The sequence below is a fragment of the Epargyreus clarus genome, unplaced genomic scaffold (genome assembly GCF_041222505.1).
Source record: "Epargyreus clarus isolate Ecla_fem2 unplaced genomic scaffold, WU_Ecla_fem_2.2 ptg000013l, whole genome shotgun sequence".
NCBI classification, from domain to species: Eukaryota; Metazoa; Arthropoda; class Insecta; order Lepidoptera; family Hesperiidae; genus Epargyreus; species Epargyreus clarus.
This window is the reverse complement of record NW_027332221.1, coordinates 6,777,991-7,066,348: the sequence shown is the minus strand read 5'-3', so window position 1 is coordinate 7,066,348 and position 288,358 is coordinate 6,777,991. Positions and strand designations below refer to the sequence as shown.

Sequence of the window (288,358 nt, the reverse complement as noted above, 5' to 3'; positions counted from 1 at the left end):
GACATGTTATACGCCCACTAACTTTAGAGAAAACTTGAGCGAAACTGCTTTGATAGCACACATGCACGTTTTTTATTTTACTTACCTTTAACTACATAGACAAATGTTCTATAAGGGACAGAGCTATTAGAACAATGTGATAAAAAAAGACAACTAGTGTTTGACCTTGCGTTTCAAGTGTACGCAAACGTAAATATTGACCATGGAATATAGTGACCAATGATTACTTCAGTCAAAACGGGACATCGATTTTTTATGTCAAATACTTTTTACTTGAAAAAATATAGTTAAAAATAATAAAAAACACACTTTTATGATTAAATTAACTAAAAAGTAGAAAATAATTTTCAATCTAGGAATCATTTAAGGAACAGTAAATAGTATAATTGTGCAAAAAATGTGGGGCGCTTTATGAAAACTGATAAATGGAGCACCCCATGTTTTTTTTCACAATTATACTATTTACTGTTACTTAATTGACAATGGCAACGGTTCATTTTCGGAGACAACGGCACGATGCATCGAAAAAGGGACTGTCCCGTTAAAAACGGGACGTATGGTGGCTTTCCCATTGATCCGCATGCTTGTCAAAGACAAAGAAATAATGGAACAGAAGGTAAAAAATGTCCAAAACTGTCGATAATAGTTTTAATACGTCGTTTACGTAGAAATGATATAGTACAGTTTAACTAGATAAATTATTATTATATAAAAATATAATTTGAAAGAATGTATTTATACAGATGTATCGACTGGTTTAAAATATACGATTTAAAAATTGTTTATATTTATTATCATAGATTAGTAAAGATTACTCACTCCTAACAAGAAAATGTACCCAGTTTTGAGAATTGAAATAGTTGCGTAAAAAAGTTTTGCTACGTCTCCGTGCTAAAATGTCCCTAAAATATTTGAAATAATTATTTATTTATTATGTAAATTACGCAGTATTAGTTATTTATTCGTAAATTTTCTCTAAAAATGTTTTTATTTGTCAAGAATTCAAAAAAGAACTTACTAATAAGCCGTTTGTGGCTTATTTCAATTTCAAGGCGGCGAAGTATCTTTACTAATCTATGTTTATTATTATCAGTTTTATTTCACACACGACCATTAATTGCAAAGTTGTGTAAATTTTATAAATGTACTAGCTGACCCAGCAAACATTGTGTTGCCATATAAATAAAAAAAAATGTTAAGAGTGAACAACCCTTATCACTTAAGAGATATGAAAAATAGATAGTAGCCAATTCTCAGACTTACTGAATATGCATATAAATTTTGCTGAAAACCAGTAAAGCCGTTTCGCAGGAGTACAGTAACTAACATTGTGACATGAGAATTTTATATATAAGGTTCTAATTTTACCGTGGTCTTTTTGAGGATTAATTTCTGGCTATACAAAGATTGTTTATTAAATTATGTTTAGGTTACGGAAGAAATACGACCTTAACGATTGAAATATTTATTCAATTAAAGAAATTTTAAAATACCGTATACTATCCTATATACATTTTATGGTAATATTTTTATTATTTACCACAGGTATCGAAGAAAATTTAGAGATTAGGATACAGAATTTCACATATATCGATTTTATTTTATTAAAATAAACTATAAAAAGTTATATTTTGACTAAAAACACACTAATATAAAAATTAAGCAGTGGGATCTAAAACTATAACATACGACATATGAACATCGTCAGCTTCAATAAGATGTCACTTCTGTTCTGTTGATCTATGACCATGCATTTTGCGTCTTTATCACTTTCATTGACAAAAACATACTTTGTCTCTTTCTGGTTACTCACGTAATCATGGCGGATCGAACACGAAAAATAAACAAAATTTAATAATTTCTCTTCATTTACGTGTGATAGGTGATTCCATGAAGTTTGTTTCTTTTTCGAGCATAATTTTTGCATTTACGCATTGCACAAGAAGGCATTTTGAGGCTTAAAATTCAAAATAATGACGCTTAACGTGTTCAGTGACATTCGTGTGTATTACTAAGCCGCGCGAGAGCGACTGTCGTCGTTTTAACTCGTTTTACACCACTTGCCGTATTTTGTATGTTTCAAGTTTTGCCCGCTTACGGCGTATCTTCAGGTTATAGATCAATGGGGGTAAATAACACAATTCTAAATTGTATCGTTATTTAATTGTCATATTCTAGCTTTTCACAAAGTATAATCAAGTAACTGCTACTTAAATCAACATTTTAAAAATCTGAATCATTTCCAAAGAAACTAAATAAAAAATAAAATATTTAGGAGGCTTAGATACACTTCACAAGCTTTACGTGAATCTATGTAAATATATAGTGACTTTTAAACAAGTAAAAATTAACAATTAACAAATAAAAAATAAAAATTGTGTTTGTAACGCAAACTTAACATTTTTCTCTTCTATAATATTAATACTTGTACGACAATAGGGCCGTGTATTTAGCTATCTTCATATAGTTTTTTGGCTTTAGATAAGAAACTTTTTACTGTTTTCGACGTAGGTACAACCTTAAAAAATTACATTAGTTATTTATCATATTTACAACCTGAGAATTATGTTAAATGAATTGTTTTTAATTTTTCTTAACTCTTCTTATACTTATTTGTTAATTGTAGTCTTATTAATGAAATTACTTCAGTCTTGATAATTAGGAACTAGTATTAGTCGTGATTTTAACATACAATATGTTGATATCACTGAGATCAAGAAGTTAAACTTATTTTTTGGATAATATACTCTTAATTAAATGAAATCACTCCTGTCTTAATAACTATGTAAATTGAGTAAATGAATTTTAACATACAACAATAGTTCGACTAGACATATTTCATTGTATATTGAAATTACTAAGGTCTATTAGGCTTATTTGTTAATTGTAGTGTTATTAATGAAATTACTTCAGTCTTAATAATTAGGAACTAGTATTAGTCGTAATTTTAACATACAATATGTTGATATCACTGAGATCAAGAAGTTAAACTTATTTTTTTGATAATATACTCTTAATTAAATGAAATCACTCCTGCCTTAATAACTATGCAAATTGAGTAAATGAATTTTAACATACAACAATAGTTCGACTAGATATATTTCATTGTATATTGAAATTACTAAGGTCTACATCAAATACAACATTACCACGTCGAGTAAATGTTGGCTTGGGTAAAACTGTTACAATATCTTCCAAATGATGCATGGTGCAAATGTCATCTACTGTTGGATACGAGAAAATCATACCCGTATTACATTTAAATTGTTTAACTTTTCGTAAAAATTTTACCACGGGATTTACACCGCTAATCGATAAAACTTTACCCACAAAATGTTTTACACTTTTTTTCTCGGTGAACCGAGCAACAATCCAATCATTTTCTTTAGGATTTTCTAGGTTTTCTGCAAAATATTTAATGTCACTTAATCCAAAGGGGGTAGTTGTATCTGTAGGCCTAACATTTTCTTTCTCTTCATATTCTCGTAAAGATTCAGCTAAGTAAAAATCATTGAATGTTTCATAATCATCATCTGTATCAACTGTTATAATTTCATCATTCGCAGATATCGAGCTTGACTCACTATCATATCGCTTATGTCTTCTTTGGATTGTTTGTTTTGACTGTTTGTTTCTATCGCTTTTCTTAACTTTATGTCTCATATCTTTCTTCTCTATTTTTTTCGTTTGTTTCTTCGTTTGTTTTTTCTTTCCTCGTAGGCATTCTGGTAAATTATTTTTATTTGAGGCGATAAATGGTGTATTTTCAATCTTACCAGAAGATTCGTTTAAAAAACAAACATCACTCATGGATGTTGCAGCTTTTATAAGGACATTGGAATGTATTATGACTTTATTTTTTTTAACAGGACTGCTTTGGACGGAATTTTCATAATCTTTTTTTGACATTAATTTGTTTATGGTACTTGCAGAAGCTTTCAAACATAAAATCTCAGTAGGTGACGTAGCAATATCAAGACACATGGTTTGGCCCAAATAGAAATTAATTACACTAAGACATTGTTGGCTTAGGCTTTTAGGGATAAAATTATCTTGATATTGGATGCTAAAGGTTTTTTCCAAATCTTGAACACAATTTTTATCAATTTCCGCTGCATAAAAACCAGTTGTTTCATCTAAATAAAAATGTTTATCGTATGTTTTTTGTTTAATAGCCACTTTAGCGTATTTTTTCGTTTTTTTATCAACGTTTATATCGGAAACGCTTACTGATTTTCCTGGCTCGCAGACTATTTTTTTATTCCTCTGTACCACCATAGCCTTTGGCGCTCTGGTCTCTTTTAAATAATCCACCAGCACTTGATCGATTCCATACGACAGAATTTGTTCTTGCATTTCTGGGATTTTCTTAAGAACTTCTTGGGGGTTCAGTGGAAATATTCCTGATGCCTTAAAACCACTTATTATGTTCTTTGTTTCCGTCATCCGTATGGCTTCAGTTAATTCCTTAAGCAATTTCGGGAAATGTTTTTTATTTAATATTGTTTGAGTTGGATTATGAAGTTTGTATTGGAATAGAATTTTACGCCAGCATCTTTTTAAAGGCGCAAAAAATGCGACATCTAGCGGTTGCGTAAGATGTGTTGATCGTGGAGGGATGAACACAAACTTTATGTCGTGTTGTTCGCATACCTCAACTACTTTAATGTTCAAGTGGCTAGATAAATTGTCGCAAATAACCACTTTTGTCCCCACAGTCTCTCTTGCCCACGGAAGAATGATTGTTTCGAAGTAATTTTCGAACATATTGCTGTCAAACCAACCTGATTTTGTACAATTATATCTCGTGTCTGATGGTCCTCCTTTAACCCATTCTGAATATAAATTTGTTGCCTTGTATACAACATACAATGGAAGGCATTTTCCACTTGCCGTGGCCGTAAACATAAGAGATATGTTTCCTTTAGTGGAATTAACTATTCTCTCCGGATATTTTACGCCTCTTCGAAAAATGCACTTAGAAGAACCAGGGTCGTCGGAAAGGTTGGTTTCATCGAAATTAACAATGTTTTCGGCTGGTATATCTTTCAATGTCGCTCTTAAATTATTAAAATAGTCCGCTAGTTCTTGAGCTCCTTTTTCAGCCCTAGGCTTCGAAATATTTTGAGTAGTTCTCAAAGTCAATTCATCAGCATGCCTTGCCAAAAAGCTTTGAACCCATGCGTCGCCGGGAATTTTATTCTTGAATGTATGTTCCCGTGAATTTTTTTTCAAATATTCATGAACCAATAACTTTAAATCAAGCTTTGTAACTGGAGACCCAAAACTGCTAGACGCTTGTAAGACCTTCACAATTTTGTCTTCCTCCTCGGCTGAAAGTGCTGTGGGATGTCCAACAGACTTCGTGTGTACTTGTTTTATTTTGTTAACTATTGTCCTCCTTGGAATTCCGAACTGCTTTTCAGCATCTCTTGATGAAATCTGACCTGATTGAACAGCTTCACATGCAAGCACTAACATTTCTTCTGAATAATTTTTATACATTCTGGATCCAAGTTCCCGTCTTGATCTTCTTGGTCGAATACGTGATTTATGTTTGTTGCTCTGAAATACAAAATAAACATACTTAGATATTAAAGTACCTACTATACAAGACGAACCATTTTTACTCTCAGGCATTTTTTTTGTCTATTTAAATAATTCTGCACATTAAATAATTTCACAATTCCCTCCAGAGAAAAAATATTTTCAATTTTACGTAGGTACTATACGTATGTACTATAAGTAACTCAAAATTAATAAAAATAATAAATAAAATCATGAATATAAACTGTAGAAAAAACATTGCCAGTGTAAACTTAGAATGATTAGGGTATAAAAAATACCTTATCCTAACACGTTTTGGAGTTTTGGTGAGATAAAACTACAAACATATGTACATAATTAAACCTTTAATATGTTGCACTTTTTAGGTAATCGAATTAAACGAAAGTGTCAACCCTAAAGAGTTTTTAATGGCGGGCAATGTTGACAACTACACGGCTGAACATTACTGTGTAACTTTGCCACTCCTCATAACTTTTGTTATATACCAGTTATAGAAACGAAATTATTGTTAAAATACTTAATGCCTTGTTAAACACAACATAAAATCGATAAAACTTACCTGCGTCTTCCCCATAATGCACAATTCACTTTAAATTTACGTATGAATTTGGCCCGCAAAAATACACTGTGAACTCGACAGGTGCTGACAGGTAACTGAATGAAGTATGGAGCGTCCGCGCTACTCAGTGTTGCCACATGTATATTTTATTTTCTACTTATGTTATCAGTGTTGCCGTAAGTTTTCTACTTTTTTCGAAATTAACTAATTTACTTAGAAATTGTATTTCGGGCAAAGTACTCCTTGGTGGCAAAGTTGGCGTATTTCACGGTACATGAACGGGTCCATCATATTATATCCAACCAAATGAAGGAGACTAGCGTATCCATGGACAACCTTCTTGTTTGTCACCGCCTTGGCACGTTCAATGGCAAGTGTAGGCCGATTCTTGTTAGATTCCATGATATCCAACATCGGCAAGCCATTTGGGAAGGCAAAACAGCCCTAAAAGGCACTGGAATCACCATCTCCGAGTTTTTAACGCAAGCACGACATAAAGCGTTCATGGCAGCACGGAAGCACTTTGGGGTCAAGAACTCCTGGACAGTTGAGGGAAAAATAATGGTGCTCCTCCCAAATAAGTCCAGGCGGAAAATTGAATCTTTGGCAGAACTCGAGGCCCTTTTTTTTTTTTTTTTTTTTTGTTGACGAGGGGGAAACCTCCAAAAGGTACCCGATGCCTTGGGAGCGACACAGGGTTATGTGGGACTCTTACCGCACTAAAACCCCCCCGGTGGCCGTCCTCAGCGCTGCGTAGAGGACTCCGGGATCTCCAAAGGAACGCAACCGGAGTCCTCTTAGCGCATTGCCCCGTCGGGCTCCGCCCAGGTGAGCTTATCGCTCACCGCACCGTCTGGTGCATACGACGGTATGCGACCACACATACCGCCGTCCTTCCCGGGGCCGTTGGCTGGGTGGTTCGAGCTCCCACTCTTGCCACCCACGACCCCAGAAGCCCCCTTTTAGTCGCCTCTTACGACAGGCAGGGGATACCGTAGCCCTATTCTTGTCCCGGAACTACAGGGATACCTCGCCGGGGACCGCTAAGTACGGCCGCGGCGATTTCTCCTCCGAGCGGGTTCAGCGCGCTCCCTTGCTCGCTCGGCGTCTTCCTTCGCACACATGACCATGTCGCAGAAGGTGATCATGCCGTCCCAGGCTTCGCTGCGCTGAACCATCGCTCCGACGATGGCCGACGGAGAGAGATCCGGTCCCACTTTTTCGACGAGGATCCGCCGCTGCGACTCCCACGCCGGGCAGAACTGCAGCGTGTGCTGTGCGGAATCCTCGTCGTGCCCGCAATGGTAACACCGGGCCGTCTCTTCTCTTTGTATCCTTTTCAGATACTCACCGAAACAGCCATGTCCGGTGAGTATCTGAGTAAGGCGGTAGGTCACTCTACCCCTGCTCTTCAGCCAGGCCCGAAAGTTCGGTAGGATAGCGTCAACCACCCTTTGGCGTATGTTCCTAGGCTCGTGAAGCCGTTCGCGCCAGCACCTCAGAGCTCGCCATTTGGCTCTCCTCCGAAGCGCTCCGATCGTCTCTTCGTTGAAGAGTTCAGTCCTCTGACGGAGGACTCGGATCTTATGAAAGACCCGTGCGTCCATATCCGCCAGAATGTCCAGGGGCGGAAACCGCCCCAGGACTGTCGCCGCCTCATACGAAATGGTACGGTAACCTCGGGCGACTCTGATTGCGATCGTACGTTGCGCGGAATTCAGTTTCCGCGCACGACGCCGGCTGGCAGACAGTTTGTCCGACCATACCGGCGCACCGTAGAGCGCAATCGAGCGTATCACACCCGCGTAGAGACGGCGGACTTCTTCTCTTGGTCCCCCGAGATTCGGCAGCAGTCTGTGCATGGCACCCGCTACCTTATGAATCCGAGGGACGAGACGATCGAAGTGCTCGTCGAAGCACCAGCGGCTGTCCAATATTAGGCCAAGGTACTTCATGAACCTGCCTATCCGGACATCCGCTTCGCCGACACGCACTGAGGTCTCAGCTGGCTCGACTCTTAGCCTACGGCCGTGGAACCATATCGCCTCGGTTTTCTGGGACGCTACCTGTAGGCCCAACCCGCGGATCTTCGCTATGACGCGTGCTACCCCGAGCTCTGCTAGCCGAGCCGTTCTCGAAAAAGACACCCCTTCTGTGAGAACGAGGGTGTCATCGGCGTAGCAAACGATGCTCACTCCTAGTGGGAGCACCGTTTTCAGCACTGCGTCATATGCGATATTCCACAGTAGTGGACCCAGTACCGAACCTTGCGGCACCCCGCGCATGACGTTCCTCTCGTGAACGCTCCCGTAGCGACCTGGGAAGCGGATACGCCTGTCTGATAAGTAGGCCTTCAAAACCTCCTGTAAATAGGAAGGCACTTGATGCGCAGACAGGCCCTCCATGATCGCTCTCCAGGGTAGAGAATTAAAAGCGTTGACAATGTCAATGCTTACTGCCAAGACTACTCTACCCTGGGATATGGCCTGCTCTGAGAGCGTTCGGACGCGGAGAATGGCGTCTACCGTCGAACGACGCTGCCGGAAGCCGAATTGGTTTTCGGAGAGGTCCGGGCCGTGGCACGCTAAGTGCTGGCTAATTCGAGAAGAAATTATCCTCTCGAATAGCTTACCCGCCTCATCCAACAGGCAGATGGGTCTATAGGCTGATGGGGAGTCCCGAGGCTTGCCCCATTTGTGCAACAGCACTAACCTCGCCTGCCTCCACACGGACGGGAATCGTCCATAGCGCAAGCAGGCGGTGAGCAGGTTTTGAAGCCTCCCCCCCAGCACTGTCAGCGCCAAGACCCAAGCCTGGCCTGGAATTCCATCCGGCCCCGGAGCAGTTTTTCGCCTCGTCATGCGCCTTATGGCTCCGTCGAGCTCGCAAGAAGTGACTGCCAAGTCGTCTGACCAACCAGGGAGATCCGGCGACGCGGCGCGAGGACCCGTTTCGTCAGTGGTTCCTGGAAACAGGCTGTCCACCACTGTGTCCACGAAAAGCGGGTCGAGAGTTTCCGTGAGAGGAGGCATCCATGGACGTAACTTGCCGAGCACCATCCTGTACGGGCGTCCCCATGGGTCCCGGTCAAGCCCCTCCACGAGTGCGCTCCAGTTCCGGGCCTTGCTTTCGGCGATTGCGCCCTGAAGCAATGTCGTTGCGACCCGGTACTCCACGTACTTCTCCTCCCTCTCCGCAGCGCCGGCTGACCGGCGACGTCGAGCCCGAGTGTACTGGCGTCTGGCACGCAGGCAGGCTGCACGCAACCGTGCGATGCGCTCCGTCCACCAGTACACAGGACGTCTCCAGGCAGGTCTGACACGCGGCATCGCGGTATCGCAGATGGCCGCCATGTCATCCCTGAGCCGGATCGCCTCCCGTTCGGGTTCGAGCTGGTCATCCCCTTCGGCGGCACTAGACCAGTCAACGACGTGGGCAGCAGCAACGAGCAGGTCTCGATTGAGCCGCTTCAATGCCCATCGACGCGGCTGATCATTTGCACGGCGGGCGTCTACAGCCGGAAGCTGTAACACTACGTCCACCAATATGTGGCGATGGTCAGACAACGTGACTAGGTCGTCGGCCACTCTCCAGCCCGTGACCAAGCGCTCGGCAGAAAGAGTCGCCCACGACAGGTCTACAACCGACTCTCCCTGCCAACGCACGCACGTGCTGACCGAGCCACGATTCAGCAGACGTAGGTCGAGCCCAGCTGCCCATTCGAGCGTTGCCCTTCCCTTGACACTGTCTCGTCTGTTTCCCCAGACCCTCGAATGGGCATTAAAATCGCCCATCACGAGTATCGGTCGGGGAAGACAGGACCGAACGCAGTTTGCCACACGGTCAAGGAACGTCTCGAATGCCGCCAGTGTGCAGTTCGGGGAGACATAGCATCCCAGCACCGCTAAGGGACCCCACTCCACTGCGACTATGCCCCGCTCGGAGTGAAGCCTGGAGAAAGGGGGATCTCCCTCACCGCCCGCCCAGTACACGGCGACGGACTGCGCATCATCTCCTGCCCACCGCGGATGCTCCGGAACTCTATAGGGCTCCGCCACCACAGCCAAGGAAACCGAACAGTCCACGAGGCATTGCTGGAGTAAGTCCTGCGCCCCGCGGCAGTGGTTCAGATTCCCCTGGAGTATCTTAAGTGACGGAGACCTATCCATTAAGAGTCCATCGCTTCCACTGGCGGACAATGGGACGAAGCGCTAGGATGCGCAGGCCCATCTGTCCGTGCTGAGCTGGCAGCTTTGGCCGCATTCTCATCCCCTCCGTTGCCTCTTTTCCTCCTTTTCGGAGGCGTGCACCTCTTGCTACCCAGGCGGTGGTCAGATGGACGACCGAGGTCCACGCATAGGGCGCATTTTGGTGTCTGTGCTTTGCATTGGCTCGCCCTATGACCGGGCTCGCCACATACGTAGCACAGAGCGCTCCTATCCCTGGTGCTGGTGCACTGGTGCCGAGCGTGCCCCATCTCGAGGCAACGGAAGCATTGGAGTGACCTAGCCGGCAGTATTTCCACCCTAGCGGACACCCACCCGACAAGAAGTCGCTTCGCAGCGGCCAGCTTCCGGATGGCTGTGAGGGGACAGCGCACCCATACTGTCCCCAAAGCCGAAGGTCTCTGCCGAATCTCTCCAACCTTAACGTCGGCGATCGCACACCCGCAGGTCGCAGCAATGGCGCTGGCGACATCTTCCTGGGTGACGGAATCGTCTAGATCCATCACCCTGGCCTCGCCCTGTTTTGAGGGCCTCGCCACTTTGACGCCCATCTCTGCGACGACCGCTTGCAGCTTCCCTGCGAGTACGTCAGCCTTCTCGGCGCTGTCCTCGCCAGCCACTTCGAGTAGTAAGCCACCATTGAGGGCTTTCTTTTGGCGCAACTCGACGATGCCCAGATCGGTCAGTTTTATCTGTCCCCTCGCGGTCCTCATCACCTCCGCATAGGTGACGTCTGACCCTTCGGGCACCGTTACGGTGACTGCCGCCGACTTCGGTACTCGTGGGAGCCTCCGCTTGGCCGCCTTCCTCTTCCCAGCCCGGCCCTTTTTGGGTGCCTGAGCCGTCGGTGCCTGCGCAGGACTTTGGCCTTTGGCCGCAGGACGCCGTTGTGGAGCACCCTTTCCTCGCCCGCGACTTGGAGATTGCCTCCGAGCTGGCTCCGCTTGGGTCAGGGGTGGGGCACGCTCCCTCGCCCTAGCTTTGCGCCCCACAACTGTTACCCACGTCTCAGCTTGCGCGGTCGAAGTCGACGCAACCGTAGGCCGCACCGGTGCTTTGACCGCTGTAGGACGCGCGGGCGTTACGGGTGGGGCCTTCTGCCCTAAGGGGGGCCGGATCGCTCTGCCGGGGAAGAGCTCATCCCTAAAGGACGCCAACTTTCGATCTATTATTGACCCGATTTGGTCCATCAAGTCGTCCGTCCGATTTCCGGCCCTCCTCATTTCAGCTCCAGTCGGTTCGGGTCTACTCGAGGCCTTCTCACGGCGCAGCTTATTTAGTTCCGCAGTGAGAGCCTCCACCTTGTCATGCAGGCCAGTAAGCTGGGAACGCAGCGTGGCGTTCTCTTTTTCTAGGTGCGCAGTGGTCGCCCGCTGCACTACCTCCGTTGCTGCTGCCTGAATGTGTCGCACGGCCATGCGGATGGTGCGCATCATATCGCCCTTCACATTACGGGACTTTTCCGCGACCTGTTCGATAATCTCCAGGTTCTCGATTATACGAGAACCTAGGTCGCCTGTAGGCTGCTCAAGCATCTCCCGGCTCAGCTCTTCGGCACTCGGGAGAGCCGCCTTTGCCCTAGTCTTGGCCGCTGGAACTGGGGGGGCCAGGAAACCGTCTTCATCCTTGCCTGACTGGAGCTTCATGGTCTTCTTTTTAGGGCGCTCGCTTCCGCTATTGTTAGCCGGTAGCGCTCTCTTACGGGCGCACATCGACGTGGCTATGGAATGATCCGACACTCCGGACATAAGGGAACAGTCCGATGACTCGTCCCCGTCCGACGAGACGGCTGGTGTAGGTGGGGCTACTGTCCTTCCCTTAACCTGCCGCGTCCTCCTTCGAGTCGTTGGCCCAGCGGGCATTTTATCCATCTCGTTTATCAAATCAGAGTCCGGTATCGATAAGCTTTGGTCGTGTTTACGAAGGTCGGCGGATTGCCGACCTACGAGGCAGTTGTTGCCCCCTCCAGAGTACGTGGGGCAGCCCTCCGCCGTAGCAGAGGGGTGGGATTCTCCCTCTCGGGTACCCACCTGGAGACCGTTTTCGCAACTAGCCTTATTCATATTTGCTTCTTTTTTAAGGGGTGAGCTCCCCTGGGCCGCTCTTAGTCTGGTCCTTCACCCTTCGCCTTCCGGTATGAGTAACTCTGCCGTATAGCCTCGGGGATCATTAGAACACGCAAGCCCCCCCACCACGACAAGGTGGCAGCCCATTCGGGGGGGAGAACTCGAGGCCCTAGTTGCACAATATCCACCTGAGACCTCTGATGCAGCCTGTGAGTCGAACCAAACAGCACAATTGTCACCCAAAAATGCAGCGTCTAAAGGTGTTATTGCTGCCCGAAAAACCCGGCGCCGTTAGTTTCTTTTAATCCGTATTTCATACTGTTACAACACCTTTTCACTCATTCCACTTATCTGTTTATCAAACAAACCTTTTGTATTTGGTCGCGTAGTACTTTACGAGTGTATAATTGTATTTGTAGGTATGCTGAAATAATGTTTATCACTAAAATTGTCTTGTTTACACTTTTAAATCCATAAACTCGTTCATCCAACATAAGGATTAAATTTCCATGCTCACAGCTAACAGCTTATCTGACATTTCTGACAGTATTATAATTAGACATTTCATTTAACTTCATTATCATCACGTGTCAGTTGTTTTGACAATGACATTACGTTCCGTTTCACACGTCATGTTTTACTAAGTGACACTTAGTGTATTTTCTACTTTATTTTTTATTTTATTTATTCTTCATTGCCAAGTCATTTATGTATTACGTATTGCAAAAGCTTATAATATAAGTACTTGAATTGTATTTTCCTATATTGTTGACTGTTAATTGTCATATTTTTGTTTTATTTTATTTTGTTATAGTGATACGTATGAAATGTCTTTATTTTTTATTATTTTTGTTTTGTGTTTTTTTCATGTTGTAATATTTGTTGTTTTAAAATAATTAGGTACCTATTGGGAATTTCTGTCAGTTTGCCCAATTCTTTATTTTTATATTTTTTCTTGTGAAGTCATTTACATGTATTACGTTTTGCAAAAGATTATAATATAACTATTGAATTGTATTTCCCTAAATTGATGACTATTAATTGTTATATTTTTATTGTATGCTCTTTCTGTGTAGTAATACTTATGAAATGTCTTTATTCCTATTTTTTCATTATTATTATTTTTTATTTTTATTTTGTTGTAATATTCTTTGGTTTGTCTTAAAATGAGTATTGTAAATCTCTTTTAGCTTGCCTGATTGTGAGTGATACGGGTTTGCGCACTAAGCATATTTAATATCGTTTTAATTTTTTTTTTTTTGTTATAGATTTATTTATTCATATATATTTTTTCTTAGTATTTATATTAAATTATGAATAATTTATTTGACCTTAACGATAGTTTTTTCTCATGCTCTTCCTCTGTCTGCAGTTTTTTAAGTGCGGACAGTGACTCTTCGTCCGCTTGTCTAACCTTGCATGATCAGATCTCCAATACTTACTCCAGCTACTTATCCAATTTCAATGTTGCTCATATAAATGCACAAAGTATTCCTGCTCATTACCCCGATCTTTTGGCATCCTTTAGCACTGCTCACTTGGACGCGTTATTTATTTCGGAATCCTTTCTAAAACCCTCTCTTCTTTCCTCCCAGTTCGCGTTGCCAGGATACATCTTAATTCGGAACGATAGAACAGGTAAAGGCTGTGGAGGTGTTTGCATTTACTTACGTGCTGACTTACCTTTCAAGGTAGTAAGTGCTTCTCCTTCTCAGTACACCGAATCAGCTGAATATCTGTTTATTGAAATTACTATTCACACCTCTAAATTGTTACTAGGAGTACTATACTGTCCAAATCTTAACATTGACTATTTTGGCACCTTGGATGAAATTTTAAGTGAAATCTGCCCTACTTCTGATCACATTATATTAATGGGAGATTTTAATACCTGTTTATTGAAAAATGATAATCGTAGTTCTCAACTGCAATCCCTATTAGCGTCATACAATCTCCATATTCTGCCACTTGGCCCAACTCATCATTTTCCAAATTGCACTCCGTCTCTCCTCGATCTCATGATTGTCTATTCACCTGGCAACGTCGATACACATGGGCAACTCACTTCTTCTTTTTCTTATCATGATCTTGTGTATCTCTCTTATCGAATTCGTACTTCTAAGCGTAAGTCGCAGTATCTCTTACTTCGTAGTTATAAGGGCATCGACTTGGACGCGTTGCGGCGTGATGCTGATGCTATCGACTGGTCACGGCTCATCAATAGCACCAGCATCGATGACAAGCAAGGTACGTGAGTTCAACCTCCAGGTACTCAAATTATTTGATCTGCACGCCCCTCTCAGACGTGTTAAAGTTAGGCATGCTCCAGCTCCGTGGCTTACCTCTGATATCAAGGAGTGTATGGGTCTCAGAGATAGGGCCAAGAGAAAGTTCAAACGTTGTCCCTCGGAGCGGAACCTGGCGGTGTTCAAGCATTTACGTAATCGCTGCAATCGTCTGTGTAGGGACGCAAAGAGACGCTATTTCCACGACTCTCTTGTTAATCGTAACTCCGCTGAGGTTTGGAAATTCCTTAAATCCGTTGGGATAGGCAAAACCTCATCTGCTGCTGATAGTGATTTGGATCTAAATCAGTTAAACAAATATTTTTCTCTATCGCCTTCTTGCTTGGATCCAGTCACTAAAAACAGCACTCTAAGCACTTTATTAAATGCTCCGAAACCAAATTGTTCACCATTGAACCTCACGGTAGTTACGGAAGAAGACGTTAGAAAATCGATTAAGTCTATTACTTCGACCGCGATTGGAAATGACGATCTGTGCTCAAAGATGATCTCATTAATCCTTGAAAATATCCTTCCCATCATTTCTCATATACTAAATTTCTCCTTATCCACATGTACCTTCCCTTTAGCTTGGAAACAAGCAAACATAATCTCTCTGCCAAAGAAAGCGAACCCTGTTTCCCTGTCGGATTTTCGTCCTATCTCTATACTGCCATATCTTTCTAAAGTACTTGAGCACATTGTCCACAAGCAACTCTCCTCCTTCTTAATTAATAACTCTCTTCTTAGTCCTTACCAGTCTGGTTTCCGGCCCGGTCATAGCATTGTAACGGCATTGCTAAACGTCACAAATAATATTCGGTGGGCGATTGAAAACAAATCTCTAACTGTATTGGTTCTGTTAGACTTTAGCAGTGCTTTTACATCTGTTGATTTCGATGTCCTTACGGGAGTTCTCAGATCCATTAACGTCTCATCTTCTGCCGTTTCTTGGTTTAACTCTTATCTTCGAGGAAGATCACAGCGGGTCCGTCAGGGAGAGTACTTCTCGGACTGGTGCGAGCTAGCAGCTGGTGTTCCTCAGGGTGGCGTTCTCTCTCCTTTACTTTTCTCTATCTTTATTAACTCCATTACAAAAATTATTTCCTCAAATTTCCATCTTTACGCAGATGATTTGCAGCTATACCGTCACTTTACTGTGCTTAACGCTCATAATGAAATTAAAAAGTTAAACGATGACCTTTGCGGAATATGCGAATGGGCTAAATCATACGGAATTTCCATCAATCCGAGCAAAACACAGGCTATTGTTATTGGCAGCAAGTACCATCGCAATATACTAGACCTCAGTACACTACCAAAATTAGCTGTCAATAACACTACCATTCCGTACTCTACAACAGTAAAAAACCTCGGCATCATTATGGATTCCAACTTATCGTGGGAAGCTTATGTGCGGGAGGTAAGTCGTAAGGTTCACTTTACTATGCACTCGCTTAAATGCCTCCAAGGTTTTTTGCCCTTTAAAACTAAAATCTCTCTTACTCAAACTCTCATTCAACCGATCTTGGATTACGCGGACGCATGCTATTTGGATGTCACAGAGGAGTCATTGAATAAACTTGAGCGCTTGCAAAATCTATGTATTAGATTCATTTTTGGTTTACGTAAATTTGATCGTGTTTCTCATTTTCGCAAGGATCTCAAGTGGCTCCCAATCCGTTCACGCAGGAATACTCGAATCCTCTGTCTCTTATTTAATATCCTGAAAAATCCTTCTTCTCCTTCGTACCTGAAGCAACGTTTTACGTATGCACGGCCCTCTCTGGCACCCTGCAGATTTCACCTTAAATCCCTTTTAAATTACCCTTCCCACAAAACCTCTCTCTATTCTCACTCCTTCTCTGTTCATGCGGTTAGACTATGGAATTCGTTACCACCTAATATTCGTCTCACTAAGAATATCTCTTTGTTTAAAAAAAGAGTCAAAGAGCATTATTTATCACTTTCATAATATAATATGTATGTATAATATATATATATCGTTATAGTTTTATATATATATATATATATATATATATATACTTATACTTAATTATTAGTTTAATAGTTTATAGTTTTGTTTTTATGCACGCTAAATTTGTTTTCATATGAGCATTCCGATCTCAGGGCTGCTGGAAGAGATTTCATTTTGAAATAAGCAGTCCTTTGTACTCTATTTTCATAATGTTTGCTGTTAATAATTGTTTTTTCCGTGTACAAAAACTTATAAAATAAATAAAAATAAATAAATAAAACTACGTTAGAACTATCTGAATCTATGCTGTATTCGTTTAATTTCCTATGAGTATCTAGTTCGCTATTCCTGAGGACCTGCCGTGAGGAGACAGATCCTTCCCCCGTTTTTCTAGGATGGAAAATGGTGGGTAATGGATAGGCAACACTAATAGAAAAAGTTCAAAGCACTTACATATGTGGTTTTCTTCTGCACTGATTGCTGAGTGCGCCCTCGGCTGCGTCGCTCGTAGATTCGGATAACTCGATGAAACACTTGATAGTGTAAGCAGCGGGATGATGTCCGTCTGGAGCCGATTCTTGGACTTGCGACTACTGCTTCGAATTATCCTACCGACTGCGCCAATTACGTTAGCGACAACCGGAGGACTTAAAAAAACCAAAGACTATTTAAACTAACTTTAATTAATTATAAAATTACAATATAACTTAAACCTAATTATAGTCTGACCGATGCTGTGTGTCAAATAATAATGTCTTAAAATTAACTAATCTAGATTGAATCTAATAAATTAAAGAGATGATGAAATGCTGACACGAACGATGAATCAATCTGCATCTGGGTTACACGTGAATCGATGAACACGGCAACGTCAGCGATCCTCCTTGTCGCTAGGCATGTAACATACGTTTCGTTACACGTTTTTATGTTATAGTAACACAAGTTGTTTCGTTTTGTTAATTACTACATTATTTTTTAATTGTTGCTCATTAATTTTTGTCCTGTTTTCTACTCTCGATATTTAGTTAATTTATTGGTCTTACAAATTTTGTGCATTCGGCCATACATGGTTGCTAACATCATAGACTAGTAGCCATAGACTTTATTATCTTTTCATTTAATGTTTTTGTAATTGTAATTGTATACTTAGTTTATATCTGCCATGTATATGTTAATAACTACAGATTTTTTATTTTATTGTTACTGTCAACGTTTTATTATGTTCTACAGATTTTTTTTTAATTTTATTGTTATTGTCAACGTTTTACCATGTTCTACAGATTTTTTTTTAATTTATTGTTGTTGTCAACGTTTGATCATGTTTTTCTTGTTATTTATGTTGTAAATGTTCTAAGTACTTTTAGTTAATTTTACTTAATTATGTGAACAGTCAACTGTTGGGATTGGTGCTGGATTATGAAATTTGTTTTTTTTTTTTTATTTATTTTTTAGTTTATTATTATAATTTTAAATTGCAGTTTTATTAGTATTTTATATTTTATTTATTTTAAATATATTGATATTATATAAATTATGTCAAATGATGATTATTGCTCTTATAGCGACTCTTCAGACTCCTTTGGCTCTTGTTGTAGCTCTTTGAACAATAGTTTAAATTGTAATTTGGTCAGGGTGTTCTCTTCCTCAAACATTTTTTAAATATATGCCATATAAATGCGCAGAGTATCCCGAGTCACTATTCTGAAATGGAGGCTGCCTTTAGTGTACACAGTTTGCATGCCATTCTAATATCAGAAACTTGGTTAAAACCCTCACTTCATTCAGCTTAATTTCCTCTTCCTGGCTTTACGTTGATTCGAAATGACCGAACAGAAAAAGGAGGTGGTGGTGTTGCGATCTAAGGAATTCTTTTAAATTCAAAATTATTGTGTCATCACCGTCACGATACACTGCTTCCCCTGAGTATCTGTTCCTTGAGTTAGATATTATGGGCACTAGGACCGTTCTGGGTGTAGTATACTGTCCTCCTTTCCGTTGAATTTTCTGACGCTCTGGAGTCAGTTTTTGAGACATTGGGATCTGAATACACGCACTGCATAATAATGGGAAATTTCAATACAGATATGTTAAAATGTACTCCTCGTTCCTTAAAACTTAGATCCATAATTGGGTCGGTTAACTTTACACTTCTTGGTCTATCTGTTACACATCATAATATTACCACCGATGACTCTTTATCATTACATCCTCTTCTGAGTGCATTGAGACGTTTGGTCAACTCTCCGAGCCCGGTTTTTCACGACATGATCTTCTCTTTGCAAGCTACAAATTGAAGCCACCTAAAAAAAACCCTCTTTTTTATATATGCGAAATCTTGCAAGAATGAATGTGGTAAACCTTAAAAGAGATGCCTCGCTTGTTAATTTTAAGCCTCTAACAGATGCGGCTACAATGGATGATAAAATTATTTTTCTCAACAAGACTATTCTCTCACTGTATGACGCTCATGCCCCGATTCATAAAGTGAAGTTGAGGCGTCCACCTGCCCCCTGGTTCACAAGTGAAGTTCGTATTGCGATGGCCAGACGGGATCGGGCTATTCGGAAGTATAAGAAGGAGCGGACTGAGGTCAATTGGGCTGCATTTAAAGCTGTTCGTAATCGATGCAATCAGATGGTACGAATAGCTAAACGCCGATATATCCATTCAAACATCTCTATCTCCTCAGCCGCTGATATGTGGAAATTCCTTACATCTTTAGGTGTGGGTAAACCATCTGCGATGGATTGTTGTTCTTCTCACTCTCCAGATGACTTGAATCGTCATTTTAAATCCACGTTTTCTTTAAACAATACAATCCGTTCGCACACCATAGCTTCCATTGCTTCAATGCAATCTTCTTTAACTTCGAGCTCTCTCCCGTTAATCAGGATGAGGTAAAAATTATTTTACACAGTATCCAATCTAAGGCGGTAGGATGTGATGAAGTGAGTAGAGTAATGCTTGTCAATGTCATTGACAGCTTTCTTCCCGCCATTACTCACATCATTAATTTTTCCCTTTCCTCCGGACAGTACCCCTCTATCTGGAAGAAAGCTTTTGTACGTCCGCTTCCCAAAATATCCCATCCATTGCTTCCTAATCACTATCGTCCAATATCTATCTATACTTCCATTCCTTTCTAAAATTCTGGAAGCCTGTGTGCATAAGCAACTCTCCGCTCATGTATCGAAACATAACCTGTGCTTTTTTTTTTTTGGGCGGTAGATTGATAAAAGTAAACACTGTGCTCCTCTTGAGAAATTTATTAAAAATAGTATTTACAAACTTTTTTGTGAATCTTTAAGTGTCATAAGGCAGTATTTAATATAAAAACTACTTACAAGTGTTATCTCAGCTGTACATATGTTCCAAGACCTTTAAGTTCACTGTACAGTCCTGCTGGTAGTCATCATCACCACTGCACACAACTTTCTGCTTAGCCACGCTTTTGGTAACTACTTTAAATTATAATGGCCACTTTAAACACTATCTTGGAGGCACAACATGCAATTGAAGCCACTTTCATGAAGAAGTTCTCCGAATTTGAATCCAAGTTTAAAGCCAATGAGCCGAAAAGTACCATCACATTGAATCGCCTTCATGAAAAATTCAATGACTTCAAAAGTCACGTTTGGTCACTGTTAAACTTCCTCCGGGAACTAATTACTGAGCTCTCTAAAGCAACTGATGTTATTGAGATGAGGCATCGGAGAAAGTTTCTCTTGGTGAACGGGATTCCTGAGGAAATTGAGGGCAATCTCTCAGATTACCTTGCTAAGCTTTTTTGTGAAAAGCTTGGTGTAGGTGTAGCAAGTATTCAATTTAAAGCATGTCATCGGCTTGGGAATATTGTGGATGGAAAGTGTCGCCCAGTACTCATTCGGTTTGCTGACTCTTCGTGTCGTACGGCAGTATGGAGGAAAAAGGCTGCATTCAAAGGTAAGGTTCAAAGGAGAAGTTGGTAGAACCCTTTGTGGTTCGACTCCGGCGGCACCACCGCCTCACCTATTTCTACCTAATAACAACAGTGTTAGGCGCTGCTGTGTTCCGGTTTGAAGGGTGTGGTAAGGGAGACAGACTTTTCCGAGGCGTTCCAGCTTAGTCCTCAGGGGTTGCAGCGCATCTGTGGCCGACCTCAGGTAGGAATATTTAATCCTATCTGGGGTTGATTACAGATGTCCATGGGCGGCAGTAGCCACTTACCATCAGGTGGACTGCATGCTCGTCTGCCACTCTTATATTATAAAAAAAAAAAAAAAAAAAAAAAAACTCCATTCGTGATATCTGAATTCCTCACACGTCAGCGGCAATCACTATTTCTTCAAGCTCTAAGGAAATTAGGCATGCCAAATTGCTGGACCATGGATGGTAATATATTTGCCAAGCTATCTGACGGCACCAGACGTCGCATTTTCTCCGAGCAGGACCTGGACGACATCCCTGAAGGCGCCGTAGATGTCGACGCCGAAGGACAACCGAGGGCTCACTCTCCATCTTCAGTTCCTGCTGCTCACATTGGCCAACAGTTGAAGACCAAACGCACTGCTCGTAAAAAATAAGCCGACTGTACTATTACTCTTCCTTTTATTTTATAGCTTATCATTCTATCTTCGGTTGTTAAATCCCATTAGTTTGTTTACCTTTGTGTAATACTTGTTTGGTTACTTAATCTGAGTCTGTGTTATAAATAGCTATAAATTTCAGTTTACCCGAAGTCTCGTATTATATACTTAGTAGGTATTTTAAAACGAAGTCACAATTGCAAAATCTGTACATCTATCAAATACAACTGACACCTGAACGTCAAGTGTCATGTCAGCTGTCAGATTTATTAATATTATTTATGATGTTAGTTGCGTTACGTTCCGTTACTCAGTTAATGTGTTGAGTTATTAACCTATTGTACCTTAATGATTTCATTACGTTTACTATTTCATAATTACAAGTGTGGTAAAATTACTTGTTACAAGTATTATACATTATCTTTATATCTATTTACTTACTGTTAAATTTCTTTCGGGATTATTAAACTGTGCTTATTATTATTATTATTATTATATTTATAGCTTTACATGTTGTAGTTACGATAAATACTTTTTGTTTTACATTTTTCATTTTACTGAGTATGGTTGCTATTGTTGTGTTTTTTTTCTCTTTTTTTTTTTTGTTTTGTATGTTGTGTGTATGTTTAAATGTTTTTAATGTTTACTCATTATATTCTTCTCAGTCTACCGGCAGGACAGGCAGAGATAGTAAACACGGTTTTTGGTAATTTGCCGTACCTGCCGTAATTAATATTATTATTAGTATATTATTACTATATTGTTAAATTTATTAATACACAAATATTACTTTATTATATATATCTTTATTTCGTTCTATTTATTTTAATTATTTTAGTATTTTAATATACAAGCATTATACCTTTTTTTTTTTTTTATAATATGAGAGTAGCAGACGGGCATGCAGTCCACCTGATGGTAAGTGGCTACTGCCGCCCATGGACATCTGTAATCAACCCCAGATAGGATTAGATATTCCTACCTGAGGTCGGCCACAGATGCGCCGCTACCCCTGAGGACTAAGCTGGAACGCCTCGGAAAGTCTGTCTCCCTTACCACACCCTTCAAACCGGAACACAGCAGCGCCTAACACTGCTGTTATTAGGTAGAAATAGGATACTTATATACATTGTATACTTTATTTAGTATAGTCTCAGATGTCTGATAACGAATCATTTTACTCTGCATGCAGTTCAAGTCGCATGTCGGACTTGAGTGACATTAGTTTTGGAGATCCTGTGTCTTTACGTAATGTGCTGCAGAACTCGTTTGATAAATCCTCTGCATCTTTTAATGTCTGCCACCTCAATGCTCAAAGTGTCCCTTCTCAATAAACTGATTTCCTAGATACTTTCTCTTCAACTTCCTTTATTCACGCTATTTTAATATCTGAAAGCTGGTTTAAGCCCAACATTGAATCTACTTCTTTCTGTCTTCCAGGTTTCAAGCTAATTAGAAATGATCGAACAGGTAAAGGCGGAGGTGGTGTAGCGATTTACCGCCGCAATGACATTCCTTTTAATGTTATAACTTCCTCTCCTTCCTTGTATTCTGCCACAGCTGAGTATCTTTTCTTGGAAATCAGTGTAGGCCGGGCCAAGGCCGTACTCGTCGTTTACTGCCCTCCAGCTATTGATTACTTCTCCAAGCTAGAGCAGGTATTGGAGCAGCTTTGTTCGGACTACTCACATCACATAATCATAGGCGATTTTAACACAGATTTAATGAATAATACGCACCGTAGTATAAAACTTAAAAATATCCTCTCTTCTGTTAATCTTTATGTTCTTCCTTCCTTGTCTACTCATCATAATTTAGACACTTCCGACACTTTGCTAGACTTAATTATTACTTCATCTCCTTCACTTGTACTTAAACATGGACAAATAACAGCCTCCGGATTTTCAAAGCATGACTTAGTTTACTTGGCTTACAAACTGCGTCCGCCAAGAGTTACTCCTGAGATTGTCTGGACGCGCAGCTTCGCGGGTATCGATCTGGATGCACTCGCTGTGGATGCTGCCAATATTGATTGGTCTTCAGTGGTAGCTGCTGCTTCAGTTGATGACAAAATGTCTATCTTAAATAATAACATTCTGAAGCTGTATGATGTTCATGCGCCGCTGAAGCCTCATAAATTGAAGCGTCCACCGGCTCCCTGGATCACACGTGGAGTTAGAATGGCCATGTCACGGCGTGATAAAGCCTTCAGAAGATTCAAGCGCGACAGGTGTGATGAGAATTGGTGTCACTACAAGGCCGCACGTAACCGCTGTAATCAGATGGTGAGAGCAGCTAAGCGTAAATATTTCTACGATCAGGTCAATAACAACTCTTCAGCCGAAATATGGAAGTTTTTGACACCTTAGGTGTTGGTAAACCTCACCTTAAGCCTGATCTCACTTCTTTTCCTCTAAATGAGCTGAATCTCCATTTTTCTTCCTCTTCTTGTCTCTGTTCCGCTGTTAAGGCCCTTACTATTTCTGAAATTTCTTCCATGGCTCCTCCGGACACTGACTTCTTTTCTTTTACTCCAGTTACTAATGACGAGATCTCGAAGACCGTATCTTGTATCCAATCCAAAGCAGTTGGCTGTGATGATGTGAGTAGGTCTATGATTGTGCGTATATTACCATTTCTTTTGCCTACTCTTTTCTTCATAACTTTAACTTTAATACATACATAGGCTTAAAACTAACATTACAGGTAACCCCAAGTCGTTAGTTCTCCTAATTTCAAATTGTACAATTAATCCAAAAAACAATTTCACAAATTCAATCAACTATAAAAACAACTCAATGTCATAATAACTATTAAATATATTAAATGGGTATCGTAAAAAAAATCACCGAGAAATAATAAATTAATTAAATGCAATTATAATAACAATTCATTTATAACAATGTCAAACAAAAATAAAATAAAATAAAATCAATACATAATTCCATGTCAACAATAATAAAATAAATAAGGAAATAAATTAAATATCGTTACAAGTCAAAAATAGAATTAACTATAATTAAATACAATTAATTTGATGCAACACTATACACAACCCTCGTGAACACATTCAGTGTACAGCTGAAGATGTCAATACGGTCTGCAACCGTGTTTAGCGTGCGCAGCGCTCGCGTGAGCGGCGCCTCGCGCAGCAAGTTAGTGCGTGCGCGCGGCAACGCCAGCAGCTGTGGCCGCCGACGCTGTCCTACTGCGTCATCCAACACACATAGCTTAATCTCTTCCAGGATGACTGGACTTTCAATTTTCCCCCGTAATACCTTGAAGAGGTACTTGGCAAGGAAAACATCACGCCTCGTGTCCAGTTTACTGTATCCCACCATGCCGAGCACGAACAACGTTGGATACAGAAGTGGATACCCAGGATACACACCATATAATTTTGAGTACAGGAACCGACAGAATTTGTTTTGTATGCGTTCCAGCATCGATTTGTACTTGATCTCACAAGGAGCCCATATAACCGAATTATACTCCAAGTGACTTTTTACCAAAGCTTCATATAAGGCACGCAGAGCACTAAAGTTGGTAAAGGCGCTTGATTGCCTTAATATGAAGCCAAGGTTTTTGTACGCTTTTTTGCATACTTCGGCTATATGGTCTCGGAAGTGAAGATCAGCGGTAAATCGGACGCCCAGATCCTTAACCTCTGTAACGCGCTGCAGCGGCTCACCGTCGATGTGGTACAGATGGTGCCGTGGAGTGCGCGCTCGGCTGAATGATAAAACGGAGCACTTGGCCACGTTGAAGTACAGTTTGTTCTCGTGACTCCATTCCACTATCCTATCTATGTCTCGCTGTAAGCTAGCGTGGTCGGAAATATCACCCACTTCACGAAACAATTTCAGGTCGTCAGCAAATAGGAGGCATGTCGACTCATGGATCACCTCCGGCAAGTCATTGATCATAATGACAAACTGGAGGGGGCCCAAATTACTGCCTTGGCTGACGCCTGATCTTGTTAGGTACTCGTCCGAATGACATCCGCCACAGTCGACATACTGACGTCGGTCCCGCAAGTAGCTGGCGAAGAATGATAGCGTGTGTGGCGTACAGCCCACGCCGGCCAGCTGTGCGAGCAGGACGTCGCCATCGACTGTATCGAATGCCTTCCTGAAGTCGAAGTAGGCGACATCCACCTGCCGTCCGGCATCGACCACCGGCACCACCCGCGACATTAACTGTAACAAGTTCCCAGCGGTCCCCCGCCCCGGACGGAAGCCGTGCTGAGCGTCGGACAACTGGGATCTAACTTGAGCTTGCAATGAGTTATGAATGGCGGACTCGAATACCTTGGCTGGAGTACATAGAAGTGCGACCGGTCTGTAATCGCCCGGCTCTGGACCCCCCCTTCCCTTCGGCACTGGCACCACCCGGGTGAGTTTCCAACAGTCGGGAAAGGTCGCAGACTCTAGGCAGACGTTAAAGACGTGCAGCAGAGGCTCCTCCAATGCGGAATGGCAGTCCTTGAAAATAAAAGGCGGGATGCCGTCGGGCCCTACGGAACGCTTCGGCGGGAGTCGCACAAGCGCGCGACGCACATCCGCCAGCTCCAGGCACTTCACATGTACGCGAGCAGTGCCCCCCGCTGCCCCCGCCGTCGCGCTACAGGCCGAAACGTCCAGTCGTGCCGGCTCTGGGCTGTACACAGATTCAAAGAAGTGTGCAAACCTGTCTGCGCATTCCTGGTCCGAGAGTGTTTGTCCATTGTGGACTAACTTACTTTGCCGTATGTTGCCCCGCTTTGATCGAATGAAATTCCAAAAAGATTTTGGATCAGAAGCCAGCTGGTCTTGCACACGGTCTCGATGTCGGTTGCGAGCCACCACAATATCTGATTTCACTCTTGCCCTTTTTTTTTTTTTTTTTTTTTTTTTTTTTTTTTTTTTTTTTTTTTTTTTTTTTTTTTTGTTGACGAGGGGGAAACCTTCAAAAGGTACCCGATGCCTTGGGAGCGACACAGGGTTATGTGGGACTCTTACCGCACTAAAACCCCCCCGGTGGCCGTCCTCAGCGCTGCGTAGAGGACTCCGGGATCTCCAAAGGAACGCAACCGGAGTCCTCTTAGCGCATTGCCCCGTCGGGCTCCGCCCAGGTGAGCTTATCGCTCACCGCACCGTCTGGTGCATACGACGGTATGCGACCACACATACCGCCGTCCTTCCCGGGGCCGTTGGCTGGGTGGTTCGAGCTCCCACTCTTGCCACCCACGACCCCAGAAGCCCCCTTTTAGTCGCCTCTTACGACAGGCAGGGGATACCGTAGCCCTATTCTTGTCCCGGAACTACAGGGATACCTTGCCGGGGACCGCTAAGTACGGCCGCGGCGATTTCTCCTCCGAGCGGGTTCAGCGCGCTCCCTTGCTCGCTCGGCGTCTTCCTTCGCACACATGACCATGTCGCAGAAGGTGATCATGCCGTCCCAGGCTTCGCTGCGCTGAACCATCGCTCCGACGATGGCCGACGGAGAGAGATCCGGTCCCACTTTTTCGACGAGGATCCGCCGCTGCGACTCCCACGCCGGGCAGAACTGCAGCGTGTGCTGTGCGGAATCCTCGTCGTGCCCGCAATGGTAACACCGGGCCGTCTCTTCTCTTTGTATCCTTTTCAGATACTCACCGAAACAGCCATGTCCGGTGAGTATCTGAGTAAGGCGGTAGGTCACTCTACCCCTGCTCTTCAGCCAGGCCCGAAAGTTCGGTAGGATAGCGTCAACCACCCTTTGGCGTATGTTCCTAGGCTCGTGAAGCCGTTCGCGCCAGCACCTCAGAGCTCGCCATTTGGCTCTCCTCCGAAGCGCTCCGATCGTCTCTTCGTTGAAGAGTTCAGTCCTCTGACGGAGGACTCGGATCTTATGAAAGACCCGTGCGTCCATATCCGCCAGAATGTCCAGGGGCGGAAACCGCCCCAGGACTGTCGCCGCCTCATACGAAATGGTACGGTAACCTCGGGCGACTCTGATTGCGATCGTACGTTGCGCGGAATTCAGTTTCCGCGCACGACGCCGGCTGGCAGACAGTTTGTCCGACCATACCGGCGCACCGTAGAGCGCAATCGAGCGTATCACACCCGCGTAGAGACGGCGGACTTCTTCTCTTGGTCCCCCGAGATTCGGCAGCAGTCTGTGCATGGCACCCGCTACCTTATGAATCCGAGGGACGAGACGATCGAAGTGCTCGTCGAAGCACCAGCGGCTGTCCAATATTAGGCCAAGGTACTTCATGAACCTGCCTATCCGGACATCCGCTTCGCCGACACGCACTGAGGTCTCAGCTGGCTCGACTCTTAGCCTACGGCCGTGGAACCATATCGCCTCGGTTTTCTGGGACGCTACCTGTAGGCCCAACCCGCGGATCTTCGCTATGACGCGTGCTACCCCGAGCTCTGCTAGCCGAGCCGTTCTCGAAAAAGACACCCCTTCTGTGAGAACGAGGGTGTCATCGGCGTAGCAAACGATGCTCACTCCTAGTGGGAGCACCGTTTTCAGCACTGCGTCATATGCGATATTCCACAGTAGTGGACCCAGTACCGAACCTTGCGGCACCCCGCGCATGACGTTCCTCTCGTGAACGCTCCCGTAGCGACCTGGGAAGCGGATACGCCTGTCTGATAAGTAGGCCTTCAAAACCTCCTGTAAATAGGAAGGCACTTGATGCGCAGACAGGCCCTCCATGATCGCTCTCCAGGGTAGAGAATTAAAATATGGTATGAGTAACTCTGCCGTATAGCCTCGGGGATCATTAGAACACGCAAGCCCCCCCACCACGACAAGGTGGCAGCCCATTCGGGGGGGTTCACTCTTGCCCTGCACTCAGAGAACGCATCATAATCGCATCGTGCCTTACTTGCTTTGTACGTTTTATGTAACTCGTACTTTTGTTGGATGCCCTTTATTATCTCTACCGTGTACCACACTGGATAAGTATATCTGTTGCCATTTGCCGTGCTTCGTGTTTTGAGGGGAACACGATCACAAAAAACGGTATTAATTTTTTCATAGAAACAATTTAACGCCATGTCAGGATTATTTGTAGCGTAAACGTCACTCCAGTCTATATTCATTAGTGACCCATACATCTGGTGAAAATTTGCTTTATAAAAATTCCACGGCCTACACGGTACATGTTGGCTTTGGTAGAGGCGGGCTGAAGGCGCGGACAGTGGCGCGGACAGTGGCGCGGATAGGAGGGTAGCGACGAGGGTGACGGTGACAGCGAGCGGCGGGTGGTACACCGGCTCGAGAGCCTCGTCCGCCGCCGCCACCGACACCGCGTCGCCACGCCCGCTCAGCACTAGGTCCAACTGTCTGCCACTACAGTTAGGAAATGCATTGCACTGAACGAGTTCACTAAAGGCTACAAAGTATTCATAATGATTGCATACTAAACTATTACACGAATGCAAATTGAAATCACCGAGTAACAAAACATTATTTCTATATCTAACACATATATTTTCTAATAAATTAAACATTACAACGTAGTCGACTTCGTCAGTTTTAGGTGGAATGTACACCACACAGCAAGTGAACAGAAACCTGTTACGTACAAACACAGACGCACACACCAGTTCAAAGTTGTACCTGTCTATGTCAACCTCGTCCGGTAGTTGTAGTTGCCGCAAGAGGAACCGCGGCGCGGCCGCCAGCAGCACCCCTCCCTGCTTGCGCCCGTCCGCCCGGTCGCAACGCACCACGGAGTACCCTGGTGGAACAATCTCTCCGCTCAGTATTGAGTCGTTGCAGCCCGTCTCGGTGATGGCAAACAAGTCGGAAACCGAAGATTCTAACAACGATAAAAATTCTGATGTCTTTGTTCGCAGGCCTCTTACGTTTTGATATAAGACGGTAATCGCTCTATTCGGCCTGGGTCTTGTTATTCTTTTCACGAAAAAACACCCACTCACTATATTCGGCATCCTTGGGCCAGATGTTAACAAACCAGGCCAGAAAAAAAAAACAAAAATCAAAACTCAAAAATCTTATAGTATACAATTATATATGTATATTCAATATATAACCGACGTAGCGGTAGTTGGAGCTGGCACAGTGACCTGAGCGTTCACTGGTACACGTCCCTGCTCGACTCTGGATATCAGATCGTTAATAATTCGCCCATGAACATGCTTACCACATTTTTTCATAAATATGTAGAAACAAACACTGAAAACTACTGCCACAATCACTACGGTGATTATTCCGTACAATTCTAGTTTCCTTTCTAGTTCCGCTCTGGCTGAATTGTCTGAGCCATCCTGTGCGATAACAACTTGGTCATTTTTAGCTTGCTGGTTACCCATGTTGACAAAAATAGCCATGTACTATTTGTACTGTGATATAATCTATACTAACTATTATACAAATTAACATAAACATGTTACTTCCTATGACCTAGATAATTTGCTATGTCTGTAAGTATTTCACAATTTAAACCGAACTGGCATCTTTATGATTCTGCCACTGCGTGTGGTACGAGTTACTAACTTATCGCTATTAATACCCGTGTCAGTATTTTCATCCATGTTTTCGCTACGACTAAGTATATCTTTATCATAACTACTATCATTAAAGCATTCTGGTTCTCTTAAAACATATGCGGGTTTTAACCTATCTATGGATATATCTATGGTCCTATTACTTAATTGTACTTTAAAAACCTTGTCGGACCTACTTATAACGCGATAAGGGCCATCATAAGTGGGAGTCAGTGGTTTTTTTACTGCATCATTTCTAATAAAGACATGTGAACACGACATTAGGTCCTTGTATACGAATAATTTTCGTGAATCGCTATCCGCTCGTGCTTTGGGCCTAATATTATGAATCATTTCTCGCAATTTCTCTACGTATGTATAATAATCGAAACTCGCCGTTCTACTTACATTGCCGTAAAAATCACCTGGTAAGCGTAAAGGTTGTCCTAGTACCAATTCTGCCGCGCTAAAGCCGGTTTCACACCGACTAGCAGCGCGGAGTCCAAATAAAACTGTGGGCAACTCATCATCCTATGATGTTTTATCTGCCAACCTGCATGTGAGAGCTATTTTAAGAGAGCGGTGCCACCTTTCTATCTTGCCATTACTCTGTGGATGGTATGGCGTGGTCCTAATCCTCTGTACTCCTAATAATCTTAATAAATTATTGAACAGTTCACTTTCAAATTGTCTGCCCTGATCACTAGTTAGTCTGCTCGGACATCCAAATCGGCAAACCCAATTTTCATATATAGCCCTAGCTACTGTTTCTGCTGTTATGTCGGCGGTAGGTACAACTTCCGGCCAACTTGTGAACGTATCTATGATAGTGACACAATATTTGTTACCTCTTTGTGTAGTTTGCAACGGTCCGACGATATCCACGTGAATGTGCTCGAACCTCTCACTCGACGCGAACGTCCCCAAACCTGAAAATACATGACGACTGACTTTAGTTTTTTGACACTGAACACAGCTTTTAGTCCACGTTCTTATATCCTTATTCATTCCTGGCCAAAAATATCGTGAAGTTACCATTTTTAAAGTTGTTCTAATTCCAGGATGACTAATGTTATGTACTGAAGCAAAAATTATGTTCCTGAAATTCTTAGGTATATACGGCCTTACGTTACCTGTTAATGTGTCACAGTATATACTACCTTTATTGCTAGGCAATTGAAATTTATTCAATTTAATTTGTAATGAGTTCTTATCGGTTAAATATTCGGTAATATATCGGTAATTCGGTAATTCGGTATATCAAAAAGTGGGTAGGTGTGAAAATACTGACAGACGTTTTTTTTCTACTTCCGAGTGAAATTTAATATTTAAAAATAGTTAAAACAGTTATATTTAACTGTATGTGAGGACTAAGTACCTACCAGTGTTAACTCCTTTCACATATTTTGCACACTCACTGCACTAAAATATGGATTCTGTTAAGGAATCACTCGCAGAAATGACTGAGCTCTTCAACAGCAGGATGAATGAGTTCCAAAAAGAACTGAAAAAAACCAGTCCCACTGCTGTATCCACCACATCCTTGGCATCAGAATTTACAGCATTCAAGACATTTATCATGTCGGCTTTAAGCACTCTTCAACGCCAAGTTGAGTATCTGGGACGTGAGATGGATCGTGCAGAAACAAGAACTCGCCGAAAAATGTTACTGCTGCATGGTGTTCCTGAGGTGGAGTCTGAAGACACTGCAAGTGTTGTTGCTGGGATAGTACAGGACAAACTCGGCATAGCTGGGTTTTCATCAGCCTCCCTAAGTCGCTGTCACCGGTTGGGACGCCCCACAGACAAGAAGCCACGACCAGTCATTGTGAAGTTCCGTGAGGCGCCCCTGCGTGACAAGGTTTGGTTTACTAAAACCAAACTCAGGGGCACGGGCATAACACTGTCAGAATTCTTGACACGAACAAGACATGCTCTGTTCATGGAGGCCCGTCGGCGGCATGGTGTCAAGCAATGCTGGACTCGCGACGGCGTCATCCATGTTCTGGCGTCGGATGGCTCTCGTCACCAGGTTGATAGCTTGGTGAGTCTTGATGCCGTACCCAAAGCGCCGGTTGCGGTTTCCCCAGCCCAGGCTTCGACCGATGCACATAAGCAGGATCGAATGGCTTCACGCCTTAAAAGAACCCAAAAGAAGTGAGAATCTTGTTTTGTTGTTGTGCCATATTCTTCTTTTTAGTTTTTCATCTTTTCTTTAAATGAAGACTTCGAATCCAACAAAATGTCCATAGTTTACTTGTTATTGTCACTATTACTATTTAATGGTCACCAGTTTCTATTTTCACTACTTATATATGTTCAATTGTTCAGTATCAGTGTTTTGTTACTTTCTCCTTAATTGTTTTATTAATAATTGTAATACAGGGTAATATAACAAAAGTTTTAATCATAGTGAAAACTCAAAGTTAATGTTTACACTTCAATTCGTGACAATGACAAGTGACAGATGATGACGGCAGGACTGTCAGTCTGAAGTCTGTTCTGAATTTCTGACGTTTGTGTTCAAACCAGTAGATTGCGTTTCGTTTCTTTGTAATTAAGTATAGGAATATTTCAGATGAATGTTTAGTTTAATAATATTGTTAATTATTATAATAATTTTCTTTTCACGAGTGGCTGGTAGGTGTTAGACCTATTAATTTTGTTAATTTTTATTTTTTGTTTATTATTATTATTTTTTGTTTATTTTTAATTTATTTTTTTTGTTCTATTCTTATTTAAAATATGTCAGCAACTAGTAGTAATGATAGTTTACCTTATGTATCCTTTTCTTCAACATCCGATGGGTTAAGCAGCGACGACAGTTTTCAAAGCACTTCTTCCCTTCATGCAACGTTAGAGACTCATTTTTGTAATTCGCAGAAAAATTTCAATGTTTGTCATATTAATGCACAGAGTATTCCAGCACATTACCCCGATCTTCTTAGTTCTTTCGATAGCAAAAATATTCATGCCGTTCTGGTTTCTGAGTCTTGGTTAAAACCTTGCCTCCCATCTACATCTTTCTCACTTCCAGGATTTCATTTGATTCGCAATGATCGCACTGGCCGGGGCGGTGGCGGTGTTGCTATTTACTTACGTTCACACATCCCCTTTTCAATTTTACAAATGTCAACTTTGAGCCAACCTGGAAGTGAAGCGGAGTTTCTCTTTGTCGAAATTTTATTCTCCAAAGCAAAGTTACTCTTAGGAGTCTTTTATAGTCCCTCTTCAAATGTAGACTTCTTCTCCACTTTGGAAAAAAATCTCGAAGACCTTTGTCCTATTTATTCTCATTCCATACTTATGGGAGATTTCAATACTTGCCTTCTGAAAAACGACATAAGAGCAACTCGATTAAAATCTTTAGCTGAAGCAGCCAACTTACATATTCTTCCTCTCTCTGCGACTCACTTATTTCCCAATTCCATTCCGTCACTACTTGACTTAATATTTGTCTCCTCTACTGAACATGTTGCTAAGCATGGTCAGTGTGCTGCTGATGCGTTTTCTTATCATGATCTTCTTTTCCTATCTTACAAATTAAAACCTCCTAAAGCTAAGTCAAGGATACTACTACGGCGCAATTTCACCAACATGGATATAGACGCTTTTCGTGCTGATGTTGCTAAAGCCGACTGGAGTACCATCTACAGTGCAGACACAGTCGACGAACAGGTAGCGATCTTTAATTCCCTTCTCGTGCAGATTTTAGATTTGCATGCCCCAGTTCGTCCTGTTCGTATCCGACATCTTCCTGCTCCCTGGTTGACTGAGGACATTAAAGTATTAATCACCAAGAAGAACAACGCCAAGTCGAGATATAAGTCAGATCCGAGCAATAAAAATCATCTAAAATATAAAACTATCAGGAATCGTTGCAATAAGGTGTGTAGAGATGCACAACGACGCTATATCCACAATTCCGTACAAAATAAAGATCCGGCGAAAGTTTGGAAATTTCTTAGGTCGCTAGGAGTTGGGAAAACGCGTAACAGTCTCTCCCCTATTAATATCAACCTCAACTGTCTTAATCAGTTTTTCTCAAGTCTTTCTTGCATTGATAGTAATTCAAAGCAAACTACTTTAAACGCTCTTTCTCTGAATCCCACTCCCGATATTCCCGCTTTTTCATTTAGTCAATTCGACAGTTGTGATGTTAAGAAAAGCATTCTCTCTATTCATTCGGATTCCGCTGGCAGCGATGGCATTAGTCGTAATATGATCATTCCCATCCTCGATCTTATAGCACCTGTAATCACACATATCCTCAATTTTTCTATTTCCTGTAGCTCTTTCCCCTCAGCATGGAAAGACGCTCAAATCATTCCCTTACCCAAAAAGTCTAATCCTGTTTGTTGTTCTGATTTCCGCCCAATATCTATCCTCCCTTTCATATCTAAAGTTTTTGAGCGTCTTATATATAACCAGCTAAGTTCCTTTCTCTCCTCACATAATCTCTTGAATCCCTACCAATCTGGCTTCCGATCTGGTCACAGTACGACTACTGCCCTGCTAAAAGTCACGGACGACATCCGTTTAGGAATGGATAAAAGAGAGGTAACAGTGTTGACTTTGCTTGACTTCAGTAACGCATTTAACACTGTTGATTATGACATCTTGCTTGCTATTTTACGTTCTCTTAACATATCTCCAACTGTGGTTGGCTGGTTTCAGAGTTACTTGTATGGGCGCCGTCAGCGAATAATGCATAACGACGAGTATTCAACTTGGTCTAACGTTGCTGCTGGCGTACCACAAGGTGGCGTGTTGTCTCCTCTTCTCTTTTCTATTTATATCAATTCGATAACTGCTCACTTATCTTCACTCTACCACCTTTATGCCGATGACCTACAAATATATTATAAATGTCCACTTGAGGACTTACCAAAAGCCATCGGTGTAATTAATAACGATTTGATTTGTATCTCGAACTGGTGTCAGTTGCATGGATTGAAGGTAAATCCACAGAAAACCCAAGCCATTGTCATTGGTAGTTCAAGGTTATTAAACAAGGTCGATTATGATAACCTACCTGGAATCTTATTTGATGGTGTCCATGTACCATTGACAGAAACAATAAAAAACCTGGGTATCCACATGGATAGATATTTCTCTTGGGTTCCTCAAGTCAATGAAGTGAGCAGGAAAGTTTTTTCGGCTATAGGATCTATTCGAAGGCTTCGCAACTTTCTACCAATTGCAACGAAAATCTCACTGTCACTGTCATTACTGCATCCTATCCTTGACTATGCAGATGTTTGCTATCTAGATCTAACAGAGGAGCAACTGAATAAACTTGAGCGCATCCAAAACTTATTCATTAGATTCATATTTGGTATTCGCAAATATGATCATATCTCCGAGTATCGTATTAAGCTCAAGTGGCTCCCAATCCGTCTTCGTCGGAATACTCATATTCTGTCTGCTTTGTACTGCGTCTTGTTTAACTCAAACAGTCCCTGTTATTTAAAGGAGCGTTTTCACTACCTTCATTTATCTCACAATTCTCGCTTACTTCGTTCTAATGAAAATCTTTCCCTCGCAACTCCTTCTTCTTCTTCATCCTTCTACGGTAAATCCTTCACTGCAGTGGCTGTGCGCCTATGGAATTCCTTACCGATTGTTATCCGACGTGCACAGTCATTGGACTCTTTTAAAAAGCAAGTGAAGGAATATTACCTAACCCTTTAATCTCTCCCTCTTTGATCTTTTATTTTCCTTTTACCTTTTCCTCTTTTCCTCTTCTCATTTTGCTATTTTGTTGTTCTATACAAGCTGCTGACATATTAAAGTTGGTATATACATTTTGTACACCCTACCCTGTTTCACTTGCTACTGTATTTTGTTGTCTTAAAATCAATGGTTGTCTGGAAGAGATCGCTATTTTAGTGATAAGACCGCCGGTTGTACGCTTAATTACTTGTAATTGTTGTTTATTTTATTTTGTCTTTGGTGTGCAATAAAGAATTTTTGTATTGTATTGTATTGTAATCTGATCGTCGCTTTCGTGTTGTGACGCGAGTTCGTCGTAATCTACCGTCGTCGGGCATATAATAGTCTCAACACGAGATAAAGCGTCCGCTACAATGTTTTCGCTACCGCTTACGTGTTGTATATTGTTAGTGAACTCGCTTATGTATATCAACTGCCGGATTCGTTTAGGGGTTTCTTTTTCAGAATTAACCTTAGCTAACGCATGAGTACGAGGTTTGTGGTCCGTAAATACCGTTAATTCTCGCCCTTCAATCATGTTTCTGAAATGCATAATAGATATGTATATTGCAAGCAATTCGCGGTCATATGTACTGTAATTTTGTTGCGCGTCTGACAGCTTTTTTGAAATAGCCCAAAGGTTGCCATTCGTTATTGACTTTTTGTTGTAAAACCGCACCTACGCATGTATTGGATGCGTCTGTCATCAAAGCTAAAGGGGTATTTGGCCTAGGATGAGAAAGTGTTACGGCGCTTTGTAGGCTTACCTTACACTGTTCAAATGCTAATTCTGATTCGTTATCCCAAACAATTTTAGTTTTGTCCTTTTTTTTTGTGTTATGTAAGAATTTATTTAAGTGAGCATGACATTCGGCTGCTTTCGGAAGGTGTGCCCTATAGAAATTAACCATTCCTAAAAATCTTCTCAGACTTTCCACAGTTTCTGGTTTAGGATAGTCGGAAATTGCTTTAATTCTGTCTGATAACGGACTTATACCCTCTTGCGAAACCTTATACCCTAAAAACTCTATTTCACCTGCAGCAAATTGACACTAAGATGTGTTAATCGTGATTCCAACTTCACTGAATCGTTTGAACACCTGCTTTACATGTTCTCTGCCTATGACATCATTTTCTGACGCAATGATGATGTCATCAATGTAACAAAACAATGAACTATGTTGTTTCTCATTTGTATTAGGATTTATCATTGAAATATTTTCTATTCCCTTCAGTACTGTATTATCCATAAATCTCTGGAAAGTCTGAGCGGCGTTCCGTAGTCCAAATGTCATGCGTGGGAATTCGAAAAGGCCAAACGGAGTGATTATAGCGGTTTTTTCGATGTCTGTCGGTGCCGTCTCAATAATGTGATATGCGCGTTTGATATCTAGTTTCGTAAAAAAAATTTCCCAGCTAAACAATAAGTGAAATCATGCAGTCTAGGTACCGGATATCTGTCGGGCTTTGTTATGGCATTCAACCGCCGGTAATCTCCGCACGGTCGAATTTGCCCGTCCTTTTTGGGCACAACATGTAACGGACTTGCCCATTGACTACTAGATGGCCTACATATACCCATTTCTTGCATAATACGGAATTCATTTCTTACCTTTTCGTACTTGTCTGGCGGAAGAGGTCTGGCTCGCGCGTGTACCGGTGGACCCGTCGTTTCGATGTGATGACGAACTGCATGTCCCGTCGTATCCTTGAAAGACGCGGGTCTGGTAATCTCTGCAAACTGTTCTAATAGGTCACGGTAAGGGTTATCTACTTGAATAGTTGTAACAGAGGGTTCTACATGCCTTTTGATGGTCCCTATCACGCATAATGTCGTCACTTGATCTATCAATTTTTTATTATATAAATCTACCACTAATCTATGCGTTTTTAAGAAATCCGCACCTATAATTGGCTTACTGACATCGCATATTACGAAAGGCCATCTATAACTACGTCTTAATCCTAGAGTAAGGTCTAACATGACGACACCGTAGGTCTTTATCTTGGTGCCGTTTGCGGCGAACAATGTATACGTACACTTATCACTATGATACTTAGAGCTAAACATAGATACAGGAACTACCGATATATTGGCACCAGTGTCTATTAAAAAGGTCATACCACTTTTAAAGTCTGTGACGCATAACCGATGGCTTTCACTTAACTCGATACACTCTCCCATCGCACCTGAATGTACCGGATTCAGTTTTCCTTCGGCTTATTCCAGTTGCACGGTGACTCGCAGTTCCTTGCCGAGTCCTGGAATCTGAAGTGATATCTGCACAACCAGTCTGGACTCCGTGGTGTTCGCCTTGGACCCGATGATCTTGCACGCGACCTGTTCCTGCTGCGCTCCCAGCGGAAATCTCTGCTTTGTGGTCTCCCTCTAATCTCGTCCACCTCACCTCTCAATGCCTTGAGTTCCAGGCTTAAACTACGCATTTCCGTCAGAAGCTCCGTATTTACATCCGTCGACGCAGTACATCTGCGAGTCTGTGTATTTCCGCTAATTCTCCGCTGCGCAGATTTTCCATGATCTTATCAGCCATAGTAGCAAGATCGTCCAGTTTAGCTTCACTATTACAACTGGCGAGAATCGCACGGACCCCACCTGGTAGCCGTGACAACCACAGGTTCCTCAATGTGTCACCTGCTGTGGCCGTGTTCTTCGCTAGTTCTTTCATTTTAGCAAGCAGTTGTGACGGCCGTTGTTGGCCTAAATCCAATTCCTTTACTAGTTTGTAGAATTGTGCTTCCGCACTTTCCTGGAAAACTTTGAGCAACCTAGCCTTAAGAACTGTGTAGCGCTGCTGTGCTGGCGGGTCATCTATCAGGTCTGCTATCTGGCTCAGTTCTTCTTTTACCAATTTTGCCAAGACTAGGTCGTACTTTACGCACTCATTCTGGTGTTTCGGTCCGATTATAGCCTCAAATTGTGCAAACCACATTCGTGGCATATCAGTCGAGAATCCTGGAATTCTGGCCGATAAACTGATGGCCGCCAGCTCGCTGTTACCTTGTAGTTGAGGCAATATTTGTTGCGCCGGTGTTGGATTGGCCATGCTGGTTCGTAACGTGGCACTCGCGAACTATAAACGGCACCTGCGCGTGAGGGCAATGTCTATGCGACACGAGGTAACGAGACGCGTGGGAAGCAGGCAATATAGTATTATCTATATATTATTATTATATTTGTTTAATTTATTTTCTACTATTTATGCACTTATGTGTTTATTTTATTACCATTTATATATAAATATATGTATACAATATTATTAGTGGGTATATTTAATGTACTATTTAGATTATACATATTTGATTTTGCTAGTGCCGTCCTCGCTGATCTCTGCTTAACCTAAAGGTTGACTGGTAGAGAATGCTTATAGCATTAAGTCCGCCTTTGTACCATATTCTAGGTATAAGAAGATTAAATAAATAAACCTGCTGAATGTTTATCAGTCTGGGTTCCGCTCCGGTCACAGTACCACCACCGCATTAATTAGAGTATGTGATGATATCCGACACGGGATGGACGACAGACAGCTCACGGTGATGGTGCTTGTTGACTTTTCAAACGCTTTTAACACAGTCGACCACGATATTCTCCTTGCCATCCTTAACCACTTACAGTGTTCTCGTACCGCCTTGGATTGGTTCTTTTCGTTTCTTCGCGGGCGCCAGCAGTCTGTCCGGATTGGAACCACTTCCTCGGATTGGGCTGATTTAGATTCTGGCGTCCCGCAAGGCGGTATTCTCTCTCCATTGTTATCTTCTTTATTTATTCCATCACACATGTTTTCAATTGTTCGTATCATCTGTATGCTGATGATTTACAACTTTATGCTCAAGCTGACGTGGATGATCTACATAGCGCAACTGATAAGATGAATCATAATTTAAATGCTCTCCTGAACTGGCGCTATGGAGTATCAGTCAATCCCGCCAAATGTCAAGCCATAATTATTGGTAGTTCGAGACTGTTGGCCAAGGTAGATCGTGATTCAGTACCACTTATCGTTTATAATGGTACAAAAATTCCGTTTTCTGAATCCGTGAAGAACCTTGGCCTTCATATCGATAGCTCCTTAAGCTGGAATCCGCATATCACCGAAGTATCCCGGAAGGTCAACGTCACTATGCGATCTTTATACCGTCTCAAGCATTTCTTGCCTGTTAAGACCAAACTTATGCTGGTCAACTCCCTCAATCTTCCCATCATTGATTATGCAGACGTGTGCTACCCAGATCTAACCGAAGCACTTCTGAATAAACTAGAGCGCCTTCTCAACAATTCTATCAGATTCATATTTGGCCTTCGTAAATATGATCACATTTCTCAGTTTCGTAGCCAACTCAACTGGCTTACTATTCGTCAGAGGCGTAACTCTAGGATCCTTTTTCAGCTTTACTCTATCTTGAATGATACTAATACTCCTCCTTACCTCAAGGATTACTTCCAGTATAGGTTCTTAACCCATGACAAAATGCTTCGGTCGTCTTATAACTTAAGAGCAGATATTCCACGGCATACGAGCGGTTTTTTTCATTTCTCATTTACTGTTCAGGCAGTACTGCTTTGGAACGCTCCGCCCGTGCATATCAGGAAGGCACCCAGTAAAGCAGTATTTAAAAAACTTGTCCGAGAGCATTTTCTTAAAATCTCGTCAATATCTTAATCATCTGTATTGTTTATTTTATATAATATGTATGTATTTGTTTATATATTTGGTATATATCTGAAGTATATGTATTTATTTATGTATTTATAATAAATTACATAATTAATTTAATGTATATATAAGTAACACCTGCCTCCATTTTCTCTATTTACCAAGGGTTGACTGGCAGAGAATGCCATCAGGCATTAAGTTTGCCCTATTGTATCTGTTATTTTATAGAGATGCAATAAATAAATAAATAAATATCAAGTCAAGTATTATAATAATTTTATAGAAGTCATTACCTCGTATTAAAAAAACATAAAGTCCATTTAAAACATTCCAACTCTTGATTTTAGACTAAAATTATCGCGGAATTGAGACATTTTATTATGTAACGGGTACTCACGATATGCGTTTTTTATTGCCGATATTTCGACCCAGTTGCATGGATCGTGGTCACGGCGAAACTGAGGTGGAGGGGAGAAACCGTTGACAAGTACTAGTGGTAGATTAATCTATCTACCCTACGTCTAGTTCGTTTTTCTTTTCTAGGTTAGGTAAACCTAGAAAAAAAAAAAACGAACTAGACGTAGGGTAGATAGATTAATCTACCACTAGTACTTGTCAACGGTTTCTCCCCTCCACCTCAGTTTCGCCGTGACCACGATCCATGCAACTGGGTCGAAATATCGGCAATAAAAAACGCATATCGTGAGTACCCGTTACATAATAAAATATTCCAACTCTTGTTTAAGCATATTCTTATATTATGACATGATCTTTATATCACCTCATTTATAACATTTATTTATTTTGTCATAACATTTTACATTGTATCTTCTCTCTTTATAATATTTTTTTTATATTATTCTCATCATATCTCTCTTTACAATATTTCTCTTCCTATACCTTCCCATTTCTTTCACGTATACGGCTCGCGTAACTACATGATCAAGTAATTGGGCATAAATAGTATTTTCACTCCTTATTATCATTCTTAAATACTTTCATAAATCCGTTAATCCATTTCTTTCACACAGACGACTCGCGTACGGTATGATCAAGATTATGGTATATGGTATATTACGGATTATGGTATTATGGTCTAACATTTACACAACATAATAATTATAATTCCTCTCTGACAATCATTGAATCTATCTCCTTTCCTTATTATTTAATACAATCATAAAATTCAACACACAACACACCATACAACACACGATATTTCATCAGTACGTTAGATATTTTCTTAACTCTCGGGGGATCAATCCCGATCATTACTAAAGATACTAACTTACAGAAGAAATCCATACATAATTACCAACAATACATTCCTTTCATAAGCTTATGTTTTAATTTACTTTTAAAATGCGATTATTAATTTACACTTGTCATTTCAGTTCAATTCATAATCATGTTCGTGTTACATTTCCTTAATCAAACAAAACTACCTCCAAGCCATAAATTAAATTACAAAAGTTATGAATTGCACTAATACTAGGCAAAAGGCAAAAACTAGGCAAAAACTAGTACAATATAAAATTGTAAAAATGTGATCATGAATGAAGGTAAGGTCTGAGTTTACATTGATTGGAACCGCCCGCTCGCAGGGCGCTGCCGCGCCCTGCTCGCTTAGTTTTATATTGTTCCAACCTAACCTAAGTAAATAGTCAATGATGAACTGGCTTTGCAATTTCCTTAGAACCTACACCAAATATCTTCAAACACAACTCAATTATTCCCATCGGTTGAGGAGTTACATATTTTGACTCCGAGCTACATTATCAGACCCTTAAATAGTCAATGATAAACTGGTTTTGCAATTTCATTAGAACCTACACCAAATATCTTCAAACAAAACTCAATTATACCCATCGGTTGAGGAGTTATATATTTTGTCTCCAGAACCCACTCTGATCCTCATCATATTTAAATGAGACCAACTTGTAGCAATTGTGCACACACGAAATTAAAGGCATTAAAATAGGTTCATAAACGGCGAAGTTATGGCTGTTATATTTACATGGGTGGAGGAGTTCCCCTCATTTTCTCCAGAACCCATCGATGGATCCTAACCATATTTAAATTGGACCAAGTTCCAGCTCGTCTCTATACAATAAAAAAAGAATTATTAAAATCGGTCCACTAACAGCGGACTAATTCGTGTACATACATAAAAAAAAAAGATACCGGCCGAATTGATAACCACCTCCTTTTTGAAGTCGGTTAAAAAGGGCATTTTGAAATGCTGCAATACAGTTATTTCATACTAAAACATTTCAGAAAAAAAAATTACAAATGAACAAAATTATACTTGTTTTTTACCGTATCGATAATATCGCGCTGGCAAGGGTAGGAGGTTGTCCGCTGGTCAACTAAGGGAAGTTTTGCTGCTGGGCTGCGAAGACCATTGCTGATGGAGACTGTGATTTTGACGTCCTTGTTCGTTATTCAGCTTGTGTCAGATTTTCACGACGTCTACCGTTGACTGGCTCACTGATGATGACATTGTCTTCATGCAAAATTTTCTATGTAGACCATTTTCTTTTAAGAGTAGAGTATTCCTTTTTTCACATATTTATTTATTATTCTTCGTTCTTTAGGTACTTCCTATGTTCTCTCATATATGTACATATAGGTATTTCTTGATTAATCTTTTGTAAGTATGTTTATGATGTTTTCTATATCCATGTTGTCTTCTTATTTCTCTTGATTTATCTTCTTTATTAATATTCTTTCGTGGCAGCGCCACACGCGCACCGGACTGGCAGGGACGCCATGTAGAGAAGGAAGCAGGCTCTTATGGTATTGAGAGGCGTCTTGATGAAGTCTTTATTATAACTGTTTAATATTACTCTTATAGCGGGAGGTATGAATTTAGCGAGATAAATTAGAAATTATTCTCACCGCTATTATTTTAACTACTTGTAAATTATTTTAATTTAAATTAACTACAAACGAATGAAGAGGAAAGAAGTGAAAAGAAAGAGTGATAGACGAGAGAATGAAGAATGTTATTTAGAATGAAAGAAAGCAATTTATTACTTTAGCGATTAAATTACAATTATTATTAAAACTACGAAAGCATAAATAAGTAAGCTAGCGCGCGAGATAAGAAAGGCGGACCGAAAGCAAGTGTCCCTCCGCCGGCCGCTGAGCCGGCGCGCGCGCCTCGATGCAAAACCGGTCTTCGAAGGATCTGGCCCAATTTCATAAGCGAAAGCGATTTAACTTGAAATCAAAGGTGTTGGTCCAATATTTTATAACAGCGATTTTTCTCATTAAATCAGGTTGTGGTATAACCAATACGCCACACTCTTACACTAACTTATATACTATATGGCTCAGCTCTACAACACAGGTACTAATATTCTACACATTTCGATAAAAAAATATTTTAGTGTTGCCATACAAGAAATAAAAATTTCATACATATGTATTTTTGTATATAATATTTTAGACTTGTATTCTGTTGATATCATTACAAAGTATGAGGTGTTAGTAGGTATTATTAGTCTGAACATTTTGGTGAAAAAATATTTCAATGTTGTCAAACAAAAAAAATATTTTTTCATACACACGCATTTTAGTATGTAATGTTTCAGGCTCTTGTCTCACTTTAATGACCACCACCACGATGACCGGCACCATTTGACATTATTTCTTAATGTTTATTGTAAGATCAAATTTATTATTATACCTTACTGCATTAGTTCAACATTTAAAAAATTAATAAAATTAAATTTAGTTTAAAACCTTTTTCTCAAAAAATAATGCTGGCCACATATTTAATTGGCTGTAACGCTGTATTCGTGATTTGAAAAAAAAACAAAAGGGTATTATGGCGGGAACCGGCAGATGTCAATGACGATGATTGTGGAGGACTTGGAATTAAAAAAAAATAACAAAAAAAATACAACCGACTTCTATGTCACTGCAAAGTAAAAAATAATTGAAATAAATGTTGGTTTAGTACATATTTCTGAAGTCCCAGGTCCCAAATAGTTTCAACCCGTTCTAGAGTCTCGCCAGATATTTTATAGGTGTCCCCTCCAAGTTAGAGTGCGCCTTGTCGCGGTGGGGGGGCTCAGTAGTCCGTTGCGACTCAGCAGCGGGTGAAGCCAAAGCGCTCCAGTGGTGGTTGGGATGCACTGCGTCTGTCCCGTATCGGGCGGCATCTGTATCTCATCGGTACGCTGCGTCTGTCCCGTACCGGGCGGCAGCGCTATCCCGTTATGTCGGCGTGGTTCTCTGCGTCTGTTCCGTATCGGGCGGCAGAGGTACTGCTTGTGGTGGTTGTGATGCACTGCGTCTGTCCCGTATCGGGCGGCAGTGGCATCTCGTTGACTGTCGGAGTATTTGCCCGGGTCAAGGGTGACGGGCGCGGCGTGCACTCACCCTGCCGTCGCGTAGGCATTCACTTGCCACCGTCACCAAAACCGCAGCCCATCAAAGTGTCGTGGTCACGTCTAGCGGCTTTGATGGAGCGGGGGTCTTGGCTTAACTGCCCGGACCGCGAGGAGAAAACCTCTTTAAAAAACCCCAAAGGCCGTGCGCTGGGGCACGTGGCGTGCGGCCGCCTCTCACAACAGCTGAGAGGTGGTAGGCTGGGACAAGTCTACCCGCAAGCGGCCATCTGTGCGGGACCTCTCGACCCCGTACAGTATTAGAGTTACCAAAGGACAGGGGGCTCTCCTTTGGTGGACTATTTATTTCCCCCATAATCGTGGGAACAAAAATGGAGAATTGTAACAAAACCCAAAAAAAAGATATTGTGCCTGAGACGGGCGGTGTAGATGTAGTGCCTGAGACAGGCGGTGTGGAAGAAGTGCCTGCGACGGGCAGTGCTGCTGCAATGCCTGAGAAGGGTAAAGAGCGAGGAATAGCCGCGGAGTCCCGCTCCAGTTCGGCCATGAGCCTGGCAGGCTCCGAGATGGAAGGGCGGTTTTGGGCGCGGAAACGCAATCGTGCCGCCGCAGCGGAGACGTCCGATGAGGACAGTATCGCGGATTCAGAGCCAGCAAAGGCTCCAAAAGTTTCCGCCTCCCGCCGAGGCAGAGGCCGACCGCCTACTACTGGGAAGTACGTTGGCCTCGCTAAGGCAAAGGCGGAACTGGCGGCGGTAGAGCGTGCAGAAGAAGAAAAGGAGGTGGCAGACGTAGGTCGTAAGACTCGAGTGGCGCGAGGGAAGAAGACCTCGCCAACGGTTAATGACGCAGCAGAGTAGGCTCTTGCAACGGAGCTTCAAAACCGTGTCCGGGGGTCGGTGGAGGTCATCTCTAAAGTCGCGAGCTCGTCGAGGAACCTTAAAGGGACCTCGGTAAAGGCTCTGCGTGATGCCGCTGCCGCCATTTCAGAGGCAGTAACTGCGCTCCAGCGGAGAACTGAGTCAGGCGAGGTGACCCGTTTGCAGCTGGCCAATGACAGGTATAAAGCCGACAACGAACAGCTGCGAACGGAGCTGGCAGAACTTCGCTGTGAAATGGCGGAGTTACGCGCCGACATGCGGCGAAGTGATAAGAGTGTGCCGGTTGACCCATCCCAAGGAACTTCCAAGGCGACGCCGCCACTTGCGACGTCTGAGGTTGATTTAGAGCGGGCCATCATGCTCCGAGTGGGTACGATGGTCAACGCGCGACTCGAGGCCCTTGAGCAACGAATGCCACCTGAGCTGCGCATTCGTCCGCCGCTCGCTGCTGACAAGGCTAAAGCTGCCAGGCGGCCAACGCCTGAACATCCAGCGACATCGGCGTCACAGGCGGAGGCTGGCCCTAGTCCGGCCAATAAGTCGCAAAAAAGGAGAAAGGGGAAGACGAACAGCGAGAAGCCTACCTCAACTCTGCCCCAAAAGGAGCCCCGACCCCTGCCACCGGCTCCTTTGTCCATGGACGAAGGGTGGAATGTGGTTGCAAAGCGACGGTCTAAGCCCGCACAACCGAGGGTTGCCCAACCGTCGCAGCCACAGAGCGTCCAATCTGCACAGTGCCCAGCTCCCAGCAACTGCAGACTAAAAAGGGACGAAGGCTGACGCGCAAGCCGCGCCCCCCTCGCTCTTCAGCTGTAGCTATCAAGCTGCAGCCGGCAGCAGTAGAGAAGGGTGTTACGTACGCCGCAGCTCTTGCCGAGGCCAAAGAGAAGATAGATCTTCAGAGCCTCGGTATTGAGTCTGTTAAGTTTAAGGTGTCTGCCACAGGAGCTAGAATCCTAGAGATTCCTGGAGCTACCAGCACCGACAAGGCGGACACACTTGCAGACAAGCTGCGTGCTGCCCTGGGGGAGGACGCGGTAGTGTCCAGACCCACGAAGTGCGCGGAGTTGCGTGTGTCCGGCTTGGATGACGCTGTCTCCGCAGCGGACGTCGCAGCGGTGGTTGCCAATATTGGCGGATGTGCTCTTGCGTCCGTCAAGACTGGCGAGATCCGCCGTGACCATACGGGTCTGGGCACACTCTGGCTGAGCTGCCCCGTAACTGCTGCTAGAAAGGTGGCGGATGGCGGACGAGTGCTAGTCGGATGGGTGTCGGCCAAGGTCTCGCTGCTCGAAGTGAGACCGTTGCGCTGCTACCGATGCCTAGTAGTAGGGCACGTTCGGGAGCAGTGCAGCAGTACGGTGGACCGCAGCGGTGATTGTTACCGCTGTGGGAATTCGGGCCACATCGCCCAAACCTGCACGGCTGCCGCGGCACACTGCACAGTCTGTGCAGCAGCTAAGAAGCCGGCCGACCATAGGCTAGGGAGCAAGTCTTGCACTGCTCCTCGGTCTAAAGGGCGTAAACCACCGACTGTGCCCTCAACTCAGTCGGTGAGTGGCAGCTCAGATGGAGGGTCCGGGAACGGAGTTGTGGTAATGGAATCCTAACTATGGACCACAACCTCCGATTCCTCCAGGCGAACATCGGCCACTGCGCTGGTGCTCAGGATGTAGAGATGTTATAATGTAAGGTATATAATTAGTGTCAATCGTAATAAACGGACAGTATTAGAACAGACTCCGAAGTTTCTTCATTACGTGTCCTAATACACACCTCACATGGCGACCCTGCTAAAAGTGCAGTAGTCAGCCCCCGCGCTAGTAACATTCCTTTGTCCATATATGTGCCGGACGCGATGAAATTTAAAACTCGTGAGCCGTCTTTGTATGCGCGTGCACGAACTTCTACGGACTTTGATATCCAAATTCAACATTGAAAATGGGAGGCAGCCAAACTAAAGAAGAGGTGGTCATAGCCCAGAATGCTGCTGGAGGAGCAAATGCTGCTACCGTGGAACAACTGAGGGCGAGCCTCGGCACAACAAACATAATGCTGCTGGTTGTAGTCGTTCTGATGGTGCTGGTGGTGACGTACGGAGGATACCGCATTTACAAAACCTGTCACATGCAGTGGATCGCTCAAGGTATCACGCATCATGCACTTCGGCGGTCGTTTTTACGTGTTCCGAAGCCTGAAACCGCCACGTCAGCTGTCGTCTGAACAAAGAAGTACGTGTTTAGTGACAAGTGCGTTTTTTTTTAATACAAAGTGCGTCTTATTAAGTTTCATGTTTGTATAACGTATATTCAAATACTATAAACAAAAGTGCCTACAATCCATAATGACTTGAGGTTCCCATGGCGTAATTAATACAGTTCCTTGGAAATGAGTTCCTAGTTAAACAATAAATTAGTGGACATTAAGTGTTAGTAGCGTAAGTAAAATAAATAAAATGTATCCAGAAATAGTAAAGTTTTGTGACAAAATTATGGTGAGTAATGGCATATTTTGCGCAAAAAAAAATTGTAAATTTTCAGAATTGAATGAAACCACAATGTCGACTTTTGATTTGAAGGTGGCTTTGAGCTTAATGCCGCTCATGACAGATGAGGAGGTCAATACGAAACAATTAATCGATAATATTGAATATTATGCCTCTACTCTTGCGTCATCTGATTGTAAAGCAAAACTTATAGATTTTGTATTGAAAAGTAGATTGTCTCAGGGTGCGAAATTACAGTTAAATTCTAATTATACTAGTATTAATGACTTAATAAAAGATATGAAAAAGGTATTGTTGCCAAAAAAATCCGCTAATGCCATCCAACAAAAACTAAGTCATATAAGACAAAATGATTTAACTGTTAGTGATTTCGGAAAACAAATATCTGAATTATTTATCGACTTGACGATTTCACAGGCCAGTGGTAATTCTAGCAGTTCTTCTTCTTAATGTGCCTCTTCACTACTGAAGGTTGGCCGTTAGTTCCTTGAACCTCTCTCTATCCATGGCCAGGCGAAACAGTTGTTCGACAGAGGTGATGCCTGTCCACTCCCTGATGTTTCTGAGCCACGACTTTTTCCGGCGCCCAGCACGTCTCTTCCCTTCCACCTTGCCCATCATGATGAGTTGCAGCAGATTGTACCTATCGTTTCTAAGGACATGGCCGAGGTATATGATCTTGCGCTTCTTGATGGTACGTATCGGCTGCCGGGTCATGTAGACGCGCTGGAGTATGATCTCGTTCCTGACTTCCTGTGTCCAACTGATGCGGAGCATGCGACGATAACACCACATCTCGAATGCCTCTAGACGTCTTCGAGTGTCTTCTTTTAGTGTCCATGCTTCGCAACCGTACACGACGATAGGCCAGATGTAGCATAGGAGGATCCTAACTCGGAGCTTGATGTCAATTCGTCGACAGCACAAAACTTTCCTCATGTTAATAAATGAAGCTCGGGCCATTTCTATCCGGGTCTTAATTTCTTGGTCTGATTCCCATATTTCATTTACCCAAGCTCCGAGGTATTTATACTGTCGAACCCGCTCTAGATTTTTGCCGGCTACGTATATCGTTGGACTTAAGTCAGGGTTTTTGGAAACTACCATTAATTTTGTCTTTCTGATATTGATCGACAGTCCAGCTCTCTCACTGCAATTTTTGACTCTATCAACAATTTCTTGCAGATCTTTTTCTGTTGACGCTATCAAAATTGTGTCATCAGCGTAGCGAAGATTATTGAAAAAAAAATCTAGCAGTTATGATGTGCTAAAACCGTTGAATGAACAGTTTGCTATTAAGAAATTTTCCGATGGTCTGAGAAATCGGCGGTTGAGTACAATAATTGCTGCTCGAAATTTTAGTTCTCTCAAGGACGCGATTCAAGCGGCTCAGGATGAAGAAGTACAATCATCCACTTCCGGAGAAATCTTGGGTATGTCTTCCGGTCGAGGTATCTATAATAATAACTATTACAGAGGCAGAGGGAGAAATTTAGTTCAAAACTATGGTCGGCATCAGCGAGCCACGTCTTACAACGGAGCGCGGCGCAACGGTTACAACCATTACCGTGGTGCCTACAGAGGACGAGGTCAACAGCCGGTACACACATCGGTACCCAGAAGGCCTAATAGAGGTAAATCTTATTATAATTCCAGCTCAACTCGAGGGTTACGTCATAACATTAATGTCGCTATTCCATCGAGATCTGAATTGAATAATAAATCTGAAAGTACATTTTTTCGTGAATAGTGGAAAGGTTTTATAGTGTAACAGTTCTAGTTATGTTAATTTATCGCTAGGCAACGAAGATTACGCTTGGTTACTTGATACGGGCGCTTCAATTTCCGCTCTAAAGTATAAACATATTGTTGAACAGCACATTCCTTACTGCAATGAGATCATGTACATAAATGGTATTGGAGGTAAAGTAAAGACGATAGGATACTGTTACTTGAATCTCTTCGTGGGTGGTCAATGCTTACATCATTAATTCTATCTATTTGATTTCTTACCAATTAAAGCGAATGGAATTCTCGGTAGTGACTTTTTAACAAAGTATAAATCACTTTTAGATTTTGATAAAAATATATTAACGCTTTCAGTAGAGCATACGAAAGTTTGTCTTCCTTTGTTAACATATTCTGACAATGGAATGTTTAACATTCCGCCGAGATGTGAATCAATTCATTATATTGAGTCAAATCTACAAAATGAAGGGGTTGTTTGTAGTTCTGAAATTGCTGAAGGTATTTATTTAGCAAGCACTATAGTGAAACCGACGTGTGGTAGGATACCTATAAAGATTTTAAATACAACTGAGAATACCGTTACATTAACTAATATAAATCCGGTAATTCACGATATAAATGACTATAATTTATATGCTTTTGGGTCAACTGAAATAAATGCAAACCGAGTAAAGAAGTTATTTTCCCAGTTACAATTAAATCTTTTAAATAAAGAAGAACGAACTTGTGTAGAAAACTTGTGTGCTAAATATTCTGATATATTTTATTTAGAAGGCGATAAGTTAGCAACAACAGATATTTACGAACATAAAATAATATTCAAACCAAATTCAAGTCCAATTTTTTCTAAACCGTATAGATTACCTCATTCTCAGAAAAATGAAATTCAACGTCAATTAGATAATATGTTAAAAGATGGTGTTATTGAAAAATGTAGAAGTGAGTGGAGCAGTCCAGTACTATTAGTTCCAAAAAAAAATGATGATAGTGGGTCAAAAAAGTGGAGATTAGTGATTGATTATCGCAAATTAAATAATTGTATAGAAGATGACCGATTTCCACTCCCGAATATAACCGAAAGTTTAGACTCCTTATCGGGATGCATATATTTCAGTCATTTAGACTTGTATCAGGGTTTTCATAATGTGAAACTTGAAGAAGGTAGTAGAGACTATACATCATTTTGTTCCGGACAGTATCGTATGACCAGGATGCCAATGGGGTTAAAAACCAGTCCATCATCCTTTTCTCGAATGATGACTATGGCTATGTCAGGGTTAACATATGAGAAATGCTTAGTTTATCAAGATGACCTTATAGTATTTGGGAGGAATTTAGAAGAAAAAATGCGAAATTTGCTCGTTGTTTTTGAAAGAATTAGAGGAGTTAATTTAAAGCTTAGTCCTGTAAAATGCGATTTCTTTAAAAAACAATTGTTGTATTTAGGACACGTTGTCTCAGCTAATGGTATTTTGCCTGATCCGAACAAAATTAAAGTTGTTGAAAATTATCCATGTCCAACCTCATTAGATGAACTTAAACGTTTTACAGCGTTTGTTAATTACTATCGTAAGTTTATTCCAAATTTTGCAGAAAAAGCTATTCCTTTATATCAATTATGTAAAAAGAATGTACCTTTTATTTGGGACAAGCGTTGTCAAAAATCTTTTGATAATTTGAAGCAGTGCATTATTACTCCCCCGGTTTTAAAAGGTGGTAGAACCCTTTGTGGTTCGACTCCGGCGGCACCACCGCCTCACCCATTTCTACCTAATAACAGCAGTGTTAGGCGCTGCTGTGTTCCGGTTTGAAGGGTGTGGTAAGGGAGACAGACTTTTCCGAGGCGTTCCAGCTTAGTCCTCAGGGGTAGCGGCGCATCTGTAGCCGACCTCAGGTAGGAATATCTAATCCTATCTGGGGTTGATTGCGGATGTCCATGGGCGGCAGTAGCCACTTACCATCAGGTGGACTGCATGCTTGTCTGCTACTCTTATATTATAAAAAAAAAAAAAAAAAAAAAAAAACAATATCCAGATTTTTCGGCTAATAATGAGTACATAGTGCAAACAGATGCATCTTGTTATGCTATCGGTGCAATATTATCTAACAGTAATGGAAAACCTGTCGCATATGCTAGTAGAACATTAAATAACGCAGAGCGACGTTACCCGACTATTGAAAAAGAATTACTTTCAATAGTTTGGGCTGTTAAATATTTCAGACCATATTTATACGGTCGCAAATTCAAAATTTTAACAGATCACAGGCCATTGGTTTACCTTTTTTCTATGCAAGATCCGTCTAGCAGGCTCATGAAATTTCGGCTAGTATTAGAGGAATATGATTATACTATAGAATATGTGAAGGGTTCAGATAACGCAGCTGCAGATGCATTATCTCGAATTTCTTTCACATCTAATGAATTAAAAGAAATGAGTAATTCTCATATAAATGTACTGACTAGGGCTCAAACTAGGAAACTGCAAAACCTTTCAGTTGATATTGTTCCTTCGGACGTTCAGTCTGATCAACCGAACGTTATGGGGACACATATTAAACCGAAAGAGGTTGTAGAGCTTAGATTTATAGACAAGAAACAGTTACAAGAAATGCGAAGAAATCGTAAAATAAGTAAAGAGAGATACGCGTTTTGTTATGTAGACAATAAGTCAACTATTTTCATTAATCCAGATTTCCGATCGCAAATGACGCGAGCCGCATTTGTGAGGGACCTGGATAAATTTTGTAAAGAAATCGACTTCGATGAAATATGTTTTATAAAAAACAAAAATAATGCTCTTTTTATAGGAAAATTATTAAGTGAAATAAAATCTATGAAAGATAGGTCCGGACCTCGAGTTTACGTTTTAAATGACGTACAAAGAGTAGATGATAAGGATGATAGGAAAGTTATCCTAAATGACTTCCATCTTTTGCCCACTAGTGGCCACGCGGGCATAAGAAGGATGATAAATAATATAAAAAAATATTTTTATTGGCCAGGTTTAGATAGAGAGGTGAAAGAATTTGTTAGGAAGTGTGATAAATGCCAAAAACAAAAACATTCTATAAATATAAAAGAACCTATGTGTATAACATCCACAGCTACTACAGCATTTGAAAAAGTTTATTTAGATTTAGTTGGACCGTTAGATAAAGATTGTTATGATAACATTTATATTTTGACCTTACAGTGTGAACTAAGTAAGTATGTAGTAGCTCAACCCTTAGTCTCTAAAAAATCAGAGGACATAGCTAACGCATTTGTGAATAGTTTTATACTTCGTTATGGTATACCAAAGGAGATTGCAACGGATCGAGGAACGGAGTTTATGTCTTCTGTATTTAAATAGGTATGTAATCTATTAAAAATTAATCATTTAAACTCTACAGCTTATCACCATCAAAGTATCGGAGCTCTGGAAAACTCACACAAAAACCTAGGTTCGTATTTACGTATTCAAACAGATAATCATCCAGAGGCATGGAGCCAATGGTTACCATATTGGTGCTTTGCATATAACACGTCTGTACATTCTGAAACAAAATTTACCCCATATGAATTAGTTTTTGGGAAAATTTGTAATCTTCCGAGCAACTTAAACAATAATCTGGTCGAACCATTATTACCATTAACCATATAATCATGACAATTATTCTCATGAACTAAGATATCGCTTACAGTTATCTCAAAAAGAAGCGAGAGAGAACTTACTTAAAGGGAAATGTGTTAGGAAAGGTGTTTACGATAAATATGTTAATCCTGTTGTATATATGGGCGCAAATCAGTATCTTATGTTTATATTATAATATTTAATGTTTAAAATAATTATTCGTAATTACAATACTGTTATTGATCTAACCTCAGTGTCTCTTAGACATTGCACTGACTCTTTCGACTGATTTTAAAACATTGATTTTGTAATTTATTTTTAATAATTCATATTGTTGCATAAACCTTCAAAGTAAAAATCAATTAGATTATTATGACTCCAATTTTATTGTTTTATAAACAAAACTTAGTTTAATTTGCGTCCTACTAGTAGCGCCCTCTTTTGGCGATTTATGAAAACTTGTAAGGAATGTTTGCGTGTTGTAACGCGCTTGTTTATTAAAACAAATGTAATTTGTGTAAGATAAATTATTTGGAGTAACGTAAAATTCATTATAATATTAATTTCGAATATTGAACTATGTTATGAGATTTGTTACACAGTAATTTCAATCGCAACAAAGATTGTCATATCCGCTACAAAACCTATAAATATCAGTTTGATTGTGAAAATGACTCACCATATTCTCGTATTTTTAAAACAATATTTTCAATATTATGTTATTTTATTAACAGTTAAATTTATTGTGAATCACGTCACTTGTTATAACAAAACAAGTGATGTGAGAGGGTAGTTCTTATGCTGTTTGTCACTCGAGTAGTATTTAAGTCCACGCGCTGGTAGAGCGTGGTTCATTCGCATTTAATCAGTCGTGTAAGCCGTTACTCTGCCCAAATTGTAAATAAAAGTGAATAAAAGTGATTCTCATATTAAAGTCGTTTCGTTCAGTTTATTAATAAAGTGCGGTAGTGGGATATCGTCGACATATACAAAACTAATGACTTAATATTATAAGAAATGAAAATGTGAATAAGTTAGACAGTATTTATTCGGGACCTTTTGTTGTAGTGAAAGACATGTCTCCAAATGTTCAAATTATGAAAAATGGAAAAGTAGATACAATCCATAAAAATCGAACAAAATTGTACGTTTCATCTAAATAGTTTTTTTTTGTGGTGTACTATTAAATGTAAAGGCATTCGAACGTTTTAAATAATACGCATTTTGTAGGATTTTAATTTATTTTTCATCCTACCATTGTATTTGTGTAGGTATTGTAACTTTGTACTCGTATATAATAATCTTATTTTGCTATTGTGAACTGTAATACATTTTCGGAACTATACTAAGCTATACGAATATATATAAAAAAGGAAATATTGTTATATTATACTTTTTTTTATGCGCGATGGGCGTGTAGAGATGTTATAATGTAAGGTATATAATTAGTGTCAATCGTAATAAACGGACAGTATTAGAACAGACTCCGAAGTTTCATTACGTGTCCTAATACACACCTCACAAGGAGCTCCTGTACCAGTACCTTGCGGAGTGGTCGATTAACGTGGCTGTGGTTGCTGAGCCGTACTTCATCCCCCCCGGTGATAACTGGGTAGGGGACCGTGACGGCTTAGTGGCCATCATACGACGGGACACGATAGCTTCCCCGCCCTTTGAAAAGACAGCAAAGGGCTCGGGATGCGTCGCTGCTCTGTTGGGAGACGTTGTAGTCATTGGCGTCTACTTCTCTCCCAACAGACCACTCGCCGAGTTCGAGAATTTTCTCGGACAGGTGGGTGTCCTGATCGGTCAAAGTCACCCTCATCCCATGCTCCTGGCGGGCGATCTCAATGCCTGAAATACGGCTTGGGGATCGCGCGTGACGAATGCACGGGGTGAGGTACTGGAGGAATGGGTTCTCGGACAGTGATTGGCCCTTCTCAATCGGGGATCCGTGAGCACGTGCGTGCGGCCCCAGGGGGAGTCGATCGTGGACGTAACGTTCGCAAGTACCACCCTCGCACGCCGTGTAAGGGGCTGGGGAGTCATGGTTGATGCGGAGACACTAAGCGATCATCGATATATTCGGTTTGATCTCTCCGCGTCCCAGAATGCTCCAACCGGCACACGCCGCTCCCCGATTGACAATGGCCCGGGGTGGCAGTTGAGACACCTCGAGAGGGACCTCGCGAAGGAAGCTGCAATTGTGCAATCTTGGATATCTCCCGCTGATCATGTGGTGGTGGAGGACGAGGCGGAATGGTTTCGGGGGGCATTCACACAAGTGTGTGATGCATCTATGCCCCGTTCCAGGCTTCATCCTCTCACGCGGCAGGTATACTGGTGATCTGACGAGCTCACGCAGTTGCGCTGTGCATGCGTCGTGGCCAGACGCCAGTATACCAACTACAGACGTCGGCGGCACAGGGAGGAGGGACAGTTTGCACTCCTACATGCTTCCTTCAAAGAGGCGAGATGGCAGTTGGTAGTAGCGATTGGCAGGGCCAAGACTCTGGCTCGAGAGGAATTGCTGGGGTCGTTGGACCGCGATCCGTGGGGTAGGCCGTACAGGTGGGCAATGTGTAAACTTCGCCCCTGGGCTCCCCCACTGACGCAAAGTCTCCGGCCTCAGCTCGTGGACAGAGTCGTCACGGCCCTGTTTCCGCAGACGGAGGAACACCTGTGTCCTCCCGTTATGCACCCAACTGCCGAGGTGCCCGGATCAAAAACACCGCCCCCGGTCCTGACGGCATACCCGGCCGGGTGGTGGTCTTGGCCATGGAGGCCCTTGCGCCTCGTCTGAGGAGGTTTTTCGAGGCCTGTCTGGCACAGTCCCGGATACCACAACGGTGGAAGACAGGTCGTCTAGTTCTCCTAAGAAAAGCAGGGCGTCCAGCGGAATCCCCATCCGCGTACCGCCCCATCGTAATGCTCGACGAGATTGCCAAGCTTTTTGAGAGGGTTGTGGCATCCCGTATCGTCGGGCACCTCGAGGGGGTTGGTCCGGATCTGGCTCTCAACCAGTTTGGGTTTCGTAGAGGGAAATCCACCGTAGACGCGGTGCAGCAGGTAAAGTCCCTGGCACAGGATGCGGTTGCTCGGGGTGAGGTCGTGTTGGCGGTATCCCTTGATATCGCCAATGCATTTAACTCTCCCCTGGAGCTGCATAAGGGAGGCTCTCCGATACCATGGTGTGCCCCCGTACCTGCGACGGATTGTCGGGGAATACCTGTCTGGGTGTGCGGTGGAATACCCCGGCCAAGACCGATGGTGCCGGCGGGAAATATCGTGCGGAGTTCCACAAGGATCGGTGCTAGGGCCCATCCTGTGGAACATCGGCTACTGGCCGATGTTCCACAGGATGCTACGAGGAGCTCTCCTTCCGGGTGTCGGCGTAATATGTTACGCGGACGACACCCTGGTGACTGCCCGTGGCAGGAACCACAGGGAAGCTTTCCTTCGCGCCACCGCCGGCACGGCATGCACGAAGGTGGTAGAACCCTTTGTGGTTCGACTCCGGCGGCACCACCGCCACACCTATTTCTACCTAATAACAGCAGTGTTAAGCGCTGCTGTGTTCCGGTTTGAAGGGTGTGGTAAGGGAGACAGACTTTTCCGAGGCGTTCCAGCTTAGTCCTCAGGGGTAGCGGCGCATCTGTGGCCGACCTCAGGTAGGAATATCAAATCCTATCTGGGGTTGATTACAGATGTCCATGGGCGGCAGTAGCCACTTACCATCAGGTGGACTGCATGCTCGTCTGCTACTCTTATATTATAAAAAAAAAAAAAAAAAAATTCATAGTGGGCCGCATACGGCGATTGGGTTTGCGGGTGGCGCTCGAGAAATCCGAGGCTGTGATGTTCCACGGCCCACGGAAAGCGCCGCCCCGGGATGCTTATATCGTCGTCTCCGGAGTTTGCATCGACGTGAGGCCGTCGATGAGGTACCTGGGGCTCGTCCTGGACAGCCGGTGGAACTTCGGTCCTCACTTTGAATGCCTGGTGCCTCGGCTACTGAGGACGGCGGCAGCCTTGGGCAGACTGCTGCCGAACCTCAGCGGGCCAGAGACGTCATGTCGACGTCTCTACACAGGTATAGTGAGATCGATGGCTCTGTACGGGGCTCCTGTGTGGGCTGATGCCCTGAATCGCCGAAACGCTGCTTTGCTAATGCGAGTCCAGCGAGTAATGGCGATCAGGGTTGTACGGGGTTATCGCACGATCTCGTGTGAGGCGGCCTGCGTGCCGGCGGGTTCTTTGCCCTGGGATTTGGAGGCGAGAGCCCTCGCGTCACTACATCAGTGGCGAGAGGAGGCGCACCGATCCTTGGGCCGCCCGCCCGCATGGCAGGAACTGGAGGGGCACAGAGCTGAGCTACGTCAACGGGCTACCGAAACGTGGACGTCAAGGCTGGAGCATCCTAGCGCCGGCCTGTGGACCGTCGAGGCAATTCGTCCGGTCTTCCAGCAGTGGTTAGGTAGGCGATTCGGCACCCTGACCTTTCGTCTGGCTCAGGTACTCTCGGGACATGGTTGTTTCGGGAGTTACCTGTGTCGGATTGGGCGGGAGCCGACGGCCAGGTGCCACCATTGCGACGATTTTCTCGACGAGACGGCCCAGCACGTGCTGGGGGTATGCCCTGCGTGGAATGCGGAGCGCAACGTGCTCAGCTCTGTATTGGGTGCTGACCTCTCGCTTTCGACCGTGGTTCGCGCCATGGTCGATAGTGACAGGTCGTGGCAGGCGGTGCGATCCTTCTGCGAAGCTGTAATGCTCGCGAAGGAGGCGGCGGAGAGAGCCAGGGAGGATGATGCATCTTCCCAGGCACTTCGTCGCAGACGCACGGGACGCCGGAGGGCGGCTTTCGCTGAAAGCCACCCTTTCCCAGTCCCATGAGCCCTCGGATGCGGATTCGGGGGAATCCAAATCCGGTCTTAAAGGCTCGAAATGTCGTGTGTGCGTTCTGCACGCTCATCTCTTGAGGGACATAACTGAGAGGGACCCCTCCCTCTCGGGACGTCGCTGGCGTTAACAACAGCGCCGGCCGACGTTGCCGGGCCGCGAATGTAATGCTTAACGCTTCTCGTGACCCGGCACCGAGCGTCTAGAGGAACGCCGCGGAGTTTTAGTCGGTAGGAGTCCGACATACCCCTTCTGATCCCCCGGGCGGGAGAGGATCCATGAGGATTTCTCCGCGAAAAAAAGAAAAAATATATTTTATAGGTGTAAAGATACGGAGATGAAGATCTGGTAAATGTGATGATTTTACATTTCGATGTATCAAATCAAATCAAATCAAATCAAAATTTTTTATTCAAAATAGGTTCTTTACAGATCACTTTTTGAATGTCAAAGCAACTACCACCACTTCACAAGGTGTTTCGTTATGGAGAAGAAGCGGCGAAAGAAACTCCATAACACACATCTTTTTAAAAAAAATGTTTTTTACAATGTTAACTTAACGTAATGGTACATGTGGAGCTGGAGCTAATTCAGACCACACCGTTTTGTCAGTCAAATAATCACTTACTTTATAGTACGCTTTTTTACATAGCGTTAGTTTAACGACATGTTTAAACTTTTTGAAGTGCATACGATTTTCAATGTCCCATTTCACAACAGCATTTATGTCGTCTTGTAGGAGCTGAGTATCAGTGAAATCCCGTACCCCTAAAAACAATTTCAAATCATCCGCAAATAATAAACAAGTAGCGGTACTCACTACATTCGGCAAATCATTTATCATAATTAAAAATAGGGTTGGACCCAACGTGCTGCCTTGACTCAAGCCTGAACGCGTATAGTAGAGGTCAGATTGAAAAGAATCTTATTTAACATATTGCCTACGATTGCTTAGGTAAGACGCGGACATCTGAAGCAACCTCTGAGCAAAACCTAACGAAGCGAGTTTTTGCAACAAGCTGTCGTTATCGACCAGGTCAAAGGCTTTTTTGTAGTCGAAATATGCTGCGTCTACTTGTCGTCTTTCGTCTAAATGTTGAGCTATATTATCAACATAGTTTATTAGATTCGTGTTTGTTGATCTACACGGGCGAAAACCATGTTGGCAGTCAGTGAGTTAAGTAGCGATTTGCCGTGTGATGTACGAATCTAATATGGTTTCGAACCACTTTCCAAAAGCAGAGAGCACCGCTATCGGCCTATACGTGGAAATGTCAGTATTCGAACTCTTCTTTGGTACAGGCGTGACATTAGATATTTTCCACTGAGAAGGTGAATATAAGATACGCAAAGTTGAATTGAGAGGTTGAATAAATACAAAAGAGGAGCCAGAAGTACTAATAGGCAATCTTTAACTAGAAAAGGTGGAACCCCATCAGAGCCTGCTGCGGAGTGCGCCTTTAGTTTTTTGGCAGCCTGGCAGATGTCCGCTTCGTCAATTTTGCAAATAGTGATAGACATAGCTCCGCGATCTGCGGATGCCTTCAGAGCACCTTCGACGTCTAGTGACGGTACGCGGCTATGAAATACTGAGCTGAAGTATCGCGCGAACTGGCTTTGCAATTTCATTAGAACCTACTAAACCTACCAAATATCTTCAAACACGACTCAATTATTCCCATTGGTTGAGGAGTTACATATTTTGTCTCCGAGCCACATTGTCAGACCCTTAAATAGTCAATGATGAACTGTCTTTGCAATTTCATTAGAACCTACACCAAATATCTTCAAAAACAACTTAATTATTCCCATCGGTTGAGGAGTTACATATTTTGTCTCCGAGCCACATTATCAGACCCTTAAATAGTCAATGATGAACTGGCTTTGTAATTTCATTAGAACCTACACCAAATATCTTCAAACACAACTCAATTATACCTATCGGTTGAGGAGTTATATATTTTGTCTCCAGAACCCACTCTGATCTTCATTATATTTAAATGGGACAAACTTGTAGCAATTGTCCACACACGAAATTAAAGGCATTAAAATAGGTTCATAAATGGCGAAGTTATGGCTGTTATATATACATGGGTGGAGGAGTTCCCCTCATTTTCTCCAGAACCCATCGATGGATCCTAACCATATTTAAATGGCACCAACTTCCAGCACGTCTCTATACAATAAAAAAAAATATTAAAATCGGTCCACTAACGGCGGAGTAATTCGTGTACATACATAAAAAAAAAGATACCGGCCGAATTAATAACCACCTCCTTTTTGAAGTCGGTTAATAAAAATAACTACTTAGCTTAATTCAAGTCTTTCATTGGAGATACCCCCAACAATTCAGCCAGTGGGATGGCCTGCGTAAAACTGCGCAAGTTAATTTATTGGACATATTTAAATACAACAAATTAAGAATCGATACAAATGTTGGTTGGCACAGATTGTCTCAAGTTTGCTATCGGAGTTTATTAAATAGATATACAGGGTGAATTTTTAAAACGGGCCTTCAGGGCCAAATCCGAAACTATAAGGATTAGCGAAAAATGCTGAAAGGAGTTACGAGGCCAATTTTGATAAAAACTAAAACCGCATCATTAGTTTTTTAAAATATCTTTTACCCTAGCCGGGAATCGAACGAGTTCATTTTTAAAAAAATTACACCCTCTATATTATTCTACCATCTAATAGTGTCGCTTATAAGGATCAAATTCTGGGAAGTAATGTTATGTGACAAATTAAAGGAAAAGGAAAATTTTGAAGAAAATACATATTTTTCCATACATTGCCATACTAATCCTTAAGGATTATACATAACAAATGATTTATGTGTAATTCTTTAGAAACATACGTAAGTCATACCATTGAAGAATTTGTTGGTTAATCAACTAATTATTCGATGTTATAACCCTGACATACGGCTTAGTATGAGAAAGTAATAGTTTGGCAAGTAAATTACCGCCGTTTTTAGGATTTATTTTTTAATAAAAATAGATAAGTGATTAAATAGTAAATTGTTATTGTGTTTGTTTATAACTACGTTTCAACAGTAAATATAATTTTCTATATCTCTTTGTTTAGTTATCACTCGGATTTGACTCGAAAAAGAGATTCTCGCAAATTGTCAATTTTACATCTGTATTAAACGAAACTCCGCCCATAGCAAGTTAAATCTATTATAATGGTCCTAAAAGTAATCTTAACTAAGTCGGACATAAAAATATAAATTCTTGAAGAACAAAACGTCCATTTCGAATGATTTGAAACATTGAGCCAAAAAATTGTTAATACGCGAAATGTTTAAATTGATGAATGGCGGGAACTTAACTGCCAAATTAATATCAAAAAGTATGTATTTTCTAAAAATTGAGGCTTTTCCTTTAGTTTGTCATTTATCATTACTTCCCAGATTTTGATCCTTATAAGCAACACTATCAGATAGTGGAATAATATAGAGGGTGTATTTTTTCTCAAAATGAACTCGTTCAATTCCCGGCTAGGGAAAAAGTTATTTTAAAAAAGTAATGATGCAGTTTTAGTTTTTATCAAAATCGGCCTCGTAACTCCTTTCAGCATTTTTCGCTAATCCTTATAGTTTCGGATTTGGCCCTGAAGGCCCGTTTTAAAAATTCACCCTGTATAGTAGCCTAGCCTTTTTCAGGAATTTGATTGGGTCAAATGTTTTTGTTTTCATTTGATCTTATATTAATATAAATCATAAGAACACTATACTAAAAGTTCCTACTTACACAGTTGAGATATAAAATGGCAGTACCGTTGTTATGAGCAAATGTTATATTTCTATAGAAGAACTTTAATGTTATAAGAAAACTTTTGCAGGCTTCAAATTATTAATATGTATTTTGTGATACATTTAACACCTAACGTTTTGGAGTATGTGTTAAATATTTATACGTATATTATGAATAATTATAATAGTGCTATATCAGTACTAGGGCTCATTGTGCGGATAATATCCGAAAGTAATTATTGTTTTTTAAAGTCAAATTTATATTGTTTAACATTATATTATCCGTATAATAATAATGCGATTAGTTTATTGAAATTTTGTTCTATTTGTGTTATTACTAAGTGTCCATTACGTTACTGACAATTGGAAAAGTATGGTTACAGCTTGTACTTACTTAGTTACATTTTTAAATAGAATTAATTGCAAGTTTTATTATTGTTTTCATGTTAATAAACAATGGAGTTAATTTTTTTTTACACATTTCAAACAATGGAGAATACCTGTGGTCTTTGGAATGTAATAATAATGGACTGGGCATTCAACACTAAAGTATTTAAAGCACTTGTTACCATTTCGGAGGAGAAGAATTACGAGTCATAAGATATGAAAGAAGAAAAGCAAGACAAATTGTTTAAATTATTTGGAGAGAATTTGATGGTTATCGGTCACAGGCTCTATAAGTATATATTTCGGAATTAATTTATGAGTCGTTTAAAAATGTATATGATTCAATCTTAATTAGCTAACATATTGGTATGTTAAGAAAGCAATAACTGGTTTGAATTTTTTTTATGACTTGAGTTTTTGAGTATTCTATTTATTTGAGTTAAATTGGTTGTATGTGTTAAATTGTTTGTGGCTTAAGTTTTATACCTTACCTTACCTAAATGAATTTTACTCGTGATTATACTTTTTGGAGTGTAGCCCTACCATGCACATAGTAGGAAGGGGCGTTAGATGTAAGATTATCTTCTTACTTACTTATTAATTTATAATTATTTATTAACAGACACAGAGACACAGACTTTGTGGATGTGGTATGTACTCAAATAAAGGATATAAAAAAAGAACAAAAAAATATGTACTAAACCAACATTTATTTCAATTATTTTTTACTTTGTAGTGACATAGAAGTCGGTTTTATTTTTTTGTTAATTTTTTTTCACCCTTTTTAGTGTTGATATGCTAACGTTTGTATTAATATTATGTAAAATTGTATAAAGGTGATCATGAATAAAGGTAAGGTCAGAATTCACACGTATTGGACCCACTCGCTCGCAGGGCGCTACCACGTCCTACTCGCTTAGTTTTACATTGTCTTATATGTTCCAACCTAACTTAACCAATTCAATACGAAACACTATAGGCGAGGCTATATGAGATATATATATTATTGGCTAGATTAGGTTGGAACAGAAAAGTAAATAAATCAAACTAGGTGGTAAAACTCTGCGAGTAAGTCGGTCCAATTTACCTTAAATTAATAGTTAAGAAAAACTACAACGTACGAGTATTTATGGGCGGTGAGGCATTTTATAATATATAATATTAAAATTTATCATGTTAATTTTGATTGTCAATGTGAAATTAATATTTAGATACTTAGATAGATAGATAGATATTTAGATAACAAAACTATTGATGTGAGAGGGTAGTTCTTAGGCTGTTTGTCACTTGTGTAGTATTTAAGTCCATGCGCTGATAGAGCGTGGTTCATTCGCATTTAATCAGTCGTGTAAGCCGTTTCTCTGCCCGAATTGTAAATAAAAGTGATTCTCATATTAAAGTTGGTTTCGTTCATTTTATTAATATGGAACAGTTGAGACAGGAGGCACTTTTACATTACCAGGGTTAAAGAGTTGAAGGTCAAATTTTCCATCATATCATGTTAACCTAGATACTCAATGTTCCCCCTCAAGTTGGAGTGCGCCTTGTCGTGGTGGGGGGGGGGGGGGGGGGGGCTCAGTAGCTCGTTGCAATTTAGCAGCGGGTGAAGCTAAAGCGCTCCAGTGGCGGTTGGGATGCACTGCGTCTGTCCCGTATCGGGCGGCAGTTGCATTTCGTCGGTACGCTGCGTCTGTCCCGTATCGGGCGGCAGCACTACCCCGTAATGTTGCTGTGGTACTCTGCGTCAGTTACGTATCGGACGGCAGTATTACCATGTGTGGTGGTTGTGATGCGCTGCGTCTGTCCCGTATCGGGCGGCAGTGGCATCTCGTTGACCATCGGTGTATTTTACCGGGTCAAGGGTGACGGGCGTGGCGTGCACTTACCCTGCCGTCACGTAGGCATTCATCTGCCACCGTCACCAAAACCGTAACCCACCAGAGCGTCGTGGGCATGTCTCGCGGCTTTGGTGAAGCGGGGGTCTTGGCTTAACCGCCCGGACCGCGAGGAGATAACCTCTATAAAAAACCCCAAAGGCCGGACGCTGAGGTATGTGGCGTTCGGTCGCCTCTCACAACAGATGAGAGGTGGTAGGCTAGGACAAGTCTGCCCTCTAGCGGCCGTCTGTGCGGGACCTCTCGACCCCGCACAGTATTAGAGTTACCAAAGGACAGGGGGCTCTCCTTTGGTGGACCTTTTATATCCCCCATACTCGTGGGAACAACATGAATGATCCTGTTAAAATAAATGATGGTGTGCCCGAGACGGGTGGAGTAGACGTAGTGCCTGAGACGGGTGTAGAAAGAGTGGAAGTCACGCTCCGAATCGGCTGAGCTTTGAAGGCTCGGAGGTGGAAGGACGGTTCTGGACACGGAAACGCAATCGAGCCGCCACAGGAGAAGTGTCTGATGAGGACGATGGCGTAAATTCAGAGCCGGCGAAGGCTCCGAAAGTTTCCGTTGCACGCCGAGGCAGAGGTCGACCGCCTACTACTGGGCAGTACATTGGCCTAGCCAAAGAACGTGCGGAAATGCATCAACGGGCCGAAGAAGAGGTCGAAGAAGCGGCGCGCAAGGTGCGAATAGCGCGAGGGATGAAGACCCCGCCAGCAGACGCTAATGACGCGGTAGAGAAGGCTCTGGCAACAGAGCTCCAAGACCGCGTTCGAGCTTCGGTGGAGGTTATCTCCAAAGTAGCGAGCAAATCGAGGAACCTCAAGGGGACCTCAGTGAAGGCCCTGCGCGACGCCGCTGCTGCCATCTCGGAGGCAATAGATGCACTCCAACGTCGCACTGAGACGGAAGAAGTCACCCGTTTGCGGCTGGTCAACGACAGATATAAAGCGGACAATGACCAGCTGCGAACGGAGCTTGCAGAACTCCGCCGTGAAATGGCCGAACTGAGGGTCGATATCCGGCGAAGTAACGCCAGGGTGGTGGAGGATCCGACCTCAGTTGCCGAGAAGGCACCGCCAACTGTGGCTGCCACGGCCTCCGATCCATTGGCCGGGATAGAGAGGACCATCATGCTCCGGGTGGGTACGATGGTCAACGCAAGGTTTGAGGCCCTGCAGCAGAGGCTGCCACCGGAACCGCGCATCCGCCTGCCACTGGCTGCTGATAGGGCGAAAGATGCCAAGCAGCCAGAGAGTCCAGCGGCGCCGACCTCCTAGGCCGTGCCCTCCAACAGTCCAGTCCCGAAGTCCCAGAGGGGGAAGAAGGGAAGACTGATCAGACTCCGCCCCAAAAGGAGCCTCGGCCCTTGCCACCAGCTCCTGCTGCCATGGATGAGGGGTGGAATGTGGTTGCAAGGCGACGATCTAAGCCTGCACAACCGAGTACCGCCCAACTGCAACCACAGGGGGCCCAGTCTGCGACGCCAGGCTCTCAGCGACCGCAGACTAAGGAGGGACAAAGGCAGACGCGCAAGCTGCGTCCCCCCCGCTCTTCTGCTGTAGCTATCAAGCTGCAGCCAGAAGCTTTGAAGAAGGGCGTTACTTACGCCGCAGCTTTATCCGTGGCCAAAGAAAAAAATGATCTTAAAGGCCTCGGCATCGAGTCTGTTAAATTTGAAGTGTCCGCCACAGGGGCTAGAATCCTTGAGATTCCAGGTGCTACCAGCTCCGACAAGGCGGACACACTGGCAGACAAGCTGCGTGCAGCCCTGGGGGAGGACGCGGTAGTGTCCAGACTAGTAAAGTGTGCGGAGTTACGCGTGTCCGGTTTAGATGACGCCGTCTCCGCAGCAGAAGTCGCGGCGGCGATTGCCGGAATTGGCGGATGTGCTTTAGCGAAATCCGCCGCAACCACTCGGGTCTGGGCACGCTCTGGTTGAGCTGCCCGGTAAGTGCTGCCAGAAATGTGGCTGATGGCGGGCGAGTGCTGGTCGAATGGGTGTCGGCCAAGGTCTCTCTGCTTGAAGCGAGACCGCTGCGCTGCTACCGCTGCCTGGTGATTGGGCATAGAGTCTCCTGACCCAACACCTTAAGGAGTGGTCGATTCACGTAGCTGTGGTTGCTGAGCCGTACTTCGTTCCTCCCGATAATACAAATTGGGTAGGGGACCGAGGCGGCTTAGTGGCCATCATACGTCAGGACGCGATAGCTTCCCCGCCCTTTGAAAAGGTAGCAAAGGGCCCGGGATGCGTCGCTGCTCTGTTGGGAGATGTTGTGGTTATTGGCGCCTACTTCTCTCCCAACAGATCACTCGCCGAGTTCGAGATTTTTCTGGAACAGGTGGGTGGCCTGATCGTTCAGAGCCACCCTCGCCCCGTACTTATGGCGGGCGATCTCAATGCCTGGAACACGGCTTGGGGATCGCGCGTCACGAGTGCGCGGGGTGAGGTACTGGAGGAATGGGTTCTCGGACAGGGACTAGCCCTTCTCAATCGGGGATCGGTGAGCACGTGCGTGCGGCCTCAGGGTGAGTCTATTGTGGACTTAACGTTCGCAAGCTACACCCTCGCGCGCCGTGTAAGAGGCTGGGGAGTCATGGTCGATGCGGAGACTCTGAGCGATCACCGATATATTCGGTTTGATCTCTCTGCTTCCCAGAACGCTCCAACCGGCACACGCCGGTCCCCGGTTGACAATGGCCCGAGGTGGCAGTTGAGGCACCTCGACAGGGACCTAGCGAAGGAGGCTGCAATTGTGCAATCTTGGGTGTCATCCGCTGACCCTGTGGTGGTGGAGGACGAAGCCGAATGGTTTCGGGGAGCGTTCACACAAGTGTGTGACGCGTCTATGCCCCGTTCCAGGCGTCGTCCTCCCAACTGCCAAGTGTACTGGTGGTCTGCAGAGCTCACGCAATTGCGTAGCGCTTGTATTGTGGCCAGACGCCAGTACACCAATTACAGGCGTCGGAGGATCAGGGACGAGATGCAGATTGCACTCTTGCATGCGTCTTTCAAGGAGGCCAAGTGGCAGTTGGTGGCAGCGATCGGCAGGGCTAAGACTCTGGCCTGGGAGGAGTTGCTTGGGATGTTAGATTGCGATCCATGGGGCAGGCCGTATAGGTTGGCGATGTCAAAACTTCGCCCCTGGGCACCCCCACTAACGAAAAGTCTCCGGCCTCAGCTTTTAGACAGAGTCGTGTTGGCCTTGTTTCCGCGGACAGAGGAACACCCATGTCCTCCTATGGTGTCTCCAACTGTCGTGGCGCCCGAACCGGATGATGTACCGCCAGTGACCTTGGGAGAGTTGGGAGCTGCGGTGTCACGGCTTCGTACCAAAAACACCGCCCCTGGTCCTGACGGCATACCGAGCCGCATAGTGGTCTTGGCCATGGAAGCTCTTGCGCCTCGTCTGAGGAGGTTTTTCGACGCCTGTCTGGCACAGTCCAGGATACCACAACGGTGGAAGACAGGTCGTCTTGTCCTCCTCGGAAAAGCAGGGCGACCAGCGGAATCCCCATCCGCGTACCGTCCTATGGTGATGCTCGACGAGAATGCCAAGCTTTTCGAGAGGGTTGTGGCGTCCCGAATCGTGGAGCACCTCGAGGAGGTCGGTCCGGATCTGGCTGCTAATCAGTTTGGGTTTCGCAGAGGGAGATCCACCGTAGACGCGGTGCAGCAAGTGAAGTCCCTTGTGCAGGATGCAGTTGCCCGGGGTGAGGTTGTGTTGGCGGTGTCTCTTGATATTGCCAACGCATTTAACACCCTCCCCTGGAGTTGCATCAGGGAGGCACTCCGTTACCATGGTGTGCCCTCCTACCTGCAACGGATCGTCATTCGTCAGTGACTACTTGTCTGGGCATGGGGTGGAATACCCCGGCCAAAACCGGTGGTGTCGGCGGGAAATTTCGTGCGTAGTTCCACAGGGGTCAGTGCTGGGTCCCCTTCTGTGGAACATCGGCTACGACTGGGTGCTGCGAGGAGCTACCCTATCGGGTGTCGGTGTTATCTGTTACGCGGACGACACCCTGGTGACTGCTTGTGGCGAGAACCACAAGGTTGCTTCTCTCCGCGCCACCGCCGGCACGGCATTCGTAGTGGGCCGCATACGGCGATTGGGTTTGCGGGTGGCGCTCGAAAAATCCGAGGCTGTGATGTTTCACGGCCCACGGAAAGCGCCACCCCGGGATGCACATATCGACGTCTCCGGAGTTCGTATCGACGTGAGGCCGTCGATGAGGTATCTAGGACTTGTCCTGGATAGCCGGTGGAACTTCGGTCCCCACTTCGAATGCCTGGTGCCTCGGCTACTGAGGACGGCAGCAGCCTTGGGAAGACTGTTGCCGAACCTCGGTGGACCAGAGACGTCGTGTCGACGTCTCTACACGGGCATCGTAAGATCTATGGCCCTGTACGGGGCCCCTGTATGGGCCGATGCCCTGAATCGCCGAAACGTCGCTCTATTAATGCGAGTCCAGCGAGTGATGGCGATCAGGGCTATACGGGGCTATTGCACGATCTCGTGTGAGGCGGCCTGCGTGCTGGCGGGTTCTCTGCCCTTGGATTTGGAATCGAGAGCCCTCGCGTGAGGAGGCGCACCGATCCTGGGGCCACCCGCCCGCACAGCAGGAACTGGAGGGGCACAGAGTTGAGTTGCGTCAACGGGCTACCGAGACGTGGAGGTCCAGGCTGGCGCATCCTAGCGCCGGCTTGCGGACAATCGAGGCAATTCGTCCGATTTTTCTACAGTGGTTAGGTAGGCGATTTGGCGTCCTGTCCTTTCGTCTGACTCAGATAGTCTCGGGACATGGTTGTTTCGGGAGTCATCTGTGTCGGATCGGGCGGGAGCCGACGGCCAGGTGCCATCACTGTGACAATTGCCTCGATGAGACGGCCCAGCATACGCTGGAGGTATGCCCTGCGTGGAGTGCGGAGCGCAGCGTGCTCAGCTCTGTATTGGGGGCCGACCTCTCGCTCCCGTCCGTGGTTTGCGCCATGGTCGGAAGTGACAGGTCGTGGCAGGCGGTGCGCTCCTTCTGCGAAGCAGTAATGCTCGCCAAGGAGGCGGCGGAAAGGGTCAGGGAAGCTCTGTCTGCCCAGCCAGTCTGCAGTCGCGCAGGCGCACGGGACGCCGTAGAGCGGCTTTCGAAAGCCGCTCTTTCCCTATTCCCTGAGTCCACGGAGGCGGATTCGGGGGAATCCAATTCCGGTCTTTAGGGCTCGAGATGTCGTGTGTGCGTTCCGCACGCTCATCTCATGAGGAATATAACTGAGAGAGGCCCCGCCCTCTCGGGAAGTGGCTGGCGTTAACATCAGCGCCGGCCGACGTTGCCGGGTCGCGAAGAGTCCGACATATCCCTTTCGTTCCCCCGGGCGGAAGGGAATCCATGAGCATTTCTCCGCGTTAAAAAAAAAAAAAAGATACTCAATGTTCATTTTAAGTTTCATGAGAATTGAGTGGGCAGAAGGTAAGTTGTCATAAAATATGTAAAAAGCAGGGGTAGTGATGATGAGTTCCACCCCATAACTTAAATTCTAATCATCAGAGCATACTAATGTTATGGTAGGAAAGTACCGCAACGAAACACCCTTTCATATGAAAAAAAGAAAATTGAAATTGGTTAAGAAATACTCGAATTATTGAAGTTTATATGAAATCGGGTTAAGCAATGATAAATGACAAACTAAAGGAAAAGCCTCAATATTAAGAAAATACATATTTTTTCATATTACATTTGGCAGTTAAGTTCCCGCCATTCATTAATTTAAACAATTTTTTGGGGCCTATTATTCCAAATCATTCGAAAGCTGACGTTTTGTTATCCAAAAATTTATATTTTTATGTTCGACTTGGTTAAGGTTATTTTTAGGAACATTATAATACATTCAACTTGCTATGCGCGGAGTTTCGTTTAATACAGATATAAAGCTGTCAATTTGCGAGTGATGATGATGATAATATAACCGCTAAGCTACCCAGTAGCAGCAATAGTAGTGATGAAGGAGATACTATGGAGCAGGAGAATTTGGAGAGTTTACATACACATTTAAAACAAGTGCCGGAAAGGCCTGGAAAAAGAGTGAGATCTGAATGCGAAGAAAATATTGAAGAAGAAGGTGGTTATACAATTGTTAGACGAAAACCAAAGCGTTTGCTAAGAAGTACATCGGTCAATAATGACTCGGAAATGATCAAGAATAACAATAAAGCAGAGATAAGTATAACATCGACGCATACATTACCTAAACAAGTGGGGTTAGCCAAGTTATTAAGAGAAGAAAAAATTCAGAATATTGTTAAAATAAAGTACAAGAGCCCATACAAAGTCTTGATCCAGTTTGAAAAAAAGTGTGATGCTGAAAAATTATTAAACAACGCAAAATTTAAAGACTTAGGTTATAGATGCTTACTGACAAGTGAAGTATGCTTATCCTATGGAATTTTAAGAAAAATAGATTTAGGAACGGAGATAGAGGAAATGATGGAAAACTTAGAATGTACTTTTGACATTGTTTCTATGACTAGACTGAAACGTTTTACGGAAAAGGGTCAGTGGAAGGATAGTGAAACTGCTCGAGTCACTTTTAAAAGTTCTACTCTGCCCCCGTACGTATTAATGTACGGGTGTCGGTTTGAAGTAGAACCATACGTCTTCCCAGTAACGCAATATGCAGGATGCTGGAAATATGGTCACAGTGCACGATTTTGCCCTTCTAAGAAGACTATATGTCCCAAGTGCGGGGGGCATCACGCGAACTGTGAGACCACCTTGTTCAAATGTGTCAATTGTAATGGACCGCATATGGCCTTAAGTAAGACATGTCCACAATTCAAGAAGGAAAAAGATATACGATCAATTATGTCGGAAGAAAATTGTATGTATAAAAAAGCTCTTGATATTTATCTCGAGAGAATGCGCAACAGAAGTAACGAGGATACCCCCGCAGTGTTTCATTCTCAATCACAAAGAAATGAAAACATAATAAACCCTCCGAAAAGTAAGTCCTATAGAGATGTTGTAATTACTGAACCTAGTTTGCAAGAGGATACCTCCCCTATGGTTGTATGCAGTGAGCCTCCGGTCAACCAAATTATTCAAAGTACACCCACAACAAGTGGTAAACAGAGGAAAAAACGCAATCGTAACAAGCAGCATATAAACAGTGAAGATAAGACGTGCAATTTAAGCGAAAGTGAAGAAGAACGCCACATTAACGCGGAAGAGACAGATGATGGCGACTCAACGCAAAGAAGATTTAAGAAAATTAATTTTAAATACATTTTTCGTAAAATTAAGGAAATTGTCTTTTCTAAAAAAATTAACATTTTTTTTTAAATTAACATAATCTATTAATTTATTATATCTAACAATTTAGCATATCCTAGTATTATTATTAGTCATTACTCACCACAATTACATATTTCATAAATCGCATACATATCTTAATACATTACAATTTATATTACAACTGTAGTTATTTAATTATACTATTAATTTTACGTATATTTAGGGTAGATAAAGGTATATATCTCGTTAAAGTAATTTGCAATACGTTTATTAATTATTATTAATTAACCTGTTGATCTACTTACCTACTCGGTGTTGCTAATGAGTGGTTGGCGTTGTTCCTAAACTCCTGATTTCCAGCAGCTGGGTAACCGACGGTAATCTGTTCAATTGTAGGTTATACTTTATTATTCGCACATAGCATGTTCCAGCATCCTTCCTTACGCTTCGGCACCTTAAAAATTAAACTACATATAATACAAGGTTAAATTAAATACTCTAATAGAACGTAGATAACAGATATACTAACTTTTCGTTTAATATACTCGTTCTTACACGTAATCGTAATTTTCTTAATATTAATTCACTTTTGTAACACAAAACGGCACTTATTGAGCATCACAATGTTTATAGTAGGTTAATATAAAATTAATAAAAAAAAAGGGTAGAAGAATTTTTTCTTTTTTTCTCCCGTTTACAACACTTGGCACGATGTATACTGCACAGCCTTCCGAGCAACGTTCGCATACGGTCCGGGCTGAAAATCAGTTGCCGAGATCCAATCTCGGTTTTTTTCTGAGCTCCGGAACCTTTTTCACAGACTTTAGCTGCAACACTCGATTATGTATTTTGTTTGTTTTTATTTCTTAATTTACTTTATTATTTTCAGTTTTTTTTTTTTTTTATATTTTGTGTAATTTTATTTCTTAAAAAAATTTAGTCAATAAGTTCATAATTAAGTTTGTGTTTCCATATGTGTATTTTTGGATTTCATTGTTTATTGTGTGTTATAATTTGTTGTTGTTGCTTAAGTTCTTGAAATAAATAATCTATCTATCTATCTATCTAATAGCTCTATAGGCGAGAAGGTAAAGCTTGTGTTAAATTTTATTTTGAAGCAGTTTACGAGGTTCTTTTCTGGTTTGGCTGGTCGAGCAAACTGGATAGAATATGCATTCAACATGCTTTTTAATGGGTAGAACCAATAAAAACTTCACGATGACAATATTTCAGTGGAATTCACAAAGTATAAAACCTAAGTTAGTTATGTTCGATGCCCTGCTTAGTCAAGAAAATGTTCATATAGCAATTTTAAACGAGACTTGGCTAAAGTCAGATCAGTTAATTAACCTTTCGGAATATAATATACATAGAAAAGATAGAGCTGATTCATATGGTGGAGTGGCAATTGTCACACATAAATCCCTTATGGTGCAAAGTAGTGGTATCACATTAAAAAACCCAGGTATAGAATGTATCCATGTGAAGGTGTTAAATTCTAATCATTTACATAATATTATTTCGGTTTATTGTCCATCGTCTGTTAGGACCGTTCAATCAGACTGGGATGAACTGTTCTCAATGTTTTCTAATAAAACCTTAATAGCTGGTGATTTTAATGATCACCACACTAATTGGTCATACAAGAACGACACGCGAGGTATTCAATTGATGGATTCGTCGTTTGAACATAATTTCATGTCTCTTAATAATGGATCACCTACCAGATTGAAATTAGTTAATAATATATTGCAAGAGTCATCCCCAGACATTAGCTTCTCATCCGCGGATATTGCAGTTAATTTTCAGTGGAGTGTTACCAATGAATGTTTAGGTAGCGATCATTTAATAATAAAACTTATTTGGAATTATTACGACTCAATATTATTAAAGGAAAGATTAAATTTCAAACTCGCTGACTGGAACAAATATCACGACGATCTTGAAGAAATTTTTAGGCCCCAAAATTTTGGTATAAATGTTCAGGAAAATTATGATTTTCTACATCACCATATAATAATGTCAGCTCATAATAATATACCCGTCGTTAAAATAAATTTATCTCCACAGAGCAAATTTAAACCAAAAAGATATTGGTCCCCAGCTCTCTCAAAAGTAGTAGCAAAACGTCGATTAGCGCTTCGTAATTTTAGACGCAATCCTACTCCCCAAAATCTGACCAATTTGGAGACAGAGACAGTGAAATTTGAAGGTGGTAGAACCCTTTGTGGTTCGACTCCGGCGGCACCACCGCCACACCTATTTCTACCTAATAACAGCAGTGTTAGGCACTGCTGTGTTCCGGTTTGAAGAGTGTGGTAAGGGAGACAGACTTTTCCGAGGCGTTCCAGCGTAGTCCTCAGGGGTAGCGACGCATCTGTGGCCGACCTCAGGTAGGAATATCTGATCCTATCTGGGTTCATTACAGATGTCCATGGGCGGCAGTAGCCACTTACCATCAGGTGGACTGCATGCTCGTCTGCTACTCTTATATTATAAAAAAAAAAAAAAAAAAAAAAAAAAAAAGAAATCCCAGTCTGTTATCCGAAAAGCGAAGGCCGCTAGCTGGCAACAATTTTGTTCGTCAATTAACGATAGCACCTCAACCACAGAATTATGGCAAAAAATGCGCTGGTTTAAAGGCTATAATAAATCAAAGATTGTCGTATGTAACGATCAAAAACAAGAACTTTTGCTGGAATTAACACCTGACTCGGTCTTCCCCTGCCCACCTACTATAACAAGTCATAATAATATTTTAGAATCTGATTTTACAATACAAGAACTTATGGTTTGCCTTAAAAAAAAAGACACCGCACCAGGCGATGACGATATAACTTTCTCTATGATCTATAATCTCCCTTTGAATGGAAAGCTTTATCTTCTAGAATTTTATAATCTCATATTTAAAACAGGTGTTATACCATTACAGTGGCGTGATATAAAAGTTATTCCTATTCCCAAGTGCAACAATACCCCTAACTCTATCCCCAAAATTAGACCCATTTCCCTAATGTCTTGTACATGCAAAATATTTCACTGTCTGATTTTAAAGCGATTAGAATGGTATGTAGAAAAAAATGAAATATTATCTTTCTCTACTATTGGATTTAGAGTTTAGACGTTGCCGTTCCAGCTTAGATTGTTTAGTTCGATTGGTGTCACAAATTCAGAAAGGGCTTAGTGATAATAAGCCAACTATAGCTTGTTTTTTAGACATTAAAAATGCCTACAATCATGTATTGATAGATAAGCTAATTTTAATATTAAATGAACTTAATGTAGGAAAACATATTTGTAAATATCTCTGGGAGTTTTTAAGTGAAAGACATTTAAAAATATATATTGATCAGGATAATAGAAGTAATATTTGTAGGTGGACAAATATGGGCTTAGCCCAGGGCGACCCTCTGTCGCCTTTGTTATTTAACATTGTGACACATGATATATGTAAACAGATCCAAAATGTTTATATAGCCCAATATGCTGACGACTTTGTCTTTTATGTTACCGGTAGTAATCTTAATGATAACACTCTAAAATTACAGGAATCTCTCAATATGGTTAATATTTTATTAGAAAACATAGGATTAAGAATATCGTCAGAGAAATCTAAACTTTGCGTATTTACTAGAGGGCGAAAGAAACACGAAATTAGACTTATCGTTAATGGAAGTTTGTTAGAATCTGTAAAAGAGATTAAATATTTAGGCTTAACACTAGATGCTTCTTTACGATGGGGAAATCATATAAATGAATTTGGTTTGGCGAAAAACGCAAAAGTTTCTAAATTTATTTAAGGTTCTAGCTAGCTCTTCTTGGGGAATTCACCCGATACATTTACGAAGGTTATATCTTACGTTAATTAGAAGTAGATTTGACTATGGTTGCTTTTTGTTTAACAATGGCGCAAAGGTTCATATATACAAATTAGATAAAGTTCAAAATCAGGCGTTACGGGTAGTCGGCGGCTTTGTTAAAAGCACACCCATACATGTCATGGAGTCTGAACTAGCAATCCCTCCTCTATATTTAAGGAGATTATATTTGTGTTATAAGTACAGCTTGAAATTACATTCCTTTAAAGATAATATAACAAGTAATATATTGAATAACTTAAATAATTTACACAGTGATCGATACTGGAATAACAAAAAGAAACCTTTACTAGCAAGTATACAGAGAGATGTAGGTGACAATGAAATCTATTCTACTAAAACATTAGATATGTTCACGTTAAATATATGGATTAGCCGTATAAATACTGCTAATTTTATTTGTAGTAATCTAAATTGCATAAAAATGTCTAAAAAGCTATATAACTGTTCTATTTTGAAGCCTGATATTCTAGCAGAAATAAATGAAAAGTACTTCAATTATCATCAAATTTATACAGATGGCTCTAAAAGTAAGTATGGTTCGGGTGCATCATATTATGATCCAAAAAATAAAGTCAAGTCTCTGTTTAAAATATCTGCTAATGTTTCGATCATGTCACTTGAGTTAATTGCGATTTCTAAAGCTTTGTCATATTCAGTAGACAATAGCATTAAAAAAGTGGTAATTTTGACTGACAGTAAAAGCGCGCTCCAACACTTAGAGCGTTGCGTCTCAGGGTATAGAGGCTTCCCAATTGCATATCGGATTCTTGAGCAGCTATATCATATTCAGACTTTCAACACGGCAATGGAGTTGAAACTGCAATGGGTGCCATCACATATTGGTTTGCTAGGTAACGAGGAGGCTGACTTATTAGCAAATAGAGCAGTAATAGAAGGAGAAAATTTTGTTGTAAAACCAAATTATACCGAAAATCTTTTAAAATTCAAAGGGAAATGTTTGGAAAAGTGGCGAGAATATTTCAATAGCAGATCTACAGAAAAAGGAATTTGGTATAGAACAATGCAGAGTGAGCCTCCTCGTATACCGTGGTTTATAAATGTTAAATTAAGCAGACGATTACTTATAGTAGCTTTAAGGATCCGATCTGGACATATGCCGCTAAATGCTTTTGGTTTTTTAATGAAAAAGGTACAGTCACCAAATTGTAAAAAATGTAATAAGCCAGAGGATATCCTACATATATTATTGGAATGTAGCCTAAATAAAAGTAAAAGGGAAGCATTGGTGAAAAATTTATGTGTGAATGTGTATGATGTTGGAGCTTTCCAGAGTATTCTGGCAGATCCAACATCTACACAAGCTAAACGCGTATATGTTTTCATCAATGCTTCTCTTCAAAATAGAAAAATCTAATTTTCTGAGAAACTGTTTGAATATTTTAGTATTATTGTTATATATTTGTATGTCACTAGTGTTAGTTATAATGAAGTTGTCATGTACAATTGTATAAAAACTTCGAAATAAATGAGATATAAAAAAAAAAAAAAACAATTAAAGCCCTTACTCCCCTGGAAGAAAGGGTTTTAAGAATAATGGGTCTACGATCAGTCACTGGAAATCAGGAAGTACAGGAAGCCGGTTTTGAAGTAAGTATTTTATATATCTTTGCAGATTTGTAGTTATCATGTCTACAACACACTATTATATTAATCCTTATATAACCGCAACAATTGTCTTATTATATCATTAATTCTAAAGTCCACAGAACCTGCTTCAGCTGACATGCTGTCTTCCACTCAGCCACAACCTGCCGAAGAAGTGATAGAGGTACAAGCAAGCATTACCCAGGGGGGGTCAACTAGGTAAGTGCAATGGTTATACCTACGGGGGCTCAATTTTGTTGCCATTTTAAATATAGTTTATATTCTTAATATTTTTGTGTATAGTAACATCTCAGGGGATTAAAAAAAAAACAAAATAAACAATATGGCGTTCCCATATATTATTTTACTCTTTGATATGGCGTCTTATGTCCTCCGGCGTAATACCCTGTGTGACATAATTCCTTGCATTTTTATTTCGCTACAACGTTGATTCGAGCTTGTGTTCCTCCGTTTATGTATTTTAAAAGTGCAGTCATAATCCAGTGAACCGATTTCGTGTGTTGAGTTTGTAACTCCGCTCGTAATCAGTGGTTATTATTTTCGAGACAGGACTCTATTAGTTAAGTAGTTATTTTATTTGCAATGGCAGATAGGGAGACCAAAAGGAAATGTTTTAAGTGTGGGTGTTCGCCAGCTTTAGATAATGTTAAATTGTTCCGATTTCTGAAGCCTGGTGTAACTTTGAGGAACTTAGCCGGTAAGTGCCTAACATGATCGCTAGAAGCCATTTTATCAAACCTTTAATTCTATGATTCTTCGTGCTAATTTTGTATATAAGTAAATCATTTTCCTAAATAACTCCTACGCTAAAAACATAAATTACTGTAAAACCGTGTAAAACAAAAATATTCCATTATCAAAAACCGTGTGCGCAATGTTCACATAAATATTATATCTTTACATAATAATATACACATTAGATAACTTCATCACTTTAGCCGATTTTTAATCCGTTTATTGTGAATATTAGCAATCGTCAAATTTGCTAGTAAGACGCTAATACGACTCTCATTTACATCCTATGCTATAAATAGAGTTATGTGAACCTTGGAGCACCAAATAAAATAGTCCTGGTTTATTGGCATTACACATATAAATATATGTTTGAAAGACACCATTATTCATACAGATTATTGGAGAGCCTATTTTAGTCTTTCTGAACATGCATGTAACTTATTCCTTTTATATCTCGAGGGTTGATTTTGCATCTGTCACTTGTGATGAGCTAAGGAAACTTGCTTACATACTTTAATATTTATATACTTTAACCCTAAAAACATTGTCCTCTTAATTTGCTTTTCTGAACAGTTGTATACAAATAATAATTTGGTAACTTATGTTTCATACTTCATTCTGAGCACAGAATGCTATGTCAGAAGCATTTTCAAGATGCAGATTTTGTAGACGAGTCCAGCAATAGAATAGAGATGCTATTTCAATATATCATGTCAGTTGTTGCTCTAATTTGATATAAATATATAAAACCAATTACCTCCATATCCATGTCTTTTGTCCTAAATGGTATTGTGAGTATCTTTATGTAGTTTTATACCTTACCTTTTTATATTTTATACTGGAAACTAGTCAGGTTGGATGATCTCAAAAATTCAGGTAATTTTTAAAAATAAATTATAATATTTAAAACTTAAAGTTGTACAAAAAGGTTCTTTGGAAGCTCTTCACTTGTAATTGTGTATATACTTAAGCTATACCAAGGAATACATATTTTTTATTTTTTGTATTTCAGGCTAGTCCTACAACTGACTGTGAACCAACTATTGCCGCAGCTGAAGTGGTTAATCCTGTACTAAGAGTTGCCTTCAGAGATCTCACTAACTATCCCTCAACATCTGCTACAATAACCCACACAACTGTTTCTGTTAAATTAATATTTTAAAGATCAAATAAAAGAAATGGATCTACTAGATCATGCTTGTGAAAAGTGCACTCGCACCAGATAAAGGGTTCTTGCCTTGTTTTTATTGTTCTTTATCTAAAATAGATATACCAATTAATCTTGTCCCTTGCCCTTATAGTAAGGGAGTTATCAGGGCGACAACCCTTAACGATTTTTTTTCAGTACTTATTTAAGATATCTTTATGAAATTTAAACTGTTTATATTTGTAAATTATGTAACAGTACATGTATGTCTATCCATAAGCTCCATATTATTTTTTTCAGATTATATGTGATATGGAAAATCGTAAGATACAATAAGTATATTTTTGGGGGTGATTTTTCACACTAATCCATGAAGTGACACCTACCAAAAATATTTATTTTTTTATACATTAGTATGCTATTTTTACAAATCAGAATTATAAAATGGTTTAATTGGTGGAACACACCTTAAATAATTAAAACCAATCATGGATATTAAGTGCATATTAATTATTTTTCGTTTCATAACTCATCGGATACGCATGTTGGCTATGTGATTTGACGGCATTCGACTGCACTAATTTGGAACATGTGATTTAGACTCTGTACTTAGTTATCTTATAGTATAATGTGATGTCTATATCCTCGAGGAATGGCTGTAATTTATTGAAAAGTTTACCGAAAAGGGGTTCAATGAGGGCATACGCCCTTTGTCGTGCTGACGGCGTTTGCCCTTTTCTTCTTCTTCTTCTTGCGGTGCCTCTCCAACTAGTGAAGGTCGGCTATCAGCTGTTTAAATCTCTCACGGTTTTTTGAGAGGCGGAATAGTTCAGCTGCGCTTGCTATTCCCGTCCACTCTCGAATGTTCCGCAGCCAAGATTTTTTTCTCCTCCCTACTCGCCTTTTCCCTGCGACTTTGCCCATTATGATGAGCTGGAGAAGTTCATAACGTGGATGCCGTAGAATGTGACCCAAGTAAGAGACTTTTCTCTCTTTGATGGTAAGCATAAGTTTACGCTTTTGGCCAATTCGTCTTAGGATCTCGTCATTGGTTATCTTTTGGATCCAGCTAACGGAGAGCATGCGTCTATACGTCCACATCTCGAAGGCTTCTATCCGTTTTTTTAAATCCTCTTTTATAGTCCAAGCCTCACATCCGTAGAGTACAATAGGCCAGATGTAACAGTGGAGTAAACGAGTACGTAACGCGATGTTAATGTTACGGTTGCACAGGACTTTTTTCATGGCTTTAAAAGAGTTACGAGCTGTTTCAATGCGTGCCTTTATTTCTGTGTCACTGTTCCATTCCTCGGTTAACCACGTGCCCAAATATTTGTATTTTTGTACTCTTTGAAGAGGGTGACCTGACACGGTGATGTTGCAGTCAAGGTTCTTTTCTTTTGAGATAACCAGTAACTTAGTCTTCTTTGTGTTCATTCTGACGCCCGCCCTTTCCCCACACTCATTAACTCTATCTACCATACGTTGTAGATCAGCCACTGTTGAGGCTATCAACACTGTATCATCGGCGTAACGAAGGTTATTTATGTTTCGACCATTAATGCTTACTCCACACGTAAGATCGTGTAAAGCTTCTGTAATTATAGCCTCCGAATACAGATTGAAGAGTATTGGTGAAAGGACACATCCCTGACGCACTCCCCTTTGGACGAGAATTTCATTAGTCTCCTCTCCTTCTACTCTGACAGTAGCACGTTGGTTCCAATACAGATTCTGGATGATTGCAACATCTTTTTTATCGAGTCCGATGTCCTTTAAGATAGCGATCATGCGGTCGTGTAACACTCGATCAAACGCTTTCTCGTAATCGATGAAGCAGAGATATACGGGTTGTTGCATGTCTCTACATTTTTGGACCAGAACCTGTATCGCGAACAGAGCCTCTCTTGTGCCAACACCAGAACGGAATCCAAATTGACTATCACTCAGTTGTTCGTCACATTTTATTCGAATGCGTTCGTGAATTATTGTAAGGAATAACTTCAGCACTTGGCTCATCAAGCTTATAGTGCGATATTCCTCACATTTTTTCGCATTATTTTTCTTAGGGAGCAACACAAAGGTCGATTTTAGCCAGTCATTTGGGATTTGACCTGTATCATATACCAGGTTCATGAGTTTCACCAAGCTATTCACATTTTCTTCTTCCACTAGTTTAAGTATCTCTACATGTACTTGGTCGGGTCCAGCAGATTTTCCCGATTTTGCTCTACGTAATGCATTAAGAACTTCAGATCTAAGGAAGGGTAATCCGTCCGTGGGCTGGATGTTGTTATAGCAGCTTCTTTTGTTATCTGTGAACAAAGCGTTGATGTACTGCTCCCAGATTATTTTCTTATCGGCTATATCGACAATAGGAAGGTTATTGTCATCCACAAGCTGGGGCGTAGGATGTTTGCGGCCAACCAAGGCTTTAATTTCCTTATGCATGTTAAATGCGTCATGCTTTTTGTCTAGCTGTTCGAGATAGTTACATTTTTCACTGTATGCAATATTGCGGGCACAGCGGACTTCTCTCCTTATTATGCGATCAATATTTTTGTATTTCTCTCTGTTGTTCTTAAAGAGTCTCCTTTCTTCCATTAATTTGTATATTTTGTCTGTCATCCAAGATTGTCTAGGAATATATCTTTCCGGTTTAAGAATTTCGGAGTTAATTTTGTGTACTCGCGATTGAAGTCCGTGCCATATCTCTTCAGCCGTTCCTTGGGATTGTTTCGCTTCTATGGCCCACGCATTAATTGCCCTGGTCACTTCCAATTGAGAGTCGGCATTATTGATTTTGCGGATGTCCACCTTGTTACGCTTTCTTTGGCGAATAGTCTTTAGGACGAGTGTTAACTCTGCCACCACCGGATTGTGATCAGATCGGATGTCTGCGCCTGGATATGTTTTGGCGTTTTTAACACAGTTACGAAACCTGCTGTTGATCATAAAATAATCTATCTGATTTCGTATTATATGCTCGGGTGTATGACGGGGAGAGGTCCATGTATAAAGCCGTCTAGGTGGTAACTGGAAAAAGGTGTTCATAACCACAAGATCTTGTTCCTGGCAGAACTGGACGAGTCTGTCTCCTCTGTCATTTCTTTCGCCAAGACCATACTTTCCGATGGTACCCGGTACCTCTCCAACTCCAATTTTGGCATTCATGTCTCCCATTACGATGTTTATGTCATGTTTCTTTGTGGTATTTGTTAGTTTTTCAACATGTGCATAGAACTGTTCAACCTCTTCTTCAGATCTGTCGGTAGTGGGTGCATAAAGTTGGATAATATTCAGGTTAAAAGGTTTTGCCTGAATTTGAGTCATCATGGCGCGATTGGATTCAAATATGCACGTTGCTGGTAAATTAAAAGCTTTTGTGTTTACAATTACTGCGACTCCGTACATATTTGATGATTCGTTAGACCCAGAGTAATACATGAGGTGATTATCGTCAATCCGGTGTTCCCCATGATCCTTCCATCTGACATCGCTTAATCCAAGGATATCGATTTTAAGGCGATCCATTTCCTTACATACGTTGAAAATTTTTTTATATGGTATCGCGTTTTTTGTATGAAGTCGTCGTTCTTCTCCGTTAGGAGTATAGGTGTTCTGTGGCATTACCCCAGTCTTGGAGCTATGTTGCAATTCTGAGCCATGCAATATGGAGTTGTTGAATGTAGCTTCAACAAGTCAGGGTGTGCCTGCCTCATCTAACACCGAAAGGCAAAGAGGTATATTTTTTTAAAATTGTTAATGCTTTGTATTATAGTGCAATTTAATTTTTATACCAAATAGCATAAATATTTTTCATTTTAGAAGTCGTATCGCCACGGGTTTCATCTACTCCACGTCGTCGCCGTATATTTGGACAGCGCAGAAGGCAACATCAGACTCCATTTGAACAAGCTGCTGACCGTTTTGCCCAGATAGAAGAGGGCAGATTACGGTTAGAAGAAAAGAGAGTTCAAATGGAGCATGAGAGAGAGTTGGAACGGTGAAGAGTGGAGTCACGAAGAATGTTAGTGGAGCAACAAAGAAATGAAATTTTAGAGATAATTGTTGTTATAGGTACTAACATATTGGAAACATTATCCCAGTCACAGCGAACAGATGGTGTTTAAATAATTGCAATGTGTAATGAGGTATCATATGAATTCTTTCAATTTTCATTTCTTTGTTGCTTCACTAATTGTTGTATTTTGGTGTTATTTAATTTTCCATTTTATTCATAAAATATGCTTTATAATCTATTTCTTATTTTAAATTGAGGTACTATTTTATTCTCTCTCTCTATAATATAATATGTTATTATTGTTATTTCCAATGTTAATTAATTTTAATTCTCTTCAACAAAAGTATAATTTTATTATTGTTTTTATCAAATGTCCATTTCTTTTTATTTCTTGGTTGGAACTAAAGTATAATTTTATTTTTGTTTTAATAATAAAGGACGAGATGCGAGATATAAGGCTGATTAATAACTTTGATTATTTTCATTATCTCACAGCAGTTAAGACTAAGAATTAGCTGTAAGTCTAAATATCAGTGATCTCTGTAATACAACATCCTATTTCAAATTAAAAAGAATAATTAACTTTTTACAAATAATGCTCACTACTAAAGATGTATATGAATATAAGACTGACATTAACATTTTTGTGTAACCTAGGTAATATATTGTTTGTTTCTCATTTTAAATGTTTCTATTATATTAAATGGTAATAACAGTAATATACTATACTGTTATGACCATTTATGATTATTTTGTTGTAAGTTCCTACGTGTTATCAAATTTGGGTTTCATTTCATTTAAAAATGCAGGTGATACTAATTGCCCATGACTTACTCTTGGAAAGTAACAACTACCTTGCAGTAGTGTTTGTATTTATATAGCTGTGTATTAGTGTGTGATAAATTATTTTGAACATAGGTACTTTGCTAAGTAATTGCATGCGTAAGGAAATGCATCTATTCAACTTCATGTAGAGCAACCTTTATCTGGAGTTGATAATTGGTAGATAGGTTAAGGAATATATATATTAGCACAAAAACATAAAACATTCTTAAAAAATAAATATAGGTATATTTTAAAAAAGACTAAAAGTAGATTATTTTTCTCTTTTAGGTCACTAAGATGTGTAACTGCAGCTGAGATAGACTTAAATAATAATTGTAATATAATTTAACTATATTCTCGGGCAGAGTTTCCTCTTACAGATCAAATATTAGAATACATCATGTCAATGCAGAGCTTCTACTTAAATATGATTTTATAATTTTGCACTACCTCCTTTATACTTATAATTTAATAAACGTTTATTAACACAGATTTCCGGTAAAACATTCCATAAATTGAAAAATGATTAGGCATTTAGAAAATAACATAAATTAATTAAATAACAATTTTAAAGACATAAATAATTAATAATATAAAACTAAATATGTAATTTACGCAATAACTAATAAACATGACTATGACGTAAATAATTCTTATACAAAAATAATCAAACTGATGTATAGTGTCCTTAGGCAAGCTACTTGTTGGTTGGTAACAGATGATTATATGCAGTTATAAGATTATTAGCAAAAAAAAATTTTCATTACAAAAACAATTTTGTCAACAAACTAGTTAAACTTAAATTTTAAAGGATCAACAATAATTAAAAATTCGATTCGATTCGGGTGTTGTATGCGCTCGGTGACGGACGCAAACAGCGCTTACGAATAATTTATTTTATATTCGCGATTTTGCGCGGCAATCGCCGCTGCACGGAAAATGGCTATGAGATCTGAACAACTCATAGCCAATGAGGTGTTGGCGTTTATACAGCACGCCATCGACACCATGGATGAGGTCAGCATCATCCAAATCTGCAAGACCAACTTCACGCGTGAGGAGATCTGCAGTGCTAAGAACCTCGTGTTTGAGTCGCTTGGGATGAGCGACCGGATGCCTTCCCGCAGGAAGGACGAAAAAGGAGAGAAAGGACTCCAGGACATAATAAATATCCTGAAGGTGACTGATCCCGATGACATACCAGCTTTCGTGGCAAAGAACATCCACAAGCTGCCGCCCGTCACGTTCGACCATGTGGATGTAACCAGGCTGTTAAAAGATATCACAACGTTGAAGACAAGCCTGGCAGAAGTAGTGCTGAAGTTAGAAGCCTCGCAAGATACCATCAGCGACCTACGGGCTGAAATTGCTACATTACGCAATACAGTGACAGTAAGTAGGTCGCCAGAGGTTAATAACGTCAACACGCGTCGTGGGGCATGTAACACCTCGTCAGCAAGTTTCGAGTCTGCGAAACTTGACACGACACCGACCGTTGCGCCCGCATGTGGTGACACGTGCGTCACTCGCCCCGCACCTCCCCCCGCCGAGGTGTCGCCGTGCGTCGTCATGTCTTCGCCTCAACGTGACTACGCCGCAGCTGCCTCCCGCCAGCTACCCGGGAAGCGGAAGACAACGAGGCCAGAGAGGGAAAGCAGGAACCCCCGCAATGAACCCCCTCGCAGTGCGGTGTCCAACCATGCGGCGGACAAGGATGGCTTTATTAAGGTGATGCGTAAGAAGAAAAAGCCTCCTTGTCGTAACCAATGTGGCACAGCACCGACGGGATCTAACCATCTCGTGCGTCCTGCCGTTCCTGTGTCGCACGTGTATGTCTCACGGCTCCACTACAGCACGAAGCCGTCTGACATAGTGGAGTATTTGGCGGTAAAAACCAAGTTCCGATTGGTGGTCGAAAAGTTGGAGACGCGTAGCGCGGTGAACTTTAGTTAATTTGTTGTACGCGTCCCAACTGAGCCATTGTCGACCTTCCTGAAGGAGGAGCTGTGGCCGAAGGGAGTTGTGTTCCGGAAGTTCCGTGGACGGAGAGGACCCCCGGAAGTCACCAGACTCGCGTCTCACTTCGCCGCAAATACGTGATTTAGTTATAAGTATATATTAGTATGTATGTTAGTCTGTAAGGTATATGTAATATGGACCTTGTTGTCTGAAATAAATGAATAAATAAAATAAATAAATAAAAAAAAAATATATATCCCATACTACTATTTGTATTGGTGCTTCTTCAGAAAATAATAATAAAAATAACATCACATACTTTGGTAATTTATCTTTATTTCTAAACATTTAACTAAAAGAATTATTTTAAAAACGAACACTTACTGTAATCTTAATATTAAACTGTTTCGTATAGCTCTGCCTTGGATAAGCTCATTTTGACTACCTTCAGTTGCCATGTTATGCAAAACAGAACAAGCAAGTACTATTTTCCCAGCCTTAACAGGATGGTAATGCAGTGTTCGGTGTTTGAGTAAACATCTCCAGCGTGACTTGAGTAATCCAAAGCAGCGCTCTATACAATTTCTGGCTTTTAGATGACGCTGGGTGTAAATCTCATCTCTAGAGCCAGGAGCTGCATCTAAAATTGGTGTTAATAACCATGGCCTCAGCGGATACCCAGAATCACCTGAAACAAATAAATTATAATAAATATTTAAAACTTTGTAAAAAAATTGTTTACTTTACAAGCTCCATCTATACACATATCCATCCTTTATAAGACTTATTTTTACCCGACTGCCAAGGAAGGGTTATGTTTTTCGCGCGTATCTTGTATGTTTGTCTTTCTTTATTTGATCCGATCTAACAAATGGCTGGATGAATTTCAACAGTTAAAGTGTCATTATATTTGTCTCAATGACCCGAGTGTCCTTAGATAGGTGTTAGTAAAAAAAAAATCAAAATGGCGGATTTTTGGCGCGAAATAGTAACTCATTTAAAATAAAAAGTTAACCGAACCTATCGAGTAGGGTATCAAATGGAAGGAAATTAAACGGAGATTATAAAAACATATTTGTATATATATAAAACAGTAAGGTGACTGACTGACTGACTAACTAAATGACTTTTTCATTTTTCAGAAATCAACGTATAGCCTAAACCAAAGACCTTACAGTTCTGAAATTTTGCACACAGGTTCTCTATATAGCTTGAATAAGTACTAAGAAAGGCATTTTGGAAAATCTACCCTGAAGAGGGTAAAATAGGGAAAAACAGTTTTTTTGAAATCCTTTAATTTTGAAGCAACTACTATAAAATTTTGTATTTGGCTTTCTGGATAGGAACAAGGACGCACTTATTTATCCCCCTCCGAAAAATCAACCCCGTAGAGGGTAAAATAAGGGTTAAAAGTTCATTTGAACAATCGTCAATTTTGAAGCAAATACTATGACATTTTGTATCAGGCTTGTTGAATAAAAATAATGAAATGCTACCTCTAACGAGGTAAAATAATGACCGAAACTTTGATTTACTGAAGTTATATATTTTATAGACCGTAAATGGTGAAATTTTTCGCGAAATAGTAACACGTTTTAAAAAAGTTAACCAAATCTATCGAGTAGGGTGTCAAAATAAAGAAAATTAAGAGGAGATTACACATACATTATATAATATATCTTATATATAAAATTCTCGTGTTAGTTACCGTACTCCTCCGAAACGGCTTCACCGATTATCACCAAATTTTATATACATATTCAGTAGGTCTGAGAATCGGCCACTATCTATTTTTTTACACCTAAGTGATAAGGGTTGTTCATCCTTAACATTTATTTATTTATATGGCAACACAACGTTTGCCGTGTCAGCTAGTACATATATACTCATATATACACATCGAGATGACTGTCTGACTAAATGAGTGAGTTGCTGTGCCAGAGATCAACGCAAAGGGAAACCGCTGAACTTAAGCGTGCTGGAATTTTACACATAGGTTCTTTATATAGCATAAATGAACACTTCGAGGATAAAATAGGATAATATTGTTTGAACATCTTTTGTTTTTGAAGCAGACACCTACTATGAAACTTTGTATTTGGCTTTCTGGATAAAAATAATGAAATGCCTATTTCACTGCTTTTGGAAATTCTACTTCAGCCTTTTTGGTGCAGTCGGGTTTTTGATTTTTTAAATTAATTACTTGTATATTAATCCTTTATAAGCTCCATCTATATCATATATAACTGCAAGTTTAAAAATATAGAAATTTAATATTCCCATAGCTTTAGAACTTATTAATATGATATTATTATAATAATGCTACCGTACTTATACTTTGAAGAGCATATCCTATACTTTGAAGGAGCAATTTTTATAATTTTCACAAAAAAGTAAAACAAATGTAGCTTAATCATCTTACCTAACAACCACACATGTTCTCCATTTTGATGAAGTCCACGCAAATAAGGCTCTACCTTGCTGGAAGCCCAAATAAATGAATCATGAGTAGCTCCACCAAACTTAGGATTTACATTTATTATTTTTAAATTACTATCACATACCTGTAAAAAAGTGAAACTTTAGAATCTCAACAAGAATGAAATATTTACATTAAATTTAAATGTATATTTCAACTTACCATTTGCACATTCAGTGAATCATACCCCTTTCTATTATAAAATAGATGTTCATCTTCGGTTGGCCTGCAAATGGCTATGTGTGTACAGTCTACACAGCCAATTACCCCCGGCAGTCTAAATTTACTTTGAAACCTACAATATTATAAAATAATCATTATTTATTTTAAGTTATCCTTTATCTATTTTCGTTTTTTCCAACTATATACAAGGCACTTAGAACTTACTGAAGTTTCAAACGGACTCTTTCTTGTTGCAATTGAGGAAATATAATCCATTTAGCTTGAATCGCAGGATGATTGAGGGCTTCCACAACTTGATGAATGCATCTACTTGCAGTCCTCTGGATCATATGATGTGTAAGCCCAACTATCCGTTGATATGAGCCCGTTGCTAAAAAACTAAGTGTGCAAAGAACCTGAAATAAAACAAAATATGTTACGCAAATTTCCACTAAACAATTAATTTAAATGTAAGGTCGATCTAGGTGACTCTTAATAGAGAAAATACTCTTAATAGATAATAGTTAAGTACTTACTTTCACCTCTAGGGTAATTTCCTTAGTTCCTCTAAGTGAAGTTCTATTTCTTAACTCGTTGCAAAGGCTCCGAAACGTTTGCTTATCTAACCTAAATCTACGAATAAACTCCTTTTCCGATATAAGACCAATAAAGTTGTCTTTACGGCGAGTTATTCTTAATTGGCGATTATTCCAAATTTCCTCATTATTTGCAGCCCATAGCAATCTCAAATGATGCATGATCACTTAATTATAGTAACTTATTTTTCTAAAAAATACTCGTAACAAAAGTTAGCGGCACCTTCCTTATTAACGCTACGGAAAGCGATGTGAGCGTGACCAAAACTAGCCGTAGCGTGTGTCAAAAACGACACTTGTCTACCATTTTGTCCGCACGACGTCAAGCTACGGAAATATTTCAAGCGTTAGCGTTAGCGTGCCGATACTTGTCAAACATTGTCTACGAACTTAGCGTGACGTGACGTCACCATTCCACAGCGTATGTCATTTCCATACATTTATAAGTTAGCGTTTGGCGTTAGCGCTTGCGGAAAAGTATTTTGTCTAGGCCCGCAGACTGGCTTGCAATCGTCCATGCCAAAACGAGTAAGTATCTTTTTAATATACATAGATTGATCCAGTGATATTTTATTTTGTTCTTCATATGTTATTCTAAATCCAATACATTGCTTTGCTTTTCCCATGTCTTTCATACTAAAGTTATCTTTGAGCTTTTTCTTAATTTCTTTACCAATTTCTGAATTATTATAAAATAAGAGTAAATCATCGACATAAACAGAGATGAATAAAATATCATTTTTGCTCAATATTCGAAAGTAAATGCAAGGATCAAGTTTTGATCGTTTCATGGCAATTTCTAACAAAACGGAGTTTAACTTTTTGTTCCATTGTCTACTAGCCTGTTTGAGACCATATATAGCTTTATTTAAATGACATACTTTCTCTCCTCGATCAAAAGTGGGTGGTTGAGACATGTAAATATCTTCATCAACATCTCCTTGTAGAAATGCTGTAATGGCATCCATTTGATGAATTTCTAGATTGTATTTTGCAGCGATACCTATTAGATATCTAATTGATGTGTATCGTACAACAGGTGCGTATATCTCATTATAATCTATTCCTTTTTTCTGTTTGTAACCTTTAATTACAAGTCTAGCCTTAAAACGATTGATTTCTCCAGTATGATCAAATTTTCATTTAAAATCCATTTGCATGGTATAACCTTCTTCCCATCAGGTAAACGTTGTCCATCAGAGCGGAATCTGGTCATGTTTAAACAGCTACGGAATCGCTGCAATCGTCTGTGTAGAGATGCTAAGAGACGCTATTTCCACGACTCTCTTGTCAATCGTAGCTCCGCTGAGGTTTGGAAATTCCTTAAATCAGTAGGCATTCGCAAAACTTCACCTGTTGTTGATAGTGATATGGATCTTAACCACTTAAACAAACATTTCTCTTTAACGCCTTCTTGTTTGGATCCAGTCACTAAGAACAACACGTTACTTTCTCTATTAAATTCACCCAAGCCATCTTGTTCGCCATTTAACCTCACGGTAGCTACGGAAGAAGACGTTAAAACATCGATTAAGGCGATTACTTCGACCGCGGTTGGAAATGACAATTTGTGCTCAAAAATGATCTCACCTATACTTGAAAACATCCTTTCTGTAATTTCTCATATTTTGAACTTCTCTTTATCGTCCTGTACATTCCCTTCAGCTTGGAAACTGGCTAACATCACCTCTGTGCCGAAAAAAGCAAACCCCATTTCACTGTCCGATTTTCGTCCTATCTCAATTCTGCCTTTTCTTTCTAAAGTACTTGAGCACATTGTCCATAAGCAACTTTCATCCTTTCTATTTGACAACTCTCTTCTTAGCCCTTACCAATCTGGTTTCCGACCCGGTCATAGCACCGTAACTGCGCTGCTAAATGTCACAGATGATATTCGTTGGGCGATGGAAAATAAATCTATAACTGTATTAATTCTGTTAGACTTTAGCAGTGCTTTTACCTCCGTGGACTTCGATATGCTTACCGGTATTCTCAGTTCAATTAACGTCTCAACTTCTGCCGTCACATGGTTTAATTCCTATCTTCGAGGACGGTCACAGCGGGTCCACCAGGGGGAGTATTTCTCGGACTGGTGTGAACTCTCTGCTGGCGTTCCTCAAGGTGGCGTTCTCTCTCCTTTGCTTTTCTCTGTCTTTATTAATTCCATTACAAAAATGATATCCTCAAACTTCCATCTTTATGCAGACGATTTGCAGCTTTATCGTCACTTTACGGTGCCTAACGCCCTCAGTGAAATTAGCAAACTGAATGACGATCTTCTTGGAATTACTGAATGGGCTAAGGCATTTGGAATTTTGATTAATCCAAATAAAACACAAGCCATTATTATTGGTAGCAAATACTATCGCAATCAATTGGATTTCACAACACTACCAAAATTAATCGTTGATAACACTCACATTCCGTTTACTGATACAGTAAATAATCTTGGCGTTATTCTTGACTCTAACTTATCGTGGGATGCTTATGTGCGGGAAGTGAGCCGTAAGGTCCACTATACTTTGCACTCACTTAAATGCCTTCAAGGTTTTTTGCCCTTTAGAACTAAGATTTCCCTATCTCAAACTCTCATACAGCCGATTTTAGATTATGCGGACGCGTGCTATTTGGATGCTACAGAGGAGTCATTAAATAAACTTGAGCGCTTGCAAAATCTTTGTATTAGATTCATTTTTGGTCTACGAAAATTTGATCGTGTTTCTCATTTTCGCAAGGATCTCAAGTGGCTCCCAATCCGACTTCGCAGGAATACTCGAATCCTCTGTCTCCTCTATAATATCTTGAAAATCCCTTCCTCTCCTTCGTACCTGCAGCATCGTTTCTCGTATGCACGGCCTTCTCTGGCACCATGCAGGTCACACTTTAAATCTCTATTAAATTACCCATCCCATAAAACCTCTCTTTATTCTCACTCCTTCTCTGTTCATGCGGTTAGACTGTGGAATTCACTTACGACTAATATTCGTCTCTCTAAGACTATCACTATATTTAAACGTAAAGTTAAAGAGTATTACCTGTCACTTTCATAACTAATTGTATATGTGTATTTTCGGTATGTATTCATCTATGTTATATATATATATATATATATATACATACATATATATATATATATATATATATATATATATATATATATACTATATATATGTATGTATATATAGTATATATTTATTATTATTATTGATATATTTTTTGTGACTTGTCTAAAGCTTTTGATTGTGTTGATCATAAAACCTTATTGTTAAAATTACAATATTATGGTATTCAGGGAAATTCTCTAAAGTTGATAAATTCTTATTTAAACAATAGAGTCCAACGAGTGCAAGTAAATGGAGCATTATCAGCAGGTTCTAATATTAAAATAGGTGTACCTCAGGGCTCCATCCTAGGTCCGTTTCTATTTTTAGTTTATATAAATGATTTGCCAAATGTAGTAAAGGATTTATCTGAGGTTGTTTTGTTTGCTGATGACACTTCCTTGGTGTTTAGAGTAAAACGACAATCACAGGATACGAACGATATTAATGAAACTCTTTGCTTGATTCAGAACTGGTTTGATGCAAACAACCTACTCTTAAATTCTAATAAAACTAAATGTATTAAATTTATGCTACCAAATGTAAGGAGTACGGGGATGAATGTCGCTCTAAATGGTGAGACTTTGCAATTCGTCAATGAAACTGTTTTCTTGGGGATTACCATTGATTCTAAACTCCAGTGGGGTCCCCACATCTCTGCTTTGTCCAGCAGACTTAGTACTGCAGCTTTTGCAGTCAGAAGAATTAGACAGTTAACAGACATACCCACTGCCAGACTTGTCTATTTCAGTTACTTTCACAGCATTATGTCTTATGGCATTCTACTGTGGGGCAGTGCTGCTGACATAGGACTCTATATTTACTATTCAAAAAAGAGCAATAAGGTCAATATATAGTCTGCGGCGTGGTGAGTCCCTAAGAGAACTGTTTCCCACTATTAATATATTGACGGTGCATAGTCAATACATTTATGAAAATATTATGTATGTAAGAAAACACACTGATATGTTTGAAAAAAATAGTAACCACCATAACTTTAATACCAGAAATAGAAATAAATTAGCAATTCCTAAACATAGATTATGTAAGGTGGCTAGATCTTTCGTGGGCAACTGTATTCGCTACTACAATAAAATACCCGACCACATTTTGAATCTCACAGAAAAAAAGTTTAAACATGTCGTTAAACTAACGCTATGTAAAAAAGCGTACTATAAAGTAAGTGATTATTTGACTGACAAAACGGTGTGGTCTGAATTAGCTCCAGCTCCACATGTACCATTACGTTAAGTTAACATTGTCAAAAACATTTTTTTTAAAAGATGTGTGTTATGGAGTTTCTTTCGCCGCTTCTTCTCCATAACGAAACACCTTGTGAAGTGGTGGTAGTTGCTTTGACATTCAAAAAGTGATCTGTAAAGAACCTATTTTGAATAAAAAAAATTGATTTGATTTGATATATATATTTTTTGCACACTAATTTTGCCTTTCGCATGCACATTCCTGTCCCAGGGTTGCTGGAAGAAATTCCATTCGGGAATAAGCAATCCTTTGTACCTTATTTCTATGACTTCTGTATTATATGATTTATTTTACTTATACTTATAACACATTGGACTACATTTACTAACGAATTAGGCATTCCTGTAATGTTAGTGAATATGATGTAATAATAAATAAATAATAAATAAATCTTGCTATCTTGCTATTTTGTGTACAAAAACTTATTAAATAAATAAATAAAATAAATAAATCTACTGAAGACCAAGTATTATTATTAATGAGAGACTCATACTCTTCTTTCATTGCTTGTTTCCATTCTTCAGATTCATTACTTTGAAGAGCTTCTTCTAAGCTCTGAGGATCATTATTAAGAATGCTTGATGTAGACTCACTATTCATGCAAATGTATAACGATGAACTCTCATTATTTGTTTCCATTTGTTTTTGCTTACGGGTTTTAATACCTGTGTTTTTTGCAGGTGGTGTAACAACACTCTGACTTGGTAAGTATGTATCATCTAGTGGATCATCATAATGTGTATTACTTGAAGAATCTGTGCTACTGTTACTCAGATAATTTGAAGAAGACTGCTCTTCCTCATCTACATTTTCATCGTCTTGTGTAATTAATTCAGATTTTTGTTCATTTAATGGTAAGTATATTTGTGTTAATTTTTGTTCATCATTATTATTATTATTATTATCTTTTTCTGTTAATTTTTGCATTCCGTGTACTTTTTGATTAATATTATTTATTTTTGTTTCAGGTGCTGAAAAAGAAGATGATTCTACTATTTTACTTTTAATGTTTTCTTCCAGAAAGTGTACATCCCGATTCCCGACTGATCACTGCTTTATTATTTTTGGGGTCTATAAAACAGTAGCCTTTTGTGCATTCACTGTACCCAACAAAGATCAGCTGTCGAGATTTCACATCAAGTTTTTTACGCTTTTCTTTGGGTATGTGCACCATAGCAGGACAACCAAATATTTTCATATTGCATCAAGTCTGGTTTTTGACCGGTCCATACTTCATGAGGTGTAATGTCTGACAAAGCATGTGTGGGTGAGCGGTTAATTATGTATGCAGCAGTTGTTACAGCTTCAGCCCAAAAACAAATCAAATCAAATCAAATCAAATTTTTTTAATTCAAAATAGGTTCTTTACAGATCACTTTTTGAATGTCAAAGCAACTACCACCACTTCACAAGGTGTTTCGTTATGGAGAAGAAGCGGCGAAAGAAACTCCATAACACACATCTTTTAAAAAAAATGTTTTTGACAATGTTAACTTAACGTAATGGTACATGTGGAGCTGGAGCTAATTCAGACCACACCGTTTTGTCAGTCAAATAATCACTTACTTTATAGTACGCTTTTTTACATAGCGTTAGTTTAACGACATGTTTAAACTTTTTTTCTGTGAGATTCAAAATGTGGTCGGGTATTTTATTGTAGTAGCGAATACAGTTGCCCACGAAAGATCTAGCCACCTTACATAATCTATATTTAGGAATTGCTAATTTATTTCTATTTCTGGTATTAAAGTTATGGTGGTTACTATTTTTTTCAAACATATCAGTGTGTTTTCTTACATACATAATATTTTCATAAATGTATTGACTATGCACCGTCAATATATTAATAGTGGGAAACAGTTCTCTTAGGGACTCACCACGCCGCAGACTATATATTGACCTTATTGCTCTTTTTTGAATAGTAAATATAGAGTCTATGTCAGCAGCACTGCCCCACAGTAGAATGCCATAAGACATAATGCTGTGAAAGTAACTGAAATAGACAAGTCTGGCAGTGGGTATGTCTGTTAACTGTCTAATTCTTCTGACTGCAAAAGCTGCAGTACTAAGTCTGCTGGACAAAGCAGAGATGTGGGGACCCCACTGGAGTTTAGAATCAATGGTAATCCCCAAGAAAACAGTTTCATTGACGAATTGCAAAGTCTCACCATTTAGAGCGACATTCATCCCCGTACTCCTTACATTTGGTAGCATAAATTTAATACATTTAGTTTTATTAGAATTTAAGAGTAGGTTGTTTGCATCAAACCAGTTCTGAATCAAGCAAAGAGTTTCATTAATATCGTTCGTATCCTGTGATTGTCGTTTTACTCTAAACACCAAGGAAGTGTCATCAGCAAACAAAACAACCTCAGATAAATCCTTTACTACATTTGGCAAATCATTTATATAAACTAAAAATAGAAACGGACCTAGGATGGAGCCCTGAGGTACACCTATTTTAATATTAGAACCTGCTGATAATGCTCCATTTACTTGCACTCGTTGGACTCTATTGTTTAAATAAGAATTTATCAACTTTAGAGAATTTCCCTGAATACCATAATATTGTAATTTTAACAATAAGGTTTTATGATCAACACAATCAAAAGCTTTAGACAAGTCACAAAAAATACCTATAGCATCATGTGCTTGTTCCCAACAATCAAAAATATGTCGCAGCAATTGAACACCAGCATCTGTGGTAGAACGGCCTTTAGTAAAGCCAAATTGCTTTTGATGTAAAAGATTATTTAGTTTAAAATGAAGCAACATTTGCTGTAAGAGGATCTTTTCAAAAATTTTACTTAGAACAGGCAGTACTGAGATGGGTCTATAATTGTTGGGATCTTTAGTATCACCTGCCTTAAACTTTGGTAGATCGGCATTAAATATCATGCATTTTGCTCGTTCGACTAATAACCGATTCATTCTCTCGCTCAGACCATTCTGTTGCAGTGTATATGGATTGGAAGTCTGATGCAATATTCCATTTTTTTGTAAATAATCACTGAAGTTTTTATTAACATACTCCAATCCATTATCGCTATGTAAATTTTTTATTTTTGTACTTAACTCATTTTCTACTCGGTTTTTGTATTCAATAAATTTTTCAAACACTTTTGTTTTGTTAATTATGTATACATAGAATTTTCTTGAAAAATCATCAATAAAAGTTGTAAAATATCTGGCACCGCCAATCGAAGCAACTTGTATCGGGCCACATACATCTGTGTGGACTAGCTCTAGCAACCTATTTGCCCTGGAGCCATTGCTTGGGAATGATTGCCTTGTTTGCTTACCCTCTAGGCAGCTTATACATACATACCTTTCTTTTGGTGATGACAATTGTACACCAGTCGTGCAGTTAGGTAACTTGTGTACATCATTATAGTTTAGATGACCCAAACGTTGATGCCATAGATGTGTATTTGACTCTGTTTTAGCTGAGAGGGAAAATATTTTACTGTAATTTATGTTCAGTCTATATGTATCATTTACTAAATCTGCTGTAGCTACTTTTTGATAGTTTGAATTATATACTGTGCAGCCAGTTTTATCAAATTCCACTTTACAACCAGATTTTATTATTTTACTTACTGATAATAAGTTTGTAGACAACTTTGGCACATATAAAACATTCTTTACTAGTATTTCACTGTTGCTGCCATCTTTATTAGGTACATGCAGTATCACATAACCGCAGCTTTCAACATGTAAAGTTTTATTATCTGCAATTTTGATCGTGGATATCGGTGGTATTGTTTCATTCTCTAATAAATGTTTATGCATTGTCATATGCATTGAAGCACCTGAATCTACATACCAATTTATACAATCATTCAGTTGCATAGCTGAGAAAGCTGCCACAAAACCTTTATTATTTTCTTGATTCTGTGATTTATTTTTTAAAAACCAACAATTTTTACGAAGGTGTCCATGTTTATTACAATTAAAACATCTTGGACCTTTTGACTTTGACTGATGCTGAGTGTTTTTGAACTTTGCTCGAGTATTTTTAAGACTTGTGTACAGAGCTGAATCATTTGGTGTAGCTTTTATTGTTAATTGTATCAGGCGTTACTTTGCGGAAATCCATGCTATTAAGTTAAGATTAAAACTACTTCGCAACAATCCGCTACAACTATGTATGATGGTATATATTTTAAACCATGCAGTATGTACCACCCTCCCTCCCTCAAAGGATGCATGCAGATGCAAAAATTAAAAATATACACCACCATACATACCACCACCAACACGTGTTTCGCTCCAAAACGGAGCATCATCAGGGTAAGTTGACTCTATGACGGTTAATCGCTAAGTACGAGTACTTTTTATTCTTTTATTTCTTGCAAGAGTTTTGTTTTTATCATGTCTGCACTTATTTTTACTCCTGAGCTTTCAATACCCATAATCATAGGTTTGTAGTCATCGGGTAAACCTGGCAGCATCAAAGTCCCGAGCCATTCATCGTCAACACTGAATCCGATGTTTCTGAGCTTATGAGCTGAGCTCATGATTTTGTTCACATATTCTTCAACACTGGTGCTTGTGTCTAAATTTGTGTTAATCAAGTCTCGCAGTAAACCAACTTTTCTCAGTAGACCAGAGTCTTGAAATGCTTGTGATAAATTTTCCCAAACCTGTTTTGACGTCTTCGTATCCTGTATATGTATAAAATTTATCGGATCGACTAGTAATATTAGTTTTGATTTTGCCTTTTTGTCTTTCTTTGGATCAGTACTTGTTCCTTGGACACATTCACATAAATCATCGAGTTCCAGGTATATATATATAGGCACTGCGAAACTCCAGCTTGTCCAATTGTCTCGGCCAGTAAGTTTTTCAATTTGTACCAAAGATCCATTTGATGTCATTTTATCAAAGCTGAAATGCTGAAATGTAAAAAACTTCGGCGACCGCGTGAAAATTTTTTAGGTTATACATATTTCTGATCAAAATCAACTAATTTACTTTATATTTCCACTGTACTACACAAAACAGGCAGGGAGAGGCCCATAACCTGATGAAATAAATGAAAATCAAGACTTTAAACTATAGAAAATGATTTATTTAACTTGAAAATAACTACAACTGTGACGCACCATGTAATATCAAAAGTAGAAGAGAGTAGAGATGTGCCGAGTCAGGTCGACTCGAGTCAGTACTCGAGTACTTACATAAACTCGCATACTCGAGTACCAGTAATACTCGAATACTGACGATACTCGTACACTACAACTACTACTCGTACAAGTAAAAATTTGTAGTGAGTGGCGTTTTTTTTTTTTGCTCTTCCGTGCTATTGGACTGTATGTTGTGCAAAGTACTCGAGTACTTTGTGAATACTTTGGACTCGAGTACTGACTCGATTCTTTTTTATATGAGTACTAAAGTACTCGAATACCAAAAATGGCCGACTCGGCACATCATTAGAAGAGAGCGCTTGTCAGTTTTTTGACACGCCATTATACGTAGGTCGACATTACTATTTAATTATTTCAGGCGCAGTGCATGTCTGCGTTTCTCCCAACAAGAACCATATAAACCAAATAAACAAATAAAAGACTAATATTAGCAAATCATGTATTTTTAATTATACATTCCTGTAAGTTAATCAGTGCACATGCACAAGCAATAATAACACAGTCATGAAATATTTTAATTGTGTCCTATTAATTACAGAATGGGCCCTTAAAATAGAATTCTCGTAGAAGTCTTATAATAGGGAATATGTACATTTTTATTTTATTATTTTAAACCACTTATCACATCGTTCTAACATAGGTTACTATACTCTGTGGTTCTAACATAGTAAAAAATATAAAAAAAATATATTAGTGTTTGAAATATTTTTTAAAAAATATTTAAAGTATCAATAAAATTTGACCCATTTGAAAGCCGCCATTTTACGCGCTCTTTGAATGACGTCACATAGCGTGATTCGTATTGATATTGATGATAACTGTATGCACATAAGGGTATTATTAAACGTTTTCAGGTTTCATCGCTATTTACATCATGGGAACGGCTAAATAACCACTTTATAAATATTTCCTAGAGTTATTGTGCAAAACCACTACTATAAATACATTACATTACAATACATACATTTTTCTTTTGCAAAAGATGCGAAAATACGAAAAATGTGGTGCAAGATTATAGGAAACAGATAAAGTATCTCCAAAATCGCATTAACATTTGCATTTACTCTAACAAACAATAATTTTAGGTAAATAATTTTAAAATATTGCATTGATCATCTACTTCGTTAGGTACTTATCGACTTCTACATCAAACACTATCATTTGAAACACACAAAATGCATTATAATCTATTATAATATTATAAAGATAGGTGAATATTAACAAAATAAATTATAATCAGTTAAATATTTCTGAATTGACCTATATGCATAAAAACCAATTTATTCATTTTGCATATTTTAGGTAAATAGTCCGATTGTGCTTTGACAAAACTACTTTCGATCATTGTTCTTGATTATTCCTTATACCACTATGTAGAAAAATCGCACTAGGTAATAAATAACACTGTAGGAGTATAGACAAAAACAATTTTTATCTCAAACAGTTTGAATATCGACGCCGATAAACATCGTAACACGCTATGTGACGTAATTTTTCGATTCGACCAATGGGAATGCGTTTTGCAAATTTGAATTTCGCTCGCATAATTTACGATTTTTGATTAAAGTTTTAAACAATTTAATACGAAATAAAGAAAAAATAATGGTTTAGATGTAATTTTAGGATCGTAATGTACCGAGGAAAAAAATAACAAGCAAATCTAAATCACATGCATATTCCCTATTGACTTAAAAACGAATATATGTATTGTTTTTTTTTTGTATTGTTATCTGTGACGCATGTTGTAAATCTTTTATTTGTGAGAAATTTGGAAAAATATGAAACTTTCTTTCAGAACTTGTGATTGTTTTTCTTGTGTTAAGTCCAAATTACAGTTATAAATAAGTTAAGCAGCAATATGTCTTCAACAAACGGTCAAAGAGTATAGTAACCTATGTAGAACAAACGGTAACAGCAATAAGAGTAGGCACTCTATTCCTATAAATATTTTGGATGACTTATGCAGGTAAGCTTTTGTGAAATTATTGTATTTTGTCCTTGTTTCGCTAAATTTCCTTAAATGTTCATATAAAGAAATAAAACGTGTGTCGACACTACACTTTTAGGCAATCAAACTAGAGTTTAGAGAAAAATATTGCGATAGTTTAGTAGTTTGTCGCCACTATGTTTGACAAAAAGTGGGACTTCAATGTTCATGATTATTCTGTATTCCTTTTTCAAAAACATACTTCCAGGTCTTAGATCATTGTTGATCGAAGTTCCAGGTGTTATTATATCGAGCTCCCACAATTTCAGGAAGGGTCGAAAAGAAAATTTAACCACCAAAAATGATAATATAGTATATTAATATTGAATTACTATTGTTGACAAAAGTCATATATTGTTGATAATTTCATACATTATGTTTAAGCCGTTTTATAATAAACTTGCCGCCAGAGGACCGAGGCAACCTGCTCAGGATATGCGTCCAGATTGAGCTGGCACACTGGTTCTACCTCGACTATTATTGTAATGACGAGACCATCAAGACTCCACTGAATCCATGTTGTAATAGGTAGTTTGCAGCACATATATTTCAGGTATAACAAAGCTATAGAATGAAATAAAATAAAAATAAATATTTTTCTTGTTGGTCATCCCTTTCTACCCTCCTATTAACAGTCTTCTTAACTTGTAATAATACATAAATTAATATTACGTACAATGGATGAATTTAATATTACAGCCTTGTGGTTATGAGACTTCTACTCATTATTAAATCCTCACCATCGCACAGAAAAAGTGACCAATATAAATCTTTCAATGCAGCAAGTACATACCTCCATCTATACATATTGTATATCGATCTGGGGAGGTGCGACTAAAACGAAACTCATTCAGTTGGAATGTGCACAACGCGGGTTAATTAAAATATGTATTTATTATTAAATATGTATTTTAAAAGATGAAGGTATTCTACAGAAAACCTCTGGTCTATTAGCAATTTACTAACAGTAAGAAAGCTATATCTACTACAAATAGTACTAAAACAACATAAAACACTGTCATATGATCCATCTAACTTGCAAGAAAATATGTTATTGCCCCAGTCCCTCACACGAACACTTTATTTGCTAGCATGCAATACAATAAACGTGCAGCTGAATTATATAATAAAAGTAATAAAGCAATAAAAATAAATGAAATGTCTTATTTGGAATGTAAAAAAGCGTTAACTAATTCTTTACAAACTCTCAGCTACGGAGAGACAAAATCACAACTACAGTTCTCAAATATATAATACATTACATGCATACACTCTCTCTCTCTCACACACACACACACACACACACACACACACATACACGCACGCGCACGCACACACACACACACACACGAATGAAGATGACGGTGAAGAGTGAAGGTAAGTGGTGAAAAGTTTGTTGCAATTTATTGACGAAAATAAAGATCCTTTTATTTCATTTTTTTTTTGCACCCTAAATATGCCACCCTCAAGCGAAAATTGGTTTTATAGCACTTCCTATAAATAATGCACATAATAAGGTTGTAAAGTCTGTAAAATTTTTGGAAGGTGTATTAAAATCAAAATCAAAAACTTATTTTAAAATTTTATTTTTTTAAACATTTAGAAAAAGGTGAATGATTTCCTACCTTTTTAATAAAATTAATTGCCTATTTTTATACATACAATATTAATTCTCTTACAGGTGCTCGAAGAAATTGGCTTCGATATAAGCAAGCTAATGAACAAAAACGAATACATCGATGCGATAATCCACGACCAGATCGTACGGCTGTACATCTCGCACATTCCGCACATTCCGCGCGACACCAAGTTCCAGCCGCGGACGCACTACGAGATAAAAGCTTGCGAGTGGTTCGCGCTCACGGACCTGCCCTCCAGCAGAAAGGACATGACGCCCAAACTCAAGATGGGCGTCAGTCCAAACTCGTTCTTCATGGTGCTCCCGTTCGTCAAACGAATGCGGCGGTGGGTCGCCGAGCGGAACCCCAAGGTGTTTCATAGCACCAGGCGAACGAGACACAAGTCGATGGGGGATATCGAGTTTTCGACGTGCAAGGCCAAGAACGGGAACAAAACTATATCGCAGGGTCTCCATAACGAGATCCAGGAGTATCAGCAAAGTTTCGGACACAAGTATACTAAAAATGGTCACGGTAACCAGAGTGCGACTAAAGCGAATGGTTGCAATGGGAACAGGAAGGACAAGAAACTGACGAAGCGGCAACTGTTCATTCCTCAAAGCACTCCAACCAACAACTTCTCTCCTATTCAAAAGGAGGAGAGTCCGAGTGAGGAAACGGATGTAAATTCGTTCCTAAACTTCGTGGCGCCGTCGTGGGACAACTTCAAGTTCGACCGCCGCGCCATCCTCGACTGTGTCACTTGATAATTATACAGACGGAGGATTGATCTCAAAATCAATGGAAATTTATTGACTACTTATAAATAATCGGCTTTAAACTCGTTATCGAAAATTACAGATTTTAGATGGATATTGTTGTCTTAATGTCGTCGTTTATTTACTTAATACAGTTTATTTCAGGGCTATTACCTATTTAATATTCCAGTCGATTCTTCAGAATTACGTAAATTACTTTGTGATTGTAATCATATGCTATCAATTGACGCATGTTTTATCATTGCCTGCCGAAATTAGATTTCAAAATAGTGAACTGATACGTATGCCAGGCACCTTATAAAAATGTTTTACATTTAAAGACCATCTTATTTAAATTATCAATGCTTTCTAGTCGATTTTTGGAAGTCTCATATCACTAAGAGTATGCTACGTATGTGCAAAGTATTGTACTTTCTATGCTATATGAAAGTTTGTGAATTCCGTTACTCTTGCTAAATTGACGACATATATATTACTGATAAATTACTTATTTATATACATAGTTATCAACAAAGTAGTATCATTTTCGCCGTGTTATCGGAAACACGAGTATAATTGTTATTGTTTAATTGATGTGTCTGGCCGGGAGAGGTCGACCTCCCGCGTGCTACGCAGGCTATCAAGGGCTAAGTCATTATGCAACGGTTTCTTGTTTTAAAAACTGCGTGTTATTTCTATAATTACTTTATTTATGTACTTCTGGTACTTTATAATGATATAAGAAATAGTATTTCTCAATGATTTTAAAATAATTGTCATTTATAGTTCATTCATGTTCATCATACTACATTTATAGTAGTACTAGTTGACCCGGCAAACGTTGTGTTGCCATATAAATAAAAAAAATGTTAATCACTTACGGGTTTGAAAAATAGATAGAATTGAAACTGCGATGGTAGCGAAGTCTGTCGAATCCATTGTGAAACATTCCAAAATCAACAACTACTTACGAATTAAAAATACCTTTTCCCACGGACTAAATTGTGAATCTAAACCATTCTCAAGTCCCCTTGAACACACACAACAAATTTCATCAAAATCAGTCCAGTCGTTTAGGAGGAGTTCAGTGACATACACACGCACATAAGAAATATATGTCGTGGATATCGATATAGTTGTTTGATAAGATTGCTAATTTTATTATCTGTACCTCGGTGGACGCCGTGACGTCACTTTTTATATTTAAAAAAGGAGCGCCATGCGGACAGTCGTATTCGAGAATGAGGGTAGTTTACCGTGAGACACGGACCCGGTCACATCTCCAATGCGAAACTGTCGGTTTACCTAACTAAAATGTTTTTGATCGCTATGGTTATTTTGCTATATACTTGACCGACTAACTGTGATAACTTAGGACATCAAAGGACATAAAAAATGAAATTTACGGTGAACGGAACGTTGCACTAAAACAGGCGGTCAAGTGTCATTTCGAGGCAAAACGTCACTACGCTATAACAAACAACGCTACACTGACAGCTACATCCAATACGTAATCTTCAGAAGTAAATTGGGAGTTATTTAGCTTTTATAACTAAAATTGGAACAAATGACAAATTATGAGAAGTGTGCAGTGACAATGTGTACAAGTACGACCGCTAAATATCCAAACAAATTTGCTTACACACGTTTCTAAATCGAAATCTCCTAAACGTTAAAAGAACTTGCAGACAAAGGATTTAAGCATATAAGAGAAGTATTAATCAGAAAAAGGAATAAGGAGTGATTCGTCTACTCTAAATCATCAAAAACGGATGCAATCAGAACTAAACAACAATTTGAAGTATTCTTATATTTCATATATTATATAGAAGTCTACGATAAGAATAGAGTTAACCGATTCAATGCGGTGGCCTTTTGGATAAACTTTAACGCCTGGCGGCGAACAAATATTTCGTGGCACAACTGTGGTGCCAAACGCCAGGGACTTTGATGGCACCGCTAAGGTGCCATCCGCCATGAATTGTAACTTATCGTTTTTTTGCTTTTTCCACGTGCTGTAATTTTAGTAGCCACCCAAAAGCGAAAATTAATGGTTTAACAATTCGATTAGTGTTTACAAAACTGACTATCTACGTGTAATAACGGAAATGGAAGGTAAGTGTCTTATTTCTATCAGGTGTTGTAAACATTTTTGTAAGTTTTTGATGAATTGATTGTTTTAGTGGTACTATAGAATTAAATATGAACATTCGAGACGAGAGCGCTATGATAGTTCTTTTCTAGTGTTTCGTTTAGAATTAAAATTCAAATTATTAATGGATAGGATTCTAATAGAATATCGAAATTGATTGCGCTATTTATTCAGACAAAGATAAACACCAAAGTACGAATATTTTAATCCAGTTTCTATTGGCTTACTATTAACGAAAAGTAGGTACTATTATAGTAATACAATCACAATAATTTGCAAAATAATATAATATTTTTTTTGAAAGGTTTACAATCCCTGAAGTATGTGAAATCACGTGATATGCAGAAACTGACATTCTAGGAAGGAACTACGTGATAAATAAAGAAACTTTTGTTTTCAGAACAACTTTGATAAATGTCAATTTATCCGAGTTTTATGGCTTCAAATTTTGGCACCTCTCTGGTGCCACCCGCCATATACAAAAGAAATGGCATGGCACAACTGTTGTGCCATCCGCACGGAATCGGTTAATAGAGGAAATGAATTATAAGACGTCTATGAGAATTCTCTATTTTAAGGCCTCATTCTGTAATTAATAACAAACAAACTATTTCGATGACTTTGTTATTATTGATTGTGCACTGATTAACTTACAGGACTGTATAATTAAAAATACATGATTTGCTAATATTAGTATTTTATTAACCGATTTCTTTGTTTATTTGGTTTATATAGTTCTATTAGTGAGTACACACAGTAGAACTTTTGTATATATTTATCATATGTTACAGTTACAATAATTACTACAGATCACCTAAGCTAAATTTTTGTGCTGCTTGCGTGTCTGCTTTTCTTTATTACTAAAATTACTAAAATTATTTTCCGTAACAAATGGATATATATTTTTATCAGTCATTTTCAGAATTAAATTGCAATGCAATAATAGGAACTGTATGGTCACTTTTCTTCCTTCATCTTGTTGGGTAGGTTACGCAAGTAAAGAAGTACTATTTCCCGTGTCCTTTACTTTATGTATTTCAGGCTGGTGCCCACTTTCGAAACTTTTGGCTCCTCACTTCTTCTAGGCAGGACAGTCATCACATTTTCATTTTCATTGATGTACCTTGTGTTCAGGACAACTTTTACTTTTCATGAAACACAAACTTGCCTTCCTCTTAAACTGCACATACTCTATAACGTCGTCACTATACGACTGTCGGGAAGATCTGCAAATATAAATATAAACAATTAATAACCTTAAAGCAGTTCACATAAGAATATAAGTATATTTAAAAAAATCTTAATAATCACTTGAAGACAACCTTTCTTCTGTCTGAAGTCAGTTAAGAAATGTTTTAATTGTCCGATATGATTAAATGTAAATATAAAGAATGTTTTACTTACGTTGTTTATTTGATATTTCCATAGGTTATCTCACGGAAGTTTTTGTATCCATTTTGATTTATTGCACTGCATATATGGATCTTCTTTAAGCAGGTTCACGCTATCAGCTTTAATATAGTATGGCTTCATTTCGGTTCACAACATAAATTCAACCAACTCTAACAGCAAACGATTTAATTATTATTTGTCTTGTTTGGTTTTGGTGTGGTGACGTCACATGACATTTGAGGCAGCACTGTCGCCGTTTTGGGATTTAAAATCCACAGATAAAAAATCGAAAATTTCTTTTTAAAAATGAAAATACTTAGAACGTATTAAAAAATAAACTAAATACTGCATAATTTATGTTTATTTATAAGCTATCATATCCAACATATTTCATATTTTATTGTTATAACTGTCAAGTACCCAATTGTTATTGGTGTTAGTATAATACATTTATATTGGCAACACTTGTCAAGTGTCATATTAGTGACATCCGGGTTTGACTTTTTCTTCTTCTTTCGATGGCTGGTTGATAGCTTTGTTTGTGAAAATGTAATAGTAAAAATAAAGTGTAATTAAAGCAGTAAGCTAAAATAAACAGTCATTACAGAAGTTAACCGTATATTTTATTTCGCACGAACATATATTTTCATGGTAGCAGTCCGTGGTTGTCGAAATAAAAGTCGATTAATATTACGGGAACATGGCTGCAAATAAAAGTTGCGACATGTATATTCCAATCTTTGATGGGACAGACTACAGCAATTGGAAAATAAGGATTTTGAAGTTCCTACAGTTTAAAAATTGCAAGGAAGTCGTAACTAGGAAAAAAATTGCAACGGACGATGACAGTTGGGAAGAAAAGGATATACAGGCCACGAATTATATTTACGGCGCCATTACGAATAAACAGTTGGAATATGTAAGTGAATTAGATACGGCGTATGAAATCTTGCAAAAGTTTGATGAAATGTATTTAAAGAAGTCGTTTGAAGAAAAAGAAGGTGGAAATAGAATATGTAAATTCATATATATACTTAGGTCAGCTGATAGCCTTCAATAACTAAATGGACTCAGAAATAGAATTACGAGTAGCCAAAGCCTGGAAAAGATATTGGTCGCTCAGAGAGGTACTAAAGGGGAAACAGTATAATATGGCAATAAAACGTAAAATATACAACACATGCATTTTACCAATATTAACTTACGGTTGTCAGACCTAGGCTATCACAGAAAAACAAAAAAGAAAATTAATAACATGCCAAAGACCCATGGGGCGAAGTATGTTAGGTTACACCAAAAGAGATAGAAAAAGAGCAGTAAATATAAGACAAACTACAAAAATAGACGATGTCGTAGTCAAAGTTAAACAACTAAAATGGAGATGGGTAGGCCACATGATGAGGTTGAGAGAGACTAATGACAGATGGACAAGGCGTATAACGGAATGGACCCCTAGATTCTAAACTAAGAGAAAAAGAGGAAGACAGAGAATACGTTGGTCTGACGACATTAAAAAGATTGCAGGTCCACTGTGGTTCAGAACTACTCAGCCGAGAGCAGGTTGGAAAGAGCTGGAGGAGGCCTTCGTGTCGCAAAGACACGCCGACACAATCAACATAGATATATAATAATATATGTAATAGTAATATATGTAATATGTATGTAACTGTGTAATTAAAGTTGGCAATAAAGGCTTAATAATAATAATAATAATAATAATTTAAAGAAGTCGACTGCACTACAAATAGTTTGCCGTAATAAAGTAGAAAATGTGAAGTTGAAAAACTATTCGGAAGTAACATTATTCTTCGATGATTTTGAGAAGGCCATTAACGAATTAAAACAAGCAGGTGCAATAGTGTCTGAACAAGATAAACTTAATTATATGCTAAAGGCATTACCGGAGGGGTACAGCTACATCGGTGATTTGATTGACATTTTGCCAGAGGGTGCGAAAACCGTTGATTACTTGAAAAGTAAAATTAAACTTAAACAAAATAATACACGAGACATAAATGACTCAAATGCTTTTCGAGCAGAGGCCAAGCCGTTTAAAAAGAATAATTTACTTTGTTTTGGCTGTGGAAAGCCCGGCCACTTTAAACGTGACTGTCGTTTTGCACAGGTAAACCGTGGTCGAGGACGTGGATTTTCTGGTTATACAAGACGTGGTTCATATCATAAGAAAAGTTTTTATACTACTGTTGTTAATAATACCTGCACAAGTCAAGATGAAGACCCAAAGAAAGGTGAATTATAATGGTTATTGGATAACGGGTGTACGGACCACATTATTAACACTGATGAATACTTTGATACCTGCGAAACGTTAACAAAACCTGTTAAAGTAAAAATTGGCGATGGTAGTACATTAGAAGCTACAAAGGTTGGTAATATTAACATATATTTCTTGGTGTATGGTGAAAAATCAGAAGTAACTTTGACAAATATTTTTTATGTAAAGGAAATGAAGGCTAACTTGTTGAGTTATTCAAAAATAACCGATAAATATTCTATTGTGTCAAGAGGAAAGTTATCAAAAGTTTACGATACAGATAGAAATATTTTAGCAATTGCAATTAAGAATGATAGACTGTATAAAATGAAAAGTTACATTAATGAAGAAACTTTGCAAGCGAACATAAGTAAAAGTAACATGACTATAAAAGAAAAATTACACCGTACATTTGGCCATATCAATTTTAGTAACTTGGAATTAATGTGCAAAAATGAGTCATTAGAAGGATTACCTAAACAAATTGAATCTGAATATTCAAGGTGTGTAATATGTATTAAAAACAAAATGCATAACTTACCTTTTCATAATAATCGAAGAAGAACACAGGAAATATTAGAGATTGTACACACAGATTTAAATGGGCCACATCAAACTACAGGAATTAACGGGGAAAAATATTTTTTGACATTTATAGACGACTACAGTAAATTGCTTAAAGTATATTGTATCAAGACAAAACATGAGGTATATGACTATTTAGTTCAATATGTCAATGAAGTACAAAATTGGACTGGAAAGGTAATAAAAGAACTGAGATGTGACAATGGTAAGGAGTATTTAAACGCAAGAGTTTACCAGTTTGCTAAAGAAAAGGGAATATTTATAAAACCTTGTCTGACATATGTACACGAACTAAATGGAACTGCAGAGAGATACAATAGGTCATTAATGGATATGGGTAGATGTCTATTATCAGAAGCAAAGGTTGGAAGAAGGTTTTGGCCCGAAATAATTAAAGCAGCTGCATATCTTAAAAATAGAACATTAACTAACACTATTGAGAGGAAAACGCCCTATGAAATATTTTTCAAAAAGAAGCTGTCAGTTAAAAACTTAAAAATGTATGAAAGTAAAGTGTTTGTAAGAATTCCAGAAGAAAGGCGCAAATCTAAATGGGATAAGAAAGCGGAAGTTGGAATTTTACTTGAATATACAGATACAGAATACAGAGTGTTAATAAATAACAAGATAGTTGTTGCTTGACATTGTGATGTCATAGAGGAAGATGTAACTCTGTGTGGATTTGAAGATGAAGAAGAGAATAACATTCATGATAAAATACTGGAAAAGGAAAGTAAAGATTTATCTGATATAAATGAAGAAAAAGAGAAAATAACAAAAAATGTGGAAAATGATATTATTCATGAAATAAATAATGAAGGTGAATTAAAAGATGTAGTACAGGAGATAGAAGGAAAAAGATCAACAAGACAAGTAAAACCTCGCAATTCGGTTTGAGGAAGAATTTAGTTATTATTGCATAATTAGTAATTTTTGTAATGCTATGGTTCCAGGAAATTTTCAGGAGGCAATTACATGTGATGACTCAATAAAATGGGAGGATGCAATGAATTGTGAGATGGACAGTCTTGTGAAGAATAATACGTGGACACTCACAAGTAAACCTAAGGACAAAAAGGTAATTGATGTTAAATAGGTGTACAAAAGAAAGAGTGAAAATGAATATAAAGCCAGGTTAGTGGTAAGAGGTTTCCAACAAACTGATTGTATTGATGATACGTATTCACCTGTTGCTAAAATGCCGACGTTTAAATTGTTATTATCTTATTGTTGTCAAAATACTTTGCATATTCATCAAATGGATGTAGAAACGGCATTCCTAAATGGTAAAGTTTTGTCTGAAATTTATGTAAAGCAACCAGTTGGTTACCAGGATGGTACTGACAGAGTTTATAAATTAAATAAATCTTTATATGGTTTAAAAGAAAGCCCTCGAGCTTGGTATGAATGTTTTAATGATTTTTTGTTAACTCTTGGTTTTCGTAGAAGTAAATATGACAATTGTCTGTATGTTAAAATGGAGAAAGACTTATCTGTTTACATCTTATTATTTGTTGACGATTTATTAATTTGCAGCAAAAATGAAAAAGTTATAAGTACTATAAAAGAGGAATTATCTAACAAGTTTCATATGAAAGACATGGGAAAGGTAAAAAACTATATTGGTATTGATATTGTATATGATTATGAGAAAGATAACGTGTTAACTTTGAGTCAAAAATCTTATATAGAGTCTTTAGCTAAACGTTATAATATTGAAAATGCAAAATTGTTTAAAACTCCAATGGAAGTGAATTTAAAACTGGAAAATTCTGTTGTTAATGAGGATATAAAATATAGAAACTTAATTGGTGCACTTTTGTATATTAGTTCTGGCACCAGACCAGATATATCTCTCAGCGTAAATTACTTAAGTAGATTCCAAAATTGTTATAGTGAGACACATTTTAAATATGCTCTTACGGCCTTATTAATAAATGTGGATTAGAGCAAGCGTAACTGTAAAACTAGTCGTAATAAAAGTTTATCCAAATTCAGTATTAATAAACACGTATTAGGGAGGGAATAAGCTACTCTGAGTCTAATCTTGGCGTAAAAGTTAGTCCGTGTCACTACCTAGTTTAAGGATGGACTAAGCGTAGATTAATGGTAATTGACATGACATCTGTCATGCTAATATGTATTTTTATATTAATTTACACTTAAGTTGACGTTTATAATATGCCCACATTTTTAATAAATAGATGAACATTTGCATTTGGCACTTGAATAAACAGTTTTGTAGTTATAGCTGTGATTTAAGTAACCAGTAAGATGGATAGAGATTATTTCATTGACGATTTGATAGTGATTGACGAAATAAATGAAGTTGAGAACCAAGTTTTACATTTGCCAAGACGTGTGAAGTTATATAAAACTCGTCAAAATCCGTTAGAACTCCATGAAACAGAGTTTAAACATAAGTACAGATTTTCTAAATCGACTGCTGTGTTTATTATTGATATGGTAAAAAATGACTTAGCCGGTGATGCAAGAGGGGGCTTTATACCGCCTCATCTGAAAGTATTGACTGCAATAAGAACATGGGCCCGAGGAGAGGTAAATGAAACTATCTATTATCACAAATCAGTATATTGTTCAATGTTTTCTTTAAATTAGGTGCTTACTAACTTGTTTATGCAATCATGTACCTATAACAAAACTGATTTTTTTACATAATATTTAATTTAATTATATATTGTCTGGAAAAGAGACAATATATTAATAAGAAGTAGCTATTTTAATTACTGTTTTTTTTTATTTTTTTTCAGATTCAAGACGATGCAGGAGATATAAATGGTATGAGTCAGCCAACGATATCTCTTGTATGCAAACAGGTTGCATTAGCACTCATACAACATCGGGCCCAATGGATAAAAATGCCAGTCTCTGATATGGAGCAAAATAATATAATTGCAGATTTTTATGCAATAGCTAGCTTTAGACAAGTGATTGGAACAATAGATTGCACACATATTCGCATTCCGAAAATTGGTGGGGATGTTGGCCAATATTATATAAATAGAAAAGGATATAGTTCCATTAATGTACAAGTAAGTTCATATCATATTGTAGTGTATATTTTTTTTGTACTATCACTCTTATATCTCTTTAATCTCACTGCAAAATGTATGTATGAAGTATACATAAAAAATAAATAAAGCCCTAAAGGACACTTCAGTCGACTGAACAATTCTTGTTCATAATTGTCAATAATAACTTATTCAGTGTTCAAAATTAAACATGTTCTCATTGTTATAGGTTGTGTCTAATGCCAATTTAGAAATTATGGATATAGTGGCACACTGGCGAGGCAGTACACATGACGCAAGGATTTTTAACGAATGTAGACTAAAACAAAGATTTGAGCGGGGAGAATTTAAGGGTAGACTTTTGGGTGATTCAGGATATGCCTGCACTCCTTATTTATTTACACCCATTCTAAATCCCAACAACGAACAGGAGGAGATGTATAACCGGGCACATATTAGAACACGGAACTCAATTGAAAGATGTTTTGGAGTATGGAAGGCAAGATTCAGATGTTTATTACGAGGGTTCACAACAAAATTGCCAAATACCAAGTTATATATAATTGCATTAGCAGTACTCCACAATATTGCAATGCACAAGCAAGATTTTCTTGAGGGCGTAGAAGATATCAATGTTCCAGTGACCCAGGCCATAAATAACTGTGTTAGGGGAAATTCAGCACGAGCAGCATTTATCCAAGAAAATTATTAAACTATCACACCCCTATAACAGTTCGAATGCAAAACCCCAGTTAAACAGTCAGTTACACTCATCACAAAATGTATCAGTCAGTAATAAATATGAATAATTTAAATCAATATGGTTCTATTGGTTTTATTTGTTCCATCTTTACTTTAATACATGTCATATAAATTTATACTACTTTTGTCATATGCTCAAACAAACAAATAACTTTCTCCACAAAGGTGCCCAGGTATAAGTACCATGTACTTTGATAAGGTCAATTATGAATTATAGGCCAAAAGAAAGTACACAATACCATGGCTTAAATAATTTAAATATGTACTACTTTTATAGGCGACCAAAACCATTTTATTGAGTGTAGTAGCTCATCTTTGTGTGAAAAAAATAAAAATAGTCACTATATATTAAAAATTGTTTTAAAATGATTGTTTTACTCTTTTACTTAATTAATTTATTGGTAAGTTAAACAAAAATAGTTTTCAATATACTTTTTATTTATTACTCATTTCTTTTTTTTTTAATTCTAAAATTTCACGTTCTAAAATAGCAGATTTCAGATTTTCTTTGAGAATTTCCATTTTAATTGCATGTTCTTCATCGGCCATTTCCATGGTTCTCTTGTGATGGATTTCTTTCAGCTGCTTGCTGTGGCATAACATTTTGCTCACATAGTCATCATGCTCCTGTACATAATATACGATATACACATCAGCAGGATAGTACATATACAGGGTGAATTTTTCAAACGGGCCTTCAGGGCCAAATCCGAAACTATAAGGATTAGCGAAAAATGCTGAAAGGAGTTTCGAGGCCGATTTTGATAAAAACTAAAACTGCATCATTAGTTTTTTAAAATATTTTTTTTCCTTAGCCGGGAATCTAACGAGTTCATTTTGAAAAAAAAATACACCCTCTATATTATTTCACTACATGATAGTGTCGCTTATAAGGATCAAATTCTGGGAAGTAATGTTATGTGACAAATTAAAGGAAAAGGAAAATTTTGAAGAAAACACGTATTTTTCCATACATTGGCATACTAATCCTCAAGGATTATACATAACAAATGATTTATGTATAATTCTTTAGAAACATACGTAAGTCATACCATTGAAAAATTTGTTGGTTAATCAACTAATTATTCGATGTTATAACCGTGACATTCGGCTTAGTATGAGAAAGTAATAGTATGGCAAATAAATAACCGCCGTGTTTAGGATTTATTTTTTAATAAAAATAGATAAGTGATAAAATAATAATTGTTATTGTTTGTTGTTTATAACTACGTTTCAACAGTAAATATGATTTTCTATATCTCTTTGTTTAGTTATCACTCGGATTTGACTCGAAAAAGACATTCTCGCAAATTGGCAATTTTACATCTGTATTAAACGAAACTCCGCTCATAGCAAGTTAAATCTATTATAATGGTCCTAAAAGTAACCTTTACTAAGTCGGACATAAAAATATGAATTCTTGAAGAACAAAACGTCCATTTCGAATGATTTGAAGCATTGAGCAAAAAAATTGTTAATACGCGAAATGTTTAAATTGATGAATGGCGGGAACTTAACTGCCAAATTAATATGAAGAAATATGTAATTTCTTAAAATTGAGGCTTTTCCTTTAGTTTGTCATTTACCATTATTTCCCAGATTTTGATCCTTATAAGCAACACTATCAGATAGTTGAATAATATAGAGGGTGTATTTTTTTTCAAAATGAACTCGTTCGATTCCCGGCTAGGGAAAAAGTTATTTTAAAAAAGTAATGATGCAGTTTTAGTTTTTATCAAAATCGGCCTCGTAACTCCTTTCAGCATTTTTCGCTAATCCTTATAGTTTCGGATTTGGCCCTGAAGGCCCGTTTTAAAAATTCACCCTGTATATGTATGGTAAATAATAAACTGTAGAGATGCAATATTTCAGTATACTGTATTTATTATGATGTGTTGTTCCCTAACTAAATAGATTTTAACCTTTCTAGATGTTAAAACATCCCCAACATTGGAATTTTGAGTAAATTTTCGTTTTAACACCTGTGGAAAAAAGAAAAGCATTAATTTAAAAACAAAATCAACTACCAGAGTAACCGTTTTAATCATAATTTCCCATCTTTGTTGGAGTTGAAACTCTTTTTTTTATTGGTGTGGCCAATGGATTTTCTTGAGAGGTCTGTAAATATTGTACAGAGGATTTTTATTTATGGTAGACAGTTAGTTCTAACTGTCTCACATAAATAAAATTCCTCTGTGTATAATGTGTATGTGTATAATGTATGTTGATACATTATACACATTTGGCTGTTATTTAGTTATGAGTATTCCATCCATGTATGGCTAAAAAGTTATGTTATTATAATCTGAACTAAAAGTAGTTGTGGTGATGCACCCTAGTTGACACATAATCAATATTTAGTACACCTTTGCTGGACTTTTCCTTACATTCTTAGTCATGCCTCCATCTTGTGAGCTCTGTAAGATAATATAACAAGTTGAAATAACCCATAATTCCATGCACATTTATTATGTATATACATATATTATGACATATTATTGCTGTATGCTCACCAATATTGGAGTGACTTCCTGAACAATTTGGACTTCAATATTGTCCCTTGTACATATGTTATTCTAAAAAAGGTTAAAAATATTTAAGTTTTGTGGACACATACTTCCTGCTATAATATATATATATATATATATATATATATATATATATATATATATATATATATATATATATATAAACTAAGTTTAGTTTATAAATACAAACATTTATCTCAGTTTCCTTCATAATGTTATCATTTATGAGAGAACTCTCCAATGGAGTTAGCAAGTATGTTACTGGTTCCTAAAATAAAGATACCGGAAGCAATATTTAAGGCATACAGATTATTTCAATGTACTTCATAATTGCTTTTGATTGGATATTTTGAACCAACTGACCTGTAATGTGACAGCAGTCTCACTGGGGGTTGCTACAAGTTTATTATCTGATATTGGAATCTATTGAGAAAACAGATAAAACTCTTTATCATAAATAAATAAAGCAAATTTGTAAGAAATGTAATACAAATTATAACAATGTTAAGAGGCGATATAATTAGTGTTATTCCAAAACATATTTCCAAAAAAATCAAGGACCAAATAATTTACTTACAATTCCATCTGAATCATATATATTTTCATCTTTTAGTAGTTCTGCGGGGTTTAATAGATCCTTAATTTCCATATAAGTGTTATCTGGGGTTCTGGGTCTTGCCCCACCACCTGTTTCATTGCATTCTTTGGTGAAACTGGAGCAGGTCTTTCGGGCGTACATCTTCATCGCTTTCCATTGCATTTTCAGTTGGCTTAGCTGCCGATTTCTCACATTTAACTCGTTAAACCTAACATAGAAAATGAATATCTTATGAAGTTATGTACATAACAATAATATAATGCAACAATTCATAATGTATTTGGCAGACAAAAACCTTTTGTGGACTTCTTCCCATGCTTTACATTTAGTCTTATTGGAGTTTGTGTCCAGGGATTTGTTCTCTATTATTTCTGCATGGTCTTTTAAAACCGCACGAAGTAATTGCTGAAAGATAAAAATATTTTTTCATAAAGTCCACATCATTATCAAATAAGGTCCACGCAATAACTATCGATACGGCTTACCTTTTCTTCTTCATCCCAATTCATTGACCGAGCTCGTTTTCGGTCCATTTTATTTGTTTTAATTTGATAGTTAATTTGTATTTCAAATAGCTATAACGACCAAGCGAGTTAAAGCATTTGAAATCTTGAAAGCTGTCGAGTTTGATTTGTCAATCTCAAAATATACGCTGTCAGTGTCATTTTTTACATGAATTCATTCATTGACTCATTCTTTTTACTTTTAAAATTTGGGTGTTGCTATATTTTATTCGCTAAACCTGGACTAAGAAGTGAATAGTTAGTCCAAGGTTATTCCATGTTTATTAATGACATTGTTATAACGAAGTTAATACTTTGTTAGACCAAGATTAACTAGTCCAAGTGTAACTATGGATTAAGCTTGGAATAAGCGATTTTTATTAATAAGGCCGTAAGAGTTTATTTATTTATTAAAAAGTCGCACCAACAAGGTGAACACTGATGCATACAAATTATTTTGATAAAACATTGAAAGATTTTTTAAGTGCCACCTCAATTACAGGTGCGAACAGCTTGAGCAACTACATACTAAACAATATTTTACAGTTATATTCTAAAATGCTATTAGGAAAAAAATGTAAAAAATAACAATATTCAAAAAACTATACATTCCTGATAACATAACTCACAACATGATTACAAATTAAATAACATCAACATTGAGAATACAGGTTAAGATGTGATATTTTTAATTTAAATTAATTATAGTTTGATTAAATTATATAATTCAATTATTATTATTATATTATTCGATAAAAAAATTATAGTTTGATTAAATTATATTATTCAATTATTATTATTATATTATTCGATAAATTAATTATATTATTAAATAATTTAAGACTATACAGCAAGATAAACACACTAACTTTACACAGATTAACTTTAAATTAAGACTATCTAAATTATTTGGGAAATTAACTTTTTAAACATTGTTAGAGAATTTGAAAAGATATCAACAGAGTTTGGTTTTGACCCAGGGTCGCATGAATTTTCACTGCCTATATTTATGTTATGTACGTTGTTGTAACTCCTAAGTATCCTATTTAAAGGAGCGTAATGTCCTAGATTCTAAAGTATAGAGTATAGAGTTCTAAAGTATTTGTATTTAACAAGAAATTTAAAATTAAAATATTGTAAAAGTAATGATGCTCATATTTTGGATTGTTTTGTAAATGCCGATTGGGCCGGTGACATTCTAGATAGGAAGTCTACCACAGGATTTGTTATTAGATTATTTGGAAATATTATTTGTTGGAGATCAAAGAAACAGAGTAGTGTAACAAAGTCTTCTACTTTTGCTGAGTATATTGCGTTATCTGAAGCAAATCAAATCAAATCAAATCAAAATTTTTTATTCAAAATAGGTTCTTTACAGATCACTTTTTGAATGTCAAAGCAACTACCACCACTTCACAAGGTGTTTCGTTATGGAGAAGAAGCGGCGAAAGAAACTCCATAACACACATCTTTTAAAAAAAAATGGTTTTGACAATGTTAACTTAACGTAATGGTACATGTGGAGCTGGAGCTAATTCAGACCACACCGTTTTGTCAGTCAAATAATCACTTACTTTATAGTACGCTTTTTTACATAGCGTTAGTTTAACGACATGTTTAAACTTTTTTTCTGTGAGATTCAAAATGTGGTCGGGTATTTTATTGTAGTAGCGAATACAGTTGCCCACGAAAGATCTAGCCACCTTACATAATCTACGTTTAGGAATTACTAATTTATTTCTATTTCTGGTATTAAAGTTATGGTGGTTACTATTTTTTTCAAACATATCAGTGTGTTTTCTTACATACATAATATTTTCATAAATGTATTGACTATGCACCGTCAATATATTAATAGTGGGAAACAGTTCTCTTAGGGACTCACCACGCCGCAGACTATATATTGACCTTATTGCTCTTTTTTGAATAGTAAATATAGAGTCTATGTCAGCAGCACTGCCCCACAGTAGAATGCCATAAGACATAATGCTGTGAAAGTAACTGAAATAGACAAGTCTGGCAGTGGGTATGTCTGTTAACTGTCTAATTCTTCTGACTGCAAAAGCTGCAGTACTAAGTCTGCTGGACAAAGCAGAGATGTGGGGACCCCACTGGAGTTTAGAATCAATGGTAATCCCCAAGAAGAAACAGTTTCATTGACGAATTGCAAAGTCTCACCATTTAGAGCGACATTCATCCCCGTACTCCTTACATTTGGTAGCATAAATTTAATACATTTAGTTTTATTAGAATTTAAGAGTAGGTTGTTTGCATCAAACCAGTTCTGAATCAAGCAAAGAGTTTCATTAATATCGTTCGTATCCTGTGATTGTCGTTTTACTCTAAACACCAAGGAAATGTCATCAGCAAACAAAACAACCTCAGATAAATCCTTTACTACATTTGGCAAATCATTTATATAAACTAAAAATAGAAACGGACCTAGGATGGAGCCCTGAGGTACACCTATTTTAATATTAGAACCTGCTGATAATGCTCCATTTACTTGCACTCGTTGGACTCTATTGTTTAAATAAGAATTTATCAACTTTAGAGAATTTCCCTGAATACCATAATATTGTAATTTTAACAATAAGGTTTTATGATCAACACAATCAAAAGCTTTAGACAAGTCACAAAAAATACCTATAGCATCATGAGCTTGTTCCCAACAATCAAAAATATGTCGCAGCAATTGAACACCAGCATCTGTGGTAGAACGGCCTTTAGTAAAGCCAAATTGCTTTTGATGTAAAAGATTATTTAGTTTAAAATGAAGCAACATTTGCTGTAAGAGGATCTTTTCAAAAATTTTACTTAGAACAGGCAGTACTGAGATGGGTCTATAATTGTTGGGATCTTTAGTATCACCTGCCTTAAACAATGGAATTATTTTGCTATGTTTCATTAAATCAGAGAAACAGCCCTGATCAACACACATATTAAAAATAGTGACTAAGTAGGGAGCTAAAGTTTTAATGATTGATATACAAACTTTTACTGACATTCCCCAAATGTCCTCTGTATTTTTAACAGTTAATTCTTTAAAAGCTTTTAATATGTCATTAATTAAAATATGTCTAAATTTAAATTTAATGTGACACTGACTTAAATTCTCTTTAAGGATGGTCACTGCTTTAATTGGGGATGATTTTAAAAATTTAGTAGTATTAAATGGTATATTCGAGAAAAAAGTTTCAAATTCTTGTGCAATTTCTTTATCTGAGGTAATCTGACCACGTTCAGTAGTAAGAGATACTTTACTGATACTTAATCTGCAAGTTCGTGTTTCGGCATTAATTATTTTCCAGATTGTTTTAATTTTATTATCAGCATTTTTTATTTTATTATGTATGAACTTAGATTTAGCTGTCATACAAACTGATTTAAATATTTTAGAATATTTACGAACATATTCATTGAAGTGAGGGCTACAGTTATTCTCTCTTTCACTATAAAGCTCGAAAAGTTTACTTCTACTTAGACGAATACCTTTAGTAGCCCATTCACAAAAACTAAGTCTAGTACTCTTTTCATACCTAACTTCAGAAAATATTTTTTTAAACTCTGTGTGCACTGTGGAGAAAAATGCAGAATATAAATTATTAACACAAGTGCTATGGTTCAGAACTGACAACTTATTTAGTAGCACTTTATTATATTTTAATAAACGGTGACTTGTAATTGGTCTATGAAGAAACTTTATGTTCCCTTCCTTGGATATGTTATATTGGATATGGACAGACTGCCCCTTGTGATCAGATTTAATCTGATTTATTATAGATTTTTCAACTACAGAGCAGTTACAGAAAATGTTATCGATGCAAGTAGCAGAGGATGAAGTCACCCTGGTTGGCTCAAAAAAACTATATTCTAAGTTATATGATCTAAATAAGGAAAGTAATTTTACTTTCAATGTGGTGTTTTCTAAAATATTCACATTAAAATCACCACAAACAACAACATATTTCTTACATTTGCAAATAATATCCAAAACATTTTCCATTACACCTTCAAATCTAGAAAATGTTTCTATGTTAGGGGGCCTATACACGCTAACCACAATAAGGCTATCCAGCTCGACACATGATAATTCAATAACACGTTCAACCGAGAGCCCCACTATATCCAAGCGTTCTCTTGATTTTAAACCTTTACGAGTTATTATTAATGAGCCACCATGGATAGCTGACTCACGGCTGAACAAACTAGCAATAAAGTGATTTATATAGTTTATTTGTGTTTCACCTTGTTTTAACCAGTGCTCTGTTAAACAAATTATATCATAATTGTTACTCTTTAAAAATAACTCCAGTTCCAGTTCCTTACTTGAAAAACCCTGGATATTCTGGTGCAATATTTTTAGAGATGAAAACTTTTTATTGCTAGTTTTATTATTACTAAATTTACCCATATGAAGACATTTATTTGAAATATGTCTCTTAATTTGCTTATTATTATTATATTCATATGAATTACTTACATAATTATTTATTGATATGTCAATGTTATTAAATGAATTACTATTTGACAATGGTTGTAAATTAAATAATTTGCCAGAGGTGCACTCTGTTGTCCTATCATTTAATTTAAATTTTCCAATGTCAAATTTAAATTATTAGATGTCAATAATTTTAAATTATTATTCTGCTCAATAGAAGCAGGTTTGGTTGCCAAGTTTTTGGCAGAAATGTCAAAATAAAATTCTAGCACAACAGCTATCCGTCTTTTATAAAATCTAGGGAGATAGTAATTATCCCCTGTCAAATAAAAATTCATACTAAACGAGTTAGTATCAATCAAATGAAATTTATTATTATTGCACATTGCAGTGTGCAAGGTCATATTTAACTTATATCTAATATCATTCTCTTCGACTGGCAAACTTTTACTATAGGGGAATGTAAACATTACAATTTCCTTTAAATTAAGTTTTAACAAAGTATCCAAGTAATGTAATAAATGCTTTTTGTTCACATTTCCCCTATTTCCTATAAAGATAACTAAGCTTGTATTATTCTTTAATTCAGTATTACATACATTATGCATAATCTCATGGAAAGATGCATTAGGCATACAATTATTTAATACTGATCGTCCCGAGAGAGAACTTAGTAAACTTCCCATGTCCTTACCAATTTCATCGCAGTATATCATTACATTATCATTACTGTATTTGAGGGAACTATTGTTTACATTTAATGAACTCGAGCTGACACACAGTGATGACTGAGGTTTTATTTTTGTAGAAGATGGAGGTGAATGCCCACACCCCGGCTGTGACTCGCTGGCACATTTGCAACCACATGACAAAAAATCACTTTCCAACAGTTGCAAACAACACATGACAAAAAATCACTTTCCAACAGTTGCAAACGGGCAGCATTAAACTTATTTAATTCTAAGAGGTCGGTCAGAGCCTGAGAGTGCCTCTCGACCAAAGCCTGAGCTTTCTCATACATGCAGGTCATCATCTGCAGTGAGGATTCTAAATTTGTTATTTCGGAATTTAGTGTCTGTGTTTCAGCTTCATATTTTAATCTATTGTTTTCTAATTCAATTGTACATGTATTAAGCTCTTGTAGTAAGTGCAACCTCTTCTTTGTGGTTGGCACAGTTTTAAGGAATTTCTTTTGAGTATTTAACAAAGTTTGGGTTTTATGTATATATCTATTGATTTTTACATATTTTTTTAACTTGTTTTTAACTTGTTTTTAACTTGTTTTTGCTGCATCGAGTAATCCCCTTCGTAGAGGCAGAATATATTGTATCATTGCCTGTTAAATCTATGATACTTATGTTGTTGGGATTACTAGAAGCAGCAGTAACAGAAACATGGTCACAATTTATTAATTCATCGAACAAGCTTTGGGTTTTTTGTTCCTCGGACTTATGGGTAACTGATTCAAGCCTCATAATTTGTTGGTGGGCTTCATGCAATTGTTTTTCTAACGAGGTTATGGTTTTCAATGCTACCTCATAGTCCTCACAACATTTATTAAACCCTTCAACAATACCTACAAGTTTATCCCGCTCTTCACATACAGTACTATACTGTAAGTGAATATCGGTTAATTCACTTCTTAACAATTTATTTTTATCAAGAATTTCCAACAGTTCCCGCTCGTTATCATCTCTCTCGTTATTCAGCTGATCACACCTGTCCCTAGCAATCTTTAATTCCTGCAACGCAACCTGGAGCTGGGACTCCTTCTGGTTAGCGAACGCCTTGCGGGTCGTCATCGTTGCGTTATAACCACTAATTAACTCGGTTTACAGGTGAAACCGAGGCTAGTATTGATATTTAGTATGAAAGATTGCTCCGGTAAGTCTGACAGCGAGAGAGGTTATGCCGGGCAAGTAATCAATCTACAAACTCGTCAAATTATGTCTGTTTCGTTACAAAACAGATAAATGACTAATGGTTAATGAACACTTACCCAGTTATTATAATGACAATCCGTTTTAACTGTTAACTTCACTGTAATTTTAAAAACACATAACCTAACGTATCCTCACAGTTATACGTCAGATATGTTTACACGAAATTTAATTGTATTTCTAGTTATTTTACAAAATTAACATTTACTTGACCTTATTTACAAATATACTGCGACTTATTATTATAAATAAACTGTTTTAATCAGTTAAAATATTAAATTAATGTTAATTAAGGACCGGGACGATCAGCTGACGCGAGTGTTGCCAGTCGAAAAAAAAAAAACCTGTAACAGAGATAAATTTTCTTATGTGTCTGACAAATGATGTTTTCACTAAAATTTGTAAACTAGTAAAAATATATGAGGATAATTCAGGAGCAGTAGCTATTTCTAAATATGGAAACTATACAAAAAAATCTAAACATATTGAGGTTCATTATCATTTTATTCATGAAAATGTTAAACAAGGAAATATTGAAGTTGTAAAAATAGAGTCAGAAAATAATATTGCAGATATATTCACAAAAGCATTAGGAAATGTAAAGTTCATTAAATTCAGAGAAATGTTAAATGTAATAGAATAAATTACTATGTATTGTTTGAGTTACTAGTAAGTACTATGTTTGAGTTACTGATGTAATAGTATTAATATATTGTAATGTGTTGTCATATAAATGTAAGGTGTGTTAGTAACTTAGTATAATACATTTATATTGGCAACGCCTGTCAAGTGTCATATTAGTGGCATCCGGGTTTGACTTTTTCTTCTTCCTTCGATGGCCGGTTCGATAGCTTTGTTTGTGAAAATGTAATAGTTAAAATAAAGTGTAATTAAAGCAGTAAGCTAAAATAAACAGTGATTACAGAAGTTAACCGTATATTTTATTTCGCACGACCATATTTTCAATTGGACTTCATATCCACATGATTATAGTGACGAACAATGTACCGTAAGTGAAGTAATCGAAGCGTTGAAGTGAAGCGTGTGAAGTTGTTGCTTCGGTCATGGCAGGATTGAACGGGGGTAGCAGTGTATTATGTTCACCTAATGATTGTAAGGATCAGTTAAGGAAAACACAATATTGTTTATAACACTTTATTATAAAACTTTATCACTCCACAATAAACCGAATTGCTCAGGTCAACTTCTTCGTATATTCGATTCACCGCTTTTCTCAGATATTAATGTCAATTTGCTCACTGGCGCCACCAAGTGGCGCCTATTGACAACAAGCTAGTTTCATCAATTACAATACTTTATTTAAAACAATACTTGAGAGTATCACTAAAGAAAAATATCTTATACTATAATTATTATTAAAAATACGTTAACATATTATAATTATTCAAAATACGCTAACAGCTCGGCCATCTGACTTATAGTACGTCCTCGTACTTTACGAGTATCAAAGATAATAGGTATGTTCATAATCATATTAAATTTCGGTCTATTAACTAAATAAAATAATTACATTCAAATTTATTTATTAATTTAATAAGCATTTTTTTTAATATATTTGTAAAATGTTAATACACTTGTAAAAATAAAAGTAAAATTAAATTTATAGATTAGAAAGAAAATACTAGATTAAAACTATTAATAAACACCTCTGTTTTTTTTATTCTTCTTCTGATCAAAAATGTTATTAATCATATTATCTCAATAAATAATTATTATATGAATAATAATATTATAGTTTATATAATATTATATATTTTGGTATTTTATATATTTATGCATGTTCCTTTAATTCACTTAGATGGAGCAATCACACTCAACTATTCCAATTTCATTCATTAATTTTTGTTTTGATACCTGTTATCATCCAAAATAAGTATTAAATAAATTATTCACTTTCTTCTTCATTACTAGAACTTTCCATCATATCTGTACTCAGGTTAAGCCAGGGGCGGATTTTATCAATGGCTACGATTGATTCATATTTGCGTCCTTGTTTTCGAGTCACGGGCGTTTCTTCTATAACAAACCTTTCATTCGGCAATATTTTGACTATACGATACTGAAACTTTACATTAAGTTTCTTAGACTTACCGTCACAGACACTTAAGTCTCTTTCGACCCTTACTAAATCGCCTTCCTTATACTTCGTTCCTGTTTTCCGACTTTTATCATATCTCATTTTATCGTTTTCCTGCTGTACTCTAATTAGTTCAGTTGCTTCTGTCCTTACTTCATCTAATTTGTCAGTTGGAGTTACATCTAATGTGTCGTCGATAACACTGCTTAGAATTGCCTCGGATGCACTGGTCAATCTAAATCCGAATACTAGTTCTGAAGGGCATTTCTGTGTTGTTTTATGTACCATAATACCATAGTATTTATACCTATCTGTATGTCGTAAATATTTTCGTCCCATGTTCTATCATCCTTGCCATGTGTCTTAGTCGCAAGAGCATCCAAGATTGTTTTATTAAATCTTTCTACCTGCCCATTTGCCCTGGGGGTAGCCACAGCATTAAGTACGTGCGTTATGCCAAAGCTTTTTATAAATTTCTTGAAAAGCTGGCTGGTGAAACACGAGCCCCTGTCTGTTATTAACTTTGACGGAGTACCGAAAAAACTGATATGTTCTTTAATAACGCGAATCGCTGTGGATGTCTTAGTATTCTTTACTGCTGTGATATTCACAAATTTAGAAAAAAAATTAACAAAAAAATACAACCGACTTCTATGTCACTACAAAGTAAAAAATAATTGAAATAAATGTTGGTTTAGTACATATTTCTGAAGTCGGCGCTCAATATATTTCGTTGGATAACGATGTAAACAGCCTGTCTAATATGAGCGCCGACTTTAGAAATATGAAGTAAACCAACATTTATTTCAATTATTTTTTACTTTGTAGTGACATAGAAGTCGGTTGTATTTTTTTGTTATTTTTTTTTCTAAATTTGTGAATATCACAGCAGTAAAGAATACTAAGACATCCACAGCGATTCGCGTTATTAAAGAACATATCAGTTTTTTCGGTACTCCGTCAAAGTTAATAACAGACAGGGGCTCGTGTTTCACCAGCCAGCTTTTCAAGAAATTTATAAAAAGCTTTGGCATAACGCACGTACTTAATGCTGTGGCTACCCCCAGGGCAAATGGGCAGGTAGAAAGATTTAATAAAACAATCTTGGATGCTCTTGCGACTAAGACACATGGCAAGGATGATAGACGCTTTAAATAAACGCTTTCTACACTCACAGCCCCACACTAGGATTCCCTGTATCGTGGGTGCTATGGACACACACAGAGACAAATACACAAACACCCAGACCCAGAAACAAAAGTCTAAATTCATCATTTAGAAATCTGTAATCTGTAAAACAACACAGAAATGCCCTTCAGAACTAGTATTCGGATTTAGATTGACCAGTGCATCCGAGGCAATTCTAAGCAGTGTTATCGACGACACATTAGATGTAACTCCAACTGACAAATTAGATGAAGTAAGGACAGAAGCAACTTAACTAATTAGAGTACAGCAGGAAAACGATAAAAAGAGATATGATAAAAGTCGGAAAACAGGAACGAAGTATAAGGAAGGCGATTTAGTAAGGGTCGAAAGAGACTTAAGTGTCTGTGACGGTAAGTCTAAGAAACTTAATGTAAAGTTTCAGGGCCCCTATCGTATAGTCAAAATATTGCCGAATGAAAGGTTTGTTATAGAAGAAACGCCCATGACTCGAAAACAGGGACGCAAATATGAATCAATCGTAGCCATTGATAAAATCCGCCCCTGGCTTAACCTGAGTACAGATATGATGGAAAGTTCTAGTAATGAAGAAGAGAGTGAATAATTTATTTAATACTTATTTTGGATCATAACAGGTATCAAAACAAAAATTAATGAATGAAATTGGAATAGTTGAGTGTGATTGCTCCATCTAAGTGAATTAAAGGAACATGCATAAATATATAAAATACCAAAATATATAATATTATATAAACTATAATATTATTATTCATATAATAATTATTTATTGAGATAATATGATTAATAACATTTTTGATCAGAAGAAGAATAAAAAAAAACAGAGGTGTTTATTAATAGTTTTAATCTAGTATTTTCTTTCTAATCTATAAATTTAATTTTACTTTTATTTTTACAAGTGTATTTACATTTTACAAATATATTAAAAAAATGCTTATTAAATTAATAAATAAATTTGAATGTAATTATTTTATTTAGTTAATAGACCGAAATTTAATAAGATTATGAACATACCTATTATCTTTGATAAAGTACGAGGACGTACTATAAGTCAGATGGCCGAGCTGTTAGCGTATTTTGAATAATTATAATATGTTAACGTATTTTTAATAATAATTATAGTATAAGATATTTTTCTTTAGTGATACTCTCATGTATTGTTTTAAATCAACATTTATTTCAATTATTTTTTACTTTGTAGTGACATAGAAGTCGGTTGTATTTTTTTGTTAAAAATTTTTTTTCACACTTTTTAGTGATGACATACTAACATTTATATAAATACAATATAAAATTGTATAAACGTGATCATGAATGAAGGTAAGGTCTGAGTTTACATTGATTGGAACCGCCCGCTCGCAGGGCGCTGTCGCGCCCTGCTCGCTTAGTTTTATATTGTCATATATGTTCCAACCTAACCTAACTAAATAGTCAATGATGAACTGGATTTGCAATTTCATTAGAACCTACACCAAGTATCTTCAAACACAACTCAAATATTTCCATCGGTTGAGGAGTTACATATTTTGTCTCCGAGCCACATTTTCGGCCCTTAAATAGTCAATGATGAACTGGCTTTGTAATTTCATTAGAACCTATACCAAATATCTTCAAACACAACTCAATTATTCCCATCGGTTGAGGAGTTACATATTTTGTCTCCGAGCCACATTATCAGACCCTTCAATAGTCAATGATGAACTGGCTTTGTAATTTCATTAGAACCTACACCAAATATCTTCCAACAAAACTCAATTATACCCATCGGTTGAGGAGTTACATATTTTACATATTTTGTCTCCAGAACCCACTCTGATTTTCATTATATTTAAATGGGACCAACTTGTAGCTATTGTACACACACGAAATTAAAGGCATTAAAATAGGTTCATAAACGGCGAAGTTATATTTACATGGGTGGAGGAGTTCCCCTCATTTTCTCCAGAACCCATCGATGGATCCTAACCATATTTAAATGGGACGAACTTCCAGCTCTCCTCTACACAATACAAAAAGAATTATTAAAATCGATCCACTAATGGCGGAGTTATTCGTGTACATACATAAAAATATAAAAAAAAGATACCGGCCGAATTGATAACCACCTCCTTTTTGAAGTCGGTTAAAAAACCATCAACCACGACCAGTAAATAACAATTTCCGCATTTGCTTCTCACAAACGGACCAAGGTGATCTGCGTGTAAGGTATGAAATGGCCGGTCTGGCTTTGGTATCGGATGAAGTTCACCCTCAAGCCGACCACCCACCGCCTTATGGTGAGCGCATTCAAGACACGCAGAGACATATTTTTTCACAAATCTGCGCATCTTTGGGAACCAATATGTTGCCTTTTTGCGAGACAATGTTTTATCGAGACTAAAATAGCCAATGTCATCATGATTTCCAGCAGACAAGCCAGCGTAGTTCTCCTTCAACTATGCGATAAACTCTGCCATCCTTCAATGCATAATTTGTGTGAGTGTCTTATTATTTTTTTCAAGTCTGGATTTTCTAATATGTTTTTCAGTGTTTTAATTTCATCGTCGACAGTTTGAGCGGTACTCAACCAATTTTCACTTTCAATGTTAAGTACGTCCAGCACATGCGATTCCGTAATAGCAGGGCTTATGGGGTGTCTGCTTAACGCATCCACGTGAGACATTTTGTTTCCAGGCCTGTATACAACTTCACAGTCATATTCTTGTAGCTGTATCCACCAGCGTGCTATGCGTGGTATTAAATCCCGTTTAGTCATGGTAGTTCTTAATGCATTACAATCGGTGAAGATTTTGAATGGGATTCCAACTAAATAAACTCTAAATCTGTTAAGAGACGCTATCACCGCCAGTGTCTCAAGTTCAAACGAATGCAACTTTTGTTCGTCAATAGTAGTCTTACGACTATAGAACGATACGGGCCTAAACACAGACCTATATCTAAATAGCGGGTCCGCCAAATAACTTTTTTTTTTTTTTTTTTTTAAATGCTATAAAACAAAAACTACTGAATATTTTCTCAAATTTCTTTTTTAATTAGAAAGTACAATCCTTCCGGTTAATAATGGAAAATAATTTCATTCAAATGGCTGCCTCGGCTGGCCATGCAGTAGCCTACACGATCGGTCCAATTTTTAAGCACATTATCGATTGTGTGCAGCTGTATTTCACCAATGGCTTCACGAATATTGTTCTTTAAAGCGTCAATTGTCTCTGGCTTGTCGGCGTAACACTTATCTTTGACGGCACCCCACAAATAATAGTCCAACGGTGTCAAATCGCAGCTCCGTGGTGGCCAAACGACATCAGCTCTGCGGCTGATAATGCGATCTTCAAAAACAGGGCGCAAAACATTGAGTGTAGCTTCGGCTGTGTGGCACGTAGCGCCGTCCTGTTGAAACCAAATGTTGCCAATATCTTCCTCCTCAATTTTCGTGAACAAAAATTCTTTCAACATGGCCCGATAACGATCGCCATTGACTGTAACGGCCACTCCTTGCTCATTTTCAAAGAAAAATGGCCCAATTATGCCTCTGGACCAAAATCCGCACCAAACAGTGACTCGTTTTGGGTGCGTCGGCTTTTTAATGTATGCGTGCGGGTTTTCTGTGCCCCAAATGCGACAATTTTGCTTGTTTACATACCCGCCAAGATCAAAATGAGCTTCATCTGAAAAGATGATTTTTTTTGCAAAATCGGCATCTTCTGTAAGTCGATCGCAGGCCCACTTAGCGAAGCGAAAACGCATTGGATGGTCAGTAGGCTTCAACTCCTGAACCAATTGGACTTTTTATAGCGTCATACCAAGGTCTTTATGCAAAATTCGTCTCAATGATGTCTCCGAAATGTTCAATTGTTGAGAACGACGGTGAATTGATGTTGATGGCGCTTCACGCACACTTTCTGCCACAGCAGCAATATTTTCGGGTGTACGCACTGTTTTTGACTTTTCACGCATTGGTTTATCGATGAGGATGCCAGTTTCTTTCACTTTTTTCACAAGATAACGAACATACGGAGCTGACGGTGCTTCTCTTCTTCCAAAATCCGTACGCAATTTTCTCACACATTCTGCAACATTACCATGATTTTCAAAGTAATGTCGCAATATTTCCCAGCGTTGTTCAAGCGTATACATAACCATATTCGTTCAGCGGAAGGATAAAACGAATTATCTGTCAAATCAAACATGAGCTAAGTGTTACCATTCACGAAATAAACACTAGTTGAAAAAAAAACGTTACATGGCGGACCCTTTAGATGACACATGTACCTTTATTTGTATGAAACCCAAGCGTGCCACTTTTTTCCGATCGACTGACACTTGTCAAGAACGTTTTAGAGATGATGGATATAGAATTCTCCGTCAAATAGAAAATCGATTCAAAAGTCGTGTCGATTCTTCTATAAAAATCGATTTTGAAATCGAAAATTCGAAAAAATTAAAAAAAAAAGGAAAAGTTGAGCAGAAAAAAATTCAGAAATGATCGATGTTCAAGAAATCGATCGACTACATTTATTTTACTAGTGCTCTGCGAATGTTGTACGAATGCGTGCCATTTTATACGAGTAAATGGTTAAAAAATAAAAACATGTTTTTTTAATTTTATCTTATTTTGTACAAAATTGTGATAGAAAATAGAAAAATCTCTCTAATTACACATTGGAAATTAAAAAAAACCTTACAGTGATTAAAGTATTTTTTTATATAAATTTAATTTACTGATACAAAACATAGATACATCAATACCTTATACAAAGTTGTAAAGATATCGCTATTAGATTGAGATGCGTCGGTGTTGCGTTGGCGTACTCGTAATCACGTAACACATGAAAAAATCCGCCGAAATGACCACGACAACTCAGAGATACCATATTTGATAATTATGTTATAAATTATTTGATTTTTTTATACTAAAAAAATAATCTTCTATCTGGAAATGATCCAGCCATAATGAATTCATTAAAATGAGCAGAACAAATTCAGTTTTGTTTGATTGGGACCAATATTTATGCCCGGTCTTTAATCCATCTCTCTTTAACCTTGACATCACTTGGAAACCTGTAAATTTAATGGTAAGTATTTTGAACAAAATAACTAAACATAATCATGTAATTAAAACAAAATAGTAATTAAAAAATACTTAAACGTTACACGGATAACAATTCAGTTAAATAGTTACAAAATATTTATTAAGCAAATATTATTCATCCATTTCCAAAATCGATTAAATAATCGAGAACAAGAAACTGGCATTTACAACACCAGTTACTCAATTTGAAATAACCAATGACAATTGTCTTTGAGCGACGAGAGCAAATATCGATCGTTTTACTTTTCATTGCGGGTTTTAATACATAAGCTTTATAACCAAAACTGGCAATGTAGGTAACCTACTATAAATTATGAAAAACACATTCGGTTACTAGTTGTCTTTGTAAAACCACAACATTTTTTTAATAATTGATCATAAAATAAATCATACATATTTTAAGAAAAATATTACTGTCCCATAAAAGGAAATATTTTCTTTATCGCTGCAATATTTTCTTGTGGAATTTGTACAATTTATTACCGCGCAATTCGGCATATTTATTGATGTTAATTGACATCCGATGTCAACAAATGTTACTTTCGGACTAAATGACATTTCATCAAAGTGAGTTGAATCCACCTCCTTATTTCAAGGTTTAACCACGCTAAATCGTACACATGCGGGATCTATTTAGATATAGGTCTGTGGGCCTAAATAATCCCTCTGGGCCTTTTTGTAACAGTACGCCGGCTACACCTAATTTGCAGACATCCGTATGCAACTGAGTTTCGGCAGACGGATCATAGAGAGCTATAACAGGTCTATTTACCAACGCAATTTTAATATCCTCAAAAGCGGACTGTTTTTCGTCAGACCACTTCCAAGTATTGTTCTTACGTAACAAGTCCGTCAATGGTCTTACAAAGCCCTTTATAAACCGTCTAAAGAAACTGGCCAGACCCATAAATTGGCGCACCTCATGTTGATTCCTGGGAGCTGGAAAGTTAGCGACAGCATCTATTTTTTTACTACCTGGTCGGATATATGAGCGGCGAGACATTTTATAATATATAATATTAATGTTTATCATGTTAATTTTGATTGTCAATGTGGAATTAATATTTAGATTAAAAGATGGACGACTTCCGGTAGTACTTCAACACACTTTGTTAGTCATACCAAATAAATTATATGAATTATAATAATATTAAAATATTTATTCTCGTATTTTTAAAACAATATTTTAAATATAATGTTATTTTATTAATAGTTAAATTTATTGTGAATCACGTCACTTGTTATAACAAAACAAGTGATGTGAGAGGGTAGTTCTTACGCTGTTTGTCACTCGAGTAGTATTTAAGTCCACGCGCTGGTAGAGCGTGGTTCACGGACTGGACGTCCAGTGGTCCGCCCGGGCGAAGTACCTGGGCGTGACCCTGGACTGGAAGCTCACCATGAAGCCCCACGTGGATGCCGTCATCGCCAGCGCGAGGGCGGCCAGCTTTTCCCTCCGTCCAGTGCTCTCCTCGAGCCTCCCTCTGGGTGTGAAGACCTGTATTTATAAACAATATATTAGACCCCGCCTGACGTACGCGGCGCCGGCCTGGTACGCGCTCGCGAGCGAACCGCAGCGCAAACGCCTGCGTGTTATTCAATCGCGGGCGCTGCGGCAGGTAGCCGCCGCGCCGTGGTACGTCAGGAACACAGTCATCCAGAGGGACTTACGAGTCGAGAGCCTGGACGACTTCATCGGCCGCCTCGCCACGAAGATGTTCGAGCGTGTCGATGCGGCGCGATTCCCGCATCTGCGGGATCTGGCGCCGCTCCACGCTCGTCCACCGGACCGCAGGGCGTTCCCGCGCGATCTCCTGGCGCGGGACCCGCCGGCGGACGTCGGGGCTTCATGAGAAGCTTTCAAGAAGACCGCGGCACTCAAGAGTGCCGCCCCCACCGGATTGAACACACCAGGACAAGACACCACACAGCATAGACACTACTACGAGCATCAAAGCCCGCAGAACCACGGCTCTTCACAGGAGTCACGACCACAGGTATGCCAGAGGGAAAAAAAAAAAAAAAAAAAAAACATATATATACTAATATACATATTTATTATTAAAAAAAAAATAAAAATAAAAAAAAAAAAAAAAAAAAAACCCTCTGGCTACCACCCCAATGACCTGCTTGTCTTTACAGGCAGCGGGAGAACTCCTCCTTAAAAAGGCTCAGCCTTAAAAAGGACACCTTCAGGGCCACCAGTGGCCCTGGAAGAAGACAATCAGCGTGGTTCATTCGCATTTAATCAGTCGTGTAAGCCGTTACTCTGCCCGAATTGTAAATAAAAGTGAATAAAAGTGATTCTCATATTAAAGTCGTTTCGTTCAGTTTATTAATAAAGTGCGGTAGTGGGATATCGCCGACAGATACCTTCAGAACTAACCTCAAATCCAAGAAAATCTATAGTCTGATAGAAAAAATGACATTTACTGAGCTTTAAAGTCAAACCGCCTGTTATGTCACTCGGTCAACGGTTATTCCCGCGCCCGCCAGTCCACAATAAACTATCATAAGAATCGCACGCATTTTTCTATTACCACTCCAAAGCTGCATACGATAGTCGAACTTAGTGCTATACAATTAAGAACATAATTTGGTCGCAATCGAACCGGATTACCTGCGATTACGAAGACAAAGGGACCCGGCCGGCAAACAAAAGACTTGAAGACCCAAGATCTATTCATTAAATCAATAGTGAAAAATAAACGTTGTGATCGTGTTAATAAGACTTGAGTTATCGAAGCAAAAAAAGTTGTTTACTGCAAAAGTGCATGGAAAATTACTGATCGAAATTACATTTAACACGGAATAATTTTTAAGTAATAACCGATTACAAATAAAGGTGAACTATGGATACAATAGATCAATTGCTTGTCTTATTGGAAGATAGTGAAGAAGAATGAAGAAAACGCAAACTAATTTGAGGAAAAGTCCGAAAGCTAGGTTGACTAAAGGATATCTACAAGCTCGTATGCAGTGTATTGACGAATACTGGAGAACATTTACTACGACACATCAGGATTTAATCAAGATTACACCACGGGAGAGGAGGAACGAATACGCTTATTTTTTTGAATTACGAATATTGCCTTATAGAAGACCTATATCTATGCATCAAAGGGGATATTCAAGACGCAATTACATCACTTCAAACGCCACATCTGTCGCAGTCGCCGCAGTTACAGGGAGCCGCCAGTAGTCTAGAACTATCAGATATCCGCACGGCGCAAGTTAGGTTACCTAGAATTGAACTACCGACGTACTCCGGTAAATACGAGGAATGGCCTACATTTCAAGACCTGTTCGTGAGTTTGGTGCATAACAACACTTCACTCTCCGACGTGCAGAAGCTCCACTACCTGAAGTGCAGCGTGGCGGGCGAAGCAGAAGTACTTCTTAGGCATATTTGTATAACTAAATCGAACTATACTCAAGCGTGGCAAATATTAAAACAACGTTATGGAAATAAACGAATCATTGTAAACTCTTTATTAAGTAGGTTATTTTCACATAAACAGGTAAGTGTTCAGTCTGCCAATCATTTAAAAATGTTACTCGATAATACTACTGAATGCATTAGCACGTTAAATAATTTAAATATTAAAACAGATTCTTGGGATCCAGTAATTATATTTCTCACTGTACAGAAATTGGACCAAGAGTCACGTAAAGATTGTGAAAATTTTTCATATAAAAGTAATACTGATGACTTACCTTCGTGGGCTGACCTCAAGGGTTTCTTGGAGTCAAAGTTTCGTACACTCGAATTAGTTAATCCTGTAAAATCAATATTAATAGAAAAAAAGGAAAAGTGTAATCAAAAACGTTCATTCCATATCATATCTTCTCCTGAAAAAATATGTTTATTATGCAATGAAAAACATTCTTTGTGTCACTGTAAACAATTTGCTAAGATGTCTATTACTGAACGTAATAACTATGTAAAATGTAAGTGAAGTGTGGGGGTTACGATTGAAAGACGAGCGTTCCGAGTGATTGATAGTTTATTACTGTCTTAAATCTATTACCTTAACTTAGCCTAAATGTTACGCATACACACACTGACAACATACGTTACCTACACTACTACACCTCCAGGGGTGAAAAGAAAAAAAAACAAATATGATGTTTGTTTTTTTGTTAAACGTAATACAAATTATATATAAACTAATTATACAATAACTATTTTATTCCGTTAGTTATGGAACAACTTTGTTCTATCCTTATGTACTATTTCCTCCTTATTTTTAAATAGAATTTTGACGTTTGGGCCCATATCCTCTAATACAACGAATGGACCTTCAAAAATATTATCTAATTTCTTACGTACACCTTCATTTTTAAGTAAAACTAAATCATTTTTCTTATAACTAACAGGATTAATTTTCTTATCATAAACTTCTTTTCTTTTTTCTTTACTACAAACTAAATTACTTCTAGCATCTTTTAATGCTATCTGTAGCCTATATCTTAAATCTAATGCATAATTATCTACATTATACAGTGGATCCACTTTATTATTATCTAAATTATTAGGAATATTGCACGCTCTACCAAATACAAGTTCGAACGGCGAATATTTTGTTTCAGTACGGACTGTGTTATTATAACTGAAACAGCAGAATGGTAACCAATGAGTCCATTCATAAACATTTTTGTCACAATAATTTCTTAAAAATGCAGCTAGATGTTTGTGCGAATTTTCAAGCGAACCGATTGATTGATGATGGTATGCAGTAGATGTTAATTTTTCTATTTCAAGAAGTCTACACACTTCAATCATTGTTGCAGAAATAAATTCCGAACCTCTATCGGTTGCTATAATGTTAGGTATTCCGTAACGTAAAATAAAGTTTTATACAAACGATTGCGCCACAGTTACTGCTTCTTTATTTCTAATAGGATAAGCTTCAATGAACTTAGTCATAGTGAGGATACAACAATTTCCATTCTCATCCCTATCCATAGGACCAACAAGATCTAAAAACATATTTTTTTAAAAACGCAACAGTCGCTGTTGTAGTTATGGTCATAGGTTGTTTTGTGTACCTACTATATTTCGTCATTTGGCACTTTGGACATTTTTTAACAAAATCAAGTACGTCTTGTTCAAGGCTAGACCAATAAAACCTTCTTTTAATGTTATTGGTCATTCGACGTGCTCCAGCATGTCCACTAGTCGGTAAAAGATGAAAGTCTCGCAAAATAAACTTTTTAACTTTTTCATCGTCAACTCTTTCAACTCCTCTTAGTATGCATACTTTTGGACCTGTCCACGTGGTTAAAGATTGCAGTTCTTTACATAAACCTTTTATAAATTCTTTATTTCGATTATCTTTTATAATGCAAATCTCCTTTATTTGCGTTTTATTACAAAAATTCTCTAACTTTATCACAAATTCGGCTCGCGAGAATTGTGGCCTAAAGTTAAGATTTATACATAACATCATTCTACTAGGAATAAATGCAAAACAATCTTCTTCTTCTATAATTAATTTCTTCTTCCTATACTCATCTATTTTAACATTTTCTAATAAAACCGTTTCAACCAAATCACGCGGTTTTCTTAATAACTCTACGATTCTTGGCTGGCCTCACCTATCATCAGTAGATTTACTAAAACTACGCGGATCAATCATTCTATTCTCTTCCATTCTCCTCTTTTGAGCTCTAGTCATAACATTCACTTCCGATATTTTCTCATTCATCCTTCTAAGTTCATCTGAAGTCCAACAAATTCTAGATAATGCATCCGCTACTACGTTATCTTTTCCTCGCACGTATACAATTTTGAAGTCGTATTCCTCAAGGCATAAACGAAACTTTAACAATCTACTTGAGGGATCTTTCATTCCGAATAAATACACCAATGGTCTGTTATCCGTCATTATTGTGAAATGTCTGCCATACAGATATGGTCTGTAATATTTTACAGCCCAAACTATAGCAGCAAGTTCTTTTTGAATTGTAAGGTAGTTTAATTCATTCTTATTGAGTGGTCTACTAGCAAAAGCTACAGGTCTTAGATCTTGATTACATAGCGTTGCGCCAATAGATGTACCCGATGCATCAGTCTGGACAATAAATTCGTTTTCGTCAGAAAAATCGGGGTATTGAAGACTCGGTGGAGTAATTAAAGATTTTTTAAGGAATTCAAAGGATTTTTGGCATTCATTTGTCCAATTAAAAATAGAATTTTTACGACACAGTTTATTTAAAGGCATAGTTATTTCGGCAAAATTTGGTACAAATTTACGATAGTAGTTACAAAATGCAACAAATCTTTTGATTTCATCAACGTTTTTAGGAACGGGATAATTTTGCAAAATTCTTGTTTTCTCTGGATCAGGTAAAACACCTTCAGCAGAAACAAGATGTCCAAGGTACAAAATTTCCTTTTTTAAAAATTGACACTTTTGTGGATTCAACTTTAAGTTAACTTTCCTGAGTCGTTCAAATACATCAATCAAATTTCTGTTATGAATTTCTAAATTTCTTCCAAAAATAATTAAATCGTCTAAATAGATAAAGCATTTTTCATACGATAGACCAGACATAGCTATTGACATAACTCTACTAAAATTACTACAGGAAGTTTTAAGTCCCATAGGAAGACGTTTTAACTGATATTGGCCTGTGCTAGTAGTAAATGCAGTATATTTACGACTATCAGGTGATAAACTGACTTGAAAATAACCCTGACTTAAATCTAAATGAGTGTAATAGATTGATCCCGAAAGTGAATCTAAGATGTCGGTAATGTTTGGTAGTGGAAACTTATCATCGACTATAACATCATTAAGTTTTCTATAGTCTACTACCAAACGCCACTTCTTACAACCGTCAGATTTTTTAGGTACCAATAGTACTGGACTAGACCATTCACTTGCAGATTCCTCTATAATGATATCTTGTAGCATTTGCTTTATTTGTTTATCAATTTCAGGTTTCATTGATTGAGGCAGTCCAATTTATGTCAAACCTTACAGGGTTTGACATAAATTGGACTAACATTTGGTTTAAGTGTTATAGATTGCTTATAAATATTATAAATATGCGTTGTAGAGAGTTTATCTCCCGGTAAGAAAAATATATCTGAATATTTTGAACAAATTGTCTCAATAGAACTCTTTTCTTCAGTATTTAAATGGTTTAATTTTAATAATGATAGTAAATTGTCGGCTCTAGTAACAGTTGATTTAGATTTAGGAAAAGAAAAGGTGTCATATTCATTTAAACAATTAATTTCAGGCATAAAATTATTTAACCTAACTTCCTCTTCCTTCACATTTAGTATCCTAACTGGTATTCTACCATTTTTTGGTCTCACTATTGTTCCTGCTACAAAAACATCTTTCTCTATTTCTTTAGCACAAATAATGTAATCGCTACTCAAATCACCATCAATATTTAAGTATATATAATGAACTGATTCACTCCTAGCTGGTAAAACTAGATTATTACTAATATCAGGAGTATCAGTAATAGGTAGATAAGTTTTGTAACCGTTATGATTAATAGTTAAAATATTAGAAGCCAAATCAATGTTACATAGAAAAGTAGATAAAAAATCAAGTCCTAAAATTCCACAAGTTTTTAAAGGTAATTTTGTGAAAACGTGAAATTTATGTAGAAAAGTCTCATGATTCTCTGATTCGAGTCTAAGAGTTACATATCCCGAAGAACGAATTTGACCTCCTATACGATTTATAATAGTATCGTCCCGGTATACTTTGATAGAATTAGGTAATTCATCACTTTTAATAACTGACACGGATGCGCCCGTATCCAATAAAAATAAATATTTTCTGTTATTTATGTAGAATGACACGTATTTACACTGACCATTTCAAGTTAAAATATAATTTTTAATCCCGAAAAAACTGTAATCCTTCGCTCTCATTAGTATTAGTGTTGTTAGTGTTACTGTCATTTGATTGGACTGTGAAAACACTTCTATTATTTTGACCACGCCTAGATGTCTGACGAGAGCCATGTTTCCTAAAATTATAATTATATCTACCACGATCTGATTTTAATGCAGTAGGCTTTAATTGCTGGTTTGAAAATACGCGGGAGTACCCGCTCGTAAACCCCCGAGGACGCGAGTAGCCGGGATAAGAGCAAAAAGTGCGTCCCCGAAAAGAGGAAGATCGAGGCTTACCTCTACCTCCTCGCGAATATTGCAGAATATCCGGTCGAGAGGATGTGGAAGGCGATGCCACTTCCTCATCCTTAGCAGCTTGGATAGCGTCTTTAAGGCTTTCATAGTTTCTGGCAGCTACAATCATACTCGTCCTGGAACTTTTTAAACCGTTAGAAAAAGTTTTTATAGCCATTTTCTCATTTATTGGCTTTAGAATGCCTGCGAAATAGTTAAATCCGTAAAAAGTTTTTCGATTTCGGTACCATATTCGTCAACGGACCTCCAACCCTGGTTTGTATTTTGAAGACGTGTTTGTATAGCTGTAAAAGATTTCGTAGTCAATAGATGTTTTCTTAAATCGGTTAATAAATTGTTTACTTTAGGATAACTACCTGACACACGTAACTTTGCATTCTCGGACAATCGACCTTTTAAAACAAATTTTATCAAAAGAGTTTGGCCTTCACTATTTAACATTTCAGCATACATTTCGACAGCATCAATCAATCGTTTTGCGGTTTCCTCTTTATCATCTAACAAAGGAATTAAATTACACGCGGTACGAATATCGAACTCCATTTTTAAGTCTAACTTTTGCTCACTTTCAATATTACACACTTGGGAAATTTCTAAAAACAAACTACAAATCTTGTCATATGTTACTGTAAATGATGTCACAATCAGGATCTCCGTCATCCTTCACCTTTGACAATAACAATTGTGCCCTATTATACAAGTTCTTAGCTTCCTCAAATTTATTTAAAGATACTGAGCACTTATATTTACTTTGTCCTTTTTTAATTAAATATTTACGTATTAGCAACAATTCATCATATATATTGATTACAATATCTCCCATAATCTATAATTAGAAAAAAGTAACAAATAAGTAGCATATAAAATACTCATTATACGTAAGAAAGTATAATCATTCCTATATCTTGTATTCAAAACGTAAGTAACTTATCTTAAAGAGTGCACAAAGACTCGCCGAACATGATATCCACGGACGTACGAGTATATGGAATGCTTTCGCATACCTCGCCTAATTAGGATGGGATCTTATGCGTTACCTGAGATGTGCGCTGATTGTTTGAAACCTATTAACTACGTAATTATTATAGATGTAAAGATAAAACACATTTTATAGAATACAATTCAACTATCACTGAGTCAGTTTCATATTATTAAAGTCAATAAAGTCACTTTTACATACTATGGGTAAAAAGAAAGAAAAAAAAATCACGAACGAATATAGCGTAATAGTTTCTGGCTTGTCGCATCACTACACCTGCGGGCCTAGACAAAATACTTTTCCGCAAGCGCTAACGCCAAACGCTAACTTATAAATGTATGGGAATGACATACGCTGCGGAATGGTGACGTTACGTCACGCTAATTTCGTAGACAATGTTTGACAAGTATCGGCACGCTAACGCTAACGCTTGAAATATTTCCGTAGCTTGACGTCGTGCGGACAAAATGGTAGACAAGTGTCGTTTTTGACACACGCTACGGCTAGTTTTGGTCACGCTCACATCGCTTTCCGTAGCGTTAATAAGGAAGGTGCCGCTAACTTTTGTTACGAGTATTTTTTAGAAAAATAAGTTACTATAATTAAGTGATCATGCATCATTTGAGATTGCTATGGGCTGCAAATAATGAGGAAATTTGGAATAATCGCCAATTAAGAATAACTCGCCGTAAAGACAACTTTATTGGTCTTATAACGGGAAAGGAGTTTATTCGTAGATTTAGGTTAGAAAAGCAAATCGGAGCCTTTGCAACGAGTTAAGAAATAGAACTTCACTTAGAGGAACTAAGGAAATTACCCTAGAGGTGAAAGTAAGTACTTAACTGTTATCTATTAAGAGTATTTTCTCTATTAAGAGTCACCTAGATCGACCTTACATTTAAATTAATTGTTTAGTGGAAATTTGCGTAACATATTTTGTTTTATTTCAGGTTCTTTGCACACTTAGTTTTTTAGCAACGGGCTCATATCAACGGATAGTTGGGCTTACACAACATATGATCCAGAGGACTGCAAGTAGATGCATTCATCAAGTTGTGGAAGCCCTCAATCATCCTGCGATTCAAGCTAAATGGATTATATTTCCTCAATTGCAACAAGAAAGAGTCCGTTTGAAACTTCAGTAAGTTCTAAGTGCCTTGTATATAGTTGGAAAAAACGAAAATAGATAAAGGATAACTTAAAATAAATAATGATTATTTTATAATATTGTAGGTTTCAAAGTAAATTTAGACTGCCGGGGGTAATTGGCTGTGTAGACTGTACACACATAGCCATTTGCAGGCTAACCGAAGATGAACATCTATTTTATAATAGAAAGGGGTATCATTCACTGAATGTGCAAATGGTAAGTTGAAATATACATTTAAATTTAATGTAAATATTTCATTCTTGTTGAGATTCTAAAGTTTCACTTTTTTACAGGTATGTGATAGTAATTTAAAAATAATAAATGTAAATCCTAAGTTTGGTGGAGCTACCCATGATTCATTTATTTGGGCTTCCAGCAAGGTAGAGCCTTATTTGCGTGGACTTCATCAAAATGGAGAACATGTATGGTTGTTAGGTAAGATGATTAAGCTACATTTGTTTTACTTTTTTGTGAAAATTATAAAATTTGCTCCTTCAAAGTATAGGATATGCTGTAGTGTATGTAATATTGGTCAATATAATTAGTAATAGTAGTATATATTAACGAACGCTCGTCTTAATAAAACAGTATTTACTCAGCACTCGGACGTTTCACTTACCTCTCAGCACCATCCTTACATGGCGACCCTGCCAGCGCGTGCGCGGTTAACGGTTACCGACACCGTGTCGTCAGTTTGAGTGGACAATAAAAGTGGATTTAATATGAACTTTAATATGGACTTAACGTTAATATAAAATTAAAAATATGGGTGGAAGACAAACAAAAAGTGAAGAGGTAATTATCGCCCAAAATGGAGCTGGAAATAGTGCATCTACGGAACAATTAATGAAGCATGCTAGTACTACATCATATGTTCTAATTGCAATTTGCGTCATCCTATTCATGGGGGTTGGAGCCATGCTGTGCCGCTTCTACAGGAAGTGCCATGACGACTGGATGCAGCGGAGTATAGAGATTAGCGAGCTGCGGCGCACCGTGAGCCTTCTGCGTCGTCGTGAAGAACGCCCAGCTAACGTGGTCTGACGGCCCACCCCGTGGTGATAAGTGTTGTGAAATGTGCGCGATCTTTTTTTTTTCTTATATAACTCTATATAATAAAACTATTGTTCTGTACTTAGTTATACCGGTATAGGGACAATAAGTTATTATGGTGTGCAAAATTTATATTATGTTATTTTTAGATTGATAAGTTACTCATTACTCATATAATCGTTTGTAATGATATTATTGAAAACACTATCGTGTTCATTGTTTATTTTCTCCTTTTTTGGGTTGAAATATTTAAGTAAGTAAACATGGATTTGTTATATTATGGCAGAAGATTTAATTCAACTAGTAGATAATTTAAGAAAAATTCGGACATATCTCATGAAAATTGGTCCCTCTCGTAGAACAGGTAACATTTTGATAATAAAAAAGGAGGAAGCAAACAAGATATATACTGAATATAATTCTGTATGTGATATTTTGACAAATGATAAATTGTATAGAGAACAACAGTCGTTAATAAATAAAATTAGTATAGAATTCCGACGTATATATCAAGAAATTCTAGATTTATGTACTAAAACAGATTGTTCGGGTCAAAGTATAAAAATGGCTACCGAAAGTTTTGATCTAAAAATAGCATTAAGCTTATTACCTATTATGAATGACAATGATGACACAACAAAACAATTAATTGAAGGTGTCGAATATTATAGTTCGGTGTTGGGTAGCGAGACGTGTAAAAAGAAACTCATTCAATTTGTATTAAAAAGCCGTCTCTCTCAGAAAGCGAAACTAAAATTATCATCAAGCTATGATACAACTGATAATCTTATAAAGGATATGAGGAAAATTTTACTGCCACAAAAAAGTTACACAGCGTTACACGCCAAGTTACAACAATGTAGGCAAAATGAGAAGTCTATTTCAGATTATGGTAGAGAGTTATCAGAATTATTCGTAGATTTGACAATTTCGCAAGCCGATGGAAATAATAAAAATTATGACGTGTTACGTCCGCTTAATGAAAAGCTCGCGGTTAAAAAATTTGCTGATGGATTGCGAAATCGTCGTATCAGTACCATTATCGCTGCGCGTGATTTCAGCTCATTATCTGACGCTGTACAGTCAGCAATGGATGAGGAGCTCTCGGCCCCATCCACTTCGGCAAACGTCATGGGTATGTATAAGCACCCTATGCAGTACAACAAACCCAGAAGATTTCATGGTACGTACAATAGAGGTTTTCAGTATTTTAGAAATAGGGGGGCTTTTCCTTCTAGATGGTCCCACCAGCAACAAGGTCCAGCAGAGAGAACGCCACCGCACCAGAGACGTGGTGGTGCTTTTAGAAATAATCGCCGAGTTGGTTTTCGTGGTAGAGGTAATTATGCTAACCGTAGTAGGGGTCATTCCATAGGTAGCAACATAAACATTTTATCGACTCAGGAAAACAATACCAAAAATGAATTAGAGCAAGAAACTCTGACTCAGTTTTTTCGAGCCTGAATATGTTTACACATGTAACAGTTTAAGTAAAGTTACCTTTAAAGTAAATGAATGTAAACATGATTGGCTCATCGACACCGGCGCATCAATTTCTGCGATCAAATTCGCTTGCATTCAAAGTTTACAGATACCATTCCATAATGAGCGACTTAGTGTTAAAGGAATAGGTGGACATGTGATATCGAATGGCTTTGTTTACTTAACATTAAATCGTAACGGAGTAAAGTTTCATCATAAATTTTATGTTTTTAAAGAGTTACCATGCAAAACTGTAGGAATTTTAGGACAAGATTTTTTGAAAAAATTTAATGCTATTTTAAATTTCGAACTCAATACGCTACAGATATCAACAAAAAGTGGGAAGAGTGTCACTGTGTCTTTTGATTACATAACGCCGAATTCATATTCTTATTTGACAATACCAGCGCGAAGCGAGTCTACACATTTTATTAATACTAACTTTAAAAATGATTTTGTAATATTTTCTCAAGAACTTTGCGAAGGTGTTTTTATAGCTAATACTGTAGTGAAACCGGAAAATGGAAAAATCCCTATACGAATTTTAAATAGTAGACATCAAGATGTCAAATTAAATTATTTTTCAATACACAAACAAAATTTAAACGATTATTTTATATGTCAATTTAGTCCAACTAATATTAACGCTGACCGCGTCAAAAAACTTTTTTCGTTATTAAATTTAAAAGGATTAAATCTAGAGGAACAAATATCTATCGAAAACATTTGCGCTAAATATCCGGACATTTTCCATTTACCAGGAGATCAATTAACCACAACTTCATTTTACCAACAAAAACTTGATTTAAAACCCAATAGTACTCCCGTATACACAAAGCCATATCGGCTACCACATTCACAAAAACAAGAAATTGATAGGCAAGTACAAGATATGTTAAAAGATGGTATAATTGAAGAAGCTAGGAGCGCGTGGTCCAGTCCGCTATTGTTAGTTCCAAAAAAGCCGGACCCAACAGGTGAAAAAAAATGGAGAGTAGTGATAGATTACAGAAAATTAAATAACCAAATTCAAGACGACAAGTTCCCGTTACCAAATATTTCGGAAATATTGGATTCTCTGTCAGGCGCTGTATATTTTTCACACCTTGATTTATACCAGGGGTTTTACCAAATTAACTTAGATAAAGATTCTAGACCATATACGGCATTTACGACGGGAAAAAATCAATTTCAAATGACCCGCATGCCTATGGGAATCAAGTCTAGCCCTAATGGATTCAGCAGAATGATGACCTTAGCAATGTCGGGGTTAAATCACGAAAAATGTCTTATCTATCAGGATGATCTAGTAGTTTTTGGAAGGAATTTAGCTTGTCATAACCAAAATTTGATGGATGTGTTTAGTAGACTACGTAAAATTAATTTAAAACTAAATCCTGTTAAATGTATCTTTTTACAGAAAGAAATTTTATATCTAGGCCACGTCGTCTCGGAAAATGGAATTTTACCAGATCCCGAAAAAACTAGAATATTAGAAAATTATCCCAGACCACAAAGTGTAGATGAAATAAAGCGCTTTGTCGCATTTGCAAACTACTACCGAAAATTTATTCCAAATTTTTCTCAAATTGCACTTCCGCTAAATAAAGCTTGTTGCAAAAATATGTCATTTAGTTGGTCTGAAGCTTGCGAACAATCGTTCCAATTATTGAAAAGGGCATTAACAAAACCGCCCGTTCTCCAATATCCTATTTTTTCACCCGATAATGAATTTTTATTACAGACTGATGCATCAGGAACAGCTATAGGATCCGTTTTATGTAACATGAACGGAAAACCAGTCGCATATGCAAGTCGAAGTCTAAATAAGGCGGAACTTAATTATCCTACTATTGAGAAGGAGCTGTTGTCAATAGTATGGAGTGTAAAATACTTCCGTCCTTATTTATACGGTAGACGTTTTAAAATTCAAACTGATCATAAACCATTGGTTTATCTTTTCAGCATGCGCGACCCTTCCAGCAGGTTACTTAAATTTAGGTTATTACTAGAAGAATATAATTTCACAGTCGAATATTTGAAAGGAAAAAATAATTCCGTTGCTGATGCTTTATCGCGTATAAATATAACATCTCAAGATTTAAAAACAATGAATGATCAAATTTCATGTGTTATGACACGAGCGCAGTGCAAAAAGTTAGCAAACTGCGAAAAGCTCAGTACTAGCGACTTGGTGGATAATATTGCCACAAGCCCGAGGTCTGATCAACCAAGGGTCGTGGAAATCATTAAAAAACTGAGTCTCTATACTGAACTTGCATTAATTAACTCTAAAAAGATTAGTATTTTGAAACAAAATGGTCTAGTGACGGAAACGTATAAGAATTATTCGTATGTACCTAGTAGATCTACTATTTATTTATGTACAACTACTGAACCTCGATCATCGATTACGCGAGACGTATTGGTGAGAGATTTAGCAGTAATGTGCAAGAAATTAAATATAAAAGAAATATGTATCCTAAGGGATGAAATAAATAAAGAATTTATTAAAGGAATAGTAGATATTATAAAAAATCGTGATAAATGGACCGGTCCACAAATATGTATTCTAAATAAGGTACAAAGGATTAATAATATAGATAATAGAAAGATAATTTTAAATGACTTTCACTTGTTGCCTTCCAGTGGCCACGCAGGTATCAGGCGAATGTCTAATAATATAAAAAGGTATCAAAGGTGGTAGAACCCTTTGTGGTTCAACTCCGGCGGCACCACCGCCACACCTATTTCTACCTAATAACAGCAGTGTTAGGCGCTGCTGTGTTCCGGTTTGAAGGGTGTGGTAAGGGAGACAGACTTTTCCGAGGCGTTCCAGCTTAGTCCTCAGGGGTAGCGGCGCATCTGTGGCCGACCTCAGGTAGGAATATCTAATCCTATCTGGGGTTGATTACAGATGTCCATGGGCGGCAGTAGCCACATCAGGTGGACTGCATGCTCGTCTGCTATTCTTATATTATAAAAAAAAAAAAAAAAAAAAAAAAAGGTATTATTTTTGGCCTAGTATGGACAAAGATATACATGATTATGTTACCAAGTGTGTCCAATGTCAGAAACAAAAATACTCTGTAGGCACTAAACAGCCCATGGTAATAACGAGTACGGCTAACTCGGCCTTCGAAAAAATTTATCTCGACTTAGTCGGACCGCTTCCGAAGGACGCTTTGGAGCAGGTGTATATTCTCACATTGCAGTGTGAGCTCACGAAGTTTGTGGAGGCCTATCCCCTGCCTTCAAAGGATGCAGCCAGTGTGGCTCGTTCATTTGTAAATAATTTCGTACTTAGGTATGGGATACCGCGCGAAATAGCGACTGACCGTGGAACAGAGTTTATCTCCAACACAATGAAAGAGGTATGTAAAATCTTGAATATTACTCAGCTGACAGCAACGGCCTATCACCACGAGAGTATAGGTGCGTTGGAGAACTCTCACAAGGCGCTTGGCGCATTTTTAAGAGTAAGTTCAGAAAATAAGTCAGGTTACTGGAGTAGTTACGTGCCCTATTGGTGCTTTTCGTATAATAATAGCGTGCATACAGAAACGAAGTACACGCCGTATGAGCTTGTTTTCGGCAAACGGTGTGTAATACCGAGTAACTTGTGTAGTGGCATAATAGAACCTTTATATGCACATGACAGTTATCCTTTAGAGCTAAAATATAGGCTACAAGTGGCACAAAAAGACGCTAGAAATAATTTAATTAGTAATAAACTTAAAAGAAAAGAAAAGTATGACAGTAAAATAAATCCTGTGTATTACAAAAAAGGAGAATATTTACTGATAAGAAACCCTTCAGGTGATAAGATGGACAGCATTTACCAAGGCCCATACTTGGTTGTAGAAGATCTGGATTGTAATGTTAAAATAATAAAGAAAGGTAAAGAAGAAATTATACATAAAAATCGCACAAAATTGTTTAATGCACCAGTACCCATAATTTCTTCTTTGCCCTAATACATATAAGTAGTACTTTTATATACTAAGAGTTTGTAAAGTTTGTTTTATATTTTTTTGATTACATGTATTTTATACTTATTTTTACATTTAAGCAAAGTTAACATTATTGTATGTTTTTTTTTAAAATATTTTACTTATGTTTATAACAAAAAAAAATCTTTCTTTATTAAGTTTTTTTTTCTTCTGGAAAGGGAGGTGTAGTGTATGTAATATTGGTCAATATAATTAGTAATAGTAGTATATATTAACGAACGCTCGTCTTAATAAAACAGTATTTACTCAGCACTCGGACGTTTCACTTACCTCTCAGCACCATCCTTACAATGCTCTTCAAAGTATAAGTACGGTAGCATTATTATAATAATATCATATTAATAAGTTCTAAAGCTATGGGAATATTAAATTTCTATATTTTTAAACTTGCAGTTATATATGATATAGATCGAGCTTATAAAGGAAGGATTTGTGTATAGATGGAGCTTGTAAAGTAAACAATTTTTTTACAAAGTTTTAAATATTTATTATAATTTATTTGTTTCAGGTGATTCTGGGTATCCGCTGAGGCCATGGTTATTAACACCAATTTTAGATGCAGCTCCTGGCTCTAGAGATGAGATTTACACCCAGCGTCATCTAAAAGCCAGAAATTGTATAGAGCGCTGCTTTGGATTACTCAAGTCACGCTGGAGATGTTTACTCAAACACAGAACACTGCATTACCATCCTGTTAAGGCTGGGAAAATAGTACTTGCTTGTTCTGTTTTGCATAACATGGCAATAGATGCAAGTTTACCACCTCCTCCACATTCCCCAGAAGAAGAAGAGTTACCCTTCAGAGATACACAAGAAAATATTTCTACTGAAGGTAGTCAAAATGAGCTTATCCAAGGCAGAGCTATAAGAAACAGTTTAATATTAAGATTACAGTAAGTGTTCGTTTTTAAAATAATTATTTTAGTTAAATGTTTAGAAATAAAGATAAATTACCAAAGTATGTGATGTTATTTTTATTATTATTTTCTGAAGAAGCACCAATACAAATAGTAGTATGGGATATTTTTTTAAATTATTCTTGATCCTTTAAAATTTAAGATTAGTTTTTGTTGACAAAATTGTTTTTGTAATGAAATATTTTTTTGCTAATAATCTTATAACTGCATATAATCATCTGTTACCAACCAACAAGTAGCTTGCCTAAGGACACTATACATCAGCTTGATTATTATTGTATAAGACTTTCCATCTTCTAAAATAATAAGTTGAATAAAAGTTTACAAAGATTAAAACTTCTTCGTTCGCAATTCATAAATATTTTAGTATGCTCTCTTCGGTCAACAACATAACACTTAATTCCAAATAGATAGTTATTTCTACGTCGTAAACAATAAGTACATATACGTGAAATAATAAATCAAATACACATCTTTACCTGTTCAAACGCTCTAAACACTCGCACAACAATTTGAAATCGTCTAATATGACCGCCACTCTTCGTTTGACGTTGACTTGACGTATTTTTTTTTCTTTCTGTCACGCTAACTTCCATAGACAAACTAGAGTTTGCATTTCGACGCTGCGGAATGAGCGTTTGGCGTTTGGTTATAACATTGTCTACAGATTTAGCGTTAGCGTGAGACGTTAACGCGTAGTCCGTAGCGTGTGCGGAAAACGAAACGGTTGTATTTTGTCTAGGCCCGCTGCTCACACTGGGGAACCTGACGCCTGTCGAGGACTCCTAAGGCCTGGCTTCGACGCAAGGACCTTTGGTTCATCTGTCGCTCCATCCAACCCTCATGTGTCTTCTTATAAAATCGGCAAGCAACATATAGTGCTGCAGCGAGCATCACCACGACGATCACCGTAAGCAGCATATTGGGGGTGCTGGTACTGGAGTAACCGGTATCAGAGGTTGCCACATTTTTTCCATCTCTCGCTGCCGCTTGAGCTATTATAGTTTCTTCCTTCGTCTGTGTGGTGCCCATTGTGATTTCACCAGACCGTTATATTTTAATTAATTTATTTAATCGTTATTCCACATTATTCCCGATTAAAAACGCGCGGTACGCGGTACGCGTTTGGCAGAGTCGCCATGAAGTGTGGGGGTTACGATTGAAAGACGAGCGTTCCGAGTGATTGATAGTTTATTACTGTCTTAAATCTATTACCTTAACTTAGCCTAAATGTTACGCATACACACACTGACAACATACGTTACCTACACTACTACAGTAAGAACCTGTGTTTTAATTGTTTGTCGACAGGGCATTCATTTTTTAAGTGTCGTTTGCCAATGACCTGTCGTATTTGTCGTAAGCGTCATCATACTCTTTTACATTCGACGAAGTCGGAGGAAGCTGTGGCCCATGCTAGTGTTACCAATATACAACCACAGTCTTCAAATACAAATGTAGAAGAGAATGAAGTTCAGGCCAATGCAATGATGACGTCTCATTTTAGTACAAACCAGGGATATGCTCTATTAGCTACAGCTGTGGTCAAAGTTAGGAACAATGAAACAGGCCACAGTATTATGTTACGAGCGTTAATAGACCAAGGATCACAGGCATCTTTTATAAGCGTGCTACACAATTATTGAAACTGAACAAGAAGTCAATACGAGGTAATATTGTAGGAGTTGGTTCTACTAAAACGAGAATTAATAGTATTGTTCAACTCTGTATACTTTCCACATTTGATACAGAATTTTGTCTACAAACTGAAGCATACGTGATATCCAAGCAAGTAACGACAAAATTACCATCAAAATCTATAATCACGAGAGATTGGCCGCATCTCCAAGGGCTCCAATTGGCTGATCCAGCATACAACAAATCAGGACATATTGATTTATTGTTAGTTGTGCAAGAATATGCAAGGATAATTCAACAGGACATCGTTAAGGGTCCTCCAGGCACACCGTGTGCTCAAAAAACAGAACTAGGCTGGATTTTGTTTGGTCAAATAGGGGAATCAGATAAAGCTGCACCATCTCTTCTAGTAATGCATCATCAAATAGATTTAGATAGCATGTTGAGGTCTATGTGGGAATTGGAAAGCGATAAAGATAGAAAGTTTACACAAGAAGAAAGACGTTGTGAAAAAAATTATGAAAAAACATACAAAAGAAATGAAGAAGGAAGATTTATTGTAAATTTGCCATTTAAAACAGATAATCAACAATCACCAGAAGGAAATAGTAAGGATATAGCATTACGAAGATTTTTACAGTTAGAAAAACGGTTTGAAAAAAATCCTAAATTAAGGGAAGATTATACGAAGGTAATAGAAGAGTACCTGAATTTAGTACATGCAGAAGAAATACCAAGAGAAGAGTATGATAAAAAATCTGTATACCTATGTCATCATGCGGTTGTTAAAGAAGATAATGAAAGCACGCCCTACTCGAGTGGTTTTTGACGCATCTTGCAAGGGGACAAATGGTATTTTGTTAAACGATGAGTTACTTGTCGGGCCGCAATTGCAAGAAGACCTTCGAAATATCATCATGAGGTGGAGGACGCGCGCCATATGTTTTGCCTCGGACATAACAAAGATGTACAGGATGGTATTGGTGGCAAGGGAGCATGTAGATTACCAACGTATATTATGGAGAAAAAGTACTGATGAAGAAATAAAAGAATATAGATTACTTACAGTTACGTTTGGAACAGCACCAGCACCTTACCTAGCAGTGAAGACTTTGAGACAGTTAGCCGAAGATGAGGGAACCGAATTTCCAGTTGCTTCTAAAATAATTAAAGAGGATTTTTATGTGGATGATGTACTTTCGGGCTGTGATACAGTAGAAGAAGCTATTAATGCAAGTAAAGAATTAATAGAAATTCTAAAAAGAGGTGGATTCGAACTACAAAAATGGTCATCGAATAGTGCAGAATTTATGAGATCAATAGAACCTGAGAAGAGATCTACAAAAGTTCAACTAAATTTAAACATTTACGGTACAATTAAAGCATTAGGAATACTATGGAATTTGTCAACCGATGTATTTAATTACAATTTAAATTTACCTTCTCTTTCTAAAACAATAACAAAACGAAGTATTTTATCCGATGTTAAAAAACTGTTTGATCCACTTGGTTGGATAGCTCCATGTATAGTAACAGCGAAGATTCTCATACAAAAATTATGGCTAGCAAGAGTAGACTGGGATGAAGAAATTGATATTAATTTAGCAGAAGAATGGATCAACATAAGAAAAGATTTTGAAAATGTAACAGATATTTCGATAGATAGATGGATAGGATCTTCAAAGAAAAATAGTACAGCCATAGAACTACATGGATTTTGTGATGCGTCCGAAAAGGCATACGCCGCAGTCATATATGGCCGAATATTAAATTCAGATGGCAATATAAAAACCAAGCTACTTGCAGCTCGGACAAGAGTCGCACCAGTTAAATCAGTGTCCCTACCAAGGCTTGAGTTATGTGGAGGAGTATTACTCTCGAAACTCTTAAAACAAGTGGCACAAGCTATGAGGATACCTGCATCACATGTATTCGCTTGGACTGATTCAACAATAGTTTTGTCCTGGCTGTGTGGAGAACCATGGCGATGGAAGCAATTCGTTGCTAACCGGGTTGTGGAAATCCTGGATAACAGCTGCAATGATCAATGGCATCATGTCTCATCTGAACAGAATCCTGCTGATATTGCTTCACGCGGCGCTTTCATATCAAACCTAAAAAACTCAAATTTATGGTGGGAAGGACCTGAATGGTTAAAAGATACTAAAATTAATTTCACAAAAGCAAATTTTATAGAAACAGATTTAGAGAAAAGAAATACTCAAGCAATTTTAAAAGTAAAAGAAGACAAGATAATAAAGTTTGAAGAATTTAATAATATAAATGAACTTTTGACAGTGATAGTATTTAGTTTGAGATTTATACAAAGCAAAACACATCCAAATGAAACTGATAAACCTATAAGAACTGATGAATTAGAAAAGGCTTTAATAAAATGTATTAAGATAGCGCAAGGAGATTTTTATGAAGACATAAAGCTGTTAAAAAGTAATAAAAACTTAAAAATGCATAGCAAAGTAAAATCATTAAATCCTTACCTGGATGGAGATGGAGTCCTCAGGGTGGGCGGTCGGTTACGTCACTCGGAGCTACCGGAACACAGCAAACATCCTATAATCCTGGAAGGAAAAAATGAATTAACTTACCTGCTTATTGCTGATGCACATAAGAAGACTCTTCACGGAGGAACGCAGTTAGTCTTGACGTACCTCAGATCGAAGTACTGGATACTGCAAGTGAAAAATACAGTCAAAGCTTACATACACAAATGCATCATATGTGCTAGACAAAAGGCAGTGGTAAAAACGCAGTTGATGGGTGACTTACCTCATGCTCGCACGACGCCTGCACGTCCATTCTTGCACAGTGGAATTGATTTCGCTGGTCCATTGTATGTTCTGATGTCCAAGGGTCGCGGTGCAAAACAAAGCAAGGCATACATCGCTATTTTTGTGTGTATGGCTACTAAAGCCATACATCTGGAGTTAGTTGGCGATCTTACCTCTCAATCTTTCGTTGGTGCATTTCGTCGATTTGTCGCGCGTAGAGGTCGATGCACTCACCTATACAGTGATCAAGGAAGAAATTTTGTTGGTGCAAATAAAGATTTAGCAGAAGCTTTTCAAGATGCACATTTGGAACTTCCAGGTCACTTAAATGAAATTTTATCTTCTGAAGGAACTCAGTGGCATTTTATTCCACCTTACAGCCCCAACTTTGGTGGTCTATGGGAGGCTGGTGTTAAATCCATCAAATATCATTTGCGACGAATACTTACAGGCAGTCTCACATTTGAAGAGATGACAACCACGCTGTGTGAGATTGAGGCATGTTTAAACTCACGGCCTTTGACTCCAATCGACACTTCTGACCCAGACTCACCAGAGCCTCTTACACCTGGTCATTTTTTAATCGGTGAAGCTCCTGTCAATATTCCTACTCCTGATCTAAGATTTGTCAATATTAATCGTTTAGATCGTTGGCAAATGACTCAAAAATTGGTTAGAGATTTTTGGCACCGGTGGCAGACTGAATACTTATCGCGTTTACAAACTAGACCTAAATGGGTAAAACAACAAGCAGAATTTAACGTAGGGGACATAGTGTTAATAAAAGATGTATGTACTCTTATATGTTAGCTGTCTCCATTTCTAATTGAAATTCCATGTTATTCTTTTTTGACCGGTGTTATCTATAAGTTTTGTTGTATGTAATTTTGTTAATGAAGCAATAAATAAATAAATAAATAAAGGACATCTGTTGTCTGCTTGCCATTTCTACTGATTTATCACTCTACCAAACTTGCATACGGGTGTTATGAACTCGGGTCGTGACATAATTTTTATTCACAAGAATAGTGAGTCACTCAAGGCAGCTGCGTTTAAGATAAACAATTTGTCACATTGATTAATACAGGATGATAATTATGTTGTAAATTATTGTTGAAAGGTGAAAGTTTAATTTTATTTACACTTGTAATCTTATCATGTGCTTGTATAACAATAATTGTTGAAGTTCCTTTAAATATAAATAAATTTATTTAGTTAAGTACAAAGTAATTGTGTAGTAGGGTGGAGCGACGTTTTATGGGATTTTTTTTCTTTTTACGTTAGAGTTCTAATAGTGCGGGAAATATGTATCATACTAAGAGATTAAACTGTGATTTTTTTCAAATTTTTTGGATGTCATCTCATGCCTCCGTCTCGCTGTCAAAAATTGAGAAAAAGTAAAAAATTGCTATTTACTTACAAAGGCTACAAAAATATTGGAAATATTTTTTCTAATAATTGCAAAAAAGGTGCAAAAGTAAGAGAATAAGATACAACTTTTTTGACCATAAACATGTAAACAAAGAGCTTTAAAGTAGGTACCTACAAAACATTTAATAATTATACCCTAAAATTTGTTTTTGTCTCAAATTTGGTCATTTTTGACCGAGGCTCTAGTTTTCTTTTTATTAAGTCAATGGATTAATTTCGGGCACAATAATGAAGATGAATCTATTGTAATCAATTACAGCCCTCTCGACAAGTTCACATGTTGCTTGAATGTGATATGGCAGCGTAGGACCCCGGTCCAGAAGTACAACCGTTATGGTGGAAAAGCAAATGATGTATAGTCGCTTTGTAATAATTGGGTAACTCTCACCATATTTACCTGTATTATAAATGGTTACGCCGAAGTCAATCCTTACTAATATTATAAATCTGAAAGTAGCTCTCTCTGTCTGTCTGTCTGTCTGTCTGGTTGTCTCTTCTTCACGCCCAAACCACTGAACCGATTTTAATGAAATTTTGTACGAAGATAGTCTGAGACCCGAGAAAGGATATAGGATAGGGAAGTAGGGATGGGGATCTAAGATCGATTAATCGGAGAATCGATCTTTTGGACTAAAAAAATCGATTATTTTAATCGATATAAGTAAGAATTGAATTGTAAACTATGCATTTGATCAAGTGATGATCTTTAGCAAAATTTTTGTCCATGAGCCCACGAAGGTTTCAGAGTTGGTACGACCAATTTTCGCCAGATGGCGCCACTGCCATTCCAATGAAGGCACGAATTTTCAGTTTTATGTTTGTTAGTATGTCATATTAATTTCAAAGTCAAAGTCAAAGTCAAAGTCAAAGTCAAAGCATATTTATTGTGGACACGTAATATACAGGTGACAAAATGTTACTTTATTCGCTATGTCCTGCCATACGGCGTACAATATAATTTGTCTTATTCTAAAATTAATATATGAAGAAGAGAATAGATTTAAAAGACAGGCTAATTAAAATTATACAGAATTAATAAAGACATAATAAATTACAAAAACAAGGCAATAAGTGTCAAAATAAACCAGACCAATCTCAGTGGGGCACTGTAATCAGACCTCATCGTCCAGAAATTCTTTAATTGAGTAATAACACTTGTTAATTAAAAAATCTTGCACTTGGGTTTTAAATAGCTCAAATTTTGATATGGCCCGTATGCTCTTTGGTAGTTTATTGTACAGAAGTGGAGCCATACAAAATACACTTTGTTTGAATAAGGCAGTTTTACCACTAGGAATAATTATTTTATCGTTATGCCTTGCTCGCGATTTAAATTTAAATTCATCAATGTTATTTTTAACAAAATTAACTGTTTCTAAAATATAAATACATGGTAGGGTCAAAATTTTAGCCATCTTAAAATATTTTTTACACGATGTTCTTTTCTTTAGGCAATATATTATTCTTATACATCTTTTTTGAGCTATAAATGCTTTGTTTTTATCTGTCGAATTCCCCCAAAAAATTACTCCATATCTCAATGTCGAGGCAATGTAAGCATGATAAGCAGTTAAAGCGACATCGATATTTACTACTTTTCTCAGATTTCGTAACGCATATGAGAACTTACTGAGCTTTTTGCAGACTTGGTCGACCTGTGTTTTCCATCTAAGTTTTCTGTCTATTTGTAAACCTAAAAATTTTGTAACGTCAGTCTCTTCTATATTAGTCCCTAAATAATTGACGTTTATTTTGTCATGTTTATGTTTTTGCTTGAAATTTATTATTTTTGTCTTATCTAAATTTATTGTCAAATTATTATGATTAAACCATTTTATTATAGATGTCAATGAGGAATTAATTATTTTTTCAATATTTGTAGTTTCACCTGTGTACAGTACCGTACTATCGTCAGCAAAAAGTGTTATGTTAAAAGGGATTTTACTCGGTAAATCATTAATATATATAAGAAATAGAAGAGGACCCAAAACACTGCCCTGTGGCACGCCATATTTTATGGATCTTCTTTCTGATTCATATTCTATCTCTGTCTTTGTGGTTTCACGTACTCTACTTATCTTAGTTGTTTGTGTTCTCCCAGTTAAATATGATTTTATGAGATCCTGCGCTTTCCCTCTGATACCATATGAGAACATTTTTTGGAGTAGAATCTTATGATCTACATGGTCAAACGCTTTGGAAATATCCATAAATAGAGCAATGGCTGGCTCCCTTTTATCAACGTTGCTAATAACTTTATTTAAGAATTTATAAATAGCCATATTTATTGATTTATTGTGCCTAAAACCATACTGTTCTTCACATAGAATATTATGCGATTCAAGAAATACGTAAAGTTTCTTAAAAATGATTTTTTCGTAAATCTTCGCAAAAATTGACAATAAGGCTATTGGTCTATAATTGCTTACATTGCAGGGATCCCCTTTCTTCAGCAAAGGTTTTATAACAGATTGTTTTAAATCCTCAGGAAAAGTACCATTCTCCAGGCATAAATTAATTAAAAAACATAAAATGGGAGAAATTATATGGGAGACATCTTTAATAATTTTAGTTATTACCCCATCATAACCAGAGCTATTAGTATTTTTTAAAGAAAGAATTACAGAATTTATGTCACAAGGTATCACAGGAGTCAGAAATATTGAATTAGGATTATTGTATGTCACAGTATTATCAATTATATCATTTTTTCTAGTTTTAACTACGTCAGCAAAATAATTATTAAAGTAAGTTGAGATTTCTCGTGGATCATGGATATCTTTTCCCTCGACAGATATTTTGTGAATGTCTTCTTGAGGAAAATTAGCTTTATTTTTATTAATAACCTGCCAGGTTGCTCTAGTTTTATTTGAGGAAGATTTTATGTAGTTGTCATTTTGGGATTTTTGTGTTAATTTTATAATTGATTTGTATCGTTTGGAATATAATTTATAAGCTTTTTTATTATTTTCATTAGGGCATAATCTATATTTCCAGAGCAGCTCTCGCGTACGCTTACTACACAATCTAAGTCCCCGTGTTATCCATTTAGGTTTCACTCTAGGTGATATTTTAATTCGTTTCATGGGAAAACAAAGGTTATACAGTAATTTGAACCAGTCATGAAAATATATAAAAGATTCATTTGCATCTAATTTGTTATAAACTTCGTTAAAATAATTAATTATTTATAAAATAGTTAAAATAATTAATTAATAAATTCGTTAAATAATTTCTTTTAAACGCGGGCGAAGCCGCGGGCAAAAACTAGTAGTTACAATATTCTAGTAGTAGTAGTAGTAGGTAGCAAAATAGCCGCCGATGGCACACTCTATTCCTCTGGTTAAACCAGAATCAGAGCTGCTTAACTCGTGTAAACAGATCTGGGTTCTCTTACTAGCAAGATATGTTCTTTAAGGACTGTTTGTCTATATTTTTTCCATATTTTAAAATGTAATCTTTCCTTCTGTCAAAATGCAAAAGCAAAAGCTTTCTTCTAAATACCCTTTTGTGTATTTATCCTGTCACCAAGCAACCTATGACGGTCTATAACAGAAATATCTGCTATTACATTATACGAAGTAATGTTTTAAAGAACACAGTATATCTGTACCAAGTTGGCAAGTTGGTTTCTAAGGTGTTTTATAAACTTTTTGTAATAGATATATCTACTTTTCCAATGATCATTGGCAGCGACGTTCTTTGATGCAACAAAAAGCTTTTATTCCTTTCTGGGTACCTTCCTCTCTTTTGGGCAACCAGATGGATCGAAATATTAGCATTTGTAAGGAGGTATATTAAAGGGAACTTCTCTTGAATTCCGAAAATTCTATAATAGTTCTTTGGAAAGTATTTTAATATATATTAACAAGATTTTTCATTTAACGTATTTTGGATGTAATCTTTTAACTTTTGCATCACTTTTGTTCGACTTTCAGTAGAAATTGAGTCTACATATTTATTCGATGCTGGAAACAACTACGCCTGCAATATCCGTAAATAATGATTCGCAAAAATTTCTTGTCGCGATTTTAACCGCCGTCTCTTCCATTGATAAAATTTCACAACATCTTCATACACAGGCATAATATTCCTTCTTAATTTTAACTATTTCAACAAAAAGTAATTTAGTAAGTTCAATAAAATATATACATACATCAGTTACGTATTTATAATAAGAGAAGAAGATATTATAGTAATAATGTAAACATATTTTAACGAAAAAAAGAAGACATGAAAAAAAGAATCACTGGCGTAAGTAAACGATTAAAATGACTTAGTTTGTAAGTTTTGATTAACAAATGCTTTCCCTCTGCATTTTTATAATGACACTTCTCAAAATTATTATTATTTTATTTGTTAATGCTCTATAAAATAAAGTGAATAAAATAGAATAAATGTTTAAAAAAGTTATAGACACCTTCAGCTGTAATCTGCAAAGTATACACCAAAAATGTATATTTTTAAAAGTTCATTGACCTGGCGGAGGCTATTACCCTTATCTGATTGGAATAATATTTTACACACTTTAGTTTCAACCACCAAGACATCTTTTCGTCACTATAAAATTTCCAAAAATAAAAAAAATGAATTTCGCTCCACCCTATTGTGTAGGCAGCGCTGTGATAATAAATAGGTAAGTACTGTAATTAAATAAGTTATGAAATTAAGGAATTACTTTTGGACAAATCTTGAATGGCTTTGGTGATGGGCATAATTCAGGGGGGAAGGAATATAAAACTGATTTATCATCATCTTGTCTGTATGTACGTTGGCGAAAAAGGTCCTCCTATTCAGTACCCTTTGTCTGTCTCTCTTTATATGTCTTTGTCCTATTTAAAGGGAGAAGGTCCAAAGTTTTGAAAATATAATATTAATACTACAAGTGTCTTTACAATACTTACAATAATACTTCACATCAACAGTTTCAACTGATGTCTCTCAAGACCCACTGGGAGGAGCTGCCCCGCCTGTTCCCGCCTTGCCTACTACAGGTGTCTTTACAATCCTAAAGCCCGGAACGCGAGAAAAACCCGTTTCGTATAGGCTCCACATCCTCGTTTCTCGTACCTTTCTCGCGTTCTCGCGAGAATGTGGAGCGGGCTTTACAATAATACTTCACATCAACAGTTCCAACTGATGTCTTCCGAAACCCGCTGGGAGGAGCTTCCCCGCTTATTCCTGTCGCTGCGGTCCACTCTCGTCGACGTTGGCCTGGTGGGGCTCACGCCCTTCTGTGAGTACGAGGCGGCGAGGTTCGCGGTCCGCTACGTAGTGGTCAGTCAGGACTGCGCCACCGGGAAACTCGAATACATGGCCCACAAGAAAATTGATGATGAGTACACGCCTGGAGTGTTCGAGGTATGTTTATAAGTAGCAATCATCATCATCAGCCCCTTACTGTCCCACGGCTGCGCACGAGTCTCCTCTCATAATGAGAAGGATATAAGTAGTAAAGGAACGTGTTATCCACCTGATAGTAGAAGTTCACTGCCGTCAATATCTCCGTATACCTGAATGTCTGTAATAAAATAAGATTTGAAGATGGTAGAATCCTTTGTGGTTCGACTCCGGCGGCACCACCGCCACACCTATTTCTACCTAATAACAGCAGTGTTAGGCGCTGTTGTGCTCCGGTTTGAAGGGTGTGGTAAGGGAGACAGACTTTTCCGAGGCATTCCAGCTTAGTCCTCAGGGGTAGCGGCGCATCTGTGGCCGACCTTAGGTAGGAATATCTAATCCTATCTGGGGTTGATTACAGATGTCCATGGGCGGCAGTAGCCACTTATCATCAGGTGCACTGCATGCTCGTCTGCTACTCCTATATAAGTCTGTCTGTCATAAACACACTCTGTAATCAAATAAGAGTGGCATCCTGTCATAAAGAGTAAGCGATTATAAAATTTCATATAGAACAAATCTTACCTATATAAACATTAAATTCTATTGAAAGTGGTGGAACCCTTTATGTTGCGAGTCAGGCGGCGTCACCGCCACACCTATTTCTGCCTAGTAACAGCAATGTTCATAGTTACTGAGTTCTGGTTTGAACGATGTGGTAAGGGAGACATACTTATTCCAGCATAGTCCTCGAAGGTAGCGGCGTGTCTCTAGGCGATCTGTAGTAGGAATCTAATCTTATATGGAGTTGATCTACAGAAGTCCATGGGCGGCAGTAGCCACTTATCATCCAGGTGGATTGCATGCTCGTCTGCTACTCTACTATATTATACACTGCTACTATATTATAAAAAAAAAACCTCCAGCAATTTACAGCTGATGGCTAGGTATTTTTTTTTTTATACTTTATTGAACCAAAACATAATTATGGAACAAAAGGCGGGCTTAATGCTAAAAGTTCTATCTCCCAGCCAACCTTTGGGCTGTGCAGAAAATAATAAAAGCGGTATAACAATAAAAGAAAGAAAAAAAATACGTTATAAAATAATAGCATAAGAAACAATATGTAAGAGAAAGAAGAAATACGAGAAGGAAGAGGAAAAGTGACGTAAGATTCTAAAATACATACACAGATATAAATAAGAAGGAAAGACTAGAAAAATTAATACAAGAGTTGATTCATGTAGTGACCATGCACAGCTTTTTTAAAAGAAATCCTGGATTTCATCCTTCTGATAGCCTCAGGGAGAGAGTTCCAAAAACGGATGGACTGGAGCGTAAAGGAGTTTGATATAAACCCAGAGTGGTGTAATGGAAAAGCAAGAGTAAGAGAAGCTGAGGAACGGAGCTGCCGCTCATGGGAATCCGAGAGATACCTGAATTTACAATTCTGGTATTCTGGAGAAACTGGATCGAAAAGAATAGAAAAGAGAGAGTTTAGTACACGAGACTGTCTACGCTCACGAATTGGAAGCCATTTAAGTTTGCGACGATAAGAGGAAATGTGATCGAATTTACGTAGACAGAAAATGAAACGTATAGAATAATTGATAAGACGTTCTAGCTTATTGAGAAGATCTTTATTTAAGTCAGTGTAGCACACTTCAGCATAATCTATTATGGGGAGAACCAGGGTCTGTATTAAATATTTTTTAGTAGTCACAGGTAAAAAGTTCCTGAGCCGGTTTAGGGAGCGTAACGTTGCAAAGACAGATCGGCTTATTTCGTTAACTTGCGTAGTCCAGCTTAAGGCTGAGTCGATGTTCAAACCCAGGTTTTTAACTGTAGATGAGAAAGGGATGACAGTGTTTCCAAGCGTGACAGGTGAGACCGACGACATATCCAATTTATTTAATTGCCTCGAACCCCCTATGATAATGGCTTGGCATTTTGTCGGATTGACACTGATGCCAAAGGAGATGTTTCAAAATGTATGGGCTCCCGGCCACCTTTTGTACACTATACTAAAAACTAAGAAAACTTGCAAAGAACAATTCGAAGGGGTTCATTTTCTTCAAATCATGTTCGTTTAATTGTTAAAAAACAATAATTTACACTTAAACTTGCAACACAACAGTGGAAAAACATCATGGCGGTAGTGATTACAGTAATAATGTCATCTGTCATTTTTTTTTACTTACTATATACATTATATACTTTTTAATATATTTTTATGCGAATGGGCGTACATATATAAATATTGTATTGTATGTATTGAGAAACAATGCCTATATTTGATAAACATTAATTATATTTACTTTCATAAATCTTGACTTAAAACAAACATACCAAAATATGTACTTCTATACCAATTTATTTTAGTTAAAACATTTAAGTGTGTAAATAAAACAACTTTAAGTACACATTTGATAATATTTTACTTATTCTTCACTTAGATACATTATTTATTCATTTTCAATATCTTCCCTTATCAATATTTTCATCCAATCATGTAGCAGGTTCTGTAATATCCTGTGACGAGCTCAGCCCAAACATCAAACAATGGTCATAATGTGAGCGCAACTACCTACGAGTACGGTTTGTTTCCCAGCGATGCAGTTGCAATAATAACTGATTATTTTGTCATCCCAAGAATGTTCTTGTCTTGCTAATGTAATTATCTAAAAAAAGAGAAATGTAAAAAGATTAGCCTCTCTAGTTTAAAATTATTAACGATTATTTCACGATTAATACAACTAACTGATATTTTACCTGATGATATTGAATCCTTGTCAACACAATCCACAGCGATCGCACGAAAATCACAAGAGTCCATAAGCTGGGTAAACAAGTAAGGTAGAATCAGTCCAAAATCGTAAGCAGCACAGAGTAGAAACATACAACAACAACAACAACAACATATTCTTTATTTGTACACCAAATATAAGCAACATATAAAAACAATATATGAGACAGCATACAAATAGGCGGTCTTATCGCTTAGAAGCGATCTCTTCCAGACAACCTATGGGATGGAGTTAAAGATATATGAGATCGAAACACATACGAGAAACATATTCAGGATTAAAATGGAATCTTCTCATCAGTATATATTTATTCAACGCTTACTTTTACACATATCAAATTGACAACTTCTTCTTTTTTAATTTGACATGTCACTTACATCTATTAAACCAGATAATATTTAAAAGGTGGTTTTGTTATAATTATTATAAATAATTAATTAAATTCAGAAATAATGACGGGATACCCAAAACAAAAGCCAGGTTGTAAAGTACTAAGGTAACAATAACTTTACGACAAAAACAGCGAAATACAGAATTACCGACATCCAAAGAGTATAGTATCCTATGTGTGGGGTACACATAGGTTCCCTGACCGACATCGACAGGTTTGAAAATTTGACATTGACAGTATTCCGCCATATTTAATATTTCAATGAGGAATGCTTATTTTAAATATTTTTAAACAGGAATACTTAACGTTATCAAAATATATGTGTATTTTTCTTCAATTATACAAATTATTCGTGTTTTTTAGATATAGTGTACATGAGATGGCCGAAAATGAAACATCTCCTTTGTGGGACCAGGAATCAATCTTATACAAATTGTTATTTATTACTTTTACTCCGGAATCGATGTCTAAAACTTTGACCTGTGTGTATATTTGCAGATCATCTGCATACAAATGGTAAGAACAGTCAAGAGAGAAAGTAATAAAGTTAATGAAGATGGAAAATAACAAAGGAGAGAGAATTCCACCTTGAGGTACGCCAGACGTTAATTCACACCAATCAGAAAACCTAGGGTTAACTTTGACAGCTTGCTGGCGACCTCGAAGGTAAGAGGAGAACCATTCCAGTGTTGTGGATGAGAATTTAATATGTTGCAGAGCAGCAAGGAGAATGTCATGGTCAAACATATTAAACGCGTTGGTCAATATGGCTTTTAATATATTTCACGAACAATTTCTAATGTTATACAACTTAACATTCCCGAAAATAAGAGTAAAAGTTGATAATCGGACGAAAAAACTTAAATGGATCACCAAGGGCCTAAAAACTAGTTGCAAGACAAAACGAATTCTCCAAATGCGATACTATAAAAATAAAACAACATGTAATAAAAATACGTTTTTAGCCTACAATAAACTATTAAAAAAATGCATCAGAATATCTCAATTAAACTGTAACAATAAACTTATCTTACATTCGAAAAATAAGTGTCGTTCAGCTTGGAAAATAATAAAAAACGACCTTACAAAACCGGACAGACTCATCAAAGAGATAAATGTAAATGGAGTAGTAATAAAGAAACCAACAGACCTAGCGCAATATTTTATTGACTATTTTATAGAATTGACTAATAATAAAGAATGCACGGTAAATAATACAAACAAATTTTCAATATCCAACAGCATATTTTTAAGACCATTTGAACCCGATGAAGTTAAATTATTAATACGCTCACTAAACAATACAAATTCAGTTGGTTATGATGACGTCACCACAAAAGTAATAAAACAATGTAGAGATCAAATATCGGGTGTACTGTCTTATATAATAAACTTATCCTTTGAAAATGGGTGTTTCCCTGAAAAATTAAAAAAATCCATAGTAAAGCCTATACACAAGAAAGCTGATAGAACCTCTATGTCTAACTATCGACCGATAACTTTATAATAATAATAATAAAATTCATTTATTTTCTCTCACAAAAGGACTTAATTTATATACATTTAACAAAAATGAGATAAAATTATTTGCAAGCCTTACGTTGTGAGAGACTGGTGCCTGAAGTAGGTAGAAACCTGAGTTACAGGTCACCAGTGCCCTCCCGCGGTTAGATTACAGAATACATTTTAAACATAATGTTAACTGTACCAACCAAGGTATCTTATATTTTAAATTAAAATATTAGCGTGAGGAGAACATTTACATTACACTGTGTGTGTGAGTGCGAGAGTTTGCGTGTGTATATGTGTGTGCGAGAGTGTGCGTGTATATGAGTGTGTGCGAGAGTGTGCGTGTGTATGTGTGTGTGCGAGAGTGTGCGTGTGTATGTGTGTGTGCGAGAGTGTGCGTGTGTGTGTGTGTGTGTGGTGTGTGTGTGGGTGGTGGTGTAAGTGTGTGTGAGGGAATGTACAGAAGGGACACAGAACTAAGGCAGTGAATAGAAAGATTATGTCATGGGATGCAGTAAGTTTTCAGTTTCTTGATAGGTGAGGGGATGCAGTAAGTTTTCAGTTTCTTGATCTTGAGGTAATTAGCAACAGTTGACTTGCAGTTATGAGAGTTACGTGGGTAAATATTAAGTTTATTGTTTAATAAGTTGTAGAGGAAAGGTCCAAGGAAACAGAAGAAATTACGTGAACGGGACATGTGGAATGATTGGGTGGTGGCAACAGTTCCTTTCCGTCGTTTATTTTTTGCAAGCTCAGGTTCATAAGTTAGCCGAGAATGTTGTCTGAGCACAGTAGACAGAATGAAGGTTTGACGCACTGTAAATACATCCCATAGCTTATACAAATCAGTGGTGGGGTGATGGTAAGGGAGACCCGCTCCTACTTTTAGTATAATACGCTGGGCTCTCTCTACCTCTAACATGTGTGATTTAGCCGCACCACCCCAAGTTGCTATGCAGTAATCTATGAGAGATTGGCAAAGAGCATAATAAATCATTTTTATGATACGGCGGTCAGCTATATGTCGTAGTGTTCTAAATATATAAATGACTTTACGCAATCGCCTGACAAGTGTTTCTATGTGTGGCTTGAACGATAGGGTATGGTCTATGGTGACTCCCAAATATTTAATATTACTTGTTCTCTCAATAGGTGAGCAGGAACAATCGGAGATTCCGTCACGACACTTGTGAACTAATATTGATAGAGGATCGGGAGGAAGAAAGCTCAACTTGGTGGCAAAAGTCAAAATTTTTGTTTTCCGCACGTTGAGTGTCAAAAGATTATTTTGTAACCATTCGACGACCCTGTTCAGGCCCATCTGGGCAGTGTCAAAGACTTCATCCCAACTCTCTCCACTAAAGAAGAGGGCAGTATCATCAGCAAAGGCGAGTACTCGACCGTTATGCAGTTGAAGTTGACACAGGTCGTTTATGTAAACCAGAAACAAGGTCGGTCCGATAATGCTACCTTGAGGAATGCCGTACTCTGTAGTTAATTCGTCACTTAGCATATGGTTTATCTTGACTTGCTGTTTTCTGTCGGTCAAATAGTCCCTGAAAAGATTCAACGGCACTCCCCTCACTCCAAAGGCCTCTAGTTTTTTCAGGAGGAGTGGAATTGACACTGTGTCAAATGCCCGGGCAAGATCAAGGAATACCGTCAAACATTTTCTCCCACCATCAAGGCACCCCACTACAGAGTTCACCAGCTTGGTTCACCACTTTGATTCCAATATTTGCTAAAATATTAGAGAAAGCCATGTATAAACGCCTTATTGAATTTATAATTAAGTACAAAATCCTAAAAAAGGAGCAATATGGTTTTCAAAGAGGTAGTTCTACAATCACAGCTTGCTACGATCTTGTTAAAACAATAGTAGACAATGTAGATGATAAAAAGCTAACAACTGTTTTATTTATTGACATGACGCGCGCGTTTGATTTTGTTTGCCATAAAATCTTGTCCCAAAAATTGGAAAACCTTGGAATTCGAGGACCGGCCCTTAAATGGATAGAGTCGTATCTAAAACATAGAAGGCAATGCGTTGAAATTGAAAATATCAATGGTAAAGCCGAATTTACTACATATACTTCAAAGTATCGACATAATACTAGTGGTGTGCCGCAGGGAAGCATACTCGGACCATTATTATTTTTATTGTATATCAATGACCTCCCTTACATAACTGATAATAAAATGATATTGTATGCTGATGACATTTCTGTAGTTGTGACATCGGACAAATTAAACAATCATGCCATAACCAATCACACCATTAAAATAAATAAAACATTGACATTAATAATAGAATGGCTCAATAGTAACAACCTACAAATTAATCTAAATAAAACTAAAATTTTAAGCTTTACAAATAATAAGCAACCAATAAGACGACTAAACGTCAGCTACAACGGCGTAAACATAGAACAAATAGATAGAGCTACATTCTTAGGTATACAGATAGATGAGCAATGTAATTGGAAAGCACACATTCAATATGTTTCCAAAAAACTTAATCAATTTGTATATGTACTACGTCGTTTGTCGCAAACGGTCTCTTTAAGCACAGCCTTCACGGCATATCACGGGTATGTTTCTTCTGTATTAAATTATGGCTTGCTAATATGGGGGAACTCAGTAGATATAAATAGAGTATTTATTATACAAAAAAAATGCATACGTGCTATTTGCCGTCTCGCGCCTCATGAATCATGCAAACCGTTATTTAAAAAATACCAAATTCTTACTCTACCAAGCATGTATATTTTTGAAATAGGCAAATTTGTGAAAAGTAATCCAGATCAATTTAAAACATCTAAAGACATATATAACTCAAAGTCAAGGAGAATTGCAAATAGGCTAGGGTATCATAAAACGCCAAAAACAGCTTTTTATAAGAGAAATTGTTACTCTAGGTGCATTAAAGTTTATAACGCATTGCCAACAGACATAAAAAACTTGAATTTTGATAGATTTAAGAAAGAACTAAAGAAATGGCTCGTAGCAAGGACATTCTACTCTACAAATGATCTATTTGACAAATAATAACTTGTAACTATGTGAAAAAATAAGAATTGGAATGAATAATTGTTTTATTATAATATTAATGTACAAAATATCTATCGTGACATGAGTATAACTGTATATATTTTTTATTAATAGATTCATTAATTATAATTGTACCTATATTGCACGTCTCAGCTTAAGGTGTGTTTATGTGTGTGTATTTAAATATTAGAATAATTATATTGACATGACATTTCCTATCTTAATACTATTAACTTTTTGATCATAGTGACTTGTACGTAATAATTACATATTACGTATGCTATTGTAATTTGCATGCCTCATTAGGTAACATAAGAGGACTTGTATACATGAAATATGCCATCTAAATTGTACCTTATTTCTGCAAATAAATGTTATTATTATTATTATTAAATATCGGCTGAAGAAGAATTGGAGATATTGTCGTATATGTAACGACGCTTGGCTGCCCTTACCATTTGATTACAACGGTTACGCGCTTTTTTATACAGACACCACCTCTCATCGCATCTGTCACGCTTGAACTGACGGAAAAGTTTATCACGCCGCGCCATTGCCATTCGTACGCCTCGAGTTATCCACGGAGCTGGTGGTCTTTTTAATCTAACGGCTCTCATGGGTGCGTGCTTATCAAAAAGTTCCAAAATATTTTTATTGAAAAGACAAACTTTATCATCTACAGTTTTCGCTGCTACCACTGCGGAGAAGTCTATATTATCTGCATCTAATTTTAATGAGGGTAGATCGATCTGGGAAAAGTTGCGCAGCCAAACGATCTCGGGTTTGAGTTTCGGAGGTTTAATGTTGTACGCAAGATAAAGTAAATCATGCCTTGAAAATCCAGGAACCTCGATCTGTCCGTGGGCAAGGGCCCTGTCTGGCAACGATACAAAAATTAAGTCCAAACAAGTGTCGATAGAATTAATATTGTGATGTGTGGGAAGGGAAGGGAGAAGAGATAAATTGACGGATTCAAACATTTTGACAAGTTTTACAGAACGGGGAGAGGTGTTGTGAACGTCAGTATTAAAATCGCCCATGATTATGTGGTCTGTGCACTCGGAACCAAATGATTTTAAGACATTCTCGAGGCTAGAGAAGTAATCAGTAGAAGGCGGACAGTGACTCCAAGAACAACCTTGGAACTCCCAATGTGCGATCCAGCTCGAAGGCCAGACCGCACGGGTTTGTAGGGTTATACTTCCGGCTCGAAGGCCAAAAGTATTGTGCGGATCAGATCGAAGGCCAGACCGCGAGGGTGTAGGTATGCGGGCACGGCCACGCAATCCCACGGGATGATATAAGTGGACTGTATAGTGTGAGAGGTATGACCCAATCCTCGTCCCAGCAGATGAGTAGATAAAACCAACCTTGCCTTCCAAGTCGTCGAATCGTGTCAGGGGGGACGCGCACGGCGCTGTCACGGGGCTCGAGGAAGCAAGCACGGCCTGATCTCCCCGAGGAGTAGTCTCTGCACTTCACAATGCACACGCGGCACAAGGGTAATCCACGTGGAAAGGAGCAGCAAGAGGGCACGTACAGAACGTCTGTAGGCTCCCGCTGAGCGCAAGACGACGACTGTACCCTTAGTATGAGTTTTTAACGTTTCCGCGACTCGCTCCTCGTTAACGAGCTCGCCCATACATCTCCTAGCAGCGCCTCTAGCGGAATTTGTTGGAACTAAAATATGGCATTATGAGTTTTATAATTATTTTCCTTCGAGCTCGGACTCGCTTGACCGAGTAAGGTGAGCTCGTAAACGGTCGATAAAGAGTGGTATGTTAGTATAAGTTGCGCATTTGACATTTATTATAGTAGGGGAGCCCAGGATGCTAAATGTGTAGAAACTCGAGCGTCATTGGGACATATACGATTGTGTAGATTAGACGTTAGAATGAAGAAAAGGTTATATGATATTTTTTGATTCAGCGGGGGTCTTTTTATTCTGATGATTTGAAAAAAAATTGTATGAGAATGTATGAAGAATAATGTATTGTCCTAAAATTTAGCCTTTTCCTTTAGTTTGTGATGCATCATTACTTCCCAGGGATTCATGCTAATAAGTGACACTATCAGATATCATAATAATACAGGATGTTTTTTTTTTCAAAATGACTTTTTTCACTACTTCGCCGTATGGTAATTGGCAGATTATGATGTTTTCCGTTTTCTAGCATTATTTCCTTTATATTAAAAAGGAAATTGACCACGCTTGAGCATGTCCAGTGATCGATTTTTTTGATTCTGCAAACCCCCCGACATAGAAAGCTCATTTATGGCTTAGGATACTCTACAGGGTGTAAGGTATCTCCCATACCTTAGTCTGACGCGCTCGAAATACTTCCGAAATCCCCTCTTGGACTCCCCAACTATTACAAAGTAAAGTGACGTAATTTTGTAATCTGTCAACGAGTTGCCACTCACCGGATTTTATTCTGCGAGTTGTGGTGTCGTGAACTCGTGTAAATAATTAATTTCAAGATAAGATGGCGATGTTTGCTGCAAAATATTTTTTTAGTCTGAGAGTTCTCGAGGAGGCTGAGGAAGCAGATCGACGGATGAGGGAACGGCGATATTTGAAGCAAAGGCGTAACATATCCAACGTCAACCGGATCTCGAACAAAAAGTTTATTCAACTTTATCGCCTCTCAAAGAGGGGCTTTAAGTATTTATGCGCTTTATTAAGAGATAAAACAAATCTTAAGAAATCGCAAATGGTCTCGTTGGAGACTAAAGTAAGATTCGGTTTCCTTTAGACACGTTATAGTTTCTTGTACAATATGTAATACAATTTGTTATTACAATTTACAATGTGTTATATTTGCAGGTTCTTAGCGCTCTACTGTTTTATGCCAATGGCGATTACCAACGCGTTATTATTGGCGTAGCTAACTTCCTATCACAGGAAGCCATAAGCCGCTATGTGCACGAAGTCACGGAGGCGTTAAATCACCCAAATGTGATCGATCAATTCATAAAATTCCCGTGTTTGTTGGAAGACAGACAAAATATCAAACAAAGGTCAGTAATACTCATGTTTATAACAACCAAGTTGAATATATTATGTTATGTTAATTTAAATAACTTATTTTTAAGTTTCTACAACACATATGGCTTCCCTGGAGTCATTGGGTGCATTGACGGATCCCATTTCAGAATTGTAAAACCCAAGAGGGATATAGAACATATGTTTTATTGTAGGAAGCACTACCACTCGCTCAATGTACAAGTAGTAAGTAGAGGTGTTTATATCAAATGCATATAGCAAGTAACAATTGAATCATTTACAAATTGTTATTTTATCAGGTTTCTGATCATCAGGGCAGAATATTGTCTGTCAACCCCAAATTTGGTGGAGCCAGCCATGATGCCTTTATTTGGAACAATAGTTCCATCAATACCTACAGGAAGTCGTTACATCAGAACGGCGAATCAGTTTGGCTTTTAGGTAAGGCAATTTATGTAAATAAATGTTCAGATTGGTTAATTTACTTATATTTATTAAATACCATAATTTTAATTGTAACAGGTGACTCTGGATACCCTCAAAGACCGTGGCTAATGACACCATATATTAACCCACCACCAGGTTCAGTACAAGAATCATTTAATATAATACATGGCAAGACACGAGTCATTATAGAAAACACCTTCGGTCGCCTGAAGAACCGGTGGAGGTGTTTAAGTAAAGATAGAGTTCTACACTATCAGCCGAACAAATGTGCTAAAATCATTATTGCATGCTCGGTATTGCATAATATTGCACTAGATTTTAAAGTCTCACTACCGGAAGAAGAAATGTTTGGTAATTAAAAAAAAATTATATGTATTAAGATTTTTTTATTACAAAAATAATTTTAATTACTAGAATTATATTTTTTTAGAAAATCCTGAGATCAATGAGCCATCAATATCTTCACATCAGGCAGAAGATGAAACGTTCATGTTGTTCCTGGGTCGCCAGATACGCGACAGGCTAGCTAGCAGACTACATGCAGCAACAATATGATTTTTTTTACTTTTTATTTATATTGAATTTTAATTAAAATATAATAAAGATTATGTGAATTAAGAAAGATTAATCAATTGTCTAAGTCAATTGCATAAAAATTGTACTTTTCCTAACAAAAATCTGTCTTCGGAAGTAAAACAACTGTAAAAAATATTTCAGTGAAGTAATGTATAATATTTTTTCTCTTCTTAGTTTATTATATGTTTCACAAGCGCATGCATTAGTAATTTGTTTTTAGTTAACATAAAGTAAAGAAAAAAGAACATTAAATTAAGTTACTTTTTCAGTTTAATCATGTTTTCATACAAAAAAAAATGTGTTACATATAAAGTGGCGAATCTGTCGTATAAGTTAAGTTTTTCTTGTATCACTTACTATTTGGCAATATGATATAATTATTTTGGCAGATTTTTGTTTTAAATAAAGAATTATGTTCAGTTTCATATTTGTTTTTATTATCTTTCAAAAGTTTTTAGACTTCGTTTATTGATCAGATATGATAATATAAGAAAGAAAGTTAAAACTTAAAATTTAGTTTAGGTTTAAAGTGAGTTCATATTTATAATGTTTAACTTTTTTTAGAGAAAAAAATTTTAGTAAATATTATTGTAGTTTTATCTTGTACAGAAAACGTAAATTGTTAAAGATTACATAAATTATAAGTACTACTATGAACCCAAGGGAGGGTTCTATTATAATAAATTCCATTGTGTTTCCTTTGTATTACGTACAATTTTTACGCAATTGACCCTTATATTTTAATCAATCAATATTTGCCTAATTAAATTAAATTAAATATTTGCTAAATTAAAGCCTAAATTATAAAATTATTTTACTTATTAATATATAATTTTAAAATGTCGATTAATTGCGCCACAAGAGTCTGCAATTGCGCCGCTTCTGATCGCCGTTCTTCTAGTTCTGCCTGTCGCTCCCTCTCTCGTTGCCGAATGAGTTCCAACGCAATATTCTGCCATTTCCTCTCTCCGTTGCTCCCGCTCCGCTTGACGCTCATCCAGCTGTCTTTCACGCAGGCGCCTATGTTCAGCGGCAATCTGTTGGGTTAAGACGTGCCAGCGCTGATCGAAATACTCCAATTGCGCGGACGCTTCTTCCAACCTAGGAGGCCCAGACACGCGACGGCGTCGAGTGTCGAGCAATGGAGTAGGACGCCGTTGACGCGAGACAGAGCCACGCCTGAACAATCGGCGTCTTCTTGTGGCTGCGGGTGGCGACTCTATTGTGGGTCTAGGGGTGGGAGATGACTGCCTTACGGGCCCAGGACTGTCAGCACGCGGTGCAGCAATGGGAGGCGTGAGGTCCGGTATAAGTAATTCCACTGAAAATATAATTATTATTATATATATATGTAATTCATATTCATATTTCTTTATTTGCTAAAATAAGGTAAAAAAGTTCTAAAAATTATTTAAATTTTTCTAATCCTGCCTTGCCAGCATGCAAATTTACAGTCCGTTATATAATACATATTATCTACCTTATATTTTAATCTTGAAAAAAATTACAAATAACAATATACTAAGTTTATTGAAAAAGTCAATTTAGTAGTCATCAACTTATATAAATTAAATTATAATAATAACAATGTCAAAAAATTATAAATATATTTAGTAAACGCAACATATATTTATATTACTAGAAATAGATATTTATTTTACACATATACATATTATTATAGTACTATATTGGTATTACTGGTACTATATTAATCACATGGTCTATCAATAATTATTGGATAATAATGTACAATAGCAGTACTAGCTTATTGGTTTGAAAGTATGCTCTACACTGATTTACCAGGGAATAAATATCTAAATTAAGTTATTACAAATAAATTACCACAATTAAATAAAATGAAGGAAAGCTTTTGGGGCTAAACTAAGTGCCTTTGAGTTTTATATAAAAATAAGTTTTGGAAGTACTACACACTTCTCACACTGAAAGGAAACCCTTGCCTAGCACAAAGACAGTAATGGATTTGTGTTGATGATGAAGAATTGACAATGAAAAGTACCTTCTTCATTTATAACGTCAATATTAATAATTAAAATAAAATTCAAAGAATTAACATAGAATTAATATGAGATATGGTGATTCATAATAATGAAAGACAAGTTAACATTAATTTTGTAATAAATTACTTACACGTTTGGATGTGACTACTTCCACTTTCCGATTGGAGACTGGTGCAATGGGTGGAGTCATCTAGTGTACTTGATGGGACTGGTGGACCAGCTTCACTTGTGGAAGTATGTGACATCTATGAATAAAAAAAACAATTGAGAATTCATATTATGTATGCAGGGAAAATATATATTATATATTTGTTTTACTTAAAATGTATATTGCAACATTTTATAGCTGTGTGGTCCAAAAAACTTGATTATACTCTGAAATAATACATATGATATTCATAATAATTACAGTAAAACCATTCCAATACTTTGTTAGTAAAAATTGAACAAACACATGCACACTCAAATCTTCACCCAAATGCATATTTTCATCCTATTCTAATGATGCCTGAAGGTATTGTTAATTAAAAAGAAAGTTTTTTAGATTATTATACCTACCTGTATACCAACTTCTCTAATGTCATTTAGGCCCGTTGCAGTTTGAGTACCAATCAATTGAAGCACCCGATGCTCTAGGTCAGAAAGAATGAGCCTACAAACTGGCCCTCCACCAGTCCCAGTGGCTGACTGATGGATTTTAGCAGCCTTTTTTTTTACATTTGTCTTACAGTCGCTCCACACCTATACATGCAAGGCAAAGCACATGAAGATGTAATAAAGAACCATAAGCAAACGCATTGTTATACACACATAAGGAAAATTAGTAAGATTGATATGTTATGATACTATGCTTTATACATGCGCAGGGAATTTTCGAAATAATGTTAATGGTGCATTAAGAATTGTTTATACTTAAAACAAGTGTACAATGTCACTCTCCATCAGCAGGAATAAATATAAATGAGTAATATTCCTTACTTTTTTCCACCGTTCCTTATCTTTGCTATCTCCAGTCACATCTAGATTTAAGATGTCGGTTAGGGTCTCCCATTGCTGCTTTATCCGCAATCTGCCCTCGGGTCCAACCGCCGGCTTGTTTAAATCGCCGTGTCTAAAAAGACGCATGAAATTATTTGTAACTATAATATTATTCTTTGATATTCAAGACAGAAAGAAGTGTTACTTACCGTTCCATGAATTCTATCATCGTTAGAAATTGTGTCGTACTTGTTTTCATTTTGCAAGTATTTTCTTCTTGAAAATCTCTGTAGAATAATACACTTATTTACGAAGTTTTCGAAACGAAGTTTGAATGTTTTGAAATTTGAATTTCTTTGACATAGATACAAAAGTGCAATAAAACTTTTTAATGTCATTTATTTTAAGCCTTGAATATAAGCCTGAGCCGTGTGGCTCCGGCGGCGAATAGACCACCCCATGCCTGCCCGTGGGTGTCGTAGAAGGCGACTAAGGGTATTTACCGGGTCGATGGGCAGCAGCGTCTTCTCGGGCATTTAACATCTTACTGCGACGGTCCCACTGGTTGCTGGGTCTGACACTGCCTGGCGTAATTCCTAAAGGTGTCCCGCTTGGTGGTAAGATCTCTTCGTGGGATCTGCCTGGCTAGCTACCACCCTCAGGCCGAAGTCTACCGCCATTAACGATTCGTCGTGTTTCGGTAGTGCGCCTGGGAGCCAGTTCATCCCTTTATCCTCCCCTCCCATCCTCTGTGGTGCTTCCGACGGCGTATCTTTCGGGTCCGGTGGGTTCTTCTAGGTGTCGTTGCTCCCGGAGGCGTGGTGTATTGGCGCGGGGGCCAGGGAGACCCGGTGAAACGGTTTTTTCGCTGGCCGCCCGCCGGTTAGTTGGGGACCCGAACCCGGGTAACACTTAATTAACCTCTGGCCCGGGAGGCTGTCCCGCCAACCGGTGAAAAATCCCGTTGCACGATTGTTCTGCCGGAGTAAGAGACCGGAGTGGAGCCGGGCAATCGTGCACGGGGGGGACCGGGGGCCCTTCCGTCCCCCGCGCCAGCATCCCACATTACCACTGAGAGTACGGCGCTACGAGACCCGCACCTTGTCCCGTGGGGCGTCGAAGGAGCATCGCAAATCCTTTCTAATTCCTCCTCTTTTTTTTACCACCATCATGAAAAGGCATAATAAGAGAAAAGTGTACTCAGCGGCAACCTCCTCTACACTTACTGTGGACATGTGCAACATCAGGGGGCTTCATTCCAATCTTGATGCCGTCCATCACCACCTTGAGACGGCAAAGCCGGCTTTCCTCTTTTCGACGGAGACGCAGATATCACCCTCGGGCGATACATCGTATTTAGATTACCCCGGCTACAGTTTAGAACATGCCTTTAGGCGTCGAGCCGGGGTATGTGTGTATGTTCGGAGTGATATCTGCTGCCGCCGTCTCAGCTGCCTTGAAGACAAGGACCTATCCTTGTTGTGGGTGCGCGTGGATATTGGGGGGCAGACCCGCGTCTACGCGTGCCTATATAGGTCCTACAGCGGAGATGTTGAGACAACTCGACTATTCGAGCACGTCCAGTGGGGGACTGACAAAATGCTGCAGCAGTGTCCTTCGGCGGAGTTGGTGATTCTGGGAGACTTTAATGCCCATCATATTGAATGGCTAGGCTCCCGAATCTCGGACTTCGCCGGAAGAACTGCGTATGACTTCTCCTTGGCATATGGGCTCTCCCAGGTCGTACCCGGTCATACTAGGGTACCTGATATAGAGACCCATACTGCGTCTTTGCTGGACCTTCTGCTGACCAACCATCCCGATGACTACCAAGTGATGGTCAAGGCTCCTCTTGGATCTTCTGACCATTGCTTGGTAAGTTCTTCTGTGCCCTTGTCGCGTCCCACGGGGGCTCGACCTCCGGGGAAGCGACAAGTTTGGCACTACAGTTCAGCAGATTGGGACGGGTTCCGGGAATTCCTGGCCTCGTACCCGTGGAGACAGATATGCTTCGTCTCGGGTGATCCTAGCACGTGCGCTGACTCTGTGGCCGACGTCATACGACAGGGCATGGAATGCTTCATTCCAAACTCTGTCGTGTCTGTCGGCGGGCGGAGTCAGCCCTGGTTTGATAGGCCTTGCGCTAAGGCATCACGTCATAAGCAAGAGGTCTACCGAGCTTGGGCATCAGCGCACGCGTGCAAGGATCCTAAGACCTCCGAGCTACGAACCGCACTTAACGCTGCCTCCCGTTCAGCAAAGAAGTACATGGCCAAGGCGAAGTCTAGGCACATTGGCAGAATTGGCGAGCGACTACTTGGTTACCCCTCCGGGAGTCGAGCCTTCTGGTCGCTGGCCAAAGCTGTCGAGGGTAATTTCTGTCGCTCCTCACTACCGCCCCTGCGGAAATCAGACGATTCTCTGGCCCACACGGCAAAGGGGAAAGCCGATCTTCTGGGCACCCTCTTTGCCTCAAACTCGACTCTCGATGACAAGGGGGCCACACCGCCGACCATCCCGCGGTGTGAGGGCTCTATGCCTAATATACGCTTTACGCAGAAAGCTGTCAGGCGAGCTCTATTGTCCCTTGATGTCAAGAAGTCGAGTGGGCCGGATGAAATCCCCGCAGTGGTGCTGAGGACGTGTGCTCCCGAGTTGACTCCCGTCTTAACGCGCTTATTCTCACTTTCCTATACCACAGGTCAAGTACCGTCTTCGTGGAAGGTAGCCCTCGTTCACCCGATTCCCAAGAAGGGTGACCGCAGTGACCCGGCTAATTACAGGCCTATTGCGATAACCTCCCTGCTCTCAAAGGTAATGGAGCGTGTGGTTAATACCCAGCTTCTGAGGTACCTCGAGGATCGCCAGCTGATCAGCGATCACCAATATGGTTTCCGCAAGGGCCGCTCAGCTGGTGATCTTCTGGTGTACCTCACACACCGGTGGGCGCAAGCCGTTGAGAGCAATGGTGAGGCGTTGGCGGTTAGCCTGGATATCGCAAAGGCCTTTGACCGGGTCTGGCATAGGGCCCTTCTCGCGAAGCTTCCATCTTACGGTCTTCCCGAGAGGTTGTGCACATGGACAGCCAGTTTTCTGTCTGAGCGGCAAATCAAAGTCGTAGTTGACGGGTGCTGCTCAGACACAAAGCTTGTTAACGCCGGCGTCCCTCAGGGCTCTGTCCTTTCTCCCACACTATTCATTCTGCATATCAATGACATGTTGCAAAAAACTGGCAGCATTCATTGCTATGCAGATGATAGTACGGGAGATGCTGTGTACACAGGCCGTGCAAATACCTCTCGGACTCTCGTGGAGGAAAGTAGAAACCGACTTGTGTCTGAAATCGAGGACTCTCTGGAGCAAGTCTCGACATGGGGTCGACTTAACCTTGTTGAGTTCAATCCTACGAAGACACAAGTCTGCGCGTTTACCGCTAAAAAAACCCCATTCGTCATAGCGCCATGGTTCCAAGGAATTCCACTCACCATTAATAAAAGTATAGGGATCCTAGGAGTTGACATATCGTGTGATGTGCAGTACCGGGGTCATTTGGACGTTAAGGCGAAGTTGGCGTCAAGAAAGCTGGGCGTCTTGAACAGAGCGAAGCAGTACTTCACTGCGGGGCAACTGCTTCTGCTTTATAAGGCGCAAGTAAGACCCCACATGGAGTACTGCTCACATCTCTGGGCAGGGGCGCCCCAATACCAACTTAACCCACTTGACTCCGTGCAGAAACGCGCAATACGAATCGTCAACGATCCGAGGATCTCCGATCGGCTAGAACCTTTAAGTTTACGGAGGGACATAGGTTCCCTCTGCGTGTTCTACCGGCTTTATAATGGTGAGTGTTCCGAGGAACTATTTGACCTGGTGCCTACGTCACCATTCCTCCATCGCACCACTCGCCGAAGGATGAAGTTCCATCCACACCAACTGGACTCGTGGCGGTCCTCCACGGTTCGGTTTGCACGGACGTTCTTGCCACGGACGTGTAAGATGTGGAATGAGCTTCCTCCCGAGGTATTCCCGGAGCGCTATGACATGGGGCTCTTCAAAAAAGGTGCAAAAAGAGCTCTCCTTCAAAGCCGGCGATGCATTGGCGACTCCTCTGGTGTTGCAAATGTCCATAGGCGACGTTAACTACTTTCCATCAGGTAGCACGTCTGCTTTATCAAAAAAAAAAAGCATTTTAGCCCAAATGTGACAGTTGACACGGCAGAATGTTTATATAATGTGTGAAATCAAAGTCATCTTGAAGGTCTTGAAGTCATGTAATAATATAGTCACATAAACGGTACAGAGTAACGATATAACAATTATACGTAAGTAAGTTCACACTAGTGATTAGAAGTATTATAACTACACAAGTATCTCCGTTATTCGACTGCTCTTGCTGAAGTCTCCAGAATGTCGCTCTCTGTTAATTCGAGCGCCGCCATGGTGTCGTCCCCACTTCACCTACCCGCATCTGTTTTTAAACTGTAGTATCAAATGAGTCACTTATCACTTTAATGTAACGTTATAAAAATGTGATATCGTTAATATCCAAGCTTCTTATTAACGACGATAACATTCGGCCGTCCTGCTCACACGTTCGTCCTCGATCGTGTATGGTCTGATGCAAGAGCTGCAAAAGAAAACCAGTTGTTTAATGCCTAAGTCCAGAAGAGTTATACATTTTCTTGTAATACCGACTCGCACGTTTTTTTTTTTTTTTTTTTTTTTATATGTAACCTAACGATAAGGCAGACGGGCTGCCTGATGGAAAGCAGTCACCGTCGCCTATGGACGTTTGCAACACCAGAGGAGTCGCCAATGCATCGCCGGCTTTGAAGGAGAGCTCTTTTTACACCCCTCTTGAAGAGCCCCATGTCATAGTCCTGAGGGAATACCTCAGGAGGAAGTTCATTCCACATTTTGCACGTACGCGGCAAAAATGATCTATTAAACCGAACCGTGGAGGACCGCCACGGGTCCAGTTGATGTGGATGGAACTTCATCCTTCGGCGAGTGGTGCGATGAAGGAAAGGCGACGTAGGCACCAGATCAAACAGTTCCTCAGAACACTCACCATTGTAAAGTCGGTAGAACACGCAGAGGGAACCTATGTCCCTCCGAAGGCTTAACGGTTCTAACCGATCAGAGATCACTGGGTCATCGACGATTCGCACCGCGCGTTTCTGTACGGAGTCAAGTGGGTTAAGTTGGTATTGTGGTGCCCCTGCCCAGAGATGCGAGCAGTACTCCATGTGGGGCCTCACTTGCGCTTTATAAAGCAGCAGGAGTTGCTCCCCAGTGAAGTACTGCTTGGCTCTGTTTAGGACGCCCAGTTTCTTTGAAGCCAACTTGGCTTTAACTTCCAAATGACTCCGATACTGCACGTCGCACGAGATGTCGACTCCCAGGATCCCTACACTTTTACCAATGGTGAGCGGGGTACTTTGGAACTTAGGCGCTATGACGAATGGGGTTTTTTTAGCGGTAAACGCGCAGACTTGTGTCTTCGAGGGGTTGAACTCAACAAGGTTAAGACGACCCCATTCCGAGACCCGCTCCAGAGAGTTCTCGATTTCAGACACAAGTCGGATTCTGCTTTCTTCCACGAATGTCCGAGAGGTGTTCGCACGGCCTGTGTACACAGCATCTCCCGTGCTATCATCCGCATAGCAATGAATGCCACCGATTTTTAGCAGCATATCATTGATATGCAGAATAAAAAGCGTGGGAGATAATACAGACCCTTGGGGCACGCCAGCGTTGATGAGCTTCGTGTCTGAGCAGCACCCGTCAATTACGACCTTAATATGCCGCTCAGACAGAAAGCTGGCTGTCCATGTGCACAACCTCTCGGGAAGACCGTAAGATGGTAACTTCGCGAGAAGGGCCCTATGCCAGACCCGGTCAAAGGCCTTAGCGATGTCCAGGCTTACGGCCAATGCCTCCCCGTTGCTCTCAACAGCCTGCGCCCAACGGTGAGTGAGGTACGCAAGAAGATCACCAGCTGATCGGCCCTTGCGAAAACCATATTGGTGATCGCTGATCAGCCGGTGCTCTTCCAGGTACCTAAGGAGCTGCGTGTTTACAACACGCTCCATAGCTTTTGAGAGCAGGGAGGTTATCGCTATAGGCCTATAGTTGGCCGGGTCGCTGCGGTCACCCTTTTTGGGAATAGGGTGTACAAGGGCAACCTTCCACGAAGACGGTACTTGTCCTGTGGTGTAGGAAAGCGAGAATAGGCGCGTTAAGACGGGAGCCAACTCGGGAGCGCACGTCCTGAGCACCACTGCGGGGATTTCGTCTGGCCCGCTCGACTTCTTGATATCGAGGGACAATAGAGCTCGCCTGACAGCCTTCTGCGTAAAGCTAATATCCGGCATAGAGCTCTCACACCGCGGGATGGTAGGCGGTGTGGCCCCTGTGTCATCAAGAGTCGAGTTTGAGGCAAAGAGGGTACCAAGAAGATCGGCTTTCCCCTTTGCCGTGTGGGCCAGAGAATCATCTGGTTTCCGCAGGGGCGGTAGTGAAGACCGGCAGAAATTACCCTCGACAGCTTTGGCCAGCGACCAGAAGGCTCGACTCCCGGAGGGGTAACCAAGTAGCCGCTCGCCAATTCTGCCGATGTGCTTAGACTTCGCCTTGGCCATATGCTTCTTCGCTGAACGGGAGGCAGCATTAAACGCGGTTCGGAGCTCGGGGGTTTTTGGGTCCTTGCTAGCGTGTGCTGATGCCCAGGTTTGGAAGGCCTCCTGCTTAAGGCTTAGCGCTTTAGCACAAGACCCACCAAACCAGGGCTGACTCCGCCCGCCGACGGACACGACAGAGTTTGGAATGAAACACTCCATACCCTGCCGTATCACGTCGGTTACAGACTCAGCACACGAGCTAGGGTCACCCGAGACGAAACATAGCTGCCTCCACGGGTACGAAGCCAGGAACTTCCGGAATCCGTCCCAGTCTGCTGACTTGTAATGCCAAACTTGTCGTCTCCCGGGGGGACGTGTCTCCACGGGGTACGACAAGGGCACAGTCGAACTTACCAAGCAATGGTCAGAGGATCCAAGGGGAGCCTTGACCATTACTTGGTAGTCCACCGGATGGGTAGTCAGCAGTAGGTCCAGCAAAGAGGCAGTATGGGTCTCTACATCAGGCACCCTAGTGAAACCAGGTACGACCTGAGAGAGCCCATATGCCAAGGAGAAGTCATATGCAGATCTCCCGGCAAAGTCGGTGGTCCGGGATCCCAGCCAATCAACATGATGAGCGTTGAAATCACCGAGAACCACCAACTCTGCCGAAGGACACTGCTGCAGCATTCTGTCGGTTGCCCACTGGACGTGCTCGAATAATCGAGTTGTCTCCACGTCTCCGCTATAGGACCTATACAGGCACGCGTAGACACGGGTAAGACCTCCGACGTCCGCGCGCAGCCACAACAATGATAGGTCCTTGTCTTCGAGAAAGCTGAGACGGCGATAGCAGACGTCCCCCCGAACATACACACATACCCCGGCACGACGCCTGAAGGCATGTTCTAAATTGTAACCGGGGTATTCCAAATACGATGTATCGTCCGGGGTAGATATCTGCGTCTCCGTCAAAAAGAGAAAAGCCGGCTTTACCGTCTCAAGGTGGTGGTGGACGGCATTCAGATTGGAATGGACTCCTCTGATATTGCACATATCCACAGTAAATGTGGAAGAGGTCGCCGCTGTGCAACTTTTCTTCTTTTTATTAGGCTTTCTCATAGTTGGTGGTTGTTCCAAAAAGGGCGGGAATTTGAAAGGATTTGCAATGCTCCGCCGACGCCTCACGGGACAAAGTATGAGTCTCGTGACACCGAGCCTACGGAGGTGATGTGGGATGCTGGCGCGGGGGACGAAAGGGCCCCCGGTCCCCCCCGTGCACGACTACCCGGCTCCACTCCGGTCTCTTACTCCGGCAAGGTAGCCGCGCAACGGGATTTTTCGCCGGTTGGCGGGACAGCCTCCCGGGCCAGAGGTTAACAGTGTTGCCCGGGTTCGGGTCCCCAACTAACCGGCGGGCGGCCAGCGGACAACCGTTTCACCGGGTCTCCCTGGCCCCCGCGCCAACACACCACGCCCCCGGGGGCAACGATGCTTAAAGAGACTCAACGGACCCGTAAAGTACGCCGTCGGAAGCACCACAGGGGGATGGGAAGGGAGGGATAAGGGGATGAACTGGCTCCCAGGCGCACTACCGAAACACGACGAGTCGTTATTAGCGGTAGACTCCGACCTGAGGGTGGTAGCTAGCCAGGCAGATCCCACGAAGAGATCTTACCACCAAGCGAGACACCTTCGGGAATTACGCCAGGCGGTGTCAGACCCAGCAACCAGTGGGACCGTCGCAGTAGGATGTTAAATGCCCGAGTAGACGCTGCTGCCCATCTACCCGGTAGATGCCCTTAGTCGGCTTCTACGACACCCACGGGCAGGTATGGGGTGGTCTATTCGCCGCCGGAGCCACACGGCACAAAAGGCACGGCACGGCACGTAAGAGGCCCGAACTGTTTATCAAAACCATGGCTTAAACTATACGCATTTTCTTGCAATACCGACTCGCATGTAAAAGGCCCGAACTGTTGATCCGAACCAAGGCTTAAACTAGGTGATGTTCATCTAGAATCACACTAGTTGTGTATTACCTAGGTTATAAATCTGCCCCAACAGTGTTCACCACGGATTTCTGTTGCAGGCATAGTTCATAAGGACTCTTTACATAAATGTCATATGCGCGATAGGTATTGAAGCGAATGCATTAGACCATTGTTAAATAATAAAAAACACTGTTATAACTAGGTGATGTTCATATAGGATCACTCTAGTCATGTATCACCGCAGTTTTTGTACCTTGTTTACGATAACATTCGGCCAGTGCTCAACTCAAATTTACTCCAAAAATGCAATATTCACTTAATGTCTTCAAGGTACTCGATGCCTTGGGTCAACCCAACCATATGCATCACCAAGAGACACCCGTGAACATCACATTGCTAGTCTGCACTTAACTACTGCATTAATCCATCTTAACTCCAGATAAATAAAAATCAAACCACAAAGTTTCCTACACCTATAGTAATGACAACATCTAGCTGCCCACTTTACTTATGCCTGGATTCTAAGTCCAATAGTTAAATCTCCAACAACTATTGATTCGATAAAGTTACGCATCAGAATAACGACGTTTATCTTATTAGTCCATTTCGGAATGCTCAACAACCTGTTCAATAACTGTTATACTAATAGATAGATAGATCTATAGTTGGCCACTAAATGAATCTGTGCGACTCAAAATACTATTATAACATTATTTTATTACTACTTAGTACTTCTTTTAATTATTACAATGTTATTTTATACAAATAGTTGCCTTTCCGTACGTCTTTTATCAACTGATGAAGCAGTATCAAAATAATAAAATATCGTGAATATTTGAAATGAATGATATCAAAGTTAAAGACTAAATACTGGTAAACAAACCATGAATTTCACACAATATAACACGTAATAAATTGTATGAGCCCATTTTTTTACGTTATTTATCACAAATTCAAATTATTTCTTTCAAAGTAGGGCCACATAACCCACTTGTGAAAGTCAGAAAGAAATTTCATTACATTAAATTGAATTTATATTCAGTTATAATAATACATACTGTTACATGAATTTCAAAATTTAATTAATAAAGCAAAGGACCCATGCGTTCACGTCAGCGACATACTTGTCAATTGTGTAATAAGCTTAACTACTTAACTTTTTTTTTTATTTCACCAAAAGTTTTAAATTAAGATTCCCATAAGGAAGTTATAGTTTGGGCTATTTTACTGTAAAAGTTATCCATTATACTAAGGAAGATTTGCTAGACTTTACGCAAAACGTCGTTTTTTGAAAAAAAAATCAAATAATGTTATGGAAAGAATAAACACATTAAAATGGTCCATTAATCTAAACGGAGTTTAAACAGACCTTGTCTTACATTGAGTTCCTCGGAAGCGGATTTGTTTTTTCGTAGGTAGTTATCAAACGGATAGTGTTATTGAATACATACTCGTAAACTACCTACCAAGAAAAATGACTTCAGAAACCGGCCATTATTTAACTATACTTATTTATGTCTACAACTGATAAAAGATTTTTTTTTAAACACGCTTTTATTTTTGCCACGCTTTTATTAACTTGACCTGTATGTATGTAACGGAATATTTAAATTCGATTTTTACCTACTTTGAACGGTCAGATTTATTTAAAAATTTTGCAATACTTATGACATGACATGATTTTAATAATCTTGTCCAATTCTAATTTTGTCTCATCAGGATCGTCAGATTTAAAACTATAACTGTTTTACATAACATGTGGCTCCTTATCAATCACAACCTAAAATTTCTATGACCTGAAAAAGGTCTTTTAAAGTTGATCATGATTTTATACCAGCCAGCCAAACAAACAGTTAGTCAAACTATCTTATGATACACCTTATTACCAAACAATTCATATTTATTATATATATTTCAAACGCCTCGGCTTCACCTGACTTTTATATAGTTTGTAATAAAAAATATATTAGTGCGTAATATCTGTATAGATTATGTTAATATAATATGTATCATTTACAACCAACACTCTCAAGGAGACGCTCAATGTTTCTATAGAGAAAACCTAGACATGACGCAATTGTGAACCGTATGACATTTATATGAAAAGTAAATTATTGTATAAGAAAATCCCATCGAAATGTACCTATGCTTTTATTTGATTACATCTTTAAACAACATTATTATTCATTTGGCTATGATATACATATGTAGGGAAAAGATGATTAGGACATTAAAGGGAACAGTAATTCAGTAATAATAAAATTAGTTATCATAGTCAGTCGGTCAAGTATATGGCATCGCATCGCATAATTTAATAAAATTAGTTATCATAGTCAGTAAGTCTACTATATAGCAAAATAACCATAGCGAGGGCTAGGACAGTCTATTGAAACAGACAGCGATCCGTGCACCGAGACGCATCCAAACCAAATGCTTACTGATCAAGTGCTTCAACCCTTTTTATAGGAAGAGCAGGTAAAGTAATCAGGTAGATGGGTCATAAGGCGATAAGGAATGTCGTCCGGTGCAGGTGCCGCCAGCATCTGGTATTATGTCATCCGCTTTCAACGCCTAGACCTGCCCCCGACACGGCCATTCTGACAATCGCACGTCCTCGTGCGTAGGTACAATCTTTATATGTCTGCAAGAGCAAATACGGTACATGAAGAAAAAGAAACCCATTTCAATAGCTCATCATAATCCACTGTATAACACTAGTAAATTAAACCATACTAGGTAGTCTCTTCTAGCATAGATGAGATCCTTACAACTTAATAATACTGGTCTATATCGTCATTTGCAAAAGCTAAGGAGACCCCTACAGCTACACAATGCTGGTCTAGATCGTCCTTCACAACAGCAAAGGAGACCCCTACAGCTACACAATGCTGGTCTAGATCGTCCTTCACAACAGCAAAGGAGACCCCTACAGCTCAACCAATGCTGGTCTAGATCGTCATTCACAACAGCAAATGTGACCCCTACAGCTCATCCAATGCTGGTCTAGATCGTCCCTCGCAAAAGCAAATGAGATTCTTACCCTTTCATCATATTACGACAAATCGACAGCGTTCGAGAACCAAGAAATAGGGTTTCATCTACCTATTTGAATTGTTATTATTCAATGTCTGAGAACTAGCTTACAAAGTCAATTTTAAGCTTCTCCGAGATAATGTATCTGAATTTCTAGCTAAACTAGGTATATTAACGTTGGAGACATCATTACTAGGCAAGTTAATTTTCGGAATATCATCCAATACGGATAAATCCTCTTTATCAGGATGAAATTATATTAAGGAACATGGATGCTTTTTAACAAAAATTGGTACTACGAGTATGTTTGTTGGAAAAAGAAAGGGGAGGGTTATTATTACTGATAACTAATCTTATCATTACCAAGTCAAGGACTTCAACACACAATGATCACCATCAAGTAACTATGACTTTAAACGGACCCTTGTACTTGAAAATTAGTCAGATTTCTTTCTTTATTTTTAATCAAAACTAGTTTATTTTAGCTTTACTTTTATCAAACCTTCAAATTCAAATCTTATTTATTCAAAATTGATTCATATACTTAGAATACTTATTGAAAGTCAACAAACTACCACCGCTACGGAAGGGGTTTCGCTATGGAGAAGAAGCGGCGCAAGAAACTCCATACGTGTGCAAATTTGCATCTTTTTTAAAAAAAAAAAAAAATTGTTGGAAAAAAATAGAAATGAAGGTACGGTGGTCCAAATTGTGGCGTTGTAGGGCACACAAGGACCACGTGCTCTTCGACCACTCACTTGCAGTAGGTATCTGTAAACATATTTAATTAAAATGTTAGAACACGGTCAATAATTGTTAAATATTCACTATGAACCCTATTTGGAGAAACGTAAAAGTTCACTGGACACCAACATTAGTCAGTTATACAGCTTCGGAGCAGAATAAGGAAAAAGCTAAAAACAGATCACTTTTTTTTCGAAATGTGTGAAGAAGACTGAGCTGAAAGGAAAGTATAGTTTTAGTCATCGTTGCTAGTTTCCCATAACGTCCACCTTCGCTAGAGGGTCGAGCAGACTTATACTCAAACGTAATCACTAGAGTTGCGCATTATATATCACTGAAGTGAAAAGAGAGATATATATCTTTTCAACTCAGTGATATATATCACTCTTTTAGCTCAGTAACTCACTTTAGCTCAGTAGCTCTGTAAAGATATAAGCGACATTTTATATCAGTATATCAGAGAATCAGATCAAAATGTTTAGACAACATTTTTGATTCCTATAATTAATACAAAACTGGCAAGAAATTATATATAAATTTCACAGCCAACACTATTTGTATATCCCAATTTTCATATTCTTAGCAAAGAAAAAAGATTTTAATTAGTGTTTAAGACGTAATGCATTTGACTCGAATCAGACTCTCTCAGTCAGTCGCTCATTTGACTCATAACTCACTCGCGAGCGAGTATAAAACTGTTGAGTTGAAGAAGATCTTATATCCGGAATCGTATGGACCTATGAACTCAACCATGTGACGCGGATATAAAGATATAATTCAAATTCGTCGGAGTTGATGAGTGATTAGCTCTTTGGTGAAGATATATATCTTTTATATCACTCACTCGCGAGCTACTCAAGTCTAGTAATCACCGACAAACCACTTTTGATGTCTCCAGCTAGTGCCATCTCTTAGCGTACTACAACCAACTCCCTATTGGCCATCTGCGATATGGCCATCGTGACAAATCAAACGACCTCGTGTGCTGTTCCTGTAAGGCAGAAAAACCAAGCGAATATTAAAATTTCCGCTCGGCCAATCCTGATTAACTCGTTTAATTAATTAAGGTTATTCGCGACGTTAAAAGTCTAATGATGAATAGTTTATTTCAAATCACATTCAATTTCGACCTCTTTTACATTACTACTACTTTTCTTATTACACAAAATTTTACACAAAATCGATCGGTCGCCTTATCTTTATAGGATTCCACATTTTCTACAACACCATTTAAACAAAAGAATTAGTCCTTTAATATTAAATTCAAACGCGTAAAATAAATTCCAACATTTTTTTTTATAAACTCAAGGGCTTAGCTGACTAATACCTTCTACATAATTCCTTAGACCAAATTCATTCATTCGAGACACTTAAGCACTACACGTGATCGATGGATACGCATAGCCCAGTAACCTCCTGTTACTTTTCATTGGCGCAAAGCCACTCACATGAATACAGATATAGTTTCCACTGAAACTAGACCTCCGCCATAGCTGCCTCATCATCAACCCATTACTGTCCCACTGCTGGGCACGGGTCTCCTCTCAGAATGAGAAGGATTAGGCCATAGTCCACCGCGCTGGCCAAGTGCGTATTGGTAGACTTTTATTTATTTATTTATTTATTTAATCTTTATGAACCTTACAGAAATGTAAAGGCACAAAGGCGGACTTAATGCTATATAGCATTCTCTGCCAGTCAACCTTCGGGTAGTGAGAAAGACAACGATGGCGGCATAAAGAAAATAATATATACATATATATATAATATATATATATATATATATATATATATATATATATATATATATATATATAAATATATACTACAATAAATATTTATTATATAAATACATACAGATAATATATCCATAAATAAAGAAAAATAATACTATTTTTGGTTCGTCATACGTCTAGATTTATAAAATATGCACGAAGTTTCTTCTTGTAGACTGATTTGCTGAGTGGTTTTCTAAGATCTTCAGGGAGCGCATTCCAAAATCGAGCGGCCTGAACAGCAAACGAATAGGACATGAAACCAGAATGGTGAGAAGGGATTGAGAGAGTCAGCGTCTCGGAAGAACGTAGGTGCCGTTCATGGTTATCACATAGGTACTGAAATTTACACTTCAGATATTCTGGAGAAAGATCATCGTATAAGATAGAAAAGAGCGTTGAAAGTATCCTTATTTGTCTTCGTTTGCGAATAGGAGGCCACTGTAACTGAGACCGAAAAGAGGAGACATGGTCGAACTTGCGAAGACAGAATGTAAAGCGGATACAGTTATTAATAAGCCGGTCCAGTTTATTCAGTAGGTTCTCATTGAGATCCGTGAAACACACATCACCATAATCAATAATGGGGAAAATCAGAGCATGCACCAGATTTAATTTTACCTTGATCGGAAGGAAGTTTCTAAGCCGATTAAGAGCACAAAGCTTAGCGGTGACAGATCGACAGGTCTCTCTGATCTGAGTAGACCAGTCCAGATTATTGTCCAAGTGGATGCCTAAGTTTCTAACTGACGACGAGAATTGTATAATAGAATCATTAAACATGACCGGTGCAATGAGATCTAAATTAACTTTAGCCAACTGTCGATCGCTCCCAATAATGATAGCTTGGCATTTATTGGGGTTAACACTTACGCCGAATTTCTTACTCCAGGTAGCAATGTGTTTCAAGTTATCATTAATGGCCATGATGGCGATATCTAAAGAATTAACTTCGGCTTGTGTATAAATCTGCAAATCATCAGCGTAAAAGTGGAAAGAGCAACTAAGCAACGTAGAAAGGGAATTAATAAAGAGAGAGAATAATAGAGGGGACAGTATTCCACCCTGCGGCACACCAGATAAAAGATTGTTCCAGTCAGAAATATTCTGACCAAAACGCACAGCTTGCTGACGGCCGCAAAGGTAAGAATGAAACCAGTTTAAAGAGTTAGACGAAATGTTAAGGTGACGAAGTATAGCAAGGAGGATATCATGGTCAACCATGTTAAATGCGTTCGAAAAATCGACAAGAACTAGAACAGTGACTAATCTGTCCTCCATGCCACTACGAATATCTTCAGTCACCTTAAGAAGTGCAGTGGTGGTACTGTGACCTGGGCGAAAGCCGGATTGAAATTGGGAAAGACAATTATTTTTGTGGATGAGGACCGATATTTGCTTGTAAGCGATAGCCTCAAGCACCTTCGAGAGAAATGGTAATATAGAAATTGGCCTATAGTTGTTAAGTTGACAAGGGTTAGCGACTTTAGGAATTGGGGTAATGAAAGCTTTACGCCAGAGACTAGGAAATGCCCCTGTCAACAACGAGAAATTGATGATGTGAGTTATAGGAGGAAGAAAGTAATCAAGAACAAGAAGAAGCATAGTACGACTCACATCATCACAGCCCACTGCCTTAGATTTAATTGACATGAGAGTTTTAAGAACATCATCATAAGAAGCGACAGAAAACGAGAAGAGTTCAAATTGAGGTTTAGCCCAGGAAGTAATTTCAGAAATGGTTTGAGATTTCACTAGAGGACAGAGAGAACAAGCAATAGAGAAGTAGGAGTTAAGATCCTGAAGTGAGAATGGCATAGTGTCTATCTGAGCTCTCTGCTACCAATGCCATGAGTATTGAGGAACTTCCATATATCCGCAGGCGAAGAGTTAGTTAAATTTTCAAAGAAATAGGTACGCTTAGCTGCTCTCACCATTTGATTGCAGCGATTGCGAAGCGACTTGTAGACATTCCAATTCTCATCAGACCGGTCACGCTTAAAAGTTCTAAAGGCTCTGTCACGGCGTGTCATGGCTATTCGCACGCCTCTGGTAATCCACGGTGCAGGCTGCCGCTTTAATTTTACAGCTCTGCGCGGTGCATGTACGTCAAACAATTGAAGAGTAAGGGAGTTGAGGTGAGAGACTTTTTCATCAATTGAAGACGCGACATACACCGGAGAAAAGTCGATCTTCGATGCATCACTTTCTAATGCCCCTAGGTCGATCTTTGCAAAGTTTCGCATCCAAGTTATTTCGGGCTTAGCTTTAGGCACTTTCAGTTTGTACGCAAGATAAATTAAATCATGATGCGAAAAACCTGGAGCTGACAACTGACCGCAATTTAAAACAAGATCAGATTGAGACGTGATCATTAGATCAAGCCAGGTGTCGGGAGAAGTAAGATTATGGTGGGTTGGGTTGCAAGGAAGTACTGACAGATTAACAGAGGAGAGGATGTTAAATAGCTTGGAGCGTTGGGGAGAGGATTTTAGCAAGTCAGTGTTAAAGTCACCCATAATTATGTGATGTGTATAAACTGAACAGAGCGATTCCAGGATTGTTTCTAAATTATCAAAATAATTGACGGAGGGAGGACAATAAACCACGCCAAGAACGACTTTGGAATGCTTCACCTGAATCTCTAGAAAAAGAAATTCAGCAGATGCAGAGTAATTGCTTGGAGAGGAGGCTATAATAGAAAAAGGAATATCATGCCGGATGTAGATGGCCACTCCTCCGCCTCCTTTTCCCAATCGATCGTTCCTTACAAGAATATAACCCGGCAAGCTGAAGTCGTGTGACATCAAAGATGGTTTGAGCCAGCTTTCAGAAATTAAGATGGCTTGGACAGAGGTACTGGTAAAGGTATCTAAAAGTTCTGTATAGTGCGCGGGTATACTTTGTGCATTTAAGTGACAGACATTGAAAGTACCACACGTGTTTTCAAGAGAGATGTTCAACAAGTTACATAATGTTTCAGGTTCACAAAAAGAATCATTACTAGACATGGAAGACGTATTAAAATTGTATGCGGAATGAAAAGAATCATCTTCAGACATAATAAAATATACTAAATAAAAATATTATAAAAATAAAATAAATATCAATATATAATAAGTACACTTAAAATATTTATAAATAATTAAAAAGATTCTAATGTCTTACAATTTCACCCATCCCACCGGCTAAACAATGGCAGAAAACGTTACAATAAAAAAATGATAATACAAAAATATAACAAGATAGAATAATAAGCTCCACAAAACATTACAAAACTATTTTTAGATTTTTTCCTTAGGATAGGCTGTATAAACTAAAAACCATTACCTCCCAACTTTACCTTATCTTATAAAAAATATTAATAAAAAAAACAACATGTTTTAAAGTGGCAACACAGATAGCCATATGCCAGTATCACAAACGTCAAATGTCATGTATCAAAACAAAATTGTTAAATAATATTGTCGGTGAAATAATATTTATTTATATTAACAGCTGTAGGAGGTAACTGAGAAATCTAATGTTTTGTGAGAAGGAGGTATATAATAACAATTACAACAACGTAATGATAAGGAGTTAGCTATAGTACTTATCTATACAAAGAGATATCAAAAGAGTATTACTTCCTTAACCTAGTAGCCCTCTTGCTTTTGTGGTGCGGGTCAAAGGGCACCGTAGTCTTCAAGGACTGAGAGGCGCCGCACAACTGGTCACCCTCGGCTGGAGGCTTATCTGGGATGTCAGGGAGATCAGCCAGTTCCTCCTCTGTGTTGACACGACGTCGGGAACCATCCTTGAGCTTAATAATGATATTGCCATCCAGCGTCCAACAATTACGAATGCCCAGCTTCTTGCGTGCCAGAACGAAAAGTGATTGGCGTTGCTTAGTGAGGAACTCAGAAACAGCAATGGGCGTGCCTTTTAAGTTGACTTTTTTCCTCCATATATTAGATCTAATGGAGAGATTCGTGAAGCGCACCAACACAGCCCTGCACCTTCCTTCAACAAACTTGCCGAGACGATGACAAGCTGTTATCTGGCCACATGTAAATTCAGGCATTCCTAGCTTGTCCCTGAAGATAGTGGCCAAATAATTACTGAGATTATTTTCAACATCCTCCGAGATGCCTGTAAAAAGGAGATACTTCCTGCGATGTCTCATTTCTACCACGTCTAGCGATCTGAGGCACTCTGTTATTTGTTGACGAAGCAAATTGAGAATGGACCACACTTGAGTCTTAAAACCATTGAACTCATCCTGCAAGTGAAAAATGGTGATGCTGGCCTGGGGTGCGGCAGCTTTGAGCTGGTTCTCAAACTCCAGCATTTTCTTCATTAGCATGGTTTCAATGGCTTGCTGCGTGTCCACAACAGTTTGATAGTTGGCCATATTCACAGAAGAGAGCTGATGTGTTGTGTGAAGTGACTTCCAGTGACCCAGTGAAGTTTTAAGGTTAGCCAGTGGGATGTGCACAATATGTCTTATTTAAGGCATATAATAGTGATTCTCTTCAATACTTTAGTAGAACTATAAGTACTTTTGATGTTTATCCACAAGTCCACTATAATTTGTAGCACAATTCTAATTTAATAAATAATTACTTGAGGAACACAATGTTGACTTTTATGCTCCTACCGCCGAAAAAACCGAAAGACTTCACATACCTTTAAGATTTTTTTATAAATCTCTCAGGTATGCAGGTTTCCTCACGATGTTTTCCTTCACCGTTTAAGCAAGTGATAATTAATTTCTAATTATCACTTGCTTAAACTGCCTGTGCACCGCATACTACGGCTACATGACAACCTCTGGTAAGATTCGATCAACATGTTTACTCAAGTTCTCAAGTCATTATTGTAATTACTTTAAATGAATTTAGTCAGCTTAGCTCCAATCACCCCTTATTTGTATATAGAAAAAAAATGAGAGATCTCTGGAAGCTCATCAAGGACATTAAAACCCAAATTTTTAATGTTCTAACCTAAACCACCTTCACCTTGCTCAATACAACACACCGTTAAATTCAAACGCGAGCGCCACTGAACGCTACGGTATCGTATCTTCGCCGAACCCATATCACAAACACTGAGTCTTTACACACCAGTGTCTCCATTGAGCAACGTGTAGACCATTAAAATTGCATTAATGCGACAACCTTTAGAATTTTTTCACAAGAAATAATGAATGTACCCGCAAATTCGTTTAGAGACTAAGTAAATTCTTTCTGGTGGTCAAATTCTTAAAAACCGTCAAGTACTTCAATTACATTTAAATAATAAAGTCACTTACCGAAAAGGCACTTACTAACTCACCGCCTTGGTTTTACCAGAGTCAAAAAGTATCCTGCCTTATTTGGCCACCTTCCGGTACGTTCGCGGTCAACACAAGTCCAGTGTCGTTACAGTACCACCAACAAGCAGCTATAGTAGTTTCTTATCCTGTGAACACTCAAAAATTAGGTGAACATTATGAAATTACAAGATAGAAATAAATTGAAACAATAGACCACCAAAGTGATTATAAGTATCAAAATGGCAACGTGTCGCCCGTATGAAATAAACTGTCATACTACACTAAGGTCCACCCTAAATTGCACTGCTCCATGCGTTCAGTCCCGCCATAATCAACGCATCCAAAGGCTATCAAAGGCTTTACCGATGGCGTGGCTTCCTAAGGCTCCCCAAGAAAATGACCAAACGCATGTGCGCGCCATTGCCCCGAACTAATAAACGTCACCATTGGTCGCCACAATGACCATGTGGGCACGTAGGTCCATCCCACTTCTGATGTAGGGAAAAGATGATTAGGACATTAAGGGGAACAGTAATTCAGTAATAATAAAATTAGTTATAATAGTCAGTCGGTCAAGTATATGGCATCGCATCGCATCGCATAATTTAATAAAATTAGTTATCATAGTCAGTAAGTCTACTATATAGCAAAATAACCATAGCGAGGGCTAGGACAGTCTATTGAAACAGACAGCGATCCGTGCACCGAGACGCATCCAAACCAAATGCGTACTGATCAAGTGCTTCAACCCTTTTTATAGGAAGAGCAGGTAAAGTAATCAGGTAGATGGGTCATAAGGCGATAAGGAATGTCGTCCGGTGCAGGTGCCGCCAGCATCTGGTATTACGTCATCCGCTTTCAACGCCTAGACCTGCCCCCGACACATATAATAAGAATGAAATCTTCACGAGTTTACATCGAATATATTTGAAAAAGAAAATTTTTTGTCTGTCGGTTTGTATGTTTGAAAATGCATTAAAACCAAAACTACGAAGTTGATGTCAAAAGTATACATTCTTTTTTTAAACATTACATGACCAGGTAATGGAGAATTCCAAATTACCAACGTACTCCGTGATCTTGACAGAGGGCATTGTATAATTCAAATTATATTTTGAATCCACATGAACAAAGTCGCAGGCAAGACTCGTTTTAAAAATGCAATTCAAATTATATTCTGAATCCACATGAACAAAGTCGCAGGCAAGACTCATTTTAAATATGGTATACAAAAGACTATCTAAATTTAAGTAGGCTTGACCAGTGGCAGTGACCGTTTCTCACTTAATACGTATAATAACTCAATTGCTGTAACTTGTAAATAGAACTAAGCTCAAGTTATAAAAACATCAATTTGTTATTATTATTATTATTTTACTTAAAATAATTTATTCTCAATCCCATACAAAGTGGATCCCGTTTATCATTTCGTAAGTGGCTCACATAATTGATAATATCGATAGTCTAAGCGTCTCAACGTTTAAGGTACAAACTTCATTTACCAGTATTTGATAGTGCCCAATTTTCAAACCAAAAGGACGTGTAATGTGTCAAATTCAAATTCAAATTTAAAGGTTTAAAATTACGAGATGTAAAGAAATATTAATACAAAACGAAACGTTGCATACTAAATTTAAAACAGACATTTAATATTCTGTATAAGTGAGTCAGTCAGAAGTAAAATGGGAGATTGTTTTTTTATATATAATATTCCAAAGACCGCTGCGCATAAGTTTCTCAGTTTTCTTATAGATCATTAACTAATGTGCATTTATACTTTATGGCAGTCAAAACACAGTAGTACACAGTACTGCGTGAGTTCGCCTAGAATTGATGGAAAGCTAAATTTGGCAACGTACGTATGCTTCTTTCATAACAATTACGTATCAAGTATATGAAATCAAAAGGAAACTTTCATTGATTTATAAAATGAAAATGTGAACAATATAGATGTGAATGCAAGTTTATTTTTAAATATAGTCAATTAATATCCAAAAAAAAACAAACCTTAAACTCATTTACCATTTCCCTCGTGGGTACACTCAGCCACTCAATACCGTGGTCGTGATACTTATTTGCAGTCAGTTAAATATGTACCACGTAGATATTATACATTTCTGTACAATTATGAATAATCAAACTTTTTGCAACTTAATAAACGTGTCACTTATATCAAGTAGGTATACTGTACTCTGTAACTGCGTTTGTTGCTACCGCATAGTCCCTTCCATACAATAATAACAAACGCACATACGAGTACGTAAACCCAGTTTGAAACATTAAAAGTTATCAAAAATAAATTCAAATCTAACCTGTATGCAATTTCTGGCGTACATTAGCCTATATTAACAACCATTAGGTTCCCATATCTATAAAGCCTGACATTTAAGATTAAAGATCCTTAAAATATTTTCATAAGTACCTGTATTTCTATATATTTCAAAGTAGGTGTAACTTTAGAACAATTAGGATTTACTTTTTACACCACAGACTTTAACCAAATGGACAGATTTACCACAAGAACTGCCTTGCAAAATTACTTTTAGACACTTCTTCACTGAAAATGCACTTATTTTGAAGTAAACCTCAGTTTACAATGTTAACAAGTAATTTGATAATAGTAAAGTTTGTTCACAAAATTTAAGTATATCATTTTCAGAGGGTATTAACACTTCATTGAATTACTAGTCTCAATCTATCCATTTTCTTAATTCAAATGAGTTTGCCCTTACATCAACGACATTTATCTACCCCCATTTTTACTTATTCTACCAAGATGAATTCACATATGACAAAATATGATGATGATTATTCATAATTAAGTACAGAAATGTATAATATCTACGTGGTACATATTTAACTGACTGCAAATAAGTATCACGACCACCGTATTGAGTGGCTGAGAGTACCCACGAGGGAAATGGTAAATGAGTTTAAGGTTTATTGTTTTTTTTTCGGATATTAATTGACTATATTTAAAAATAAACTTGCATTCACATCTACATTGTTCACATTTTCATTTTATAAATCAATGAAATTTTCCTTTTGATTTCATATACTTGATACGTAATTGTTATGAAAGAAGCATACGTACGTTGCCAAATTTAGCTTTCCATCAATTCTAGGCGAACTCACGCAGTACTGTGTACTACTGTGTTTTGACTCCCATAAAGTATAAATGCACATTAGTTAATGATCTATAAGAAAACAGAGAAACTTATGCGCAGCGGTCTTTGGAATATTATATATAAAAAAAAATCTCACATTTTACTTCTGACTGACTCACTTATACAGAATATTAAATGTCTGTTTTAAATTGAGTATGCAACGTTTCGTTTTGTATTAATATTTCTTTACATCTCGTAATTTTAAACCTTTAAATTTGAATTTAAATTTGACACATTACACGTCCTTTTGGTTTGAAAATTGGGCACTATCAAATACTGGTAAATGAAGTTTGTACCTTAAACGTTGAGACGCTTAGACTATCGATATTATCAATTATGTGAGCCACTTACGAAATGATAAACGGGATCCACTTTGTATGGGATTCAGAATAAATAATTTTAAGTAAAATAATAATAATAATAATAAATTGATGCTTTTATAACTAGAGCTTAGTTCTATTTACAAGTTACAGCAATTAAGTTATTATACGTATTAAGTGAGAAACGGTCACTGAAGCCTACATACATCTGGATAGTCTTTTGTATGCCATATTTAAAATGAGTCTTGCCTGCGACTTTGTTCATGTGGATTCAGAATATAATTTGAATTGCATTTTTAAAACGAGTCTTGCCTGCGACTTTGTTCATGTGGATTCAAAATATAATTTGAATTATACAATGCCCTCTGTCAAGATCACGGAGTACGTTGGTAATTTGGAATTCCCATTACCTGGTCATGTAATGTTTAAAAAAAAATGTATACTTTTGATATCAACTTCGTAGTTTTGGTTTTAATGCATTTTCAAACATACAAACCGACAGACAATTTTTTTTTCTTTTTCAAATATATTCGATGTAAACACGTGAAGATTTCATTCTTATTATATGTATATCAGATCCAAATGAATAATAATGTTGTTTAATAATATAATCAAATAAAACATAGGTACATTTCGATGGCATTTTCTTATACAATAATTTACTTTTCATATAAATTTCATACGGTTCACAATTGCGTCATGTCTAGGTTTTCTCTATAGAAACATCGAGCGTCTGGAGTTGAGAGTGTTGGTTGTAAATGATACATATTATATTAACATAATCTATACAGATATTACGCACTAATATATTTTTTATTACAAACTATATAAAAGTCAGGTGAAGCCGAGGCGTTTGAAATATATATAATAAATATGAATTGTTTGGTAATAAGGTGTATCATAAGATAGTTTGACTAACTGTTTGTTTGGCTGGCTGGTATAAAATCATGATCAACTTTAAAAGACCTTTTTCAGGTCATAGAAATTTTAGGTTGTGATTGATAAGGAGCCACATGTTATGTAAAACAGTTATAGTTTTAAATCTGACGATCCTGATGAGACAAAATTAGAATTGGACAAGATTATTAATCATGTCATGTCATAAGTATTGCAAAATTTTTAAATAAATCTGACCGTTCAAAGTAGGTAAAAATCGAATTTAAATATTCCGTTACATACATACAGGTCAAGTTAATAAAAGCGTGGCAAAAATAAAAGCGTGTTTAAAAAAAAATCTTTTATCAGTTGTAGACATAAATAAGTATAGTTAAATAATGGCCGGTTTCTGAAGTCATTTTTCTTGGTAGGTAGTTTACGAGTATGTATTTAATAACACTATCCGTTTGATAACTACGAAAAAAAATCCGCTTCCGAGGAACTCAATGTAAGACAAGGTCTGTTTAAACTCCGTTTAGATTAACGGACCATTTTAATGTGTTTATTCTTTCCATAACATTATTTGATTTTTTTTCAAAAAACGACGTTTTGCGTAAAGTCTAGCAAATCTTCCTTAGTATAATGCATTACTTTTACAGTAAAATAGCCCAAACTATATCTTCCTTATGGGAATCTTAATTTAAAACTTTTGGTGAAATAAAAAAAAAAGTTAAGTAGTTAAGCTTATTACACAATTGACAAGTATGTCGCTGACGTGAACGCATGGGTCCTTTGCTTTGTTAATTAAATTTTGAAATTCATGTAATAGTATGTATTATTATAACTGAATATAAATTCAATTTAATGTAATGAAATTTCTTTCTGACTTTCAAAAGTGGGTTATGTGGCCCTACTTTGAAAGAAATAATTTGAATTTGTGATAAATAACGTAAAAATTTGGGTTCATACAACTTATTACGTGTTATATTGTGTGAAATTCATGGTTTGTTTACCATTATTTAGTCTTTAACTTTGATATAATTCATTTCAAATATAAACGATATATTATTATTTTGATACTGCTTCATCAGTTGATAAAAGACGTACGTTGGAAAGGCAACTATTTGTATAAAATAACATTGTAATAATTAAAAGAAGTACTAAGTAGTAATAAAATAATGTTATAATAGTATTTTGAGTCGCACAGATTCATTTAGTGGCCAACTATAGATCTATCTATCTATCAGTATAACAGTTATTGAACAGGTTGTTGAGCATTCCGAAATGGACTAATAAGATAAACGTCGTTATTCTGACGCGTAACTTTATCGAATCAATTGTTGGAGATTTAACTATTGGACTTAGAATCCAGGCATAAGTAAAGTGGGCAGTTAGATGTTGTCATTACTGTAGGTGTAGGAAACTTTGTGGTTTGATTTTTATTTATCTGGAGTTAAGATGGATTAATGCAGTAGTTAAGTGCAGACTAGCAATGTGATGTTCACGGGTGTCTCTTGGTGATGCATATGGTTGGGTTGAACCAAGGCATCGAGTACCTGGAAGACATTAAGTGAATATTGCATTTTTGGAGTAAATTTGAGTTGAGCACTGGCCGAATGTTATCGTAAACAAGGTACAAAAACTGCGGTGATACGTGACTAGAGTGATCCTATATGAACATCACCTAGTTATAACCGTGTTTTTTATTATTTAACAATGGTCTAATGCATTCGCTTCAATACCTGTCGCGCATATGACATTTATGTAAAGAGTCCTTATGAACTATGCTTGCATCAGAAATCCGTGGTGAACACTGTTGGGGCAGATTTATAACCTAGTTTAAGCCTTGGTTCGGATCAACAGTTCGGGCCTTTTACATGAGAGTCGGTATTGCAAGAAAATGCGTATAGTTTAAGCCATGTTTTTGATAAACAGTTCGGGCCTCTTACGTGCGAGTCGGTATTACAAGAAAATGTGTAACTCTTCTGGACTTAGGCATTAAACAACTGGTTTTCTTTTGCAGCTCTTGCATCAGACCATACACGATCGAGGACGAACGTGTGAGCAGGACGGCCGAATGTTATCGTCGTTAATAAGAAGCTTGGATATTAACGATATCACATTTTTATAACGTTACATTAAAGTAATAAGTGACTCATTTAATACTGCAGTTTAAAAACAGATGCGGGTAGGTGAAGTGGGGACGACACCATGGCGGCGCTCGAATTAACAGAGAGCGACATTCTGGTCGGAGACTTCAGCAAGAGCAGTCGAATAACGGAGATACTTGTGTAGTTATAATACTTCTAATCACTAGTGTGAGCTTACTTACGTATAATTGTTATATCGTTACTCTGTACCGTTTATGTGACTATATATTTAGAGTCCAGAAGTAGGAAGAAATAAAAAAAAGGAAAACTTAGTACTTAATTTAATCCGCAACAATTCATTAAAGTAACAAAACTCAAATCACCAAATTAGTTATGAGCAAAACATTCCAATTCAAAAATAACATAAAGAAATAATCAAACTTACAGTTTCCACGACTCACGATGTCAATTTAACACTAAGAAACACTAAAACTAAACGTATCTAGCAATTAACACAAGTCGCACCGAACACGTCTAACTCCTTCAACTGACAGCAGAGCGAGCGTAAAAGTGGGTACCCTCTTCTAGTGTAGCCCCTTATATATGCTTGCTGATGTTATTCCTTAATCGGCCTTTCCTGACAATACGTCGCCCTCGACGTGGTGTTTTTCTTTCAGCGGCTTTGGTGACTCACGGTGTGACATGTGCTGTTCTGACCAAGAAGAGCGGTAGTAGATTCTTGTGCTACCAGGGTTGGTCCTGCTGTCGGCACACGTACGTCATCATCATCATCATCATCTGAAATATTGACACCTTATTAAAACCTGGCAAATGTTTAACAAAAATAGTTTAAGCTGAACAAAAGAAAATAACGTTGGAATTTCGAGAGCTCTCTTTTAACAACTTCAACAATTAAACTAATAAGATCTTATTTCAATAGCTTCAGTCAATTCTGGAGGCACCAATCTTCTATATCTGTGAACATAATTATTATTAGAGGACCAAACGTACTGCAAGTGTTGAGCGATGCACATCTCAACTGACCAAACGTCAATGAAAACCATACGTCTTCAAACACCAAAACGAAGACCATACGTCTTCCATGACCAAACGTCAATGAAGACCACACGTCTTCCGTGACCAAACGTCAATGAAGACCACTCGTCTTCTGGGACCAAACGTCAATGATGACCACTCGTCAAGTATTAGTACTGAATGGCAACCAACCCGCTGCGGTCACATTTACTGATTTGGGGATGAGGAGGATGACTAAGCTAGAATATGAAGCCTACAAAGATAGAGTTAAGTTCGTCAGTTAGTATGTTTAGTATATGAATTAGCTATTTCTATTTTCCTAGTTAAGAAGTGAAAATATGACGTGATACCTGACAGTGAAGGCTACCATATCAGCACAATACCAAGTACATACTCACCCTCAAAGAAAGCTGCACAAGACTCAGGGCACCACTCTCCATACCAGGGCACCATATATTCAGCGGCCGCTTGTGTAGTTTTTCCATAGGAACCACTCAATAATTTTAGTTGGTATCGGCCGCAGGGCAGTACTTTAATAACCTTATAAGGTCCTCTCATGCCTGGGTCTAGTTTTCCGGTTGACTGGGAGTATTTGATCACGAAAACCAAATCACCCTCTGCATAGGAGTGCGGTGAGTGTCTCTGACGATTAGCGTACGCATTCTGTCTGGCTTGGTTTTGACTTAACAATGCTGACGCTCTGGCTCTGCACAGTTCTCTTCGACCTTCACGATTTTGAGACATATCTACAGCAATATCTCGAACTAGTGTCCGAACTATAGGAGTGGAGCCATCGATTCCTATTAGAAGCTTCAAAGCAGATGTTTGAGTAGTTTTATGTTTAGTAATGTTTAAAACTAGTTGGAGCTTCCATAACTGTTCAGACCAATTGATACTTCTTTGATTTACTTCAACACGAAGCATATTAAGGACGGTCCTAACATACCGCTCCACCTGTCCATTAGCATTATGCATTTCAGGTGTGATAAAATGGATATCACAACCAAGCTCAGATGTGAGAGTTGTGAATTCTGTGGACTCAAACATGCGCCCACGGTCGGTTACAAGGAGTTTCGGGACACCGAAAATTGAAATCGTAGTCGTGAAAATACGTTTGAGTTCATTTGAATCTTGCCTGTAAATGGGATATAATAAACAAAATTTTGTAAAGGCATCAATAATTAATAAAACGAATTTATAACCATTGGACTCCGGCAATGGACCTAAAGCGTCCATGTGTAATGTTTCAAACGGGGTGTTAGGTTTTTCCCAAGATCTTATAGGTTGGTGGGGAGCCCGAGGAACACGTTTCTTTGAAACACACACTAAACAATGCTTAATATACTTCGTCACAAATTGACGGAGTCCAGGAAACCAGAAATGTTTAATAATCAAATCTACTGTTTTCTCAGCGCAAATGTGTTCATGCTCGTCGTGAAAAAATCTTAATAAACTAAGTCTGTGTCCTTTAGGAATATAACAAAGTAGTCTAGGTTCTTCACCCACAGGTGAATATCGATAGTAAAGGAGATCTTTTCGACGAACATAGCGCTGAGAATCCAATTCCCCCTTTTCTAACTTCTGTAAAATAGTCTGGGTCTCTTCATCTGCTGCTTGTGCAATTTGAGCCCAGTTGCGCGGTTTCGATATTTGATGCACTTCGGCAGAAATAGGGTTGCGACTCAAGTAGTCTGCATGTGACATCATAGTGCCCTTCCTATATTCAATTTCAAAATTAAAATCTTGTAAATAGATCCACCACCGAGCGACGCGTGGAAGCAGGTCCTTCTTCTTTTCGGTGGCCTTAAGAGCGTTACAATCAGTGATTACTTTGAAGGTCAAACCCACCAAATAGTGGCGAAAATGTTGCAACGCTCTCACGACCGCCAAAGTCTCTAATTCGTAAGAGTGGTACCTGCTTTCGGCGCCCTGTGTGGTTCTGCTAAAATAAGCAACTACTTGTCTTGAACCGTCATTTGTTTTCTGCATTAAAACGGCACCATAACCTATGCTACTGGCGTCAGTATGTACTTCCGTCAATAACGTGGGGTCAAAGATAGATAGTAAGGGTGCGCTGGTTAGGATCGTAATGATTTCTTGACGAATTTTTTCCTGTTCTTGACCCCAATAGAATTGAATATTATTTTTAGTTAAGCGAGATATGCAAGCAGTCTTGACAGCATAATTTCGAATATACTTTCTGAAGTACCCTGCTAGACCCAAGAACTGTCGCACCTGTTTAACATTAGTGGGGGCTGGTACATTAACTAGTGCTGCGATTTTTCGAGGGCTCGGCTTCACCTTACCCTGGCTAATAACACGTCCTAGATATTCTATTTCTAAACAGAGAAATGAGCATTTTCGAAGGTTTATAGAAAATCCCGCCCCCGTCAAGGTTTTAAGTACTTCTTCTAACAGACGTATGCCTTCAACTATCGTATCACTCATAATTAGTACATCGTCTACGTATACTAATACATTACCGGCCTCAATATGATCGCGAAGTGTATTGTTTATGATACGTTGATAAACGATAGGTGAATTGGTTAAGCCATAGGGCATGCGGAGGTACTCAAAATGCCCCTCCGGTGTAACAAATGCGGTTTTTTCTACAGATTTTTCATCAATGGGGATTTGGTGAAAACCGGTAGCCATATCCAGACTAGTAAAATATTTAAAATTTCCCAATCGGTCGATATGGTCATCGATAAGCGGCAAGGGGTAACGATCCTTAACAGTGATTCTATTTAGCGCCCTATAGTCGACGCACATCCTATCACTGCCGTCTTTCTTCTTTACAAGGATAATGGGGCTAGCATACTCGGATGTGGACTCACGGACTATTCCCTTATCTTTGAGGTCATTAATTATTTCCCGAACCTTGAGTTTTTCTGAGTACGACAACTTGTATGGTCGATAAGCTACTGGTTTATTATTAGTGAGCTCGATATGCATTTTACCCGTAGTGACAGTGGTTGAGGCAGTACCCGAAATTAAATAATTTGAAAATTGTTCAATAACTGTCATTAGTGACCCGAGGTCTGTACCCTGAAGGGGCGTGTTCACGTGGATTGGTTCTTTAGATGAAATCATGTGAACGGATGTTTGGGGCGAGCGAGTTAGATACTGTTTGTTATTGGTGCGAATATAGGTTATTCCGTCACGGTTAAGAATGTCCGTGCCTATTATAATTGGAGTATTCATGTAGGATCCCGGGACTACTACAAAGTCAGCCTCAATTGAAATTTCATCAAACTCGACAGTTAGAGTAACAAAAGAATCGGATTCAATTATACTGTCACTTATTCCTTTCAAAACAGAGCTCCTGGGTTTTCTTTCGCATGAGAAATATTTTAATACCTCAGACGAGATGAGAGACACATTTAAAGCACCGCTGTCAATGAGCACATCCATTGGGATGCCCTGAATAACAGCGGCCGTCAAATCCCTGTTTTGAGAGAAATATGTCGACGGCTTGGCACATAGATTTACATTACGTGGGTTGCGAGGCCCCGACCTGTCTTTTAAAAAACAAGAAACTTCATTATGACCTGGTTTTTGACAAAAACTGCACACTAAATTACTGCCCGACGTACTAGGTTTAGAAATTTGATCAGATTTAGTTTTCTTAAAGCATTGTTGTGATTTATGTCCAACCTGTCCACAATTAAAACACCGCGGCTTAAAATTGTTATTCATTGGTCGCTTTGGTACGACATTACGATTTTCTTGTTTAGTGCGGGTAGGTTTGACATAAATTGATAAAAATGACACCAAATCCTCACAGGCCAAGTTGGCATTAGCCGCCGCCGCTCTAACTTGTAAATCGGTTATCCCCCGTATCACAATTAACGTTCTTAACTCGTCACTCAGACCTTTGACTATCTTTAAACGCAGCAGAGTCCTTCGAGCGTATTCAGCGTACGTATTAAATCCGTCCGAAGTACTCTGCATTGCATTGAATAAAATGTTTGCGTAGTCTAACTTACGCGGAAACAACGGTTTAAACTCCTTACAAAAGTTGGACCAGGTTCGTTCATTCGTTATCCATTCATTCAACCACAAACGTGCGTCACCTTTTAGACAACCAGACACACGAGATAAGCATTCAGAATCATGCCAATTATTCGCCTTCTTAGCCCTTTCGACTTCTTCGCACCATACGTCAATGTCATTAATGGATGGATCAAAGCTTGACACAAAATAATGCTGATTACTACCCTGAGTCAAAGATTTAATGGCCTCGGCTAAAACTTGAGCCGAGTCGGTAATTTTCGGATCATTTGGCGACTTTGTGAACGCGTCAGATACCACAGAAATGTTAGTTGTTGTACTTTCTGGGGGATGTGAGTTAGAATCCTTAGTAGAATTGTGTAGCTCGCGAGTGAGTGATATAAAAGATATATATCTTCACCAAAGAGCTAATCACTCATCAACTCCGACGGATTTGAATTATATCTTTATATCCGCATCACATGGTTTAGTTCATAGATTCAAACGATTCCGGATATAAGATCTTCTTCAACTCAACAGTGTTATACTAGCTCGCGAGTGAGCGATGAGTCAAATGAGCGACTGACTGAGAGTGAGTAGTGAGCCTGATTCGAGTCAAATGCGTTGATTGAGATATATAACAGTTACGGTTACGTATTAAACACTAAATTAAAATATTTTATTGCTAAGAACATGGAAACCGGGATATACAAATAGCGTTGGCTGTGATAATTCATATATAATTTCTTGCCAGTTTTGTATTAATTATAGGAATCAAAAATGTTGTCAAAACATTTTGATCTGATTCTCTGATATACTGATATAAAATGTCGCGTATCTTTACAGAGCTACTGAGCTAAAGTGAGCTATTGAGCTAAAAGAGTGATATATATCACTGAGTTCAAAAGATATATATCACTCTTTTCACTTTAGTGATACATTTTGCGCAACTCTAATCCTTAGTCTGGGCCGAAGACTGAGTTTCCGATGTCAGTGATATGCCACGTGACTGCGCTATTTCAATTTGCGTACCGACTATACCTTGAGAAGCGATATTGACACTACCCTCCGGAATAGGTGGAGTAAACTCCCTAACAGACCTCGTATTATTAGCCTCGAAGTTATTAGCGTTTTGCCGAATATTAAACCGATCGTTCTCAAGTGTATTTAACCGAGTTAGGATCGTTTCTAACGTGTTATGAATTTTGGAATCACGTTTACGAGGCTCATTCTTTGAAGAAGATCTAGATTGAGAACGAGATTTATCACGAGAGCGCGATCTTGAGTAAGAGTGCTGCCTACGATATGACCTACCACGCGATTCGCGACGCGATGTTCGAACGGTGTCGTGACGACGCGACTTGCGTCGTGAATCGTGGCAATTTTTATCCGACATTGGCACAATAATTCACTAATACTCGTTAAATACAAGAATGTTTTGCACAATAATTGGTACTTTGAGTTTTTACCCTCAGGGAAAAAAAAAATAACTAACAGAACATTCAAACTTGGGCTTTGGTACGTATCCCACTTCTGAATTTAGAGTCCAGAAGTAGGAAGAAATAAAAAAAAGGAAAACTTAGTACTTAATTTAATCCGCAACAATTCATTAAAGTAACAAAACTCAAATCACCAAATTAGTTATGAGCAAAACATTCCAATTCAAAAATAACATAAAGAAATAATCAAACTTACAGTTTCCACGACTCACGATGTCAATTTAACACTAAGAAACACTAAAACTAAACGTATCTAGCAATTAACACAAGTCGCACCGAACACGTCTAACTCCTTCAACTGACAGCAGAGCGAGCGTAAAAGTGGGTACCCTCTTCTAGTGTAGCCCCTTATATATGCTTGCTGATGTTATTCCTTAATATATTATTACATGACTTCAAGACCTTCAAGATGACTTTGATTTCACTACCAAGATGAATTCACATATGACAAAATAATGTTTTAACTCACGGTTTTTATTCCTGTGTCAAGTATGTTCGTACTTACGAATCGCCGTTCATGATTGTGAGCTGGTTCTTGTACACTTCTGATGAAATCAAAGTCATCTTGAAGGTCTTGAAGTCATGTAATAATATAGTCACATAAACGGTACAGAGTAACGATATAACAATTACGTAAGTAAGTTCACACTAGTGATTAGAAGTATTATAACTACACAAATATCTCCGTTATTCGACTGCTCTTGCTGAAGTCTCCGACCAGAATGTCGCTCTCTGTTAATTCGAGCGCCGCCAAGGTGTCGTCCCCACTTCACCTACCCGCATCTGTTTTTAAACTGTAGTATCAAATGAGTCACTTATTACTTTAATGTAACGTTATAAAAATGTGATATCGTTAATATCCAAGCTTCTTATTAACGACGATAACATGTGGAGCCATATTTTGATCAATAAAAAGAAAAAAAAACACGACATCGTATTTTAATACGTCAAAATTGTCAAAATGGCAGAGTATACTTGTCTCACTTTTTTGCGTACGTGTGAAGGCAACAAAACATTCATCGTCAACGAGCACCTGGTCAACGAGTTGCGATAGCTCGTTTGTGCATTTCCGACAACTTATACTACCAATGCATTGGATTCGGACCAAGGACCCGAGCTCTCGGCTCGATCTCGTGAGTGCACATTTTAAAACTCATACTAGGGGTACTGGTCGCAAGAAGCGACATTGGCGAGACAACTCTGGTGGATATTTGCTTCTACCCACCTACAGTTGACAAAAGATTGAACACCCAACCTTAGCCTCAACAAAAATAAACTCACAGGTAGAGATGGGCAGAGGGTTTAAACCCATTGGGAATAAACCGGGTTTTTACCCGGTCGTTGGGAAGAAATAGGGTTTAAACCCGAAAATGGGTTTTTATTAGGGTATTTACTATTTTCATGCATATCTATTTTTTTAAGCGCAATTATTACTTTGATGATGATACTGTACTCAATATGCACTGTAAAAAGACATTTACAGCGCCAAAATGCCATTTTATCACGCCATTATAGAAGCAGACTTAAGTAAGAAGCCAATCAATCAGCCTATGCTTTTGATGCAAATTTGAAACAATGTCCACGTCCCGTCGTTATTCTAGAATATAATATCCTCTGGCCACTATAACAACAAAAACTAAAAATAAAAAACATCAAAATAAATGGGAGACGTCATACAAGGACCCGCTATTTTTCGGCATATTTCGCTTTATCTATTGAACCGTAATACGTAAACAGTTAAAATTTTCACAAGACAATTACTTTTATGGCTATGAAAAAAATATATGACAATTGGAAATGAGCCTTCAGGACCAAATCCTAAACTGTAAGCATCGGCGAAAAAAGCTGTAAACTGCATCATTTGATTTTTTGAAAATCCGGGACTCGAACGAGTTCATTTAAAAAAAATCATTTTAAAGAAAAAACACTTTTTTTCATACAAAACGTTACTTTTTTTTATATTTGAGCCTAACGATAAAGCAAACGTGCAATGATCACAATTGGCCTCGTATCTCCTTTCAGTTTTTTTCAAACTCTTATGTATGAAAATTTGATACTTTAGTATTTTAGACAAATATAACGACACCTTAACTGTCGAAATTTATTTAACCAGATCCGAATGTATTAAAAAGATTTACAAACATACAAAATATACGCGAAAAACATAACCCTTCTGTGGCAGTCGGGTAAAAAAGTAGGTAAAACCTCAAAAATATAACATTAAAAAATGCAAAAACGTTGAAAATACCGTAGATACTTCTAGTATATCTATTCAATAAATATTTGAACTATTTTAAAAACTGTCTACAGATTTTATGAAATCATTATTAAATACCCAAATAAATACCCTGTGGGAGGGTATAAACGGGTATTTATCGGGTGTTTTGCCCATCTCTTCTCACAGGACGCAGAATAGGGGGAAGGAGACAAGGCAAGTATGTTATAAGGAATGTTACTGCTCAAATATATAGCCACTCTCCCGCCGCCCTTACCAATGCGGTCATTTCTTATCAACACATAACCTGGAAGACTGTAAGACACTGACTCGAGGGATGGTTTAAGCCAGCTTTTAGAAATTAGGATTGCGTGAATAGGAGAGTTTGAAAAAAAGGTGTCAAGGAGCTCTGTGTAGTGCGAAGGAATGCTTTGTGCATTTAAATGGCAGACATTGAAGGAGGAGTTAAAGTGATATAGTGTTGAGTCTACAAGTTGCATCATTCTACATGCGTAAAAATAGGCATGGAGGTTGCTGCATACTAATCAAAAATTCATATAAGTATAAAAAAGAAATTAACAAATTAGCAATATTGGGAATTATTGAGTGTACAGCAATAAAACTTTTAGAACATTACTTAATAATTGTATGTATCTATAGATCTCCAAAAAATAACGTAATGTCTCTCGATATATTTTTTGAAAGATTAGATAACATTTTAGACAGTATAGATTCAAAAAACAAAAACTTGATTATATGCGGGGATTTTAACATTGACTTTTTAAAGACCGATAGAGTCACGGAGGATTTCAAAGAAATAATCCAAAGCTATAACCTGAAAATAGAATTTAATGAACCAACGCGACTGATAAGTAATTCCTGTATCGATAACATCATACACAACATAAAGAGGTGCAAGAGTGAGATAACAGGTTTAGCTTTATCTGACCACACTGCCCAACTACTTAGCTTTTCTACGCAGAAAAAATGCAAAATCACCTACTGGTTCTTACAAAAACGTGATTATTCGCCACAAAACAGAGCAAAGTTTTTATACACATTAAACAACTTTCATTTAGAGAAATTTATGAATTAGAGGACCCAGATCGTGCATTTACAGAATTTCACGAATTATTCAAATTGCTGTATGACCTTTGTTTCCCCATTAAGAGACTAAAAATATCAACATCCAGAAAACCTAAATGGCTGTCTGGCGGTATCAAAAATTGTAGCAAACGTAAACGCGAACTACTTTGGAAGTACAGACATAATCGATGTGAAGCGACCAAAAATATTTATTTATCCTACGCAAAACGGTACAAATCTATAATTAAATTGACTCAGAAGTCACAAAATAATTTCTATATAAACTCAGCAACGAATAAATCAAAGGCAGCATGGACAGTTATCAACAACACTAAAATAAAGTATCCAAAACAGGAAGTAACTAAGTTACATATGAATGGTAAAACAATAACTGACCCTAAATCTTTAGCAACCGCCTTTAATACACATTTTACCGACATTGTTAATGATAAAATTTGTGACATAACTAAAGCCTCCAATTTAAAATACAACAGTATTAACTCACTGTTCATGACACCTACTATACCAACAGACATTATTACAATAATTTCTTCCTTAAGGAATACGAATAGCTCTGGGTATGATGGCTTAAATATTAAAATAATCAAAAAGGTTTCCAAAGATATTGCACCAGTATTATGTCATATCCAGTATTATGTATACCAGTATTATGTATATTATATAAGGAAGGTGGTAGAACCCTTTGTGGTTCGACTCCGGCGGCACCACCGCCACACCTATTTCTACCTAATAACAGCAGTGTTAGGCGCTGCTGTGTTCCGGTTTGAAGGGTGTGGTAAGGGAGATAGACTTTTCCGAGGCGTTCCAGCTTAGTCCTCAGGGGTAGCGGCGCATCTGTGGCCGACCTCAGGTAGGAATATCTAATCCTATCTGGGGTTGATTACAGATGTCCATGGGCGGCAGTAGCCACTTACCATCAGGTGGACTGCATGCTCGTCTGCTACTCTCATATTATAAAAAAAAAAAAAAAATATCCTAAACGGATGTCTGGAAAAAGGCGTCTTTCCCACCAAATTAAAACGAGGTGTTATAAAACCTTTATTTAAAAAAGGAGATTCAACAAACATTAATAATTATAGACCAATAGCAATACTGCCGGCGTTTTCAAAAATTTTCGAAAAACATATATATAATTGCATTTACTCCTTCTTAGAGACAAACTCAATTCTTAACCCTCAACAATACGGATTTCGAAAAAAGAAAAATATTAATATGGCCGTCTATAACTTATTATCACAAATAATATATAATAAAGATATAAAAAAAAAACCATCAACAGCTCTATTTATGGACATAACGAAGGCTTTTGATCACGTAGAGCACACTATTCTTTTAAATAAAATGTACAAATATGGTGTAAGAGGACCATCCCAAAAGCTTTTAAAATCATACCTTACAGAAAGGAACCAATACACTCAATTGTCAACCTTATGTTTAGAAACAAAATGTCTTAAATATTATGAATCTGAATGCAAAACTATATCCCACGGTGTGCCACAAGGTAGTATACTTGGGCCATTACTGTTCCTGATGTACATTAATGATTTACCGGCAAAAATACACCACCCTATGACCCTATTTGCTGACGATAGTACAATATTATTTACAAATGACGATGAAAGAGAATTAGAAAATGACATTAACAAATCAATTATTGGCTTAATACAATGGTTTCAAATTAATAATTTCAAAATTAATTTATCAAAAACGAAAATAATGAATTTTAATAGTAACAAAGCATCCAATACTAATAATGATACAATTTTAAACATAAATTACTCAGGAACTAAAATTGACGACGCAGATGTAATAAAGTTTTTAGGACTTCATATTGACAAAGCAATAAAATGGAAAAATCATATTGATATGGTGTGTAGTAAGCTTAGTAAATATTCATATACATATGTTACGTAAATTAAGAAATCTTGTCCACCAAACTGTCGTATTAACAGCCTATCATAGTTTTGTGACTTCAACACTAAGATATGGCCTTATTTTCTGGGGCAACTCCATGTACCGTGACTTCGCCTTTAAATCACAGAAAAGATGCATGAGGGCCATGTGGGATTTAAAGCCGAGAGATTCGTGTAGGCCTTATTTTATCAAACATGAAATACTCACATACCATCACTCTACATTCTTGAATGCGCCATTTTCATACGAACGAACAGCGAAAAATTTCGATTTATCCCAAGAGCACGCCACAAAGATAAGTTGTGCGCAATCCCAGCAAAAATTCGTTGGTTTCAAAAAAGTTTCTTTGGAATAGCGCATACGGTGTATAATAAAATTCCAAAAAATATACGCAATATTGAGGAATTTATCACATTTAAAAGAAAGTTAAAAACATATTTAATTGACAAATGTTTTTTATAGTCTAGTCGAGTTTCTCAACTACAGTGACGAATAGTTACATATGATTATTTATGATTTGCTGAGTGGTCTGAAATGTTTTGGTCTTAACATTGAATTATAAATACAATAATAATCTACTATTGTCCACTGATGCTTCTTTGACATTTTCTATTGTGATACCACTGACATTATTCATTATTCATTTTTATCTTTATGTGACATTTTATTGTTATTGACATTTTATCTTATTAACGTTTTAATAATATTGGAAATTAGTATCTACAATTTAATAATTCGAATAAAATGCGACTTAAAATTATATTTGTACGCCATTTATGGCAGAATGAGCGAAAATTCTTGACTGTAACACCAATGTATACACCTTATTCTACAAATAAAGACTTTGTATTTGTATTTGTATAAGTCTGCCAAGGGTTAAAGGATCACAAAATGAATCATCACTTGACTGGGATGTAACACTTTCATTACAAGCTGAGTAAAACGACATTCGATCGATCATTATCAGACATAATAATTATAAGTTATATGCAATAAAAAATATATATAAATATATAATATAGTAATAATAAATAATTATATGTAGTACAAGATATGATTATTATATATATTTATAACTCTACAAATCTGCACGTCCCGCCAGTGAGAGGGGATAATGGACAATAACATAGAAATGCGTATATTATAATTATAATACAGAAAAATTGTAAAACCTACTAGACTTCAACTTACAAAACTTATAACATATTAACTTATAACATAGACACAACAAACAAAAAAAACGGCAATATATTAAGGATTTTAACAAAACTTATTTAAATGTCTACCATCCAAAACTAGCACATGACAGCGAACACAGTAAACTGCATTTAGTAATGCAAGCAGAATTTTGAAACAAATATGTAAGGAAAAATAATGATAATTAAACAAGAAAAAATTTTTTAACAAAAAATACAACCGACTTCTATGTCACTACAAAGTAAAAAATAATTGAAATAAATGTTGGGTTAGTACATATTTCTGAACTCGGCGCTCAATATATTTCGTTGGATAACGATGTAAACAGCGTGTCTTATTTTCACCCTTTTAGTGATTTCATACTAACATTTATATGAATACAATATAAAATTATAAAAACGTGATCATGAATGAAGGTAAGTTCTGAGTTTACATTGATTAGAACCGCCCGCTCGCAGGGCGCTCCGCGCCCTGCTCGCTTAGTTTTATATAGTCTTATATGTTCCAACCTAACCTAACTAAATAGTCAATGATGAACTGGGTTTGCAATTTCATTAGAACCTACACCAACAATCTTCAAACACAACTTAATTATTCCCATCGGTTGAAGAGTTACATATTTGGTCTCCGAGCCACATTATCAGACCCTTAAATAGTCAGTGATAAACTGGCTTTGCAATTTCGTTAGAACCTACACCAAATATCTTCAAACAAAACTCAATCATACCCATCGGTTGAGGAGTTACATATTTTGTCTCCGAGCCACATTATCAGACCCTTAAATAGTCAATGATGAACTGGCTTTGCAATTTCATTAGAACCTACACCAAATATCTTCAAACACAACTCAATTATTCCCATCGGTTGAGGAGTTACATATTTTGACTCCGAGCCACATTATCAGACCCTTAAAAGTCAATGATAAACTGGTTTTGCAATTTCATTAGAACCAACACCAAATGTCTTCAAACAAAACTCAATTATACCCATCTGTGATCGAAGCCTTCTTGAAGGTAGTCATGTATAAATATTGTCACATATACGGTACAGAGTAACGATATTACAATTACACGTAAGTAGGTACTCTAAACTGTTCTTGCTGAAGTCTCCGACCAGAATGTCGCTCTTTGTTAACTCGAGCGTCGCCATGATATCATCCCCACTTGACATCCCCACTGCATCTATGTTTGAACTGTAGTAATCAAATGAGTGACTTATTATTTTAAAGTACTAATATAAAAATGCGATATCGTTAATATTCAAGCTTCGTATTAACGATGATAACATTCGGCCGTCCTGCTCACACGTTCGTCCTCGATCGTGTATGGTCTGATGCAAGAGCTGCAAAAGAAAGCGCATTGTTTAATGCCTAAATCCACAAGAGTTACACATTTTCTTGTAATACAGACTCGATCGTAAGAGACCCGAGCTGCTTATCAAAAACATGATTTAAACTTTACGCATTTTCCTGCAATACCGACTCGCACGTAAGAGGCCCGAACTGTTAATGCGAACCAAAGCTTAAACTAGGTGATGTTCATATAGGATCACACTAGTTGTGTATTACCCTGGTTTTAAAACAGTGTTCATCACGGATTTCTGTTGCAGACATAGTTCATAAGCACTCTTTACATAAATATTATATGCGCGACAGGTATTGAAGCGAATGCATTAGACCATTGTTAAATAACAAAAACTCGGCTTTAATTAGGTGATGTTCATATAGGATCACTGTAGTCGTGTATCACCGCAGTTTTTAAACATTATATTATACCTTGTTTATGATAACATTCGGGATAGTGCTCAACTCAAGCTTACTCCAACAGTGCGATATTCACTTAATGTTTCAAGGTACGCGATGCCTTTGGCCAACCCTCCCAAATGAATCACCAAGAGACACCCGCGAACATCTCACTGCCCGAGGCACCTGCACTAAACCATTTTAATTCCAGATAAATAAAAATCAAACCATCTGTGGTTCCCTACACCAACAGTAATGACAACATCCAGCTGTCCACTTTACTTATGCCTGGTTTCTGAGTCCAACAGTTACATCTCCAACAGCTATTGATTCGATAAAGCTATGCATTAGATAAACGACGTTTATCTTATTAGTGCGTTTCTGAATACTCAACAACCTGTTTAATAACTATGAAACCGATAGAGAGTTGTATAACTGGCCACTGAATGTCTGTGCCACTCAAAAATACTTTCTTACAAAGATAATTTCGTGTTTTTATTTCCAACTTTCGTCTTTTATCAACTGACAGGGCAGTGTCAAAGTAAATTTATTATCGTTATTCATGTTTTACAACTAAACAGTGCGAATAAGTTAAACGAATAAACAGTGCGTTATTAAAGAATATAACTCGTAATAAGTTGTATGAACTTGAAATTTAACGTCATTTATCACAAAATGAAACATCAAATACAGTTCTGGAAAGGATCAATGGACAGAAACATGGTCAGTTAATCCAAACTGAGTTTAAACAAAGTTTGTCTTACATTGATTGCTCGGAAATGGATTTTGGAAATTATTAAACGGGTAGTGTTACATAAACTACCTACCGAAAAAAATTCTTCAGAAACCGGCCATTACTGGCCATCTATACTTATTTATGCCTTCAATTGATAAAAGATTCCATGTTTTTTTTTTTACATAACATGTGGCCCCTAAATAACAACCTAAATTTTCTATAACCTGAAAAGGTTTTTTTTTTAAGTTGTTTATGATTCTGCACCAGGTTGTGTCTGTCAAAACCTGTCTTACGATAAACTTTATTACCGACAAATTCATATTCATTAATTATATTTTAAATGCCTCGGCTTTACCTGACTTTTGATATAGTTAAGTATAAGAAAATGTAACTATGCTTTTATTCGGCATATAAAACAGCATTATTATTTATTTGGCTATGATCCACATATAATAAGAATGAATGCTTCGCGTGTCAATACATCGACTGTATTTGAAAAAACAAAATAGAAGAAAGAGGAATAAAAAGCAATTTCAATGATTTTAGAATTTTAGTCTGTCTGTTTGTATGTATTTGTAATTGGAAATGGAAATGGATTGAAAATATGTTTCTAGTCAACATATTGAATTAACATTTAGTCTGTATCCTTCTAATCGATCGTCGTAGATCAAATCAAAGTTAACAACAATTTAATGTTAAAAGCATACATAATTTTTTTTTTTCAAAATTTATATAAGTTTACCAACGTGCTCCTCGATCATAGCAGAGGGCATTGTATAATTTAAATTGTATTCTGAATCCGTACCAAGTGGATCCTTTTATCATTTCGTAAGTGGCTCACCTAAAGTGCACTTTATTCCCTTTTTTTTTTTATAAAATATTTAGACGTAAACAAATATTAAACATGTCTAATTTTCTTTGCAATACTTAAAACATCTATATAAATTATGTGACTATGAAGTCTAAGTTTACCCAATACGAAACTCAATTCTTGAAATATCGATAGTCTAAGTGTCTCAACAAATTCTGAATGACCAACCACGGTTAAGGTACAAAACCTCATTTACCAGTATTTGATAGCGCCCAATTTTAAAACCAAAGGGCGTGTAATGTTGAGGTTTCAAATCAAGAGTTATAAAGAATTATTAACACAAAGCGAAACGTTGCATACTTAGTTTCTACGTGTAGAAGGAGTGCAGAAATTTAAAATCGACATGTAATATTGTGTACCAGTGAGTCAATCAGAAGTAAAATGGGAGATTTTCAGAATATAATGTTCCAAAAACCGCTGCACATAAGTTTCATAAGTCTCAGTTTCCTATAGATCATCATATAACTAATGTACATGTATATACTAAAGCTCATTTCTTTCAAGTAGAAATAAATCGAGATATGATAGGAGTAAAAAAAAAACCCTGAACCGTTTATTCGTGCAGTAGTAAACAGTACTGCGTGAGTTCGGCTACGATTAGTGGAGATTCAAACTATATTCAAATAAACCTAAACCTTTTTTTTAATACATTTACAATTTCTCTTGTGGGTATGATCAGCCACTCGATACGTTCGTGATCCTGGCTTATTTGCAGTCAGTTAAATATCTACGACGTGGATATTTTATATTTCTGTACAATTATCCTTACTCCTTCCTAATATTATAAATCCGAAAGTAACTCTGTCTGTCTGTCTGTCTGGTTGTCTCTTCTTCACGCCGAAACCACTGAACCGATTTTAATGAAATTTTGTACAAAGATAGTCTGAGACCCGAGAAAGGACATAGGATAGTTTTAATCCCGGAAATCCCACGGGAACTAGGGATGGCGATCTAAGATATGGACCCAAAATATCGATTATTTTAATCGACATTAGTATGGATTGAATCGTAAACTATGCATTTGATAGCAAGTGATGATCTTTAGCAAAATTGAGGGTACAAATTTTCAGTTTTATGTATGGTAGTATGTTATATTATTTTCTTTTAAATGCGGGCGAAGCCGCGGGTAGAAACTAGTACATAATAAAATTTTTGCATCCTACCAAATGAGTACGTTATATGAATTGTACTGTACTCTGTAACTGCGTTTGTTGCTACCGTATAGTCTCTTCCATACAATAATAACAAATGTACATACGTGAACCAAGTTAATTTAACAAGAGAAGTTATCAAAAATGAATTCATATCTGTATGCAATTTCTGGCGCACATTGGCCCATATTACCGAACATTAAGTTCCCATATCTATGAAAGTCTGTCATTTAAGATCAAAAAAATCCTTGTAATGTTTTTCATAAGGAGGTGTATTTATAACCTTAACTTTAGACCAATTAGGGATTTACTTTTTACACAACAGACTATAACCAAATGATCAGATTTACCACAAAAACAGCCTTGCAAAATTTATTTTATTTCACACTTCTTCACAGAAAATGCACTTATTTTGAAGTAAACGCCTCCGTTTACAATGTTATTGTTAATGTGAGAAGAACAAAGTTTGTTCACAAAAAATTAAGTATATCGTTTTCAGAGGGTATTAACATTTCATTGAATTATTAGTTAAGTTATGCAAAGCTTAGGACAATTCGATCCAGTATTAAGAATTACCGGTATGCACAACTAGGTACTTTTCTTAATAGAGTCTCCAATAATAACAAAAATAATAAATTACATCCTATTTTCAATATACTAGTCTCAATATATCAGTTTTTTCAATTCAAACGCGTTTGCTCTTACATCAACGATATTTACTCACGGTTTTTAGTCCTGTGTCAAGTAGGTATGTCCGTATTCACGTACCGATCGCCATCCGATTGTGAACTGGATGATGATGAACTGCTACAACTTGAAGAACGTGGTCTGCACTTACGGTTTCTGGGCACTGCAGGGTTCGGTGGACACTTCTGATGTGATCGAAGCCTTCTTGAAGGTAGTCATGTATAAATATTGTCACATATACGGTACAGAGTAACGATATTACAATTACATGTAAGTAGGTACACATTAGTGATTAGAGGTATTATAACTATTCCCGTTATTAAACTGTTCTTGCTGAAGTCTCCGACCAGAATGTCGCTCTCTGTTAACTCGAGCGTCGCCATGATATCATCCCCACTTGACATCCCCACTGCATCTATGTTTGAACTGTAGTAATCAAATGAGTGACTTATTATTTTAAAGTACTAATATAAAAAAAAATTAACAAAAAAATAAAACCGACTTCTATGTCACTACAAAGTAAAAAATAATTGAAATAAATGTTGGTTTAGTACATTTTTCTGAAGTCGGCGCTCATATTGGACACGCTGTTTACGCTGTTATCAAACGAAATATATTGAGCGCCGACTTCAGAAAAATGTACTAAACCAACATTTATTTCAATTATTTTTTACTTTGTAGTGACATAGAAGTCGGTTTTATTTTTTTGTTAAAATTTTTTTTTTCACCCTTTTTAGTGATGATATGCTAACGTTTGTATTAATATTATGTAAAATTGTATAAAGGTGATCATGACTAAAGGTAAGGTCTGAATTCATACGGATTGGACCCACCCGCTCGCAGGGCGCTGCCGCGCCCTACTCGCTTAGTTTTATATTGTCTTATATGTTCCAACCTAACCTAACCAATTCAATACGAAACATTATAGGCGAGGCTTTATGAGATACTAATTATTGGCTAGGTTAGGTAGGAACAGATAAGTAAATAAATCAAACTAGGTGGTAAAACTCTGCGAGTGAACCGGTCCAATTTACATTAATTCAATAGTTAAGAAAAGAAAAAGGAGTTGAAGGTCAAATTTTTCATCATATATCTCTGTCTAGCTACTTCATTACAACAAATGTCTAATCTATATACTTTACATGGGAGGCACCTCTGCATCATCAGGATTGAAGAATTGAAGGTCATATCTTCCATCATATGTCTCTACTCAAAGACCTTATCATATATTCGTAAGCTCCAAATGCCTAAGTTGTATGGTTGAGGCAGGAGGCACTTCTGCATTATCAGAGTTGAAGAGTAGAAGGTCAAATTTTCCATCATATATCTCTACCTATCAACCTTATTGAATATTCATAAGCATCAAATGCCTAACTTGTATGGTTGAGGCAGGAGGCACCTCTGCATTATCAGAGTTGAAGAGTAGAAGGTCAAATTTTCCATCATATATCTCAACTTATCGACTTTATTAAATATCCATAAGTTCCAAATGCCTAACTTGTATGGTTGGGGCAGGAGGCACTTCTGCATTACCAGGGTTGAAGAGTTGAAGGTCAAATTTTCCATCATATCATGATAACCTAGACACTCAATGTTCAATTTAAGTTTCATGAGAATTGAGTGGGCAGAAGGTAAGTTGTCGTAAAATATGTAAAAAGCAGGGGTAGTGACGATGAGTTCCACCCCATAACTTAAATTCTAATCATCAGAGCGAACTAATGTTAAGGTAGGAAAGTACCGCAACGAAACACCCTTTCATATGAAAAAAATAAAATTGAAATTGGTTAAGAAATACTCGACTTGAATAAGTTTATATGAAATCGGGTTTTTCCAATTTTCCGGGAAAACTGGCGGAAATTTTCAAATTTCCTCGAAATGGGACCCCCTGTGAAACTAGCCGCATACAATGGTGTATGAATCATGTCGATCGGTCGCGGCATCGCGAAAAAATCGCCGAACAAACATAAAAAAAAAAAAAAACAAAAAAAAAAAATTATATATACGGTCGAATTGAGTAACCTCCTCCTTTTTCGAAGTCGGTTAAAAATGCGATATCGTTAATATTCAAGCTTCGTATTAACGATGATAACACATCGGTTGAGGAGTTACATATTTTGTCTCCAGAACCCACTCTGATCCTCATCATATTTAAATGGGACCAACTTGTAGCAATTGTCCACACACGAAATTAAAAGCATTAAAATAGGTTCATAAACGGCGTAGTTATGGCTGTTATATTTAATTATTATGGCTGTTATTAAAAGATACCGGCCGAATTGATAACCACCTCCTTTTTGAAGTCGGTTAAAAAGAAGAATGACATCACATATTTTATAAAAATAAATGTTACCGAAAAACTACCATTTACGTGTATAAGTACGGGACTGGCAACATCGATTTGGACAAATTACCATCGAAATGACAGTTGTCTTTTATGACATCAACGTCAGTCAGACAAATTGGTCAAATACAAAACAATTTTATAACTAATATAAGACAAGTAACAAAAGTATTTGTCGTCTTCGTCTAGCAGTTTCGCTACAAATAAATAACAATATTAGTACCCTCAAGTTAAGCAACAGAATGAAAATAGTGATAAGTAATAACAGGGTATAGCTTTAAGATCATCCTCCATATATACTCGCCGCTTAGAGCCGTCCGGTAATTTGACTATGATAGTCCCATCCGCCGTCCAACAATTCCGCATACCAAAGCGTTGACGAGCTTGGATAAACAACGACTGGCGCTTTCGAGTTAGGAACTCAGACAGCACATACGGAGTCCCTTTAAACGCCGTTTTCTTCCTCCACACGGAAGACCTATCCGCAGAGTCTGCAAAGCGCACAAGGACTGGCCGACATTTGCCATCGCTGACTGTACCGAGCCGATGACATCCCTTAAACTTGTTGCTTGTAAAGCCACATACACCAAGCTTATCATGGAAGAGCTTGGCTATGAACTCCGGCAGACTTTCTTCAAGATCCTCGGAGACACCGCTGACGAGGAGATATTTTCTGCGATGCCTCATCTCACCAACTTCAACAGTTCTCGCAATCTCACCAATTTGATGTCGAAGAAGGTTGAGGATAGTCCAGACGTGGGTCTTAAAATCCGAGATCTCTTCCTGTAGGCGATGCAATGTTATGCCACTACGAGGGGCTGATGCCTTCAGCTGGGACTCAAGATCTGCGAATTTTTGCATCAGGTTGGCTTCAAGAGCTTGTTGGGTCTCCATAACTGCGTTGTAATTTGCCATTTACGCCAAAATTACACTCAGACAAACAAACAAAAACCGGTAGTGCAGTAGTGTGATAGTGAGGTTGACAGGACAGTGCAGTGCAACTTTAGTTATACAGCATCAAATGAGTCACTAACACTTGTAAGTCTTTCTTGTACTATAAACTTCTAATTATTAATAAGAATTGATACTTTAAACAGAGAAATACTAATAAATTTAATTTTTGATTTTAAGAACACTGTGTCATTTTTTACAACTACCGCCCAAAACCCTGGGTATCTAACATTCAGAAACTTAACTGTACCTGTTTTCAGATGATCGAGTTACTGACACCGTCGAGTAATTGGAACGCTTCCGGCGGGTACCTACAGTACCGGCCCGTGGCCTACACCGCCCGCAAGCGCTCCGTGGGCAGCTCCGTGCAGGCTTCTATGCACATTTACAACAAGTGAGGCCTACTGCCCTTATAATTGTTATTTTCAGAAAGTCTTATTGCAGAATGTCCTATTAAAAACATTTATGTTTGCATAGCTTAAATAAAATGCTATTTTTCAAAGTAAAGCATTATCGACGAAGCCGTAATGGTTCATATAATATCGCAGTAGCGGAATTATCAATAAACAATCTGGATTTTTAGGGGTGGCAATTTTGGGACTATTGTGTACACTTGTCTTTGTGAAATAAATTTTAAAGACTATTTAATTTAAATCATGTTCATGATGACTTATTTTCGCGGAAAAATTTAATAGAATAGCAGGCAGTAAATGTGTAAATCTGCAATTGCTGTTATGTATGTACTGATATTAATTATAAATTTTAACGTGTATTTATGTAAAAGGATCGCGATCACATGTCATTGACCCTGTTGCGTTTGTATAACGATTTAAATTTTCACCCTGTCTCCAAATGTGTTTCACGCCCAGGGCGTCAATCCCGTCGGAGAGTCTGGCAAAGCGTTACTTCGGCAACTTCGAGCCGGGCGCGCTGCTGGTGCAGGAGGCGGTGGCCAGCTTCGGCGACCGCGGCGACGGCTACTACCGGCAGACCAACTACACGGCCTGGTGAGAAACTAATATGTAAATCATAATCATAAACATAATCTGAAAATCCATTAACACATAGTTCATGGATTTTTTGGTTTTCCTATTTATAGGAAAACCAAAAAATCCAATGAGACTTTGCTGTTATCATTTTGAATACGTAACGAATGGAATCGTAAAAATGTTTGAATATATTTTTTTTATAATATAGGAGTAGCAGACGAGCATGCAGTCCACCTGATGGTAACTGGCTAATGCTGCCCATGGACATTTGTATCAACCCCATCTGTATCAACCCCAAATAGGATGAGCTATTCCTAGCTGCGGTCGGCTACAGATACGCCACTACCCCTGAAGACTAAGCTGGAACGCCTCGGAAAAGTATGCCTCGCTTATCACCAGCATATGGTATCTGGTTACCATTGTAGAGCGTAATCATTAAAATTCGGATAACTCGGCAGACTTCAATTAACTTACCATTTAAAACGTATTTTCTTGATAGGTCAGAGACAGATTTTTGTTTTGTCAGGACATTTCGAACACCTAATTATGGATCCGACTATAGTTACTCGTTGTACCAGGACCCTGACGATGGGCTACGGCTTGCCGGGGACCGAGAAAACATCGTCGTTCATGACCGCGGCGCTGGTGCTGGGGCTGGTGGTGTCGTTCGCGGTGCTGGTGGTGCTGACCTTCGTCTCCGAGTGGCTGGTGGCCGCCCGCGCGCGCCGCAACTCACCCGCGAGCCGCGCGCCTGGCCTGCAGTACCATACTGAGCTGGGCACGGCGAATGCTGCGGAGGGGCGTTGGGGGCGGTCGGATGGCGCAGTGTTGCTGCAGTCTGTAGACTTGTGGGCAATGTGGGTACTGTATAGACCGTAAAACTGCTAGACCGCTCTGAATATAGAAATGAAAATGAAAATGTTTCTCATTGAATTTGATGAATTCAATTTGAAAATATGGTCGTGCGAAATAAAATATACGGTTAACTTCTGTAATCACTGTTTATTTTAGCATACTGCTTTAATTACACTTTATTTTAACTATTACATTTTCACAAACAAAGCTATCGAACCGGCCATCGAAGGAAGAAGAAAAAGTCAAACCCGGATGTCACTAATATGACACTTGACAAGTGTTGCCAATATAAATGTATTATACTAACAGAATTATTATTTAACTTGCCACTAAATGTTGCACATTGCGTTATTGACATTTAATCATTGTTTTATTTTAAAATTATATATATTATTAGAAAAAATATCTACACTAAATTTAGGCTTGGATTGTACTGTTCTATTTTTGCTACTAAGGATAATATCAGTTGTTATGTTGTGAATAGCATTATATCTAGTAATTAATCTGTTTAAAGGAGTATATTTCCCAAGGTTGGTTTTGGTTGATTTTGCTACAAAAGGAGAGTATTTCATGTTTCTAGGCAGAACTCTAGGTACAAATATCGTTATCTGTGAGAGCAGGTAACTATCATCAATATATCTGGTATTGTAATTAAGGTTTACTTTCGCGTGAAGGGGGTTCGTATAATGACAAGGCGTGTTTCCTCAGCAAGCATTTAATTGCTACTGTTTAAAAAAATGTAATACACACTCTTATATGGCGCATTAACAAATCGTCTCAACATACCGCCCACCAAAGGACTATTTAAGTCTTTTAAAAAGAACATTCTGAACTACGAATAAAAAACAATGAATTTAAGTAAATTAATTAACAATGATGTCACAACTTTAGCCGAATCCTAACATTTTTGGCCATCGTGCCGGATGTATGTTTAACAACAATTATTAAAAAAAATAACTATCACTATGAATCTAATCATCATCAGTATTATCAGTTTGACTAATAGGTAGCAAACATAATACAATACAATACAAAAATGCTTTATTGTAAACCAACTAATAAATGACAAATATTCACATACATATAATAAAGAGTACAACAGGCGGCCTTGTCACTTAAAAGCGATCTCTTCCAGACAACCATAGAGTAATTGAAAGAGAAACATATCAGACACAAGAAACACAGGGTAGGGGTGTACAAATGTAAAAACATACCAACTAGAATTTTTCTTCGGACATATCAGCAGCTAGCGTAGAAGGTGAAGAAAGTAAGGGATAGAGATAGTGATATTACAGAGAATAGGAAAAAAACGATAGGATAAATAAATGCAAATAATAATAATATTTTAAATATACATATATCAGGTTAAAGTGTTAGGTAAAATTCCTTCACTTGTCTTTTAAAAGAATCTAGTGACTGTGCGCGACGGATAACAGATGGTAAGGAATTCCATAGGCGCACCGCCACTGCAGTAAAGGATCTGCCGAAGAAGGATGAAGAACAAGGAGTTGAAAGGGAAAGATTTTCATTGGAACGAAGAAAGCGTGTGTCGTGAGAAAGATGTAGGTAATTAAATCGTTCCCTTAAGTAATTGGGACTGTTTGAATTAAACAGGACGCAGTATAAAGCAGAAAGAATATGAGTATTCCGACGAAGACGAATAGGGAGCCACTTGAGTTTCTTTCGATACTCTGAAATGTGATCATATTTACGAATTCGAAATATGAATCTGATAAACAAATTTTGAATACGCTCAAGCTTATTAAGTTGCTCCTCAGTTAGATCTAGATAGCAAACATCTGCATAGTCAAGGATAGGATGCAATAATGACATTGACAGGAAGATTTTGGTCGAAACTGGTAAAAAGTTGCGTAGCCTCCGGAGTGATCCCAAGGACAAGAATACTTTCCTGCTGACCTCGTTGATCTGAGGAATCCAAGACAGACAGCTATCTAAGTAAATACCCAAGTTTTTTACTGTCTCCTTTACTTGAACTGTCTGAACTGTCACTTGAACACCATCGAGCAAGATCACAGGTAAGGTAGCAAATTCAATCTTATTTAGTAATCTTGAGCTGCCGATGACAATAGCTTGGGTTTTTTGAGCATTTACTTGCAATCCATGCAACTGGCACCAGTTTGAGACAGAAGTCAGATCCGCATTTATAACACCGATGGCTTTCGGTAAGTCCTGAGGTGGGCATTTATAATATATTTGGAGATCATCGATATAAAGGTGGTAGAGTGAAGATAACTGAAGGGTTATCGAATTGATATAAATAGAAAAGAGAAGAGGAGACAACACGCCACCTTGCGGTACGCCAGCAGCAACGTTCGACCATGCTGAGTGGTCGTCATTAATCATTGTACGCTGACGGCGCCCATACAAGTAACTATGAAACCAGTCAATTGCAGTCGGAAATATGTTAAGAGAACGCAAATTAGCAAGCAACACATCGAAATTGACAGTGTTAAATGCATTGCTGAAGTCAAGCAACGTCAACACTGTCACCTCCCTGTTATCCATTCCTAAACGGATGTCATCCGTGACTTTCAGTTAGGCAGTAGTCGTACTATGAAGGTGGTAGAACCCTTTGTGGTTCGACTCCGGCGGCACCACCGCCACACCTATTTCTACCTAATAACAGCAGTGTTAGGCACTGCTGTGTTCCGGTTTGAAGGGTGTGGTAAGGGAGACAGACTTTTCCGAGGCGTTCCAGCTTAGTCCTCAGGGGTAGCGGCGCATCTGTGGCCGACCTCAGGTAGGAATATCTAATCCTATCTGGGTTCATTACAGATGTCCATGGGCGGCAGTAGCCACTTACCATCAGGTGGACTGCATGCTCGTCTGCTACTCTTATATTGTAAAAAAAAAAAAAAAAACTATGACCAGGTCGGATACCGGATTGGTAGGGATTTAGAATATTATGTGCGGAGAGAAAGGAACTAAGCTGATGATATATGAGACGCTTAAATACTTTAGATAGGAATGGGAGAATGGATATAGGACGAAAATCGGAACAACAAACAGGACTAGACTTTTTGGGTAAGGGAATAATTTGAGCATCTTTCCACGCTGAGGGGAATGTGCGACAGGAATTAGAAAAGTTAAGGACATGTGTAATGACTGGAGCTAAAAGATCAAGGACGGGTATGATCATATTACGACTAATGCCATCACTGCCTACGGAATCTGAATGGATCGAGAGGATGCTTCTCTTAACATCACAACTGTCGAATAGACTAAATGAAAAAGTAGGATAGTCAGAAGTGGGACACATAGCGAGAGTATTTAAAGTAGTTTGTTTTAAATTGCTATCCATGCAAGAAAGATTTGTGAAAAACTGATTCAGACAGTTGAGGCTAATATTACAAGGAACAGAATTATAACGCGCCTTCTCAACTCCTAGCGACCTAAGAAATTTCCAGACCTTTGCAGGATCTGTATCTTGAACAGATTTGTAAAAAAAATTTAACAAAAAATACAACCGACTTCTATGTCACTACAAAGTAAAAAATAATTCAAATAAATGTTGGTTTAGTACATATTTCTGAAGTCGGCGCCGACTTCAGAAATATGTACTAAACCAACATTTATTTGAATTATTTTTTACTTTGTAGTGACATAGAAGTCGGTTGTATTTTTTGTTAAAAAAATTTTTTCACCCTTTTTAGTGATGACATAATAACATTTATATTAATACAATATAAAATTGTATAAACGTGATCATGAATTAAAGGTCTGAATTAACATTGATTGGAACCGCCCGCTCGTAGGGCGCTGCCGCGCCCTGCTCGCTTAGTTTTATATTGTCTTATATGTTCCAACCTAACCTAACTAAATAGTCAATGATAAACTGGCTTTGCAATTTCATTAGAACCTACACTAAATATCTTCAAACACAACTCAATTATTCCCATCGGTTGAGGAGTTACATATTTTGTCTTCGAGCCACATTATCAGATCCTTAAATAGTCAATGATGAACTGGCTATGCAATTTCATTAGAACCTACACCAAATATCTTCAAACACAACTCAATTATTCCCATCGGTTGAGGAGTTACATATTTTGTCTCCGAGCCACATTATCAAACTCTTAAATAGTCAATGATGAACTGGCTTTGCAATTTCATTAGAACCTACACCAAATATCTTCAAACACAACTCAATTATTCCCATCGGTTTAGGAGTTACATATTTTGACTCCGAGCCACATTATCAGACCCTCAAATAGTCAATGATGAACTGGCTTCGCAATTTCATTAGAACCTACACCAAATATCTTTAAACACAACTCAATTATTCTCATCGGTTGAGGAGTTACATATTTTGTCTCCGAGCCACATTATCAGACCCTTAAATAGTCAATGATGAACTGGCTTTGTTATTTCATTAGAACCTACACCAAATATCTTCAAACACAACTCATTCCCATCGGTTGAGGAGTTACATATTTTGACTCCGAGCCACATTATCGGACACTTAAATAGTCAATGATGAATTGGCTTTGTAATTTCATTAGAACGTACACCAAATATCTTCAAACACAACTCAATTATTCCCATCGGTTGAGGAGTTACATATTTTGACTCCGAGCCACATTATCAGACCCTTAAATAGTCAATGATAAACTGGCTTTGCAATTTCATTAGAACCTTCACCAAATATCTTCAAACAAAACTCAATTATACCAATCGATTGAGGAGTTACATATTTTGTCTCCAGAACCCACTCTGATCCTCATCATATTTAAATGGGACCAACTTGTAGCAATTGTCCACACACGAAATGAAAGGCATTAAAATAGGTTCATAAACGGCGAAGTTATGGCTGTTATATTTACATAGGTGGAGGAGTTCCCCTCTTTTTCTCCAGAACCAATTGATGGATCCTAACCATATTTAAATGGGACCAACTTGCAGCTCGTCTCTACACAATAAAAAAAGAATTATTAAAATCGGTCCAGTAACGGCGGAGTAATTGCTGTACATACATAAAAAAAAAAAAAAAAAAGATACCGGCCGAATTGATAACCTCCTCCTTTTTGAAGTCGGTTAAATATAGAGTCGTTGTGCATCTCTACACACCTTTTTGCACCGGTTCCTGATGATTTTGAACTTAAGGTGGTTTTTATTGCTGGGATCTGACTTATATTTTGATTTAGCGTTGTTTTTCTTAGTAATCAGTGCTTTAATTTCCTCAGTCAACCAGGGAGCAGGAAGATGGCGGACACGAACAGGACGAACAAGAGCATGCAAATCAAGAATCTGGACTAAAAGAGAGTTAAAAATGGCCACCTGGTCGTCGACGGTGTCAGCGCTATAAATGGAACTCCAATCGGCTTTAGCAACATCAGACCGAAAAGCATTGATATCCATATTTTTGAAATTACGTCGAAGAAGTATCCTTGACTTAGCTTTGGGAGGTTTTAATTTATAAGACAAGTAAATGAGATCATGATATGAGAAGGCGTCAGCAGCACATTGACCATGCTTAAAAACATGATCAGTAGAGGATACAAATATCAAGTCAAGAAGTGACGGAATAGATTTGGGAAAAGAGTGAGTCGCAGAGAGAGGAAGAATATGTAAATTAGCTGCATCCGCTAAAGATTTCAGTCGAGTAGCTCTTATGTCATTCTTAAGAAGGCATGTATTAAAATCTCCCATAAGTATGGTGTGAGAATAGATGGGACAGAGGTCTTCAAGATTTTTTTCCAGAGTGGAAAAAAAAAATTGGTGTCAAAATGGGGGTTTCCGACCACGCCCGATCGATTGCACGCATTTATTTTACGCTATCTCCTTTGCTTACGAAGTTAGCTTTTATGAATAACGACCTCTAATTCATTATCTAATCACCTCCTTATCTCATTAAGCTCGCTATGTCCATATAACAATACGGATCTTACTTATCTAATCACCACTCGCTGTCCTCACAATATAATAGGGTCATTATCACTGTGTCGGTAATGATCGGGGTATGCGCATGGTAATGCAATAAAAAAAATCTTCGTATTGACATTGTTTATTATTTCCAAAATAACCTTTTGAACAATTGCGATACTACAATATCGTTTATCAATTTATGCTCACAAAACAGGCTTAAAAAATCTCTGAGTGTATTTCCATAATACATGTAATGCAAGTATGTAAGACTATATTCTCCACAAACTGAAGACCAATCAAGTTGTATTCTATATCTTTTAAAATCCCAATGCTTTGCGTTCCTTCTGAAAAAGGCTTTGTGATGGCCTGTTGGTGGTCGACCGTATGAATCAAAATACCCACCGATGCCATTTCTGTCTATGTACATGCCTACCCAGTGAGAGCCTGGTTCACTGTCAGGGTCCAAATTACTTATCAAGTACATTGGAGTCTTAACGTATAGCGGTAATCGGTTTCCCGCATAGACATTGTTTTTCAAGCTACAATGAATTTTACTTAAATGCTTCTGAATCTCGATTGTATCTATGGGCGGCGAGACATTTTATAATATATAACGAAGTAACAGAGTAAAAAGGCGTGACGTCAGCACCGCTGACGTCATAATTATTGTTATGATGTTGATGAATGACTCGATGAAACCTTCGAAAGCAAACCACACGAGAATTGTTGAGCTTCGTTTACTCTTCGGGCAGCATAACGACGTCCTAAGGAGGTCCGCACTGTTCCACAGCTCGAGCAGTAATGTCCCGATGTCGCCAGTACGGCCCTTTTTATAGGACCGGCGCACGTGCACTTGTTTTTCTATTGAAGATGCAGGTAGTTTTACCTCAGGTGTTTAATCATTTCATTTTATAATAGGAGAACTGCCGTATTTGCTCCGACATATATAATATTAATGTTTATCATGTTAATTTTGATTGTCAATGTGGAATTAATATTTAGATTAAAATATGGACGACTTCCGGTAGTACTTCAACACACTTTGTTAGTCATACCAAATAAATTATATGAATTATAATAATATTAAATATTTATTCTCGTATTTTTAAAACAATATTTTAAATATAATGTTATTTTATTAATTGTTAAATTTATTGTGAATCACGTCACTTGTTATAACAAAACAAGTGATGTGAGAGGGTAGTTCTTATGCTGTTTGTCACTCGAGTAGTATTTAAGTCCACGCGCTGGTGGAGCGTGGTTCATTCGCATTTAATCAGTCGTGTAAGCCGTTACTCTGCCCGAATTGTAAATAAAAGTGAATAAAAGTGATTCTCATATTAAAGTCGTTTCGTTCAGTTTATTAATAAAGTGCGGTAGTGGGATTTCGCCGACATATCCATTGTGCATGCCTACTTATCGATACCTCTGATAGGTACACTATTTACAAATGCAGAACAAAATTATCCAAACCTTATATTTAAAGGGACGCAATATGGTTTAACTCGAATGAAAGACTTCAAATAGGTATAATATATTACATTTATTAGGCTTTTACTTACATCTAAGTATAGAAATTTATCTTAACTACTGTAGTCGACGGTTACATTTCGGTTCTTATCAATTTCAATAACGTTATCAAACTCTGCATACACTATACAGTTAATAGTTTCGGTTAGAGTTGATTCAAACCGAACTTCTACCCTTACACTGCCATGCTTTATAAGATTCCAATGAGTCGTGGAATTTGATGACAAATCAGGAGTTAGGTCAAACGCTAATAAGCAATAACCTTTTGCATATTGCTCCCTAGATATTCCATTACCTTCATTTAGAAAATGTATACCAGTCCCCGAAAATAAAGTGTGATAGGCTGCAGTAAAAATATTATTCTCGAATGATGGTTGCAATGCTTTTGAAGGTATTTGTTGGCCATCAATATATAAACAAAATGTGTTCATAGCATAGTTTTCAAAATTGAATGGATTTTTAGTAAGACTTCCATTGAATGCTGTGTTGTTTACAAATCCAACTATACATCTTTTAGGTACTTGCCCCAGAAAAATGTTGTCAAGAGTCTTTCCCTGAACCCCTGATGGTATAGTTAAAACTTTGACTTCAGCTCGAGTAATAGGATATTTTGCTGTAGTAGATGCTAAGACTTTTTGATGTGCGAGGAGTACAGTTGGATTTATTCGTGCTCTACGAACAATAAGAGTTGCATCCGTAATGCATACTTCACATTTTAAATAACTCTGAGCACTGATAAGGTACTTATCATAATGAAAGGAAACTTGTTCGTACTTGTTGTTGTTGGGGCAACAACTGCCTCGTAGGTCGGCAATCCGCCGGCCTTCGTAAACACGACAATCGCAATCCCAAAACGGACTCCGAGATGCAAAATGAGACTGGACTGTTGCCTGCTGTACAAGCGGCGAAGAGGAAGCTGCGGTCGAGTAGAGGCAGAAGAATTGGCTCGCCTACACCGACCGTCTCATCGGACGCAGACGAACTTTCGGACTGCTCCTTGATGTCGGCTGCGTCGACTCAGTCTGCAGCCACATCGGTTGGTGCCCGCAAGAGAGCGCTGCCGACAAAAGGCAGTGACGACGAGCGGCCCAAAAAGAAGTCGGTGAAGCCCCAGGCCGGCAGGGACGACGACTTTGCAGTCCCCTTGGCTCCAGTAGCCAAAACGAGAGCGAAGGCTTCTCTCCCGAGTGCCGAAGAGCTGAGCCGGGAGTTGACCGATCAGCCGACTGGTGATCTAGGTTCTCACATAATTGAGAACCTAGAGATTATTGAAAAGGTCGCGGACAAGTCCCGAAATTTGAAGGGCGATATGGTGCGTGCCATCCGACTGGCAGTGCGCCACGTGCAGGCAGCAGCGACGGAGGTTGTGCAGCGGGCGACCACTGCACACCTGGAAAAGGAGAATGCCACACTGCGTTCCCAGCTTGCTGACCTGCACGGGAAGGTGGAGGCTCTCACGGCGGAATTGAATGAGTTACGCCGTGAGAATACCGCGGTTAGACCTGAGCCGCCCCATGCTGAAAAAAGGAGGGTCGACAATGGAGACGCCTTAATGGACCGTATCGGATCCATTATAGACAAGAAGCTGGCGTCCTTTAGGAATGAGCTCTTCCCCGACAGAGCGATCCGGCCCCCCCTAGGGCAGAAGATCACGCCCGTTACACCCGCGCGCCCACCAGTGGCCCAGGCGCCACTGCGGCATACGGTCGCGTCGTCCTCAGCCGCGCAAGCGGAGACGTGGGTGACTGTTGTGGGGCGCAAAGCCAGGGCGAAAGAACGGTCTCCACCTCCGACCCGAGTGGAGCCCGCCCGGAGGCAATCTCCGAGTTGCGGGCGTAGAAAGACTGCCTCCCAGCGGCGCCCTGTGATCAAAGCTGTACCAGCACCGGTGACTCAGCGACCTAAAAAGGGCCGGGCCGGTAGGAGAAAGGCAGCCAAACAGAAGCTTCCGCGTGTGCCGAAGTCGGCGGCCGTTACCGTGACGGTGCCCGAGGGGTCAAACATTACATACGGGGAGGTAATGAAGACCGCTAAGGGCCAAATTAAGCTGGAGGACTTAGGCATAGCCGAGGTGAGGCAGAAAAAAGCCCTAAATGGCGGTCTGCTCATTGAAATCGCTGGCGAGGACTGCGCTGTGAAGGCCGATGCTCTCGCGGGGAAACTGCAAGCGGTCGTCGCAGATATGGGCGTCAAGGTGGCGAGGCCCTCAAAGCAGGGGGAGGCCAGGGTGATGGATTTGGACGATTCCGTCACCCAGGAAGAGGTCGCCGAAGCTATAGCCGCGGCCTGCGGGTGCATTGCCAGCGATGTCAAAGTTGGGCAGATCCGACGGCGGCCATCAGCTTTGGGAACAGCATGGGTGCGCTGCCCCCTCACGGCCATCCGTAAGCTGGCCGCCGCGAAACGACTCCTTGTCGGGTGGGTGTCCACCAGGGTGGAGGTATTACCGGCTAGGTCGCTGCAGTGCTTCCGTTGCCTCGAAACGGGGCACGCTCGGAACCAGTGCACCAGCACCAAAGATAGGAGCGCACTGTGCTACGTATGTGGCGAGCCCGGTCATAGGGCGAGCCAATGCGGGGCACAGGCACCAAAATGCGCACTATGTGCGGACTTCGGTCGACCAGCCGACCACCGCATTGGTAGCAAGAGGTGCACGCCGCCGAAAAGGTGGAAACGAGGCAATGGAGGAGACGAGACGGCGGGCACGGCTGCCAGCTCGGCTCGGACAGATGGGCCTGCGCGTCCCAGCGCTTCGTCCCATTGTCCACCAGCGGAAGCGATGGACTCTTAATGGATAGGTCTCCGTCACTTAAAATACTCCAGGGGAACCTAAACCACTGCCGCGGGGCGCAGGACTTGCTCCAGCAATGCCTCGTGGACTGTTCGGTTTCTTTGGCAGTGATGGCGGAGCCCTATAGAGTTCCGGAGCATCCGCGGTGGGTAGGAGACGATGCGCAGTCCGTCGCCGTGTACTTAGATCCTCCATGTTCAAGACTCCACTCTGAGCGGGGCATAGTCGCAGTGGAGTGGGGTCCATTGGTGGTGCTGGGGTGCTACGTTTCCCCGAACTGCACTCTAGGGGCTTTCGAGACGTTCCTCGACCGTGTGGCAAACTGTGTTCGATCCTGTCTTCCCCGACCGGTACTCGTGATGGGCGATTTTAACGCCCACTCGAGGGTCTGGGGAAACAGACGAGACAGTCCCAGGGGAGAGGCAATGCTTGAATGGGCAGCCGGGCTCGACCTGCGTCTGCTGAATCGTGGCTCGGTCAGCACGTGCGTGCGTTGGCAGGGAGAGTCAGTCGTAGACCTCTCGTGGGCGACTCTATCTGCTGAGCGCTTGATCACGGGCTGGAGGGTGGCCGACGAACTAGTCACGTTGTCTGACCATCGCCACATATTGGTGGATGTAGTGTTACGGCTCCCGGCTGTAGATGCCCGCCGTGCAGAAGACCGGCCATGTCGGTGGGCATTGAAGCGACTCAATCGAGACCTGCTCGTCGCTGCGGCCCACGTCGTGGACTGGTCCAGCACCGCCGGGGGGGATGACCGGCTCGATCCCGAGCGGGAGGCGATAAAGCTCAGGGATGACATGACGGCAATCTGCGATACCGCGATGCCGCGTGTCAGTCCTGGGTGGAGACGCCCTGTGTACTGGTGGTCGGAGCACATCGCACGGTTGCGTGCAGCCTGCCTACGCGCTCGACGCCAGTACACCCGGGCACGACGACGCCGGTCTTCTGGCGCTGCGGAATGGGAGGAGAAGTATGTAGAGTACCGGGCCGCAACAACATTGCTTCAGAGCGCAATCGCCGAAAGATGATAAGGTACTTATCATAATGAAAGGAAATAGGATGTAGTTATCTCGGGTGGTTACAATAACCAAATATATTTAGACGCTGATAAGTGAGTGCTTATAAGCTGGAAGAGTATGCTCTGATAGTTCGTTTGGTGAAGTAACAGTGAACAGTTTGGTTTGTGAAATGTAGTGCATCCAAGTGTCAACAATGGAGGTAAGTAAGTCTTGATAATATTGAATTGATTTGTGTCACTTTCCAATATCATTTCATTTGACACTAACTTTGCCTTTGTGTTGTTTTAGAATATATATGAAGCAAATACATTTAAACAATATTATTACACGCTATCTGACGAGGAAGACATATCTCAAGAAACAAAGAAATCAAAAAATTTAAAAAGAAATAATTCGAGTGATAACTTGGACTCAATATTCGAATTGCCAAAGACAAAAAATAGAAAACTTTCATCAGCCGTATCTAGAGCTCAACGAGATGGTGGAACAGTGTATATAACTACTAACAGAGATGATGAAGCAAATTCGTCACATTTAATAAAAATAGATATTTATGATTTAAATAAATTATCCAACGTGCCACAGTCTCAACATTGGAAACATGCATCCCTAAGAATCAAATATTACACAGACGAAAACAGTTCAACATATAAAGAAATGAATAATGTTATATACAAAATGTGCACAGATATTTCGAAAACAGAGAGTAGTAAGAAATACTCATTTAACAATAAATAATTAGTTAATGACCTAATCATACTTTTAAAATATTTATTTATAGTATAATAACTATTAAGTGAGGGTTGATTGTCATGCTAATTATTTTGTTTTGATGTATAATTACTTGCTAAGTATATAAGAAGAAAGTGCCATTTTCATATCATTACCAGTTGGTTTACAACTTCATACACGTATAAACGACCTCCTCTGTAACCCTGTTCTACACATCATAATGGATAGTTTCCAAAAAGTTTATACAACTGTTTTCGTCGATGAAAGTCAAATTGAAGAAGAACTTGCAAATGTTTGTGAAGAAATAGAAATTGACAATGAACTCATCGATATATGCAGACAAGTCGAAAGTGCAATCATAAATCAAAGTAGTCAACACGATAAAGAATCGCTTCCGACTTCCTGCTTGCTTGAAAATCCTACTAAGTATGTATATTTTTTTTCTACATGCATTTCTTTCTATATTACATTATTTAAATCTTGAACCCAACAAGTCGAAGGTGCAATGAAGAGAACCAGCTATGACATCGACAGTCCGAAGGCCAAGAGGATAAAAGTTAATGAAGGTGCTTCAACGTCATCTGATATCAACCTCACAGACAATGGAAAGGTTATGTGTGATGTTTGTCAACGACTTGTAAGTAAAAGATATTTTGCCAACCACATAAAAAGTAACATTCACAAAAATAATATTTTTAAATCTCATAGTACTCAAGCTAATGTTTCAGTAATCGAATCAGTTTTCGGTCAGCGAATAATTTCATACAGAATCAAAAGTAAATTAAATGAATCAGTAGATACACTTAAAACGCCCGAATTATTTTTTAATTCAATAAAAGATAATATTTGTTCATTGATCGAAGAGTCCATTAAAATGCACATTTTGTTTAAAATCAATTTTATACTACATGCAAATTTTATACAGCAAACCAAAGATCTTACAAACACATTCGATTTTCAAACATGTAATTATACTGTTTCTCAAGGTGATGACTTAATTTTTTTTTAACCGACTTCAAAAAGGAGGAGGTTATCAATTCGGCCGGTATCTTTTTTCACGAATTACTCCGCCGTTAGTGGACCGATTTTAACAATTCTTTTTTTATTGTGTAGAGACGAGCTGGAAGTTGGTCCCATTTAAATATGGTTAGGATCCATCGAGGGGTTCTGGAGAAAATGAGGGGAACTCCTCCACCCATGTAAATATAACAGCCATAACTTCGCCGTTTATGAACCTATTTTAATGCCTTTAATTTCGTGTGTGGACAATTGCTACAAGTTGGTCCCATTTAAATATGATGAGGATCAGAGTGGGTTCTGGAGACAAAATATGTAACTCCTCAACCGATGGGTATAATTGAGTTTTGTTTCAAGATATTTGGTGTAGGTTCTAATGAAATTGCAAAACCAGTTTATCATTGACTATTTAAGGGTCTGATAATGTGGCTCGGAGTTAAAATAGTTAACTCCTCAACCGATAAGAATAATTGAGTTATGTTTGAAGATATTTGGTGTAGGTTCTAATGAAATTACAAAGCCAGTTCATCATTGACTATTTAAGGGTCTGATAATGTGGCTCGGAGACAAAATATGTAACTCCTCAACCGATGAGAATAATTAAGTTGTATTTGAAGATATTTGGTGTAGGTTCTAATGAAATTGCGAAGCCAGTTCATCATTGACTATTTAGTTAGGTTAGGTTGGAACATATAAGAAAATATAAAAACTAAGCGAGCAGGGCGCGGCAGCGCCCTGCGAGCGGGCGGTTCCAATCAATGTAAATTCAGACCTTACCTTAATTCATGATCACGTTTATACAAATTTATATTGTATTAATATAAATATTATTATGCCATCACTAAAAAGGGTGAAAAAAAATTTTAACAAAAAAATACAACCAACTTCTATGTCACTACAAAGTAAAAAATAATTCAAATAAATGTTGGTTTAGTACATATTTCCGAAGTCAGAAAAGCCGTAATTAATGTGCAAAACGCTGACAATATGTGTTTTAAATGGGCATTGCTTTCCGCCTTATATCCTACTACTAGTAAAAGTAATAGAGTTTCATCGTACAGCATGCATTCAAACAAACTAAACTTCAATGGCGTCTCCTTTCCAGTAAAGCTTTCGGATGTACCAAAAATTGAAAAATTGAATAATATTAAGTATTAACATATTTGGACTAGAATATAATCGGGATAAAAAAATTCATGATGTAATTGGACCATTAGTAATGACTAAATTTCGTAAAAGTGTACATATTAATTTGTTATACCTTAAGAAAGGTTTAAATGCTCATTTTTGTTATATCAAAAACATGTCGCGATTGGTGAGTAAACAAATTTCTAACCAAGAGCATGCAATTTTCTTATGTGATGGATGTTTATTACATTTTCCAACTCAACAGCGATTAGATGTTCATCAGGAAAATGATTGCGCTTAATAGATTAACTATACAAAAGACAGGTTGCAAAATAAAAATAAATACGAGTATTTTAAATTATCGTCACAATTTATTAAACAAAAGTTATCTTACTCAATAAAACAAAACTAAAATTTCAATATAATTAAAATAAATTTACGATTGGAAATAAGTAAATAGGAATTATCAGTATTTAAAAACAAAACTAAGTTTTAAATTATATTTTAATGAATTTACCATTCAAATTAAGACAATATAGAATAACAGTATCATACTTGGGTTAAATTATCCTGTTTTTATGTAAATTATTGTATATTAATTAAATTATCTCTTCGTATTGCGTCTTTGTCCGAAGAAACCATGTATCGTAATTCGAACAACGCAAAAAGAAAAAAAAGAAGAAAATAACTGCACTTGTTTTTCCAGCCAGTTAAATATTATTAAATTTAATATTTAAACAAATTTATATTTTAATGCTTATGTTAATTTAGTATATTATATTTTAATTATTAAGTTTTAATATAAATAAAAAATATACATTTCTTAAAATTTGCATCATAAAGAAAATATAATCCTTATTATAGCGTAACACTGGCTCGTAAGTACTGAAATGAAATGAAATGAAATATATTTATTTTGTATAGGCCAACGACGGCACTTACAAATTGTCAAGTACAATTTTTTTTTAAACTACTACCGGATCGGAACGCGACCTCTACTGAGAAGATCCGGTAAGAAAGTCAGCGGGTTTGTCTTTTTTTTAATAATAATTATTCTCTTTTTTTTAATGCCATAATTTTTACATATAATTAATAAAGCATCAGCTCCAGTATCTTGCTTTACATATATCTAAAAAAGAAGTTTGTTCAGCAGGATACGCTACACTTTGACATTTTCTTAATTAATTAATAATTTTGTTATTGATCAGTCCCAAGCTGTTTTATCATCAATATAATCAGAAATTTTATAATAGGCTTTACGACTAAGTTTGATTTTGATTATGGCTTTAAATTTATTAATTGACAAATTTCTGATTTCGGAGGGAAGTTTATTATAAAAACGTATACATTGACCCATAAAAGAATTACTTATTTTGTGGAGACGAGTAACATGTGTAGAAATATTATGTTTGTTCCTTGTATTTACATTATGCGTGTCACACCGTTTTACAAATTTATTAATATTTTTCATTACATACATTAGATTTTCATATATGTATTGAGATATAACAGTTAGAATATTTATTTCTTTAAACAGTTCTTTTAGTGAAGCTCTTGGAGGCAGGCTGTAGATAGCTCGTATAGCTCTCTTTTGCAATATAAAAATATCATTTAGGTGTGACGAGCACCCCCATAGCAATATACCATAGGTCATAATGCTATGAAAGTAACTAAAATCAACTATTCTAGCTGTTTCTACATCAGTTAGAAGTCTAATTTTTCTAACAGCATATGCCGCCGAACTGAGTCTACCCGACAATTTATCTATATGGGAACCCCATTGCAATTTGGCGTCAACAGTAACACCTAGGAAAACAGTTGACTCCACAGGATCCAAAACCGTTCCATTTAATAGCACATTGGTTTCAACATGCTTCACGTTGGGTAACGAGAACTTGATACATTTAGTTTTCTTCTCATTAAGAAGAAGATTATTTATATTGAACCAATGGATAACTTTCGAGAGAGCATTGTTTACTTCGTCATAATTGTTTAACTGTCTTTTAATCTTAAACAAAAGTGAAGTGTCATCTGCAAACAATACAATCTCATGATTATTCCCTACATAGTAGGGCAAGTCATTAATATAAATTAAAAACAGGAATGGACCGAGTATTGAACCCTGTGGCACGCCCATTGTAACAGAAGCGCCGGGCGATTTTGTACCATTTACATCAACCCTCTGAATTCTATTATTTAAGTAAGAAGTCAAAAGGTTGAGAGCCTTGTTCCTGATTCCGTAGTGGTGTAATTTCCTGACAAGTGTCTCATGGTGGACACAATCAAAGGCCTTAGATAAATCACAAAACACACCTAGGGCATCACGCGAGTCACCCCAGGCCTCATAAATATGCTTTAACAATTCAATCTCTGCATCTATAGTAGAGCGATTCCTTCTAAAACCAAATTGGTTGTCATGAAGTATTTTGTTTTTAATAAAATACTTCAGCAGTTCATTCGGGTGTTGTATGCGCTCGGTGACGGACGCAAACACAGCGCTTCCGAATATTCATATTTCGTATTCGCGATTTGCGCGGCGATCGCCGCTGCACGGAAAATGGCTATGAGATCTGAACAACTCATAGCCAATGAGGTGTTGGCGTTTATACAACACGCCATCGACACCATGGATGAAGTCAGCATCATCCAAATCTGTAAGAGCAACTTTACACGCGAGGAGATCGGCAGTGCCAAGATCCTCCTGTTTGAGTCGCTAGGGATGAGCGACCGGATGCCTTCCCGAAGGAAGGATGAAAAGGGAGAAAAAGGACTCCAGGATATCATCAATCTCCTGAAGGTGACTGATCCTGATGACCTGCCTGCTTTTGTGGCGAAGAACATCCACAAGCTGCCGCCCGTCACGTTCGACCATGTGGATGTAACCAGGCTGTTGAAGGACATCACAGCACTGAAGACAAGCCTGGCGGAAGTAGTATTGAAGCTAGAAGCCTCGCAAGACACCATCAGCGACCTACGGGCTGAAGTTGCTACATTACGTAATACTGTGGCAGTAAGTAGGTCGCCAGAGGTTACTAACATCAACACGCGTCGTGGGGCATGTAACACCTCGTCAGCAAGTTTCGAATCTGCGAAACTTGACACGACCCCGACCGCTGCGCCCACATGTGGTGACACGTGCGCCACCCGCCCCGCACCTCCCCCCGCCGAGGTGTCGCCGTGCGTCGTCATGTCCACGCCTCAACGTGACTACGCTGCAGCTGCCTCCCGCCAGCTACCCGGGAAGCGGAAGACAACGAGGCCAGAGAGGGAAAGCGGGAACCCCCGCATCGAACCCCCTCGCAGTGCGGTGTCCAACCATGTGGCAGACAAGGATGGCTTTATTAAAGTCGAGCGGAAGAGGAAGAAGCCTCCTTGTCGTAACCAATGTGGCACAGCACCGACAGGAGCGGATCATGTACTGCGTCCTGCTGTTCCCGTAACGCTCGTGTATGTCTCGCGGCTTCACTACAACACGAAGCTGTCTGACGTAGTGGAGTACTTGGCGATCAACACCAATATCCGACTGGTGGTCGAGAAGTTGGAGGCGCGTAACGCAGTGAACTTTAGTTCATTTGTTGTACGCGTCCCAACCGAGCAATTGTCGACCTTCCTGAAGGAGGAGCTGTGGCCGAAGGGAGTTGTGTTCCGGAAATTCCGTGGACGGAGAGGACCTTCGGCAGTCACCAGACCCGCGTCTCATGTCGCCGCAAATACGTGATTTAGTTATAAGTATATATTAATATGTATGTTAGTCTGTAAGGTATATATGATATGGACCTCTGTATTCAATTATACTTTTGTATCTTTGTTTATATTGTCTGAAATAAATGGTTATTATTATTATTATTATTATTTTATTTAAAACAAGTTTTTCAAAAATTTTACTTAATGTTGGTAGTATAGAAATTGGCCGAAAATTGGTTGGATCAGAATTACTTCCCGATTTGAACAAGGGAATCACTCTACTTTGTTTCATAAGGTCAGGAAAAACACCATAAGTAACACAAGCATTGAACACAAAAGCTAAGTGCGGTGCAATAAGATTGATAATGGATGAAACGGCTTTGACGGAGAGCCCCCATAGATCTGCCGTTTTCTTTGAATCAAGACTATTGAAGGCATTAACAATATCATTCGCATTAACAACTGAAAATTCAAATCCTGTGGTACATTCATTTACACTTTGTTTAAGTATGTTTTCAGCGGAAATAGGAGATGATTTAAGAGTTTTAGTTGTTAAAATAGGCATATTAGTAAAGAAATTCTCAAACTCTGATGCCACCTCTAGATCCCCTTTTACATCAATATTATTTATTTTTAAATTAAACTCTTGCTGATGTGTAAAATTCTTATTGGTTTCATTGTTAATAATATTCCATGTTGTTTTAATTTTATTTGAAGATTTTTGAATTTTATTTCTTAAATATAGAGACTTAGCACAGGAACAGGCCATCTTAAATATTTTAGAATATTTTTTTACATATTCCCTAAATTTAACATCATGGTTATAAGATCTTTCATAATATAGATCATATAATTTGTGTCTACTTTTGAAAATACCTTTAGTTGCCCATTCACTAAATTTGGCAGTGTCACTTAAAGTTATCGATTTAAAAACTTTGCCAAATTCACCACTGATCAGATTAAACATAGAATTATATAATATATCAGGGTCACCGTGTATAGGCAACAAAGGAACTTTTTGAGCCAAATTGTTTTTAAATAGTTCAAGGCGGTTGTTATTTATAGGAACAAACTTAATTTTCTTTTTTTGCACCTTCTTAACTTTCCTAGGAAAAACTGCTAATTGACCACAATGATCAGATTCTAAATTGTGTATAATTAATGAATTTAAAGGTTTCAAGTCTGTAAAAATATTATCTATACAAGTTGAGCTCATAGCAGTTATCCTAGTCGGTTCTCGGAAAATGTTGTACAAGTTATAAGATTTAAAAAGCAGAATAAATTTCTTGCTTTGAGGTGTACTTTCTAGTATATCGATGTTAAAGTCCCCACAAACGACAATTCCTTTATTTGAATTTGAGATTTTAAATAAAACTTCTTCCATTATCTTTTCAAACTCCTCATAGGATGCAATAGGGGGTCTATATACGTTAACAACCAGGAACTGGTCAAACTCTATACAAGAGATTTCAATAACTCGCTCAGCAGACAGGTTCACAATGTCCTTTCGTTCTTTATATTCTATATTTTTATTAACAATTATGAGGGAACCACCACGTATCATGTTTGTTCTACTGAACGAGCTGGCAACCTGATGCTTACAAAAATTAAATAGGACTTGATCGGTTTTCAACCAGTGTTCTGTTATGCAAAGAATATCTACATTACTATTAGTTAAAAATAATTCTATTTCTAGATCTTTGCCTATTATACCTTGAATATTCTGATGCACCAGGTTGATAGAGTATTTGATTGAAGTATGTTTCTTAAGTAGTTTGTTATTATTACATTCATATGAATTATTCACATTATTATTTATTGAAATGTCAATATTATTAAATGAATTACCATTTGACATAAATGGTTGTAAATTATTATTATATAAATTGCCAGAGGTGCACTCTGTTGTCTTATCAATTAATTTAAATTATCCAATGTCAAGTTAAAATTATTGGATGTCAATAATTTTAAATTATTATTCTGCTCAATAGAAGCAGGTTTGGTTGCCAAGTTTTTGGCAGAAATGTCAAAATAATATTCTAGCACAACAGCTATCCGTCTTTTATAAAATCTAGGGAGATAGTGATTATCCCCTGTCAAATAATAATTCTTACTAAACGAATTAGTATCGATCAAATGAAATTTATGATTGCACATTGCAGTATGCAAAGTCATATTTAACTTATATCTAATATTATTATCTTCCAACAATTCCCTCTCATTATCATCCCTCTCGCTATTCAGCTGATCACACCTGCCCCTAGCAATCTTTAATTCCTGCAACGCAACCTGAAGCTGGGACTCCTTCTGGTTAGCGAACGCCTTGCGGGTCGTCATCGTGGCCTTATATGAACTAATTTACTCGGTTTACAGGTGAAACTGAGGCTAGTATTGGTATTAAGTATGAAAGACTGCTCTGTTAAGTCTGACAGCGAGAGAGGTTATGCCGGGCAAGTTATCAATCTACAAATTCGTCAAATTATACCAGTTTTGTTACAAAACAGATAAATGACTTATGGCAGCTGAACACTTACCCTGTTTGTTGTGGTTACAATCATTTTTAACTATTAATTGCACTATTTTAAAAACACATAACCTAACGTATTCTCACAGTGTATACGTCAGATTTGTTTACACCAAATTGTATTTGTATTATTTATTTTACAAAATTAATATTTAATTGATATTATTTACTAATATACTGCGACTAATTACCATAAATAAACTGTTTTAACCAGTTAAAATATTAAATTTATGTTAATTTAGGACCGGGACGATCAGCTGACGCGAGTGTTGCCAGTCGAATTCAAACTGTTGATGTTTATAAAAAATAAAGTATCTGAACAATACACTTCCAGTACTCATGACTTATTATTTGGAGAATAAATATTAAACAAGATAAATATAACTTTATATCATACTTTAACATTATTGAAAAATAGTTTCCTGAATTACAAGAAACAGTTATGTCTGTTATTTCATAAATTATATAAAAATAAGATTAATGCTAAATTATAATTCTGTCACGGCCATACTGACATGTACTTCGTTCTCGAAGTACCCATAATGAAATACATATTTATTTATTTATTTAAAATTTATTGCATCACCTCTTAAAAGAAATGCACAAAAGGGCAAACATAATGCCTGATGGCATTCTCTACCAGTCAACCCTGAGCTGATATAGAGAATTTGCAGCAGGTGTGTACAAAGTAATAAAAAGCGACAAACAATAAAAAAAAACATATGAAACGAAAATAAGTCTCAAATCAAATTTAAAGGAACATTCTCTTACATAGGTATAATACAAAATACATTTAAGTCTTGAAAATATAGATCTCATTTTATAACATTTAATTATCTCCGTTGATATCAATATTTCATTATTATTCTATTTTTTTTATGTATTACCGGTTACCTAGACATGCTTATCCCCTCTACCCGTTGCTTGTAGGCTAGATAAGCACCAAGTAAACGGTCGACCAACGGAATACATTTAGTATCTTACATTTTTTCACGTATTACCGGTTACCTAGACATGCTTATCCCATCTACCCGTTACTTGTAGGCTAGATAAGCACCAAGTAAACGGTCGACCAACGGAATACGTATAGTTTCTTACATTTTTTCACATATTACCGGTTACCTAGACATGCTTATCCCATCTACCCGTTGCTTGTAGGCTAGATAAGCACCAAGTAAGCGGTCGACCAACGGAATATGTGTTATTTTCATGAGCTAGTATGTCTATGCAATTAGCATAGACATACTAGCTCCCTCCACCCGCTGCCAGTGGGATAAACTAGTACCAAACAATTAACCGACCAGCGGATACACACAGTACACATAACTATAATATAATTAAAAACAATAATAAATGAAAAATAGTAATTAATTAAGTAAATAAAAAATATATGCCACTTACACTAAAATTTTAATTGACACACACTGAAACTAGTCAATTAAACTTACAATTTAGGTTAGCACATTTTCAACAGCAATGTTTTCATCAAGTTGTTCTCTTGGGCAAAAGCGTAATTCTTCTTTGGCAACGTTTATGTTCCTTAAATTATTTATACCTTTGAGAGCAAAGCGATCATTAGGAAGAAAAGATAAAATTTTGTATGGGCCTTTAAACTTAGGCTTTAGTTTATCATTCCGGCGATGATCCTGATTCACAAATACTAAATCACCTACTGAAAAATTTAAATTAGTACGTCGCGTTTCATAAAAACGTTTTTTAAAATTTTCAGCTGCTTGTGTCAACCTTTGGTTTGCTATTTGACGATCTGCCTGTGTGTTGATTATAGGCACCATAGAGTTATTATCAAGAACATCTTCTAAACGAGCTTGCACAGATGGTATATTGGACTCAATACCTATCAACAAACGTATAGGAGAGAATCCAGTTGATTTCTGTACAGTAGTGTTTATAGATTGTTGAACTCTCCACAGTTTGTTTGGCCATTCTGACATATCATTACAGACTGTACTAATCATATCTGTAACTGTAGAGACATACCGTTCAACTTGCCCGTTACTTCTAGGGGTGCCTGTAGAAATTAAATTATGGTAGATTTTGAGTTCTTTAAACAAATTTTCTAGTTGACTTGAGCTAAAATTAGTACCTCTATCGGTGATAACTTGCGTAGGGGTACCAAAAGTAGTTATGGTATCTCTTATGATAGGAACCAACTCTTGAGCACTCAAGCTTCTTAAGGGTTTGAGTATACAAAACTTGGTAAAACCATCTACAATAAGTAACATGTGTTTATACCCTTCTTCCGATTGGGGGAATGGTCCTGTACAGTCGAGATGCAAAGTATGGAAAGGTATTGGAATTTTTTTTATGGGGTGTAATAAACCTTGTTTAGGACCATGATGTCCTTTTTTTTTGTCCAACATGACAATTCTCATCATGAAATAGTTTTAAAACACTTAATCGAGTACCTTTCGGTATATATAATTTTGGTTCACTACTAATACTTGATTTATAATGTAGCAAGTTATTTTTAACGATATATTGATTTGGATCCAATTCACCAGCCTGCACTTTATCGATGAGTATTTGTGTTTCAGGATTATTTTGCTGTGCCAACTCCAACCAAGACTGAGAGTCATTAATTATATTAACAGAAATAGGTAAACACAAATTTTGAATAAGGTTACGACTTAGAAAATCAACATGACTAATGTATTTGCCTTTTTTATACACTACTTCGAATTGGAAATCTTGTAAATAAGTCCACCATCTAGCTACTCGTGGGGACAAATCCTTTTTATTCATAGTAGCTTTTATGGAATTACAATCTGTAATAACTTTAAATTTTATACCTAAAAGATATACACGAAAATGTTTTATGGCATTGTAAATAGCCAAAGTTTCCAAATCATATGAACTATATTTTGATTCAGTGGGTGATGTCCTCTTGCTATAATAAGCGATAATTTTTGTTTCATTTTTAAAATTTTGCATTAAAATTGCACCATATCCTAGCATCAGTATATAATTCTGTTTCCAAGCTAGGATCAAATATTGCAAGTGGAGGTGTAGATATAAGATTATCAATTACATATTTTTGGGCAGAATCTTGTTCTCGTCCTCATATCCATTTTTGTTTATCTTTAGTTAACATAGTAATACAAGCTGTACGTGTAGCAAAATTTGGAATAAATTTTCGGAAATAGCTAGCAAGACCCATGAACTGACGCACTTGTTTAACATTGGAGGGAACAGGTGAATTGACTAATGCTGAAACTTTGGTTTTGCTTGGTTTTACACCCTCTTGTGAAATTTCTCTACCTAAATATTCAATAGTTTGGACAAAAAAATGACATTTTTTAAGTTAATAGAAAATCCAGCAGTACTGAGGGCTGCAATAGTTAAATCTAAATAATGTAGGCCTTGTTCAATAGTTGTAAATGGTATAAGGATGTCATCAATATAAATCAATAAAAAGTCTAAATGTTTAACTGCTTTTGTTATTGCACGTTGAAATACTGAAGGACCGTTACAAATGCCAAAAGGCATTTTTAAAAACTCATAGTGTCCATCTGGAGTCACAAAAGCTGTATATTTAATAGATTCAGGCGAGATTGGTATCTGATAGAATCCATTTTTCATATCTATTGAAATAAAATACTTTGCTTTACCAAGTCTATCTATCTGGTCTTCTATCAAAGGCCTATCTTTTTCAAGAATTTTATTCAGTGATCTGTAATCAATACAGAGTCTATCAGAACCATCTTTCTTTTTAACTAAAAGAACTGGGCTGGCAAAAGAAGAGTCACTTTCTCGAATGATATTGTTATTTAAAAGATTTTGAATTATATCCTTGACCTTCTTCCTCTCGTAGGGTGATAGTCTGTATAGGCGATAATTTATTATACTATTGCTTTTTAATCTTAATTTTAACTGCCCGGTTGTGACTGTTCCCAATTACTATATTTTTGAAAGATATTTATTATACCCTTTTGTAAATCTGAATCTAAATGCCTAACTACAGTTATTAAATCAGAAAGATCTACTTCACTTTTATCATAAATACAATTGACATTCTTTATAATATCAGGATGTTGTCTTACTACCGTTAATGTCAGTAATTATTTCAATTTCCGAATGTTGAGTAATATTTCTACCAATTAACAAATCATACTTAAAATCATTATCATTCACTACATAAACATCTAGTTCTAGACACACGTCCTCAAATTGAACAGGGATAGTAATGAAACCGAACGTCTGTAATAAGCCGTTACCAACCCCACTTAGCTGTATTGACTGTGGTTTAATGCTGCAATTCAAACGTTTTACTAAAGATTTTTTAATTAAACTGCAATTAGCTCCAGTATCTATAAGCGCTAAAATACTTAATCCATAAACTGACACTGATGTCAGTTTTAATTCTACCCTAAAAAATTAACCGTGGAACTATTTACAGGTTTTTCATTATTAACACGTGCTTTGTGGAAACATATAGCTTCATCATGCCCTGTTTTTTTACAAAACCAGCAAAACTTAATAACTCTGTTTTTTTGTTCAACTTCATCATTTTTATTCATGACACATTGGTATTTTAAATGCCCTACCTTTCCACAAGTAAAGCATTTTCTCTTTAAACTTATATCGGGATTAAAATTTTCTTGTTTCAAACGCTTAAATCTATTTTGATTGATATTACTTAAAGTGCTGTGCTCTAAAGGCCTCTTCTTTTGTTTTACATACGTAGAAAAAAATTTTAACAAAAAAATACAACCGACTTCTATGTCACTACAAAGTAAAAAATAATTCAAATAAATGATGGTTTAGTACATATTTCCGAAGTCGGCACTCAATATATTTCGTTGGATAACGATGTAAACAGCGTGTCTTATATGATGATACTAAACCAACATTTATTTGAATTATTTTTTACTTTGTAGTGACATAGAAGTCGGTTGTATTTTTTTGTTAAAAATTTTTTTTTACCCTTTTTAGTGATGGCATAATAATATTTATATTAATACAATATAAATTTGTATAAACGTGATCATGAATTAAGGTAAGGTCTGAATTTACATTGATTGGAACCGCCCGCTCGCAGGGCGCTGCCGCGCCCTGCTCGCTTAGTTTTTATATTTTCTTATATGTTCCAACCTAACCTAACTAAATAGTCAATGAGCCAAGCCAGTTCGGCTTCGCAATTTCATTAGAACCTACACCAAATATCTTCAAATACAACTTAATTATTCTCATCGGTTGAGGAGTTACATATTTTGTCTCCGAGCCACATTATCAGACCCTTAAATAGTCAATGATGAACTGGCTTTGTAATTTCATTAGAACCTACACCAAATATCTTCAAACAAAACTCAATTATACCCATCGGTTGAGGAGTTACATATGTTGTCTCCAGAACCCACTCTGATCCTCATCATATTTAAATGGGACCAACTTGTAGCAATTGTCCACACACGAAATTAAAGGCATTAAAATAGGTTCATAAACGGCGAAGTTATGGCTGTTATATTTACATGGGTGGAGGAGTTCCCCTCATTTTCTCCAGAACCCCTCGATGGATCCTAACCATATTTAAATGGGACCAACTTCCAGCTCGTCTCTACACAATAAAAAAAGAATTGTTAAAATCGGTCCACTAACGGCGGAGTAATTCGTGTGCATACATGAAAAAAAAAAAAAAAAGATACCGGCCGAATTGATAACCTCCTCCTTTTTGAAGTCGGTTAAAAATAACGAAATTAATACTGAAGTTGTTTTAACATTGCTGTAAAAAGATGCCATTTTTACATTTACATCAACTATGCACAAATAAGTAACAAATAAGTTCTACTAGCTGTACTTCAGTAAAAGAAATATTTGTGCTGCGAAGCAATCTTATTTTCTCCCTTGCGTATTCGCAGTATGATTGTGCAGTTTCTGAAGTATATAGAGTTGCTTTTGTCAACTTTTCCGAAAGGTTTCGTTTATCAGGATTGTAATGTTTGTGATCTGTAAACATTTTTTTTTTTTTTTTTTTTTTTTTTTTTTTTATAATATAAGAGTAGCAGACGAGCATGCAGTCCACCTGATGGTAAGTGGCTACTGCCGCCCATGGACATCTGTAATCAAGCCCAGATAGGATTAGATATTCCTACCTGAGGTCGGCCACAGATGCGCCGCTACCCCTGAGGACTAAGCTGGAACGCCTCGGAAAAGTCTGTCTCCCTTACCACACCCTTCAAACCGGAACACAGCAGCGCCTAACACTGCTGTTATTAGGTAGAAATAGGTGTGGCGGTGGTGCCGCCGGAGTCGAACCACAAAGGGTTCTACCACCTTTGACGTTGTCTCGGGCACACGGGTAGTGAGGTGACAGTCACGCGGTAGCCACGAGCGGGAGCGGACGTTACTTGCATACTGGTGTGATAACGAGCCAATTACCGTACGCGTAAGACACGGAGTACTACATGTGGCGACGAGGTAAAAGATCAGATGTTAAATAATATATATATATATATATATATATATATATATATATATATATATATATATATATATATATATATATATATATATATATATATATATATATGTATATTCTAAAAGAAAAAACAAGGAAGAAAAAATGAATATGTATGTAGATGGATAATTTAATGGTTTAAGTTTTTATGCAGTGTATGTGTGTAATGGATTGTGTTTAGTATGCGGGGGCTTCAGGTTTATCTACCCAATAAAAATCAACTAATTTCGAACTTTCTGTCGGTCACGAAGAACAATTTATTTTAAAGTGACAACGGCACCCGCATCGGCTTCTTTCAATATGTAGGCAGACGCTCACTAGATGGCGTTACCGGTAGCGTTTCCGAACAGATTGTTAAATTACCGGAGGGTCAATAATTCAATATGCATATAAATAAGATTTGCACGTGTAAAATATTTTTAGTAAATACACTAAAAGATTATATTGAAACAAAACAAAATATGTACCTTTAATTTACCAAACAAAACCTTAATATATTGTTTCGTTTATCACTACACTTTGTAGGTCTTTTACAATGTTCCCGATGATTCATCACGTCGCGGCATTGCAATGCGGATTAATGTTATATTTTAAACTACCCGTAAATTGAATTGAAATTAATAATTAAGTATTGTGTATTAGATGCGACTGTAGTAACTAATCGTTTTAATGGATTAAATTAATGACTAAAATGGATTAAAGTTAAATAAATTAGCTATAAGAATGTTATTAATCCTTGACTTACTTAACATTAATTTTTGTACCATAATTACATGGATTCAAAGGATTGTTAGGCGGATGCCTAACGTTTAAGATTTTAATTTGTATTGTGTAAGATTGCTCAATTTTTCAGTAGTTCTAAATTCCTTCCGGTGATTTAATAAACTTAATGCTGTTTTAGAGCATACGTACTTATTGCAATAATTATACTGTGAGTTAGGTAGTACGAACCTACATGAAAATGTAAATTGTGCGTGACGTGCGTGTGTTAAGTAGTACAAACCTACATGAAATTGTAAATTGTACGTGATTGTGTGTTAGGTAGTACGAGCCTACATGAAAATGTAAATCGTGCATGATTGTGATCAATTTTTCAGTAGTTCTTAATTCCTTCCGGTGATTTCATAAACTTAATGCTGTTTTAGAGCATACGTACTTATTGCAATAATTATACTGTGAGTTAGGTAGTACGAACGTACATGAAAATGTAAATTGTGCGTGACGTGCGTGTGTTAGGTAGTACAAACCTACATGAAATTGTAAATTGTACGTGATTGTGTGTTAGGTAGTACGAGCCTACAATAAAATGTAAATCGTGCATGATTGTGTGGATTGGGTAGTACAGACCTACATGAAATTGTAAATTGTACGTAATTGTTTGTGTTAGGTAGTACAAACCTACATGAAATTGTAAATTGTACGTGATTGTGAGATTGTGGAAAAGGTAGTACTAACCAGTACTACTAGATACCCGTGTTTACACAATGGGACGCCCTAATAGTAAACAGTAGTCACCGAAACTAACTTCGGTTCCAGGTCGCCCCGAATCTATCTACTCCGAAAATGACAAACTTATTGCCAGCTCCTGAAAAGCTAGATCTCGAAGGAGACAACGCTACAGTTGCTCTGAGATGGGAGCAATGGAAAAGATCTTTTCACATATATTTGGAAGCATCAGGAATTACAGGCGAAGGAAGAAAGAGAGCAACATTGCTCCTTTTAGGAGGACCAGGACTCCAAGAAATTGTTTACAACTTACCTGGTGCTTACGAAGAAAATTCTACAAATGTATCACAAGTGTTTAAAACAGTTATTGAGAAGCTGGATGACTATTTTCTTCCAAAGCAGAATAAAATTTACGAACGACATTTATTCCGTCAAATCAAGCAGGATGAAGGGGAAAAGTTTGAAAAATTTGTTGTGAAATTGAGGAATCAAACTAGAAAATGTAAATTCACTAGTCCCGATGAGCATATAATTGATCAGATCGTGGAAAAATGTTTTTCGTTGGAACTGCGAAAAAAAATATTAACATTAGGAGACACTGTTACATTGGACAAAATCATAACTGAAGCAAATACTTTAGAATTAGTAACTCATCAACTGGAAGAGTATGGCCAAAAAAGAAAGTCAAATGATATCAATACAATTACAAGTCGCAAAATTTTTTATAACACTGAGAAAGATTATATTAAAAATAAAAATGAGACTAGTAAAATGAAAGAATCGACAAGTCAACCTGGACCAAGTAATTGTAGTAGATGTGGATACAATGCGCATACTGCGTCAAAGGAGTGCCCTGCAAAAAGGAAAAATTGTCATGCCTGTGGCAAATCCGGGCATTTTAGTGCAATGTGTAGGACAAGACCCCAAAAGCGTAAACTGGAAAACAAACAAAATGACGAACCTAAAATAAAAAAGAAACGGAATGAAATAGACTCAATAAACTTTGTACATGACTCTTCTGACGAGGACCATTATATTTTTAACATGAATGACGACGACGAAGCTACCATTGAATGTGAAATGGGTGGAATCAAATTGAAGTTGCTTATAGATTCTGGATGTAAATTAAATTTAATTACTGAAAAGACATGGGAAAATTTAAAAAAGAAAAAAGTTCTATGTACTAATCAAATTAAGGGGTCAAACAAAAACTTATATTCATACGCGAGTAAATTACCTTTGAATGTAAAAGGGTCTTTCGAAACTGACATCAAAGAAAATAAGAAATCTGATCACACTACAGTTTACGTTATTAAAGAAGGATCAAGAGATTTATTGGGAAAGGACACTGCTCTTCGCTTAGGAGTCCTCAAGTTAGGTATTGGAATAAACGAAATCACACAATCCTCTAAGCCTTTTCCAAAATTCGAGGATGTACTGGTTGAGATTCCAGTTGATGAAAAATGCAAGCCTGTATCACAACCGTACCGGAGAATTCCAATTCCTATTGAAGATAAGGTAGAACGCAAAATAAAGGAGCTCTTGGACAGCGACATTATTGAAGAGGTACATGGACCTTCTCGTTGGATTTCCCCGGTAGTACCTATTCTAAAGGACGATGACGACATACGACTATGCATTGATATGAGACGTGCGAATTCCGCAATTATGAGGGAAAATCATCCATTACCCTGCATGGATAATTTTTTGCCGAAAATTAAAAAAGCTACATATTTTTCGAAACTTGACATAAAAAACGCTTTCCATCAAGTGGAGATCCACCCTAATTCAAGACATTTGACGACATTTATAACTTCAAAAGGCTTGTATAGATACAAAAGACTTATGTTCGGTATAACGTGTGCGCCGGAATTATTTCAAAAAATAGTTGAAAAGATGTTGACGGGACTAGATGGCGTAATAAATTTTATTGATGATATCTTAGTGTATGGAGAAGATGAGAATCAACATGATAAACGGCTATCCAAAGTTTTAGACGTTTTAAAAGAAAATAATGTCTTGTTGAACGAAAGCAACTGTATACAAGGTGCAAAAGATTAGTTTTCTCGGACATGAACTAACACGAGATGGAGTGAAGCCGCTTAAAAAATATATGACCAGTATAGCTGAATTTAGAACACCTAAGACAGTGGAGGAACTTCAAAGTTTTGTAGGGTTAGTAAATTACATTAATAAATGGCTGCCAAATCTATCAACAATGACGGAACCTTTAAAAAAAATATTGAGAAATAAATCTGGAAAAAAAGCAAACATAGAAGATTTATGGGAAGATGAACAATATCGAGCATTTGAGAATCTGAAGCAAGCTCTCAGCAACATGCCAACATTGGGATATTACGACGTTAATGATGAAACACAGGTTATTGCTGATGCGAGTCCTGTAGGGTTGGGAGCTGTGTTAATACAAAATGATAGCAGAGGATCTACAATTATTGCATACGGTAACCGCACTTTAATGAACTGGAACGGAAATATAGCCAAACAGAAAAAGAGGCACTTGGTTTGGTTTGGGCCGTAGAGCACTTTAAGATTTTTCTGTTTGGAAAAACATTTGATCTAATTACGGATCATAAGCCACTAGAATTTTTATTTGGGCAAAAGTCGAAACCATGTGCGCGCGTTGAACGCTGGGTCCTACGCCTACAAGCTTTCCGATACAATATTAAATACGGACCTGGTAAAGTCAATATAGCCGATCCTTTGTCAAGACTTTGTGAATATCACAGTGTCCCGGGAAAAATTGAGGATTATGTACAGCAGATAGCGGAACAGTCTAGGCCTTGTGCTATTCCCATGGAAATCCTATCAGAATATTCTGGACGTGACCAAGAAATTAAAAACGTAAAAAGAGGAATGTACAATAAAGACTGGGATGATTCGGTAAAAGGATATAAAATATTTGAAAATGAGCTTTGTTTTTACGATAAAATATTATTGAGAGGCACCAAAATTGTAATACCAAAAGAACTCCGAAAAAGTGTGTTAGATGCTGCACACGAAGGTCACCCGTGGATAGTATCGATGAAAAGCAGGCTGAGATCAAAAGTTTGGTGGCCAAGAATAGACAAGGATGCTGAATTAAGAGTAAAAGCGTGTAAAGGATGTACTCTTGTTGGGTTACCAAGTCACCACCTATGAAACGACGTGAGCTCCCCATGGCTCCATGGATTGCAATAGACCTATTGGGTCCACTGCCAAGCAACGACTACTTGCTGGTAGTTATTGATTATTACAGTAGGTACAAAGAGGTAAAATTTACTAAAACAATCACTAGTTTGCAAATAATTAAACTTCTAAAAGAAATATTCAGTCGTCTCGGATATCCCTCATCAATTACAGCAGATAATGGTCGGCAATTCGTTAGCGATGAATTCAAGGAATATTGCCGACAGTGCAATATAAAACTATTCAACACAATACCTTACTGGCCTCAGCAAAATGGCGAGGTCGAGAGACAAAATAGGGATATATTAAAAAGATTAAAAATTAGTCACCTACAAAAATAAGATTTAAAGGAAAGTATGTGGGAGTATTTAATGATGTACAACTCAACCCCACATTCTGTGACAGGAAAGACACCTACCGAACTTTTCTTCAGTAGACAAAATAGGGATAAGATTCCGTCTTTACTTGACAACAATAATAAGATTAATGATTCCGAAGTAAGAGACAAAGATAGAATGGAGAAAGAGAAAGGAAAAGAGTATGGGGACAGGAAACGACATGCTGAGTACCCATCACTTTCAGAAGGGGAAAAAGTATACGTTAAAGATATAGAAAAAGGAAATAAGCTATCAACCACCTTTAAACCGACACCACATGTTGTAGAACATTCGGACGGTGGAGATGTAGTTGTAAGAAATGAGGAAACGGGACAAAAACTTAGACGGAACGTAATTCACTTGAAGAGAGTAAAAGGTGAATGGAAAGTTCAGGATGAAGGCCAAGGTAGTGAATCAAGTAATATTGAATAAGGAATTTGTTGTGAAACATTGTACTTGATAGAGTGATTATATTGTAACCAAATTATTATTGATTAATAAATTTATAATAAGAAAGGGATGTAATGTTTGTGATCTGTAAACATGACGTTGTCTCGGGCACACGGGTAGTGAGGTGACAGTCACGCGGTAGCCACGAGCGGGAGCGGACGTTACTTGCATACTGGTGTGATAACGAGCCAATTACCGTACGCGTAAGACACGGAGTACTACAAGGATAAAGAGCCGTAAGTTCTTTTTGGAATATATCCCATGAACGTCCCTCAGATGGGCTCCAGGACTCATACCACAATAATGCTGAGCCCTTAAGGGCCTTACCCGCCTTAGCTACGCTGGCCACGCTGCTCCACTGAAATTCCTTGGCAAGCGTCTCTACATTGCGGCACCACCTAGCCGCTCCGTTGTCGCTCGTCGCTGGGTCAAACACAGGCAGCGCAACGTCATCGTCTGAACGGCGTGGACCTGAGACAGAATCTCGAATAGCCCCAAGGAGTCCCTAAGACAGCTGGATCCATCTTGTATCTTATATTGTGTGAATAAATCTGAAACTTGTAGGAAAAGGTGTCAGAATACACACTTTCGATCCCACTTCTGATAATAGATTAACTACAAAAGACAGGTTGCAAAATAAAAATAAATACGAGTATTTTAAATTATCGTCACAATTTATTAAACAAAAGTTATCTTAGTCAATAAAACAAAACTAAAATTTCAATATAATTAAAATAAATTTACGATTGGAAATAAGTAAATAGGAATTATCAGTATTTAAAAACAAAACTAAGTTTTAAATTATATTATAATGAATTTACCATTCAAATTAAGACAATATAGAATAACAGTATCATACCTGGGTTAAATTATCCTGTTTTTATGTAAATTATTGTATATTAATTATATTATCTCTTCGTATTGCGTCTTTGTCCGAAGAAACCATGTATCGTAATTCGAACAACGCAAAAAGAAAAAAATGAAGAAAATAACTGCACTTGTTTTTCCAGCCAGTTAAATATTATTAAATTTAATATTTTAACAAATTTATATTTTAATGCTTATGTTAATTTAGTATATTATATTTTAATTATTAAGTTTTAATATAAATAAAAAATATACATTTCTTAAAATTTGCATCATAAAGAAAATATAATCCTTATTATAGCGTAACACTGGCTCGTAAGTACTGTTGATGTTTATAAACAATAAAGTATCTGAACAATACACTTTCAGTACTCATGACTTATTATTTGGAGAATAAATATTAAACAAGATAAATATAACTTTATATCATACTTTAACATTATTGAAAAATAGTTTCCTGAATTACAAGAAACAGTTATGTCTGTTATTTCATAAATTATATAAAAATAAGATTAATGCTAAATTATAATTCTGTCACGCTCATATTAAAACCAATATACCAGATGGTACTAAAACATTGAAAGACTGGTTCGGAAAACCAGCGGCAAATAATAAAATAAAATTTGAGAATTTTAACAACAAACTAAAATTACCCTTTGTTATATATGCTGACTTTGAAGCATTTTTAAAACCAATAAATGTATGTTCTAATGATCCGTCTAGGTCTTACACAGAAAATATTCAAAAGCATGATTTGTATATGTGGGAGAATGCTTCATTTTCATATATATAAATATTCCGTTTTTAAAATCACATGATATTAATTTCGAACTACCGCTCCGTATTAACAATTGGCTACCCGTATCATGGTATAAAAAAGGGGCGCGCAACTGTCAACAGATCAGAAGTTGTCCAATAGTGGGCACGGCACGGTGGTGCTCTGAACTGTTTGGTATTTTGCTTGGGTGTTATTGTTACTGTGGTGGCATTAACGCTTATTCGTTTAATTATTTTAACTATAATTTTTATAAATATTGGTTAAATTAGTTGAATCGAAATACCATTGTAGATCTACCTACCGGCGCGCCCACATCAGAATCGGGATAGGATACGCCCTTTTATTACGTAATAGTTTTAAAGTAACGGTAACAGAAGATAATCAACCGCGTGTATAGGAAGTGTTCAACTGAAGAATTTATCGTGGCTGTACTCCTGACGACAGTTTGGGACGCGCAATGGAGGCAATATTGACAAGGCCTTCGACATTGGAGGAGCTGTGTGTGAAACACATGATGAAACCGGTTGCGTGAGTAACGTGTACGGTTTGTCTAAATATTGAAATAATTTTATATGCATTATTTTAGCAAGCGTTTTTTTTTTTTTTTTTTTTTTATAATATAGGAGTAGCAGACGAGCATGCAGTCCACCTGATGGTAAGTGGCTACTGCCGCCCATGGACATCTGTAATCAACCCCAGATAGGATTAGATATTCCTACCTGAGGTCGGCCACAGATGCGCCGCTACCCCTGAGGACTAAGCTGGAACGCCTCGGAAAAGTCTGTCTCCCTTACCACACCCTTCAATCCGGAACACAGCAGCGCTTAACACTGCTGTTATTAGGTTGAAATAGGTGTGGCGGTGGTGCCGCCGGAAAAGCGTGTGAAAGCAACCGCAAGCTTGGGTACCGCAAGCTTGAGTATGAAAATTGAGGAGGTGGAAGGTGGTTTGCATCATCCATGTTAACCGTCTACGTAATTAAGACTCATTGGCGCCGAGACTCATTGGCGAACGATTGGCGCTCCGGTATGATCAAACAAATGGTTTTTATATTTTCGATTGTTAAACTTGCTATTTATTTGCTTTTTGAAAGTTATTAAAGATTATAAGAATCACTAATATGAAAATGTTTGGTTATGCGCGAAAAAATAACAATCATACGTGTAGGTACCGACATGTTTTTAGAAATGTTTTGGGTTTTTAAAATTTCGAGTAATTTCAACTATGCTTTTCACAGTTTCGTTGCTTATAGCAACTCATTAAGAGGCGATCCTTACTTATGCTAAATAAGTAGATGAATAGCGATCATATTCTTTTAAATTATTACGCTGCAAAAAATATTTTAAGATTGTGAATACAAGTTCTGATATCTTTTGTATGTATTCGTTGTAATGCATTTAACATTCGTAATAAACTCCCAGTCTTAAAATAAAACTAGTCACAATGAAGATTATTTTTGAAGTAAAAGGTTTGATAAATCAGGTAGCATACTTTTTACCATCGCAATTCCATGGCCCGTAAATATCGTAAGTTTTATTTCTAGTTTCACCTGGAACACCGTGATAGCTATCGGTGATGGCCTTATTATTATTGCAAATGCATAGGTTACATTTGTATTGTGGTCATTGAAACTCTCAACCAATGCTTGTCATATTTAATAGGATGCTATCTAATAATATTTACCTAGCGCTTGTTCCCAGAATCTGTAAAAGCTGCTTATTGGGGGGTTTTGTAACAACACTTGACTTGTGATGTCGACGTGGACGAAACTTGAATGAAAATGTAACATTTAGATTTTGGTGGTTACAATTTACGAAGTATACATGGAGGTAAAGCTGAAGAAAAGGAGTTTGATAGTGTTCGCATTGTAACCCCAACGGTGTATTGGACTAGGTAAAATGGTGAATTAACGTAAGTTATAACTTATTAATAAACCTTCAGTCTTCTATGTTTTTCACATGTTTTTTTGTGACATAATGTGTAACTACTTGCAATCCACTTTAAAATTTTCATATGTAAAGAGAATCGAAGCTTAGCTGACTGTAGAAAAAAAAAACAGTTATCATAATGGTGCAAAGCTGTAAGCATTTTGATCGGTCAAATGTGTTTAAAGGTTTAATTTAATAAAGACAATTCATCAGCCTCGCTCGGAGTCGATCAAGTATTTTTAATAATAACTTAAAGTTTGAACTTGTTTTACAGTAGTTTAAATTGTTATTGGATCTTCTTTCTTATTTTGTGTCATAGTAAATAATACATTTCGAGATGACGTACATCACGATCCTAGACTTTACGTGTGAAATTATATTATGTTGGTACCTTTAGTGAATACTTTAACAGTGGTAAGTCAACTATACCATCATGTAATCTAGCTAACAATCTAAATGTTTTAATTATTCATTGACATAAGGAGTTTATTGTTATTTTATTTAGTTTTGTAACTGTGTAGATGACGACATTACGTCTAGATATACGGCTGTGGATATAACAAATTCAGAATATTCACGCACGCAATGTTTATATTATACGAAACAATTCGGCGTGTTTTTCTCCTATTCATAATTTTGTCGTCGTTACACTCAAGCAGATAAAGGTTATAAAGGTGGTAGAAACTTTTAGGGTCCGGCAATACCAATACCATACAGCAGTGTTAGGCTCTGCTGTGTTGAAGATATTGATGGGCCTCAGTAGCCACTTACCATCAGGTGGACTGCATGCTTGTCTGCTACTTCTAAAATTTGGTTTAAAGTTTTTGTGTGTGAGCGAATATTATGTATAAATCAATACGGGACGAAATAACGGTATTTGTAGGTATACTTATTATTCAAATGGTTAATTACAATAACTTTTGGAAGTTATTCACAATTTCTGGTGATAACAGTTACTTAACGTATGTGTTATATTAAATTGAAGTAGGTAATTCTATTATTATCAGATATTGTATTGGAACTCGCGGTTCATACCAGAAAATATTCGTTATTATTTTGTGTTCATACTGTTTCGACCGCTGTTTGTTATTCTACTAATTAAAATGTATATCTTTGCAGATTTATAAGTCAAAGTCAGGTTCGGACGAGCAATTATATACCTACTGCAAGTTCTGATAAAATTCGAAAAATCGAATACTGCAAAAAGAAACAGAGACAAGAGTACATACTCTACTGTCAAATTGGACTCTGCAATGTGTGATCATTATTGTGTGGTAAAGACTTTGTTTGCAGCAATGCCTATCGCACAAACGAAGGTAATTGTAAAATTCAAGGTAAAAGTAAAATGATATAAGGTAAATAATATAATGAAGGTAGGATGACTCCAATAACTTTTTACGTTTAATGACCTGGTTTTCGTTGTAATGTAACTGTGGACTTCAGAGTGTTATTTCGTTGGCATTTAACGTCATCACATGAACGGTGCGAACTATAGCTTATGTTATGGTAAGGCAATAGTATTTTGAATATTTTATTAAGAATAACGACCACGGAGTACTTGCTGCTCTGATATTTTCTTTACTGTATGTAAAGTTGACATTAAAACTGTTTTGAACGTGACAATTCACTTTATTATTATTTTCACACATTTGTGTTGTAGACATCAGGTTTTTCGGTTTGAAATTAACTTTTACTTTTTTATTTTTATGCTTGTTACAGCTTATTTGTTTACAGTTCTAAATAAGAAAAGCACTCGTGCATGGTTTTGAGCAGGTCTCGAATAGTTTCTTATAAAATTCTGTCATAGTCAAATGAGCTGACTTAAAAGGCATTAATGATTTTCAAGAAATCCTGTCTGAGATAGTCAGACACATTATAACAAATTCAGTAAAGGAAGACATCGTGAAGAACTACACATCGGGAAATATATTCTCAAGGGTATCTGGAGTCTCTACCCAGTGTACGTTTGGCGATGCAGAAGACTATGCCATAGATTTAAGCGAGCCAAACGAAAAGAACTGTAGATTTTACTCTCAAACCATGAACGAAACGCGGAGCTCTCTCGTTATATCGTATATAATTATTGACTATACATATAATGTAATGTGTTTTCAGACTACGAGAACATGTGCTATGGAAAGTAAACTATTTGAACATGTCAGATGACTGTGAATCCTGTGAAGCAATGACAGTATCGACAGTCAAAAATCTGGTAAAAACTTTGTGTTTCTCTTGAGTACCTGCGAACTTTGGAACGGTATGTGGATTGTAAGTTCAGTGTTATCGGGATTGTCTTGCATATCGATGATTGTCTGGCCAACAGTCATGTTTATGTTTGATAATAACCCGAGTGCCATGTGACTTGGCAATTCTTTTCAGGGAATAATCAATTATGTACGTACGTTATGTGACTTAACGAATGTTTTTGATGTCATGTGACTTGACATCAACCATGTGACTTGGCAATTCTTTTCAGGAAATAATCAATTATGTACGTACGTTATGTGACTTAATGAATGTTTTTGATGTCATGTGACTTGACATCAGCCATGTGACTTGGCAATTATTTTCAGAAAATAATCAATTATGTACGTACGCTATGTGACTTAGCGAATTTATGATGTCATGTGACTTGACATCAGCCATGTGATTTGGCAATTCTTTTCAGATAATAATCAATTACGTACGTAAGCTATGTGACTTAGCGAATTTATGATGTCATGTGACTTGACATTAGCCATGTGATTTGGCAATTCTTTTCAGGAAATAATCAATTATGTACGTACGCTATGTGACTTAGCGAATTTATGATGTCATGTGACTTGACATCAGCCATGTGATTTGGCAATTCTTTTCAGATAATAATCAATTACGTACGTAAGCTATGTGACTTAGCGAATTTATGATGTCATGTGACTTGACATTAGCCATGTGATTTGGCAATTCTTTTCAGGAAATAATCAATTATGTACGTACGCTATGTGACTTAGCGAATTTATGATGTCATGTGACTTGACATCAGCCATGTGATTTGGCAATTCTTTTCAGATAATAATCAATTATGTACGTAAGCTATGTGACTTAGCGAATTTATGATGTCATGTGACTTGACATCAGCCATGTGATTTGGCAATTCTTTTCAGATAATAATCAATTATGTACGTAAGCTATGTGACTTAGCGAATTTATGATGTCATATGACTTGACATCAGCCATGTGATTTGGCAGTTCTTTTCATGTGACACGACCATTCATTTACACTATTAGACACCGGTTATGGGGTTAACCAATTAAAGTTACGTGTTTTGTGTACCATGAGATTTGGCTTCTGTGGTTAAAATTGAGACTATATTATCCGCGAATCTAAAGTAGTTTATCCACTTCTTTAATATTATTGAATTTGATTTTTTTAAACTTTTGTTCGCGAGCCGTAACGGCTGCTCGTCAGAATGGCCGTGTGGGAGAATGCTTCATTTTCATATATATAAATATTCCGTTTTTAAAATCACATGATATTAATTTCGAACTACCGCTCCGTATTAACAATTGGCTACCCGTATCATGGTATAAAAAAGGGGCGCGCAACTGTCAACAGATCAGAAGTTGTCCAATAGTGGGCACGGCACGGTGGTGCTCTGAACTGTTTGGTATTTTGCTTGGGTGTTATTGTTACTGTGGTGGCATTAACGCTTATTCGTTTAATTATTTTAACTATAATTTTTATAAATATTGGTTAAATTAGTTGAATCGAAATACCATTGTAGATCTACCTACCGGCGCGCCCACATATAGTTTCGGTTATTATATAAAATGTTCGTATGATGATACTTTATCAAAATTCGAAACATATAGTGGGCCAGATTGCGCAACAGAGTTTATGAAACGTTCATATGAAGATTTAAAATTAATATGTACAAAAAATATTTTTCAAATGAGGCCTAAGCCTTTATCTAGTGATGATGAAAATAATTTACTATCGGAATCTAAAATTTGTCATGTATGTGAAACGAATTTGAATGAAGATAAACATTTCGATTTTGACTTTCATACTGGCACTATTAGAGGTGTAGTTCATGAAATCTGTTTAAAAAAATTTAAGACTCCGCGTTATATTCCAGTATTCCTACATAATCTGAGCCATTATGATGCACATTTTATTGTTCATGCCCTAAATTTTGTCGACGGAGAAGTAAAAATAATTCCGCAAAATAAAGAGAGGTACATTTCTTTTTCAAAAACATTAACAGTAAATAATAATCAGATAAGTCTAAGATTTGTAGATTCATACAAATTTTTATCTTGCAGTCTAGATCAGTTAGCTAAAAATCTTAGTGATGAACAATTTCATGATTTAAAAAGAAACTTCCCTTGCAATGACGACTTTACCAAATTAAGGAGAAAAGGAATTTATCCCTACGAATTCATGACTTCTTATGATTCATTAAAACTCAAGTCACTTCCAACTCAAAGTGAGTTCTATAGCTCGTTAACAGATTCAAATGTCTCCGATGATGATTATAATCGTGCAAATGAAATTTGGAAACATTTTCGTTGTCAAAATATGTTAGATTACTCAAACTTATATCTTAAAACTGATGTATTGCTCTTGACTGACGTTTTTGAAAACTTCAGAGAGCTTTTTATTAAGACTTATGGGTTAGATCCCGCTCACTACTACACTGCTCCAGGGTTAAGTTGGGATGCAATGTTGAAGTATACAAAAATTGAATTAGATCTATTGATGGATTACGAACAAATAGCATTTTTTAAGGCCGGTATCAGAGGTGGTGTATCTCAATGCAGCAATCGTTATGCAAAAGCAAACAATCAATTCATGGAAGATTACGATAAAAATGAACCTCAATCATATTTAATATACTTGGATGCTAATAATTTGTATGGTTGGGCTATGTCTCAATATCTACCCACTGGAGACTTTGAATGGGTAAACCCTGAAACAAACTTTAATGTATCCGATACATCAAATATTGGTTACGTTTTGGAAGTTGATTTAAAATATCCTGATGATCTCCACGACTTGCATTCTGACTTACCACTATGTCCTGAAAATATATGCATTGGTAATTCAAAAGATATAAAAGTAATTTCAAATCTAAACGATAAAATTAAATATAAAATACATTACAAAAACCTTAAACAATGTCTTAGTATGGGAATGAAGGTAACTAAAATACACAGGATACTAAAGTTTAAACAAAGTCCTTGGTTAGAGAAATATATAGATTTAAACACAAACATGCGGACATTAGCAAAGTCTGTTTTTGAAAAAGATTTCTATAAACTAATGAATAATTCAGTATTTGGAAAAACTATGGAGAATATAGAAAAAAGAGTAAATGTTAAGTTGTTAACACATTGGGAAAATAGAGGTAAAATTTTAGGTGTCAACGACTACATTGCAAGGCCAGATTTTAAAAATTTAAGTATATTCACATCAGACCTAGAGGCAGTACAAATGCTAAAGTGTAAACTTAATTATAATAAACCAATATATTTAGGATTTTGCATTTTAGGGCCGTATTAATAGATGGATCTCAATATCAATCTTAAGTTCGTATCAACTGAGTCGCTCTTAAGTTGGGATCAGCGACTTGAGAGCGTCGCTAATTAATAAATGAGTATCAAGTGCGTATCATTTGATACCGGTCTCAAGAGAAGCATCTCATTCGAAACAGTAGAACAGATTAAAAATATTTTTTAAAATGACAGCTATGAATGAATGAGAGTTGAAAATTACAATCACGTCATGCAGCGTTTCGGTTCCGCTCCTTTGCTAATGCAATAAAATGTTTAATGTAGTGAAATATCTCATTAAATATATTTATAAAATAAACAAATAGTTTTTAAATTATATATTTAATTAAAAGTAACTGATTCCACGAGCTATATTTTTGGAAAAAAATATCATGAATTTTATTTCAGAATCTGTTAATGTCAACAAAACGCGTCGCGTCATTAGTTTGTTTTCTGTGTTCCATTGTTGCGTGTTGATTGTGAAGTGCGAAATATTAGCTGTATTTACATTAATTGACTGTTTTATTATGAAAATGAATAAGAAACATATATTCAGTGAATTGGAAAAAAACGTTTTCATAGATATTTTAAAAAAATATAATAGCGTAGTGGAGTGTAAAAAAACTGACGGACACTCTTTGCAACAGAAGAACTCTGCATGGCATAAAATTGCTAGTGAATATAATGCCAGCCCCCACGTATCCCGTCAAGTAAGTACTTATCTATTTTTCATGTATACCAATAACCTTAAACATACCTAATAATTATTCTTTACTTCATGAAGCATCATTGCAAATACAAAGGGTATACAATCTTTACAGGGTAGTCTTTATAATAATCGTTTCTTTTAATTTAGTATTGTCAGTAGCTGCCTAAACTGTGTGAAAAACTTGTAATATAGGCAAACTTTCCCTACAGTGTATCTGAGCTGCTAAATGCCAGATATATTTATAGAATTAACAGAAACTTATACATACAAATGACTTGTATTTGCTAAAAATGGCATGATTTTGATACTTATGATAATGTTGTAGGTTACGAGTAAACAACTAAGGCGGTTGTGGATGAACCTAAAGCAGCGACAACGTGAAAAATTGACTGCAGAACGACAACATAGGTTGTCAACAGGAGGCGGCCCTTCTACCAGCGACGCAGAATTAGACACCGATGTAATGCAGCTGACTCCAGGGCTACTTGTTAGTATTGATGGTGCGATTGATTCCGACACTATATCAGGTATGCATTTTTAAATGTTTTATGGTGGTGCTCTACATACCTTACTATTTGAAGTATTTTAATGTGCATATTAGAGATAAACTTCATCAATCTGAATTTGTCCAGTATGGTGAATTATGTCCTGAAGCTTTCATGTTTTGAGAGAAAATCTATTCACAACCCGCAGTGACTGGTTGATGATTTTGTTGTTGCTGACAATGACAAATTACATTTTTGTTGAGTTTAGTTAGTATGCTATAGTTAGCAATGTGTTAGTTAACTTTATACAAGAGGTAGTTATGTTTTCAGGCTGCATTACTGATATATTTTTTTTTTTTAGAAATGACTATTATTCACATGCCTGACGATACAGAGGAAAAAGAAAAAGTCATAGTCAAGCCTAGCACTCCACCCTATTTACCAACTCTGCATCCGCCCGCTGCCTCAATTTTAGAAACCCCAATTGTGTCCATAAACCCAACCACTTCCTCCACAATCCGTAAAAAAGAAGTATTCAATAGAGTCAGTTTCATTAAAAAAGAATACAATGATAGAAAAGAACGAGCAGATGCCATACATCTATTACAAAAAGAACTATTAAGGGAACAAATAAGGGAAGCTAAAGCTAAAGCTGCTTTAGCAGAACTACGTTTAGAGAAAGAAAAATGTTAGATTAATTTGGTATGTACCCGTTATTTAACTTTATTATTATTTTCAATAGAAACAGATAAGGATTATGTTTTAAAAAATATATTTGGGATTAAAATTTAAAGTTACATTTTGAACAATAATAAATTTCTATTTAAAATAAAAGATTATATTATAGAGAATTTCATTTTCTTTTATTAGTTATAGAACTATATATGGGATTATGTATGTTTAATAACTTTCCTATTTTATTAAAATTAGGTTATATTAGTTATTATTATATATAAAGCAGTTTTGTCTTTTTTTTTTCAGGTAAAGCTGAGCAATTTAAAATTGGTTTCTTAAAATTTAAATGAACATTGAAAACGAATTAACATTTTATAATTGTAATATTAGAAATAGGTTTGTTTAATACATTGTTTATAAAATTATGTTTGTAGTATTTTTGACACGTACCAGCCTTAACTTAATACAATTTATTTATTTCAAGTTACCAATGTTATAATAATTAACTAATACATTTTGTTACACTTTGTATGTAAATAGCATATATATCATGGGCAAAATTTCATATAATTGAATAACAAGAGATAAAAAAATCCATTACAGAAGTATAATGAAATTAATAATTACAAAACAAATTACAGTTCAAAAGTATAAATAAATTAATTACAATTGATTTATAAAATGTATCATACTCCTAAAATTCGGTAAAAATTAAATTAGAAGTAAAATTGAATCAATATTAAAATTAATATTAAACTGAAGTGACACTGAAAGAGAAAGAGAAAAATTCTTATGAAATGCATGCAAACTATTAAAAATACTGTATGGTTGCCTCATAGTCTTACTGAAAATAATTTTCTATAATGGAATTCCTAAGCACAAATCCTACACGAGTACTAGGTACCAAACTATGCTGTTGGTCCTCTTGTAGAACATTATCTTCAACAGTATCTATAGAAATAACATCGTTTAGAATTAAGGAAATATTATGTAAGACCGCACATGCAACTATTATATTTGACACAGTTAACAATTTGTTACCTAGCCCCTTAGATAAACAAGGGAACCTTTTTTTCCAAATGCCAAATGTTCTTTCTACCACATTTCTGGTTTTAATGTGGGCTTTATTGAATCTTTGTGATGGTAAATCTTCAGGAGTGGGCCTTACAGGGGTTAATAGAAAGGGCAAAGTGGGGTACCCACTATCACCAATTAATCTACCACTTAAAAACCCTTCACTATATTTTACATACACAGATGACATTTGGAATATTCTGGAATCATGGGTACTTCCAGCCCGTCTTGCCACAATGTCCAAAAATTCTGTCTTAGGTCCAATCACAGCCTGAAATATATTAAAATAAAAGATTACAATTCATAATATTTCATCTTTATTAACTTTATCCTAAACAAGTAAAAATAAACATAATTTACTCATAATAAAATTAGTAACATGCCCAGGATTCGAACCTTGGACCTCCATATTAAAAATACCGCTAGGCTTGCTTTGCTTTACTGCTTTATTATTAATTGCCACCAAACTAAACAAACATTTGAGATGAAAAATTGTTATTTACCTGTACATTTATAGAGAAATATGATTTCCTGTTACGATATGCTTCATGGTATTGGCAGCCTGGCATGGACACTATTCTTACATGAGTGCAATCAATGGCACCATCTATTCCAGGTAATCCCGGCCAGCGCCCATGTTTACCCATTTCTTTGAAAAGCTCCCTATTGCTTGAAGCTTCACTATCTTTCGGAAACTTAATATATTTATTATTTAATTTAGCCAATAAATTGGAAACATTTTTTATGATATTCGATGCAGACGATTGCGATATTTGCATTAAATCGCCGCAAACAATCTGAAAAAAATAAAGTTTTTATAGCTTCCCCTATTTGAAAATGGCAAATTATATGTATTTGTGTATGTATACAAAGTATTTGCTACATACCTGAAAAGATGCTGTAGCATAAAACCTTAATGTTAATAAAACACACATGTGAGGAGAAATCGGCAAACCACGATTGTCTGATTTCACTAAATCATTTTCAATTAATGCAATAATAAATAGCACTGATTCTTGATGGAATCTATACCTTTTTTGAAATTTACTTAAAGGCAGTTCAAATGGATTTTGAGCGTCTCTTAAATATATTTTCGGTAACCGATAACTATAATGATCATAAATATTATCATAATAATCATAATTATCGTAATAATCGATTTCGTCGAAAATATTTTCGAAATCCATTTCGCGGCTATACGTAAACGTCGTCTCAAGTCAAGGTCCGACTACACTCAGCTAATACCATCTCAGAACGCATCTCAAGAGCTTTACTTGAGAGTGAGTTTCATTTATTAATTAGCGAATGCGATTACAGATCTCAAGTGAGAGCGCGTTTAATGTTTGACACTTAAGTTTTGTTTATTAATACGATAACGAACTTAAGATGGCACTTGAGTTAGATCTCAAACTTGAGATCTGTTTATTAATACGGCCCTTAGAAATTTCAAAGACCCTTATCTATGATTTCCATTACAACTACATGATTCCTAAGTTTCAAAACAAAAATAAATTATTGTATACGGATACAGACAGTTTAATTTACCAAATATTTACAAACAACTTTTATGAAGATATAAAACCTGACCTTAAGATGCATTTCGATTCTTCTGATTATCCATCTGACAATATTTACGGGTATCCACAAGTTAACAAAAAGAAAATAGGTTTTTTCAAAGACGAAAATAATGGAAAAATATTTAGAGAATTTGTGGGTCTAAGATGTAAAATGTATGTAATAGATGTTGAAAACAAATTTGTTGCAAAGGCTAAAGGCGTTAATAAAAGTGTTACAAAAAATATGCAAATGCATAACTATAAGGCATGTCTTTTCGAGAAAAATATTCAATTCGGAGCAATGTTAAGATTTAAATCAATCAAACATAAAATTTATACACAAAAAATAAATAAAAAATGTTTATCATACAGCGACACTAAGAGGCATATTTTGCCTAATGGTATTGACACATTAGCTTGGGGTCATTACAAACTTAGATAACAACGGTGAAATATTGGTTTACTTACAAATATGTTTAATGTAATTCTTTGAACTATATATTATCTTAATTGTGTTATAAATGTGTACGTCTAGGTTATAATTGTTAGTTTGGTAATGTATTTCAATGTTTGTTCCTGTAAACCATTTAATGTATATGTTCTAGTTTTAAGACAAATTATACTTGATTATTATAAATGTGTATTGTTCTTTAAATTATGTTCATTGTTAAATAAAACGTTGTGCAGTCAACTTATTTTGAAAATGTTTCATTTCATTCATCCATTTACTGCAATAGTTGCTGGTCCAAGTGGATGTGGAAAGTCACAATTCGTTACAAACTTATTGAAATATGTAAAAGATATTTGTAGTACAAGTTTCGATCAAGTTAAATGGTGTTTTGATGAAATGCAACCTTTATACAATGATGTTAATACTGGTGATACAGATAATATCAAAATGAAAATTGATAATAATAAACTGGAATTAGATACAAATAATATATTTAATTTAAATAAAGATTTTAGTGATATAAAACTACAGGAAGAAGCTAAGACTAATATAGTTGCTGAACAGACTCCAAAGCGAACAACAGTTGATATAAATGAACACGAAAAGGTTAACTCACCAACGTATACACCGAAACAAATATTGAGAGTGATACCTAAAACATATTTAAAGAAAGGTGAGCTGTTGCTAGGTTTCTTGTTTGATCACAAGGATAAAATTAATTGGGATGGCGAGGGTACTGTATTCATAGACAAAGTTAAAATTCCTGGAAGTAACATCATAGACTTGGTAAGTGATTTTATTAGACCAAGTAGAAAAATTGATCCAGTAGGATGGCAACAATTTGCAACTTTATTGAAAGATATTAATACACCAGTTACCTACCTCGGTAATACTAAAAGAACTAGCTTTATAACTCAGCTATTATTACATGAGCATAAGAACTTTACACCGCAAAAATATCCGAATTCAACACCAACTAGTATGAAAGAGAAAAAGTAAAACCCAAGAAAAAATTAGTCTGGGAGAAATGGAGCCCTTATTAGAAATAAATAGTATTTACTATAACCCTTCTCATCCTGCTGCATTCGGTAGTATTAATAAATTAGCCAAAGCTATGAAAGGTAAAATGAAAAGAGAAGATGTAAAAGATTGGCTACGCTCACAAGAAACATACACATTACATAAACCTGTAACAAGAAGGTTTTCCCGTAACAAATACATACTGTCAAATTTCAATATTCTTTGGTAAGCGGATTTAAGTGATTTCAGAACATATTCTAAGTACAATGATTGATTTAACTTTATTCTTTGTGTAATTGATGTATTTAGCAAATATGCATTTGTAAGAGCTATGAAAAATAAAAATTCATTTAATATTAAATAATGTTTTGAAAGTATTTTCATTGAAGCTAATGCAACACCCATACATATTCAGTCTGGTAAGGGTACAGAATTTATTTTTAAAGATGTGCAAAGTTATTTAAAAAGTAAAAATATAAATTACTATACTACTAATAATCCCGATATTAAAGCAAGTATTGTTGAAAGATTTCAAAGAACCCTCAAAATGAAGATGTGGCGTTATTTTACACACAATAATACTTATAAATATATTGATGTTTTACAAGACTTGGTATATGCATATAATCATAGTTATCATTCAAGTATTAAAATGTGCCCCTGTGATGTTAACTCACGTAATATTATGACTGTATGGAATAATTTATATGATAGAGATAAGAAACAAACAGAAGCAACAACACAATTACCTAACTTCCACATCGGTGACTATGTAAGAATAACCAAGTATAAGCATATATTTAAAAAAGGATATGAATCTAATTGGAGTGATGAAATATTTATTATATCCTCAATTATAGATCGGTCTCCATGGGTTGTATACACTTTGAAAGACTTACAAAATGAAACAATAAGTGGGACTTTCTATGAAAAGGAGTTACAAAAGGTATCTTATAATCCTACCTCAAGTTATAAAATACATAAAATAATCAGTACGCGATATTCTGGTGTCAGAAAGCAAGTGTTGGTGAAGTGGAAAGGTTATCCAGATAAATTTAATAGTTGGGTGTTGACCTCTGAATTAGAAAAAATATGATGAAAGAAAGTTTATATTTAACATTGCTAAGTAACAGTTTTATGGAGTACTTTCCTGATAACAAAACAACGAAGTTTTCAACAAAATTACCAAAATCCTTAACGCTAGATGGGGAATGGTCAGTTGAAGTTGCTGAATTTCCATGTTTACTGTACAAGAACATGAAAATATTACAAAATCCATGACCATGCCAGCCGATCAAATACCATCCTTAGTATTATATTACAAGACTCATTCCAGCGACGATTTTTTTTTTTTTTTTTTTAATTTATTAGAGAAAACAAACAGTAACAAAATACAAAATTACAGAAATATGATTACATCTAACATTTTATTTAACTTTGCTACCAGCACCGTTTTCCACGATTTACTGGTTCATATTAGTGGTTCTTACAAAAATAAGTTACTTTATTATTTATTTATTTTTAAAAAGAGTCCATTTTGTATGTTTAAAAATATACTACATAATTAGATATTTTTACAAAGCAAGATATTCAATTATATTCTATTAATTCAATGATAGTTAACAGTAACAATGCAAAAGTTGATGAAAATAGGTTTTATGTTGCACAGGATTTTATAATCTTAGTAACTAGTCTTTTGAATTTACTAGGGCGCGTTGCCAAGATATCTATAGAATTAAACAAATTGTTATAAGAATATACTAATCGGTACAATGGGGCTCGCTTACTCATATTAGTACGACATCTAGAAGTAAAAAAAAGTTGGACAGGATTGCGGCAATGGGCCCTAGTAGGTATTCTATAAGCTAACTTATTGATAAGAGGAATACAATCATATTTGTTGTTACATAAATCATATATAACATATAGCAACATTATTTCTAATTGTGTACGTCTCTGTTTAAGAGTCAGAAGTTTATATTCGCCTAGTAATTGGTTGTAAGGAAGGTAATTATTAAAGCATCTGTATTGCATACTTTTAAGGAAGTTTTTTCTGTATTTTTTCAAGTGATTCTACATATTTATTATAATAAGGATTCCAGATGGACACTGCGTATTCTAATTGTGATCGAACTAATGATTTATAAAGGTATAGATAAGTAGAAGGTTTTTTAAATTTGATACAAGAACGGAACACAAATCCGTACATTTTTAGTGCTTTATTTATTATATTATCAACATGTGAGTCTAGGCTAAGTTTACAATCTAATGTTACACCCAAGTCTCTTACAAAGCTGACCCTTTCTAGGTCATAACCATTTATACTATATGAATACACACTAATATTTTTTTTCCTAGTGAAAGTTATATTACTACATTTTTTTATGTTTAAATCAAGCTTGTTGTTAATGCAGTAAGCTGTAAAACGGTCTAAATCTGATTGAAACGAGATGTGATCATCGGATTTTTCAATAACGCGATAAATCTTCAGGTCGTCTGCATATAAGAGAGAATTACTAAACTTAAAACAGTTATTTATGTCATTAATAAATAAAACAAAGAGTAAGGGACCAAGAATCGATCCTTGTGGGACGCCTGAGGTTACTGTAACAAGTTCAGATTCATGTCCCCTGATAACAACCTTTTGAGTACGATTGCTAACATAAGATTTGAACCAACGCCATAAGTTTCCTCGAATTCCATTAAAAGCCAATTTTTCCAATAGTTTTCTGTGATCTACACCATCAAAAGCTTTTTTAAAGTCTGTATACAGGGTGAATTTTTAAAACGGGCCTTCAGGGCCAAAGCCGAAACTATAAGGATAAGCGAAAAATGCTGAAAGGAGTTACGAGGCCGATTTTGATAAAAACTAAAACTGCATCATTAGTTTTTTAAAATAACTTTTTCCCTAGCCGGGAATCGAACGAGTTCATTTTGAAAAAAATACACCCTCTATATTATTCCACTATCTGATAGTGTTGCTTATACGGATCAAAATCTGGGAAGTAATGATAAATGACAAACTAAAGGAAAAGCCTCAATTTTAAGAAAATACATATTTTTTTATATTAATTTGGCAGTTAAGTTCCCGCCATTCATCAATTTAAACATTTCGCGTATTAACAATTTTTTGGCGCAATGTTTCAAATCATTCGAAATGGACGTTTTGTTCTTCAAGAATTATATATTTTTATGTCCGACTTAGTTAAGGTTACTTTTAGGACCATTAAAATAGATTTAACTTGCTATGGGCGGAGTTTAGTTTAATACAGATGTAAAATTGACAATTTGCGAGAATGTCTTTTTCGAGTCAAATCCGAGTGATAACTAAACAAAGAGATATAGAAAATTATAATACTGTTGAAACTTAGTTATAAACAACAAACAATAACAATTTACTATTTAATCACTTATCTATTTTTATTAAAAAATAAATCCTAAAAACGGCGGTAATTTACTTGCCAAACTATTACTTTCTCATACTAAGCCGTATGTCACGGTTATAACATCGAATAATTAGTTGATTAACCAACAAATTCTTCAATGGTATGACTTACGTATGTTTCTAAAGAATTACACATAAATCATTTGTTATGTATAATCCTTAAGGATTAGTATGGCAATGTATGGAAAAATATGTATTTTCTTCAAAATTTTCCTTTTCCTTTAATTTGTCACATAACTTTACTTCCCAGAATTTAATCCTTATAAGCGACACTATCAGATGGTGGAATAATATAGAGGGTGTATTTTTTTCAAAATGAACTCGTTCGATTCCCGGCTAGGGAAAAAGTTATTTTAAAAAACGAATGATGCAGTTTTAGTTTTTATCAAAATCGGCCTCGTAACTCCTTACAGCATTTTTCGCTAATCCTTATAGTTTCGGATTTGGCCCTGAAGGCCCGTTTTAAAAATTCACCCTGTATACACAGTCTGTCTGTTTATTTGCATCTATGTATTCGAAAAGATAGGATGTAAAATTTAACAAATTAGTATTTGTTGAGCGGCGCTTGACAAAGCCATGCTGTTGTGGTATAATAATGTTGTGAATGGATGGATATATAATATTATGTACTAATCTTTCTAAAATTTTTGATAAAGTAGGCAAAATTGATATTTTGCGATAATTCTCCACGTTAGTTTTAGAACCACTCTTATAGACTGGTGCTATTCTAGCTGATTTCCAAATCTTAGGAAAAACGCTTTATTGTAAACACAAATTAAAAAGTATATGAACAGGTCGGTAAATTGATTTTACAGTTGATTTTAAAAAGTATGGAGGTATATTATCCAATCCAGCTCCTTTATTAACATCTAATGATTTTATTCCTTCCACAATATCTTTTTCAGATACCCTTACATCGTGTATATGAAGATCTGATGCATGATTATCTTCAGAGATGTTGTCTATGTCATAGTCGTCTGTTACATTATTTGGTTTAAATACTGATTTAAAAAACGATGAAAAGAGGTTGCACGTATCTGTAGGATTATCAGCTACTATATCGTGATATGAAACAGTCATTGGAATATCAGATTTGGATTTATTGTTATTGTTATGTATGTATGTCCAAAAATACTTGATATTATTAGTAGTACTTGATTCAACCTTGTTCATGTAATTATTGTAACATTTTGCTTCTACTTTAAATCTATTATATTATATTATAAGCAAAAGAAAAAAAAATCTTACTATTTTATAAAAAGACGAAGCTTCAAACCGGAGTTTATTTTAAAGTTTAGAAAAAGCATTCAAAGTCTATCATGGACCGAAGTCTATGATAATAACGACACAAAAAGTGCATTTCAAATATTTCATGAGATGCTAGTGCTACTATTTAAACTATGCTTCCCTTTTAAAAAAATTAAAGTTAAAAATACAAATAACATATTTTGGATAACCAAAGGTATTAAAAAATCTTGTGCTACGAAACGACATCTCCGATATATCTTTTATAAAAAACGGAGCACAGCACATAAAATGAAGTATCAATCATACACAAAAATTCTAAAACGTTGCATTAACACTGCACAAAAAATACAAAATATAGAGTTCATCACTAAAGCCAAAAATGTTGGTAAAAAAACTTGGCAAATAATTAAAAATGACATTAACACGAGTTCTCACGATGTGAAATATATAGGCGAGATCACATCCAATGATAAAATCATAACGAATCCCTATGAAATATCAAACACATTCAATGATTATTTCATAAACTCACCAAGTACTGGAAATAAAAACGACAACAGCAATGCTGATTATGGAAAATTAAATTTATCTTCCAGTATGTACTTATTTCCAACCGATTCGCAGGAAATATATAAAATAATTATGACACTTAATAATACAAATTCCACTGGCTATGATGAAGTTCCAACACAGATACTAAAGATAGTAGCGGATGCACTTGCCCCGGTGCTAGCTTATTTAATAAATTTATCATTTTTATAAGGAGTATTTCCAGACTTACTAAAAAATTCAGTTGTTAAACCAATCTTCAAAACCGGTAATAGAAAAGAAATTAATAACTATAGACCGATTGCACTGATTCCTGTCTTATCTAAAATATTTGAGAGAGCCATGCATATAAGGATAACAAATTTCTTTACTAAACATAATATTTTGAATGAAAATCAATATGGTTTCCAAAAAGACAAATCAACTACGCTAGCTACCTTCAACTTAATGAAAACAATTCCCCATTATGTAGACATGTCACTACATACATACTTAAGCAATAGGAGCCAGTACGTTGAAATTAAACATCTAAATAAAAAAAATATTGAATGTTATTCTAAATCGGAAATTAAATCCAACAAAACCGGTGTACCCCAGGGTAGCATACTAGGGCCACTTTTATTTCTAATTTACATAAATGATTTGCCAACTATAACAAATCACTACTGTACTCTATATGCTGATGATCTATCTGTGATAATTCCGAACAAAACTAATGACACTAAATGTTTTCAACAAGAGGTAAACAACACTGTAAATAGAATCATAACCTGGTTAACAAAAAACAATTTAAACGTCAATTTAACCAAAACTAAATACCTACAATTTCATAATAAACGACTAAATGATAACAAAATAAAAATTGTGCACAATGACTATATATTGACAGAAGTAGATTCCACACTATTCTTAGGGATAGCACTAGATAACAAATGTACATGGAGGGCACACGTACATATGGTTTGCAATAAAATTAATAAATTTGCTTTTGCTCTAAGGCGTTTGTCTAAAATTACTAATGTAAAAACAACATTAATTGCTCACCATGGCTATGTGTCTTCTATTTTAAAATATGGCATTATACTATGGGGTAACTCTGTAGATATTAATCAAGTGTTTATTGGACAAAAACAATGTGTTCGCGCTATTTGCAATGTATCAAGTCGTACTAGTTGTAAACCATTGTTTAAAAAGCTAAAAATATTGCCATTGCCCTGTGTATACGTACTTGAAATGTGTAGTTTTGTGCATTATCATAGCTATCTATTTGAAAAAAAGGGAGATAACAACCGTGATTATAGAGGTAGATTCTATGATAAACTAGTGTTGCCTCTAACAAAGACCGTGAAATTTAGTAAAAACGCTTATCCTATGGCTATAAAAATTTATAATAAGTTACCCATAGAGTTTAAAGAGAAATCAAAGACAACTTTTAAAAAAGCACTGAAAGCATGGCTTATAGAAAAATGCTTCTACAGTGTAAATGAATATTTGTGTTATAAAAAATAAAAATTACACCAAGAGGCTTCATTACACATTTAATTAAAACATGACATAACTTTACTTAACTTATTAATTGTATTTATTGACATAATATTTTATAAAATTGTTATTATTATTATTATTGACATTGTAATTCATTTATTGACATTATAGACTTTAATTACGATCAAATATGTACTAAATTAATGCTAAAATATAAATTTAATAATTGTTATCATGAAGTAAATGTTATAACCCAGATTGTATAATAAAATGTAATGTAATCAATATTAATATAATTATAATGAATTTTTAAAATTTTGCATGCTTCCCTGAAGCTAAGTGTGAGAAAATTGTTAATATTCCTACCAACCCAGATTGTACCACATTTAACAGCAAATAAATGAATATGAATATGAATATTTCGATACAAGGCAAAGGTTTCATAATCAGATTGATTTTTGTATTTTTTCCATTTAATCCACGCTTTGTTTTTATTTTTATAAATATGTGATAAGGCGGATGTAAACCAAACTGGATAATTAGAAGGTTTTATATTGGTACTAGGAATATGATTTCTTATTATATTGTAAATGTATTCATAAAAAGTAGAAACTGCATCTTCTGCGTTTTTATTACTTAGTATTTTATTCCAGTCTAAGATTAAAATTTCCTTGTTTATCAAGTCGTAATCAGCTTTACGGAAATTAAATTGCTTTCTAGATATAGGTTTTAAACCTAAAATGTGTTTATTGTTTATGGGTATCAACGAAACAAAAGGGGGGTGGTTTTCATCCGGAGGGATTAATGATACTGGAGCTGGCGTGGATTTGGCCTCAGTTATATTAGTAATTAATAAGTCTAATATACGATTTCTTACATTTCTACACATATTTGTTTGTATGCAGTTAAATGAATTCATGAAATTTAAAAATTGTTTATTACATTCACAAGATGTATTTAAGTTAATTGGGTTAATGTGTGTTCCACAGTCTTGCCATTCCAGAGTCGGTAGATTAAAATCGCCCACAATAATAAATTCACTAACACGAGGAATTTGTAATACAGAGGAAATAAAGTTAAAGTGTGATGTGTAGATTTGTGCATTTAGGTTAGGTGGAATATATGCGGCACTAATAACAAAGCAGTAGTTACGCGCACTCAGTTCGAGTAAAACGTGATCTACGAGCAGCGGGCAATCAGTTGACGGCGGCGGCGCCGGCGGCGAGCGCAGCGGCGTCGCTCCAAGTTCACGTCGCGCTGCCACCAAGACTCCACCGCCGTCGCTGCGCCCACTGCGCCATCCTGTCCCTATCACATCTAAACACTCGATATCTTTTGTCTATGTATTCATTATCGCATATATTCTCATGTAGCCAAGTCTCTGTTAGAATAATTACGTCATAGTCATGCGTTAAAATATTCATATAAAGAGTATGTAATTCAGTTCTAATCCCTCGGCAGTTTTGATAATAAACACACAATGTCTGCTTATCCATAACAGAGGTGTATAAAATATATGTGTAATACTCTAATGCACCTTAGAAAAAATCCAGCTAAGATTAAATAAGGTTTATGGCGCCAATACATACCTAGACTGCATGGATTCAGTAGCAATGGTGGTTGTAGTAGTAAATAAATACCTAGACTGCATCAGTTCCACAGAAAAGGTTGCTGTAGTAATATTATCACGTTATCATTCTCGGTCCATCTGGAATGTAGTTTGAAATGCACTATAAATTTATATGTTATTAATGTGTTACTTAGTACAATGATTTTATAATAATAAGACGTAAACCTAACAATATCAACTCTGACAAGTAAACAGAATCATACTTCCATATTATAATAATAATGACTCATTATTACTCTTAGAGGTTGTAAAATGTTATAAAAACAGCAATAACCTAAGTAATTGTTCATAATATAAGGTTGCATGCGTATTTTACGGTTAAGTATTTTATGAAATTTGTTATCTACGTATAAATGATTACTTCTCCGTGACGAGTAAAGTAAAGTAATAGATACAAATACCAATTTTACTAATAAAGACACGAGTACAAAAGATTTTACGGTGTACCTACATATATTATAAATATAGTTACGTACCGTTATTTGCACAACATAGAAATAACAATTATTGTCACTTACAATATTACTATATTTATATTTAAGCACGATTCATTTAATTTTTTCAATTTCTTGGGCAGATCTAATAGCCAGGGCTGGTGACGTATCGGTTTTTCGTACAAGTATAGTTCCATTTTTGATCCAGATGTATTTATAACCTTGTTTTTTGACAGTTTCTCGACACTCACGAAATAGTATTTTATTTTTTAGCGTCAAATGCTCATTTACATATATAGTTACTGATGATCCTGTAATACCCAGTCTTGCCGATTCCTAAGCCCTTGCAGGTGCGAAAAGCAGATATGACATTATCACGTATAAATTTATTAGTAAACTTAACAACAACATTTTTGTGTCGATTATTCTTCTTTGGGTCAGCAAGCTGCACGCGGTGGACAGATATAATGTCAGACGTTCGGATTGGGCATTTAATGACGTCACCCAGACATTCTACGATTTTTAGCAAGTTCTCTCCTCTTCTTTCAGGCATATTCGAAATTTCTATATTACAGTTTCTTGCTTGCTGCTCCATATTAGTTATTTTATTTTCTAAGTATTCTAATTTGTTAGGTACTTCGTTGACATTTGAGATATTACCTTCAATTTTAGTGAGTCGTCTCTCAAGATGTTCCTGACGTTCTGTCGAATCGTTTAAATATTTTTCGATTTCACAGAGACGATTACTTGTCACATTTAGAGACGAATGTATATCTTGATTGTCTTTGTTTAGTTTTATTAACCGACTTCAATAAGGAGGTGGTTATCAATTCGGCCGGTATCTTTTTTTTTTTTTTTATGTATGTACACGAATTACTCCGCCGTTAGTGGACCGATTTTAATAATTCTTTTTTACCCGACTGCCAAGGAAGGGTTATGTTTTTCGCGCGTATCTTGTATGTTTGTCTTTCTTTATTTGATCCGATCTAACAAACGGCGGGATGAATTTCAACAGTTAAAGTGTTATTATGTTTGTCTCAATGACCCGAGTGTCCTTAGATAGGTGTTAGTAAAAAAAAATCAAAATGGCGGATTTTTGGCGCGAAATAGTAACACATTTAAAAAAAAAAGTTAACCGAACCTATCGAGTAGGGTATCAAATGAAAGGAAATTAAACGGAGATTATAAAACATATTTGTATATATATAAAACAGTAAGGTGACTGACTGACTGACTAACTAAATGACTTTTTCATTTTTCAGAAATCAACGTACGGCCTAAACCAAGGTGTAATTGATGAATGCTTGTGAGATTGCTTAGATATTTTCGAGTTTTTGAGTTTGTAAGTAAAAAACTTTTGCGAGCTGCACTGACATCTTTATTGCGTTTTTTGACAAGACATAGACAATAGTTATTATTTTAAATATTAAAATTGTTAAGGTTCACAGTAAGTACAGGAATGACAATAACCATAGACATGCCGCCCACCAAAGGACCGCAGTCCTTTACAAAATAGATATTAAACCTACATTTACAAAATAAGTTTAACAAGTTGTACTGAATTTTGACATTTGAGTACACCACATACTATAAGTTACCACAATTTGAATTACAATGGTTTGGTTACAAACTCTACATACTTTAACAAATATATCACACAATCTTTAAGAACTTTAACAAAGCTTCAACTACACATAAACAAATTTATGAAAACATCTCATAGATGGCAAAATTTAACATTTTTTAAAGTAATATCTTTCGTGGTACTACTAAAAGGTTCTACTAAAAGGAAAAACAACATTATAACATTCAGTGAATGCTGAGTGAAAATAACATAATAGAAAAAGTTACATTAACAATGTTAAGTTTAAATAAAGTAAAAATCAAAAGATGGATTAATGACTCAAGTAAGGAAGGCTATGCGATTACCTGTTGAAAGAGTATATGCCTGGACAGATTCATCAGTTGTATTATCATGGTTATGTGGAGATCCATTAAGATGGAAAACATTTGTAAGCAACAGAGTGGTTGAAATATTGGATAATGTAGGCAACTCGCAATGGTTTCATGTACAATCCAAGACAAACCCAGCGGATATCGGTTCAAGAGGGCTTCAGTTAAATGAACTGATAGAAACAAAGTTATGGTGGGACGGACCACACTGGCTACGAGATAAAGAAGTAACCTTCTCAAGACTAAACATTGAACCTACAGATATGGAGACAAGGCAAATAAACGTAAATTTGAAAATTGAAGATAATAACAATGTCATAGATTTTGAAAATTATAATGTCTTAGATGAGCTTTTAAGAGTTATAGTCTATTGTAGAAGATTCTTAAATTTCAGAAAACTTTCAAATGACATACCTAAGCATATAACAGTTGAAGAGCTGGATCAATCATTGAAGTTGTGTATAAAAATAGCACAAAGATCCGGCTCGAAGGACCAACATGTAATTGATGAATGCTTGTGAGATTGCTTAGATATTTTCGAGTTTTTGAGTTTGTAAGTAAAAAACTTTTGCGAGCTGCACTGACATCTTTATTTAAACTATTAAAACTATCTCGTAATCTTAACCATTCTTCCTTCAATGCATCTCCAACATATTCATCCCAATGTAATCGTTCCATCCAAAGTTTCTGTATTAAGATTTTAGCTGGAATTATTGCTGCCCCTAGCCACCCAAGTGGATCAAATAATCTCTGTATATCTGCAAGGATGTTCCGCTTGGTGACAACTTCTGGTTGTGATGGTAATTTTAATTGATACTGAAATGAATCCATCGTCATGTTCCACGTTAAGCCCAATGTTTTGATAGTACATTCGTCAGTTTCTTGTTCTATCTTCATAGTGTCTTCGTCTGCTTGCATTTCCTGTAAAAGTTCTTTACTGTTTGAAGCCCACTTTTGTAACATGAATCCACCCTTGTTTAAGATGTGCGCAATATCCTTGCTCAGTAGTATTGCTTCTGGAACTGTGAAACAACCACTCATACAGTCGTCAACATAGAAATCTTCTCTTATGACTCTCGATGCTTCTGTATAATCTTGACCTTCGTCCTCCGGAAGTTGTATTAAAGTCTTGACGGCTAAGTAGGGTGCAGAAGCTGTTCCAAAGGTAACCCGCAACATACGGTATTCTTTTACCTCTTCATCTGTATTCCCACGCCATACAATTCTTTGCAAATCCGCATCTTCACTTGCAACTTGTATCATTCTATACATCTTTTGTATGTCAGTTACGAAGCAAATTGGTTTCAGACGCCATCTCATAACGAGGTTTCTCAGATCTTCTTGAAGCGGAGGTCCCGTCATAAGTATATCATTCAATGATTTACCCTTTGATCCTTTACAAGATGCATCAAATACAACTCTGATCTTGGTTGTTTTACTGTCTTCCTTTATAACAGCATGATGTGGTAAGTATATTGCTTTCTTATTTTTATCCTCTTCTGGAACTCTTTCCATGTGATTCAATTGAATATACTCTTCTATAACTCTACCATAATCTTCTTTAAGTTGTGGATTTCTCTCTAATCTTCTTTCTAACAGATGTAATCTTTTTAATGCTATCTGTTTTGTTTCCCCTATTTCTTCTATGGAATCCTTTAAAGGTAACTTGACGATGTATCTCCCTTCTGGTGATCTAATGTAATTATTTGTATAAATCTCTTCACACCTTCTCTCTTCAGCTGTATATTCTCTCTTCGTTGATTCTTCTATACTCCATAAATTTCGTAACATGTTGTTTATATCTATTTCCAATTTTTGATGCATGACCAAGATTGTATTATCTGTTGTGTGGTCATGGATATTGCCAAAGAGAATCCATCCCAGACTTGTTTCCTGTGCCGATGGCGAGCCTGATGGACCTTTGATTAAATTATTCTTAATGATTTCTGTGTATACTTCAACTCCAAGTAAAACATCTATTTTCCCGGCAATGAAATATTGTGGGTCGGCCAAGGTGAGACCTTCCAAATGTGACCAATTTTCCCTTGGCTCGATTGATTTACATGGTAACCGAGTAGTCACGTGTGAAGCTAAAACATAAGCCTGTACAGTGAGGCTGAATTCAAAATCGTACCTAGATATGACCTCCAGCTGTACCAAGTGGCTAACTGTTGTTGTTGTTGAACCCACCCCAGTTACCATTCCATTGATGCCAGTTCTTTTGAGACCCAATGACTGAACTGCCCTTTCACTAATAAACGATGCCTGAGACCCAGGATCGATTAAAGCCCTCAAAACTATCATTTGTCCCGAACTGTTTCTAACAAGAACCAGTGCAGTGGCTAAAAGTGCTCTTTTTACATACCCTGACACCAAGTGTGAAGCAACAGAGACATCTTGTAGATCTTGATTTTCTACTTTTACATTTGTGCTGGATGAAGATCTGGTTGTGGTCCCTACCTGCTTTAACCCAGTATCTCCCTTATCATTTGTGATTTGATGTAAAAGCGAGTGATGTCGTTTCCCACATATTCTACAAGAACTCCTTTGTTTACAATTGAACACTGAGTGACTCGAAGACAAACAATTATAACACAAGCGATGATCTTTAACATACTCTCGTCTTTTAAAAGTATCTAATTTTGAAAAATCTTTACAATTAAATAAAAAATGATTTTTACCACATAGGCCACAACTAATTTCAACTGAATTGACATGAAATGATCGCTCCCTTGTGCTACGTACAGCAATTGGTTGGGTTAAAACTAAGGTTTGAATACTAGACTCAAGGAAATTACAAAGACTTACATATGAAGGCAATTCCTTTTCATATTCATTACTCACAAATTTCTCCCATTCCTTGTGTGTATCTGCATCTAACTTTTGAGTAATCACAAATACTAAAATGGGATCCCAAGATTCCGTTGATATGTCCATACCTCGCAGACAACTCAGACATTCATTGGTGTTGTCAATTAACGCCTTCAAGTGAGATGGCGATTGATTTACAATCTTCTTATTACTAAACAACCTTTTTAATATCGCATCCACTGTGAGTCTTTTTTGTGAATATCGTTTTTTCAAAGCTTCCCATGCTGTACTGTAGTTACTTGCAATCATTTGATAGTTCTTAATGGTGTTTCTTGCTTCTCCTGTTGTACAAGCCTTTAGGTATGCAGTTAAATGAATTCATGAAATTTAAAAATTGTTTATTACATTCACAAGATGTATTTAAGTTAATTGGGTTAATGTGTGTTCCACAGTCTTGCCATTCCAGAGTCGGTAGATTAAAATCGCCCACAATAATAAATTCACTAACACGAGGAATTTGTAATACAGAGGAAATAAAGTTAAAGTGTGATGTGTAGATTTGTGCATTTAGGTTAGGTGGAATATATGCGGCACTAATAACAAAGCAGTAGTTACGCGCACTCAGTTCGAGTAAAACGTGATCTACGAGCAGCGGGCAATCAGTTGACGGCGGCGGCGCCGGCGGCGAGCGCAGCGGCGTCGCTCCAAGTTCACGTCGCGCTGCCACCAAGACTCCACCGCCGTCGCTGCGCCCACTGCGCCATCCTGTCCCTATCACATCTAAACACTCGATATCTTTTGTCTATGTATTCATTATCGCATATATTCTCATGTAGCCAAGTCTCTGTTAGAATAATTACGTCATAGTCATGCGTTAAAATATTCATATAAAGAGTATGTAATTCAGTTCTAATCCCTCGGCAGTTTTGATAATAAACACACAATGTCTGCTTATCCATAACAGAGGTGTATAAAATATATGTGTAATACTCTAATGCACCTTAGAAAAAATCCAGCTAAGATTAAATAAGGTTTATGGCGCCAATACATACCTAGACTGCATGGATTCAGTAGCAATGGTGGTTGTAGTAGTAAATAAATACCTAGACTGCATCAGTTCCACAGAAAAGGTTGCTGTAGTAATATTATCACGTTATCATTCTCGGTCCATCTGGAATGTAGTTTGAAATGCACTATAAATTTATATGTTATTAATGTGTTACTTAGTACAATGATTTTATAATAATAAGACGTAAACCTAACAATATCAACTCTGACAAGTAAACAGAATCATACTTCCATATTATAATAATAATGACTCATTATTACTCTTAGAGGTTGTAAAATGTTATAAAAACAGCAATAACCTAAGTAATTGTTCATAATATAAGGTTGCATGCGTATTTTACGGTTAAGTATTTTATGAAATTTGTTATCTACGTATAAATGATTACTTCTCCGTGACGAGTAAAGTAAAGTAATAGATACAAATACCAATTTTACTAATAAAGACACGAGTACAAAAGATTTTACGGTGTACCTACATATATTATAAATATAGTTACGTACCGTTATTTGCACAACATAGAAATAACAATTATTGTCACTTACAATATTACTATATTTATATTTAAGCACGATTCATTTAATTTTTTCAATTTCTTGGGCAGATCTAATAGCCAGGGCTGGTGACGTATCGGTTTTTCGTACAAGTATAGTTCCATTTTTGATCCAGATGTATTTATAACCTTGTTTTTTGACAGTTTCTCGACACTCACGAAATAGTATTTTATTTTTTAGCGTCAAATGCTCATTTACATATATAGTTACTGATGATCCTGTAATACCCAGTCTTGCCGATTCCTAAGCCCTTGCAGGTGCGAAAAGCAGATATGACATTATCACGTATAAATTTATTAGTAAACTTAACAACAACATTTTTGTGTCGATTATTCTTCTTTGGGTCAGCAAGCTGCACGCGGTGGACAGATATAATGTCAGACGTTCGGATTGGGCATTTAATGACGTCACCCAGACATTCTACGATTTTTAGCAAGTTCTCTCCTCTTCTTTCAGGCATATTCGAAATTTCTATATTACAGTTTCTTGCTTGCTGCTCCATATTAGTTATTTTATTTTCTAAGTATTCTAATTTGTTAGGTACTTCGTTGACATTTGAGATATTACCTTCAATTTTAGTGAGTCGTCTCTCAAGATGTTCCTGACGTTCTGTCGAATCGTTTAAATATTTTTCGATTTCACAGAGACGATTACTTGTCACATTTAGAGACGAATGTATATCTTGATTGTCTTTGTTTAGTTTTATTAACCGACTTCAATAAGGAGGTGGTTATCAATTCGGCCGGTATCTTTTTTTTTTTTTTTATGTATGTACACGAATTACTCCGCCGTTAGTGGACCGATTTTAATAATTCTTTTTTACCCGACTGCCAAGGAAGGGTTATGTTTTTCGCGCGTATCTTGTATGTTTGTCTTTCTTTATTTGATCCGATCTAACAAACGGCGGGATGAATTTCAACAGTTAAAGTGTTATTATGTTTGTCTCAATGACCCGAGTGTCCTTAGATAGGTGTTAGTAAAAAAAAATCAAAATGGCGGATTTTTGGCGCGAAATAGTAACACATTTAAAAAAAAAAGTTAACCGAACCTATCGAGTAGGGTATCAAATGAAAGGAAATTAAACGGAGATTATAAAACATATTTGTATATATATAAAACAGTAAGGTGACTGACTGACTGACTAACTAAATGACTTTTTCATTTTTCAGAAATCAACGTACGGCCTAAACCAAGGTGTAATTGATGAATGCTTGTGAGATTGCTTAGATATTTTCGAGTTTTTGAGTTTGTAAGTAAAAAACTTTTGCGAGCTGCACTGACATCTTTATTGCGTTTTTTGACAAGACATAGACAATAGTTATTATTTTAAATATTAAAATTGTTAAGGTTCACAGTAAGTACAGGAATGACAATAACCATAGACATGCCGCCCACCAAAGGACCGCAGTCCTTTACAAAATAGATATTAAACCTACATTTACAAAATAAGTTTAACAAGTTGTACTGAATTTTGACATTTGAGTACACCACATACTATAAGTTACCACAATTTGAATTACAATGGTTTGGTTACAAACTCTACA

The 288,358-nt window shown here is 37.4% G+C and overlaps 15 protein-coding genes, 3 long non-coding RNA genes and 1 pseudogene across 18 annotated transcripts; 10 read left to right on the top strand and 9 right to left on the bottom strand.

Moving 5' to 3' along the window:
* Positions 1–3,039: 3,039 nt before the first annotated feature.
* On the bottom strand, positions 3,040–6,397 carry LOC140746696 (uncharacterized). The gene is made up of 2 exons (XM_073078801.1): positions 6,128–6,397; positions 3,040–5,565 (listed from the first exon to the last, which is right to left on the bottom strand). Exons 1-2 carry the CDS (start codon positions 6,140–6,142, stop codon positions 3,103–3,105), a joined length of 2,478 nt encoding a protein of 825 aa, XP_072934902.1. The 5' UTR covers positions 6,143–6,397; the 3' UTR covers positions 3,040–3,102.
* A 3,898-nt stretch (positions 6,398–10,295) lies between these two features.
* LOC140746799 (uncharacterized) lies at positions 10,296–12,416 on the bottom strand. Its single transcript, XM_073078897.1, has one exon. The coding sequence runs from the start codon at positions 12,414–12,416 to the stop codon at positions 10,296–10,298; it is 2,121 nt and encodes a 706-aa protein (XP_072934998.1).
* A 25,500-nt stretch (positions 12,417–37,916) lies between these two features.
* On the bottom strand, positions 37,917–38,516 carry LOC140746798 (uncharacterized). The gene has a single exon (XM_073078896.1). It carries the CDS (start codon positions 38,514–38,516, stop codon positions 37,917–37,919), a length of 600 nt encoding a protein of 199 aa, XP_072934997.1.
* A 31,666-nt stretch (positions 38,517–70,182) lies between these two features.
* Positions 70,183–76,667, top strand: LOC140746797 (uncharacterized). The gene is made up of 2 exons (XM_073078894.1): positions 70,183–71,170; positions 76,633–76,667. The coding sequence occupies exons 1-2, from the start codon at positions 70,183–70,185 to the stop codon at positions 76,665–76,667; spliced, it is 1,023 nt and encodes a 340-aa protein (XP_072934995.1).
* A 189-nt stretch (positions 76,668–76,856) lies between these two features.
* LOC140746827 (uncharacterized) lies at positions 76,857–83,129 on the top strand. Its single transcript, XM_073078920.1, has 4 exons — positions 76,857–76,949; positions 77,062–77,149; positions 82,485–82,592; positions 82,678–83,129. Exons 1-4 carry the CDS (start codon positions 76,896–76,898, stop codon positions 82,857–82,859), a joined length of 432 nt encoding a protein of 143 aa, XP_072935021.1. The 5' UTR covers positions 76,857–76,895; the 3' UTR covers positions 82,860–83,129.
* A 1,508-nt stretch (positions 83,130–84,637) lies between these two features.
* LOC140746796 (uncharacterized) lies at positions 84,638–85,651 on the top strand. The gene has a single exon (XM_073078893.1). It carries the CDS (start codon positions 84,638–84,640, stop codon positions 85,649–85,651), a length of 1,014 nt encoding a protein of 337 aa, XP_072934994.1.
* Positions 85,652–86,144: 493 nt separating this feature from the next.
* On the bottom strand, positions 86,145–89,386 carry LOC140746695 (uncharacterized). Its single transcript, XR_012102807.1, has 4 exons — positions 88,524–89,386; positions 88,299–88,431; positions 88,080–88,221; positions 86,145–86,345 (listed from the first exon to the last, which is right to left on the bottom strand). It is a non-coding gene; the product is annotated as an uncharacterized LOC140746695 (long non-coding RNA).
* An 11,927-nt stretch (positions 89,387–101,313) lies between these two features.
* LOC140746795 (uncharacterized) lies at positions 101,314–102,887 on the top strand. The gene is made up of 2 exons (XM_073078892.1): positions 101,314–101,319; positions 102,077–102,887. The coding sequence occupies exons 1-2, from the start codon at positions 101,314–101,316 to the stop codon at positions 102,779–102,781; spliced, it is 711 nt and encodes a 236-aa protein (XP_072934993.1). The 3' UTR covers positions 102,782–102,887.
* Positions 102,888–114,799: 11,912 nt separating this feature from the next.
* Positions 114,800–116,985, bottom strand: LOC140746698 (uncharacterized). Its single transcript, XM_073078803.1, has 7 exons — positions 116,582–116,985; positions 116,392–116,501; positions 116,076–116,304; positions 115,862–115,921; positions 115,484–115,546; positions 115,358–115,387; positions 114,800–115,088 (listed from the first exon to the last, which is right to left on the bottom strand). Exons 1-7 carry the CDS (start codon positions 116,627–116,629, stop codon positions 115,011–115,013), a joined length of 618 nt encoding a protein of 205 aa, XP_072934904.1. The 5' UTR covers positions 116,630–116,985; the 3' UTR covers positions 114,800–115,010.
* A 12,332-nt stretch (positions 116,986–129,317) lies between these two features.
* On the bottom strand, positions 129,318–130,329 carry LOC140746794 (uncharacterized). The gene is made up of 2 exons (XM_073078891.1): positions 130,276–130,329; positions 129,318–130,031 (listed from the first exon to the last, which is right to left on the bottom strand). The coding sequence occupies exons 1-2, from the start codon at positions 130,327–130,329 to the stop codon at positions 129,318–129,320; spliced, it is 768 nt and encodes a 255-aa protein (XP_072934992.1).
* Positions 130,330–132,752: 2,423 nt separating this feature from the next.
* LOC140746793 (uncharacterized) lies at positions 132,753–149,175 on the top strand. Its single transcript, XM_073078890.1, has 7 exons — positions 132,753–133,190; positions 134,526–134,744; positions 141,260–141,346; positions 141,467–141,657; positions 141,750–141,882; positions 141,960–142,101; positions 148,723–149,175. Exons 1-7 carry the CDS (start codon positions 132,753–132,755, stop codon positions 149,109–149,111), a joined length of 1,599 nt encoding a protein of 532 aa, XP_072934991.1. The 3' UTR covers positions 149,112–149,175.
* Positions 149,176–152,676: 3,501 nt separating this feature from the next.
* On the top strand, positions 152,677–160,001 carry LOC140746792 (uncharacterized). The gene is made up of 2 exons (XM_073078889.1): positions 152,677–154,056; positions 159,915–160,001. Exons 1-2 carry the CDS (start codon positions 152,677–152,679, stop codon positions 159,999–160,001), a joined length of 1,467 nt encoding a protein of 488 aa, XP_072934990.1.
* Positions 160,002–160,080: 79 nt separating this feature from the next.
* Positions 160,081–229,590, top strand: LOC140746791 (glycosylated lysosomal membrane protein A-like). Its single transcript, XM_073078888.1, has 5 exons — positions 160,081–160,350; positions 222,730–222,863; positions 223,339–223,476; positions 224,037–224,315; positions 229,518–229,590. The coding sequence occupies exons 1-5, from the start codon at positions 160,081–160,083 to the stop codon at positions 229,588–229,590; spliced, it is 894 nt and encodes a 297-aa protein (XP_072934989.1).
* LOC140746700 (uncharacterized) lies at positions 162,749–163,222 on the bottom strand. The gene is made up of 2 exons (XR_012102809.1): positions 163,102–163,222; positions 162,749–163,010 (listed from the first exon to the last, which is right to left on the bottom strand). It is a non-coding gene; the product is annotated as an uncharacterized LOC140746700 (long non-coding RNA).
* Positions 172,717–175,337, bottom strand: LOC140746697 (uncharacterized). The gene is made up of 4 exons (XM_073078802.1): positions 175,323–175,337; positions 175,114–175,246; positions 174,266–174,380; positions 172,717–173,438 (listed from the first exon to the last, which is right to left on the bottom strand). Exons 1-4 carry the CDS (start codon positions 175,328–175,330, stop codon positions 172,939–172,941), a joined length of 756 nt encoding a protein of 251 aa, XP_072934903.1. The 5' UTR covers positions 175,331–175,337; the 3' UTR covers positions 172,717–172,938.
* On the bottom strand, positions 203,770–222,433 carry LOC140746581 (uncharacterized). Its single transcript, XM_073078709.1, has 3 exons — positions 221,887–222,433; positions 204,276–206,403; positions 203,770–203,869 (listed from the first exon to the last, which is right to left on the bottom strand). Exons 1-3 carry the CDS (start codon positions 222,431–222,433, stop codon positions 203,770–203,772), a joined length of 2,775 nt encoding a protein of 924 aa, XP_072934810.1.
* A 3,004-nt stretch (positions 229,591–232,594) lies between the features above and the next one.
* LOC140746790 (uncharacterized) lies at positions 232,595–235,551 on the top strand. Its single transcript, XM_073078886.1, has 2 exons — positions 232,595–234,448; positions 234,553–235,551. Exons 1-2 carry the CDS (start codon positions 232,595–232,597, stop codon positions 235,549–235,551), a joined length of 2,853 nt encoding a protein of 950 aa, XP_072934987.1.
* A 1,228-nt stretch (positions 235,552–236,779) lies between these two features.
* LOC140746789 (uncharacterized) lies at positions 236,780–238,720 on the top strand (annotated as a pseudogene).
* A 26,959-nt stretch (positions 238,721–265,679) lies between these two features.
* LOC140746825 (uncharacterized) lies at positions 265,680–267,963 on the top strand. The gene is made up of 4 exons (XR_012102820.1): positions 265,680–266,379; positions 266,704–266,905; positions 267,225–267,565; positions 267,845–267,963. It is a non-coding gene; the product is annotated as an uncharacterized LOC140746825 (long non-coding RNA).
* Positions 267,964–288,358: the final 20,395 nt, after the last annotated feature.

Coding starts and splice junctions, on each gene's coding strand:
- LOC140746799 (XM_073078897.1), bottom strand. CDS start 12,416: ATGAATAAGGCTAGTTGCGAAAACGGTCTCCAGGTGGGTACCCGAGAG.
- LOC140746798 (XM_073078896.1), bottom strand. CDS start 38,516: ATGGCCAATCCAACACCGGCGCAACAAATATTGCCTCAACTACAAGGT.
- LOC140746797 (XM_073078894.1), top strand. CDS start 70,183: ATGGAGCAGGAGAATTTGGAGAGTTTACATACACATTTAAAACAAGTG. Junction 71,171..76,632: donor CATAATAAACCCTCCGAAAA/GTAAGTCCTATA, acceptor GGAGCTTTCCAG/AGTATTCTGGCAGATCCAAC.
- LOC140746827 (XM_073078920.1), top strand. CDS start 76,896: ATGGGTCTACGATCAGTCACTGGAAATCAGGAAGTACAGGAAGCCGGT. Junction 76,950..77,061: donor TACAGGAAGCCGGTTTTGAA/GTAAGTATTTTA, acceptor TTAATTCTAAAG/TCCACAGAACCTGCTTCAGC. Junction 82,593..82,677: donor TAACACCGAAAGGCAAAGAG/GTATATTTTTTT, acceptor TTTTCATTTTAG/AAGTCGTATCGCCACGGGTT.
- LOC140746796 (XM_073078893.1), top strand. CDS start 84,638: ATGGCTATGAGATCTGAACAACTCATAGCCAATGAGGTGTTGGCGTTT.
- LOC140746698 (XM_073078803.1), bottom strand. CDS start 116,629: ATGGACCGAAAACGAGCTCGGTCAATGAATTGGGATGAAGAAGAAAAG. Junction 115,547..115,861: donor AGACTGCTGTCACATTACAG/GTCAGTTGGTTC, acceptor AACCTTTTTTAG/AATAACATATGTACAAGGGA. Junction 115,089..115,357: donor ATGGAGGCATGACTAAGAAT/GTAAGGAAAAGT, acceptor CAATATTTACAG/ACCTCTCAAGAAAATCCATT.
- LOC140746794 (XM_073078891.1), bottom strand. CDS start 130,329: ATGTGTGAGAAAATTGCGTACGGATTTTGGAAGAAGAGAAGCACCGTC. Junction 130,032..130,275: donor AGAGAAGCACCGTCAGCTCC/GTATGTTCGTTA, acceptor CAATTGGTTCAG/GAGTTGAAGCCTACTGACCA.
- LOC140746793 (XM_073078890.1), top strand. CDS start 132,753: ATGAAGCCCCACGTGGATGCCGTCATCGCCAGCGCGAGGGCGGCCAGC. Junction 141,883..141,959: donor ATTCACTGAATGTGCAAATG/GTAAGTTGAAAT, acceptor ACTTTTTTACAG/GTATGTGATAGTAATTTAAA. Junction 142,102..148,722: donor AGAACATGTATGGTTGTTAG/GTAAGATGATTA, acceptor TATTTGTTTCAG/GTGATTCTGGGTATCCGCTG.
- LOC140746792 (XM_073078889.1), top strand. CDS start 152,677: ATGAGGATACCTGCATCACATGTATTCGCTTGGACTGATTCAACAATA. Junction 154,057..159,914: donor CCACGCTGTGTGAGATTGAG/GCATGTTTAAAC, acceptor TCACATCAACAG/TTTCAACTGATGTCTCTCAA.
- LOC140746791 (XM_073078888.1), top strand. CDS start 160,081: ATGTGGAGCGGGCTTTACAATAATACTTCACATCAACAGTTCCAACTG. Junction 223,477..224,036: donor CAGACCAACTACACGGCCTG/GTGAGAAACTAA, acceptor TCGTTGTACCAG/GACCCTGACGATGGGCTACG. Junction 224,316..229,517: donor TCTGTAGACTTGTGGGCAAT/GTGGGTACTGTA, acceptor TAATTTCCTCAG/TCAACCAGGGAGCAGGAAGA.
- LOC140746697 (XM_073078802.1), bottom strand. Junction 174,381..175,113: donor ATAAGGAACGGTGGAAAAAA/GTAAGGAATATT, acceptor TTTTATTCATAG/ATGTCACATACTTCCACAAG. Junction 173,439..174,265: donor AAGTAGTCACATCCAAACGT/GTAAGTAATTTA, acceptor TTATATTTTCAG/TGGAATTACTTATACCGGAC.
- LOC140746581 (XM_073078709.1), bottom strand. CDS start 222,433: ATGGCAAATTACAACGCAGTTATGGAGACCCAACAAGCTCTTGAAGCC. Junction 206,404..221,886: donor CCAAGCTCGTCAACGCTTTG/GTATGCGGAATT, acceptor CACATCCCCCAG/AAAGTACAACAACTAACATT. Junction 203,870..204,275: donor CAGTTCTTGGGTCTAGCAGG/GTACTTCAGAAA, acceptor AACGCTCTTAAG/GCCACCGAAAAGAAGAAGGA.
- LOC140746790 (XM_073078886.1), top strand. CDS start 232,595: ATGCAAAATGAGACTGGACTGTTGCCTGCTGTACAAGCGGCGAAGAGG. Junction 234,449..234,552: donor CGGGCACGGCTGCCAGCTCG/GCTCGGACAGAT, acceptor AAAATACTCCAG/GGGAACCTAAACCACTGCCG.